Consider the following 288,358-nt stretch of genomic DNA (forward strand, 5'->3'; position numbering starts at 1 on the left):
CTCCTCCCCTCTACATTGGTAGGCCTTTTTTGATGACGTCTGTTTTACGGCTTGGGCTTCGACGCCGACATGCCATCATTAAACACGCCCATCCAACTGACAGTCTGCTGCCCGCGAGCTAATAAACAGAGATGGCGAGGAGGTGCGTTTTCTGAATGAAACGCCTACGTTTCTATATCCAATCAGGTCACAGGGAGGAAAAAACAAACCACGCCCTCTGTTCTGCTCATTTAGTATTCCGTTTCTCTCGGAAATACGTCAAATCACTGAAATTAAGTCGGTTGCAACTTCCGGTTCACTGGGACTTTAATGTGCCCTCTGCTCTGATGACCCGTTTACTGCCGTGAGGGCGGGACAACCTGTCACTCATATGAGATCACAGCGTGCAGGTATGACGTAAATTTGTAGGCCAAAATGCGGAAACGGTTATGGTTAAATCAAGCGGCAACCTTATGAAGGTAAATTGATGCCTTAAAGAATCGCAAGCGCAGGGTGAGATTTGCGAAAGTGTACATAAGATTGCAAGCGTAAATTAAATTTGCATGCGCTAGATAAGTTTTGTAAAGGTGTAAATTGCCTTTCAAGTGTAAGAAAAAAATCTTTGCAGCATTTTACTGTTATTCGTAAGTGTAATTCATGTATTGTGAAACTGCAGCTTCATGTTAACGCAAAATAAATATGATCTGTATTCTTCTGACATCCATTTTTCCGTGCTAAGACTATTGACATGTTTCTTTCGCCAAGATATGGCCAAAATCATTGCACGACTGTGAACATCGATTTGCAAGTGAAAACAGGTCACTGCACAGAGTCAGGAACTGCAAAACAGATTGACCGTGTAAAACCAACCTTTGTGTAAAAAAAATAAACTCTTGCAAATGTCTAAATTACTTGTTGTGTACGTAGGGCAAAAAAGTTCCTGAAAGAAACCGATTTGTACAGTTCCGTCTTTCTTTAAGCTGCGCTTAAAGTTTTGGCACGATTCTCTCACTCGCTGAGTTTTGCTAGCGCGAGGAGGAAGGCGGGTCCACCTTCTTCTGTAGCCAATAAAATGAGCTGCTCTCGATTTACCCTTATCTGATTGGTTCAATAAACACCCAGACGCAAGAACACATTATCTTCATTTGGCTCAGCATTCCGAGCTAGTGTGTTAAGAAAGAAATATATTGTAAGGATACCGTGTATCCTTATCATCATCATCATCATGCCATGATATTAGTTTGTTATCTTGATACTGCTAAAAGTATAGTATCTGCACTACTGCATGCATAATTTCACTTGTCTACTGATCAGGGGCGATTCCAAAATTATTATTATTATTAATAGTAGTAGTAGTAGTAGTAGTAGTAGTAGTAGTGTTAGTATTCAATTATTATTTTTCCTTTAACATGTATTTTAAGAGCATCTCTAAATGATGCACCATTTATCATCTGTAATACAATCGTTTAACCTCTAGATGGCTGTATATCCCTATAAACATAAACATGGCTGTGTATTCCCTGTTTGCTGGGTTTTGATTCAGACATAATTAGTAATAGTCGGGGAGCCAAAGTCTCAAAAGCTCAATAAAATGGGTTGAACCTGACATGGTCTGCCATACTTTTTATTTGTGTTTTTTCTGTTAACTTTGACCCTAAGAACCAATAATTGGAGGGTCTGCTCTGCCGGAAATATCGCGAAAAAAAATTGTGGCCATTTTCATGTATGCACCCTTTATTTTTATCAGAAAAATGTGAAAAATGACTTTTTTCCTCAAATCCTCAGTGGGTTGGGTAGGCTGTCAATAAATGCATTCCAGATACACAGAACACATGTGCTGACAACATCCACTGAAAAAATTACTCTTAAAACACATTTCTACATGATTTTGCATCAATTTAATGCAAGAAATAGGCGTTTTCTCACTTTTTTTCGAATATTTCAATCTTTACTTTATTGGCAATCAACTATTCCCCCAAGTTATGACATCAGTCAATATGCCATTCTTTTCACCAAATAGTATACTCATTCCACAGAAAAATTTATAAAAATCCAATCAAAATCAATGGATCTGTGATGATTTCACTACTAGTTGGCGATCAACAAGCTCAGAACCTCAATAGAATTTTAAGCTACTCTCAAAATTATGAAAAACATGCTGGATATTTAGCATCATGGCACACTTATGATCTTAGTAATTTGAATGAGTTTGGAACAGCCAACAAACGGTAACCAACGGTTACCAACGGACTTTGAAGCTGCTCATCATTGTCTGTGGTATGTGACAGGTCTGCCCCAGCATTTTGGGAAAAGAACGGTAGGCCTAATATGGATATTGTAATGGTAATTAACTGAAAGGACCACGCCAGTCTTCAAACAAGTATATTTCTGTTGATTCCTCATCCCAAACGTATCCCTGTAGCAGCAGCAGAATTCATTCTCTACAAGTTTACTTAGCTAGGTTTAGCCGTTTTAGCTAATTTTGGTGGTTTCTTTAAACGGCCATAAGGAATGGGGTATTTTTTTTAAAAGTACGTCTACGACTGCTCCCTGCCGGTCAGCCGCTTCAGGGGGTCGGGAACGAGGCTCGGTTGACACCCGAGGCCAACCTCGAGAGGCTGGTTCCCTTAGCAGATTATCTCGGTGCATGGTTATGCCTTCCGAATATATCTTATATTACCCTCTCCTCAAGTTCAACTGGTTGGTCTGGACTGCAGTGGTCCCAGAGCAGGTTCGGGTAAGGGAACAGGAAGTTCACTCTCAGTTGGTAAAGGAGGCCATAGAACGTGTTCCTCCGCCAGACAAGGAGTACGGGTTCTACAGCCGGTACTTCATAGTTCCCTAGAAGGATGGGAGGGGGGGGTTGCATCCAATTTTAGATCCAAGGTACTTGAATCGTTCTCTGAGGAGATTCAGATTTGAGATGCTCACAATTCCAACCATCGTAAGTCAGATCCAGTTTGAGGACTGGTTTGTCACGATACTTCCATGTATCCATCCTTCAGGAAGTTCCTGAGGTTTGTTTTCGGGGGGTGAAGCATACCATTATCAGGTTCTTTAGTTTGGCCTGGCTTTTCCCCCTCGCATGTTCACCAAGTGCATGGATGCAGCTCTGGCTCCAACTGAGTCTCAGAGGCATCCGTGTACTGAACTACATCGACGACTGGCTCATATTGGCCCAGTCGCGAGTAGTGGCAGTTCGGCATTGAGATGTCGTCCTTGGCCTTCTTGGCACATAAATTGCCTTAAAATGCTGGCGGTCTACAAAGCTCTGAGGAGCTTTTTCCCGGACCTCCGCGGCCACCATGTCTCATAGCTAATTCATCAAGGGGGTCTGAGGCGCAGTGGTCAGCCCTCTATGCAGACTGGCACACCAGATCCTCCTGTGGTCCCAAGGGAGACTGTTGAGCGATATATGTCCCCGGGGACCAAAATCAGGGAACAGACGTCCTGTCAAGGCAGGGGCTGAGGCCTGGGGAGTAGCGACTTTACCCAGAGGTGGTGAAAGCCATGTGCGAGAGGTTCGGCCCAGTGGAAGTGGATCTGTTCGCGTCTCGAGAGACATCCCACTGCCCTCTGTGGTTTTCTCTCAAGTGCAGACGTGGCTGCTGCGTCTATGCATTTCCCCCGTTCACTCTGCTCCCGGGAGTCTTGGAGCGGGTCTGCCAAGAAGTGATCAGCCTACTTTTAATAGCAACCTGCTGGCCGACCCAGGTATGGTTCTCGAACATCGTAGCACTGCTAGCAGGCCTCCCGTCTCAGGCAGGGGGCACAATATTTCACCCCCGGCCAGAGCTGTGGAACCTTTGGGTCTGGCCCCTGAGGGGGCCTGGTACCTAGAGGCGGGCCTATCGGCAGGTGTAGTTGAGACCTTACTCAGCTCCAGGGCTCCTTCCACGAGGAGATAGTACAGCATGAAGTGGAATGTGTTTTCCACTTGGTGTAGAGAGCGTTAGGTGGACCCAGTCAACTGTCCAGTGGCTTCAGTGCTGGAGTTCGTCCAAGATGGTTTCTCCGCCGGTCTTACCCCATCCACACTTAAGGTGTACGTGGCTTCCATTGCAGCTTTCCACTCGTCTGTAGGTGATGGGCCTCGGGGTAAGCACTATTTGGTTGTATGTTTCCTCCATGGAGCTCGGAGGATGAGGACTGCGACTTAGTCCAGAGTCCCAACTTGGGATCTGGCAGTGGTTCTGGAAGGGTTGTCTGCGGCTCCCTTCGAACCGAGTCGGATGAGGCAAAGAACCTGACCTTTAACCCTCTCGAGTCGGCAATCACGCCGGGGTGATTGGCTTGCTTTTTTTCTTATCAGTGCCAAAGAGACTCAAATAACTGTCGTTTTTTATCATTCAGGCAAGTGTCATACATCATTATAATCTGTTAAATTCTATTTTTTTTACTACAGTCACAATAAAAACAAATGGTTGTGCTTTTTGCAAAATAAAGAAATCAAACATGATGCGCAATCTGCAGCCTCTCTGTCAAAGACGTTCATTCAGATAGTCTTCAGAAAATGACCTCTATCTTATTGAATACTTGTCTGACAAACATGAGCCATAAGTCTAAAGAAACGCTGAAATGTCAGGTTTTAAACACTGTAAACCAAATCAAAAACAAATATTCTGTGTTTATGTAATCCGTTTGAGAGCAGATCGATGTTAGTTGTTCCTGAGCGGCTCATTATAGACTAATGCGACCACGGCCACGAAGCATGCGCTCTATTGAGATTCAAATACTGAGGCGACGCCCACACACACATCAGCTCAAATTGTGCACAAGGGCGCACTGAAGAAGATATCTTCTTCATGCATGATATATATCTGCATGATATATATCATGCATGATATATATATATACCTGACATATATATGATATATATATATGTCAGGTATCACCATGTGACATTGACATAAACAGCTTCCAGAAATCGCTCTAATAATGTTAGACTAACATGCAGATAGACAAGTTTGAAGATAATAAACACACAATTGCAACAATATATGGCTTATCTGTGTTATTTATACCATGTTGGGTGTTTTCATAATAGATTATATATATAATGCAATGCTACTCGAGCTTTAATAATTATGCAGAATATTGTAAAATATATTTTCTGTCTGATTTTTTGATCCAAAGCCAAATGAGATCACATAAGGTTATTTAAAACAATTGGTGTAATAAATCATAAATTATAGTTTAATAAATCATAAATTCTTGTGGCAGAGAATATAGATCCTTTGTTCTGTTGCTCTCTGTCACAAAGGCCTACCTGCAGCTCATTCATTATGCAGCTCATTAATGCGAGTCCTTTGTTATCTCAGGTGCTATCTCATCATTATTCATTAGATACCACGCCTCCTCGCATATTGGCTTTGTGAAGAGAAACTGTCTTACAAATTTTAAATCAGTGTATTGTTTTATGTGAATGAGTAGGCTCAATGATTCTCACATCAGTATAAAGAAAAAACTCTATGCAAATACAGACAGGAGTCAAAAGTCTTGGGAACAGATATCTATTGTGTGTTTTGAGGCCTTAATTTAAATTTTTTTTGTTTTGTTTTTTCAAAATCTGTGCATAAACATTTTTCTCTCAAAAATACAGGCATGTACATACATGTTGCTCACATATTATACTAGCCCAGTTTGTGCTGAATACAGTGTAATTACACTTTTGCCATTAATGTCATTAATGCAACTGAAAAAACACAAATGTCAGAGCATGTCAAAACTTCTAAAGGGCCCCAAAACAGCTCAGACTCCTAGGGGTTAAGGTGGCCTTTCTTCTTGCTATCACTTACTGAGGAGGGTGGGGGACCGGGGTCGGTTACGCCAACTTGCCTGGAGTTTGCCCCTGGCGGAGTTAAGGCCATCTTACTTCCAAGGCCGGGCTATGTGCCCAAGGTGCCATCGAGTGTGGCACGGTCAGTGGTTCTTTAGGCCTTCCTTCCTCCACCTCACGTGACGGCGGAAGAAAGGAGACTTCACCTGCTCTGCCCGGTCAGAGCAGAGTTCTGGAAAAAAGAGTTTATCTGGAGAAGTCTTCACAGTGGAGGAAGTCAGACCAGTTGTTGGTGTGCTTTGGCTCATCCAAGAAAGGGCTGCCTGCGCCAAAACAGACAATCAGTAAGTGGATTGTCCAGGCTATAGCCACGACTTATCAGGTGCGTAATTTGCCTTCACTGATAGCCGTGAGGGCTCATTCCAGAGACATGGCATCCTCTGTGGCCCTCCTTTCTGGAATCTCGCTTCGGGAGGATCTGCGAGGCAGCCGGGTGGGCCACCCCGCACACCTTCATTAGATTCTACAATCTGCAACTCCCTGCGACGCCTGGCGCTAGGGTGCTCGCGTCCTAAGTGTGCCTGGGTTCCAGCTTCACACTAGGGTGGGCGTGATTCTCGTGTGGCCTAGTGGGTATTCGTTCCCCAAAGTGTCGTTAGATGCAGTGCGAGTTCCCTCGAAAGGGAACGTCTCGGGTTACAACTGTAACCCTTGTTCCCTGAGAAGGGAATGAGACGCATGGAGCGTCTGCTTGATCGCTATGCTTAGGAGCATCCCCAAAGTGTCGTTAGATGCAGTGTCTCGTTCCCTTTTCAGGGAACAAGGGTTACAGTCGTAACCCGAGATGATTTCTTTCACCTGAATGCACAATATTTCCCATTTGCAGATTTGGTTCTGATCTTATTTTAGGATTAAACAAGAGAGGAGAAGCGTGGAGGAGAGGAGAAAAGAGAGAGGAGTGAACAGGAGAGAACAGGAGAGGAGTGATGTGAATTGGAGAAGAATGAAGGATGAAGCCTGAGTTCTCAACCAAACAGCTGAAGAGAAACCTGCTCAGTCCCAACTATACTGCTTGCATAATATGTCAGAAAACAGACAGTGACGCTGGTCCTCTTCAGAAACTGACAAATCAAGGCTACCCTTCCCTCCTATATCCTGTAACCAACAGAAAGGATGATGTCTCATACAGACTTGACAATGGGCTGAAACCTCAATGTGACTTTCTGAGGAGGAATACTTTGTGCACACACAATGTTGTGCGAGGTACACAGATCGTAAAACTGTTGACCAGACGAGGAAAAAAGTTGAAAAGCCAGAAGTCAAGCTCTTTCATCCAGCTCATTTCAATTATTCCATGGTGACAATGCGGGCAGAGCAGTAAAGCATGCACGACCAGGGGGAATAGATCCCTCATTTTGATCGCCACTTATGACAGACAGAATGTTTGGGAAAAAGCAAACAAACTTGAAGAGGAAGAGATACTACACAAGATTTGTGGTCCTGATGGAAACAAGTGTACTGATATAATTGCTGAGGTCTTCCGGTAACACAAGGAATGCATGACCAACTACCTGACAAAGCGTCTTCGTTCACAGGAAAGGACTAGTACTGCCACCAGTCCATATGATGCTGCACTGAACCAACTCATATCTAGGATAGATGAGCCCTTTTTCAAAGAGCCATATTCTTAGTTACAGCTTTGAGGGATGAATTCTGTAAATACTTGGTAAGCCATGGAGTTCAGAATGTTACCTCATACAGATGTCAGTCCTTGATTGCCCGCCTTAGAAGGCACAATGAAGTAGGTGGCAATTGTAAAATAATGGTTGTTCCACAGAAAGTATGTTCTAGCCTGAATGTTCCAGCAGAAATTAATGTTGGCTGCATGCTCTCAAATTTGAAGGAACTTTAAGGGTTACTTCAGTGATTTAGCATTAAGCTTTGTATCAGTAGAAACCCGGTAGTATATTCAAATTATGGTACTTTCCCCCTCATATCCCCCTGAGACGAGAGAATTATGGATTTTATTTCTGGAAAAAATCCTCAGATGATGCAAATATCTGAGTTGACACCAGATGACACCATAGTCTCTTCCTACAACACTGCAAAGAGAATATGGAAGGACCTCCAAAACCAATGTAAGCAGATCCTGAAGGAAGCAAGAGAAGCCAGAACAGCTCAAGCCAGTGGAAGTCAGCAGATGCCTGGAAGTATGACTGAAGACCTGTCACTGCAGCTAGAGATATCATACCTAGAGACGCATCCCGAAGAGTGAGCTCTAACCTGTATAACCACCTGGCATGGATGATAACAGATGCAACTCCACAGTTAGGTGAGGACGACCAGGTGAAAGTCAGTCCTAAGCAGCAAGAACAAGTTCTCAACCTTGCCCAGGATGTCTGCCAAGCAGTTGCCAAGATCACAACACTCTTCCATTGGGAGAACAGGGTTATGTTGAAATTAAAAAAGATGCCTAGACCATGATGTTTAATAATGTGGACATTAACAACCATGTTAAATATCCAGTATGTCTATCGGAATTTTGAGAGTAGCCTAAAATGCTATTGAGGTTCTGAGCTTGTTGATCGCCAACCAGTAGTGAAATCATCACAGATCCATTGATTTTGGTTGGATTTTTATAATTTTTTCTGTGGAATGAGTATACTATTTGGTGAAAAGAATGGCATATTGACAGATGTCATAACTTGGGGGAATAGTTGATTGCCAATGAAGTAAAGATGAAAATACTGGGAAAAAAAGTGAGAAAACGCCTATTTTTTGCATTAAATTGATGCAAAATCATGTAGAAATGTGTTTTAAAAGTTATTTTTTCAGTGGATGTTGTCAGCACATGTGTTCAGTGTATCTGGAATACATTTATTAACAGCCTACCCAACCCACTGAGGATTTGAGGAAAAAAATCATTTTTCACATTTTTCTGATAAAAAATAAAGGGTGCATACTCTAAAATGGCCACAATTTTTTTTCGCGATATTTCCGACAGAGCAGACCCTCCAATTATTGGTTCTTAGGGTCAATGTTAACAGAAAAAACACAAATAAAAAGTATGGCAGACCATGTCAGGTTCAACCCATTTTTGAGACTTTGGCTCCCCGACTATAATTAGTTTTCATTTGATTTTGATATATATATATATATATATATATATATATATATATATATATATATATATATATATATATATATATATATATATATATATATATATATATATATATATACATACATACACATATTTAGATATTATGAAAGACTACTTGAGTTGAGTTTTTATATTGATTTGAAGTATCAGTTTTGTTTTAGCCTACAGTCAAATCTGGACACAGAGAAAGCATTTTGTTATTCATACCAGCTACATATAATAGCTTGACCAGTCACACTATAGTAATCAGAATCAATACAGTGTGACCAGGACGATATTTCAAAATATATAATTGAGTGTTAAACACCATGAAATGTGGTCTGAAAAAGTCTTAATCAGAATGGTATTATTGGGTATTAAAGAATGGGTATTAAATGTTTTGATTGTAAAGTTTAACATCAGCTCAGTGTTGTAAGCAGATTATATAATATATAAAATTTCAATCCAATAACGACACACCAGCTCAAAGTTCAGGATGAACACATATAGTCAGCCTTGAATGGTGCACAGCTTATTAAGCAACCAGGCTTTATTTATTTATTCATTTATTAACATATGTGTGAATTAAAAGTACAATTTCGGCAGCTAGAACGATTCTTAGCCAAATGAAGATAAAGATGTGTTCTGGTGTCTGGGTGTTTATTGAACCAATCAGATAAGGGTAAATCGAGAGCAGCTCATTTTATTGGCTACAGAAGAAGGTGGAGCCGCCTTCCTCCTCGCGCTTGCAAAACTCAGCGAGTGAGAGAATCGTGCCAAAACTTTAAGCGCATCTAAAAGAAAGACGGAACCGTACAAATCGGTTTCTTTCAGGAACTTTTTTGCCCTACGTACACAACAAGTCATTTAGACATTTGCAACAGTTATTTTTTTTTACACAAAGGTTGGTTTTACACGGTCAATCTGTTTTGCAGTTCCTGACTCTGATGTTTTCGCTTACAAATCGATGTTCACAGTCGTGCAATGATTTTGGCCGTATCTTGGCGAAAGAAACATGTCAAAAGTCTTAGCACGGAAAAATGGATGTCAGAAGAATACAGATCATATTTATTTTGCGTTAACATGAAGCTGCAGTTTCACAATACATGAATTACACTTACGAATAACAGTAAAATGCTGCAAATATTTTTTTTTTACACTTGAAAGGCAATTTACACCTTTACAAAACTTATCTTGCGAATGCAAATTTAATTTACGCTTGCAATCTTATGTACACTTTCACAAATCTTACCCTGCGCTTGCGATTCTTTAAGGCATCAATTTACCTTCATACTGACCTCCCGCAGTTTCTCTTGAAGCCAATACAGAAGTGACATATACTGCAATCCATCGACTGACCGCTAGAGACAGGCTCCAGAAGGGAACAGAATCTCATTGAGCCCCATGTTAAAATGGCCAACTTTACAGCAGATTAAAACATGTTTACAGCCTGGTACAAATTGTGGTTTTGGTCTATACGGCTAATTTTGCCCTTCATGACAACTGTGAGGGGGGTGAATTTTTTTATAACTCATTCGTTTACATTATATAAAGCCTTAAAGTTCTGCATAATTAAGGGCGTGACCACTTCGAGTGACAGGTGGATAGCCATTTATCTGCTGTCTGTTAGTCATCGCGTCACTTCAGCTCCGCTCACGTCCCGCCTTTTTGCCCATTTTCTGTTATCCGGGAGTGGCCATCTCATCCATACTTTGCGCTTCAGAACTGCTCTTCAGAATCCTATGGGTGACGTCACGGACACTACGTCCATATTTTTTTACAGTCTATGGGTTAAATGCAAGGGGGTAATCCAGCACCCGAAAAGCGTACCAAGCCATCACCTGCTGTTAGCATCCCATTGACTCCCATTCATTTTGGCGTCACTTTGACAGCGAATAACTTTACATCTGAGGCATTTAAAGACTCCATTTGACCATTGTTTATTTCTAAAGAAACACGACAATGTATAAAGGGCTCCATCACCTTGTATCTTACACTATCGCCCCATAGAAGCCGTTTTTGTAAAAAATCGGCTAACGATTGCGCCATAACCACGCGACTTTGTTGCATAGTAGAGAAATTACCGTATAGACAGGAGGAGAAGCTCGCTGGCAATCTTTTGCTGTCTATGAGGCAATCGGGGGGACGTGGAGGCATAAAGTCGCATGGGGAGAAGCCCATAGAGAGACAAAAGCAACGGGACAAAATATTTCAACAACGTGATTCAGATTTCACTTTGCACAACTACTAGAAGACTTACAACTGTCAGACAGGTTGCTCACGTCACATCTACGTCGTAAATTCAGCCATCAGGAAGTGAGTGCTTCTAATTGACTTCACTTTTCCCCGTCGAAGCCTATGGGGTCACTGTGTCCATTTTTTTCTGTCTATGGTTAAATGGCTAAATGGCTGAAATAAGGTCTGGTTAAAGTGTTAGTTCAACCAAAAAATTTAAATTCTGTCATTAATTACCCTCACCCTCATGTCGTTCCAAAACCGTAAGACCTTCGTTCATCTTCGGAACACAAATTAAGATATATTTAATGAAATCTGAGAGCTTTCGGACCCCTCCATAGACAGCAAATTCATGCCCCAGAAAAGTAGGAAAGATGTCCTTAAAATAGTCCATGTGACTACAGTGGTTCAATCTTAATTTTATGAAGCGTCGAGAATACTTTTTGTGTGCAAAAAAAGAAACAAAAATAACATTGTTTTCAACAATTTCTTCTGTGTAAGTCTACTAGTAGGTTAGTAAATATAGTAGTGCAGCACTTAAGAGTCACGTCAGAGCTACACCAGAACACAATGATGTTCATGTGAGCACCACGACGCATGCGTGTGATGCTGATGCAGGAGCTGGCCAACGTAAACTGCGTAGGAGACTGACACAGACGAGAAGAAATTGTTGAATAAAGTCATTTTTTTAAAATCAGTTAAGGTTGAACCACTGTAGTCACATGGACTATTTTAACGATGTTTTTACTTCCTTTCTGGGCCTTGAAAGTGGTTATTAAACTGTCTATGGAGGGGTCATAAAACTCTCGGATTTCATCAACAAATATCTTGATTTGTGTTCCGAAGATGAGCGAAGGTCTTACAGTTTTGGAATGACATGAGGGCAGAGATGTATAAAGTAGACACATACTTGAGTAAAAGTACAAGTTCCTTATCAAAAAAGTGACTTGAGTAGAAGTTGAAGTGCTCTTTAAGCACCACACTTAAGTAGAAGTACTAAAGTATTCAACATTTTTTGTACTTAAGTATTGCAAGTAGTTTATTTAAAAATCTACTACTCAAGTACTGAAAGTAAAAGTAGTATTGTGTTATGTAGTTTTTAAAGAAAGTAGTCAAAAGTTTGAACATATTGTTTTTATTATTTCAAATGATTAAGCTAAAGGACAATCACAATGTTGGTAGGTAATTTTTCTACATATTGATTAAATTAAGATTAAATCTTACTATAACCACTCTTACTAAAAAAAATGGGGTAAGCACACTTATATTCTCATTTCAAGAGGTGTTCTGAGTAAATGATTTGTTTGTAACACTTTACAATATGGTTTGATTTGTTAACATTACATTAGTTAATGTATTAGACTAATAACTAACATGAACTAACCATGATCAATACATTTGTTACTGTATTTATTAATCTTTGTTAATCTTAGTTAATAAAAATACAGCTGTTCATTGTTTGTATATGTTACTTCACAGTGCACATTAACTATGTAAACAAATAGAGAGCAATTTGAGCGCAAGACGCTTGTGTTGTTTTAAAGACAGTGAATGCGCGCTCGCGGGGCTCTCTCGCGCGCTCTCTCTCTCTCGCGCTCTGTCTCTCTCTCGCACTCTGTCTCTCTCTCGCACTCTCGCGCGCGCTCTCTCTCTCATGCGCGGTAATGTGGGTTTGGAATGGAATGATTCGTAACATTTTTATAATTGTAACGAGTAACGATGCAGCACATAAAAAAATATCGGAGTAAAAGTATTAAACTCATCGAAGATATGTACTGAAGTAAAAGTGGAAGTAGGAGAAAAAAATAATACTCTAGTAAAGTACAGATACTGCCTTTTAGTACTTAAGTACAGTAGTGAAGTAGTTCTACTTCGTTACTATACATCTCTGCATGAGGGTGAGTAATTAATGGGCGAATTTTCATTTTTGGGTGAACTAACCCTTTAACACAAGACACTGGTGTAAAATATATCAGTATTACACCACTGATTTTTTTTAAGCCGGTTGCTTGCAAGAGGCTAAATGGGACTACAGAGGCTGTTGTGGAGATTAAACGTCATCACGACGAACAGGTAAGTCCGCTTTTACAGCCTTGTTATGCTTATAGTTGTGCTCTTATAAACTATTCTAACTCAAACTTTCTGGGAGAATGTTTTTTAGGTAAAAACTCAGAGTTGTCAGAAGCTTTTGAGTGAATTCGTGTAGTTTGTTTATACAGTGTATCCGGAGAGTATTCACAGTGCTTCACTTTTTCCACATTTTATGTTATGTTACAGCCAGCCTTATTCCAAATTGGATTAAATGAATTATTTTCCTCAAAATACTACAAACAATGCTACATGATGAAAACTTGAAAGAAGTTTGTTTGAAATCTTTGCAAATTTATAAAAAATCAAAAACAAAAACAAAAAATTCACATGTACATAGAAGTATTCATAGCCTTGCCATGACACTCAACATTGAGCTCAGGTTCATCCTGTTTCCACTGATCATCATTGAGATGTTTCAGCAACTTGATTGGAGTCCACCTGTGGTAAATTCAGTTAATTGGACATGAAATGGAAAGGCACACACCTGTCTATATAAGATCCCGCAGGTAACAGTGCATGTCAGAGCACAAACCAAGCCATGAAGTCCAAGGAATTGTCTGTTGACCTCCGAGACAGGATTGTATCGAGGCACAGATCTGGGGAAGGGTACAGAAACATTTCTGCAGCATTGAAGGTCCCAATGAGCACAGAAGAAGTTTGGAACCACCAGGACTCTTGGCCGCCCGGCCAAACTGAGCGATCGGGGGAGAAGGGCCTTAAGTCAGGGAGGTGACCAAGAACCCGATGGTCACTCTGACAGAGCTCCAGCGTTTCTCTGTGGAGAGAGGAGAACCTTCCTGAAGAGCAACCATCTCTACAGCACTTCACCAATCAGGCCTGTATGGTAGAGTGGCCAGACGGAAGCCTTGAAGAGAAAACAAAATTCTCTGGTCTGATGAAACAAAGATTGAACTCTTTGACCTGAATGGCAAAGGTCATGTCTGGAGGAAACCAGGCACCGCTCATCAACTGGCCAATACTATCCCTACAGGTCAGGGAAGCATGGTGGTGGCAGCATCATGCTGTGGGGATGTTTTTAGTGGCGATGGAAAGATGAATGCAGCAATGTACAGAGACATCCTTGATGATAACCTCCTCCAGAGCGCTCTGGACCTCAGACTGGGGCAAAGGTTAAGATGAACCTTTGCCCCAGTCTGAGGTCCAACAGGACAATGAACCTAAACACACAGCCAAGATAACAAAGGAGTGGCTACGGGACAACTCTGTAAATGTCCTTGAGTGGCCTAGCGAAGTTAGATTGAACATCTCTGGAGAGATCTGAAAATGACTGTGCACCAACGCTCCCCATCCAACCTGATGGAGCTTGAGAGGTCCTTCAGAGAAGAATAGGAGAAACTGTCAAGCTTGTAGCATCATATTCAAAAAGACTTGATGCTGTAATTGGTGCCAAAGGTGCTTCAACAAAGTATTGAGCAAAGGCTGTGAATACTTATGTACATGTGATTTTTATTTATTTATTTAATTTATTTTTTTTAAATAAATTTGAAAATATTTCAAACAAACTTCTTTCACGTTGTCATCAAGGGGTATTGTTTGTAGAATTTTGAGGAAAATAATGAGTTTAATCCATTTTGGAATGAGGCTGTAACATAACTAAATGTGGAAAAAGTGAAGCGCTGTGAATACTCTCCGGATACACTGCAGCCACCTTTAACTTTTTTTTTTTTTTTTTTACTTTGGGCGACTGAATTTAGGCTTCAAAATTCATAAAAGTTGTGTTCATCTGTGAAAATTCTCTTTACGGACAAAAACTTCATAAACTTTTCAAGACAAGTCAAAAATCACGAGGGCATTACTGATGTATTTTATATTGTAGAATAATACTTGAGAATATCTTGAGCTTGTGTTAACCACAGACCTTATTTCAGACATTTAACCAAAAATCAATAATAAAAAAAAACATTCACATCAGGACGATGGAAACGGAAGTGCTAAAATGTTAGTTTCCGTGTTTTTTGTTTGACAAAAATATATCATCCCTGCCTCACTCAATTTCCGATTGACAAAATCAAATCCCGTCCTAAATATTTGTCTTGTTCGAGAAGCCATTTCACACAGATACACGCCACGATCTGGAAGAAAAGACTATCTGTTTCATGCCAATTTTAATGTAAAGGCCTTACAAATATAGTGACTTATTAGCACCTTACATGTAAAAAAAAATCTTGTTTGTATGGAAGCCTTTTTTCTGCCACAGTTGAGTAAAAAAATATGATTCTGTAAATGTCTTGTAATCATCTCTTAATGAGAAACTTTCAAATAATAATGACGTAGAATGACGTTCTTATAATGACTTAAAATCTCATAATCAATGTATTTCATGTTGTAGGAAATTAAGGGTGTCCTAAAAATGAGTAACTTTAAATAGCAAAACAGTTTTTAACAGTAAACTAGCCAGTTTCAGAAACACTCTCTCCCTGTCAGTCATTGTTCACCATCATGCGCATTCGCTGAGATGTCTTTAGAAGGCGGGGTTTAGAGTGAGGGCATGAGTTTGAGCCTTTAAAGCAGTGGCATGTATTTCACTAAAGATGATTACAGTGATCAAAATGATATGTTGTGTCTCAGGAGGGCATGTGTATTAAATGCTATCTGCCTAGATAATTACAAATTAAAACAATATAACAAAACTTTACGCATTTAATATATTTGCTTTAAATGAAATGAAACATTGTATGTGCTTGAGCTTATGATAAAGAATAAGCTCCATGGTAGATCTTCTAAAGAAAACTATTTGCATGAAATTCACCTCACTATGCTAAATGCAGTGTTGATGTCTCCAAGCAGTCTTTTTAAGGCTTGTCCTGACATCCTGCTGGGTATTAATTGTGTATTCACAAAGGAACAAGAACATTTGCATATATATTCTGGACACGTTCCTCTTTAATTATTGTATATACCAACATTTATCCTCATATCATATGCTTTGGAAAAGAGGTTTTGGGTTTCAAGGACATATATCTCATGTGGATTTCTCTCTTACAAATACTTAGGACTTTCATCCCATTAAAATTCCATAGATTTAAAGGCACAATATGTAAGATTTTTGGATTAAAATATCCCAAAACCACTAGAACAATGTTATATATTTTGTTGTCTTGTTTACTTACATTATACCAAATGTTTCCACGAATGTTTAAATGCAGAGAAATAAGCAATTTTAACCAGGACATGGACCGTGTCCGTGCGTCGCCTATCAATGACATCATACCCGAGTTACCCTCGATTTCTGGTTTTATAAGACACTTTAATACATTGTGTTTTATTAGACAAGTGAGCAACTGTTTGGATACATTCATCCACAGAATCATTGTTATAGCTCAACACAGTTAGTCATATTGTTTAAATCTTGTTTTCTTGATTTACCGTGTTTTACCATGCCTAATATCGATCTAGCTTACTGCATTGTGGACAAGTGTCTCATAGTAGGCACCGAGCGAACGCACAGAGTAGCATTATAACATAACTTTCAACACACTCAAATGTATACTGTCTAATATGATAAAACAGAGCTGCGTTACCCCACATACACATGAGCAGAAAAAGTGGTCGTCTGTGGCATAATAAAAGCCCTTCGAAATCCAGGTATCCTCAAGCCTTTGTTTTGAATAAGCAACCTCTAGTGGTGTAAAATTACATATTGTGGCTTTTAAAGAGATAGTTCACCCAAAAAAGATTTTTTTATGTTTATCTGCTTACCCCCAGGGCATCCAAGATGTAGGTGTCTATTGTTTCTTCAGTAGAACACAAATTAAGATTTTTAACTCCAACCGTTGCAGTGTGATAGTCGTATAATGCATGTCAATGGGGATATTTTAGAGTATGAGAGCAATGAGAGTAAAAACACATAGACATACGAATCCTTATTAAAACATGCGGATCGTGGCGACACATTGATGTCTTAAGACATGAAACGATCAGTTTCTGCGAGAAACCGAAAAGTATTTTTTTTTTTCATTTTTTACCACTTATCAGACGAATGCCAGCTAGTATTCCCAGCGCCATAACTTACGGCGAATAAGGTCAAAATACTAGCGCGATCAAAGATATATATATATATACATAAATGCCTCATTCGACCAATCCTCACAGGCACTAATGAGGTGTCTATGTATATATCTATGATTGCGCCGGTATTTTGCATGTATTTTGACCTTATTCATCGGAAGTGATGGCACGGGGACGGCTGATAGAAAAAAGCCATAGAAAAAAATTAAATACAATTTTAAATATGGATATTTTTCTTACACAAACGCATCGATTCGCTTCAGAAGGCCTTTATTAACACCCCGGAGCCGCGTAGATTTGACAGACAGATGTATTTTTAACGGACTTCAAAAACCGAGCAACTATTACTGCCATTATAATGCTTGGATTAGCCAGAAGATTTTTTATTTAACTCAGATTTTATTTGTCTGAAAGAAGAACGTCATATACACCTCGGATGACTTGAGGGTGAGTAAATCATGGGCTAATTTTAATTTTTGGGTGAACTATCCCTTTAAGAGGGGACCAAGTCATATCTAGCAACCAGAATATCATTGACATTTATCGCCTCATTTGACTTTTGACAGTAAAGAACCCTAGGACAGGAGTTTTGCACTTTCAAGCACTTCCCACATTTAAAAATAAATAAACTAATTTAAACTAATTAATTGTTGTTGTCAATTGGCATTTATTTTTGTCACTGTGCTGTCAACAGCAAATATGACTCTAGACAGCATCCAAGTTGCATGCATGTGGGAAAAGACGTAAAAACCTTTTTTTCCCGCTGTTATCTGGGCGAAATTCTGACTTGAAGAATCGATTCTCTTTCAATTTAGTTTGAATTTAAACTGGCCACACACACCACAGAAAGATGAACCAGAACAAATCATATATTTTAAAGAATGTTGGTAACCAAACAGTTTTTTGGTATTTTTTTTTCATACTATGGAAGTCATTGGGGACCAGAAACTGTTAGGTTACCAATATTCTTTAAAATGTATTCTTTGTGTTCAACAGAACAAAGAAACTCATATTTGAGAGGGTGAGTAAATTACAGAATTTTTTATTTTTGGGTGAACTATCCCTTTAAAGTCATCTTGAAGCCTTCTTGGAAGTTTGCTGATGCCACCTAGTGGGCCTCCTGTTTAAGAACACCTGTTCAAGGTGGTTACCTATTTGCCCAAATTTAGAGCCCACCCTATATATTCTGGTCCCTAGATATGATTTGAGTAACTGTTGTAAAAATTGTAAAAAAAAATGAACAAGATAAAAAAGAACAATTCCTTCAATGCGTTAAGCACCAAAGTTTAGTTTGTTCAAATCCCTAACCCTATCAACATCATACAACTTTTGTTTCTGGTTACAGTTAGATAAAAAAAAAAAAAAAAGAGTAGTTCTTGTGACAGCGAGTGTATGAAAGTGCCTCTGCAAATGGAGCTAAAGTAATTTGCATTGCTCTAAAGGGCGTGATAAAAGGCCGTCAAGAATCAGTGCTTTGCAGGTGATCGTCTGTTTGAAGCCTCACAATGAATGAAAGATAGCTCAAATATTTAGCATTGCTTCTGGTACGCCATGAACACCCGATATTACGTAACACAATGAAGTCTCGGGACACCTGAACAGCTTGAACACCTGGAAGGCCCTTCATAGTCGGCTGTAATGCTAGCTGTCCCTGGGCTCTGGGCCTCAGAGTTGATTTGCATCTGCCATAGTTTTCTCTCAGGCATTGCACTCTAATGTATCCCAATGGTCGCTTTCATTCTCATGGTAATGAGCGCAAGTGAAAGTAGCCTTTGCTGTGCTATAATTTTATCACGTGGGATATCTGTTCATTTGCTATCTGCACCTGATCGTTTTACATCAGCACTTGTAATTAGCGAATTTTGGCTTGTTTTGTTGCTCTCAGAGCAATTCTTAATATTTTTTTCACAGATTTGCTTAACAGATACATATAAATAGTTGTATGAATTATATGTAACAATAATTGCGCTCTAGCGTTTATAGTGGGATTTTTAATGCCCTCGTGATTTAAAAAAAATGTAACTTGTCTTGAAAAGTTTATGAAGTTTTTGTCCGTAAAGAGAATTTTCACAGATGAACACAACTTTTATGAATTTTGAAGCCTAAATTCAGTTGCCCAAAGTAAACAAAAAAAACAAACTAAAGGTGGCTGCAGTGTATCCGGAAAGTATTCACAGCGCTTCACTTTTTCCACATTTTGTTATGTTACAGCCTTATTCCAAAATGGATTAAACTCATTATTTTCCTCAAATAATTAATAAACAGAACTGCATGCGTCTTGCGGAAGAACATTGCTACTTCTCTCTGTTTATGTCTATGGCAAGTCACGCAGGGACTGTGCTCCTCCGCAGCGGTTCCTACCAGTCCGGTCTGAAATAGTCCCACTATAAACACTTATTATAAGTGTACCATAATGATTCAGGGTAAGACAAAAACACGGTTTGGAAAATGGATTCATGTTGTACATTCTCATTATATCATTTTTGTAAATCTTGAACACAAAAAGTTACGGACAGCAGCTTTGATATTAAAATATTACTTGCATTAAAATATGACTTAATTTACCTAATCTACATCAGAGGATAATGAACCATATTTTTTTTCTCTTTATAATTGAACCCCAAATGGGGTTTGAAACACATCTGTCTGCCGCACAGAGATTACGTTTTAATTGTGTTAAACCTATTGACATCAATGCGACCAAACTGAACTGGCTGACCCTGTATTCATGATTCATACACATGAAGAAAGGCTAAACAGGGATACTCTCCTGTCCTAAAATTGAAGGAGACACACTGTCTGAGGATAAATGCTGCTTCTCTAAGTGCCCTGCTTTCCTTAGAGGCTGAAACACAATCTCTGTGAATGGCACATCCTTTGACTATCAGATTTTGTGTGCTTGTCTTCAGGCTTCTTACCTTATCTGGAGGCCATCTTGATCTATATGGGCCCCGTCCATACATTCTTTTTCGTATGTTTGATCACGGAAATCTTAAAGGCACTTTGTGCGCTTGTTCCCCAGTGTGATGTTTTCGGGGAGTGTGGCAGTACCAGTTCATATAGGTGATGACTTGGGTGGTATATCGCTAATCTAAGTGCTCCTGCCGCCGTCTGACTCATGTGGTTCCGGAAAAAGCTTGTTTCCTGACTTACGTTTCATTGTAACTTCCTGAAAAGAGTTGCGGGTTGTCTATACCACAGTGCTTCATCATTATGACATTTTACTTCTATTTTGCACTCTACGAAAGTGGAAATGTTCCGTTCTTGACTTGATTTGGAACTTTCTTAGAATCTTAATGATTCCTTTAATGAGATTCAAGATAAAGAGCATGAAGATGCACAACTGTATTACTTTTGGATCTCTTTTGGCTTAGCTCAATGAGACTGACCTTAATGACACTTTTCTTCTTTAAGAGGCAGTCTGGCACGACTGGGGCGAATTAGGTAACTACTGCAATCCACTAATCAGCATGGCTGCCTGGCAGAGACTGAGAAGTATTACATAACCTGGAGTGAGTCTAAATTGGAAGCCCATTTTCAAACTCCCTAAGAAGATGGCCATTTCTATTTGATTTTTGAGTAGAACCTAAAAAATTGCAGGTGAGAATGAGACCATGACAACAAGTTCCTATCAGAAACACATGTGAAGGGCTGAAACATTACTGGGAGATACATTTTTATGTGAAAAAAAAGAAGATACAAGCGAAACGACCATGTTTTTAATTAAAAGCTGAGAAAATGGTCTTCCCCTTGAGACGTTGGTCATTTAAAAGTCAATGTCTGGCCAGCACAGAGAGCTTTTTGTGCTCTCCTTCACAATGCTATCACCAAAAGGCCTTACCAGACTGGCTGACCAAAGAAGCAAGGGGGGTTACTGCCTACCTGTGGACCTATAAAGCAGCTCTTGTGCTGTCTTCAATGAACTCTGCTTTTAGGATTTATAATTTGCATGCAGAAGAACCACACAGGAACCATGCAAACCTTCTGCTAGAGACCTGAGCCAACACTTCTTCTGGATTCTGCATTGGTATGGTATGAACTTACATTATAATTCAAATATTATGGGGCTTTTTCATTGAAAATAATCAGAAAATGTTGTATATACAGACAATACAGTGATATTGTAGGTAAATGTAACAGTGCAGTTCTCTATGTTCAGCGTCAGGAAATGGCAGCTGTTGGTGTTCTCTTGATTCTCCTCCCCATGACGTGGGCCTGTGCACCTCAGAAAGCCGGTAAATGTGAAATAAGCATCATATTTTAAACATTTTCTCTCAGTGTGGATCAAAGGGCCGTGTGTTTGTTGTTGGCATGATTTAATCGGCTAGAAAATCCTGACAGACCAATTTGTCGTCTGTTTCAGATTATGTGATGGTGTCATGTTTTCCCAATGCCATCATTGCAAATGTGCCAGAATGTCCATATGGATGGGAGATTGGCCAGCTGTCCCTGGGCGGCGTGTGCTACAATGGAATTAACACTCCGGGCTTCTATCGTTTTACCATCCCCGACCTTACTCCCAAGAATCACTCATACTGCGGCACCCTGTCTGAGGTGAGACATTTGATTGGTTTGATATATCCTAAATGTTATTTCATTAAAAATAGCGCTAAAACGTATCTGCCTTCCTTTCAGTATGTAGGAGGCAAAGACCCACGGTACATATTCTACAACTCAATTGTATCCAACGACTCCTCACTCACTGTCCGGAACCAGCCTGTCAACTACACGTTCAGTTGCACTTATAAAGCGGCATATCTGGTCAACAATGCTGTGTTTAGCCAAAGGTAGACCCCATTACACTGACGTCAAGTCCAGCAGGTGTAGATTTCATGGAACCTGTGCATTCTGACCCTTGACTTGCAGCGTCTTTACTAAACCCTCTGCTTCTTCCAGAGTGGCAACAGTTTATGTCAACAACGGGAGTTTAGGTTCTTTTAAGTCTCAGTTGTCTATGAACGTCTTCACAGTGAGTAGCTTTTCTCAAAAGTCATGAAGAAAGTACAAAAGGAAAATGTCCTCTCCATTTTATTTGTGACGTTTTGTATAAAGGTCAAATTTGATGGTTTGTGTAGTAGTGCACTACAATCTATACATAAAAAACTATGGATTGTAATACTTAATATAACTGTATATCTTTGATTGTGTTATATATTTGATTGTGAATTTTGTGGTTTGTAGAACTCAAAGTTCCTCTACGCAAAAGATTCTCCGTATGTGATTGACACATCCGAGATCGGATCAGAAGTGTTCATTGGCATTGAAGCAAAAGGACTGAGTAACAGGTGAGTTGCTCAAAAGAAAGGAGTCTAGATTTGATCAAATACACAGATTCACATAGTAGTCAGTTAAAAGGACTCGCTCTTTAATGTTTATAGATTCAAAGTAGTAATAACAAATTGCTGGGCAACACCTACTCCATATTCAACAGACAGGAAAAGGTGGACTTTAATTCAGAACAGGTAAGGTTTTATTGTCAATTCAAACATATAGGGTAGAATGGGTGTCAGTGTAAATCAAAACTGCTCACTGGGTAAATATGCTCCTGGTTCACAGTTGCTCCCTAGACAACACAGTCAGCATATTTGAAAATGCCAAAGACAGTCGGTCCATGTTCAAGTTCAATTCGTTCCGCTTCCAGCGACTAGAGAAAGTGTCCACCGTGTGGCTACACTGTGAGGTCCAAGTATGTGACGGGGAGAAGCTGTTCTGTCAGCCGGTGAGTATCAGTGGCAAATGAATGCTATTGTAGTTCAATAGATTACCGGCTCCACTAAGATTCTTCTTAACTATCCAAGACTCCGTGTACATCAAGAAGCACTGAATTTGAACATGATCCAAATGGAGGCATCCTGACCATGGAGTTTCAAGTCAGAGGTATTTCATTTTTTTTTTTTTTTTTTTTTTTTCAAGTTTGATATTCAAGAACATTTGTTTTAAAACCACATAACTCTCTGCTTACAGCACAACACTCCTCCAGTTATGTCCATCTTGCAGGTAATTTTGTACTATGAATGCAGTGCAGACGCATGAATGATTTTCATATATTGATATTTCGTTTTAAAGTACACCACAGTTTTACACCTGCATTTAAACTCACTTCTTTGAAATGACGCTTAAGATTTCCCTTTTCTTACCTTGCTGTTTTACAGGCCCATCTCTGTGTCTGCTGTCCATATTTCTAATGACTGAGTTTTTAGGATACTTCAGTTTGTAATGAGGCCAGATGTGGGTCACTCAAATGCAATGAAACATGCCTTTGCACTTATACAATTACTTAAATATAGACACGCATGCATGCATGCATACACCCACACACCATTCGTGTCTCAGGGAGTGTATCGACACATTCCTTTAAATGTTCACTCACTTTTTTTTTTACAGTTTTTACTTGTTTTTTCCTTACATGAGTATTGGTAGAACAAGAAAATAATATCTGAAGGAGGTACTATCAATTGGTAATCTTTAGTGTAACAGATCAGAAAAACATCGTTTTTATCTTGCATTAAATGTGAAAAAATATTTTTGAAATATTTTTAGTAATTAAAATCTTTTACAAGATGTTGTCTTGACATGTTCTTTATTGACAACGTTTTTTTTTCTTTCAAAAATACATTTTTAAATAAAAATGTATAAAGTTTAAACACTATTTGTTGTTATGTCCTAATATCCAAGAGTATATAAAATCACAGTCAAATTAGATATCGGGTACAGTAAGTGTGTGCATTTCTGCCATTTTAGCCAAGGCTGGGGTCCGCTGGATTGCTCTTCTGTCTTTAAAATCTCCATCGTTTGCTGAGGTTGTTTTAGTTTTCTCCTGTTTAGACATGACAGTGCAAGACTGTCCATATACAGTGTGTCAGGTCTTCATATAGCACTTCCTTTCAATTAGCACTTTGTTTCATGAACAAACACCTTAAATTGTAAATAAAAATAACCATAAGTGGATTGATACTTACATCTGTTCCTGATTTAGGACTTGAATCATAGTCCTGGCCAGTGGGTGGAAACCTGAATCCAGTTTTGCCTGTCAACCAGAAGGTTTTCTGTGTCCCCTTTCCCTAGAAAACACATCAGAGATATGATTAGATTCACAAAGGCACGACAGTAGACACTGTTTAGAAGTCTGAGACCACCAGTGAAAATATATTTTAATTAGATATATTTGTTTTAACATTTATCTTTTTTTGTATTGTTCACAACCCTATATCATGTAGGTATAAATGGAAAAAATATAGCAGATTTGAGTGTGATCTGAGACTTTTGGACTGTATGGTTTCATTATACAAACCTTTATTTCAATATCGCCCCTCTCCTCCAGTTCAAAACTTCCATTCTTGAGTAGAATATCAGCAGTGCTCTGAGAGATGTGGATTCTTAGTGCTGAAAAGGAAATGAGCAAGATTTAACCTCTATAAATAAAATACATTTGGAAATATTTGTTTTACAGAGAAATATAAATGTAGACTAATACACTCAAAAAAAAAAGTTCTATATGGCACCAAAAATGGTTCTTCATCGTAATCATAGAGGAGCCACTTTTGGTGCTATATAGCATCATATCTTAAGTTCTGTATATGGTAGCCAAAGAAATAGTCAAAGAACCGGTGAAGAACCACTGAAGCACCAAAATTGGCACTATATAGCACTTAAAAAGGTTCCCCTATGATTACGAGCCAATAACAATTTTTGGTGCCATAAAGAACCTTTTTTTTTTTTTAGAGTGTATAACATAGGTTAAATATAGTCTATACCCAGATAACAGGGAACATTCTTAGAACTTTGGCTAATGTTCTGGCTTGGTTCTCTCAAAGTTATGATCAAATGTTCTTTGAGTGACGTTAATAGAACTTTTCATTCAAAGTTATCTGGTTTTTAATAACGTTCTCAAAACTTAAACATAAAAGTATTATTAAGATATCATTCATGGGCGGTTTTTAAGCAAAATGTAAACGAGAGATAAAAAACTGTATAAGAATGAGAGTTTTGAGTGAGATGTTTAGATGTTCTGCAGGCATTTCAGCTTTGTCGTCTCCATCAATAAAGTCTAAGCTTTGGCATCTGGAACTCCATGACTCGAGTGATTTCTTGCAAAGAGGAAAATACTTTTTCCACAACAATAGTTGCTAAAAAATAATACGAAAAATCCTTACGAAGGCTGTTGCTCTCCATCCTAGAAGCCGTGTTTACTGTATCTCCAAATAAACAGTACCGAGGCATTGTATTACCCACAACTCCAGCAACCACTGGGCCTGTATATGCAAGTGACAGACAATTTTTAAAGTATAATTTCTTGTACATCTCTTACAACATGTATAGCCCACAATACACTTATAGTACAGTATACTTGCATACCAGAATTGATCCCAATACGTAGGGCCAGTTTCTCATTAGGCAGATGGCTAATTTTAAATCTTTTGAGGTCAAAGAGGAAGTGGAGTGCCATAGTAGAGATTTCCTCAGCATGAAGATTACCGTTACTGATAGGCAGCCCACTGGCCACCATATATGCATCCCCTATGGTCTCCACCTACAAGAACAATTTAATCAAGAAAATAGTGAAAGTAAATGTAAATAAAATAGTTTATTCTTTTAGCATGAATCAATAGCATTCATTCAGTCCTTCATCCGTTTACGTCACATTATGCTACAAATCTGGCAACATTATGCTACACAGCATTTTTGAAACTCGTGCAAATGATAAATAATGAGCAGCAAATATTGACAGAATTCTGCATCCATAAACAGGTTGCTGGATACCTAGGCGAGTTTGCTTCATTTACCTTGTAGACATCATATAGCTTGATGATCTCATCAAAAAGACTGTAGAGGTCATTGAGGAGGGTGACCACCTCCAGAGCTGAGCTAATGGAGCACATGGTGGTGAAACCCACAATGTCAGAGAAAAAGATGGTGACCATGTCATAACCTCTAGGCTCCACTGATTTCCCAGCCATTAGCTGATCAGCAATATACCTGTAAAAAACACACTGCCATCACTGAAAATGCAAGTATTACACATAACATGTCCATGAGTTTTTATCAATGCTTAGATTTTAGGTTAAATGTATATGAATGTATATGTGAAAGTATGGAGCCCCTAAGGGGACATGGTGATGTAAAAAAAAAAATATTCTGTGGTGTGATAAAGCAGATCTCAAGAGTAATAATATAACACAACCACGTAAAAGTGCAGTTAGATACAAGAGAAGTAGTACTGTGAATTTACTGTAATTATTAACCTGGACTATACTGTAATTTCACACAATTTTATAATAATAATAATAATTTGTTACATTTATATAGCGCTTTTCTAGGCACTCAAAGCGCTTTACATAGAAGGGGGGAATCTCCTCAACCACCACCAATGTGCAGCATCCACCTGCTGCTGATCTCCTCTCCACACACCAGCTGATTGGTGGAGAGGAGACAGAGTGATGATACCAATCGTATATATATGGGGATGATTAGGAGGCCATGATGGACAGGGGCCAATGGGCAAATTTGGCCAGGATGCCGGGGTTACACCCCTACTCTTTATCGATGGGCATCCTGGGATTTTTAATGACCACAAAGAGTCAGGACCTCGGTTTAACGTCTCATCCGAGGGACGGGTGTTTAACAGTGTAAGATTACATACATAACTCTATTATAATTAGTGCTGTCAAATCGATTAATCAGGATTGCTTAGATGCAATTAATCTCAATTAATAATTGATGTGACAGCATTAATTACAACCCCAAATCAGAAAAAGTTGGGACAGTATGGAAAACGCAAAAAAAAAAAAAAAGAAGTGATTTCTAAATTTACTTTGACTTGTATTTCATTGCAGACAATATGAACAAAAATATTTCATGTTTTGTCTGGTCAACTTCATGTCATTTGTAAATATGCATCCTTTCCTGTCATTCAGACCTGCAACACATTTCAAAAAAAGTTGGGACAGTAAAGCATTTACCACTTTGTAATGTTGCTATTCCTTTTCACAACACTTAAAAGACGTTTAGGGACTGAAGACACCAAGTGATGAAGTGTTTCAGGTGTAATTTTGTCCCATTCTTCCTGCAAACAAGTCATAAGGTGGGCAACAGTACGGGGTCTTCGTTGTCGCATTTTGCGCTTTAAAATGCGCCACACATTCTCTATTGGAGACAGGTCGGGACTGCAGGCTTCTTGAAGGCAGCATATTATGCTCCAAAATCTCTATGTACTTTTCAGCATTAATGGTGGCTTCACAGAAGTGCAAGTTACCTTTGCCAAGGGCACTGACACAACCCCATACCATGACAGACCTTGGCTTTTGGACTTGTTGCTGGTAACAGTCTGGATGATCCTTTTCTTCTTTGGTCCGGAGCACACAGCGTCCATTCCTCCCAAAAAATACCTGAAATACTGATTCATCTGACCACAGTACACGTTTCCACTGTGTGATGGTCCATCCCAGATGCCTCCGAGCCCAGAGAAGTCGACGGCGCTTCTGGACACTGTTAACATAGGGCTTCCTTTTGGCACAGTACAGTTTTAACTGGCATTTGTGGATGTAACTACGTATTGTGGTACTTGACAAAGGTTTGCCAAAGTAGTCCTGAGCCCATGTGGTGATATCGCTTATAGATGAATGACGATTCTTGATGCAGTGCCGCCTGAGGGATCGGAGATCACGGTTGTTCAGCTTAGGCTTGCGCCCTTGTCCTTTACGCACTGAAATTACTCCAGATTCCTTGAATCTTTTAATTATGTTATGCACTGTTGAATGTGAAATATCCAAATCTCTTCCTATCTTTCTTTGAGGAACATTGTTTTTAAACATTTCAATAATTTTCTCACGTATTTGTTGGCAAACCGGCGATCCTCGGCCCATCTTTGCTCCTAAAGGATTAGACCTTTCTTGGATGCTGCTTTTGTACCAAATCATAATTACAATCACCTGTTGACATCACCTGTTTCAAATCACATCATTATTTAACTATTTTACCTCATTACTAGCCCTAAATTGCTCCTGTCCCGACTTTTTTTTTAAATGTGTTGCAGGTCTGAATGACAGGAAAGGATGCATATTTACAAATGACATGAAGTTGACCAGACAAAACATGAAATATTTTGTGTTCATATTGTCTGCAATAAAATACAAGTAAAAGTAAATTTAGAAATCACTTCATTTTTTTTTTTTTGCGTTTTCCATACTGTCCCAACTTTTTCTGATTTGGGGTTGTATAATTCAATCTTAAAATGTTTTTATGTCTACCCATATAAAATATATATAACCATCTAGTATGTAACTCTGCGTTGGTGGCAATTGTTGCTAGCTGATATAATGAGTAATGAAAAACACATTAACAAAATGTCACTGTCCCAATGATGCTATAACAGTTTGTTTACCTTGGCAGCATGCTAGATAGAAGCTTATCTGCTCTGCTTTTCTCTGCTGTGAGCTGATTGGTTCTCTCCTCCACTACTTCTTCCAGATGATTGGCGTATTTCTCGAGTTTGCTCACCATGTTGTCCAGGATATTGGTATGGCTGGAAATTGATAAAACAGCTTAGAATAACTAAAACTAAATACGCTTAGGAGAGTCAGGATCATTGGGCAGACAGCTACATTAGACATTCACCTTTCAGGACATGCCTCACGCAGTTGTCTCCTGATACTGGTGAATGGGGGTCTGTGGTCTGGGTTCTCACTCCAGCAGGCTTTTAACAAGGGGATGAGACGTTCATCACACATGTCAGCAGACAAGGTTGGTCTAAGGGGCTCCTCGCTCATAGGCATCCTTAACATCTTGATAATCTCTAATGAATGTAATAACACACAAACTGAGAAGCCAAACTTAATCCAGTTGGCTAAGCAAAACTATGTTAGTCCTGTAATTATATTAAATAAAGATCAAATATTTATTGAAATTCAGTTTACTGAACCTTCAGAATGCCAAATTTTTGTTTATCGTTCATATGGTATGATATTGTATGAGAGTATCGAGATCATACTTGAGAAGGAAAAAACACCTTATTCAGAGGCCCAAACTGAGCAAAAAAATTTGCAATTGCTGATATTTAAATGGCAAAAATAAGATGAAATTCGTACAGCTTGTAATATAAATCAATGAGATCTTTATAACAGTATAGCAGACTACTTGGATAAAATGTATATAAATATCAGTTGTCGCTCTACCTCCTAATATTATTTCTTAGTAAGATGATATTTAAATACTTTGTTTTATGATCAAAGCTCTGTTGTTTTTATCGTGGGGGGCGAAACATAATACAATGCAATACAATACAATGATGATTGAGGTATGTACAAATACATGTGATTTAAAAAGCCAGATATATCATATTTGATCCATTTTAACATGGTAATAATAATACTACTAATAATAATAAGTTTAATTTATATAGCGCCTTTCCCAAGCTCAAGGACGCTTCACAATAACAGTAAATAACAAGCAGTTTACACATAGATGGACAGTGGTAATCAAATAAACCTAATCTGCTTCAGTCCAGTAAGTGTTCGTCTTAAAATATATTACCAATATACACTCACCTAAAGGATTATTAGGAACACCTGTTCAATTTCTCATTAATGCAATTATCTAATCAACCAATCACATGGCAGTTGCTTCAATGCATTTAGGGGTGTGGTCCTGGTCAAGACAATCTCCTGAACTCCAAACTGAATGTCAGAATGGGAAAGAAAGGTGATTTAAGCAATTTTGAGCGTGGCATGGTTGTTGGTGCCAGACGGGCCAGTCTGAGTATTTCACAATCTGCTCAGTTACTGGGATTTTCACGCACAACCATTTCTAGGGTTTGCAAAGAATGGTATGAAAAGGGAAAAACATCCAGTATGCGGAAGTCCTGTGGGCGAAAATGCCTTGTTGATGCTAGAGGTCAGAGGAGAATGGGCCGACTGATTCAAGCTGATAGAAGAGCAACTTTGACTGAAATAACCACTCATTACAACCGAGGTATGCAGCAAAGCATTTGTGAAGCCACAACACGCACAACCTTGAGGCGGATGGGCTACAACAGCAGAAGACCCCACCGGGTACCACTCATCTCCACTACAAATAGGAAAAAGAGGCTACAATTTGCACGAGCTCACCAAAATTGGACAGTTGAAGACTGGAAAAATGTTGCCTGGTCTGATGAGTCTCGAGTTCTGTTGAGACATTCAGATGGTAGAGTCAGAATTTGGCGTAAACAGAATGAGAACATGGATCCATCATGCCTTGTTACCACTGTGCAGGCTGGTGGTGGTGGTGTAATGGTGTGGGGGATGTTTTCTTGGCACACTTTAGGCCCCTTACTGCCAATTGGGCATCATTTAAATGCCCCGGCCTACCTGAGCATTGTTTCTGACCATGTCCATCCCTTTATGACCACCATGTACCCATCCTCTGATGGCTACTTCCAGCAGGATAATGCACCATGTCACAAAGCTCGAGTCATTTCAAATTGGTTTCTTGAACATGACAACGAGTTCACTGTACTAAAATGACCCCCACAGTCACCAGATCTCAACCCAATAGAGCATCTTTGGGATGTAGTGGAACGGGAGCTTCGTGCCCTGGATGTGCATCCCACAAATCTCCATCAACTGCAAGATGCTATCCTATCAATATGGGCCAACATTTCTAAAGAATGCTTTCAGCACCTTGTTCAATCAATGCCACGTAGAATTAAGGCAGTTCTGAAGGCGAAAGCGGGTCAAACACAGTATTAGTATGGTGTTCCTAATAATCCTTTAGGTGAGTGTAAGTTATTCTTATATTTAATTTCTTAAAAATCCATAAAGATTTCACATGCAGGAAAAAAGACATGTGACCTTTATAGGGTTAAGAAATACAACACAAGCATTACCTTTTGGTTCCAGGTGAACGTCATGGTATGGGCCCACCTCTGTACTGTACATCAGCTCTCGCATGATTATGGCAAAGCTAAAGACATCTCCTTTCTGGCTGCCGCTGAAAGGGTAGTAGACTTCTCTCAAAAACTCAGGAGCAGTCCAGAACATCTCTTCATACTTTGGATTTTCCAGTGGGACCAGTCTATGTTTGGTGCCATGCTTGAACTCCCACAGGCCAAAGCCAGAGAGTTTGATCTGCAACCTGCTGTCCACCAAGCACGTACTGGGCCTCAGATTTCCATGAGACTTCAGGCTGCTCTTATGTATGTACTCCATGCCCTGTAAAGAACATACCACAAACTCACAGTGGTAGAAAAGCAGACCAGTCTTGTTCCAAATTACATTGTTGTTATAAATAAACTAGAAATCTAAATGATATAATGCAATTAAAGACATTACATTTAAACAACATACTCACATTAACAATGTCATAGGCAAATGACAATTTGAACATCCAGTCCAACTCAATTTCACTATTCCAAAGAACATCCTGATGTTTCAAAAGCAGAATAACAGATATACTATGAGTCTGATGATGTGGACATGTTATATACGTTTCAAACTTAATTCTAATTAGTCCTGTAACTGGTAAAGTATGATATTTCAATACTAAATATGTATGTTTTTACAGATTTTCAAATGCCTTTATTTTGAAGGCAGCATAAATGCAATACAATATATAGTCCCGCTCATTTACAGGGTCCGCTTTATTGGAATAATCCGCACACACAATGGCACAGGTTTTACGCCCTTTCTGATGCAACACAACACTGAGAGTGCTCACTCAGGACACACTCACACACACCTACGGCCAATTTGACATATCCAATCCATCTAACCTGCATGTCTTTGAACTGTGTGGGGGAAACCCACGCTGACTACATGCAAACTCCACACAGAAAAGACTCAGCCAGGGCTTGAACCGTGGACCTTCTTGCTTTGAGGCAACAGTGAGTCACCGTGCCGCCCTTATAAATGCATTACAATAATTGGCCCATGTTCCTTGTTTCCATAAATTATCATTCTCAATGTATTAAAGGTGTCATCGGATGCCCATTTTCCACAAGTTGGTTTGATTCTTTAGGGTCTTCATGTAAAGTCTGTAACATACTTTCGTTAAAATTCCTCAATGTTTGTGTAAAACAACACCCTTTTTACCTCTTCAAAAACAGTAGCCTACTGTTCACAGCGACCCGTTTCGGTGCATGTCTCTTTAAATGATAATGAGCTACTGCTCACCCCACCCCTCTCTTCCGTGGGGTGTGTAGACACATGGGCTGAATCCGAAATCGCCCCCCCTAAACCATCATTCACTATTCCCCACGTTAGTCCACTAATATAGTTCACTTGAAGGAGTGAATGAAAACGAGTGCGTGAAGTCGGACAGCCGTTGAGTGTACATCGGCTGTACACTCGTTATTGTGGTGCAATGTGGGATCGAATAAGTGCACTCAATAATGTCCACTATGGTTTCGGACACCACTACAAATGCCTGTCCCCTCAAATAATGCCCTATTTAAGGGTATAGGGGGCGATTTCGGATTCAGCCATAAAGTGCTGCCTTGGCGGAAAGTGTACAACTGGCTGAGGGCGGAAATATGCTAATATGGGAAAGTCCGTCAGTGGTCGTGGGCGGAGCATGAAAATTAAAATTGATTATTGAGAGTGTTTAGGCTTTGTAAGGGTTAAAAAAAGGAATGAATGGATTTGTATCATTATTCTAGGGTGGTTGTGTTCACACACTGCAACATTTACATGAATCATTTGAAATGATTTGAATCACTAAAAAGAACTGGCTCATTGCACTCTACTGTATGTGCAGTATGTTTTACATATGATAAGAGTGATCTTTTTGGGAGTTGTATTAAACTGGTAGTTGTGTTTTTTCAATTCGCAACCAAGTATCTGATCTGAGTATTTTAGTATGTTCCGTTGTCATGAACAATCGGATTCCTGGTCAATTGGGGCAATCTCCCACACTGGCAGAGTAATAGACTTGCTAGAATCGGTTCCTATATTATATACATATATATATATATATATATATATATATATATATATATATATATATATATATATATATATATATATATATATATATATATATATATATACACACACACAGTTCAGTTCCCAACCCTACTGTATACACACCTTCAAGCTTCCTTTCTTGCAGTACTGCATGACGATACAGACATTTGGCGGATCAATACACACCCCAAAGAACTGTACCAGGTTCTCGTGTTTCATTTCTTTCAGCTATAGCAGGAATAAACACAAGTATTAGAGTCCTAGCAATTGGCCTGTGACCTGTTGGGATAAAACTCAATCTCTGAAAATATCTGAAATTTTACCATATTGAACTCTGCGATGACAGATGGTTTCTTGACATCAGTAAGGATTTGGTTTTCCAAATACTTTATGCCCACCTCGTTTCCCTGCACCATAGGCAAAAAAAATGGGTGCCAGCTTAAATATTTGGGTTTGTGCAATTATGTTTTAACATGTAATTCAGAATTTGTACCTGAAAGAGTCCAATAGTAGTGTAGATGGCTTCTTTAGCACTACAGCTGTTTGTGGAGAGCACAGATTGAGAGCCACCACTTCCACATTTGCTTGGTGTTGTATTTACAGACAGTGATTGTGTTCCCTGTAAAACCCATAATCAGTCATTAATAATATGATGGTATTTTATAGTGTATATTTATATGTGGATGGGCATTTTTGGCCATTTTTTACTTACCTTACTATAAAAAACACCAGCTTATTAGCTGGTTAGACCAGTATGCTGGTCAAGGCTGGTTTATGCCACATTCAGACATTACATCTACATTGCTGGTTAGAATTGCTATTGGTTTGATGCTAGTCTAAATGGAGGCAATATTAGCCTATTATTATTAATCAGGCATTGTTAGGCGGAGCTAGTGCGAATTTGCATTTGCAAACAAGGCAACACTATTTGCACTTGGTGTAAATAGACACTCCGAATAATTAAAGGTGCAGTAAGTTATTTCTGAGATACACTGTTGATATTTGAAATCGACACCCAAACAAACATACCCCTCCCTTCATTGCCCCGCCCACAAAATAACAAACACACTATGCAACACAGGCAACGAATAAAAGCTGGTGAATCAGATTTTCCCATTACTAAAGCTAATTTTACAACACCTGCATATATTGGTTCTGTGAAACACAGCAAAACCAATGTTACTCGCATATCGAGCAGAAACAAAGCAACCTCAGGGCCCTATTTTAACGATCTGAACGAATGGTCTGATGCGCATGGCACAGGTGTCTGAATACACTTTTGCTAGTTTAATGATGGAAAAAACAGTCCAAAAATGGTCCAAAAGGGTTGTACCTAGTCTCTTATTGAGTAATGGGTGTGTTTTGGGCGTAAATTGCAATTAACCAATCAGAGTCTCATCTCCCATTCCCTTTTAAAAGCCAGTTTAAACAATGTGGCGCTGTACGTGAAAATGATAACTGCGTCAGGCTGAAACTAGCAAAGAACACTTGCGCCGTGCCTGGTGTCGCATTGCGCCGGGTGTATAATAGGGCCCCCAGTGTCCATTTTTAGGCCTTACGCTGCATTCACACCAGGCGTCAGCGTTAACGCTTCTCATTTACTTTGAATGGGTGATGTCATGCGTTGCCAAACTGAATTGTGGGTTCCGTCGCGTCGCGTTGCAAGCGGCAGAAGTTGAATTTTTCAAGCGCCAACGCAGGCGTCATCCAATCAGATCGCTCTATGCAAATACCCTAGAGCAGACGCTAGCCAATTTTGTCGTGCATCCCTAGAGCAGACGCGGCAAGTAATGTGATTGGCTGTTGTCGCATCAGCGCCAAGCTTCAGCCACGCCCTCTGTCAAGCGTTAACGCTGACACCCCGTGTGAATGCGCTGTTACCGCTCTCCTCCTCCTACGCAGGAAAGCTTTTTTAACATGAAGTTGTCCTAGCTCTTGTCTGATCTTTTTCTAATTATATTCATTTGACCATTTCCTCTTTGGTAATATCTCAGCCATCTCTCTTTCTACAGTCTTTCTACAAATGTCCTGCTTGCTCACTCTCTCTCCTCCCCCATTTTGAGCGTACTATTGCTGATTGGCTACGAGAGTGCTGTGATGTTATTGTGATCAGTCTGATTTACATTTCTCAGAAATCGCTTAATGCACCTTAATAAATAAAGTAAAGAGTAAAAAATGAGTAACAAAAACAAACTAGATTGAAAGGACAAGTGAATCTTACTTTGGGTTCTCTAAGGATAGTTATGTCGCTGTAGTCAATTAGCCACCAGTTGGACTCTTCCAGGCGGGATTGTAGACGGATCTTCTGTAGAGTCAGCAAAGTGATCAAAGCCACTGCTGCCACTCCTAGCACAGGCAAAGCCACCAGCAGAATCACAAGAGATACCTCTGGAATCGAGTGACAAGACATGGTCCTTTGAAATACATAAAAAGACTACTTATGACCATAGAAATCTAGCGAATCTAGTAATGTCCATTTACCATTTTCTAACCATTCACAGAGCTCATTATTGAAACCACAGGCTGGATTATCTTGTGGAGGTTTTCCATTTTGCCAAACTATGTTAGAAAACATTGATGTGGGTCTGCAAAACATTTTCCATACAGTCAGAGATTCAGTGTTGAGCATCAGTAATACGATCATATGGAATATTTTTGGTCTTACTTGATCGTTTTGGTCTGGCTGTCAAAGTCCAAAACAGAGACAAACTTTATGATATTTTCTGTTTGTTGCAGGTCATATACTGAATAGTCAAGGTTCCTCTCTCCATATTCATCAAAATGAACCAGACCTGAAGCCCCTGTTGAAATTTTTATTTTGGTTATTTACAATTAATATAGGAACAACTAAGAGGCTGTACAAACTTGCATGCGTGACAGAATTACCATAAAACCTAATGGTGGTCCTCTCCCTGAGGTTCTGGAAAATCTCTCGTCCATGACGGAAGTCTTTACTATTTTTAAAGGCTTCTTTAAGGCCCATGGCATAAAGTAGAACCGCGTCATGTAAATAGGCGGCGTATGAGCTTACCTAAAACATCAAATGCAGAATATAAAATGAATTAAAATGTGACTAAATTATGCGTGACAAAATAAAAATGATTAAATATTCATAAAATATTCTCACCTCTTTTTCCGAGGACAGGTTGCTATAAAAAGGAGCCCCTTTCAATCTCTCATAAACCTGCTCGAAAAAGTCATAGTAGTCATACCCGTCATAGGACTTCTGAGCGAGTACAAACACCATGTCAAAAGCCTTCAGCATTGTTTTATTTCTGTTACCCAGAGCAGACTTCCACAGGTTGTCCTAATGGGAGAAAAAGTGAGAGTAGGTATCTATGTAGGTAAAAGAGACTTGTCACAATCTGATTCAGATGACTTTGTCTATAACTTTTATATGACTTTGTCATATGAATTAATACAAGACAAAAAAGTGTCAAATAGACAATTGAACACCGTTTAGGCATATAAATATTTCCACCAACTCAATATATGTCTGAATTACATACTCTGTTTTATTAATTATAGTGACAATAAAGTCAACACGTTTTGGAGAAAAATACTCTCTTAGGCACAGAAAGGCATGGGGGTGACAGGAGCTAATAGTTACTCTATTTTACTCCAGAAAATATTTATTAATTTTTTCAATTCAATTTCAGTATCAATACATACATTGTATACAAAAAAGAAAAGAAAAACATAATAAAAACATTGAGCATTTTCATTGTTATTACCCAGAAATAAATATTCAATTCACTGACAATTTGTGACCTTTTTTTAGTTTGCCCATGCAAAAAAATATGTTTTAAGAACATTTTGCTAACATTGCCACTAAGTTACTAAAAACTTTATTTCTGAATGTTCTCTGAATGTTCAAAACATAATTTTTTTAACCCCCGGGGGGGTATTCCAGAAAGCAAGGTTAACTTACCGTCACATATACCTTGAACTCTCGGTTGATTAACCCAAACCTTTCTTACTTGAGGTGTGCTGGTTCCAAAAACGAGTCCCGGAGTAAGTTCAGACAACTCAGAGTATGTTCCCGGTTAACACACAAGACATTCTCAACAGAGCAAAAAAAAAAAAAAAACGATGATTCACCATGGAAACAGATGCTAAGAAAAAGCGCACCATTCTACTTCCTTCTTATTTTGTTTAATGGCGATTTACATAACCTACTTAAAGCACATCGCCAACTATTTGGTGGTTGTGCAATAATTTTTTTTAACCTTTACATTTAATAAGTATTCTTTATTCACTGAGAATAAGGATTATATTGTTTGTTTGTTGCTAATTAGTTGAATGCAGATCCATGTGTGAGATGACAATAAAATAAATAATACATTTATTTGAATTGAGTTAACATTCAAGCATTACCTTGTTGTAATAGTGCTTTAGAATGAATATATAATATTGTATATTACATAAACATATATATTATATAAGTATATTAATATAACTTTATTGATTATATAACATGCATCTGAATACCTCTTAAGCAAACTAACCCGGCAACATAATAAGGTTATGTTCAGAGAGTGAGTTGCTATGGCTACTTACATACCCTAAAAATTACCTCCGTTTTTGGAACCGAAAGTTGAGATTATCCGCTTACTTACTCTTAAACATACCCGGGTATGTCACATAACCTGCTTTCTGGAATACCCCCCAGGTTTCACAGACAAGGCTTAAGCTAGTCCCAGACAAAAATGCATGTTTGAGATTTGATTTCTAAATATGTCAGTTCCATTGTTTTGTCTCAATATGCACACCAGTAATGTGTTTTTTATAAGGCACGTTTATAAAAGCTACTTAAATGCCCTAATTGAACTAAGGCCTAATCCTGGCTTAATCTAAACCCTGTTTGTGAAACCGGGCCTAAATGTTTAAAAGCCATTTTTTCTTGGTTATGTGAACGTTAAAGGTGCACTGTGTAAATTTTAGCAGCATCTAGTGGTGAGGTTGTGAATTGCAACCGCCCACCGCTCACCCCACCCTTTCGAAGCACATAGAGAAGCTACGGTGGCCGACACAGGACAAAGATATCATTGTCTGAGACAGCAGAGAGTAGCTAGTGCTCTGTAGAGCAATTTGTCCGTTTAGGGCTACTGTAGAAACATGGCGGTGCAAAATGGTGACTTCACTGTAAGGGGACCCGCGTGTGTATGTAGATAGAAATGACTCATTCTGGGTTTATAAAAACATAACGGTTCAGTATGTAAGGTCTTTATACACCACTGAAAACATAGTTATGTATATTATATTGCATTTCTGTCAAAAGATCCTCATAAATACCACACACTGCACCTTTAAGGAAACATTCCATTTTGAAAACATTATAGGGACGTTACTTTTGAATGTTTTCTGAATATTCTAAAACAAGGGGTAACATTAAAAAAATGTTAGATGAACAACAACAACAAAAAAACTTTCCATGAATGATGTACAATATATATGTTTTTGTGCAAACATTTTGAGTACAACTTTGAACAAAAGTTTTTATTAATATTACAGGAAGAATGTTTGTTCATAACATTAAGAGAACCCTGCCAGAACATTAAGAAGTTCTGAGAATGTTCCCTGTACACTCAAGTTATAAGTAATATTCACACAGAGAAATAGGGTGTCAAAATTGTACCTTTAGGGGTACAACAGCTTGTCGCTGGGGCAGTACCCTTAAAAGGACACATTTGCACCTTTTTTACCACAAAAAGGTTCATACTAGGACCTTAAGGTACATATTTGTACTCTAAGGTACTAATATGCACCTTTTAGGAGTAAAACAGGTACAAATATGTCCTTTTAAGGGTACTGCCCCAGCGACAAGCTGTTGTACCCCTAAAGGTACAATTTTGACACCCTATTTATCTGTGTGTTGGAATTTTAGTTCAAAGGAAACAATCCACCAAAAATTTACAAAAGTTTTGAACTAGGTATTTGAAATAAAATAGTGCATTGTAATTATGTTTACATTCCAATATGTTAAATCTGTTTCATGACAATATAGAAAAATAAATGGAAGTATTCCGTTATGTTTTAAACCTTTAAAATATTTTTTCCCCCATGATTTAAGCATTATTGTACATTATTCGGTGAATAACTCACTTACTCACCACTTTGCCACTGACCTCAAACTGCTGAACGAGAAGGAAAACATACTCTCCGTTCATCATGCCTTGTTTCTGAGCTTCTAACATCAGAGACGTGGAGTCTTCAGCATTGGCAAGCACAACCACGACTAGAATGAACAGAATGGCAGTAACATTATAACCTTATAGAAAACCTTATATAACATTATAGTGCAGCAATGTATGCATATGCAGAAGCTGTACATTGTAATCACACAACAGATCATCTTTAAAATCAAATGGATGACCAGTCCTTAACAATAGAGAATGGGGCTTGAGAACAATGCACATTTATCAAGGACTTTGATATTATAACAGTTAAACTGCAGGTCAAGTTCACTCATCGTATGCCAACTAATAGCTTAAAGAGCAGCAAGCCACAAGGGCATAAGGGCAAGATACATTTGTGACACGTTTTGACTGTGTAAACTCCACCCAGATATTGTAAGAGCTGAAAGATAAGGACTACTATTGACTTACCTCTAGCAACCTTAGAAATGATTTGCAGGTTTCTCTGTGCAAGTTCTAGGTTACTGGTATCAAACTTGATGCCAGCTGTCACTGTTACTTTGCCCCCGAGTTGCTTTTCCACAGACTTCCAAAGAGCGTCAACACTGTCCCATGTGTTTGTATCAGAACAACCTCCGATCATCCCAACATGCTTCCATCCAAAAAATTCCATTGTTTTAAGCAGGATTTCTCCAAACCTTTTAAGGGGAGGTACAATTTTTATATAGGTATCATACACCTGAAGGTTATCCATTTTTGGGGTCTGGCCAACAAAGCCGAACATGGGAATGTTCCATGTGGATGCAATAAGCCCAGTGACCTAGAGGACAAAAACGTAAAGCAAAAACGTTATATTAAAGGTAACTCTCTTCACATCCTTATAGCAATCAACAATAGAAATGGTCTTAATATAAAAACAACAACAACAACAACATATGTCTTCAGTGGAAGTCTCAGGACCAAAAAATGTTCGTCCAATCATTGCATTCGGTCCGGATGCATTGATAGGATGTCCAACTTGCCTGTCAACCAATGTATGTATTTCCATACCTCTTCGCGCCCTGCTTGCGCAGACATCGCACGTCATCAGCGCGTTTCATGACTCGTGCTTCATCAGCTATGCAGAGTTGTAGACAGTCACTGAGCGCAGCAAACAAACAGCAGCCACCTTTTACCTTTTCCTCCTGAACCAAAACAACGAGCTTATGCTGCGTTCACGCCATGTCGTAACCGTAATTAAGATGGCAACCTGTGACGTTCTACCCGGAGCTGTTCAAATCATATATATATTCGTATACATATGGCAACTTCACACCCTCAGACTCGGATTTATGCGTTTCTATGGCAACACTATAAATGGTGAAATGAACCTGCAGCAGTCAAGTCAGAGCTCTGTAAGTTGTTTACGTTCATTAATATTTTTATGTTATGTGCTTTGAGACACGAGGTAATACACGCGGTCTCTCGTGACGTTTTGCAGACTCTGATCTGTTTTGGAGAGCGTTCTGAAGGGAGGGTGGGATCTTATGATCTCAAAGCTAGCTTGCTATTTCTAGCATTAAAGGGTTAATGTTAGTTCGCCCAAAAAAATGAAAATTCTGTAATTAATTACTCACCCTCATGTCGTTCCAAACCCGTAAGACCTTCGTTCATCTTCGGAACACAAATTAAGATATTTGTTGATGAAATCCGAGAGCTTTCTGACCCCTCCATAGACAGCAATGAAATGACCACTTTCAAGGCCCAGAAAGGTAAGAAAGTTGTTCAAATAGTCCATGTGACGAGTGACGACAGTGGTTCAACCTTAATGTTATGAAGCGACGAGAATACTATTTGTGCGCAAAAAAAACAACAAACAAAAAAAACAACGACTTTATTCAACAATTTCTTCCCGTCTGTGTCAGTCTCCTACGCAGTTTACTTTACTTATAAATACAGCACTTTTTTCAATGGCAGAATGGTGGCTCCTACGTCAGCATTACACGCATGAGTTGTTTTGCTCTAGTGAACCAATGGTGAGCCGGCATTCTACCGTAGAGCTTGAAATGTTTATATAATTTGTATTTGTACAGGGCAGGCCTACAATTATTTATATGTTTACATGCATATTATATAATTTAAAGGGATTGGGACAAATTTTGGGGGAATTTCGGATGTTTTAAGGAATTTTAAAAGTCTTAAAATATTCAGTTCAATTCTGTGTATGTTTCGAAGCATCTTTAAAGACATTCATTGTAATTTAATGTGGTGAAATATGTTTTTTGTCTTGAGAAACCTTGGCGAACAATGTGTATGCTTTTTAAATGAATGAGAATGTTAGAACACAACAGTTTTTCAAGCGAAAGCAAAGTGTTTCGGAGGAGCGCAAAAATAGCGAACGCAAAAGCATATCTTTTTTTCTCTCATGTCATTCAATTACCATGTCCCCTAATGGGCCCCGTAGTTTTGTGATATATTTGTAATATGCAACTCAATAATTAAGTGGACTTCATAATGATATTACTTGTACTTTATCGACGTATCCTAGCCGTCATCCTAAGGGAAAGTGCGCAAGCAGTGATTTTGCCAAGCAAGACATGTTCCTGGAACAACATTCCTGTCTAAAAATTTTGTCCTAATCCTATCCGGTCCCTAAACCTAACCCTACCTATAATTTATCCCTAAAATCAGAGGGAATGATAGGTGAATTACCTAATCCTGGTTGTAAACCTAAACTTGACATCAACTGTAAACTTGTCCCTCAAATCTGATTGGTTGATTGGAATGTTGTTGCTGGATCAAAAAGGATGTTAATCCAGGAACATGTTGTACTTGGTGAAATCACCTCCTTGGGGGAATGTGACTGTTCATAAAATTATTTGGCGATACTGTAGGTGAAAACTAATCTAATCTAACATTTAGCACTTAACTTTTGAAACCACAAACATTCTCAAACCTGATAAAAAACTTTATAATAATAACTAATAATAATGAACAATAATTACAATTACACTTTCTGTAATTTACCTGTATCAAATGCCAAAATAATTAAGACACTTACTTCAGCCTCCTCAGGACAGGGTGGGCCAAATAGCGCTGATAAATTTTGTTCCATTACTTGCTCGATGAAAGCCTGAAGTGAAATTTTTGCGTTACAGTCTGTGTCCATGTATACGAAGTCAAAGGTGAAATTTCCACTGAGAGAGGGATTTGCGTTTATCTTGTCTATGGCTATCTGCATTGCAGACCCCAACCTAAGCGCGCTGAAAGGGTAGGAAATGTTCCGAGGAGCTTGGAGCCCAACCGTAAGCTTATACTGGGTTGCTTTGTTGCAAATAACAGAGTTAGTAAGAGCTGAAAAAGAAACAAAAATCAGCACCCACCATTGTGTGGTTCCACTCACGTCTGACATCCTACCTGCATAAAACTCAGTCAAATTGATCGGCTTTCAGACATACAGGGAGATTTAAACGGATTCTGTCTTCCCAGGGGAAATTAATTCTAATCAAGGGTTTCTCTGGAGAAAGAGCACTTATCACCTATAGTGCAAGTTCTCAGGCAATTTTCACTAGTATACCTGCCATTAAAGCAAAAGGTAATGAAATATATATATATATATATATATATATTAGGGCTGTCAAACGATTAATCGCATCCAAAATAAAAGTTTGTGTTTACATAATATATGTGTGTGTACTCTGTTAATTATTATTTATATATAAATACACACACATTCATGTATATATTTAAGAAATATTTGCATGTATATTTACATTTACATTTATGCATTTAGCAGACGCTTTTATCCAAAGCGACTTACAACTTGGGAGTACACGAAGCGATTGGTCATGAAGAGTCGAGTAAGCGCAACAAGTGCCTGAAATACTGAGACCGTGTACATTGCTCAGTGTAGCACAGGCTAGAGTAGGGAGGGAAAAAGGGGAAGAAAGGAACGTTTTTTTTATGAGGTTAAGTGGTATATACTGTATATACATTTATATAATCTATAATATATATAAATATAAATGTTTTATATATAAAAATAATATTTTTTTCTGAAATATATACATGCTTGTGTGTGTATTTATATATAAATAATTAACAGAGTAGGCCTACACACACATATATTATGTAAACACAAACTTTTATTTTGGATGCGATTAATCGCGATTAATCTTTTGACAGCCCTAATATATATATATATACAGCTCTGGAAAAAAATTAAGAAGCTAAAAAGTGGTCTCTTAATTTTTTCCAGAGCTGTAGCCTATATATAAAAAAATTTAACAGCATTTTTAAAGGCAGTTCCTTAATGTTTCAGTATGAGTAAGAGGTCACATACCAAATATGGAAAGTGGAGAGAGGCATTGCATTGTACATTTTCCTTTTTGAGTGTGTGTATATCACTTCAACTTTTACCTAAATTAGACTTCAATCGACAAGACTCAAATTCGCAGAGGCCTTGGCGACTTTCATTTATTCCATTTCGTTGTCTATTATCAGAACAGATTACAAAATCCAAAGGTGCTCGCATCTTATCTGTCATTACAGTCGAATGTCAAAGTTCAGCTGGGACGTTCTTCCTACACTGCGGTGATAATGATGCTGAGGCAAATGAGGTAAGAAAACAGTGTGTGTGTGCATAAGGTCATGTTGTGTCATGCTTCACCGGCTGAAAGGTGTTAAAAGGAGGTGTGGCATGGGTAGACTCTTGCTAATAAGGGTTTAAGGGTCCCAGTGGCCTCCCTCATGGTCACTTTAACCTGCAAAGTTGTACATGATGGGTTGAATCAGCAAAATGTTAATGCAAATTACCAGAGAGAGCTATTTACTACACTGAAAATCTGGTAAACGGAACATGGATCTTAGCAACAATATGTACTGTATTCCTGAAGTTTGCACCATTTACACTGCATGCGATTCAATGTCACACTGACCAGCGAAGACAAATGTCAAAGTCCACTTTTCATACTAGCACTGTGTAGTTTCACATTTGTATGTCTTTCTCATCATGCAGACATTAAAGAACAGACGTGTGAATCTTGTGCAACACACATTTCCTTCACAGGATTTCATTAGCCATGATTGTGTTTTTGTTCAGTCATTTGTATTATCAGGGAACAGATAGCAGCAATTGGTTCAAAGGTCACTCATGTGCTTGTTTTATTGGACCTGAGACCATGCCTTTCTCCTCAGTCTTCTTGTGGCTATAGCAAACCTGTGCAAGGGACTCTCTCTCAGGACTTTTTCTTCCAGTTCCATCACCTGACGGACACACCGGACTCCTGCTGGTTACCCAGGTACTTGCTTCTAAAAAGCCTGAGCTTTCATCTTTATTTGTGAATTTCATATCCATATACCAATACATGTAAACGTAATATTTTTGTTGACACAGAAAATGATTTTGAACTAGTAGGGATGTAAACATAGAGGAAGATGCATTTAACCTGGTTGCTCTGAGTCAGTGTTCTGATGAATACAATTACTTTTAACATAGGTGTGAGTTTGCAGGCCATGCTAAAGAACCAAAAGCATACTTTTATTGTTGCAATCTCAGAGTATACGCTTAATAAGAAGGGGTTATATATCTATAAAAGAACATTTTCTTTGTACCTTTTACAAAGGGTAGTTGATGCTCTTGAGACTGGGAAAGGTTGTATAACCATTGATAGACTTTGGCCACCATAAATGCATGGCTAGGCAGATAATGTACAATAGCATTATAATATCCATGTGTGTGATACTGGAGTCCATACTAGAGGAACAGTAACTGGAGGATGTTAAGAAGGAATTTCACTGCTTTAAAAAACATTTATCGTAGTTTTCTTTAACTTCAACATTAGTATTTTTCTCAATTGGACTGTACTGTGCTCTTCAACCTTTGAACAAACTGATTTGTCTTCATCAATATCTTCTCAGCACAGCATCAAAGCAATGCTAATGCTATGCTAACATAGACCTTGAATTTCCTCTAAATTCAGCTGCTGTAAATATGACCACATAGAAGTAAATTATGTATGTTATATATGAAACAGCCACTCCATATTATTCCAGATATTTTATTTTCAATACTGTTTTATTTTTTTCAGCTGCTCCAACAGACCCTGTACATCATGCAGTTCTTGTTAGAGTTCCTTTTTACCCCGCTGTCCACTTCAGGCCTGGTGTTTCTGTTCAGCCTCGCAGCTGTAGCCCTGGTCCATCTCAACACCAGGCCGAAACCACTGCTGCCACCCATAGACATCAACCGGCAAACTGTGGGCGTAGCGGTGAGTGCATTAATTTGTCAGTTGAACGTTAATATGCACTTTTAAAGCATTATATATCGATAATTTGTCTTTTTGCGTAAATACTTTAGTCCGACTGTAACTATACCAGTTTAGTTTTGCAAAAAAGCTGCACATGTAAAAGTAGTTAAAGCATTAGTTTTGATGTGTGACGAGGGATTGAGAACTAGGACGACGGCGAGGCTCGGAGAACTAAGGTAGAGCCGGGGGGATTGAGAAACAGGACGACGGCGTAGGCTCTGAGAACTAAGGTGGAGCCGAGGGGATTGAGAACCAGGACGATGGCGTAGGCTCATAGGACTAAGGTAGAATAGGAGGATTAAAGGACCAAGGTTGAACCAGGGGCTCAGAAGACTGAGGTGGAGGTGGTGGGAGTGAGAGATAAGGTGAAGCTAGGGAGGATGGAAGACCACAGAGGAGTCGAAGCGGTGGAGGGCCCAGTCACAGCCAAAGGCCTGGAAGTCCTTGGTGGTAGAGGTCTGCGCAGGACTGTTTTTTCGGTACCACTCTGGCTAGGTTCTATTCCGCACCCACCCGCTCTCGCTTAAAATTCACTCTGTGTTCACCCGATTACTGCTTAGAATGATTTACTTCCCGACCCGACCGATGCCGCTAAATTTAGACCTTGTTTCCAGATTTAAATTTCCCCTAAAGAAAGAGAGTGACTGGGATAACAAATATAAAATGTTGGCTATACAATCATTTTATTTGTTATTTTTGTCTTATCATGATACTGCCAACACCGTAAAAAATTTCACAGAGAAAAAGAGGCTGAATGTTCTCTCTGAAGGTGCTCATGTGGACGGAATGCAAAGAACATATATTGCCAGATCGCAACGCCACCACTGCAGAAAGTTTTGTTCACTTCAAGTTCAAGCGCGGATACGCTGTTGTCAAAGGATGTCAGGGGCAGCCGGGCTATTGTCAGACCATCCGCTCCCATCCAAAGCACACCAAAGTTACCGACCACTACCGTCTTTGATTTGTAAATTTACTCCCGCGCCACAAGAAAACTGATCGAGGGAGCCACGGGAATGCAGACCTCTACTTGGTGAAGCCAGGGGGTCAACAGACCAAGGTGGAGCTAGAGAGACGTGGGTCCCTGGTAGGCCATGGTGGAGCTGAAGGGTGCGATGAGCCACAGTGGAGCAGACGGGTCAAAGGGCCAAGGCAGCATTATTGGCTTGGAAGACCGTAGTGGAGCTGGAGGCCTAATCTGCAGCCAAAAGTCCTTCAACCACAGTGGGATGGGCTGGCCAGGAGACCATGGTCACACAGTGAAGCTGGAGGCTCAGATGAAGTCGGTGGGTCAGGCAACGACAGAAAACTGCACAGTGGAGGGGCACGACACCATTTTCAACTGAAAACAGGAAACTTTTATGCGTTTTGGCGTTTTGGGTGCCTGAAAACGCAAGGTTTTGAAAATGATGCCCTTACCGTCTTCATGTAAACAACAAAAACGTGAATTAGTAAAAATGGTAACGTCATGCGCATGCATGTTTCTTGACAGTAACATCGCCATCTACTGGCCTGGCATGCATACTAAAACCTTTTTAGTCATTTTTGCAGATTCGTTTTGACACCGTTGTTGTATGTTTTTAGCGATTGTTGCCGTGTAAACATACCCTAAATGTCTTCTATAATAGCACTTCAATGGTTTAATATCTGGCAATTTTTATTTACAGAATGGTGCTAGAAAAGCAGCACTTTTGAAAGATGACAACTTGATCTCCTATTTGTATGAGGATGCCACAACTCTATATGAGGTTTTTCAAAGAGGACTACGTGTCTCAGGTGAGAGGTCATGAGGTCAAAATTTACAGCCTCACAGAATATTGATATTCTTTAGAAATTAAATCAAGTCCTACTTTCATGATAGCTATACATGTGTTATTTCACATACCTGGTGCATCTTATCTGATATCCACTAACTTTAACATGATCTGTTAACATCGTCTGATGACATCGTCATCTTTACCATGCAGGGAATGGACCGTGCTTGGGGTACAGAAAGAAGGGGCAACCTTATCAGTGGCTTAAATACAAACAGGTATTTGTACCAGCCACAAACAGAATCTATTTGCCTTCAATTAATGAGGGAGGACAACTGACAACTTTGTTCCAATCCTTGCCTCTGATTGTCTCAGGTTTCAGACAGAGCTGAATTCTTGGGGTCTGGACTTCTCCACCGCGGCCAAAAGCCATCACAAGAATCCTTTATTGGCATCTTTGCTCAGAACCGGCCAGAGGTGACATAAGTCAAAATCAATTTTGCATATCATACTGCAAAACATCAGTATTATTGTCTTTATTATTCTTATTCACTTTAAAAATAACCTCTCTTCCCTATTTTCAGTGGATTATCTCAGAGCTGGCCTGCTATACCTATTCCATGGTGGCAGTGCCTCTTTACGACACCCTGGGACCTGAGGCTCTTGTGTTCATCATTAATAGAGGTACTTAAGCCTGCTTGCTTGCATGCTTCATTAGAGGTGTTGGTCAAATCAGCTTTAGGGATCACACCTGCTGAACCGCTGACTTATAATCCTTCAGAAGGAGATGACTTTTTTTAGTGAACTTAATGACCTTGCTTTTTCTACCAGGTTCTTCCAGAGCTCAAGCTGCTTTGCTTACCTTCATGATATGTTGATATATTGTTTTCTATTTCTCTAATTCATAAGTTTAATACGCAGAGACAAATGTAAGCCATTTGTAGGTTGATTTCTTAAAAATTCAGTGGCTCTGTGGAGGAGAGTGATCACCAAGGTTGCATTCATTTAATGAAAAATACAGTAAAATCAGTAACTGCCAGAGTTATGTTTAGTTATGTTCAGTTTCTCGTGTTGTATAGGGCATTTACACCATTTTCAATTAAAAATGGAAAACCTTTTATGCATTTTTGCTATTCATTTACACAACAATTGCGGATTGGGGGCCTGAAAACGCAAACTTTTGAAAACAGGGGTTTCAAAGTGCACGTTTTTGAAAATGATACCTACAAAAACGTAAATTTGTGTAAAACGTTGACGTCATGTGTATGCGTTTTACGTGTTCAGTCTATAGCCACGGTGTGATTTTTATTTTTTCAAACCAGTTCAGTTGAGACTCCGCCCTGCAGCCGATTCTTAAGATTTTATAGGTCATGTCAATCACAGGACTGATTGCCTACACCACACACTGATCCCTAAACCTACCTGTCACTGTAAACTTAACCAGTGAAATTAGCTGCCGGGTGGGATTTCAGGTGAAGTGGTTTCGGGGTAAAGCATGTGCATAGCCGCATAGAGTTTTTTTACAAATTGACATTGCCAACTACTGGCCTGGCATGCATAATACAGCGCTTTTGCTGGTCCATGTGACAATGTTGTCATAAGTACGTTAAAAACATAGGAAAAACTGTTTTTTGGTACATCATTGTCTTGTAAATGTACCCTTAGTTTGGGTTTGTTCTGTTACTGTTTGCCTGTGTTCCCGGTCTAAGGCCACATCCACACGAAGCCAGAGCTTTCCCTATCAAATCTTTTTTTCCCCTCATCTCAAGAAATACACAAAAAAAACACAAGAAACCACTCAAACCGACTCAAAACAATGTAGTATACATGCCAGAACAGTATGCGGTGCTGTAATTCTGCCACAGAAATACACTAAAAAAAGAGAAGACGAGTTGTGGCTATAAAAGGGGTACAGCAACGGTCGGAAGTGAGGCAAAATCTCACAATAAAATAACAATAAATAAAATTGCCACTTACCAGATTGTGTTTTATTAACACCTACAACCAACTCTAAATCTACCTACCCTTACAATAATGCAAATAGAGTAATTAAATGACGCAATATTGATGTGCGCACGCCCAGTGGCCGTAGCTGTATCCCTTCTTGTCTTTACCGTGCGGGACGTGGTGTGATGACATCACCGTTTCACAAAATTTACGGATTTGCTGTACACACGAAAACGCAAGGGTGTCTGTTTCAGATGTATCCACTCTGGGACCTGGTTTAAAAAAATACCGGTTTTAGGCGCCTAAAACGCCGGATCCGTCTGGACGAAACGCTGATACGATACACATTTTTTACATATACAGCTAAACGCGTCTCCGTGTGGACGGGGCCTTAAATTAGTTTCTATGGTTACTGAGTTGAGTTCCGCACCTGTTTCATGTTCTATTGATTATCTTAAATTATCTGAATTTAAGACCCCTTAGTTCTCCTATCTCTTTGTTCGGTGTCGACGTGGTTGTATTTTCTATGATTTTGATTGCTTATATTGTTCTAAAATTATAAAGGATGATCACTTTTGATCAAATAAATGCATTTTTGCTGAACAAAAGTAATAATTTCTTAAAAAAACAACAAAAAAATCTTACTGAACCCAAACTTTTGAGTGTAATATATTTTCCTTTATACCTATAACTTCCTCATTTAACATAATTAATTTAAGTTTTTTTTTTAATTTAATCCCACAGTAATTGTGTGTTACATCTGATTGGACCTCTTTAAGTCCTCATCTTCTCTCTGCAGCAAATATATCCACAGTGATATGTGATAAGCAGGATAAAGCAGAAACGCTACTAGAAAACTGTGAAAAAAACCTCACAGCCGTGCTGAAAACCATCATCCTCATGGACCCCTTTGATGCCGCATTGATTGATAGAGGCTCTAAGAGTGGTGTGGACATCCTGTCTCTGAAAGATGTAGAGGTACACTGACAGCACTCTCTGATGAGTATAAATAATAAAACAATAAAACAAAATATTAAAGGCTCTGATGTCGTTCAATGTCCCAGAACACAATATATATATTTTTAAAAACATTTGTGCTTTTTTAGGCCTTGGGAAAGAACAACCATCACAGACCTGTAGTGAGTAATGGGTTAATTATGAACTTAGCTGATATTATTTATTAATATATTTGATAAACTTAATGTGCTTTGATTTTTTTTTTTCCAGTCACCAAGGCCAGAAGACCTAAGTATTATTTGCTTTACCAGTGGAACCACAGGTAAGTGATGCAGTCTCTTCTATTCTGCTTCAATGACCACAAAAAACACAACAGGCCACATTTAAATCCGTGAAGGCAGTGTTGTTCCATCACTAGTAAATATCGTGGTGAGTTATAAGGGTATGAGCTTTAATTCTCTTTTCTCTGCTTCAGGGGATCCAAAGGGAGCCATGCTGACTCATGAAAATGTGGTAGCAGATGCAGCCGGCGTGGTTAGGACCTTTGAGGTGCTGTATACAGTGATGGCTACATGGTTTTTAGTCTCTATGGGAGTGTAGATTTTTAATGTTGGATGCCAAACCCATGTTTCTTCAGAGCGTTTTTGTTCCCGTTCCATCCGACGTGTCCATCTCGTTTTTGCCGCTGGCGCACATGTTTGAAAGAGTTGTACAGGTAAGCCGCTCTTTCATATCTGGCTCTCACCATCATCTTTGATGAAACATTGTTGAAGAACTTTAAAATTTTCAGTGTCATGTACTAGAATATTTTATAAATCACATCGATGGATTTCTTTTGCAGAAGAAGAACACTGAAGTCATGCTTGCTTGTTCTTATTTATGTGTATCAGACAGTGCTGTACAGCGTAGGGGGAAGAGTTGGTTTTTTCCAAGGTGATATCAGACTTCTAACAGACGACATGAAAGCCCTGCAGCCCACTGTATTCCCAGTGGTTCCACGTCTTCTGAATCGTGTTTATGACAAGGTTTGAAACTACACATACAATAGCTCTTTCTGCAGGTTACATTACACCAGTAGATGGTGACAAGTGATGTTATCATTGAAAACACTGATTAATTCTGAAATTAAACTAGTTATTTTCTTTACGAGTGAGTCATTGAATTGCTCATTTAACCAATTCATTCAGAAATAATGATTTATTCAGGGATGAAACACCACTACGCTGCGTTGCTCAGAGATGCTTGTCGGTTGATTCTGCTGTGACTTTTTACAACTTTTTTGGTTGACAGAGCAGAAATAGACAAAGTAATTGGAAATATTTTGTCTATTAAGTTATTTAAAGGGATAGTTCACCCTGAAATGAAAATAAAGCCATCTTTTACTCACCCTGCTGTTGTTCCAATGCCCTGTGTCCTTCTATCTTTCTCGGACCTCAAAAGCCGAAATTTAAAAAATAGTCCTGTACGCGCTCCTTCCTATAATGGCAGTGGTTCACGCAATGATGCAGTGAGACGCGCACCATATATGGAAAGTGAGGCATACTATCAGGTTTTGCGAGAAAGAAACCGTATTATTCAGTCAAAATACTGAGCTCGGCCGTTACTCTGAGCGCGCTCCTGTGTGTGCGCACTCCGAGCCGTCAGCAGCCTCACGCAATGTTGTCATGACAACGGTACACAATATTTACTTCAGGAGGTTTTATTATTGTATTATTTCTTGTCATATATCTTATAGAAAAGACGAGAGTAGCGTTTGATTCTATTGAGCCTGATTTCTCAAAATGGTGCGTGTGTGCTTATCCTGGGTACCATGACAATAGTGCGAGTTATAGTAAGCAGAGTCAGAGTAATGGCCGAGCTCAATATTTTGGCTGAATAATACGGTTTCTTTTTTCATAGAATGCCTCCTGAACACTTTCCATATATGGTGCGCGTCTCACTGTATCATTACGTGATACTCTCATATCATTTTTGTAATGTTTTAGCCTGGTTGCTATCCACTGCCATTATAGGAAGGAGCGCGTGCAGGACAGTTTTTAAAATTACTGCATTTGAGGTCCGAAAAAGATACAAGGACATAGGGCATTAGAACAACAGCAGGGTAAAAGATGACTTTATTTTCATTTCAGGGTGAACTATCCCTTTAAATAACTTAATAGACAAAATATTTCCAATTACTTTGTCTATTTCTGCTCTGTCAACCAAAATAGTCACAGCAGAATCAACCACACACCCACACCCCCACACAAACACACACAACACCTCACAAACACGCACACATATGATTACCTTGCAGTACTCGGATTAGGTTCTAATAAAAGAAGTGTGTGGACACAGCAGTAATATAAACCAGCCAATCAACAAAATGTTCTGCAGCTTATCATGTACTGCATCGTCTAAACTCACACTTATATTAAAGAGATAACTTTTACTGTCACACAATTTGAGGTTTCATTCACACCCGTAGCCCAAACATGGTTTAACACTTAAGAGTTTGGGGTATGTGCTTTTTAATAAATTGCTCTAAAAGCCTTTCACTGTCCACTTTCTGCTGCCTTCTCAGATTCAGAGTGGGGCGAAGACTCCATTTAAGAAATGGCTTCTGAACTTCGCCATTGAGAGGAAATGTGCAGAGGTCAAGCAGGGCATTATCAGGAATGATAGCATTTGGGACAAACTCATCTTTCACAAAGTGCAGGTATTCCCAACAGACTAGTTGGGAGGGTATTTGAATGTATTGGGGGGAAATGGTGCTTCTGTGAGGAATGGTTCTGAAAACTTTTGACTTGTTTTCTGCAGGAGTCTCTGGGGGGCCGTATGAGGGTGATGGTGACGGGGGCTGCTCCCATTTCTTCATCTGTTCTCACTTTTCTTCGGGCAAGCCTCGGGTGCCAGGTAAGAAAGGAAGAAATGGGAGTATGACACCAAAAATCAATGAATTATATGGTGTCTGTTATAGCTTATTAACTCTCTATGTTAATAAAAGACTGTATGATGCAGTGGTGCTTTACCTTGTACTTAATAAACAAGGGTACTGTCAAAGAAGGGTGTGTATGTGTGTGTATTGATCTGGTGTCACAGTGACCCAGTTCTGACCCCTTTATCACTGGCCTGCTTCCAGATATTTGAGGCATACGGCCAGACAGAATGCACTGCGGCCTGCTCTTTCACCGTACCAGGAGATTGGAATACTGGTGGGTTCCTGTCACTGAAAACAAATATATTTTTTGTGTTAAACAACACTTAGCACTGATTTCGATTTCATACGATTGATTTTAGGACACGTTGGAGTTCCTATACCATGTAATATTGTCAAACTTGTTGACGTTGAGGAAATGAATTACTTCACATCCAACGGTGAAGGAGAGGTAATGGAACACCATTTTATAAACCATAAACCAATATGTAATTAAAACCTCTCATAGCTTTGGTATTTCGTTTCAGGTTTGCGTCAAAGGCAAGAATGTGTTCCGTGGATATCTCAATGACCCAGAAAAGACAGAAGAGGCTTTGGACAAAGATGGATGGCTGCACACTGGTGATGTCGGCAAATGGCTGCCTGTAAGATTCCTCTTTTAGAATGAGATATTACAATATTTATCTTTTTATTGTTACCTTTTAGGATTCTCTTTCATAAAGGGGTCATGGATTTAAAAAACATTTTTTTTTATATGTTCCTTGAGGAGCTCAATTAAATAAATGCTTTGTTTATAACGAGGAGGACATTTTAAGCTATGAAACTTGCAAGATGTTTTAATGGTACAAAGACATCTTATGTGCTAAAACATCAAGGCAAAATGTATTTCTCATGTCATGACCCCTTTAAATAATGCAACTTGGAAGGACGGGAAAGTATAGACCTATTATGTTGTGATCAGCTGGTAGCCAAAAATGCAAAGCTGAATACATATGTACATCATCTTTAGCTTCATGCTATCAAATAGCCCTTTCCCAGCATCCAATCTTTCATTTAAAAGATGTCTAATAGCCGTTCAAACACAGCCCTGACGTCTAGGCAAAAAAAATACAACATTTGGGCTGTCAGTGAAAATGTAATAGATGTCTAACCATAGCCCAAGAATAGACTAGTCATCTAGAACATGAACATGTCAAAGAAATGAAACCAAACACCTTCTAATCACTGTTGACTTTGCTTATATTATGGAATATCAGACATCTCGCAAGTTATTTTGGCAAAAACGACATGTAACCAAATTCAAGGTTATTTTGGCTAGAAGTGGGTTACTTATAGCCAGACTATATCGGGTCTATAGTTAACTGAGACGGTAAAATAGCAGCAATTGCTTGCTGGGCACTAGTCCCTCTACTTCATTAGTCAGGTTTAACATATCCAATGTACCTAAAGGCAATGATGCATTATGAAGTGAAAGAAGAGTCTTAATCTTATTGCGTTTACTAATAATATCATGCCAGTAAACTCAAAGAAATAATACATGACCCTGATTTTTGAAAAAAATGAAACACTCATTTTCAGTCAATCTCATGTCAATCTTGAGTACCTATAGAGTAGTATTGCATCTTTCATATCTCCGAAAAGTCTTTAGTTTTATTATATTTATAAAAGAAAGATACGCTGTACCGAGTCTTTCCGAAAAAAGCTGAGCGGCTGGGGGCGTACCGTTCGAGCGGAGCTAAAGAATGACGAGCGCACGCAGCTATTGCGTTGAGCTATGCATGTTTACACAGAAAACAATGGAATCGATAGCTAACAACACAAAGACATTTGAAGCGCCGAAATTCAGGGAACAAACAAACACTTGGAAAAACATGATTGTCTTGCCATGACAACCAAAAACACACTTCTTTGGTGACATTGTTGATTTCGTGAAATCCTGTGACTGCAGCGCAGCCGGCTTCCCTAAAGCGTTTGCTCTCTCGCTCTAGTCGCGCGCGCGCTCATACGGCCCGTACAAGGACATTCCGCCCCATCTGACGTCACATATACCCGTTCTCGAAAAAAACTTTCCGAAACTTATGAGAAACCGGAAGGAGTATTTTTTGGCACAGAAATACTCCATCAAACGTCCAACTTTTTTTAAAAAACTTTGTCCATGTTTAGGATGGGAATCCAAGCCTTTAACAGTGTAAAAAGCTCAGTATTCATGAAACAGCATTTCACCTCCCCTTTAATAAACACAACCGTTCAAAAGTTTAGTTGACACAAAATTTTTTATTCTGTCATTAATTACTCACATCTCTTTAGAACACAAATTAAGATAATCTTAATGAAATTGGAGAGGTTTCTGAACCATCCATAGGCAGCAACGTCATTGCAACTTTCAAGGCCCAGAAAGGTAGTAAAGACATCGTTAAAATAGTCCATGTGACTACAGTGGTTCAACCTTAATTTTATGAAGCGACAAGAATACTTTTTGTGTGCAAAAAAATACAAAAATAATTACTTTATTCAACAATTTCTTCTTTTCTGTGTTATTCTTCTACGCTGTTGACATAGTACATTTTAGTTAGTTTTTTGTACAAAAAAAGTATTCTCGTCGCTTCATAAAATAAACCTTTCAAATCAACCTTTCTGGACCTTGAAAGTTGCAATGACCTTGCTGCCTATGTATGGTTCAGAAACCTCCCCGATTTCATCAAAAATATCTTAATTTGTGTTCCGAATATGAACGGGTCTAGTAATTAATTGCAGAATTTTCATTTTTGGGTGAACTAACCAGTAAAGCAACACAACTGTTTTCAACATTGATAGTATTTTTTTTTGTGTGCAACAAATCAGCATATTAAAATGATTTGTTAGAAATTGAGTAAAAAGATTTAATTTTATTGTGGAAGTTATTTTTTGTGTTCAATTTACCAGAATGGAGTGTTGAAGATAATTGACAGGAAGAAGAATATCTTCAAACTGGCCCAAGGCGAATACATTGCACCGGAAAAAATTGAAAACGTTTACATTCGAAGTGCTCCGGTCGCCCAAGTTTTTGTGCACGGTGACAGTTTACAGGTAACAATATCAATTCATTGCTTTTTCTGATTATAAAAATAGCTGGTCTTACATTTTTTGAATATTATGTAGCCTAATATCATTAATTTAATGTGTCCAGTCCTCTTTGGTGGCCATAGTGGTGCCAGACCCTGAAATATTGCCAGATTTTGCAGGAAAACTGGGTGTGAAAGGTTCACTAGAAGAGCTATGTAAAACTCAGGTATGCTTTGTGAAGTTACACACTTTACCTTACAAAATATATGCACTAGACTTACAAAATATTCAATCTAAACGATTTCTGCAAGTTTATTGTGCAACGCTTCCAAAATAGTTAGTGCTCAATGCTCATCATCTTTTTGTAGGAACTCAAGAAAGCAATCATCTCTGACCTCAACAAGCTGGGACGTGAAGCTGGGCTGAAATCCTTTGAACAAGTAAGCACTTTTATGATTCATTAGGCTATTATTAGCAACTATAAATGTTAAGACAATGCTATATATATAGGCCATATGCATGTATTCAGTTACATGGATATAGCATAAAGTCATCCTAGAAAAGACAGGTCTTTTTATGCATTTTTTCATTCAACTAAAATAAAACTCATGGCTAATATAGGGTTGTTCTCTTCTCTTCAAGGTAAAAGACCTGTACCTGCATCCCGACATGTTCACTATAGAGAACGGTCTTCTCACTCCAACACTGAAAGCCAAACGGGCAGATCTCATAAAATTCTTCAAAGTTCAGATTGACAGTCTTTATGCTAACATGCACTAAAAAAGCTTGAGATATTCTGCCGTGTAACCAGGGTTCACATATTTATGAGTGCTGTTTGTGTAATGTTTTTATATTTGCTCGAAGATTCAAATGTTTTGTTAGCATTGCACTGTCATCAACCTTCTCTACAATTATTAATTTGTGCCCAAGATACTTTCATTGTCAGTCAAAAAGAAATACATGCTTTGTCTGGATATATTATTATAAAACAAATGTACAAACAAGATTTAATGAATACCAAAGATTGTTCATTTATTTTTTCCCCAATGAAGAAAATGTGAAAACATTAATATACGTCAATGAAACAAATTGTATATTTACATATAGGTAATTTGTGGAGTAGAAACTAATGTTGTTGTTGCTTTCTGTTAAAAATATGAAGGAAATAAATGTAAGAAATTATTTTACAGATCATGGTTGTTTATTGTCTCTTAAAACTTCAGTGAGGTTGACATACAAAAAAGCCATCAAAAATAAAATAATATTAGTTCAACTATATAAACATCTTGCATGACAAACACCTTGTTACAACTGGAAAAAAGGCTTTGCATATTCAGTGTGGGCATCAATGTACGAGAGAAAGCAAGCGAAAGAGAAAGGCAAGAAGAAATAGGTTTCAAGTAAACATCTTAATAACCCCCTTTAAAGAATATGCTGCTATATGCTCCAATCCCATTAAAAAAACAAACAAATTTGTCTGTTCTTTTGAAATGAAATGTTAAGTTACACACGTTAATAACTTTGGGGTGTCAGTATCCATTTGCTTCAACACTTAGCGCTGGTGCCATTGAACAGCTTTACAAAAGAATCAGAAAGATATTTGCATCTCAGCAGGGTTTCAGGCCCTAATATTAGCGAGCTGTGAATTGTACAATTCTGTATCATTGCTCTTTCTTTTCTTCGCTCGTCGAATTATTCGCAGAGTCATAGTGACACTTCTCGACACATCGGCGTGGAAACCATCCTCTAATACGAACTCCAGCTATAGGGAGAGAAATCATTTCACTCATTAAACTTATGAATCACTTTTAATTACTGATCATGTAACTACATTTTGTGAACCATTTTAAAACTGTACCGTTAGCCTGTTCCTCATTCAAAAGTTTGTCTCCATACATCCACCACCTGTTGATTAACAACAGCATATTTATCAATATATATATATACCGTTCAAAAAATGTTTTTTAGTAAAAGTCTCAGTTAAACTTTACAATAAGGTTTCATGTATTAACATTAAACATTAACATTAACATGAACTAACAATGACAAATAATTCTAAAGCATGTATTAATCTTAGTTCATGCTAATGCCAACATTTACTAATAAATTATTAAAATCCAAAGTCATTTCTGTTAATAGTATTTAATAGACCTGAGTTTACACTAACTAATAATAAACAGCATTTTTATTAACTAATGCTAACAAAGATTAATAACAACTGTGACATATGTAAGTAAAGTGTTACCAAAGTCTCTTAGGCTCACCAAGGTTGCATTTATTTGATTTACAAAAATGATATTTTTTCAATTTACAATACAGTATATTTTAAAATGTAATTTATTCCTGTGATGGCAAAGCTGAATTTTCAGCATCATTACACCAGTCTTCAGTGTCACATGATCCTTCAGAAATCATTCTAATAGGCTGATTTGGTGCTCAAGAAACATTTCTAAAATTATCAAAGGAGAAAACAGTCGAGGTTGCTCATTATTTTTATCGAACCATGAATTTTCAGGATTCTTCGATGAATAAATTACAATTCAAAATAACAGCATTTATTTGAATTAGAAATCTTTCTTAATATACATTTTTTTTTACTGTGATTTTTGATTAATTTAATGCAGCCATGCTGAATAAAATCATATTATATTGCATTAACATGTCATTAAAAACTACCTAAAATATATTATAACAAGCTGGTCTAATAGCATGTGTGATAAACAGCTCATATATATATATATATATATATATATATATATTTTAACTGTCCCCACTAGAAGCTATGGACCATTAAAATAACTAAAAATGATGGCTCACTTTGTTCCTCTTGTAGCAAAGATGGTCTCCCCCTTTGTAAGTTTGATTCTAGGTTCCTCTGTACATGGTGTCCTAAAGAAAGTGTTAAGTCCTTTTCCCAAAGGGCAACAAGCCCCATTGTAGTCCTCCACCACTCTGTACTCCACCTGCGAATCAGACGCTTATTATTGTGTCAGTCCTTTAGTAAACGCTGCCCTCTTGTGTTTGAAAGTGATTATGGCAATACTCACACTCCTCTGACGTTTATCATGTTTTTGCTTCAGCTGCTCAATCTGAATAAAGTAGAAACAGAAATATCATTACAAACTGAGCTATATAGCTGCATTTGACTGTTTTGTAATACCTAAAGAATGATCAATTATGTTGAGCACATACGGTTAGCGTATACTGGTTACACTTCTCATGCACAGGCCATTCGATTCCATCTCCCATGGGGGTACCAGACCATGTGAACACCTGCTTGAAGTTCTCCCATCGGCTGCCCAGGTCATAGGGGAAGATAAAGTCTTCACCTGTTTGGTAGTATTGGATTCTGTCTTTGGCCTGGGAACACAGAGATTCTTGCTTTAATGTAATAAACCCACAGGACCTACTGAATTCAGAGATGGGGACTCTATGGACTATACCCTCCATAAGGTATCATATAGTCACAAAGAACCAATTAATACAAAGTTGGAATGTTCCTACATGTGCATTTGAGAAGTCAACATGAAATACTTTTGACCTACATGCTAAACTCAAAAACATATTTTTAGCATTAGGCTATTTTTTTTTTAAAAACATTTTGTAATTAATATTACCTTATGCATTTAATACCGAAAACATCATTCCACGTGAAAGACTACATGGAATATTAATTAATTTGTAACTGCAAGAAAACAAAAAACAAAAAGAAAACAATAAAAGGAGTTTAAAATGGCAGAAAAAATAATAAAAGTTACAGGATCAAATATATATATCCCCCAAACCTAAAGAAGTACAGCATATATTTTTCATTTCAAGTACATTTCAGAATTATTTAAACAAAAAAAAGGTTGGATGAACACCGAGACATCTTGTCAATTATTTTTTATGTAGTCCCGTGATTTTTTTTTAACGAGTTTTTTTTAAGAGTAAAGATTTTGTTTAAACATTTTATCACCTGGATGTTTTAGGAAGTCATGAATTTACCATTATTTCAACAACTTCGGAATGATTTAAAAGCTACACTACCATTCAAAAGTGTGGTGTGTAAGAAGGATCATGTGACTAGAGCAGGGGTTTTCAAACTAGGGTCCTCCGGAAGGTTCTAAGGGGTCCTCAGAAAATTTCAGAGAATAAAAAGACAAAGCAAAAATGGATAAAGTCTACTGAATATTCAAACGGTTTAATTTCTAAATGTTTCTCTCCTTTCTTGCCGTATACATTCCAGAATTGTATATGTTTGCTTTGTATCTTTAGTGAGTTTTTCTCACTATAGTCCTCTTTATCTCACTCACTGGGGTTGTAAGGCAGTTTTCTTAACACAGCATAATCTGCTTGCATACATTTATTGTGAAAGTTGCTTATACAAATACTTTTTAATTTAAAATATTATTCTTCGGGTTTATACATCCAACATTAAGCAAAGCCAATTTAAGTTGGGAAACAATATGTTGTATTTATAATGTCACACTTACTATTTATCTAACAGGTTAAATGTTTTTTCGTACATAAAAATATATGGATTTTAGGAAGGGGGTCCCTCATAAAAGTTCATCATATTTGGGAGTCCTTGGCATATAAAGTTTGAAAACTCCTGGACTAGAGTAATGGCTCCCAAAAATTCCGACCAGTAGTACATGCCAAACACCAGTGTATTTTGAATTCCAGCTTTCTAGATTCTGATCAATAAAAGATTTTCAGTACCTCCTTATGTCACTAAGTAGATGTTGATGCCACTAAGTGAGTGTTGCTGTGTATTGGATTAGAGGAGGGATATTGGATTAGTTCACCTAATTTAGCAGATAAGCATACGGTAGACAAGCTTACTTTCTCCTCAATCCATGCTTCTATTGAGGTTTTGTTTCGAAGAATCACCTTCATCTAAAAGAAAAGAGACATTTGCTGATCAAAATGAACTTATAGGGGAAACATCGGTAACACTTTAGAATAATGGTAATTAGTTAACATTAATTAACTACATTAGTTAACATGAACTAATAATGAACTGCACTTATAAAGCATTTATTTATCTTTGTTAATTTCAACATTTACTAATGCATTATTAAAATCTTGTTAACATTAGTTAATGCACTGTGAACTAACATGAACAAACCATGAAAAGCTGGATTTTTATTAACTAACATTAACAAAGATGAACAAATACAGTAACAAATGAACTGCTCATGGTTAGTTCAGGTTAGTTAATACATTAACTAATGTTAACTAATGACCATTATTCTAAAGTGTTACCGAAACATCCTCACAAGGAAACCATGGATTAGATGGATCTTCTTTACTTTGTGGGAAAGAAAATAACAATGTGAGGGAAGGAAGTGCGGCCGATTCAATATCCATACAAATCATGTCCTACCTGAATAAAAAACAACATCCCAACAGCAATAGTGGTACCCAGCGCCAGTCCCAGTGCAAAAAGCGTGGCTGCAAATGCTGCAATGCTGAAAGGCATGATGGGATGGTGGACGTGCCGAGCAGCGCTCATGTCAATCTTCACTGAGCTCCAACCAAATGAGATCTAAATCCAGGAAAATGGGCCAGAACATCATCACAACAATCACTCGTAAACACAAACTTTTTATTTTTGGATGCGATTAGACAGCACAAAAAAAAAAAAAAAAAAAAAAAAAGTCTAGATATAAAAGAACAGCAGAGTCCATACCACAACTATAACAATAATGGCACAGAGGAACAATATTGTTCGAATCGCTTTCGAAAATTTTTTTTCTAAATGAAGAAGCGTAAACACATTGACAGCCAATCAGAATCCATCCTGCTTTATTGAGCTTGAGCATTTAAAGCGACAGATGACATAACTGCAGCGTGTGCTTAGAATAAACAGGAAGTTATTGTCTTATCGCTGGAGTGTATAGTTATTGTTATAGTTACCGCTCTTGGTGTGGATGGGCCATTATTAGTCATAAAATGTGTGAACATTTCAGCAGGAGCTAATCTTAAGTTAGCCTAGGTAATATTTACATTTTTTTGTGTCCATGCTACAGCTATATATTGTTACACAACACTTACCCGATCATAAAGTTGAGTGTATGTAGTCATGATAAATATTAGTGCGGCATGCATGCAGCCCAGTGGAGCGAGCAGGAGGAAGCTGGTGAAGTACGCATGATTCAAGTGACCACAGCAGTTGTTGATCCAGGGACAGTGATGATCCATCTTCATCACGCACCTGAGGGAAGGAGCCATTTCTATGAATATTAATATATTCTATATTAAATATGATTTTTTTGACATATAAAGCAGAAATTTAATTTGGTCGTCAAATCACAACATAAACGAGTCCTTCAAGGGATAGTTCACCCAAAAATTAAATTTAATTCACATAAACAGTCACTTACTCACCCATATGATGTTCCAAACCTGTATGACTATTTTTGAGAATGTTAGGAGTTGAAACAACATTGGACCTAATTGAATTTCATTGTATGGCCCAAACAACAACAAGAACGCAAAAAGACATTTTTCATGCAAGAAATTCATGCAAGTGTGGAACAACATGAGGGTGAGTAAATGATGACAGAACTTTCAATTTTAGGTGAACTAACTAAGCTGAAGTGTGTAATTTATATAAGGAAAAAGAAAATGAAAAACAATAATTGTTTTTAAACAGGTTTGTCAAATATCTACCATTGCTCGACAAACTATTAGTCTCGCCCCAAACTCACACCATTGATTGAGCCGTTGGTTTAAAATATACAGTATATATATTAAAAATGACACACTTCAACTTTAAAATGCACCCATATTAAAAGAAACCAGTCCGTTTTTTAGACAAATCTACCTGTTACACTTGCGACAGTGATGTGACCTTGGGGATTTATAGCCTTGGCACAATTTACAGAACTGCAAGTACATTATGTCTTGTTGATTCTCCTGTTAGAAAACACAGACAACAACATAAGTCAATATTAGACATGCTGATTTCAGAAACCTTCAGAAAACAGACCATATCATACAAGCACATGCTTTAAAATCATACACTATTGTTAAAAAGTTTGGGGTCAATAATATTCAAAATGCAGTAGTAGCACAACCGTTTTTAACATTGATATTTCCTATTCATATAGGAAACAATTATTTTAAATTGTAATAACAATTCACAATATTACTGTATTTTTGATCAAATAAATGCAGCCTCTTTGGTGAGCATAAGAGACTTCTTCCAAAAACTAAAAATTGTAACCTTCTGAAAACAGCCCAAAATAGACTTACCGGTTTCCACCCCAGAGGAATGTAACCAGGGCCGACAAACATGGCATTAAAGTAGTTATAAAGAATGAGGACAGTCCAGTTAATGAGCATGATGAAGTTGATGCTGCCACCAGTGGTGTCCAATGGCCAGTACCAGATTATGGAGTCTAGTATGGCCATGGAGGAGCACATGCCAATGACCGTCAGAGCGATGATCGGACCCCAGTGAAAAAGCCTCTTGACCTCATGGAGGTTCTCAAACACAATTATAGCAGACAGAATATTCATTTTTTGGGGGATTTGGTGTCTTTAAGGTCCTCTGTGTAACAGCTGTGAAGTAGTCAGGCGTGTTGTTTTGGTTTACTGCAGTGATTTAAAAAGGTCAAAGGGCATCTTTTCTGTCTCCTCCGCAACAACCAGTGATCGGCTACGTCACCATTCACAGGGGCCAGCCGGTTCCTAGAGTTCCAGACTCTGTCAGCGTGTGGCATCCTTCCGTACTATCCCCTGAACGCCCTATCCTTGACCTAAAGGCAAGCCATCCATCTGAAGAGAAGGCAGGTGAAGAAATTAATTATGGAGGAAGACTCACCTCACACAAAATTTTACCATAATAACCATAGTTTAAACCAACATACAGTTAACTTTCTGTAATATAATACATTAATATAGGATCTAATTCAATTTCTATCTATCTATCATCCATCTTGTATTTTTTTACAGAAATAAAACTGGCAGCTGTAGTTGATAGAATAATTCTGTAAAAAATTCAATAAAAAAGGCAAACATGTTTACAGAACCTGTGGAAAAAAAATTAAACCAGTAAAACCAACAGCACTATTTTTTTTTTGCTGAATTAGCAAGGCCACGCTGCTACAAAAATCTGTTTTATACTTCTTTACACATACATTCACCATAATAACACATCACAATTAGCTTTTCAAAAGCCGAGGTAAATACTAATATAAGGTGCACAGTGTTATACACACAAATACAACAAAACACCATCATTGTAAACACACATAACACTAATATATGTATGGGAACTTACTGTTGTTAATCAACAAGTTTTTACTGTTACATTTGAACAGTCTTTAACAATTAAAATTACAATACTTTTCTACAGTACATCAATCAATCAATCAATCAAATAAATATATCTATCTATGCTTAATGATATTCTATAACTTAAAAAAAAACATTATTATGACAGCACTGTGCCTATTTTGTCACTGAATATTCATTATTTTGAAACTTTCATACTGGTCACTGAATCCGTTGTTTTATTCAAATAGAATGTGAAAATCAAATGTGACTGTCCATTTTAAAAATACTTTTTATGGTAAAGGCTATTCCAGTTGTCTACAAACAAGAAACAAACAAACAATTATATAACGCTTACCCATTTGTGTTCTACCTCACTTTCTCTATGTCAAAATACTAAGCCCAGTTTGTTTAATAGTGTCGTCATATTTTGCAGGGCAAGACAGAAATCAGGAATGCAACGGTTAATGTTACATGTCAGTTATTATTGTGCTTCAGTGGCTACACACCTTCACGTGTTCACATGTCACACCCAAAGCTTTGTTTCTGTACTCCTGTATTTCATCATTAAGGTTAAACTTACTTCCTCTGATTATTCTAAATTGTGGCTAAACAAGCAAACAAATAAAAGAAAAAGACCAGAAGAAACTCAGAAACTCCATCAAGTTGCTGTCAGACTGCGTGAACTGAATCGGTGCAGCTCGATTACTCAACATCCCGTTCAAAGTCTGATTCCAGAGTCCACTTCATTTAATTCAATAGTAAAATATAGACGAAAACAGAGTGTAAGTGTAGAAATTAGCTTTAGTGACAATGACAGATACAGATATTAGACCTTTATCAATGACACATACTTTGAAAAAAGCCACGGTTACTAATAGAGACATAGATGATGTGCGATATCTCTCATTATGACGGAAGCGATATGTATTTTATATCTCTGATTCATGATTGTTTTGAAAATAAAAAATGAATCGTGACACATACCTCGACATTTCCTCGTGCGATCAGTGTCCAAGAAAAACCGACAGTCACGCTGAATACGAATAAGTGAGCTTGCTATTTAACGCCTGTAACAGTGTTAGAGACTAATTCATTTTTAAAATAATTCAAACATAATTCGTCGAGGAAGATAATAGAGTTACACGAGCGATTCACAACACAACGGAACCATTTAGTTACAGGAAGAGGTCGTGAACAGATTCCCGTGACACCACCCGGAAGTGACGCAGACGTCAATAAGAAGCAGACACAAGCAACAGTGTGTAACGCAGCCCAGTTCATCCATCTTTTAACCTTTTAAAACTAAAATACAACATGTCGTCGGATTTTGAAGCGTACGAGCTGGACTTTAGCACCCTCACCGCGGAAATAACCAACAAAATTGGAAGAATACCCAAACTTGGCGGTGGTAAGTAGCTGTTAAATTAGCTAATATAGCAAGACATTCATGTCAGTCAGGAAGACATAAACAACTCCTTTAATGATTCATTCTTACTGCTGTTCTGTCAAGCTGGTATATTATTTAGAAACGTCCCATATCAATTGTCAATGAGCCATGGTTTCATGAGAGTCTTGGTGTCAGATATCTAGTGTGTCAGATGAATCTTCATGGATGCCTAAAGATACAGGATTTGGGTGACAAGGATCTCAGATGTCATGTCGAGAGTAGAGAAGAATCCTAGTTTCGGTTCTCCAAGCATTATAAAGTACACAGTATACAGTGAGACTCAGATGCAAGGTCCTACTTTCACACCCTGGTTGTGTTGATGCATCAATATGATTGACTAAACACAAATTGCCATTATCACACATCAACAACAAGTTTTGTCAGACCTTAAAACTTGGAAACACTTTTTCAGGCTAAAGATTGAGAGAAGGAGGCCCGGTTTCACAGACAGGGTTTAGATTAAGCAAAGATCAGGCTTAGTTCAATTAGGACATTAAAGGGTAACACTTTACAATAAGGTTCATTAGTTAACATTAGTTAACATGAACTAATAATGAACTGCACTTATAAAGCAGTTATTAATCTTTGTTAATGTTAATTTCAACATTTACTAATGTATTATTACAATCTTGTTAACATTAGTTAATGCACTGTGAACTAACATGAACAAACCATGAACAGCTGCATTTATGTTAACGTTAGTTAGATGAACTAATGCTGAACAGAGGTGTTGTTCATGGTTACTTCATGTTATCTAATGCATTAACTAATGTTAACTAATTAGCCTGGCTTATAAAAACATATTACTGGTGTGTATCTTGAGACAAAACAATGAGATTGGGATAACAATGAGATAAATGACATTTTAAAATATATTAAAATAGAAAACAGTTCTTTACAAATAATTGTAATTATTTGTGATGTATTTGAAAAAGAAAAAAAAGCATTAGAGACATAAAAAAACAATCAAAATTATTCCAAACTTGTTTCATTTGTTTTTGTGTTTCTGAAAACCCAGTTCTATGGTCAAACAATACTTGGTGGTCCCCCTGCACTGCCTGCAGTACCGCCATGGAGCCCCTAGAGGTCGTGGACCCCTGTTGTATACCCATTTACTAGGTCAGCATATACAGCAGATGCTGTATAACAGGGGTGTCCAATCCTGCTCTTAGAAGGGCACTGTCCTGCAGTTTTTAGCTTCAACCCCAATAAAACACATCTGAACCAGCTAATCAAGCTCTTATTAGGCATGCTAGAAACTTCCAGGCTGGTGCAAGTTGGAGCTAAACTCTGCAGGACAGTGGCCCTCCAGGAGCGGGTTTGGACACCCCTGCTGTATAAGATCACATAGATGTTTAACAGTTACACAGACTAGGTCAAATTTATGTCAAGATTTCTATACTAGTATATGGACCGTTTCATCACATATATTAAAAAGATCGAATCACGGTGCGTAGATCTGTGGAAATATCAATGCTTTCAAATCTGATGTTTTACTGATGGAGGCTGACTGCCGAAAAGTCTGAATGTGCTTCGTTGCAAATTCACCACAGAATTAATAACATTGCTACTGCGAGACCTAGTAGAAGCGTTCGGCACGAATTATGTTATAAACGTAAGATATCAGATCAAACAGCTGATGTGGAAAACAGGAGAAACATTGAGACAACATGAGCGAAGATCAGGGGTTTCAGTCACAAATCATTCACCATGATTTACTGTAGTAACACCACATAGATTTAATGTTGTTGTCATTATTCATCTCAGGGGTTCGTACAACCATTTGAGATTTAAATTGAAGGACTTTTCAAGGGTTTTCAAGTGCTTCACACTTTTTCCAGCACTTCAAAGCTCTAAATATTATCCAATTTTAATTCTATTTTTAATGTGATGATTTGTTAAACTAAAAGTGTAAAATGGTATTGTGGAAGAAATAGTGTGTTTTTTTTGTTTTGTTTTTTTGTGTAGACCACTTTGTGGCAAACAACCACTTTTATTTTAAAAATACATGAAATTACCACTATAACCAGTAGATGGCAGCAGAGGAGCACGTATTGACTTATTAGCCATTTCTACTCCTGGCCTAATATATCCGCCTGTTTCTCCAGCAACCAATGGGTGCTGACCTACTTCCGCTTTCTGGTATTGTGTTTCCTGTTCAGCGGCTAACCTCTACTAGCGTACCATGATATCGACAGAGAAGGCAACATTACTTTGATTAGAATAAGTTCAATAGTTCTGTGTTGGTACTTTTTATATTTATTTATTTTTCTGTGGGCGGACATGCAGTAAGTTACTATTTTATATAACTTACGAGAAACAGAGAGAAATGTCGACACACGTCCTCTCCAGCAGCTTGAATGTTCCCCTTTGCCATGGCAACTCTCAACGGCCACCAGGACTTGTACAGTTTTATAAAAGCTGTTTGTTATTTGTTGTAAAGTGTAAGAATCACCTCAGAAAAATGTATTCTTCTGTCAGGCGCAGTTAAAGGTCCTGTTCTTCGTGATCCCATTTTTCAAACTTTAGTTAGTGTGTAATGTTGCTGTTAGAGCATAAATAATACCTGTAAAATTATAAAGCTCAAAGTTCAATGCCAAGCGAGATATTTTATTTAACAGAAGTTCCCTTTCAAAGCCTACAGCGAACGGCTTGTTGGGACTACATCCTGCTTTAATTACGTCAGTAGAACAGTTTGTTGACTAACCTCCGCCCACAAGAATACGCGGAAAAGGGGGCGTGGTCTTGTTGCTCCCGCGTGGAGAAGAGGAAGTGTTGCGTTTGTATAGTGTTTGTCGCCATGCCGTCGAGACGCTGTTATTTTCATCCCGGAGTCAAATCACCTTTGTTTGGCTTTCCCAGGGACGCTGTATTTAGAGATCATTGAGCGCATGCATCCCCGTTATGGTAAGAGGCGTGACTTTTCCGGGCAACGTGCGTAGCTGCTGTCGAATCACAACACGGGAACCGCTGGCACAATCAGAACTCGCTACGTATTTCTGAAGGAGGGACTTCATAGAACAGGGAAATCTTTCAAGCAGTTTTGAGGACAGTGAAAACAGCGGTATACAGATAAGTAAATTGTGTGAAAAATACTGTGTTTTTTTACATGTGAAACATGAACACATGTTATATTGCACACTGTAAACACAATCAAAGCTTCAAAAAAACACGAAAAACGGGACCTTTAAGCCTATAGGACAAATACTGTCAAGATGAGATGGTGTAGCCAGGCTATGTCTGTGTCATTATTCCAACATTATGTTCATAATAACTTGTTACGAAATAAAAAGTTTAATACCTCAGAAAAATTAACTTTCCTCTCTTGTCAACATTAGCCTGGTGTGAGCGCGGCGCGCGCTCTTCAGTTGTGGAGGCGCGCGCGCGCTGTATATCACGTAGGGCTGCTCGATTATGGAAAAAATCATAATCACGATTATTTTGGTCAATATTGAAATCACGATTATGTAACACGATTATTTCACATGACTTTGGGAATGTGTTGCATTTATTAAAAATACACCTTTCAACAATTCAATTGAAATTGTAACATTTGTTGTACTTTTTGAACTATTAAAATAAATAATATAACATCTATTCAAATCAAAGTATAAAAGTATTCACGTAAAAATGATTTTTTATTTTTTTTATTTAACCTTTATTTAACCAGGAAAAGTCCCATTGAGTTACAGTAACTCTTCTCCCAGGGAGTCCCGGCCAAGACTGGCGGCCAAAAGTTTCAATACATAAAAGACAGAACATAAATTACATAATACACCACAAATCTCTATACATACACTATACATACTAGAAAACAAACAAATCATTATACTTGACGTTAGCAGATACAAACATACAATTGTAAAAGGCACCTAGTTAAAAACAACTGCACAGTTCAGTCAGAGTTGACTTTAAAAGGTTTTTAAAAGTATTGATAGATGGAAGTGACACTAGATTTAAGGTGTTTTGGAGTTCATTCCAGACATTTGGTGCATATGATGAGAACGCTTTTTTACCAAGGGCTGTTCTTGTTGATGGAATAATTAGTATTTTCTTTGACGAACTTGTCCTATAAACACTATTTTGGTAAATAAGCAACGTTGAAATATAGATGTGTAATTTACCCATTAGTGCTTTCGCAATAAAAATCAATAAATGGAATTTCCTTCTGAGGGAGAGGGAGGACCATTGTACAGTTTCATACAGAGAAACTGTACAATGGTCCTCCCTCTCCCTCAGAACATCTTGGATAATGGTGACCACAAATAAATAAGATCAACAATATGGTTCGGCTAGATATGCTTTTCAGGTACGTCTAACATTAGTTTTCAGGTACAGAAATGTGTCAAATGTAAAATAACATTGCATATTTAAGTGCATAAATTAAAGATTAATCCTATTAAACTTACAAAAGCTATTCAATCAAGAGCGGTGAGTGATGTCCTTGTCTTTTGTTGTTTGACATTAAACAGACGGCAGTAAAGGCTACTGCCCCTTTAAGACCTAATGATACTGCCCCTTTAAGACCTAAAGCTCGGATATGCGTAGTCTTTCTCGACTGTATAAAGTTTACTTAAGGCATATACAGACTATGTCTGCTAGGATACTCATCAAGATGGACATGTTGACATACGTTTTGTGTGAGTTTGTCCGTTCAAGAGCAAGACTTGAAAGAGAACTCAATATTTGCGCGCTGTGAGACGTGTGAGACGCACATTTTCTCACAGCGCGCGCTACTTCTCATTCGCGTCTTCTGGCACTAAACCCGGGTGATGACGTCGAAAATGACTGGTCATATTCAAACATACGGCAGCACTCGCATGCATTGAACAAAGTTTAAAATTTAAAATTAAGTTTAAAAATAAAAATTATTTGAAAAATATGAAGGAAAAAAAGGACGTTTACACGGCACCCCTGCTCTCGTCAGTTTTTGTTTCTATATTAGATTGTCATAGGTCACTCTGTGTTTAATTTTCAAGTGGTTTAACAAATTCGTGGTGTTCCCTTGCGTTGCAGCCACTACCATGTAGCAAATCTTGCACGTCGCATGTTTCTGCTCGTTGTCTGATTCCTCGAAGCCAAACTGTTCCCAGACAACGGAGTTGGTTTTGCCTTTTTTGCTCACCAAACGCTGTTGTAACTGCCCTCCTTCTGCCATCTTTACTCGCGCCGAGTTTTAAATTCCAGCGGATGATATGCACAAGTCACGAGACTCACGACCTGAGAGACTTTGTGGCTTCGGGAGGGGCGGATGTGCGCGTGCGCGTTTCATTCAGAACGCAAGACAAAATAAGAGTGTTCTTGCACTGAACATTCTTGAGTGTTCAAAACTGAACATGGCAAAATAATCGTTTTTTCTCGATTGTACTATTTTGGTGATCGTTGGGAGGCAAAATCAAAATCGAAATCGAAATTCGATTAATTGCACAGCCCTAATATCACGTCAAAGAAAGACGTACACTCAAAGTAATCGGATCAGGTTGTTTACATGGTGGAATTTTTCATTTGATCGGTTCATGAAAAGGTTTATCCCACCCCTCTTAAACCGATTACAATTTCATTCGGTTTGGGCATTTTTATTCCGATTTAGGTGTTTATAAATGGCCATTGCTTCATGTCATCTAGCCACTCCGTCAGACGGGGTGGATGAGGGAGGGACTGTTACGGTACTGTCGTCACGACCTGTTAAAACATCCATGGTGTGTATCCACCTCCGTTTTTTGTCTATTTGTGCTTCATCCATGGAGAAACACCGGCTTTTACAGCAAACAAGATGGCAAGCTAACCATCAAACGTACACAAGCTTCGAACCGGAAAAGGACAACCAACTTCCGGTTCAAACCCGCTATGAATCATGGGTAAATTCGCTCACCAGGAAAAAGGTGGATAAGTAGGAAGACACAAAGTCTCATGAAAAACAAAACTTTTCTTCAAATTGTGACCAAATCACCCAGAAAAAAAGCAAGAGCGCTCCTTTAATAATCACTGCAGCTGTTGGTCAGTTCAGTGTGAGACTATAAAAGAACAATGGTAACCTATATTTAATAAGAGCAGAATATTTAAATTTTCCCTATATTTTTTTGCACATTACTGTTGTTAATTAAAGTAAATTGTATCTGCATATAAATTCATAAACCTTTGATATGTATATTGTATATTGCAAATGATATGGTGCCCATTTATACTGTGGAATAGCCGGGGTTTATTCACATGCTCAAAGTTTTGGACCCCAGGTATGTGCTACCTAGCCGCAAATATTTTACATAAACAAAATAAAGTTAAAACTTGTTTGAACAATTTCTTTGTCATCGGCAGATTGAGTTTAAGTAGGAGTGGGAATTTTTTTTTTTTTTTTAAATCGCAGATTTTTTTTGTGTGGCCATATCGCCCAGCCCTATGTGAAATAAACAGTTATGGAAATGTAGAAACTAAAGCTTAAGCTGCAATCTCCTCCCCGAAATCCTGAAAAAGTGTTAGTGCCTCAGCGACAACTTCACTCAGAGAAGCCGTCAAACTCACTCACGTTTTTATAGCATCAAAAACTAACTAAAAGAAACTTATTATAAAAAAATGAAATCTTGAAATGAAATCATCGTGATTAAAAATGGCCTAAAATGATAGAAGCCATCTATGGGAAAAAATACTTCGAAGTGTAATTTGATTATTTAGCAGGGGTTGTGAGCTATACTGGGACCAACCACCTGGGGGCGATCGAGACGTTTTAACTTCAGTTTTCAACACGAGTGCGGCAGGCTTGGTACTTTAAAACTGAACGCGCTTCTCGTGTGTGAAAAGAATCGCCACATGACGGGCGAAAAGCTTGATGTGTACTGACAACTATACATTATTTAACTGCATTTTCTTATCGTTTGGATGTTGATATAGCACCTGTTCAAGTGTAAAGTAAGTTTCATTCATAATGTTTCTCCTTTAATCCAATATAAAATTTCATACCGTTGTATGTCCGTCATAACCGATAGTATAAATAAGCAAGCTGTCAAACTAAGCTGTTAGTTTGACACGACAGAAAAAAACGGAAAAGTTTTGTACCTGTAGGCTTTCAAAATCCTCCCTCATCTTCCGACTGGCGATTTCTTTGAACCTGCCGCGAGCGCCACAGAGTAAACCAACGCATGCAAAACCTGAGGTAAAATTAAACGGTTTTGTTTTGCTGCAGATATACACCTTTCAAAATAATTTATTCATTTCAAAATGTAACATTTAATGACAGTATATTTTTATAAAGGCTACTTTTAAATTAAAGCAAAACATTAAAAGTGCAAAAAAAAAAAGCAAATGTTAACGACTAGTATTTTCCAAGTCTTTTCCAGCAGTATCGTTTAGTCAGCTAGTCTCGCACATCCCTAATATTAGCTGGGACCCTTAGGATTATGAGTTGTCATAAATCTATTGCTGCTTACCTGTTTTTTTGTGCATTTAATTTCTCTAATCAGACAAATGGGTTTCCATGGGAACAATGCAATGAGATGAGTGTGATGTTGGATAGGTGAGAGAAAGCTCAGATAATCTAAAAATAACCTTAAAATAGCATCAAACCTGTCTGTATAAAGGAAGGAAAATGTTTCATGCTTTTTTTTGTTGTTGTTTTTTTTCTTCTTTTTTTCCAGAAAATAAAGAACTCTAATTCTCATATAGCCAACACAAATATTCCCATGAAAATTACTTTGCTATATTCTTTCTTTGATATTCTGGTTTCCTTGTTCTTGAACCACATTCTTACTTGTTTAAAACATTCTGCCTGTCTGTTTTTTCATTACCGTAGTGCTATCATTTAGCGTGTGATTTATTTATTTGTTTTTGTTTATTTATTTATTTGTGTCTGATATTTGGCTGAATGGAAGGATGCAAGATTTTTATGAATGGATAACAAGAGAAAGCAGAAAATATTTGATATCAAGAATAAGATGAAACATCTTAGCGTTACATTTATTTATTTTAATATGTATGTATTTCGCACAGTTGTTAATATCAACACTATCCTTCAAATGTTTGCACTCATTTTTAATGTCTTATGCTCAAAAATCAAAAATACAGAAAAAACTGTAATAGTTCAGTTTCAGTTGAGAATTTTATAAGATCTTGTTCTGTCTTTGCTGTATTGAAACTAAAAAGTCAGTGCAATGAAAGGTTACTTTTAATACCCTCCGGTGACTTTTAATGTAAATGATTGCTTTCAGTCACTGTTAAACCTCAGAGGTCTGTCTTATAATAACCTGATGCAGTCTCTCAGTGCTTCTATTGTACATGAACAAAAGGTGTGAAGGATTAATCACTTATTCAGAATCATACAGCAGAGCTCAGTTCGGTGAGCGCTGTCAAACAATTGCGGACGCGATTGGTTTTTCTTTTGCATTATTTAAGCATATTGAAAAGGATGAGAATGTGTAATGTGGTGAATTGTTGAAGCTTAAATTGCTTCTTCAGAGCTTGGCAGAAACAAACACTGTGTCATCAGACCGGCCCACCACCAGCTGCTAAATGTATTTAAATAAGTCCACTGAATATGAACAAAGCCATAAACAATGCATGCTCATTAGTGATCGGCAAACCTTCCTCACTGTTGCCAAAGGAGTTCGGCTCTTGAATTCAAATCTCAATTATGCCCATAAAAATGCCTTTTCTCTTTCCTAGGTACACAAATTTGTTTTGCCACCAACAATGGCAGCCACCAACAAAGTGGCTTACGCTGTCGTTCTCATGGCATTGTACAGTGTCACATGTGTAGAAACATTGATAAAGACCAGTGGACAGATTTAATGCCTGCCCATGGCCATTTTTCCCCCTGCTCAAGCCGACCACATTTATTCACTTGAGAATTTCCAAGATTTTTTGTTTTGTTGAACAGCGCAAAACTTGTAGTTATGAAACATGAATTGAAAAATAATACAAGGCCTTGCTCCATTAAACATAAATGCATGTTTTTTGTTTGTTTGTTTGTTTGTTTTTTTAGGTAGATTTGCACAAAGAGAATGAGCTGTCATGAATCACGCTATGAATAATTGAGCAAAGATGCATCTACAGGTCGAACTTTTCTCAGTGCATCACTTTGCCCAAAGAGCCCCTGACCTTGTGGTTTTGTCCCATGCACCTGCAATAGTGAGATATATTTCAACCGGCCCTATGCCAGGGGTGAATAGAGGCCCCAGTGTTTGCTCACCTTGTAGAGAATCGCCCCTGGCTGTTTACACTGTGTGGGCTGTGAGGTTGCACACGGATTTTAAAAATGGATTGATGACCACCAAACGACATTGGAAAGCCAAAGGGCAAAACAGAAGTTCACTTTAGTTTCCAGCTTATTGACAGATTTCCTTTTTTTTTTATATCGCTTGATGTTTTTTCTTCATGATTAGTGCTATCGCTTGACATGGTTTGATGTGTTTCGCTGGTCTTGTTTGATCAGAAGATGTCGTGATTTTCTTTCACAGGGTTATTTATTTATAGCTTTCTTGTAACAGTTAGGTGAACCGGGAACAGACTGAAGACTCAAAAGATCAAAATTTAATCTTGAACTTTAATAATGACGCTCAGGAACAAACAGAAAGGCAGGGAAACACTCCAACATAACAGTGACTAGATAAAGACAGTGAACAAGAGGGACTTAAATAGAAGACAGAAACGAGATAATTAACTAACCACAGCTGAACAGAACTTAACTAACTAGGAGGGTAACCTAGGAAACAGACAAGTGGCGGGAAACTAAGGCAAAACTGGTCAAGACAGCTGTACTAAAATGCATGATGTACTAACAGGGACTATATTTTCATGCAAACGTGATTTTCTTAAAAAAAATTGTTCATTCTTTAATTTTGGTGTCTTTTATTGTATTATTTGATTAATAGAAAGTTTAATTGAAATTATAACATAAAAAATTATCAAAAAATAATATTTATAATTATATTTTATCATTGTTTTCAATCAAAGTGGTGCCTAAAATTGCTTGTACCATAAAAGCGGTTTATATTATTTTTTTAGTGTGTTTAATTTATGTATTTTTAAAAAGTGATATACACTCTAAATCTGAATAAGTTGGCTAAACTCCAAAAAATTGAGGCAGTCAGTTGCCAATTTTTTTTTTATTTAAGTTAAAAGTTTTTTTTAAATTTAATTAAAATTTAAATAAGCAGAACTTGCTGATTTTTATTTTGTAATCATACATTAATTGCCCTGAACTTGAAATATTTTAGTAAGCTAATTAATACATTTAACTTAAAAATATCATGTAATCTCAAATTTTTAGTAGTGGAAACTTGATTAGCTTTAACTAGCTAATTCAATAAATGCCACCTTGCTAATTGCTTACACAATGCTTTGGTAACATCACATTGAGCATGGCACTTGCTGAATGAGGACGGCAATATAATACATTTAACATATATCTGTTCTCAAACTAAGCTCATGATGGTAACCATAAAAATAAAATAAATAACAGAAACTCTTCTAAACTAGCATAACAACACATTTAAACACTACTAAATCGCCCACTTAATGTTAATCTTGCTAAAAAAAACATAATATAACACTTTTTGGCATTTACTGTCCCTTTTAAGTGTCATGGCAAAGCATGCTGGGAAAGGGAAATCCCAGCCCAGTTTCGGTTAAATTTAAGTTAGTCTAAATTAAATTTAAAATAAAGTTAATAAAACTCAAAACCAAAAAAACAACAATCCAGATTACTTTGAGTTTGGACAACTCAAAAGGAAAATTTATTATAAGTACTCATAAAAGTTAATTTGTTTGAACTAATTTGTTTAATTTGAGTTGGATCTACTCAAATCAATTAATTTGTTTGAGCTTTAGGGTTTACAGCAGGGGTGTCCAATCCTGCTCCTGGAGGGCCACTGTCCTGCAGAGTTTAGCTCCGACCCCAATTAAACACACCTGAACCAGTTAATCAAGGTCTTGGGCATACTAGAAACTTCCAGGCTGGTGTGTTGAGGCAAGTTGGAGTTGAACTCTGCAGGACTGTGGCCCTCCAGGACCGACTTTGGCTTAAAGTGTAGATTTATAATATTGTCATCATTGATAACATTTCCTGCGGTTCCATCCTAACAACCCCGGAACACCAACACAGCCTCTGTTAATTTTAGAAAATGCTTCATGAACTTGCTTGGAGAGTTAGATACAATGTATGTATTTCATCTTCCAAAGAAACATTAGTGAGGTGATCTAGGTGCAAATTACGAAAGAGAAATTCAGTCTTGCTCTATACTTTGGCCTGGCACGTACCAGTGGATAAAAACCAATACAACCTCATTGTAGTCATTCTGAGTGGGTGGCAGAACGGCAGAGTTTGGCGGAGCTGACATCTCTCTCCTCTTTTGAGTTGCCAAGAGGCGTCTCTGCGCTCCTTCACGAACTAACAAAGGCATTTACACATGGAAAAATAAGACACATCAAATATGGATCTTTGTGCGTTGAGAATGTGTAAATATATCTTCAAATGCAGGCTTGTTTTTATTTGCTCCCTTGTTGTTGCGGGGGAGTCGGGCTGTTGTCATGAAGCACAGCTCCTCCATCCACTGATCAATATGTTTTCCTCTTTTTCTCTTTCAGAGGAGAAGACACAGCTGGTTCTAAATGTCGACAAACAGCTTGAAGAAGTCAGAGAGTTGGTGGGTCTTTGATCAGTAATTTTCACTCACTCGTTTTCTAAATAATGAATTTGGAAAAATTTCCCCCCCTGCATAAACAACACCTGCAATGTCGCCGGTGACATGAGACACTCTTCATCTGGCTGAAGGCTGCTCGGTGCTAACGGTGTGATCACATCCACATAATGCTCTTTTAAGTGACACCGCGCGACACATTTCACGCCATTATTGGGAGAAGGCGCCGTGGCAGGTGCCGAAAGGAGGGATGCGTGTCGCATGTAAATTGTCCCATCATGTCATGTTGATTGGACAGTGTAAATCAGCAGGGCCTTTTTGTGCACGCCGGTTTGCTCACATGTGACACGGACACATGTCGTAGTTGTCAGAGCTCAACCGCGCCAGAGGTTTTAATGAAGCGGCACCTCCTAACATGACTTGATTTGCTGGGTGCCTGAATCGATGCCTCTGCGCTACCTCCGGTTGACAATAAACTAGCGAGACAGTTTAATTGTTTTTGTATCAAAATGATATGTGAAATAGTTTGCTTGTTTACACTAGCTCGAGCAGATGGACCTGGAGGTTCGAGAGATCCCGATTCAGAGCCGAGGCATGTACAACAGCCGTCTGAAGAGCTACAAGCAAGAGATCGAGAAACTTGAGAAAGATTTTGTGAGTATTAAAAAACATCTTTAAACAAAAAAACCATCCTGCTTTTTGCATGAATACTTCAAATGGCCATGTTCTTCTTCACATAAGCACACAAACATACACACGTGGTATTAAGCTTAGTCCTTCAACTTTAAAACCATCGAAGGTTATTGACATTTCCACTGTGGTTAATTCAGAGTGTAGTTTTTGCAACTAACTCTTGAGCCAAGGAGAGCGGAGCTGTATTTTTCTCCAGATGTCCTTGTTTAGTTATTCATAACTCTACCTGCCCATGAAGAATCTGCCCCACACACATCAAACCTTAATGAGGTGCTTTTACTCTGAAGACAAATTTTTCCTTTGTTTTACATCATCATGTTTGTCTTTCTTACACCCATACTATGAAGATAACTTTGCTGCTGACATGGCGTTAAAAATAAATACATTAATTAATAAATAAATACACCCATACTATAATATTCTATAAAAACACGTCTTTTTGTTTTCTCTGAGGCGGTCACATTTACTTTATACTGTTAGGAGAGGATAAACTGAATACACTGAACAAACTTTGATTCTTTAATGTTTGGAATATGAGGTGCCGGCCTTGCCTTTGTCTCTTGCAAGAGTTTCTAGACTAGGTTAATATGGTACATTCCCTGTCAGTGATAATATAAATACAGAGAGGAAAATAAGTATTTGAACACCCTGCTATTTTGCAAGTTCTCCCACTTAGAAATCATGGAGGGGTCTGAAATTGTCATCGTAGGTGCATGTCCACTGTGAGAGACATAATCTAAAAAAATAAAACCAGAAATCACAATGTATGATTTTTTTTTAACTATTTATTTGTATGATACAGCTGCAAATAAGTATTTGAACTAGGGATTTTCGGCCGAAAATGGCCCAAAAGTGCATTTTCGGTTTTCTGCCGAAAGACTTTTATCACGAAACAATATGGCCGAAATGTTGTAATGACGCAAACAGAAACCGCGACCTGCTCGTGCTTGTCTGAAGCAACATGTCTGCGGTGTGGACGTGTTTCAGTATATCTGAGAAACACCCACGTCTGCTCCATGTACAAACACTGACAGCCAGAGCTCATGTTTTTGATGAGAAGAGGAACAGACTTCACTGTGAAACCGAACGGTTTCCCAATGCAATCTTTAACAGTGGGCATGTTTTAAGCGCGGAACACACTTCAATCCGAGTTCCCACACCAACATCGATCAACATGTATCACGAAATTCAAACGATAAATGCCGTTTTGACGCTCTTTAATGTGGCATCGCTGATCACATCACAGGTCAAGTGGCGGCGCGCGCGCGTGAATGCGATCATCTGTGAGCGCGATCGATCATCTCTTCCTTAAGAATAAACATGAATGAACATTGAGGATACAACTTACTGTCACGTAGCATATGTGGTGTAATCGCTAAGTCAGTGTTTCAACGGCGGAAAGACCTCAATATAACTGAGGCTAAACTAAACAGTCATGTAAGTTAGCATCACATTTACCTCAGGCAGTCATTCAGTGTCCACAGCTGTTAGTTCACTTGAGAAATAAACTCTTTCACTAAATATATGACATATATTAGCCGTTATATTCATTATATTCTACTTAACCTGTTAATGATATCTTGATTATTTCATGTATGTTTAAATAAACCTGTCATGAAAATGACAGATGATTATATTTCAACAACGAATTGGATAAAAAAAATATTTTATAATCAGATTTAGAAGTTATTGCAAATACTGCCTTATGTGAAGTTTACATGTTTGATTACTGTTATTTGAGTGTTGATTATTAGACCTAAAAATAAATAGCAACTGAATTTAGGCTAATAGTTTGGTCTCTGTTGTTAACCTTTAATATTAATGTGCAAGTAAGGGCTCCCTATATAGTTTAATATCTTCATTAAACATTTAGTTATAATATAATTTATTTAAGGACAGATACTTTTTTTTTCAGTAAACCAATATAAAAAAACAAAAAATAAATAAAAAGCCATTTTGTAAAACTGCGGTACCGAACCCGTACCGAACCGTCAGTTTTGTGTACCGTTACACCCCTATTCTAGAGTTAACATATGGGCTATGGCAGTCTTTGTTTTGATACACTATTATGTTGAAGGCCTACAGAGAAAGTAGTTGTATCTTTAAGCAGTTGCACTTGTTCTGAATGCACTTTCTTGTAGTAGTCCTACAGGAAAATTTTTTAAATGCACTAGACCTAAATGCACTTTGTTTTTATGAGAGAACATTTAATTTTAAAACCTTTCTGTAGGTCTGTACATTATTATTTAATGTACACATGAGTGGGGTTAAGTGAAGTTAAACATTTTAGTTTGAATTTTATTTTATACTGTGCATTGTTACAATGTGCTAAATAAATATTGGCATAATTTGTAATTGATTTATTCCTTGAAACTTTAATATTAATTTATGCAATTGCAATGCCTTGATTTTAGTAAAGTTAGTACACAGTCATAGTCATAGATGCAATGGTACTCTCGGTTTTCGGTTTCGGCCAAGAATTTTCATTTCGGTGCATCCCTAATTTGAACACCTGAGAAAATCAATGTTAATATTTGGTACAGTAGCCTTTGTTTGCAATTACAGAGGTCAAACGTTTCCTGTAGTTTTTCACCAGGTTTGCACACACTGCAGGAGGGATTTTGACCCACTCCTCCACACAGATCTTCTCTAGATCAGTCAGGTTTCTGGCCTGTCGCTGAGAAACACAGAGTTTGAGCTCCCTCCAAAGATTCTCTATTGGGTTTAGGTCTGGAGACTGGCTAGGCCACGCCAGAACCTTGATATGCTTCTTACAGAGCCACTACTTGGTTATCCTGGCTGTGTGCTTCGGGTCATTGTCATGTTGGAAGACCCAGCCTCGACCCATCTTCAATGCTCTAACTGAGGGAAGGAGGTTGTTCCCCAAAATCTCGCAATACATGGCCCCGGTCATACTCTCCTTAATACAGTGCAGTCGCCCTGTCCCATGTGCAGAAAAACACCCCCAAAGCATGATGCTACCACCCCCATGCTTCACAGTAGGGATGGTGTTCTTGGGATGGGACTCATCATTCAAACACGTTTAGTGGAATTATGACCAAAAAGTTATATTTTGGTCTCATCTGACCACATGACTTTCTCCCATGACTCCTCTGGATCAACCAAATGGTCATTGGCAAACTTAAGAAGGGCCTGGACATGTGCTGGTTTAAGCAGGGGAACCTTCCGTGCCATGCATGATTTCAAACCATGACGTCTTAGTGTATTACCAACAGTAACCTTGGAAACGGTGGTCCCAGCTCTTTTCAGGTCATTGACCAGCTCCTCCCGTGTAGTTCTGGGCTGATTCCTCACCTTTCTTAGGATCATTGAGACCCCACGAGGTGAGATCTTGCATGGAGCCCAAGTCCGAGGGAGATTGACAGTCATGTTTAGCTTCTTCCATTCTCTAATGATTGCTCCAACAGTGGACCTTTTTTCACCAAGCTGCTTGGCAATTTCCCCGTAGCCCTTTCCAGCCTTGTGGAGGTGTACAATTTTGTCTCTAGTGTCTTTGGACAGCTCTTTGGTCTTGGCCATGTTAGTAGTTGGATTCTCACTGATTGTATGGGGTGGACAGGTGTCTTTATGCAGCTAACAACCTCAAACAGGTGCATCTAATTTAGGATAATAAATGGAGTGGAGGTGGACATTTTAAAGGCAGACTAGCAGGTCTTTGAGGGTCAGAATTCTAGCTGATAGGCAGGTGTTCAAATACTTATTTGCAGCTGTATACAAATAAATAGTTAAAAAATCATAAATTGTGATTTCTGGATTTTTTTTGTTAGATTATGTCTCTCACAGTGGACATGCACCTACGACGACAATTTCAGACCCCTCCATGATTTCCAAGTGGGAGAACTTGCAAAATAGCAGGATGCTCAAATACTTATTTTCCTCACTGTATATATTTAGGTTATAGGTGATGTTGTTACAGTGTAATTACACAAATAAGTACTAAGCAATATTAATTAACTACATGTACTTACTATAGGGTTAATGTTAATGTTAGAGTTTGAATTTGGTTTAGTCTTATTACTATAGTAAGTACATGAAACACGTAAATGTCACCTATATTTACATGGTATATACACTCACCTAAAAGATTATTAGGAACACCTGTTCAATTTCTCATTAATGCAAGTATCTAATCAACCAATCACATGGCAGTTGCTTCAATGCATCTAGGGGTGTGGTCCTGGTCAAGACAATCTCCTGAACTCCAAACTGAATGTCAGAATGGGAAAGAAAGGTCATTTAAGCAATTTTGAGCGTGGCATGGTTGTTGGTGCCAGACAGGTTTTTCACAATCTGCTCAGTTACTGGGATTTTCACACACAACCATTTCTAGGGTTTACAAAGAAATGTGTGAAGAGGGAAAAACATCCAGTATGGGGCAGTCCTGTGGGCGAAAATGCCTTGTTGATGCTAGAGGTCAGAGGAGAATGGGCCGACTGATTCAAGCTGATAGAAGAGCAACTTTGACTGAAATAACCACTCGTTACAACCGAGGTATGCAGCAAAGCATTTGTGAAGCCACAACACGCACAACCTTGAGGCGGATGGGCTACAACAGCAGAAGACCCCACCGGGTACCACTCATCTCCACTACAAATAGGAAAAAGAGGCTACAATTTGCACGAGCTGACCAAAATTGGACAGTTGAAGACTGGAAAAATGTTGCCTGGTCTGATGAGTCTCGATTTCTGTTGAGACATTCAGATGGTAGAGTCAGAATTTGGCATAAACAGAATGAGAACATGGATCCATCATGCCTTGTTACCACTGTGCAGGCTGGTGGTGGTGGTGTAATGGTGTGGGGGATGTTTTCTTGGCACACTTTAGGCCCCTTAGTGCCAATTGGGCATCGTTTAAATGCCACGGCCTACCTGAGCATTGTTTCTGACTATGTCCATCCCTTTATGATCACCATGTACCCATCCTCTAATGGCTACTTCCAGCAGCATAATGCACCATGTCACAAAGCTCGAATCATTTCAAATTGGTTTCTTGAACATGACAATGAGTTCACTGTACTAAAATGGCCCCACAGTCACCAGATCTCAACCCAATAGAGTATCTTTGGGATGTGGTGGAACGGGAGCTTCGTGCCCTGGATATGCATCCCACAAATCCCCATCAACTGCAAGATGCTATCCTATCAATATGGGCCAACATTTCTAAAGAATGCTTTCAGCACCTTGTTGAATCAATGCCACGTAGAATTAAGGCAGTTCTGAAGGCGAAAGGGGGTCAAACACAGTATTAGTATGGTGTTCCTAATAATCCTTTAGGTGAGTGTGTGTGTGTGTGTGTGTGTGTGTGTATATATATATATATATATATATATATATATATATATATATATATATATATATATATATATATATATATATATATATATATATATATATATAAGATCTTAAGACTTTAGACAAGTATAAAGTATATATATATATTAAAAATATAATGTAATCTCAAATATATTATAAATATTATACTATATAAATGTGTGTGTATATATGAATATATAAAGTATATTTATTTCTAAATTATTTTCTTCATGTGGAAAGATAGCAATGATTGTGCAATCTTTTTAATAAAGACTATATATAGTCTAGGGATGGGACGGTATGAAAATTTCACATCACGATTATAGTGACCCAAATTATCACGATTATCAATGATCACGGTTTTATTAAAATGAGATGAAAGTGTTCAAAAAGAACTCATGCACTCTGAAAACATTTCAACTAGTTTTATATTTGAAAATGAACAAACAACAAATAAAGCAGCTCTATGCACTTTTTTAAACCAAGATTATATTCGGTGTAGGGGTGTAACGGTACACAAAACTGACGGTTCGGTACGTACCTCGGTTTTGAAGTCACGGTTCGGTACGGGTTCAGTACAGCAGTTTTGCAAATTTGCTTTTTATTTATTTTTATTAAATAGTGGTTTACTGAAAAAAGTGTCTGTCCTTAAATAAACTAAATTATAACCAAGTTTATTTGAAGATATTGCTGTAAACTATATAGGGAGCCCTTACTTGCACACTATAATATTAAAGGTTAACAACAGAGCCCAAACTATTAGCAAATTCAGTATCTATTTATTTTTAGGTATAATTATCAACACTTAAATAACATAGTACATAAACATGTAAACTTCACATAAGGCAGTTTTTGCACTAATGACAGGTTTATTTAAACATACATGAAATAATCAAGGCATCAGTAACAGGTTAGGCAGAATATAATGAATATATAGGCTAATATAGTGCATATATTTAGTGAAAGAGTTGATTTCTCTAGTGAATAAAATTCTGTGGACACTGAATGACTGCCTGAAGTAATTGTAATGCTACAAGACATTGTTTAGTTTACAAGCAGTTCTATTGAGGCCTTTCCACCGTTGAAACACTGATTGAGTGATCACACCACATATGATGCATACATACCTTCAGATGTTCATTCATGTTTATTCTTTAGGGCGAGATGATCAATTGCGTTCACAGATGATCGCGTTCACGCGCAGCCGCTTGTCTATACAGTGATCAGTCACGCCACACTGTAAAAAAAAAAAAAAAATCAGGTCCTCAATTGAAAATTTTCAAGTGACCGATCACATCTAAATTTTTCAGTTGGCCAAATTGAATTTCTGTGAATTGATGCAATTTTTTTACTAAATACTAAATACTAAAAATAATACAAAAAAAACCTAAAAAAATAAAAATTTTTTTTGATGTGATCGGTCACTTGAAAATTTTCAATTGGAGACCTGATTTTTTTTTTACAGTGCACATTAAAGAGCGTCAAAGCGGCATTTATCGCTTGAATTTCGTGATAAAATGGACTGAATACTTGATATGTTCGTGTGGGAACTTGGATTGAAGTGGGTTCCGCTCTTAAAACAAGCCGACTGTTAACTGTTAAGAATTGCATTCGCAAACCGTTTAGTACACGCATGCACTGAACCGAAAGCCCTGAACCGAAACGGTTCGGTACGAATACGTGTACCGTTACACCCCTAATTCTGTGCTATTTCCTTCTTTATATGACCTTTATCAATAGCAACACATTATAACACAGGACACATCCGGTGTATCACATGCATCACAATGGACGCGCTCTCTCGTTTCATTCAAATGCAACTTGCGTTTCTGTTTTTGATTGTATTGAAAATGAAATCAGAGGACTTTACTATTAAAACTACTATATTTACTATAATTTGTTGTGATCTTATCTGGACGATTGTTTTGTACGCAGTACAAAATGGATTTATAAACAGGTAAGATTTAAAGGGCACCTATTATGCCCCTTTTTACAAGATGTAATATAAGTCTTAGGTTTCCCCATAGTGTGTCTGTGAAGTTTCAGATCAAAATTCCTAACAGATCATTTAATATACCATTTTGAAAATGGCAATTTTTGGGTTTGAGAAAAAGCTAGCTGTTTTCTGTGTGTCTCCTTTAAATGCAAATGAGCTGCCGTTCCCCTTCCCAGGGCGGAGCCTTCACAGCTCGTGAACACCCGAATGAAAACTGAAATATGATACATCTGTTTGTTTTGATGATCATCTCTATCGCAGACACTCATGTGATATTGCAGTTCTTCATCATCATGAAATATTATCATCTGCATGCGATTCAAAGCCTTATCACTCTCAACTTGAGCACACACACCCGACGCATGCGCACAGAGAGCTGTATGTCGGCACGTCCGTGAGTAGGCTATTAAACTGTACTAACGTTAGTTCTCTTTCATGTGTTATTGCGAACTGTCAAATGCACAAAAGGTTATGTCAGAAACACACAAAGTTCACATGAATACAGTTGGTTATGTCTGTGCACAGAAATCCTGTGTATATTAGATCTGTGTAACGTTACTAAAGTGAAAGCAGTGTAATATACCAAGGACCTACTGCCATATCTGCTGTTAATATGAATCAAACAACAAAAGAAGTCTGAAAATCACTCGCTGCTCTTGACTGAATGAACTTTAGAAGCTTTATTAAGAACACATTTCTTACTTGAATGCTGCTGTTAAATGCTCTGGCGAGGAGATACACATGGCCGACTGTGTACTGCTCTCTGAGGGCGGGGTCTATGCTAATACGGCAGTGTCCATCAACACTCGTGAGCAGGGCCTGTGAAATGTGATGTCACTTTACCAGGATTCTGCAAACGGCTTGTTCTGAGACACCGCTTATGAATTATGGGGATTACAAAAAAAGAAGTGGCTGGATTTTTACCATTATAGGGTGGTTGCGTACACACACTGCCAACACACATTTATGTTCAAACACCATGTAAAAGTGAATTTTGCATAATAGGTGCCCTTTAAAACATTATCAATTCAATATGTCCCCGTAATTATTTATGTGGTAAAGAAAATCTGTGTAATAAGTGTACAATGAATATACATTATTATCCCTTAATAGTCTTGTTTGAACTTGTTAGTTCATCTTTGGCTCAAAGCCATTTGCTGCAAACTTTTCTTCGCGGAAGCTTCACGGTAATTACAAGAGAGTGAGAGAAAATATTTAAACTCAAAATTTTGTGTCCAATTATTTCCCAGACGTAGTTTTTGTAAGGAGGTCAAAGTCCCCTTGCCTTGCGTTCGCTATACAACAGTGGGTGATGGTCACGAAGACGAGCAGATTTAAAGTGTTTCCTCCTATTGCAGCGACTTTCTTTTTGCATGTTCTGCAGACGGTGAGCATCCTCCATTAAGTTTCCCTCAGGAGTTTTGTAAAAGCCAAAATATGACTACACCTCAGATTTGGTCCTTTTAGAAGGCTGAAAAATCTCCCAAGCGCTGTCACTGCCTTCTGCCATTTCTTCTCGTTCCAAAAACAATGTTGCGCGCTGCGCCTGCGCCAGATGATGGCTGGACAGGATTTACCGCTAGTTTTCAAAATCAATTAAATTTTTAAACGATATTACTAACCGTCAGTACATTTTATCATGGTTTATCGTAAAACCGGTAATTGTCCATCCCTAATACAGTCAAACCAAAAATGATTCAGACACCATATATCATTTTTTACTAGTGGGTGCAGGACACTATAATTCATTTATGTAAGTGAGGAGAGCAAAATAGAGTAAACTGTGACATATTATACCCGAAAATTCGGGACCAAAATTATTATTCAGACACTTTGACCTTACCATGTTTTGCTTAAGTGATTTTTCTTTAATTTCTAATGTGACCTTTTACACCACAGATTGAACAAAATTAAGCATTGCTTCGTAATTGGTTGACCTAAATTGGTATTATCTAATTCTGTACTTAAATTTAACAGCTGATTGTTTGATTGTAATCCATTACATACCTTTCTATCAAAGTTACCTGACTGACATTATCAAGATGAATTTGTTCTGACACGGTTTAACTCTTTCTTGTCATATTTTATTACCATTTTCTAAACTGTAGCGAATAAACTGTGATAATGTGAGAAAATGTTGGTGTCTGAATACATTTTTGGTTTGACTGTATATATTTTATACATCACATTGGTATTAAATTGTTTTAAGGCATTTCAGTACCTCTATAGCCTTGTTCTCTTTGCAATCCACTCCATTCGCTAATGCCACCATATGAAATCTCAGCAAGCTGCAAATTCACTTCATTATTTCTTTCAAACTCAGCACCTGCACCTAACTCAAGGTGCTCTTGATATCAATTACCAGATGGCTACGGTATCCACAACGATTCCAGAAAGGCTGACATAAATGAGGAGAGTTTTGAAAAGGATCTTTTGCCAGTGATCTGATGTTGTGCCGCTGTGCTGATAGCTCAGATCACAGTGGAGATCTCTCGTCTCCAAGGGGCCTCACGTTCCTCACCGTGGGCATTTAATTGGCCGATGATTAATCTTTAGCTTTTCCCTCTTGACTGTTGCCGTGTTTAATTATCATGCAATTAACACCCGCTGTGAAAGGGTTTACTGTACCGTTCATGGTTGCATTCCTTTCCCTTTCACCTCTTTTATTTTTTTTTCTAGATATATTTCTATGCAAACTAGTCATGGATACGCAAGATGTTGCTTTCCAATCTCAGTAGTTTGGAAACTAATAGATCAAATGTTTTAACTTTTTGTAGACACTTTAAGGAATGAAAATTCATTGGGCTCGATAGTAATAATAATGAAATGGAGAAGGTTACATTTAATATAAACTTCTGGTTTAGTCTCTGATAGATATGAATGAGATAGTAATTGTCCTGATTGAAAGACATTTTTCTCCTTGGTTCTTTGAGTTTATGTGCATTTGAAGAACAGATCCCCCTGAAGCCGCCGGTGATAGCAAACCCCAGAAACTTGTCCTAAAGCCGGGAGATTCAGCTGGCTCCTCAGAAGTGCCAAATGCTTTAGCGTGGATGGCTTATCCTCTCTGCCACGCAACGTGAGCACACACGCACACTTCTAAGAGGTGTCAGGGAGAGGGCCATCGTTTCTTTCTCTAAAAAAGCAGAGGCTTTGTTGTGCTTCCACGGGAAATCAAGGCCTTGTCTTGCCCTTCCCCTCCTCTGGCCTCCCTGGAGCTTCTCTCTCTTTACCCCCGCTCGCACTCACCCGTTCACCCCGCGGTTTGAAGTCTTCGCTCCATCCCACTCGCCAGACTAAGCCTCCTGTTCGGCGGCAGACGGGGACTGGCCGACCTCTTAACCCTGCCATTTTTCAAGAGAAAGTAGGCAGATATCAGAAGGACATCCCGAAGGTATGCTCGCTTCATGATGGCTTCATTTTGATAATGGGGTGCAGGGTCTTAAAGCCAAGAACCCCCGCGGAGGCCTAATATTAGGAAAAAGGCGAGAGTGCTAAAGATACGCTCACAAAACAATAAGTTAAAGCTTATTTGTGTTAGGCCAAAAGTCAGTCAGGGGTAGTAAAAGCCAAGCGTAAAAGTCAGTGCCTCTTAGCGATGCTTTTGATTGATCAAAAAAGTAATGGAGACGTAATTTAATAAAACCAAATGGGAAAAAAATGACATCTCTTCAAAAAAAAAATGTCTATGCCTTAATATTTATCCGCTCTGTTACTTAAATAAGGCCTTACAAGATCCACTTTGTTTATTTTATTTGTATCAAGCTATTTAATTTTGTTAATTTTTTTTTATTTCTTATCCACATTGATTCCCCCAGTTGTTTTCAATAAACTATTTATAGAAAATATTGAATAAAGGAATTGACATAACATTCTTGTTTATACAAAGCTAGATATATTTTAATATAGCAAATTGCTTATTGGTCTCATTGATCAATACAGAGATGATAAACTAACTAAACTGCAATTATCAGGCTCAATTCCAAAATCAGGCACATTTCCTTCTATGAACAACAGATGGCGACATTGTTCAAGGTATCAGGAAGAAATCATTGCTCATCACTGCTTTTAGGCAATTGCTAATCAAAGCCGTTTTTCTAGATATAGGTAGACCATCGGTTTCTTTTTGACTTGTTTCCTTTGAGGAATTCTGAGATTAAACACAGTGAATGTCCTGGGTGATGGTGGGTTCTTGTTTGCTCATTTAGAGGGCAAGTAGAGCTTTTAGGTAGACCGGCTGGGGTCTGGGTGAATGCTTTAGTACAGGTCTCTCCCACCTTTTCTACACTCAAAGACTCCAGCTCAAGTGTTCTGCTTTGCTCTCAGCACTATAGTGTTTTAATCTTTAGGAACCGTGTTCTTGTAATGATCTGACTTCTGAGACTAATAGTTTTTTTAGCAGCTGGGATCACATTTGCATTAAAAAAAATATGAATGTGCAGTTGTTTGAGATATTTTATTTAAAAAAATTGCTGATAAATAAACAAAATGCAAATGATGATTATTATTATTCCTATTTTTATTTTGCAAGGTTTTCATGTTTCAATATATAGTGAGTTTTCGTAACCTATTTTGAGTACATTTAATGGAGTTTTACAGTAATACATTTGTGCCTACATTTGTATATCATTATAACATTTTGTAAGGCTTTATTTTATACAATGCTATTTACAGGTGCATTTTCTAGATATAAAGAAAATTCTAAAATGATTTAGATTTTTGTTTGATTTGAACTTTCAAGCCATTTGTTGTTTAGCTTGTTAATTAACCCATGATTCAATATAAACGGTATAGGGCTACAGTCAAACCAAAATTTATTCAGACAACTTCAACATTTTCTCACATTATCACAGTTCGCTGTAGTTTAGAATATTGTAATAACATATGACAAGAACTCAGAGTTAAACTGTATCAGAACAAATTAATCTTGATAATGTCAGATAACTTTGATAGAAAGGTGTTATGGATTACAATCAACCAATCAACTGTTAAATTTAAGTACACAATTAGACAAATTTAGGTCAACCAATTACGAAGCAATGCTTGATTTTATTCAGTCTGTGTTGTAAAAGGTCACATTAGCAATTAAAGAAAAAAACACTTAAGCAAAACATGGTCAGGTCAAAGTGTCTGAATAATTTGGCCCCATATTTTGATCAAGTTTACTGGTAGTCCACTGGATGAAGAGTTTTTGAGTATAATATGTCAGTTTACTTTATTTTGCTATCCTCACTTACATAAATGAATTATAGTGTCCTGCACCAACTAGTAAAAAATGTGTCTGGTGTCTGAATACTTTTCACAAATTAAAAAACATTTTTTTTTTAAATAATGGACCCACTTTATATTAGGTGGCCTTAACTAACATTTAAGTAAAATTGTAATACAATGCACTTATTGTGTAAATTTGTTTTTACTTTGTACTTGCATTAAAAAAATATAATTACATATGTAATTAAGTTCTGTAGTTACATTTATAATTACACTGTTGACCCTTCCCTTACACCTAACCCTACCCTTAAACTTACCCATACCACCACACCTGTCCCTAACTTTACCCGTATCCACCTCAATATCAGCAAGTGTTTTGCAAAACAATATGAACACAATACGTACATTGTACTTATTTTTTTATTGGAAGTACAAAGTAGTTAAGGCCACCTAATATAAAGTGGGACCTAAATAATTTTTGGTCAATGTCCCAGTTAATATAGAACATCTTTCAGTGAAATTGAAGCTCTGCCCTCTTGTTTTTGTAATGTAATCTATTTAATAATATTACAAGTATTTTGCTGAGTTTTCTCAAGAGGTGGCTGACCATAATAGTATTCTGTAAGATTTAGGGATTAAATACTATGACCAATAACATAAAAACATGAAGATATGAGTTTAATCATGTTTATTGAAGGCATTGTTAAGTGTACAGTCTGATAACTTGTGAAATTGTACAGTGTGACCTAGTTTTCCAATGGTAAATTTGCCCTAGTCATTAAAAATGTCAGAACGTGGGCAGCTTTGTTATTATTATTATTTTTTTAATTGTCTCACAAGGGTAAATGGACGTCTTCGAATTATTTGTGACATTTAGCAAAAAGTCTTTTAGCGATTTGTCAGCTGACAATTTTAAATGACAAAATTACTGGTCAAGGTTCAGGTCACAGATTCTGCAAAACTTTGTTGGAGTTTGTTAAATCCCTTCAGGGGTTTGTCGGATAAGTAAACTGAAAACAGGTTTGTCAATCATCTTGATGAAATCCACTGACTTCAATCAAATGTTGCTGCACTTCCCCAAGTTAACTTTTAATCGTCAAGCTCCTCTCATCTGTAGACTTGTTGCAGCCTTTAGTGTGCTATATCAAGTTTTACACACACATGCTTTCCAAATAAGCCTTTTGCATCTCTCAGACTGAAGATCAAAACTGAAAACTTGTTTCTTAGAGTTCTTGTTATACCAACCAAGTCATCTATTACAGCAGCTTCCACAAAAGAGAAGCATGACAGACATACTTGACCCGGATGTTCGACACTTTTAATCGCCTTAAATTAGAGCCGAATATGTTGTCAGATTGTTTCATGGTACTAAGAAGGTAATGGAGATTAGAATAGTTATGTCATTTGAGTTTAGCAAGCCTCCTATGATGGCCAAGTCCAAACACAATCCCTGATTACAAACCTTTTGTGTTTATTATGGAAATCTCACGGATTGATGGGATTCTTTTTCTGAGATGGTACCGATTTAAGAAGGGACTAAATCAATCTTTTGATAGTGTCTTTTATTATGGAGTTGTTGTACGCGGGGCGTCTTGCGGATTGGTTGGTTCTCTGAGATGGGATTGTGTGGCTTTGCAGAGATCAGCGCTGTGGCGCGTGCTCTAATCGCAGTGATGGGACGGTGATGAGGTGAAGGACTGTGTCACTCGAAGGAGAAAATCAAGCCTCCATGGCTGGGAATGAAGAGCCCATGTACTTAAAAAGAAGTGGAGGTTTTCTCTCAAGCTAGAAAAGTAGATCCGGCCTGAGTGTATTTGAAAGCCTAATTTTACAGCATAATATTTGGACATAGATGATTTATAAATTAATATTCTTTTAATTATAGGAAAAAAAAGAATATTTTGGTCCATGACTGCATTCAGGATAACATAAAACTAGTATTGTATATAAAAGCAATATTTCTTTCTAAATAACAATTTTTAAAAAATACTTCAGTAAAATCAGCAATATTTTGTGGATAGAATTTAGCATTAAAAAGTATGAATATGTATGTAATGTGTTGATAATTTTGCTATGTTTTTAGTTGTGTATTGTTTATTTGAACTGAGTTAATGATTAATCTCCTATTTGTCTCCATAGTTAACGTGACACAGATCAGGTAGTTTTTCAATTCAAGACAAACAATTCTGTGTGTCTGTGTCTGTGTGTCTGTTTGAGAGTGGCTGGAAATTCAGACACAGCAGAGCTGTCTCCTCTCTCGGCCCGTTCCCATCGCTCCTGTAAAGTGAAAGTGACATGTGACACCCCCGGAAAATGATGAACTGACATGAGGGACGAAAAGGGGTGACACAAATTTTTTGATTTGCCAGGCCAGCTTAAGTATGAAAAATCATGAAGTATTTATGAAATGTATTATGAATCATTGGCTTGCCACCCCCCCCCCCCCCTTGTCTTTTAAAATGCACGCCCCAAAGAGAGAGAGAGAGAGAGAGAGAAAACTTTGACATCTCAGACTCCATAGACTTCAACTTGTCCTTCCCTTTAGTGGAGCGATATATTTACAGTGCATATGAAATCTGTAAAATATTGCTAGGTTTTTCTCTGTAAAGAGGATGAGAGAGTTCATTTGGTTTTTCAGGGAGCATTTTGGCTGGAATTATGGTGGTTGAAAATGATGGTGAAAGCCTAGGGTGGAAATTAGCTTTTTGTCATTGATTAAAATGAGGCAAATCTGAAATTTAATGTCTCATCATACATTTTTTAAAACATAGAGCTTAAAGAGAGAGTATAGCAAACCATTTTTTAAGTCTGTGTTTTTTCCTTGCATTAACATTAGATTACATTAGATTAAATCATTTTAATCCAAGCATATATTTTTAATATTCATATTTTAAATTAATTTCTTCCTATGGTGTATCCAAAATGGTCAATGTTTATGATAATGTCTTTATTCCAAGATATACTCGCCTTTATCCTACATAATGCAGGGGAAATTAGTTCTGCTGTAAGATTCTCATTTGTAGATTTAATTTAAAATTATTTTTTAAAATCCTATTTTATTATAATATTATTCAGTGTTATTTGAAGTTGATTCTATTTTAAAGCGTATTTATTTGAAATGCATTGAGCAATTATATCAGCTAGATATATTTGTACTCTATTATATAATTATAATATTATCACTTTGTTAAATTAGTTAATTATATTTAAATATATTTAGCAATTACCACACACACAATAAACATAATGTGTAAATGAGTTTAGAGATCATCTCCTTTCCGACAGAGATATATACAGAAAGGATTAGCAGAGGCCACGGGATAAATATCTTGTCTTGAACTTCCGTCTTGAGCTCTATTGTAATGAATGGTTGCAGTTGATTTCACAGGACTGCACTTCATTATGACTGTGGATGAGGCCTTTGTTTAAATCTCCATTTGAATTTGGTGCACATAGGGCAGTGACAAATATACATACATGTATGGAATTAATGATGTGGTTAAGCTGCTGTGTGTGTTTGGGTATTTTTATGCTAATGACTTGAGCATTCATCCCAGACAATAGTCGCGTCGCGAGGAGAAGAGGGAGAGACCGAGCGAGGCGTTATTCAACGTGTAGCCATTCAATCCCGTGTGTATTTGCACACAATAATAGCATATAAGCTCGGCTTTCTTTATGACTGGTTGCATCGGAGTGTTCTTAGAAGAAACACTCACAACAGACATCAGATGCTAAATATGGCATGAACTTAGGTCAGAATAAAAAAAAACAAAACACATCACTTTTTTTTTTCCAGAAGGAGAGAGTTAGACGGAGAGAGAAAGATGGACCGGGGGAGGTGAAGAAAGACAAGAAAAAAACAGAAGTTATTTTCTGTGCAGGGTTCAGTGAACCATATGTAGGTAGCCACAGGCTAATGGGCGATTGGTCCCTGGCTCGCCAGGTATCTTGTGCCTCAGAAATCCCTCCTCCATTTCCTCTAATCTCACCTTTTCTCTGGTGCTGACCCAGGGAGGCCTGTTTCATTCCCCACTGCACGCCAGAGGAGAGTGCTGTGATGGGAGCCGGCCCGGCCCTGCCAGCTCTGGCAGTCTCCCTCCCCACCGGCTCTTCTCTATTGATTTCTCCACTCTTGCCTAGCCGGGGTCTGCTCTACTAGTGCCCGCATCGGCCCTGCTCCCAACCCAGCATTAATGTGAGAAAATGCTCGGCTGCCAGAGAAACGGGCTTTGATTTTTCATTAGAACTGCTTCCATATTTTAATATTGGGTTTAATCGGCGCTTATGCCTTAAAGAAATAACCATTCACAGCGACTCCCCGGCCTTCAAGAAGTATATGCTGTTTCTTCAATCAAAGCAGCTTGAATTTGCTCTTTTGTTGAGAGTTCACTTGCAATCGTTTTTTCCCTCGCTCTCTGTATGTGGGCAGAGTCGTTAGGTTTATTGACTGCACTTGGTGTTTCGAACATGACATTGACAGAAATATCCACGGCTGTATTTAACTTATTTGATTATTATTTATATTATTTAGAAACTTTTTTCTGACCCATTTTTTGGCATCGTTTTTTTATTTATTTAAAATTATAAATGATTTTCCTCTGCTTCTCTTTTATTTTTATTTTAAACAACACAAATGAACAACACAAATGATTTTATAAAATGTTTTATAATTTTTTTGAGTGAGTCATTTTATGTCTTTTTTATTACAAATATTTAACATATTTAAATGTATAATAACAAATGATTGTAATAATTATAATTTATAATAATAATCATAATATATAAAATAAACATTACATAGATTAATTATCTAAATATTATCTAAATATTATTATGCATATTATATTATAATTTATTTTATTTTAAATTATATTATAATTTAATTTATTATAATGATATGTTATCAATTATAGTTATTATTTTCTTTTTTTCATTAAGGGCAACATTTCACTCTGTGTTAGTAAATCACAATAGCATATTCATGTGATTTTATAATTGTAAATATTTAGTTAAAAATGTTACATTTTATGATGATTAATTTTATATTTATAATTAAGTTATATTATAAATAATAAATTATTATTATAAATATTATTTAAAAGTAAGATTTCACTCTGCATTAGTAGATCACAATACCATGTGATTGTAATCTCCGTGGCCTCCATTTGTTCCTGAATTTTTTTTCATGGTTCGTTTTTTTTTTTTTTCATACACAATGCTCAGTGAATTAAAGGCACACACCAGTAACCAGTGTGCTAATGAGAGACACCATGCTGATATCAGTCCATGTGTTGTGCACAGCTCCTGCGTGTTTTTGTTTTTTTACCACAAGCGGCTAACGTAAATGTCACACCGACGCACGCAAAACCAAACGCATCTGTCCATCTATCACTCGTATGACAGATTTGATGTTACCAAAGACAAAAAAAAAAATCACAGAGGCATAAAGACCCTCCTGCGACCGTCATTACTTTGTGCCTTTATCTGATATCGTATCAAGTGCACACAAAAGAGTGCTCTCTTAATTGCACAACCTCCTGCAATTTATTTTCTAGATGTTAAAAGAGAAAAGCAACATTGTGTGTGTGTGTGTGTGTGTGGATGGATGTGTAGCTTCCTGTACATGTGTGAATAGTATTCTTTCTGCTTGCGGATGGTGTTAGACCCCTGCTAGGATGAGATGCATTATTTAAGACTGTTGTGATACTGGAGCCTGCTTGAAAAGGTCTTTGCTTTCTTCAACCACTAGCACTTTACTCTAGACCAGATGCACTCATAAAAACACATGACGCTTTGACCGCTCTTGCGGAACACAGCTTAACCACACAAAACACACATAATGCATGCACACAATGCCTTAATAACGGTCATATTAAATATTTCTATATATTTAATGCCATTCATTGTTAGTCATAGTCTTTTTCTTATCTGCTTTATAGATTAGATTTTTTTTTTCAGCAGTATGAGGCGAATATTTTTCTTCTTTCTTACCCCCCCCACACCCCCACCACACACACACACACTTGAATCGTCAATTCCCCTTAAACATTTTCAGCAGATTATTAGCTGCAGAAAGAAAAGGTTAAATGGCAATTTGAGGCAGCCACATTGTGTTTGACTAAAGTCCCATTAACTCGAAATCAGAACTGGCCAGACATTTTCCCACTGGTGAGAAATACTTAATGAAACACACTTTATAAATTAAATATCATTAATTACTCTTCACGGTTTGCCACCAGCCGTGTGGTTTCCGAGTGGAAAAGTGGAGGAAAAAGCTTTGGCAGTGTCACTTCAGGGCCTCTCATTAAACTCTGCCCCTGGGTATTTTTATGCCTTTTAATGCCTATCTAATGAACTGTTTACTTTTGCTGCAGTTCAGGTTCCATTATTATTTGCGTGCTTATGTTGCCGTTTGCTGTCAGTGTGCAGTGTGGTGAAAAAATAATGCAATAATAACGATGAACAAAAAGAGATAGCAGTTGATTTATAATAAGATATTTTGGGGTAATTATTTCTAAAAGATTTTTCATTATCTTACTTTTTCTTGCCCTTAGAACAAAAGGTTAGGAATTTTTATTATTTTTAATTAATCATAAGGTTACTGCAGAATCCATTTTTTTTGGATGGTGTAAAAAAGATGTTTTCTATTTATGTAATAATAAATGTAAGTTACATCTGCTGCAGTTTTGTTCATATTATTCTCATTTCACTGACAATATATGATAATTTTGTATAGCTGATATAAATATTTAGCATGCAGGATGCATATGCAATTGTTTTTTTTGCATTGTGCATCATGTCAACAGACTTTTAACACGCATTTTTGACAGGACACAAAACCCCTCGTCTCTGGTTTGATGAGACATGTCTGTTCTAAAAGGCAGTCAGACCACTTTGCATAAAGTTAAGACGGATCTTTGTACTTTTTCCCTATGCTTCCGGGAATAGAAGCAAATTCTTCACCCAAGATTAAAACAAGTGACAAGAGAAAGACCTTTCAAACAGATTTAAAAAAGATTTTGCCTTTTTTTCCTGTAGCAATAAGGTATCTTCATTCTTCCGATTACAAAGCCTTCTCTCTGGGTTTTTTATGTTTTAGTGCAGGTTTTATATTTGAGTGCTCCAGCTGAACCATGCAATATGTATGAACTTTAAAATCCATTGATTATTTCTTCTTTTTTATTTAAAAAAAAGCAAGAACTTAATTTTTTAAAACTTTCATATCATTCCAATCCATTTGAGGTCATTGTGGGTCACGATTAAATATGCAATACCCCAGTGATCTAAATAAATAGCTCCACTTTATTAATGCATGGCATATAGGAGATAAGTGAGTAGGAAAATAAATAATTCTAATAACCTATAACTCGGCTCAGATCCAATGCAAAGTACCAATCAAAGTATTTCCTAGGGTTAAGCAGTCAATATTGCCCAGCTGCTGTGCTATAGCAGCAGATGAAGGGAGAATAATCAGTGTGAGGCTTGTTTTACTGCAGGGGGAGTTGCAAAATGGTGTAAACGGGCTGGGAGAGGCGTCTCGCTTTGTTTCTATGACTAGTTTTCCCCTTCGAAGACTTAAGGCTGCATTTGCCATTCTTTTTGTGCGAGAAGCACTCAAAGGTTACATCGTGAAAGTGGTTGATGCTCTCAGCTACAACAAACAGCGATTTAGAAGAAGAAGAATGAAACAAAAATAGGGTTTGAAGACGATAGTGTGTGCATTCAAATGAAGGCATCTCCAAGGCTTCCGTTTTCAATTATGAACATGCCGACATTCCCCAAAGTTCCTCTGCTGTTCTTTAAGATGAAACTCGACTAAGATGGAACATGTGGGTGTGTTGTTTTTTGTTCCTCGTCAGAAGATGCGCTTTGTTTGTGGTGCTCGTTTGTGAAATAATGTGCAAACGATTGCTGATCGGTTTAAATCAGAAGTGACACATGAGATATGACGCGTATATATTTTGGAACTAAAACATCTGTCAGTTTCCCTTCCTTTGCTTCCTTTTTAGAAACCTAAATTTCTACATTTTAGCTTTATATTAACTGCTATTGTTTGTGATCAAAATATTACAAATGCTGCATTCAGTTTCAAAAAGTGGTGCAAATTCATTACACATTTTCAGAAATGGTAGACTCTAATAAAACTCACTAAACAAACTCCGCTTAGAAGCGAAAGATCGGTCAGCTTCACTTCCCTCGCTTGCTTTCTAGAAATCTACATTTTCTACACTTATGCTTTATATGATCTACTTTTGTATGTTATTACCAGTTTAGAAAATTTAGCATGGTGCAAATTCATTACTACACATTTTCAAAAGTTCAAATGTCCAGAAATCGTTGAGTCTGATAAAACTTGCTAAACTTTTTATTTTTCATATGTGTTCATGTCATATCCTCCAGGATTTGACCGCATCCTCTGCAAGAAATTGTGACACAGCATTGCATCACAAAATGCAGTTCTTGGATAGCAGTTATTTTGCTGTTTAGTTTCCCCGTGGCTCGCCTGCACCTTTCCCTTCTCTCATCCTCCCGAAGAGTGCCAGCCTGCAGGAAGAGCGAACAGAAGGAAGCAAAGGGCTCTTGGTAAACGCCATCTCAGTGTGTTTTTTTTCCCCCCTTCGCACCACCAGTGTGTGTTTAGTTTGGAGGGTATTTGAAGAGGTCGGGTGTGTTTGTAAACATGCCATACTCTGCTTCTGCGCTTGCTGAATCGGAGGTGGCATGCTCTGAAGTGTTGAGTGTGTGTGTGTGTGTTTTCTTTTTTGGACACGGCATTCTTTCTCCCAACTGCGTAGCGGAGGAGAGACGGGGGAACGAGCCCAAATCTGATGGCACGCCAATCGCGTCGACCTGGGTGATGAATTATTCTCTGTCTAGCTCCCTGGCTTGGTATTATCACAGGGTCTGCCAGAGAACAGGACTGACAGCAGTGACAGCCCCCAGAACACATTTCCCTCTGACAACTGATACTTTCCTAATACGCTCCCTGCCTCTGACTTGTACTACGGTCCGCTATTCTACACTTTTTATTTATTTAAGTGAAAGGGGGGCTTTTGCTATTGTATCCGAGGGCTCTGGTTCACTCAAGCCACAGTGTCTACACGAACTAGATTACACACACACGCTTCCTCTCTCTCCTCAACATGCACACACACTAGCTCCAGTATATCACCTGGTGTAAGTATTTTTGTTTCATTTGTTGATCCAACAGGGGGCTCTCGTGCTTTAGAAATGTCTGATTTTTTTTTTCATGTCAAATGAACTAAAGCTTGTTTTTTCTGTCTTTCTCCCCTTGCCCCTCTTCCTTTTCCTTCTCTGTCTCTTCACTTTCTCTCTTTTTCCTCTCTCTCAACCTGTTTCCATTGCAGAAAAGGTCACGTATTGCCTACAGTGATGAGGTGCGGAACGAGCTCCTGGGGGATGATGCGAGCTCCTCGGAGAGTCAGGTAGGGTGTTAATCAGGGGCTGTGCTTTCCCAGTGTGGGTGGCTGCTCGGGGTGAGGACGGGTCAGGGCCATGAGGGGCAGAGAGAGGCAGGCATTGGCACCCAGTCATGCAGAAGCAACACTGTTTAATGCAAAGCTGCCCAATGCTGAATGGGCTTTAGGCACTAACCAGCGTCTGGGCAGCACCAGATTGGGGTAAATTCCTACTTTCTCCCAGCTGTTCACCATCCGCCCAAGTCCTTATTCTTCTAAAAATGACCCCCCCCCCCCAAAAAAAATGCTGCTTCCTTAAAAGATCCTTAAACAGAGGGTGTGAAAAAATATGTAAATAAAAAAGGAATGATGGTTGGTATTATTTAACACAAGTATAAGAATATTAACAGGAATTTAGTTGTTAGAATGGATATATTTTTCTTCATATATTCATATATCTGCTATTTTATTTATGTATATACACACACACACACACACACACACACACACACACACACACACACACACACACACACACACACACACACACACACACACACACACACACACACACACACACACACACACACACACACACACATATATATATTAGTATAACAAAAAAAACACTCAGAAAACTATATAGAGGTACATATATAGACATGCATACAATACGTATTTTAGAGTGTGGATACATATACCTTAAAGTGTGTTTTTAACATTTACAATACAATTGTATCACCTACGCAGTTTTTTTAAAGCGGACCCCATGATAAGATACTTTGAATAATTACTGCATTTAATTATCTTGCTATATTTATCGAATGTGCCACGTCAACACAGACCCCAATCCACAAACGTACAGAGATTCATCATCCGTAACTGCTAAAGTTGTTGTTTTTGTCTGTCCCCACTTATTAGCATTTCACAGATGACCTTTGCACCACACATCTTTTCAAACATATGTAGCGTTAGCCGTGATGGGTAATTGATATGCATATTCTCACCAAATTAGTGGGACACAAAAAATGAGTGTGACACTTCATACGAAGATAATAGTAGAAGTGTCCCTCAAGCTGTCAAACCCACAGCTAGACATTGATGGTTTTATCAAATTCTTGCCAAAGGAAAGAAAATTATAAATCGCCTTTTATTTTTATTGACTCCCTTCTTGCTTTCATAAAATCAGTTTATGACAAATCATATTACTTGAGATGTTATTCAAACTGCATTCAATGACAGCTTTTATCAAAAATAATTATGAATTGTCATGGAAGGCACAATAGCTCATTTGATATGTATTTTTTTAGATGCAGGCTTTCATACTTTATTCACTTTAGTGGCGTTTGAACAATAGGACAACAGTTTAAAAGGATTATATTTCAGTTCCTGAAGTTGCTTATTCCTTTTTATATTAGCGATTCTCTAAACACTTAAAGATAATTTGCCTAATAACAAGACATTAAAGACAATAACAAGAGATATGGTTTATGTTAGATTGCAGCCATTGATCTAGTAAATGGATGAAGTGCTTTGGGATGTTATTATATTTATTACCTTAGACACAGTCAAGCTCCCTGCTCTTTTCACACAAAGACAAACAATAAGCACGAGGGCATGAGGATGAGCAATGTACTAACTATGCATATGTAAATATTTCAATTTATTTGTAATTGTTGTACACACACACATGTGTATATATTATTGTACTATATTATATTATAATATAATATATTAATTATATTTTATATTATATTATAAATTACACATTTATTTGTATTATTTTGTATCATTGCAAAAAACTTCCAATGGAGTAATATGTATAAATGTTTTATCCCATTTTCCATGAAATAGGAAAATATGATCTCATATTAATTTATGTTCTGTATCAGTTTTACACATGCATTTTAAATATGCATAAACATTTCCTTAACGGTAGAAGAAGAACCATTTTTTTTCCCCGATCAGACCTCAGGTGTTGAATTAACTTCATTTCCATTTTTAAAAAAAATACTGAATTAAACTCGGGATGCTAACACAAGACTTGCTGTGAGTGGAGTGGTCGGAACTTCAGGGTTTTTTATCGAGCGAGGCAGGACCGATAGAGCGGAGGGGAAGAGATGTAGGGACGGGGTGGGGGGGTGACTGGGGTGAGTCGGTCAATTTAATTCCTGACGATCTAAAAGAGGTCAGGCTCATTTCATATAGCCCTGGCTGAGCAGATCATTACCAGTCACAAATCTGTTCGTTACATGGCGAGGATTTATAGCTAAGTAAATAGGGAGCCGTCATAAGTTCTGAAAATAGCGTGTTGGCCCGGCGATAATAGCTAAAGGACGGTTTAATAGAGTTCGGCATTTATTCGTTATCTGTATGCGGACAGAGACCGAATTGGCGCTATCGCTCTTTTTTTTAATAATGTGGTGGTCTACCGTTGCACTTTTTTCTTCAACATCCCTCCCCCTACTCTTTCCACCCGAAACGCACACATTTTTACCACACACGTACTTGTGAGAGCGCACACACATTTTTTCGCACGCGAATACTCTGCGGAATAGTTTCGATTTCAGACACAGCAGAAGGCATGGCCACGAGAGATTGGGCAGGTTTGAGCCGGCGTGGACCAGATTTTACAGGCTACAAAGGAAGCAGATTACCACTTGTATCGAGTTCCGTATTGGAAAAAAAAAATCTTTGTTTGAAAATCCGCTGATTATCATAACAGAAAAATTGCAGCAGTGCAGTTTCGAATAACAACCACATGAGAAAAAAAACCGAAGGAATGAACTCATCACAACATAATTAAACAATTTCGGAAAATTTCTTTCTGCTTTTCTTCGACGAAAATATGCTTGCGAGATCAGGTAAAGCAACAAAAGACTGGTTGTCTGGTTTGGTTTAAAGAGGAAAAAACGTGGCAGAAAAGAACAACAGCAAGCTTAAAATCTTCCTGATTCTCTTGGTAAATCCTGGGCGAGGGCTCGCAATCGTCCAAGCAGCACAAATATGATAGAACAAGGTTTGTTTGGTGTTCATTGAGACGGTCTGCAGGGTTGAGTTTAGCTCGGGTGAGCTCACAGCGAACCTAAATAGCTACTTCTATAGTGTATTCACAAACTTTGGCCTTTTGAATAATGCAGGCGACGTAAGGAAGCTACCTAAAAAATCAGCAGCTCGGGAGCTGCAATTTGGCACTACTTATTTCTTGTTTCTGGTTGTATGTTCTTTGTGATTCTGAACTTCATTTTTTCCCCTACTAAATACAGAAGATTCATCATTTTCACTATTTTAAGTTAATCGCTTTCTTGGAATTTTCTCTTTCTTCTTTTGATTTTTACCATAGCATGCTCTTGGTGTTGTTAGGTTGTCTGTAATATAACTTTTATTATTTTGGCACACACCCCCACATTTTTTTATTGTATCTCCTTTTTATTTTCATATATATTTTTAAATATTTTCATATATAGTTTTATTTTCTTATACTTATTTTTAAACTAAGGTAATTTTAATTTAGTTTTCATTTATTTATAAAGCACTTTACACCTGCACATGCAGACCAAAGTGCTGTACAATCAACATACAAACAAAAAAAACAATACAAGTGAACAGTTTTTAGTTTCTAGTGTACAATTGATAGTTCGATTCTTATTCACACCATGTTTTTAAGTCGTCATCCTCCTGTTTTTTATTTATTTATTTAATTAATTAATTATTTTCTTTACTTATTTTGTTGCAAAAGGTGCTTTGTCACATCAGAAACATCTCATCCTAGATTTACTGACATGCTTCAAATTGAGCTGCAACCATAGCTTTGCTGCAACCTACACGCAGCGGCCACCTCCACAGTTTAACATCACGCTTATAGATTCAGCCTTTTGAGTCGGGTATTAAGTTTATAATTTATGATCCAAGTTCTGTCTCTTTTCTGATATGATAGCGAATGATTTAAAAATAGCGAAATTCAAAATGACCAGCGCGCACAAAAAGAGATGAGAGGCCTTTAATAATGGCCCAGAGCTTCCCCTTAGATCTGCTAACCTTTAATCTCTGGCAAGAAATGGAGATTAAAAAATCACCTGCAACGGCTGACAAATTAAGAAACTTGTCCTTCCCCTCCTCTTCTGAATATGTTGTGCGCTGCTGATAAGCAACTCACCTTTTGCAGAGAATGCTTGTGTTAAATAAAGAGGCTGTAATGAAGAGCTGCTTTAAATGCTTAATGTACTTAAGTTTCATTTATGTTAGCCTCTTTCAGAGACCGTTCAAGGACCGCTAAGTGCACGGCAAGACATGCATTCTCTCTTTTACTAGTTGTAATATGCGATTCCCTTTAATCAAAAATGAATAACCCATGAATGCGATTTCTTCTTTTGTTCAATGATAGGTTGTTGCCATAAATGAGATGCAACCGCTTGGCTTTATGTTTATGTATACATTCATCCCTCCTGGGCCTAATGCATAATACACTTGACATTGATAGCAAGTCAGAAGTGATGGGCACATCCTGTAATAATAAAAAGGGAGCATTGCTTGGTGTCACTTTCTGTTTCTCAGCCCACAAGTAGGAATCCTGCAGAGTTGTTGTTAAGGAACCCAAATCCTCAAAGCTTCCATCCTTACTGTACGCAATCTGTATTATCCTACTGTACCGACTGAAACACTAGTATTTTTTTCCCCCTCATGCCATATCAAGTGCTGTGATGTGACTGTTTCTTTCCCCCTCTTCCTTGATGATGATAGTTTAGACGTCGTGAGTTGAGAAATCCATTCCCAGTCTCTTTGTTTAATGTGACAGCACGAGAACTTGATCTTTGTTTGTTCAAAAAAGTCGGCATGAGTCTCGTGTTTAGCTTCTTTTAATGTGTTTGTCTGTGATTTCTAAATGCTAAACATGCAAACAGATAAATCGTCAAGGTTAATTCTGTACCCAGCCGCATGACTGATCTGCTTCCTGCCATGTCTCGGCTTTTTATCTATCTCTCTCACTCTCTTTCTCCCTCCCTCTCTTTTTCTCCCTCCCTCTCTTTTGTGCCTTCATGTGGCAGCTGATAAAGTTACGTGAAGAGGTAAGTGCTGCTCTTCCTTCCCGTTTTGGTCCTCTCTTTTTCCCGTGGATCCTCCAATCATTTTCCCCTCTTCATCAGAATAAAAAAAGGCCTAATCTGATTTTAAAGTCTCTTTTGATTGAGCTGAAAATGAGGCTCATTTTTTTTACATGCTGCTCTATGAGGAACTGAATCAAAGCTGTTTCACACCAAACCTTAAAAGATTTAATCAGCTTGTCAAAACATTCACCCAATATGAAAACGCAATGAGAATGCTGTTGCAATAAAAAGGGAGGGAAGACCTGGATAAGCTTTTATTCTCTTATTGATGGATCACAACTATTCGTTCAACACTACAGTCGATTAGTGAGGTTGACTAGTTTCAGATTTTTTTGTGAACTTTGATATTTTTAGTAGCAGTGTTTTCATAAGAATTCTGTGCTTTAGCTGTTAAGTAGTTTATACGTAGTTTATTTTATTTGACTGCTACTGATGCTGTTTTTGAGCACCTCATGTCATAAACACTGATTTATTTTAAATAGCAAGTTAAAAAATATTTTTTCTTTACACTGTTTTTTAACACAAAGGTGCATCTTATGTTGCCTATATTAAATTCTAAGTTTTTTTTCTTACGTTTTTAAAATAAAACACTAAAAATAAGTTATTTAAAAGAAATTAATACTTTTATTCAGCAAGGACGCATTAAATTGAACACAAGTGATTTATAATGCTACAAAAGATTTAATCAAAAATGAACAAAATCAAAGATGAACACAAAATAATCAGCACAAGAGACTTCAATGTTGATAATAATAAAAAATTATACTTGAGCACCAAATTAAGATGAATCATTTCTATCATGTGACACTAAAGAATATTCAGCAAATTGAAAATTCAGCATTTCCATCTTAGGAATAAATTACATTTTAAAATAGACAACAGCTATTTTAAATTGTGATTACAATATTACTGGTTCTACTGTATTTTTGATCAAATAAACAGTCTTGGTAAACATACTATAATTCGGTAACACTTTATATTACAGTGTCCTTATTACACGTTACATGTACTTACCATAGTAATAACAGTAAATTATGCATAATTACATGCAGTCCTACCCTAACCCTATAGTAAGTACATGTACTTAATTAATATTACTCAGTACTTAAATATATAATTACACTGTAACAATGACGCCTAAATAAAGACTTTAAAAACATTAAAATCTTACTGACCCCAAACTTTAGAAGGATATGCTATAAGCTAATTTCTCCTGTTTGTGCTTAGATCATCTTTGTAATATGTTTTATAGAGCATCATAAAACAGATTAGTCAACTAATCATTCATCAATGTATCAGTATTGAAACTTAGTCATTTGTTCACTTAATACAGCAGGTATACCAAACCTTATTTATCTGTTTAACTCCTCTTTTAAGTTCTAAACTTTGTGTCATTTACAACATGAACTATATTTCAGTCTTTTTTGCCTTCTGTTGGTATTTTATTAGCATACATGGCTCTAAATATAACCGAATTGTGAATTTGCAGCCAACTGCGGAGTTCTCTTTGTGCAATGTTAGGAAGCAGCCCAAAGACGTTTCCCCCACTCAGCGGATGAGAATACAATAGCCTGCCTTTTAGTTTGAGATAAGGGGACAATTTGTAATATATTTTTGTATTTGTAGCATTCATCCGACTTGGAAGTTAGCATGTATGTGGATTACGGCAAAAAGGATGTCGTCTCGATTGTACTTGTGTGTGTGCATTTGCTTGCTGGTATCTTCATCTCCTGTCTAGGGTTATGTGTGTGTGTGTGTGTGTGTGTGTGTGTGTGTGTGTGTTTTGTTGTTTGGACTTGGGATTCCCCTATTCATAGACACATGCAGACACACACAGACTGCAATATCTGAAGATCTCCATTCATAAAGGAAGCCTCCTCTCAGTGGAGGACTGGATAGCTCTGCATCATGATTCTGCCTGCCTTTGTGAAGATGTTGTTTAGTAAATGATTGCTTATCTTTTGAAGATAACACTATTTACAATGCAAATTTCTGATCCTTTCTATCTTGAAGAAATTGTAAAGATGCATTAAATATTTATGGATGGGAAAAACCTTATCTTCTCTTCTGTCATCTTACAAAAATAAAATGACACTTGCATCATTTTACTAATTCATTACTACTGTAAGCATGCGTCATCCTGTTATGTACTGTAAAAAATAACAACACAAATTCAAGTATAATGATCTAAAGTAGCTGATAATTTTCTTTACGCTTCCCCCATCTCGAAGCGACACCAGAAACATTCAAGTAAACAATACAGAGCAGGCAGTGTCATGCTAGAAAATCCTCTTAGCTCACATAAGAGAAGAAATTCAGCAGTGTCTTTGGTTTGGAGGATCTTTGTAGACTCCTGCGTCTGTGTTTGTATGAACATCAGTATATTGTTTAGATTTCTTCTTTGCTGAATAATCCCATTTGTAGAGCCACACCACCATCCTGCATTTATAATTTACAGCCCTTCACAGTTCTCCATTCTTTGCTACCTTGACTTGTGTGTTTCTCTCTTTTTTTATTGTTTTTCCCACATGGCCAAACAAAATGGGAGTATAGCATTTTTTCAGCCTTGGGTCAGAAGATAACTTTAGTGGGTTCAACCGCCCTTGTTTTTCCCCTCAAAAATGTGTAGCTTTTAAATCACATTTTTTCGTTCACTCATTTTGCTGAATTTGAATCAAAGCCTGTGCAGCTTATACACACTTAGCCTGCTTTTTAAAACTGTATTTTTCCTCAGCTGGAAAACATGTTTAAATATTTAGCACCCTTATTCACAGCTGTTTGACACTTGTAATTCCTTTTCTTACAAGTCCCAAACAAACGGCGGAGAAGATCACATAGTCAGTCTGAATCATAGCTGTCATCATTATTCACTTTGACTCAACCCCCCCCCCATTCCCCATTTGAAATAATAAGGAATCATCAAAACTTTTGAAAATTGCGATTGTAAGCGCTCGTGTTTGATATTGAAAAAAGGGGAGAGAAGGGAAGACAATTCTTTTGAGTCGCATTCACATTGTTCCTGGGTTCCACGTTAATAACTTACAACTGAAGTATGGTTCTTCACAAAAGGTAAAAAAATGGCGAACAAAGAAAAAAGCAAAAAAAAATGCAAAAAATCCCTCGTTTATAATATCTAAGAACGTCTTTGTTGAAAAAGTAGGTGTCAGATAAAAAGGCATACATGCTTTGGCACAAATGAGAAGGGGCGCACGCAGAGGCGGTCGCAGGCGCACCAATATTTATCATGCCCTCTTTAAAAGAAGCTTCTGTTGAACTCCATAAGACCAAAAAAGAGAGACAATTTTGACAGTCATGCCACTCTAATAGTGAATAAATGAAGAAGAAAAAAGGGGTTTTCTTTTATTCAGGTCAGTTTGGTCTATGAGAGTATATGCATCCAGGGCTTTATTTATTTTTTAAATATCTGAACTGATATGCTGATATCTAACATGCTTTGTTACTCATAAAGATCTTCTTGCGGATGCATTTGGATCCACACGTCGGACCTTTATAGAAAACAAATTGGCAGTGGCGAGGTAATTCGTTTTGATAGGTGATTCTTTCACATTTTCAGGAAGTCGTTGTTGTCACTGCACCTATGTGGCCACCTTCGTTGTTACTTCGGTGTGCGTCACCCTTATTCCCCCGCACCCCACACACTCGCACAATAGACATCAACAGCCCCCCCACCCCTCGGAAAAATAGACCGACTGAGGGAGAGAGAATGAGCGAGGGAGAGAAATTCAAGAAAAAGCTTTGAAGTGGCTTTCCTGCGCGCGAGTCTGCTGGCCGTCTCCCCGAGACGTGTCACCTTTGCCGAGAGGGAATAGGAAATCACGTTTCGAATGGTAATGATAACATACTAATCACTTGAGCTCTTTGAAGACGGGGGAGCAAGCTACTCTGTCAGTATCCCTGGCTGCCTTGTGCTTCCAGGCACATAGGCACATCCATGGTCTAGGTGTATTAGTTTAAGCGGTGCATGTCAATACGTCCCCTCCATCTCAGCTGATCCAGAGGGGCTCATTAGGCAGAGATGGCTCCCTTTTCCCCATACGCACTCCCACCCCCGTTCTCTACACTCTCTCTCTCTCTCTCTCTCTCTCTCCCTCTCTCCCTCTCCCTCTCCCTCTCCCTCTCCCTCTCTCTATCTCCCTTAAACTATTAAAAAGTATTTCAGCTATTTTAAATGACATCTGTCAACTGAGAGGAGGAGAAAAAAAAAGTTCAGACAGTTTTTTTTTTCTCCCTCTCCCTTCTCTGTGATTGTCGAACTTTGAAAAGTGGAATGTCGTCTATTTTTCATTTTTATTTCCTTGGAGTGATTAGCCACTACATATTTTGACAGCTTAACTAGAACTGGAAACTCGTTTCTCTCTTTTTTTTCCCTTTGCCTTTATTCTTTCTGTGCATGTATATAGGAATAAAGGTTAACATCCTTTTTGAAATATAGTTACTTCTCTCTGTTATGTATTTAAAAATGGAAATGCAGTGGTCTAATGCAGTGTTCACAGTCATAAATTATAAGGCTTATCAGAAAATGGGGGGTGGATGATTCTTAGCCATGTTTTCAGTGTCTACAGTGGGGTTCAAAAGTTTGAGACTTCAAAGTTTTAACAAAGTTGATTGTGCCAAATTTTAAACACAGTATTGGTATGATGTGAAATGAATTTAGAAATATTGCAGATTCTTAACGTTCCTAAGTCAGTAATGAAATGAGTGTATATTTGTGACATTGAACTTCTTTGTACTGATGGTTGATGTTCTTCTATTGAAGCACAAGATGCTCTTTGGATCCTTCTCAAATTATGCTGGATCACATGATCATCAGGTTGTAAGAAAAAGGAACAGCATGAAAATGAATTGGTAATGAAAACCAAAGTGAACTTTTGGACCCCACTGTAGGTTATTTTTAGCACTTGTATATTTATATATGAATGAGATTTCTTTCTACATAAAATATCATTTCTAGTGCTGTATTGTGTGTGTGTGTGTGTGTGTGTGTGTGTGTGTGTGTGTGTGTGTGTGTGTGTGTGTGTGTGTGTGTGTGTGTGTGTGTGTGTGTGTGTGTGTGTGTGTGTGTGTGTGTGTGTGTGTGTGTGTGTGTGTGTGTGTGTGTGTGTGTGTGTGTGTGTGTGTGTGTGTGTGTGTGTGTGCGTGCGCATATACAGTTCAAAAGTTTGGGGTCAGTAAGATTTTTATGTTTTTTGACATGATTTTATTTTTTTATGACTTTTATTCAGCAGGGATGCATTAAATTGATCAAAAATGACAGTAAAGGCATTTATAATGTTAAAAAAGATTTCTATTTCAAATAAATGCTGTTCTTTTTAAATGTATGTTCATCAAAGAATACTGTAAAAAATGTATCGCACTTTCCACAAAAAATATTAAGCAGCACAACTGTTTTCAACTGTCAGCATATTCTAATGATTTCTGAAGGATCATGTGACACTGAAGACTGGAGTAATAACGTTGCTATTTTAAAGTACACTTAAAACATAATTTTGTATTTAATATTTTGTATATTATAATAGAAAACTGTTATTTTAAATTGGAATATTATTTCACACTATTGCTATTTTACTGTATTTTAATATGTTATTTTATGTTATCAAAAGAAGAGTCTTCATTTGAAGGACATATATTAATGCTGTTGACGATGTGCAATATTAATTGCGTCTGTCTCTTGGCCATGTTGTCTATTCTCATCTTACATTTATTGACTTCTGACTTAACATCTGCAACTCAACACAGGGCGTACCAACCTTTCCTTGAAAAAGTTTACATGCCTCATTGGTTTGCATTATTTACAGTGACCTCTACAACATCCAAAGTGCACTGTAGAGAAACCATCATGACATCATGAACTTATCAGACTAACAGATACTGTGTAATCTGAAGCAGCATTTGAAAATATATTGCAGCTCAATTAGCCATCCCTCCCATGCTAAACTTTGCCCTGGTTCTAAATGTGAGCTAATGAGATCTGGCAACACCTTCAGAACAAAGCCACTGCAAAAAGGAAGTCTCAATTAAAAAGAAAGGAAAGGTGTTAGATTGGAGCTCCGTCCTTTTTTGCTTTAGAATTTGCACGAAGATCAGTCCAATTTGTTATGAAAACTCAACTCGTAATTAGACGTTCTTGAATCAATGTATAAGTTAAATTAAAACTAAGTGGTCTATACCCTTTTGTCTTAGTGTGCCGATTATTATTATGAAAAATGTCCCAGTCTTCTCAATCACTCTCATTGTTTTCTTTCTGTCTGGTTTGTTTTCAGAGAGCACATCTGTTGGACAACACAGAGAGGCTGGAAAGGTCATCTCGGAGGCTGGAAGCTGGCTACCAGATAGCAGTAGAAACCGGTAGGCATTCTGGGTAGGGGGGTGAGCGACAGCAAATTGTCTCGCTCGTATGCACGCTAAAAAGAGAGAGAGTTTAAAAAAAACCGCCTTGACGACTGGTGACATTTTCAGGAGCACATCAAAGAGAAGCAAGGGAGAGAAAGGTGTAGAGCAGCAGCCGCAGTGCTGTTAGGCTCACACAAAACACACGCCTTATTTCCATTCACCTACCTGTGTGTGTGTGTGTGTGTGTGTGAAAGAGAGAGAGATAGAGAGTTTTTAATATGGGTACCAAATGATGGCGTGTCGACTAGAATAAACAACAGCCTGCCTCCACCGTCCTGCAATTCTTCGAGCTAAATAAAGACAGAGATCTTTTAATAAACTGATTTCTAAATAAAGCACCCTCAACGTTACCCGATTCACACCTGTCTGAAGATTAGTTTTCATCTTTAAATACAAGAAAATGAACTAATTTAGATCTGAAATAGATTAAATCAGCAGGCATCTTTTTTTTTTTTTTTTAAGCCTGACTGTCAACGTGTTGTTGAAGCAGAGTGTATTCCTCAGAGACGTATCAAAGCTCGTTCTTCAAGAAGCTGCTGGCTTTCTTTGGCTTCTGCCTTAGTTTTGAAAAGTTTGTTAATTTACACTATAATGGTAGGGTGGCTTGTGCGCCACATCGACACAGTTAATAATTCAAATCAAGAAAGGGTTGCACAGACCATTGCCGTTTGATGTCTCGCAAGAACAACTCACAAATTCATAAATGCAATCTGCATCCTCTGCTGAAAAATTTAGTTTCATTTATTTTGGATCCTCTCAAGCCCGTGCTTGGTATTTTCTTTCCTTCCCTGCATAATTTTATATATATATGTTTTTTTTTCTTCCAATTCATCGAATGAAGGCCTTTTATTTTTCTGCTATTCAGACATATTTTTTTACTTATGTCTGCCCAATTGAATTGCCTGCTTTTCTAGTAGGTACCAAAGCAATAGCCCATACAGTTCAACGGTGGGATCCGACCCCCTGTGAGAGGAGTTTTTCTCCCATAAAGGACGGCTTCTGCCTCTGAGACCCGTCACAATGCCACATTGCTCAGTGTGGGAGCCGCAAGCGCAGAACAATGTCTGTTTACTCAGCCCTTCTCTAACCGCGTTAAAGCGCAACTCGGCCTGTGCGTCTCACTCCTGTGATCCTAATCCCTGACCCCCGTACCCAACCGACCACCCCAACACTTGCGTACACACACACACCTGCATCTCAAAAGCGTAGCGGCAGGTAGTCCTAAACTGAAGTGGCCCAAGATGGACAAACCTTATACTTTTGGGATTTGGGCACAGCAACTGTGCGGGAAATGCACAGAGTCGAGGTAAACACGGACCCGCTTTGGTGGCTGTTGAGGAGCTACAGGGAATGATGCGCTTTGTTTGGGTTGCGGCGGTGACCCTCGCTCCCCGTGTCACACTGAGGCAGATCAGCCAGTTTATAAACTGTGTGTTAAAATTCACTCGAGCGGCAAACCACACCTGCTACAGCGCTGGCTATCGAGCGCCTTCGGGGTTCTGCTATCCTGTAACAAAACAAAGCAAAATGTCTAAATATTATATAAAATAAATTTAATTATTATCTAATTACTAATAATAAGAGGTATTTTGTATAGGTTCTATTTTATTAAATAATAATACAATTATAAATGTTTTTGCTTTTACTATAAAACTATAAATGTACTTATATTTTCATATTATGTTATTTTGCTATATTATTATTATTAATAAGTAAAAAATAATATAAATATAATATTTTGAAGTATTTCGCACACACACACACCACAATATATTTGAACATATATGTGTGTATGTATATATATATGTGTGTATATGTGTACATGCATGTTTAAAGTCATAAAATATCATAATTAAAAAAATAATATCAGTATGTTTGCAAATGGTATATAAATTGCAAATTACTATATTATTTACTCCGCAGTTAAGATCAAATTTACTTTAATAATTGTTTCACTACTACTGTAATCTAGATCACTGCTTTGTACCAATAATGCGCAATATTGCTTGAGATTTAATTGTTTAATTCATTTAATTTGTAATTTCTGTTCTTTTGTACTAGAAGAATATATTTAGGATTGAAACATTTCAAACTTGCTATTCGTATTTATTTTTCATCAATGATGATTTGTCAAATTTTTCTTAGACTGAATTCTCAGATTTTTTTTTTCTTGCAAAAAATCGTCTGGGATTTTAGTAAAATACTGCATGTCCTCCAAATCGTGTATTTTTTAAATGTAATTTGAATCAGATTTTTTGACCGTGTCAGTGAGGAGACTGTGTGTTTGTGTGAATTTTAAGGGTGATTTAGTGTGTGATGTGTTCAGTCCAGCAACAGCAGCATGTCAGGAGCACTCCAGGCCCTCTGAGAGATATTGAGAGTGCTCTCTGGACATGCAGAGCTTTTTACCAAACTGTTTGTCTCATAAATAAAGTATGGGTCTTCATTAGGAGAGGGCACCCACTTTAAAGCTGCCTGAACCAGAGGCACGCCGGCCTGAAGAGAGCCCTGAGTACAGTAGGAGGGTGCAAAGCAGCCAATTTAAAGGCATTTAAATCAGAGATGTTCCAGAGCCCACAAGCATTAAATAAACCCTAATCAAAGAAGTGCCCGGCTGTTTATAAAAGCCAAGGAAGTGGGTAAAAGAGTTTTTGTATGGTGGAAAATAAAATACCCAGGGGTGTAATTCTGTCGTTTGCAGTTACATTTAGGATTGTTGAAGGATTTTGGAATATTTAGTCACATTTTTTCCCCTAAGAAAACAAATTAATCGCAGAAAGTTTATGGAATGACCTCAAAATCTATTAATTAATCAAAATTAATTTTAACAGTGTCCGATATAAACAAACAAGCCGAGAGAAACAGTGTCCATAAGGAGCAGAGCGATGGCCCTTGAATACGCAGCAGCCGCTACGGCGGTGGCGGATCGATGGGGCAAAATGAAACCAGCTCATTAGGGATTGATTTCAGCAGTGTTTAGATAAGCAGAGTGGGTCGGGGCCTGGCCCCTGGGGCCCTCACCAGGGCCCAAAGTTCACGCAGAGCCAGGTAGAGAGCGTCTCTGCAGGCCATCATCTTTATTAGCACCCAGATAAGCTGATTAGGCCTTGTCAATCAAAGGTGCCAATGACTCAATCGAGAGGCCCTTCTTTTCTTTCTCTCTCTCTCCTTCCTTTTTTCTCTCGTTTTCTTTTTTTTTTGTGATAAATCATTGAAGCGACCAACAAAGCAGTAGCCATGGCGGCTAAGCTAAGCAGCCCTGCAGTTGTCACCAAGACAGACGACGCAAAGGCCCTGTGATGATGTGACGACTGTATTAAAGAGTACATCAATTTGTTTGAGAGCGGTTTGATTTTTTTCTACTGTGGTATTAAAAGAGCATGCGAGGGGGGAGAGTCGTCATTGTCACCGAAGGCTGTACGGAGAGGCCGAGCGCACCCCCCGATAGAAATAAATAACGAAATAAATGATAGAATGAAGAAATAAATAAATATGTTTTGTAAACATGAAGAAACGCTGCTCCTTTTGAATGTGAGCACGGCTTTAAGACCTGCTGTGTCAGTCCATGGGTGTCAGAGTGTCCCAGTAACAGACACGCGATTGTCTCCGTTTCTCCGTTTCACTCTCTCTAGCTCCTTTTCTTTCTCCTCCATGTTATCATCGTTCTTTCATTTTCTTTCCTTCATCCCTCTCCTCCGCACTTTCTGGTTGTTTTCTGCCATTTTATGAAACTGATAACTTTGAATGGATTTTTTTCTTTGTGTTGCCATGGCCTTTTCTTCTCAAGCACTTCATTTAGATTTTTTTTTGTTAGTTGTTATTATTAAGTATCAATAATAATAACTATAACCATAATAATTCTAACAACAACACATTTAAAATGCCTAAAATAATTAAAATGTCAGCGTGGAATTGAATGCATTATTTACTAAAAAGTTGCTTTTATTTTAAATAATCTTTTCAATAATCTCTAAAAAAAAAAGTAAAATGATGTAATAACAATGGCTGTAAATGAATGACAAAAATGGAATGTTTAATATTGTACTGAAAATGTTCTGTTATTGTTAAATAATGTTGAATAATCTTTTCAACTAAAATAATAGATTTAGTTATTTCATATAAATGTGTATAATAATAATAATAACAACAACAACAATAATACAATAATTTAGAGCTGTTTTATGCTGGGTAAATTTAGGTAAATAAATGGAAAATGTCAAAATGAAATTGAATGCGTTCAAAAAATTTACTGAAAAGTTATTGTTAAATTATATTTTGAATAACCTTTAAATAAAACCTTTAATAATATATTTAGTTGAATTATATAAAGTTATAAAATAATAATAGTAATGATGCTAATCAATTAATTTAGAGCTTTTTTTTGCTGAATACATTTTTAAATATCAGTGTTTATATCAAACTATATTTAATTTGCTGTACAAGTAATATCTCCCCTGTAAGTAATTGTTTCATTGCCTTTCATTATTTATTTCAGCGTGGCTGTTCCAGTTGATTTCCGTCATTGTATATTCGTGTTTAAAGTTTCAGCACATCGCTACTGTTCTCTCTTTAATGAGGACAATTTGGTGAAGTGGATTTCCTCGAGGTATAGCATACCAAATAACTTGGGTTTTTGTAGTTTGCTGAAATCTGAATGCCGTATTGTGTTTCAAAAAGAATATGCCGTTATTTGATAATTGTTTGATTCATGGAGCAGAGCCACAAGAGTTAAATATTTCAATAGCAGAGTTTGCAGATATGCAGAAAGGAGAACTTAGCTAGAGTGGGTTTTCTAAAGACAATGGTGGGTTTTTGTGTTGTAATGAGGGCATTTCCTCATAGAAAATGTATGATTTTTTTTGGGCTACAACTTAGGCCTGTACTTTAGAAGTTTGAACTTATGTTAGAGCTTATTAGATATGAATGCCCAATGTAAACCTCTCGTTAAACATTGATTCAAAGAAATATGTATATGAGTGATGGGGTGTGTGAGTGCAATATAAGGTTTTCGACTCCGTAAATCTACCTACGGGTGAGCTGTTTATCGTGAAACCCCCCGGCGGATGAAAGGCGATGTAATAATGATTTTTTTTCCTCTCCTAATCGGGCCTTGTCAGCGAGGCGTCTTATCGTGGAGAGGAAAATGACACCGATACTATCGAAGAGCCCAGAGTCCAAGTTTGTGTCGCTCCCCCCCAATCACGCCGGACCCGGCCTCGCCGTATCTAGTGCCGCCACAAACAGCAAGCGGCGCTTTTTTCATCTGGACTTCAAAAACGGTCCCCGTCATTAAAATTGCACCCGCGTTCGGCTGCAGGGATCAGCCGCTCCGGAGCGAAAATGGGATGTGGGAGAGGAGGCTCGCTAAATGTGCTAATTCTGTCCTCACATGTTTACGGCTTAATTTTAATCGGTTTGAGCGAGGGAGGAGGGAGGGGTTGTTGGGGAGGGGGCTGAAAAAAAAGCCTCACATTGCAATAAATCGCCATTATCTTTGACACCGAAGGACTCAGCTGTTCCAAGGATTTTGGGGTCTGTTAGCAACAGTATTATATGGAGACACACAAAAGTGTTAACGCTTCAATTGCGGTGGCCGAGGTGCACTCACTGATTTCAGCACGTCTAGACAAAGGGCCGAACTTTCACAATGACAAAGCCAGGCTCTTAATGCAAGAGCTGAACCAACAAACTTGACTAGCCTGTGTGTTTGTGTTCGCGTCTCCGCGATTGCCGATAGAGAGTGCAGGTGTCGACTTGTTGATATATTCTATTACGATATTTGCTCATGTTAAGTGCGATCATTGACTGTTGAGTCGCCTAAAGCATTTTCAGAGGTTTTTTTCCATTGGGGTGATGGGGAGCAGATCCATTTTTCTAGATAAACTATTGAGTGACAGAACGAGAGGCAAGATTCCCACTTGCATCTTATGAATAAGCCTCTCCAGCACAACTTGCCACCAGCTAGATGCATCAAAATCTACAGTATCCTCAGGATTGAGTTCAAACTAAAGTACGAGTTCAAGTTTAATTTGTATAACTTATAACGCGTATAAATGTGTAAAAAGGCAATTATAGGTCATAACACAAATACAACTTTTGCTAACACTTTACAGTATTTGTTATGCATATTACTTAAGTCTATATTTAAACATATTTATTTTTAAATAAAATTATTGTTGTTGTTGTTGTTATTATATGAAGTACTTGTACTTCATTATTATTGCTGTATTTACTATTCACTGCTGAAATGGACTGAGCACTGTCATGTAAAATGTGACCAGTCTTATTTTATTAATGTCTTATCATTTTTTTCTTTGTAATATTAATGCTACAAAATGTATTTGGAGTAACTTGTTGTCAGAAAGGTAGGGAACGAGAGAGAGCGAGAGACAAAAAATACATTTTAATTTCAGATCATATGTGTCTATTTATATCAGACGCACTCAAACAGTCTTTCATTGACCTTTGGTTGATGGAGAGAGAGTGAAAGAGGGCACTCGAGCTGGATGGCGTTAAATAAAACTGTTTTGGAAGGAAATGGAAGACAAAAGCGAATACCCAGGACCCCCATGGGCGCTTCCTCATCGGCCGCTTTAAAGAGCTGGCACATCTGAGGCGCCGCAATATCAAAAAGCAGAGAGAAAAAGTGAAATGAAGTAAAAGGAAAAGTGGAGAGGGGGGAAGAGAGAGTGGCAGTACCTTGTCACTGCGGAATGAGGATCATAAACGGTAATTGTGTGATGGGAGTGACACGCTGATGACAGCAGATTGATGGCAGTTGAAAAGCGAGCGTAATTCACTAAGGAGTCGCAGAGAGTTGGGTGGCTGAGATTAAGAGAGGAAACTAGTCAGACTGAGCTCTGAAAACACAGGCGGAGTGGGTACAGAAGGGCAGTGTTTTACTGTTTTATTGTGCTTCCAGTTTAGTTTGTTCTCGCTTTATTCAGTGCATCGGACCAGAAACAGTCCAACTCAAAGTACCGCGTTATTATGCAAATGTTTGTTGTTTTCGTGGATATTTCTTCTAACCCTGATAAATTATTTTGACTATGCTAAACATTTGGATTTTAGCCATTATAGTAAAAATGCAGGAATAAATTGTGGAGCATCTATGAAAGCCAAGAAGTCACAGTAGAGTCTTTAAAAAAATATTAAAACAAAAACTGGTGTGCTTTTACTGAGCAAGTGCGTTAAGATTTGAAAGTAAAAAAGTTATTATATTTCAAAATTATTTAGTTTTCATTATAATATTATTTCATTTATTATTATATAAAATTAGATTTGTATTATAATTATAATTTAACTTATATAAATATGTATGTAATGTATAATTATTGTAATCATTTAATTTATTAAATATAATTTATTACAGTTATTTTTTTGATCAGTGGAAGCAATAGAAAAAGTCTTGCATACTGTTGTGGCAATTAAATCTTTATAGTAACAGTCTGACTTATCTTTTTTTTTATTATAAAGTATTATTTTATTACAATTATTGTCATAATTATTTTATTTTTCATCAGTGGGGAAAAAACAAATATAATTTAGGTCAAACACCTTTTTTATATTGAGCAACAGTGTATTTTTCTGTCACTTTAGATGCCATTCAATCTTAAACCAGTCAGTCTTACTTTTTTATAAACAACTTAATAGCTGTTAATAACACAACTGGCTTCATCATCATAAGTTTGAACAGCTGCTGGACCTGCTTTGTTATGTATAGTTAACCCAGCACAGATAATCTTATTTGTTTTCAGATTAAATATGGCTCAATGTGTGACGCTTAGCACATCTCAACGCTGACCACCTCACAGTTTGCAGTATGTATAAAAAAAAAAGCCCATCATTAGCGCTGTCCGTCTGTCCCTCTGCGGCTGCTTGTGTCACACCGTCCCTCAAAGTGGCTTCCTCCTCGGCGGGCCGCGCCCTGGGCCGGTGCGGCCGCGGGCTCAGGACGCCCACTGAACATGAAACGCATCTCCCGATCTGTCAGCTGGGGGCTCCATCTGTCAGTCAGTGGGACAGCTTCACTTTTGTCTGGGGAGGGAGCCGGGCAGATACAACGGGGGGGCTGCCACGTACCCCATTTTGCGTTGTGGAGGACATCCTGCTGCCATCGTCCTGACGTATTTAATAATAGTATGCAAGACTGTTATTGAAGCAGACTCTTTTTAAGGGGCAATATCGCTGCCACCTAGGGTGCTCAATGTATTTAATTGCTGTACTCACCGTCTGATTATTTCACTTTGTACGTTTTACAACAATTATTTTTCTTTGTAAAATATATAGTTCAATATTGCACCTCAAAGCTTATTTTTTGCTGTGACTGTTGTCTTGTGCAGTTTGACTGTCACGTAAATGAATCTGCCTTTTGATAAATATGATAATATGCAGGAGTGTAGGCTGCAGTCTACAGTTTGGCAGATAGGCTGCGCCCTTGAGCCACCGTAAAAAGGATGAGCTCAAAGAATCGTCTCCACACAGGGGGACAAGAGGCCTCCACCACTCAGCTCTCTCTGCTCCAGTCTTTGGATGTTTCTGCTGGTGCTGAAAGTTCCTGAAAAGATAAGCTTTGCTCACAACTCTAGGAGCTCATTTGAGTTTTATTTATTTAGCACAGTGTTTTTATGTGTGTGTGTGTGTGTGTGTGTGTGTGTGTGTGTGTGTGTGTGTGTGTGTGTGTGTGTTTGAGAAAGAGAGCAAGCGAGAACGAGTGTGTTTGTGTGCAGTGCTGAATCCCTGCTGAGAGCATCAGTATTTTCAGATCTGTGTGTAGGGGCGATACTGAACATCAGCAGCATGATATTTCAGCTATTATTATTCACCCCTTAAAAAGACCCGACTGGATTTGTCACATCACCTATGATGTCAATTTGAATTTAACAAGAGGTTGATACTCTTTGGAAAGTTTCTCATTCATTTGTAAATATCTCAACCTTCTTTGTTTGTCACTGTGTCCATATTTGATACTGACTTCTTTAGAATAGGATACACCATAGTCAAGGTTAATTTTCTTTGGGTGTTTGCCTGTGAGCAAATGATTTGTAGTCTTGGAGTCAAGGCATCAATCCACTTAAGCCCAGTACTAAGTCTTAATCATATTAAAAATAGGATTAAGGGAAAACCATTTTTGTTGTGTATGAATCTTTTAGTAAGAGGCGCCATTTAATATAGATCAATAAAGTATTGCGTTAACCTCTAAATTCTAATAAAAATTCTTATGAATACATGTTGAATTCAAGTTGATCTAAATGTAGGTATGGTTTATTATTGAAGGAATGTATTTCACAGAAGCTGAAAAATTACATCTTAACATTTTGCATCTTCTTAATCACTTAATGAAACTCTTTTCATCTCTAAATGTATTTTTATACATTGTTATAATTCATCCTTCACCCTTTTGGTAGTTGTCAGGAGTCTTCAGTTATTTTATTTACCTAATGTGCTCTTTTTTTAGTGATTTTATAGTGTGTTATGGTTTCTTTAGCAGTTAGATCCATTTCAGTCTTTAAAATAAATTAATAATGCACAAGTGCAATTTCCACTACTAGAGATTCTTGCACTGAATTTGTACAGAATGCTATATATAAGGCAAGACACCCCAGGTGAATAGGGAAAAAAACGAATAGATATCACCATACTTACCCAGTTTATTGATTACATAAAGAATTGCACACAAAAAAAATTGTATTACACATTTTCTGAAATGTTACGTTTAAATCTAATTAAATATGCACTCATTATCTGAACATAGGACAAGGCCAGGTTCACAGAGCAAAGTCACAATAAAATAAGTCAAATAATATATGCACAAACAAACCTCTCTGTAAAAACCTTCAGAATATCAATAGGAATACAACTGTAAAGTTCGGTGTATGTAAGCGTTACCAAAGTGGAGATTTCTGGCTCAGCGCATGAGAAAAAAACTAATTTTGAGAAAATGGCCTTTTATTATTTGTATTGTAATTGATATCTGTAAGAGACAAAAAGTGCAATAAAATAAATGTGTATTTTGGATGTTTTCTTTCCACTAGTATGAAACGAGATGTTATGAAAAGCCAAATAGCCCCAAATCTCAAAATTGTCAAGTGCATGGAAAAAAAAACAATGATTTGCTTGAAAGGTCTTGCCTTAATGAAAGACTGAAAAAAGATATGATATTATTTTGTCTTTTATTATAATTTTGTTTTATTATATATTTTTTACTGTATATGTAATCAAATATAATATATATCATGTATATCTTTTAATTTCAAATTAGTTAATATTAGTTCAAAATAAACAAGTTTATTTTCATGCATATATAAATGTTTCTTTATTTTTGTTATTCTTTATTTATATATATATATATATATATATATATATATATATATATATATATATATATATATATATATATATATATATATATATATATATATATATATATATATATCTTCATATATTTATTTAGGTTGGGCGATTTTGTGAGGCATTTTAAGGTTGATTTCATGGTATAGATTTTTGTCCAGTGTTCAGCTTCAACTTGTTTTCATCAACAAACCCATAAGGCTTAGTTGCCATGCATAACCGCATTGACCATGGTGAGGTGATTTCTGAAAAATCTCACACGAAACACCCAATGCCATCTGCTGCTGCATACTCATTTCGATTACACATGAAAAAACGCAATCCCAAGTCCTCAGCCTGCCAGAGATTGCCAGCTTCTTTTCATGATCGACTCAGATAAAAATAGTCAGGAAAGAAGTCTCGAGACTGCCAAATGACAGACAAATTAAGTATTGCATGTACGTGTTGTATCATAAAATCATTTAAGAAAATTCCCAAGATTCTAGACTAAATGCAATCAGTGTGAGGTGTTTGGCTAAATCCTGTCGTAAAATGAGAAGATGGAAAGAGAGACGTAAAGATAATGTGATTGATTTGGAGTGGGTTTAACATCCTGGGCCACCTGGATTTATTTGGGCCAAACACAGCTCTGTCCGTCTGGGCCCTGCCTGTCCTGGAGGACTACAGTGAACAGAAGCTACCTCTTCAGAACTCACACCTGATCACCACGTTTATGTCCGTCTCTCTTCCTCTCTCCCAGTCTGTCTCAATCTCTCTCATCCTCCTTTAACTTCCTCCCTCCCAGCGGTCCTGCCCTGTCCTACTTAACTCCAGCCCATCCTGCCCTTTGATTTGTGCTACTTAGCCAGCCACAGATCATCTGCACACTTCACACACTTTTTCTCTCACATCCTCTTATGTTTACGAGGATATGTTTCACAAACAGATATTTAGTGAACAGTCACACATGCAATTCTCTTTCGCTTACATTAGATACAATACAGTGCACTCAGGTTAGTCACTTTACATTTTTTGCTCTTTTGATCATTATTCTTATGATTGAGACTGTGTCTAGAATGTCGCTGTCTTATAACATTGTTTGATTAGGAAGATGTATTTAAAGGATGCCACATGAAAAGATGGTGCATTGGTACATGAGCATACCATCCGTTTTCCTTTTGTAAACTGCAACGACATAGTAAAGCATATTTTTCTTTTACAAGTTTGATAGGAAGAATGCAATAATCTGCTGCTTCTCCAGTATGTGAAAGGTATCAAACACCTTGTCTTTTATCTGGAAATTACCCAAGGCCCTTAACTGTTAGTGATCCAAATTAAGAGTATCATACAGGGACCCATTGCTCTGCTGATTACTTGGGTAGCCTAACAGCTCTGTAATGGTTCAGTTCATGCTGATCTTGTTACTGGGAGCGAGTTTCGTTGCTCAATTTACTAAGCACCCGTAGCCTGTCTTCATTTCATGTTAAGTCACAGAACGTTCTTATGGAGTCATTTGAAGCCCTTGAAGTGAACCTGTATGAAGCTTGTGGAATCTTATAGGGAGCCATCTAAAGGGCTCGTCTTAGAAAGCCATCTTATGGGGCCATTAGAATCTTGTGGAGTAATTTAGGTGAGTCATTAAGGTAAATAATCTTATATGGATTTAATATATGGAGACTTACACCTTTTGAAACGTGTTTTGTGAAGCTTTTGGAATCATATTTATCGGGAGTCATCTTATATGGAGTTATGTGAAGCTTTTGGAGTCATCTTAGGGAGTCCTTTTGATGAGTCAACATATATGGAGTTGTGAAGCTTGAGGAGTCCTCTTAGGGAGTCATTTTGATGAGTCAACTTGGTGAGTTGTCTTCTGGAGTCATTGTGTGGAGTCATTTGAAGCTTGTGGAGGCATCTTAGGGAGTCATTTTAATGAGTCAACTTGGTGAGACACCTTGTATTGAAGTCATTTGCAAAACGACTCAAGTCATCTTGGTGAGTCATCTTTTATGTTGAAGCTCGTAGAGTCATCTTAGGAAGCGACTTAGGAAAGAGCGGATGCTTGTGTTATCTTATAAAGTCATTTGAATCTGATGTAATCTTTTGAAGCTTATAATGCAGTCATTATAAATGTATGTAATGTGTAAAAACATTTCTGCATTACTACTGATTAGATTCTAGATTATTAAAATTGGAAAATAGTTAAGTAATTATTTTCATCTCTTTGTGCAACGGTCCGAGAACAATGTCATTGGTTTGTTCCTGTGTGTGAAAATAACCGTGGCTTTTCACGAGAGGGGCTAACTAATTTCTCCATCAAGCTAATACAGCATTAGTGTGGTTTTAAGATGGCTGCTGTGGTAATTAGTGAATTGCTTTGAGTGGGCCAGGCTGGGCTGAGAGTAGGTAAGAGATGAAAAAAGAGGGCAGAAAGGCTGTCTGTTTCATACTCTGATGGAGGTTATATTTTCTGTGACAACTGGACCACAGTAATCAAAATGTGTTAATAATCCCTTCAAAGGGATGGCGCGGCATCAGTGGGGCCTGAATCCCCTTGTTAGCAGCAGAGCTGGAAGCTCCACCCTCCCCAACCTGAATCAGCCTCAATTACAAACACTGCCGCACATGAGAGAACACTGCTATTGTCAACACATGCACAGACATACATGATAACACATTCATTTGCATACACATACATGAGCATACATGCAAACACACAATGATTCTTGTCAACTGTATTGTCAACATGAAATCCAAATTGATGTATTGTTGTGTATGCTTCTGTTCAGATCAAATTCTTATTTTTAAAAGAAGAATCTGGAAGAACCCATGAATCCTATAGAGAAAGACTAACTAGTCAGAAAATTACATTAGGATGAAAGAACTCACCAGAGACAACCCAATCCCAGGAAGCATCATGAATGACGTAATTCTCTCAAAACATTTTCAGGATTCATTAGATCAACAGCATTTATTAGAATTTTTGGCCCCACTTTATTTTAGGTGTCCTTAACTACCATGTACCTACATCAAAATAATACATTTTGTATTGCAAAACACTTTTGCTGATATTGAGGTGGATACGGGTAAAGTTGGGGACACGTGTGGGAGTATGGGTAAGTTTAAGGGTAGGGTTAGGTGTAAGGGAAGTGTCAACAGTGTAATTATAAATGTAACTACAGAAATGTAATTAATTACAGATGTAATTACATGCAGCTAATTAAAAAAATGTAAGTACAATGTAAAAACATGTATGTACACAATAAGTGCATTGTATCAAATGATTAATTAAAATGTTAATTCAAGATGCATACGCGACGTCTGACGAGCGTACCTGGTAACGGAAGCCTTTGATCGGCAGAGGCACTTTCAACACTTTTTCCATAAATTGAATACGGAAGACGATCGGCCAAAACTTTACTTTATAAAGTTTTAAATATGGATATTTTTCTTACACAAACGCATCGATTCGCTTAAGAAGGCCTTTATTAACCCTCCAGAGTATCTTGTGCGTAAGACGCGTTTCTTCGCTTCATTTCACCGCGGAATCGATTGTAATATGTCTATATTGGATCCGGCAGTAATGGTGCAACACACTTATGTGAGTAAAACCATGTTTTTTTTATATGTGTTAGTATTGCATTGTTACAGATCGTTTGATATCTATTGATTACATACCTTAGCACGCTGTCACAGGCTGGAGGTGTTATTGGTTAATTCGTGCTTAGACTCGGACTTGTAACGCCAGTGCTCACAAAGCCCAACGTCCAGGGTCTGTGTTTTTCAGACAGGCTATCAAAACGTATCACTGGCCTGCCGACGGACTGTCTTAAATAGTGAAATAACATTCCTTCCTGCGCGTGTGTGTGTACGGTTCACGGTTATATTCACTGATCGGGCCGGCCAAGTAATACAAAAATAACATTCCAATCAACCGCGGGTGGATGAGAGATGAATCATTGTGTTTGTTTGATAAAGATATTTTTCGAGCCCTTTGAGTGTTTCTCCAGACGCTTTCAATAATGTCCATATGTACTGAGGGTAGCTGAAGCTCATTAAATATGCAAATCTTATCCAATCTTAGCCGTGGGCGTTTACTTCCAAGTTTTCAGTGCAGCACGCCCATAGAAACAGAGCGTTTTTCAGAGAGCCTGAAAACCAAGGCAGAAAATAGCTTATTACTTATTCATTATGATGTTTTTGAATGTAAAAACCATGCAAACGTCATAAGTTGACCTCAGACAACAGTATAACATTTTTAAAAAAGCCAGTTCATGAGCTTTAAATAAATAATGACACAGTGTAATATGTTGTGTTGTTCGTCTGAGGTTGTATTTACTTCAATTTAAGACCTGCTAAACAGCGTTGCGTTCGGTTCGGTTGCGTTTGTCGCCATGTCGTTCAGACGCTGTTATTTTCATCCCGGAGTCAAATCACCTTTGTTTGGCCTTCAGGGGCTGTAGTTTGAGCGCGTTCATCTCCCCGTTATGGTAAGAGGCGTGACCTTTCCGGGCAACGTGAGCTAAGCTGCTGTCGAATCACAACACGGGAACCGCTGGCACAATCAGAACTCGTTACGTATTTCTGAAGGAGGGACTTCATAGAATGAGGAAATTCTCAGGCCGTTTTGAGGACAGTGAAAACAGCAGTATACAGATAAGTAAATTGTGTGAAAAATACTGTGTTTTTTTACAAATGAAACATGAACACATGTTATATTGCACACTGTAAACACAATCAAAGCTTCAAAAAAAACACGAAAAACGGGACCTTTAAAACCATAGAATTCAAAAGGGTGTCCTTTCTTTTTCACATGACTGTTAAATGTATTACTGTTCATGCCTATAACTAGTAGTTATCTATGGTTTTAATATGTATTGTTATTTTTATTTTATAATGTCATTCACAGTGCAGTAGTTCTTTACAACCACCTGCAAACTCTCATTCAGTTTATAGATTTCTCACTTTTCACATCAATTCCCAATGGATAAAATCAAGTCTTGTTTTACGTACTTGTTGAATGTTGTTTCACTTGGAAATATGTCACATTATGGAGGTAAAATGACAAGACTGTACAAGGAACTGACCAGGTAAAAACTAGCATCCTGCCTGCCCTGTTGATACCATATTATGTTGATCCAACCGCCCACAGATGATCCCAATGGCCAAAGGTTCGCCTTTCAGCTCCAGTGATCATTGCATATTGTTACTCCCACGAGCAGAAGCCTCGTATTTGCCCTTTGGGTCTTCTTGATCAGGCGTGATAGTCTTGGCATATTTACTTTATCACTCCAGAGTGAGCTCTGTTTAAACGAACCACGTAGACCAAGCCAGGCTCACAGATGAGAAACGCGTTCAGTAAACATCACGACAGATTTGAGAGTGTGTAAGACTGACCTGTGGACATAATACTTTAATCTCATCAAATAGAGCCTCTTCCTAACGTGGTGCCCATTCCCCTCAAAGTCCTAAATCGGGAGTCTGTGTAGAAGAGTTCGCGAGAGAAGGCCCAAATGGGGAATGTTTTAGTCATAGAGCTCTACAGTAGTTGGGTAATAAGCATCACTCACTATAAGCCCTGTGAACGCAGCTTTCTCTCTCTCTCTCTCTTTCTTCCTCCCTCTCCCTCTCTCTCTCTCTCTCTCTCTCTCTCTCTCTCTCTCTCTCTCTCTCTCTCTCTCTCTCTCTCTCTCTCTCTCTCTCTCTCTCTCCCTCTCCCTCTCCCTCTCCCTCTCCCTCTCCCTCTCCCTCTCCCTCTCCCTCTCCCTCTCCCTCTCCCTCTCCCTCTCTCCCTCTCTGTCAAACTTGCCATTATGCAGCCCATTAGCTGAAAGGCTAGGTAGAGACCTAAGGTGGCCCTGAGGGTTGAAAACCGAGTAGAATCTTCCAGTCACATCACATCCAGCACGATGCAAACACCTGTCTATCTACTCACACGCTTTGCAAATCAACCCTAAAGCAGCAGCCCCCTCTGATTGATGAGTGTCTTTGTTGTGCTTGAAGTTGTGAGGTGCTTTTTTAAAGCTAATTAAAACAGAGCGTTGTTTTCTGCAGATGAGCGCCTGCCGTTATAAGTTTAGTTAAGGAGAGTTAGAGGCTGGAGGTGAGCCTGTTAAATATACATGGGTGCAGGTGAAAGGCCACTTCTGATCTGACCTTAGAGCAGCTCTGCAATTCTCTCCAGGGACCTCTGTGTCTGCTGCACAGGGCAGGACTGGAGATACTCAATAATGTAAAAGACGTGTTCAATTAAGACCTGTCCTCTACGCCACCATGTTCTTCGATGAAACAACCCATTTTTCTTCCATAACATGACATTTCTGGTGAAACAGAATAATGTTAGGCAGGCCTTGAGTTCATCACCATATTGGTTATATATAGACAATATTAGATTTTTAAAGGTTATGGTTGATATTGAATATTTCAATCAAATCATTTATTAAATAATCTTTATCATATTTAAAAAATAATTAGCATTTTTTTCAGACTGTATATTATAAGTATAAAGTGATGGCTACATTTTTTTAAATTGATTTAGACATGTATTTTTTATTTATTGTTTATTTTTACAGATCATTAGCCATTATTAAGCAATTATATATACTGGAGCCTAAACTCACCTGTAGCATTTAAAGGGGTGATGAATTGACAAATCAACTTTCCTTTGAGCCTTTGATATATAAAAGTTCATCGTGATATAAGAATTTCCTGTAAGTTTCGAAGCTGAAAACTTCCTTGTTAGTCAAAGTAAAGCTTTTATTGACACCAGGCCCAGAAAATGAGAGATCTCAGGATATGTCGACCAATGACATAATAGAATGCAGAAGCAGCGCCTCAAGCCCGCCCACCGACTCGTGGAGCTAAACAGATCGTGCTACCGAGCAATAAACATGCCGGTTCCAGCTCACGTGCGTAAGACATTGCGTGTTTGTTCGCTTCATTTCACCGCAGAATCGTTTCTAAACAAGATACAGGTTGAGACTGGATTTGCAGACATATTGAGATTAAAACACAATGCTGTGCCTTCTATATTGGATCCGACAGTAATGGTGCAACACACTTGTGAGAAAAACATGTTTTTTATATGTGTAAGTATTGCATTGTTACAGATCATTTGATATCTATTGATTACATACCTTAGCACGCGGTCACATGCTGGAGAATCCATTATTTTTAGGTGTTATTGGTTCATTCGTGATCAGACTCGGACTTAACGTTATGGGCCAGGGCCTCGCAAAGCCCAGTGTCCCGGGGCTATGTGTTTTTCAGACGGGCTACCAAAATCACCGGAAAAGTATCACCGGCCTGCCGACGGGCTATCTTAAATAATGAAATAACATTCGGCCGGCCAAGTAATAAAAATTGTGCGAGTCCTGTGAGCATTTCCCCAGACGCTTTCAAAACAATCCCCACATGTACTGATATTAAATATGCAAATCTTATCCAATCCTAGCCGTGGGCACTTTCTTCCAAGTCTTCAGTGCGGCACGCCCATCAAAACGGAGCGTTTCTTCAGAGAGCCTCAAAACCAAGGCAGAAAATAGCCTATTACTTACTCATTATGTTTTTGAATGTAAAAACCACACGAACGACATAAGTTGACCTCAGACAACAGTATAACAATTTTTTAAAAGCCAGTTCATGACCCCTTTAAAACAATTGATTTAATGTTTTTTTTTAATGTTATTTATTTTGAAATTTTTAGTTTTATAAAGCATGTTTTTAAAATGTTTTGTTTAATTTCACATTTATTTGGACAAAATAGTATAGAATTTGAATATTGGCCATTTATCGGTTATCGGCCTAGCATGAAAATAATTTTACCTAAAAAAATTTATATCAGTGCATTACTAATTTCACCTATTGATTTGTGGACATTATAAGACAGCAGTTTAACTGCTCCTCTACTCAAAACTTGGACCCTGTTTGGTTAAAACTTGAGTACTTGGTGACAGATGAAAGGAAAGTTTTTGATCAAACATTACAAACTAACATTTAACATAATTTAACTAACACTAACATCTTCTTTTGAATAACATGCACCACTGAGTCCAGCAAAAAAATGTATTCAGGTTGATTTTGATTTTACAGTGGCCATGTAAGTTTAAGGAGTTATTTTATGTTTTTGAGCACGTCCAGGCTCATACGCAGCAGGTTGTACGTGTTTGTATGTTTATCGTGCATCCATGCAGCGTGCCGTGCAAGGCTAATGCCTCACTCTGTCCCTCTGAAAGTTGGCTTCAAGCACTGGAGGACTCATTGACTTTCTAATGATCACTGGTCAGTGTGCGAGTGCCAGGGGTTTAGCCCATCCGCACTACTCAGATATTGACTGAACACTCGGCTCCCTCTCTTACTTCGGCCTGCCGGCTCTATGTCAAAATCCATTACCGCAGCCTCTATGCTGCACGCAGACAAGAAAAGAGAGAGATGGATAGTTTTTAGTTTTTCTCCTCCTCTTATCCTCCTTGTTGGCCTTTCCTCTGGATCCACCTCCTCTGCTTTGTCAGAGAGTGAGGGTAACCCCTGGCAGAAGATCATCCAGTAACGCAGTAGCGGATGACATATCGATCGCGTTCCCGTTTGGGCAGAGCAGAGCGCTAGGCCTTCCTCTGTTCCCGGTCCCACACATTTCCACTAGGATGGCTCTCGCTGGCTCCCTGACCCCGCCGTGCTCTATTGTCGATGTAGATTTCCTTTTCATGCAATTCTGCATGTTTCCCACATAGTAGCGTGAGAGTCTACAGTTGATGTCTCCGAAGACGTTCGTAGTAGACTTTTATGAAAATTATTTACTTCCTGCCAGACCGTCGGATCATGTTCCGGGTGCAAATTCAAGGGTGTTTGAGCTTAACCTCATGATATGGTGTAGAGGAAACACGCCTCTGGGAGGTGCTAGGCCTCGCTGTTATACTCCAGGGAGGCTAAAGCTAAGCTAGCGGTCTCCAGAGAGGGCTGTCGAGGAGGCGCAGATGCGAGGTGTGTTTGTGACAAGTGTCAATGTGATTTCCTCCATCTTTCTCGGCTCTGAATGACATGACTAATTTTTTTTGTTATTTATTTCAATAATGGGCCAAGAGACGGAAAGGAATAACAAAATGACAACCAACTTAAAAGCACCCGAGGGCACATGCCAACACGTCACTACAGTGACACTTTCCTCCGCCTCTCATGACGGCTTCTGTCTCGACAGGTACCACACACACACACACACACACACACACACACATACGCGGTGTTGCCCAAACCCTCAGGCCCTTGAGATGGCAGGGGTGGCATGATTGTGTTTCTATGTTATCTGTGATCTCTGCTTACTAGACAAGCAGGACCCAAAGCTAAACCCAATCAGTGCCTGTTGAGATGTATGTGTACGTGCGTGTGTGTGTGTGTGTTTCACAACTAGAGAGTTTGCCAAGGACACTGTGCACAGCCAGGAGCTGCAACGGTGTGATGGTAACTTTTGGACAGGATTTTGGACAGTGCTTGGTAGCGTAAATGTCAAAATCTGAGGCAACAGATCCTCATCTGTTAATTAAAAGCCATGATCACGATTAACAGAGGGAGTATCATTTCCTGTTCTTGATTTTATTCTCCTTATATATGTATATTATATGTATATACATTTTACATTGGAATGAACAAATTATGTATAATGATGCCCACATTTACTTGTAGCATTTAAAATGATTGATTTTCGTTTTTAATTATTCATTTTTAATGTAATTTATTTATTTATTTATTTTTTAACTTTTTTTTTATATATTTAGTTTTAGTTTTAATTTATTTGGACAAAATTGACAGAATTAATTATATAATTAATAGTATTCAAATACAATTTTTATAATATTTATAATTTATTCTAATAATTATAATTTTTATAATTTAGTTTCAATATATTTGGATAAAATAGTATGGTATTTTACCTTAAATTTTTTATTTATTTGGACAAAATTGTATACAATTTTAATGTCGGCCATTCACGGTTATCGACCATTAAACGGGCGTTGCGATTCGTCTTTTCTTTTTAATTAAAGATTACAAGGGCACATAAAATAATAATAATAATAATAATAATAATGACGTTCACGGATAAATCATTTATAATAAATATTGTAATACTCCATAAAAAATAAGAAGGGTCTGTTCTTGACTTTAAGCGAGCTTCGTGACTTAAGTCGTTAAAAGGTTTTAGAGGTGGAGCAAATTATTACATTTCAATGAAACATTACAGACAGGTTTTTTTTTTTTTCTTTGAATTGACTTCCACCGGTGATGTTACTGATATCGTCAGAAGTAGTATCGTTATTCTACTTGCTTGTATATATTTTGGAAGGGGGAGATGAATATAAATTTCCAAAATGTCAGTCCCCCAAAGCTAGACATTAATGCCAAAACTCAAAAAAGTCTTTGTTTAGTATTCTCAAAGGTGGATCAGGGGCCAGATGGGTAACGCATTGTGACAGAGGTGATGTCTAAATTAATCATTCATGCTCTCTCACATGGCTGTGTGCTAAAATATTAATGGTGGAATAAATTTGATTCGGGGCCTGTGATTAGAGGGGTGCCCAGCACCGGCATGTTTATTTATGCCCTGGAGAGCAGCTGCAAGGGTCACACTCATCTTTCTACCGTACCTATACCTCAGTCCAACGCATATATATACATCTGGCTATGTACATACGTTTGTGTGTGTGTGTGTGAAGTAGGAGGCTATGATATGTATTATACATTATCGAGCTGATCATCATGGAGATGCTTGTTATGAATAATGTCAAAGGTGTTTTCATTGTTGTAGGGGTCTTTGTGTGAATGTCTGTTTGCCATTTTTTGGTTTAGCTTTAGTCCTCCCGCCACTAGGTGGGGACATTTTAAGGCTGAAGATGGAGGTGGCTAAATATACAGATGCCTGTGTCTGTGCGGGCCTTCTATCATTTTTAAAATGCATTTTGAGTGTATTCCACACCAAAAAAAAAAAAAAAAACAGGCATGAATGGGCTGATTTTAGTGTAAGATGTGTTTATGTGTACACTGGAAATATTATTTTCTCTAATGTACATTGACTACTTTATACATGTTCCTGCTCTTATAGAGAATGGTCAATCAATGTTGATTTCTTGTTGACTTTAAATAGTTCTGAGCCAAGTATAGTTAAATTGAGCAACACCGATTTCATTGTATGCAATCAATTTAAAATGTAGGTATATTTACTCCAGTTGTGTTGGGACTACATAGATAAACAACGTTTGAAATGCATAAATCTTAAATTTTCCTTGTAGTTTGTTTAATCAAGTACTGTACTAAATTAAAATGTTTTTTTTTTTTTATCTAACATTATCTGACTAGATACTGTACTAAATTAAAGTATGGAATGTAAAAATACGATTTAATTGAATAAAATATGCAATAACTTTCAAAGGTTTGTGGTCGGTAAGCTTTTTTTAATGTTTTTTTAAATAAGTATCTTCTGCTCGCTAAGACTGCATTTATTTGATCAAAAACCAAACAATTAAACCGTAATATTGTGAAATATTATTACAATTTAAATAACTATTTTTATTTTAATACTAATTTAATTTACTTTTATAATGTCATTTTCGGCAGCCATTACGCCAGATTTGGTGCTCAAGAAACATTTATTATTGTTATCAATGGTGAAAACAGTGGAGCTGCTTAATATTTATGTGGAAACCGTGATACAATTTTTTTCATAAATGGGATGTTCAAAAGAACAACATTTATTTAAAATAGAAACTATTAAAGGAGTCATATGATGCTTCTTAATGTTTTCCTTTTAGTGTGTAATGTGTCTGTCTGTGCATGTATACAATCTGCAAAGTAACAGAGATCATAGTCTCCCACAAAGGGATTTATTCCGTTTATCAATGAACACTGCTCCAGTCCAGATATTACTTCCCCAAACGTAATTAAACTATTCATTTCTTTCTTAAAAAGAGCCAATACTTGGTGGAATTTTTTTTTTTAAATCTTGTTATTGAGAAGACTTAAATTGTTGTGTAAATGTTTTCCTCAATATGAGGCCAACAGTTATTAATTTTCTTTATAATTATTATGCAGTTTTTGTTAGTTTCAAACAATAGTATGACGTCACACTACTGCTTAACATGTTATGTCAGCTGTGAAGTTTTTTTATTTATTTATGTGTATGTAGTGTGTATAAGTGTTTTGAGTTGATCTGTCAGAGTGCACAGTATTTCAGAGTGTGTTTATTAAGTGTCTGGTGTGGTTTTGTTAGAGACAGGGCGTGGGAGGGAGTGAATGAGTGAATGAATGAATGATGTGTGTAGTGTTTGTGACCTAGAGGCTTTTTCTGTAATGGAGTGATGGAACATGACAGTCTCACTGATAACAATCAGGTGTTTATGTACAGAACCAGCAGGTCAGGGCAGGCTTCTCTCTCTCTCTTTCTCTTTCTCTCTCTTTCTCTCTCTCTCTCTTTCTCTCTCTCTCTCTCTCTCTCTCTCTCTCTCTCTCTCTCTCTCTCTCTCTCTCTCTCTCTCTCTCTCTCTCTCTCTCTCTCTCTCTCTCTCTCTCTCTCTCTCTCTCGCTCGCTGTGTATAAGCACTGTCTGGCCTTCAGGAAGAAATATGAGTTGTCCTGTCAGTAAGTTTGAAAACTCACCACAGCTTTGTGTCTGTCACAGGCGCCTCATCTAACACCATATGCTCTTACTGTTTTTCCAGCAAGTGAGTTTATGAATTTATATAATTGAATTAATTAATTGAATGTAAAAATAACTACCAGCCTGACTGGCCTTTTTTATTTATTTTAATTTAATTTAATTGAATGATTTATTTTTTATTTTTGTATTTATTACTTTAATTTTATATTTTATATTATTGAATCATTTTATTTTATCATTTCCTTATTTCATTTTATTTATTTATTCATTTAATTTAATTTTTATTTAAATTTTTCACACCACCATATGCTCTTCCTGCTTTAGAACCTGAATACTGTGACTGGAGTAGCTTGCAGTAGTTTTGTCTTACTAGTTCGATCACCCATGTTGTTTGAGTGTGACATTTTCTTTTTCTTCCCAGACTAATACAACTTTTCAGTCACTAAAATATATATCGCTCATGGGAGACACTTTTGGACTCTAATGTCACCCAGTGTTCCTGAGAGTAAACGCTTCGCTGCGAATACATGTCCATAGTTACGTTTTCATGCACCATCAACAGTATCTGCCAACAGGACGCCCATCCTATGTCTAGAGTCTAGACACGTATACGTATACGTAGTTAAAGGATAGATGGGCTGGTGATTGTGATGAAGGGGCTATGCAGAATGTCATAGGCTGTGTTTTCTTGAGTGGCAAGTTGCTAGGCAGACACAAGCCTTGGCTGGACAGACAGGTCATTTTTCAGTGTCGGGAACTACTATTACTTCTGTCACATACACACACACACACCCACACCTTATTCATTAAGCCAGTTTTAGCATATGCTTCCCGTGTGTGTCGGTGTAGTGTGGCAATTTAGATCTTTTCTTTTTTCTTCCTCTCGTTTTCTCCACCCCTTCGCTGTCTTCCTCTCTCAGGCTTGTCGTAATGATAGCTGGAGGCCTGATAGTGGGGTCTGTCATTCTGTTTGACAGAGGGATGGTGAGGAAGTGTAATCTGTGTCATCTCTGCTAACTTGATTTTTTAGCTCTGGTGCCGCACTACGTCGGATAATCTTATGTCTGAACGGCACTGTTTTTATCCTGGTTTTCTACCGAACCCTTTCCTGGATGATTATAAAGGTGCCAACAGTAAGGATGCACTCAGCCAATGTACGCGAGTTTTGGGCCAGTTGACAGAAATGTCACTTCACTATTTGAGTCCTTTTCTCTATTATGTACATAATATCCCATAATGCCTGGCAAACTATTCGGTCTTCTTTTTCCAGCTAATGTGTTTATGAATATAATTATAATTAAATTAATCAATTAAATGTAATATGATATAATATAATATAGTACAATACAATATCATATAAAATGATATATATATATATTAGGGCTGGGTATTGACACAAATTTCACAATTCGATTCAATTTCGATTCACAAGCTTTCGATTCGATTTTCGATTCTTTTCAATTCAATATCGATTATTTTGGATATGTATCAGGTATAATACATGGAAAATTTTCTCAAGGAAAATACATTTCTTAACTAATGTTGTAAACTATGGGAGTTAGTTGATACTACATTAGCCTACTAATATTGAAGGTAAAAATTAACTGATTTGTATACAAACACTTAAATGACACTAAATTATGTTTTTTTTATATAATAATAAAGTTATAATATTAACTTTACAATTACATAATCATAATTCTACTCCAATTATTTTTTTTGAAATATAAACATTTAAAGGGTGGCTGTCATAAAAACTTGCCAGATGTATTAAATATTGAAGAACATTGACAATGAATATCCTATGTAATGTGGTGCATATCGATTAAATCGATTAAAATCGAGAAATCGATATTTTTTACCCAGCCCTAATATACATGGGGGGCTCACTTTGGATGGAACAGTGTCCTGGCCTGGCAGGCCCCCTAACCCCAAGAGAAGTGCCCACCCCTGTCAAGAGACGCCAGTGGGGCTAACGAGGGTGAGGACGTGCTGCTTAAAAATTCCTCCACATCAGGGATTCCATACAGAGATTGTTTACAGCCCCTACGTATGCCTGCTAGTCTCAGGGGTGGTCTGTGTGGCCAAAAAATAAATCAAAATCAGCCCTTTTGTCCTTCGTTTGGTGCATTTTCTATATCATATCTCTCTATATTTTGTATTATTTAATTTTTCTCTATATATTTTATTGTATATTATTTAATTTTTCATGGGGGTATATTTAAATTTGTAGCTAAAGATAAAGGTTTGGTTGGTGCTTTCTATATCTCATTCCTTACCTGTTTTTGACCCATTTTCCCACTTCCCCCAACTCCTGTCCCACATTTCCTTGTCATGCCACAGAGGCCAGCATGTTTGGTGCTCGCTATTAGGGCGAGGTATTTTAATCCGGGCTATTTGTAAATGACAGCACAGGGGGCTCTGACAGGTGCTAATCGTTGTCAGGAAAAGTATCTGAGGAATCTGCCAGACCTCTTCTTGGCTTCGGTCCAGGGCTACCTGCGAGGGCCCCGTCCCGCCTCGCCGTGTCCCCCCCCCCCTTTTTTTTTTCATGGGCCCAGTCTTTCACAGTTTTTCGTCATCCCCTTCTCCCCTGGTTAAAGTGTAAATACAGTATAGCAGTGCACTGCCTAGTTCATTATAATGGGAGTGTTCCTGTGATATGCCACATTTCTAACTTTAAGTGTAAAAGTTATATTACTCAGATTAATTGACAATTTTTTTTTACAATATTTATTAATTTTTATATAATCATTATTACACAAAGCATCAGGATATGCAAATGCTATCATCAGTGATTGGTGCTTGGTGACAGGCCAAAATGCCTGCTTTTCATTAATCAGCCAATATTAGTGGATCAAGTTTAAAGCTTGATTTTACAGATTAATTACAAGTGATTGTTGTACTGGAAATTGACATATTGTAAGCAGTGACACAATGGGCACATACTGCGGGGGTGGCCGGCATATTTGGGGGGAATGCTAGGGGATGGGCACCTCTTTAATATATTGAGCAGCACAACTGTTTTCAACATTGATAAGAATTTGAATAGAATGATTTCTGAAGGATTATGTGACATTGAAGACTGGTGTAATGGCTGCTGAAAATTTAGCTTTGCCATAGCAGTAAATAAATTATATTTTAAATATATTAAAATACAAAATCAAGTTGTAAAATTATTTCACTGTGTTACTGTTTTTACTGTATTTTGAATTAAATAAATTCCTCCTTGGTGAACATAAGCGACTTCTCTCAAAAACATTTTAAAAATCTTACCGACCCCAAACTTCTTATGGTAGTGTAGACGCAGTGGTTATTAGTTACTTCACATTTTACTATTAAGCATGTGATTTTGTACACTGACTGCGGGTCACACTGAAATTTGCGTATCCTTGATAAACAGCATTGATCATGCCCTATGAAAGAGCAATCTGTATTTGCTGTATCTTGTTTTGCATTGCCTTTTGAACTGCAAAAATCAGTATTTGTAGTCATTACAGATTATGACAGGATTGGAAGTAGTGTGGCAGCAGTTGGTTGTTCCAGTTCTTCAGGTGTCTGTATTACAGTAAATCCATCACTCCATTGAGAGCAAAGACTAGACTGTTTAATAGGCTTTTGGTGTGGATCTGCAAGTAGTCTGAAAGCTGTAATAACTCTATATGCATCAACCAGGCCGAATGACACCAGAGAGAGAGTGTGTATGTTTCCAGGTAGAATGTGTTCCCTGGACTTTGGCCTGTGGCATTGCTGTGCTTGCTGACGCCAAGAGCGGATGCAGCTCTGGGAGGTGTTCCGGCACTTCCTCCTCCTCAAAGCTCTCAGCATGTCCCGACAGGGCTCATTAAAGCCGACTTCAGCTTCATTTAATCCATTTTTTATATCTCCCCAAAAAAATCCACCATGATCTTAAATCTTTGCTAATTTAAGCTTTGGAGGAAGACGGACGATGATGCTGTGAACCTTGATGTTTTGAACGACATCTGAGATTTACATTGGAATTAGTTGTAGTGTATCAATGTCCGCGCGAGCCGGATCTTCCCAGATGGGCTTTCTTGTCTTCTGGACCCGGAATTGGTCTTCCTCTTCATTCCTGGTGGGAGAATTATTAGTTTTTGCTTAATTTAGCATGGAGAAAAACATGACTCTCACCATTCCCTTTTAATTATACATCTCAGTAGTTCCACTTTGGGAAAGTTTCATTTGTACCACTGGTCTTGGTGTGCAGTTTCTCGGACCACTTTCGAATCCCTGTGGTTCTCTTAAGATCAGATATATCCATGCTAACCAACACAGTAGAATCGCACAGAGCTTTCAGAATGTAATAGCATCTATTTCAGATCGGTAACGGCTGCATGAATGTTTCACAAACAGCCAGGAAGTACACCATCCCTTCGGTCCTGAGAGATGTTTTTGTTCCCTTCTCTTATCAAACCTACTCTCTTTTGCTTTTTGTATTGACTATATAATGTGCAATGGTTGAAATATGACACTTCACATCATGGCCGCATTACCACCTCGGGTGTGCAGTGCATTATTTTCAGCAACCCGTCATCAACTATTATATTATATTATGTTATATTATATATATATATATATATATATATATATATATATATATATATATATATATATATATATATATATATATATATATATATATATATATATATATATATATATATATATATATGTGGTGGGCCGTTATCGGCGTTAACGTGCTGCGTTAACGTGAGACTGCGGGCGATAAAAAAATATCGCCGTTAATCTATTCTCAAAGTTGGGTTGGGAGCTGGGTCAATACTACACAAGCTATGATGACTTTCACCTTGATATTTTAGCACGGATGTATACCTAGTCGAATTGCACTGTAGGGGGCGAGAGAACGAGTCTTCGAACCTGTGTGTATGCCTACTAGTGTTGTCAAAAATATAGATATTTCGTATTTATCTATACTGAAATATCTTAAACGATACAATACTCATTTTCTACAGTATCGATATCAGCTGCGCTCTCTCTCCTCTCCTCTCCGACCGACAGCGAGTTGACACGCACCCGCCACCTCTCATTCAGTCCGTTTAATCCTCTGAACATTTCCTCATGACAGCGTGTTAGTATTGGTGTGACTGGTATGAATTTCGCGCGGGGTTGCACATAACGTTAATTCTACTAATTCCCGCAGATTTCGCGCTCTCATCTAAAGCGCACACACATACTGTAATAATGCCGCCTCTGACATACAAGTGCAAAAATTAGCCCCTTTTTCCAGTTTATTGATGGTCAAATACACTCAAAAATGTCTCAATGCCCATCTTGGTGAGTTTTAACATAAACACAGTCGTAAACAGCTCACAGGAACAGTGGGATCCATGCGTGCGTCAGGTCTTAAAGGGAAGAAAGTTATTTATTATTCAAACTACAAAAAGACAAACGATCACTTACGAGTACACATATTCTGAATGCCTTCGGCAGAATTCAAATGAGCCATTTTAATCTAGATTAATCTAGATTAATTTCAAGATTACAGTGAGATTAATCTAGATTAAAAAAAATTATCTATGCCCACCACTATATATATATTTGGCCACACAGACCACCCCTGAGACTAGCAAGCATACGTAGGGGCTGTAGACCATCTCTGTATGGAATCCCTGATGTGGAGGAATTTTTAAACAGCACGTCCTCACCCTCGTTAGCCCCACTGGCGTCTCTTGACAGGGGTGGGCACTTCTCCTGGGGTTGGGGTACTATGCCAGCCCAGGCCAGGACACCGTTCCACCCTAACTGAGCCCTCTGTCAGTGGCCCCTGCCACGGTCACCGCATAGCAGGGAGCAGGGGCCTGTCACGCGTCAGCACCAATTACAATCAGCTGTTACACACCATAGCTAATGCAGCCACCCCAGGTAATACACACATGTCCTTTACTGTCACACTATTGTGCTCTAGCGGCTAGCGCACACAAATGCAAACAGAACAATCAAATTGTGTGCAAGTGTTGTAATGTATTAATGGACCAGAAATGAACACAAACGCATACGTTTTTTAAGGCTGATGCCAAGCTGTCTGGACCCAGAGAGGTCCACTCTCTGAGAAAACAAAGGAAGTTTCTGGATGTTCTCTTCAACATTAGCATCCTCATCCTCCAGACACTCGCCATTATGTATTTTTCTGCGGTCAGGTGTGTCTTTTGCTCTTTATATCTGAGCATTTGATATTTTGTATTGATTATCTTTGATTTGATTATGAAATTGGCATGATATATTTACCTGACTATTAATAAATTGTTACATTTGAATTTATTCTGACTTACTCTGAATTTATTAACTAGATTATGCTGTACCCATTGTTACCGGACGCAAATCTGCGTCATTTTAGTAACGGACTAAAGTCAAGTTTTGAGTGGAGCATAGGGTACACCAACTGAGATTTTAGAGCTCCGGCTAACACTTGGCACTGGTTCAAGTGTACTTAGACTGTAAAAGGAAGTTACGTTTAGGACACCAAAATGTTGATCGACCAACCTAAATAGGGTGAGCCTTATCTCCTGATTAATGTGATGTAGCTAAGTGTACATGGGAAACCATGACATGACCAAATCAAAGCTCCTGTCAGAGAAAGTCGGTCGGTTTATATCTGTAGTAGTGGTATATAGATCTTAGGGGACTAAATAAAGTACTCGTAGATACGATAAGTTTAATTGGAATTAAACTTCTTTGCCACTCTGAAAAGACAGAACGTGCAGGTATCCTTCTCACGGTCTATAGGAAACCATCATTGTGCCATTTGGGCTGGCCTTACAGTTTTGCTCCCTGAATGAAAAGTGCATTAGACGGCTACGCCTTTACAGTAAGCAACTCCGCTTTTTCAGTCCACTTAAAAACACGTGCTTACAGACTTTACCAGAAAGGAAGGCCGTTCTTTATGCGTGAAGTCAAACACTTTCTTTTCGACTTTAACACACTCAGCAGATAGTGATATGTGGTGAAAAAAGTCTCTTTTGAGTTTTCTTAACTCCCTTTAGCTCTCTCCATTTCCCTGAGCTGGGACTAATACAAAGAGACCTGTTTACATTAACCTTGAGAAGCGTTCTCTCTGTGAGTGAAAGTAGATGGAACGTGCTCTCTTGTTGCTTTATATACGTTTTTGTGCTGGGCCAAAGCAATTACATGAGACAACTGGTTTCCAGGACAAAAGAACCCTTACCTTGGTACAGTACAATCGCTTCAATTCCCAATAAAATAAAAAAAAAACAGTTAATAAATAAAGGCTGAAAAGGTGGAAAGTGAGAAGGATGTATGAAAAGAGCCGTAATATGAATTAATAAATAAAGGCTGAAAAGCCGGAAAGTGAGAGGGGTGTATAAAAAGAGCCGTGATATGAATATGATGCGTGAAAGAATGTGTACGGTTTCATTTAAAGCGAAAGCCAAAACCCTGAAGTCAGGTTTTTTCATTATAATGTGGTCAACCAATTCACTTTTTGTCTGACTCCCCAGTCATATCTCCATCCAGCGGAGGAACAATGTGTGGTTTTGGTAGGCAGAAGCTGGAGACAGTCACGTCTTTGTTAGGCGATGTTCGGGGCAGCTTGTGGTCCTGGTACTGGATTCTGTTTGTGAGGCTGTTGTCAGTCCATAAACAGCAGCGTATCACTGACAGCAGGGCCCCTGTCTTACATAACCACACAGCTGTTGTCTCGCAGATCTGTGTGTCACTGTGTGTGTGTCCGGCATTGACTGTTTGCATGTTCTTTTGTGAGTTTCCTCTCATTTTTCTAAATTAAAGGGATAGTTTACCCACATATTAAAATTCTGTCATCATTTACTCAACCCCATGTCGTTCCAGAGCCACATCACAAAAACTACCATTAAAGTAGTTCATACAACTTGTACACTCTATTCTTCTGAATCCATACAAGATATTTTTTGAAGTGATGATATTTTACTCTATTTTCAGTTGTAGTTTTATGTTGTTTCAGGTTTATACATCTAACAGTACTTTCAACGATGGGTAGATAAAAAGACACTGTCAACAAATAAAGTAAATATTTATTAGATCATATTTAATATTAAAGTTTTTACATAGCTATTTTTGTTTTAAAGGGATCATCATATAGTATTTGGGGTATGTTGGATTCTCATGCTAAACATGGCTAAAAAATACATAAAAAACAAGTTGGATGTATGACAGAGTATTTGTGTGCCAAATACACTCCTTCAGGATTCGAATACGTTTGTGAAAATGTTCCCCCCCACTATGGCCCTGTATGACTTCATAAAGGGCAGAATTGCTTGCATGTCACGAGTCGAAACCGCAAGCGGTCAGTGAAACTGCATCAGAACAGTCTGTTTTGTTGGCAATCCGCGCACAAGTGCATTTAATGTAAACAACACGAACATATAGTGAATGGAAAGTTATCCAGGAATAATGCCATGGCATAATGTATTTTGTGTGTGTGTGTGTGTGTGTGTGTGTGTGTGTGTGTGTGTGTGTGTGTGTGTGTGTGTGTGGATGTGCTTGTGACTCTTTAGCTCCACCCACTGCACACCTGCACGAGCTCGGCTGTTTTCGGAAAGAATCGGTACAGCATATCTGTCTTTTATAAATATGATAAAACTAAAAAATCTTCTGAGATATGAAGGATGCAATACTACTCTATAGGTACTCAAGATTAACACGAGACTGGCAGAAACTGTGTGTGTTGTGCCCCCTTTAAAAGTCCCTGGTTTGGACTATGTTTATGTCGCTCTTTTGTTCTTTTTGGAGCTTGACAGTGTTCATCACCATTTACTTTCATTGTATGGTAAATAGAAGCTAGGGCATTCTTCAAAACGTCTCGATTTGCATTCCTTAGATAAAGGAAAGTCATGCAGGTTTTGTATGACATGAGAATGAGTAAATGATGACCGTTTACATTTGTGTGAGAACTGTACCATTAAAGGGGCTATATGCGTTTTTCTGAAATTTAAACTCGCGACTGACACCTGTGGCCAAAAAACAGAACTGCTCTTATTTTCTGCTCGCTCTCGCAGCGGTGGTGACGTCACATCCGCAGACAGCGCGGGAAAAAAACGACCTGCCAGAAAATAGGAAAAATAGGATACAGGCTTATAGGTGCACCCACTGTGAGCGGACAAGGTGTCGGTATGCTCATCAGGAGATGTTTGAGTCATAATAGGTAAAATAAAAAGGCTATTGTTACGTTTATTTTGGGGAAAAAGTTGCATATAGCCCCTTTAAAGCTTCAGTTGTAATAACTTTTGTAGAAGTATATAGAATATGCATGGTAAAAGACCTACATACTGACTTCTGTGTGAATCTGAATCTTTAATATAGCTTGAGCACATTAAGTCTCTTTGTGTGTATGTGTGTGTCCCGATTGGCCCTGCAAGTGTCACACCTGTACTGTAGCTTTGAGATGTGATGTCTGCGGGAAGTCCTGATGAAACCACGTCTTCTCTTCCCATCACTCGCGCTGGGGTCACATTCCATCATGCTGACTAGAGTGTGTGTGTGTGTGGCAACAGGCTGCTGTGAGTGGAACCAAACTCATCACTTCTTCCTGCCCACTGATCCACGCAACATAAAGGAAAGGTGGGCTCTGTTAGATGGCATGTATTATTCATGTAAGTGGTAAAAGTATATGCGTTTTGTTATTACCTGCATTGCGCCTCCGTGCTTTGGTGGATTTGGCCCCGCAGTCGCATCCCAGACACCCATGGGGAAGCACTCCTGAATAAAACCACCGACCACCACCGACCAACTTCAAAAAACACAAGCAAATTATTTTGTTCAACTGCGACCATGACAGTGTGTAACTCTCTGTAATAGATTAAAAGTACAAGTGTGAGAAAAAGATGAAGACGGGAAGACAAAAGCGAGGAGGCAGACAGAGGGATTTGAAAAGGACAGCGACAGAGTTGACAATTGAGTTATAATATCCTGTCCTTTATGAATAATTAATTTGATGGCACAGCACTCTCAGAAGTTAGATTAAATTAGTTCTGCCATGTCTAAAAAGTTAGATATGCTTCATTAGTGGATGAGATGGCAGGGAGGTTGCATGGCTGTTGCAGTTCATTTAGGAATGCTGAGGTGAATTGTGCAAAAAAAAAAATTTTAACCTCCCTGCCACTGATTACACGGCAACTTATTCAGCATGGGTGATATTCGCTCCAATACATGCTCTTGCATTTAACAATGTTTAAAACCATGCAGATCCCTCAGCTGTGCTGCATTGCATTGCATTGCATTGCAACACACTATGAATTGTTTCAGCATAATGCTGCTCTTATGAAGACTATGTTCTTGGCATCCATAGAAATCGAACATTGCCTGTGGTTTGTCTTAAACTTAGGGCACTTTTATGATTGTTTCATTTATCTATTTATTTATTTTTACTTTATATGAAGATCATATTAAAACAGACTTGGAAACTTTTTAGCATGCTTTCAACATTTATTATTCCATTTTTTAATGTTTCACCTTTGTCCCAGACCCAGACATTAAATCTTCAACTATGAAAATCTATCATAAATATGAATTCCATTCTAAAGACTTTTAAAAATGAAAATAAATTAATAAACATACACCGTTTCCAAATGTTTTTTGTGGAGTAGACCTTTGTGACATTTGTGGCTTCTTTTCAACAACATGAAAAAAAAAATAGCCTTAATACATTTTTATTTAATCAAATTAGTCTACCAGGTGTACTACTTGTGAACAGTATTTTATTGTGCTTTGTTTCAAATCAAAAGTGTGAAAATATGATGTAATTGTATGCATTTAATATTTAAAAAGTAGTTGTGAAATTACTGGCATTTAATGTAAAAAAAAAAACAATGACAATGTTGTTTTGTTATTTTTATTAAAGTAAAGAAATGTCCTACTTTCTTTACATTCATAAAAATTACAGAATTATCTTATGATGTATACATACACTGTCGGATATTGAAAGTGGTAAAATTCAGTAAATTAGTAAGTGTGAATGTATGTTTTAAAAGCCAAAAGGGCCCACAGTCAAAGAAACACCCAGGTAGAAACATTCAGCGGATTTTTTTAAGTATGACACACATTGAACACACACTCTGTAGTTTTGTTGGCTTCATAAGTAAAAAGTAGTCCTGAAAGCTCCTAAACATTGGTTTCTATTGCACACTTTTTATTGTTTTTCCCAGCCCCTTTTATCAATGTGTCTTAACTTGCATTTTAGTATCCTCTTTTCAATTTTACATTGACTGTTTGCAGCAGTGCATACCATTTGTGATTGGATGATTACGTTTCATTCAGAAAACATTGTCTAGACACGAGTCAAGGAAAGAGATTTATACCACACACTGGATATCAGTTGCGGATATTTTATTTTGACGAGCTCTTCTGGCTCTTATGAATGTTTTTTATTCTTCCTGTGCAGTGGTGCTCATTGTATGTTGTAAGTATTTTAAGAATAACAGGAAGTGCAAAATGAAAAAAAAACATGTAATGTTATAAAGGACAAAGTGTTTTAAGATTATAACTTGGTGCTTTCACTTTGGATTCAAACCTGTTGTCAATCCACTATGGTTAAAACATACCCACAAATATAGATTGTGTAGTCCTGCCTCTGTGCTGATGTTTTGTTGTGTATTTTCACTCTGGCATCTGACAATAATCTCTCTTCATCAGGCTAGCCGTGGCCATTGTTAAATGAGCCGCATGATGCGTCTCTTTTGTGCGTTCCCGCCATGCCTCATCTCCTCCTTATAATAGCGTTTTTATTTGCCTTTCTCTAGAGATGGGAAGTGTGTTGGTATTAACCTAAAGAAACAGACAAACTGGTGTTGTTTGGCCTGATAAAGCGGTAGTGTTCTGGGAAGCTGACACCCCGCCTGTTGTGATTGGAAAAAATGCAGAGAAACCTTGTACTTAAAAAAAACAAAAATAAAACCAAACAAATAGAAGGATTTTTGGATGCCCATCGCCACCAGAACCAGGTGAAGACCATGATATTTTAAGCTAGAAAAGAGGGGTCTGCATCTGTTAGTATCTACCAGACACCAGAATGATTATTGGTGTCAAATTGCTTTTTTACAAACGTTAAATAAACAATAAGATAATAAGCTTATACTTCAGGGAAAACCGTTTCCATGAAACGGTGTACATGCAACAATGCTTAGGTAAGTGGTAAGTGTTAAGTGTCAAATCACCCGGCCATCCACATGATGTAAAAGAAAATGTGATTTATTAGACCAGGCCACCTTCTTCCATTGCTCCGTGGTCCAGTTCTGATGCGCACGTGCCCACTGTTTGCGCTTTCTGTGGTGGACAGGGGTCAGCATGGGCACCCTGACTGGTCTGCAGCTATGCAGCCCCATACGCAACAAACTGTGAAGCACTGTGTATTCTGACACCTTTCTATCAGAACCAGCATTCAATTCTTGAGCAAACTGAGCTACAGTAGCTCGTCTATTTGATCGGACCACACAGGCCAGCCATTGCTCCCCACTTGCATCAATGAGCCTTGACTGCCCGTGACCCTGTCACCGGTTCACCACTGTTCCTTCCTTGGACCACTTTTGATAGATACTGACCGCTGCAGAACGGGAACACCCCACAAGAGCTGCATTTTTGGAGATGCTCTGACCCAGTCGTCTAGCCATCACAATTTGGCCCTTTTCAAACCCGCTCAAATCCTTACGCTTGCTCATTTTTCCTGCTTCTAACACATTAACATTGAGGACAAAATGTTCACTTGCTCCCTTATATATCCCACCCACTAACAGGTGCCGTGATGAAGAGATAGTCAGTGTTATTCACTTCACCTGTCATAATGTTATGCCTGATCGGTGTATATTGCCAATTATTTTGTCAATTTTTCTCCGCCAGCAAAAATAGTTTAAAACAAACCACAGTAGAATTGTTTGTGCATCTCCTAGCAAGACACACTAGTGCTGTTTTTTAACTATTCTATTAAGTGGGTAATTCAGTGACTAACTAAAAAAAAAAAAAACCAGAAAAAAACAAAGTTATCAGGCAAATTTTTTTTTTTCACATTCTCGACCCAGTCTCACATCTTTCCGATTCCGAGTCAGTCCGTTTTGTTGCCAGCGGCACAGGTAATAACGTCAGCTGCACGAAGTGACACAACTGCCTCTTCCCACTCGCCTCATTCGCTCTGGTTAAATAGTGCTTGTATTGCGCATCATTTTACTAATTCTTGCAGGTTTCGCACTCACCAAAAGCGATCAATATAAGTCTGATCTATATACGTGACGCGCACATAAAGCTGCCTCTCAAACATCTTGTGAGTTGCAAGTACCAAAATGAGTGGCTTATTGTGCTTAAAAGGTCAAATACACACAACATTGTCAAAATGTCATCTTTGCGAGTATTCAGTTAAACCCATTCAGTTTTGGAATGTAATTAGTTGAGAAAGATAACTCATGTTGTGTAACAGTATATTGGACCCGTGCATAAACGTTAAAGTGCCAGCAGCCTAATATTCCTGCTGCTGTCTGTCATATTAATCAAAGAACAAAAGACAAAGAAAATCACTCTCTGCTCTTGCCTGAATTTTTATTTTTTTTTAATTGTAAGAATTAATCTGTATTTATTTTTTACAATGAAGACAATCCAGTGTTATTTTGCATTTGATTTAATTTCTGTAGTATTTCTTACCTGAATACTAACCTACTGTTAGACCCATCTGAAAAACTTTAAAAGTGTTTATTTCATTCTCTCTTTATTCTATTGCATTTACTTTTGCTTTTTTTATTCTTATTTTATTGCTGACTTTTTACTTTTTTTTAATGAAAATAAAATGTTGCATTATAGAAAATTTGATTTTTGTTTGTTTATGCTGTCATTTATAGTTCTTAGAAAGAAAACCGGAATCAGCAAAAATCGATAGCGGCAGGTCACACTTGCAAAAAAAAAGGAAATCGGAATTGGCCAAGAAAATTGCAATCGGTGCATCTCTAAGGGCACATCCACACGAAGCCAGAGCTTTCCTTATCCAATCCTTTTTTCCCCCTCGTCTCAAGAAATATCCACGTACACACGGAACCACTGAAACCGGCTCAAAACTATGTAGTATACATGCCAGGCCAGTATGTGGCGCTGAAGGAGTACATCAATGGTAGGAAGTGAGGCAAAATCTCACGATAAAATAACAATAAATAAATTTGCTACTTACCAGATGTGGTTTATTAACGCCTACACCTACCCCAAACCTAAACCTACCCTTACAAAAATGCAAATGCAGTAATTAAATGACGCAATATTGATGTGTGCGTGCCCAGTGGCCGTAGCTGTATCCCTTCTAGTCTTTACCCGTGCAGGACGTGGTGTGATGACATCAACATTTCACAAAATATACGGATTGACTGTACATACTGAAACGCAAGGGTGTCGTTTTAAGATTTATCCACTCTGGGACCTGGTTTCAAAAAATATTGGATTCATGTCTCCAAAACGCCTGATCCATGTAGATGAAACGCTGATACGATACAAAAAATTTTACGCATACAGCTAAACGCGTCTCCGTGTGGACGAGGCCTAAGTCACTTGTTTCGTTCCTGAATCAGTGATTCTGTGCTTTTGATTCTGATTGTTTTGAACGAATGAAATGTGGTCTTGAACAAACCGGTTGAATGAAAAGCTGGTTTTCCACTGTTGGAGCAAACGGTTCTAAGAAGGGTAAGGACAATTTCCACTTGAGCATGGTACAAATCATTCTCACAATGCATGTAGTGATGTCGCCACTCAGGATTGGTCACTTGTCTGTTGCTTGGTTTCTCTGTAGCTGGTTAAGCGTGCCATTAGAGCGTCATATACACACATTAATAATAAAATGAATAAATATTAATATCGGATCCACAAGGCGGTCGCTATTTACTGCGGTCTGTAAACTGTTGTGTGACCAAGGCAATGACTGACGCATTTGTATCCCATTCTAAAGAGCTCCGTTATCCGACCCACAGTGGAAAATAAAACAAATTCTGTACCTGCTGGTCCAGATCGGCACAAAATGAAATAGAACGGTTAAGCAAAGAGGACGGTTTTGCCCGACAGTAGAAAAGTGGTGATAGATTTTGTGACTAACTTGCTAAACACTGTAGCCTGCAAAAAGAGAGTCACTGAAATGCATCCATGACATGAATGAAAGTTATTGAATGTATGGTAATTATGCTTAGAGTTAGAAATAAATCATAAATCGTCAATTCTACTCTTAAAGTGCTTAAACTTGTGTTAATGTCATTACAGAAGTTTCCAAAGGGTTTAACAAAAGTGACACTGCTTAAAAACATCAATTTACATCAAGTGAATTACGTCTTGATCTCCCCAGGTTCCCATAAATCTTTGCTCATCTAATTTTTAAAAGGTTCTCAGTTTGAAGTGGCTTTTTTCCCCCAAAAGTGGGTCCATTTCAACTGCAGCTTTATATAAGCTGAACGGTAAACATGTTTAACCAGTGCATTTTTTGTGTGTTATGAGACAACTCAACTGTTTGGCTCATGAGTATTAATGAACTCAAAGCTGGAGTGGGAGAATCCCTAAGTGTTGGTAACTGTCAGATTCTGTCAGCGCTACGAATCCTAACAGCACAAAGTAGCGTGCCGGCGCGTGCTTCCGATTCAAACTCATGTTTGATGTCTTGCTTTCACGCCCTCCATTTCTGCTTAAGCCAAATTACTGCAGACAGTCCTAATTCTCCTGAGAATTTTTGTTTGTTTTGTGAGAATACATATTTTACATATCATTGGCACGTCGCTGATGTATTTAGCAGCATATAAGTGGAGAGAGAGCACTTTTTTTTTTTTGCTCGGGTTTTGGCTGAATCAGGGCTGTCTTTGTAAGACACCTGACATGGCTTTGTGAAGTTGTTTTAAATAATGGAGCACGAACTGAGGACTCCGAATCCTTGGAGAACTCTGCTGTCCCGCAGAGATCAGTCTGTCACAGGCATAATCGCCATCGTCTCTCCTCTGCTTTTTGTTTTATAGGTCAGAAAAGGAACCAATTTTGTATTTGAACACTAGTTGAAAGATCAACCTTGTAATACAAATCTCTATAACATAACAAGGTTAAGTCATTGAAAGGAAAGTTCACCCAAAATTAAAATTCTGTCATAATTTACAAACATGCATGACTTTTTTTTTGATGAAACACAAAAGATACCCTTTTTTGTCCATACAATGAAAGTCACTGGGGTCCAATGTTGATTTGACTCACAAAAAACATCATCTTTGGTGATCCACATAAAAAAGAAATACATAGGTTTGGAACGACTTGAGTAAATGTAGATTTTTTTAATTTTTGGGTGAACTGCCCTTTTTTGCTGCTTACCATTACCAAAGCACGCGAGTGGCAACTTACGTTTCTTACAGAGCAGGTAATAAGAATACCGGACCAAAATCGATTGCGACAAGTCAGTGAAACATTCAATTCCAGCTGAACCAATCGAAGCACACCTGAACCGCTGTAGGTTGAAAGAGCATTGTTGTTTTACTCTAGGCACTGTTCTGTTTATACCATTCAGAGATTAGTGCTTTAATATGAATCTGTACTATCAGATAACAAGGCCTGGCATTATTCAGTCTCACAGTTCCCATTGTTTTGAGTGGATTACTGTGGGAAGGAGGGAAACGTTTAAACAAAACTCAATGGATCGGTGGATTAATTTAAAAAGAGTAAGCAAGTGAAAACTAAAATCAGTAGGTGTTTAAATGTGCTAAAGTCTTGAGCGCTACTCTGGGGCGGCTGTCAAAACATGCAAATGAGGGTGACGGCACATTGTTTTGACAAATATAATTAAGGTGTTTCAATTTGGAGTCCTGCGATACACAGGACTGCAGGGCTCCCCAAGCGCTCTGCTAATTGTGAAGATTGCTTTTAAGATCTGAATGCTCGTTGGGTTTTTGTTTGCTTTTTTCTTATTGGATAATGAACTGTTAGGAAGTGTTAGATCTTGGCATCGTTTCGACTGAGGTTTTTGTCAGAGATAGGCAGGGATGAACACCCTGAGGTGTTGTGTTTTACAGATAATTAAAAGGCAAAATTTGTGTTTGGCTGTTTGATCTGCCTGTCAACTTTCTGATTAGAGGCGTTACAGGCTTTAATCAACAGTAATGGGATCATTAACGTTCCTAAACTGCTTAAAAGAACTTCAGCATTTTCCTCCATTCCGACACATTGGAGCTCGTGAGTCTGGCAGGGTGTGAAGTTTGCTGGTGTTCAGTAAATGATGTGCAGCATGTGATTAGGAGGAAGTGAGGTGATTATAAGAGCAGGCCTCCCACTGCAGCAGCCACGCCAGCTTGCGTTTATCTGTTTCTCACTTCTTCCACTGTCTCTCACTTTTAGCTTTTTTACTCTCTTACAGCACATATTTCCTATTCCCATCCCATATTTTGTATTTGATAACGACCTTTTCATCTGAATCCGTGACATTGTCAGCCAAAAAATGCGTATTGTCACACTGGAGTATTCTGATGTGATCCGTGTTTATTATGACATATGAAGACGAATGCATGTTTTCTTGCTTGCTTTGAACAGCAGTGACTGTACACAAAGAGTAATCTTTTGGCCTGGCCCTCTTTGCTCTGAAAGAAATGGAAAAAATGCAAAAAATAAAGTGGCAGCACATACATCAATATTAATATAGTCAACTGACAGTGTACCACTGTTTATTAATTTCGCTCGGTCACGTTCGGTGCACATTTCAGCTCAGCTGGGGCCTAATCTGCACGAAGAAATCATTTCCTGCTCTGAAAGAATGAAGTAAACGAGTGAATGAGGTCCATTTGATGGGTGCGGATTGACCGGTTCGGGCACGGTAGATGTATGGCTCTCCAGTGGCCCATGGAAACTCTGCCTGTTTAATTGAGGAACCTGAAAGCAGTGGGCAGCCGGCACTTTTTGTAAGTGAGGCAATCAAGACCTGCCCCAGACTCTATTAGTTTTCATTTGGATGCTTCAGTAATGCCAGTTGATTAAATTAAAGCAATTTGCTGCAAGAAAAACTAACCACCTTTCCCGCCCACCGTGTCAACAGCGTTTAGGTTGTACTGTAAGTGCTGTTGTTTAGGCTGTGTTAAGTAAGACTCGACTTGTTCGAAAACATGGCGTTTAATAGAAATGGGTCTCCGTTTTCTCTTAGTTTGATGGCAATTTATAGGTGATTCTTCAATTATGGGTACTTTTGACAACTTAAAATCTTGAAAATGCTACTAATGCATGTTAAAATGATCACATTTGCTGGAATAAAGTTATGATTACTCACAAATGATGAAATATTTTATTTATCCTGTAAAAAAACAATTGTAGAAATAGTTTGAATACTATACGAAAATGTTACATCTTGCCTTGAGAAAGGGTTGACCAACAATTGGCATGATTCCACAATTAGAGAGAAAGGTGAGTGAAGTAAAACTTAATTGGGTAACACTTTACAATATGGTTGTATTAGTTAACATTGAACATTGAACTAACCATGAACAACACCTCTGTTCAGCATTAGTTAATCTTTGTTAACATTAGTTAATAAAAATACAGCTGTTCATGGTTTGTTCATGTTAGTTCACAGTGCATTTACTAATGTTAACAAGATTTGAATAATGCATTAGTAAATGTTGAAATTAACACGAACAAAGATAAATTAATGCTTTATAAGTGTTCATTATTAGTTTATGTTAACTAATGTAGTTAACTAATGTTAACTAATGAACCTTATTGTAAAGTGTTACCCTTAATTGTGAGAAACAGGGTGAATCTTACAATAAAATTAGATTGCATAGCCATTGCGAAATAACAGATAAGAAAACTGTATAAGAATGGCACCCTGGCCGGAGACAAATTCAGATGCAGCAGCTGCCATCTCGGTCTTATTTTGACTTCTGGAACTCTGCCTCTTAAACTTCATTTGCAAGAACAAAATAAATCCTAATGCAAAAATCTTAATTTCACTTTAAAAAAGAAAGCTTCATTTTACATATAAATAAATACCAAATAAGTTTGAGTTAGAAAATTCTGGCAAATTCAGCTAATAACTATTCCGATACAGGGGTGGGTCGCTATAGATTTTTCTAGCATGTGTTGGACACCTTTGTTTGTTTTTGAGTTCATAGGGGTATTCTGCTATTGAACCCATTCTCCAGCATTCCTTGTCCTCCGGTCCTTCCAGAGGCACTGATAGAGTCTTCCCTTTCAAAGCTCAATCTAGGCAGAATGGAAGTAGGAGGGGAAATCAGTGTTCATTTTCCCTGTCCTCCCCCCAGCTTAAACAAATGGTTCTATTAGCACACGCTTTCCCTCTGGCATGGTCATTCATACCCATTAAACATGTGTCTTATCAACCAGAAGAAGCCCTAACATCTCCACACAACAATCGGCAGCGATCAGACCTTTAGAAGAGTGTGTGAGATGTGCTGTGTTTGAGAAAGAGACAGAGAGAGAGAGAGAGAGAGAAGAGAATGATTAATAGGGAAAGTTGAGTGGCCGACTAATAAAGATTTGTCTTAATCAGAAGTGATTTGTCAGAGCAGAAGCGCGGCAGGGTCAGGGCTGAGCCAATGAATAAAACAGAGCCCAGCGGAGTGAAAAAAGGCCAGGGAAATGGGGCCTGATTACCCAGTGCTTGCTCTTTCACAGACAGGCCTTGGCCCTTACCTTATTTCTCTCTATCTCTCTCATTCATTCCTCTGAAACCAATATATTCTCTTGATATCCATGTCATTCTGTCCGTCCTCTGTCTATCTATCATGGTTTAGAACAAGACTAGGCCCAAGTTTAACTGTACCAAAAAAAAAATGCTCAGTTTAAATTGAGTATGTATGTAAAACACCAAAAAAGCATAATAGAGGCGTTCATATGACTTGTGCACTATATTTCATGTATCTGAAGCCATACGGTAGATTTTATAGTTGATCTGATTCACAAAGTGGACTGAAACTTTTGTTAACATTGATTCAACTGACTCTGTGATTTGGTATTTTAAGCTATTTAATTTGAATTGTTCACAATAATATAATTAATATATATATTATAAAATGTAATAATATGATTCACAATTTGAACTGAATAATTTTTTTCAAATCAGACTTCCACTCATCTCAGTTGGGAACAGGATTAGTGAACGTATCGTTCTTTTGTGTTGTTTTTGTTGTTGTTGTCAGTGAACTAGTTATTTTGTTTTAGCAGTTTTCGAAAATTCTTCAAAGTATTTATATTTTTTTATTGATCCACATAAGAAAGAAAATCATTTGGGTTTGGGTTGGTAAATAATGACAGAGTTTTCATTTTGGAAATTACGTTTCTTCATTCTACAACAGAGAAGACACTCAAGTTTGGTGGGGTCAGCAGTTGAATACTGTAAACAAATAACAAGAATAATAAAAGTGCCATCAGCACTTTGCTCCCAGACAGGGGGATAACTTGTCTAAAATAAAGAGAAAGGATCTGTGTTTCTACGTTGCTCTTTGTGTGTGTGGGACAGTCGGTGTTGGACCTGCCTTTACTCTTCCCTTGGGCGCTTTTGCTCTCATTTGGCTGTCTGTGGATTGTGTACAGATAGAAGTGTGTGTGGTAACCTTCAAAAAGTGGCTGCAACTCTGTAATAAAAAGCAGTCCGGAGCCTGGGAGTGAGCCTGTGTCAGGGCATGTACCCTTTCAGCTCTGGGGACAGACAGAGGGCTTCAGACAACTCAGAGAGGACTCACACTCAAACAGCTGCTGTAAAATTGATGATGTGCCCAATTATACGTGTCTGCTGAGGGGAGGTGGATGGACGGATATAAGGACGAGGGAACGAAGAGGTGGAAAACGCTTCTTCCCCGGTGTGTTCTGCCTCCATCTTACTGCCAACGGCTGGCAGGAAGAGGGGATGAAAACGAGTGACATTCGGACCTCCGAGATGTCCTGAGTGATTTGATGTTCCTGCAGGCCAAGCTCAAAGGCAGACAGCCACGGTCAGTCACAGAAGGGAAAGACAGACAGACCGGAAGATGAAAGAAACTTTGACTGCACTAACACAATGTTCCAGCGGTGTGGGGTAAAGAGAAAGTATTAAAGTAGAAGCAATACACTCAGAATTAAAAGAAATAAGACAAGACGATAAAAAGAAATGAACAACAGCTAATGGAATTACTGGTTATTAAACACTCAATGTCAAGGTGTTTTAGAGACATCTCATGCTGAATCACAATAGGCTGGGAATCAATACAGATTCGCGTCGGATTCGTTTCTGACTTATTTAATTTATAATGTCCATTTTGCTTACATAAATACATTATTCTAGTGATGTAAACCAGATCATAAGAGTCATTGTTTGGGATTCACCGGTCACGCTGTATGTTTTAGAGTCACTAAAAAGATCTGTTTAATAAGTGACATTCATTTAGGAAATCCAACTTCTCTGTTAACAGTGTATGTTTTTGATGCACTAAAAATAACAGCGAGACAGATTCACATTGTATGTTTGTTTCTGCATGCAGCCCACAACGCAATAGACTTTTCTTGCAGTTATTTTGATGTGATATTGTTATTTTACTTTTTATTGGCACATTAGCCTGGATGCCAGCCAAACTTAGCCCCGCCCACAACATTTGAGGTCGGGAAGTTCGGTCTGCACTTGATCCGTTGTGGAGCAACTATGCTTGAACCAGAGCTGTTCGGACCAATCAAATTGTCAGGACGGGCTTTATACGATAATGGACAGATGCTCAACAGTAACGTAATCATCCACGTCACCAAAGAGGGCTTGGGTTGAATTTGTTTACTAAACTGAGAACTTGTTCGTATATGCATTCACTTTTACTATTTCTCTCAAAAATGATGATCGTGTTGGTAAGTACTCCGTGTATCATTTAAATTCTTTTTACCACACCGGCAAAGATTGTTTACACTCATCTTCTACTTCTTCCAGCATGCAGTTGAGTTCTGTTGACAACTATGCGTTGCTCAACATATGTCACTTACTCCATTGCTCTGATTGGTTGTAGGTCTATCCAATTGAGTGCAGAGGCATTTTCTTTCCTGGTTCGGTTGAAACATGCCCCATAATCACAGCCCATTGGAGCAGTATCAGACTCATATTCTGACTAGACTCAAAAGAAGTATAAATGATTATTGCGATTAATCGAAAATGGTAGATTTTTATCCAGCCCCCCAATACTTCAAAATACAATGAAACGTGTCACAAATAATACACTCACCTAAAGGATTATTAGGAACACCTGTTCAGTTTCTCATTAATGCAATTATCTAATCAACTAATCACATGGCAGTTGCTTCAATGCATTTAGGGGTGTGGTCCTGGTCAAGACAATCTCCTGAACTCCAAACTGAATGTCAGAATGGGAAAGAAAGGTGATTTAAGCAATTTTGAGCGTGGCATGGTTGTTGGTGCCAGACGGGCCGGTCTGAGTATTTCACAATCTGCTCAGTTACTGGGATTTTCACGCACAACCATTTCTAGGGTTTACAAAGAATGCTGTGAAAAGGGAAAAACATCCAGTATGGGGCAGTCCTGTGGGCTAAAATGCCTTGTTGATGCTAGAGGTCAGAGGAGAATGGGCAGACTGATTCAAGCTGATAGAAGAGCAATTCTGACTGAAATAACCACTCGTTACAACCGAGGTATGCAGCAAAGCATTCGTGAAGCCACAACACACACAACCTTGAGGCGGATGGGCTACAACAGCAGAAGACCCCACTGGGTACCATTCATCTCCACTACAAATAGGAAAAAGAGGCTACAATTTGCACAAGCTCACCAAAATTGGACAGTTGAAGACTGGAAAAATGTTGCCTGGTCTGATGAGTCTCGATTTCTGTTGAGAAATTCAGATGGTAGAGTCAGAATTTGGCGTAAACAGAATGAGAACATGAATCCATCATGCCTTGTTACCACTGTGCAGGCTGGTGGTGGTGGTGTAATGGTGTGGGGGATGTTTTCTTGGCACACTTTAGGCCCCTTAGTGCCAATTGGGCATCGTTTAAATGCCACGGCCTACCTGAGCATTGTTTCTGACCATGTCCATCCCTTTATGACCACCATCCTCTGATGGCTACTTCCAGCAGGATAATGCACCATGTCACAAAGCTCGAATCATTTCAAATTGGTTTCTTGAACATGACAATGAGTTCACTGAACTAAAATGGCCCCCACAGTCACCAGATCTCAACCCAATAGAGCATCTTTGGGATGTGGTGGAACGGGAGCTTCGTGCCCTGGATGTGCATCCCACAAATCTCCATCAACTGCAAGATGCTATCCTATCAATATGGGCCAACATTTCTAAAGAATGCTTTCAGCACCTTGTTGAATCAAAGCCACGTAGAATTAAGGCAGTTCTGAAGGCGAAAGGGGGTCAAACACAGTATTAGTATGGTGTTCCTAACAGTCCTTTAGGTGAGTGTAAATTGCAATGCATCAAAATATTATTTGGATTGAATCGCAATCAAAACTGTGCATGCATCAGTGCTATGTATGCTATGCTCTCTATTTAAGTTCAGGTTTGTTAAACTTTTGCCAATTTGACATATATAGGATGTCATAGATTGATCTCGGGTCAATACAGTACATACAATAGATATTTTGACACATTGAATTCATTATTTGTATTTGTGTTTATTAAAAGCAGATGCTAGCTTGACTTCAATATCCAAAATAGTGTTGAATTCATAAATCTGTAATGATCATCCTTTGCATCTGTATTCTTGCATGTTTCGCTTGGCATTTGTCCAGTTCTGTGTCTCATAGATAGAATTGCATAGAGAAAAGCCATTTTTCACTTCATCATTGATCTGTGGGAAATTCAATTATGACCACATAAAACTTTTACAATATGAGAAAGAATAATAATAATTTGAAATACGATAGTATTGGCCCAGCCCTACTTTAATGCAAAACAGTCAGAGCAGAGTTCTTGTCCACAAGTGGTGGTCAGCAATCAGTTAAAGAGTCTGCATTAAAACCAGCCCATCGGTAATGATTGCGCTGTTATAGATTTTAGTAATATCCTTGTTAAATGGGCCTTGGGGATCTGGATCTTTAACTAAAGCAGGCCTGTGGAAAAGCTTGGCGTCAGGGTCATTTAAATTGTTAATAGGGCCTTAAACGGGGGAAGAATATTTTATATCATTATGAGGACGAAGCCGCGATCGTAAGCATGAAGTCTACTTATTTATTTATTTATTTAGTTTTTTTCTCAATCTCGAACGCCTGTTTTTCCACAGCTACACTCTCAATTTACAGAATGTCAGCGTCCTCATTAAAGCGTGTGATAATTAATTAGCACCTCATTAAGTAGACATGTATCCAAACTGATGCTTGCAAAAGAATAAATGACCATAATTCATGCTATGCTTCATGTGTATAGTTTTATTGCACATAATGATGACCTGCAATGTAAATGTAATGTATCTTGGCATCAATATTTTGTGTGTTGTATATAACGATTAAAACACCTTTTAAAACCACTGTTAAAGGTATAGTTCAACCAAAAATGATGGTCATGTTGGTCTAAACCTGTATGGCTTTCTTTAAAAATTATATTTTGAAGAAGAAAAAAAGTGTTGGTGGTGTTGTTTTCCATACAATGAAAGCCATTGTTTTTTGACCCCACTGACTTTAATTTTTTTTGGACGTTTCTTCAAAATATTTTCTTTTCTGTTCTGGAGAAGAAAGTTATCCATACAGGTTTTGAACAACATAAGATATTTTTTCATTTTTGTGCGTACTATCCCTATACAGTGTCTAGTGAGAAGTCAGCGAGGATGTCTACAAGTGCACGTACAAGAAGTTTTTCACTCATTTTTTTTTATCGTAGAAAAGGAAGGAAGGGAAATCATGTTGTTTTCCCTTTCTCACAGAGGGTTTGTTTTTCTCCAGCCAAACTCTCCGCTCAAACCTCTGCCACATTCTTTTCCAAGTCTCAAATATACGAATAGAGAAGAGAGACAGATAGATCAGATTATTAGTGAAACATATAAACGGAGACAAACCGATATATCAAAAGGGGAAGAGAGCCGTGGAATTGTGGGTTTGTAAAGTTCCTCTCACCCGTGGGATGTGGTGTACACACAGCTAATCGTCCAACAGTGTGTGTTTTTGTGTATGCGTGTGTGCTTTTAGAGCTCGTTCTTAATGGCAACATCAATTTGCGGTCCCACAACTAAGAGAAATATTTATCTTTGCGCTCATGCACAGGGGAAACAGAAACCGGAGTCCATAATGTGTTTTACAGTGTGTTGGCCGCAGGAATATTACATTATACTGAGTTTGGTTTAACAGCTTTTATTCCGTGTTTTCAGTGGCACAGGAAGACACCATGGAACGGTTTATATAGTTAGTCCGCCAACCCTTCTGTTTCTTGATTTTGCGGACATTCTTTTATGTACCTGCTCTTTTCCCCCGCTCATTTTGAATTCATTTGCATTCACTTCACTTTCATTAGGCTGCATCTTAACCTACGTGGATGGCAGCAATTGGAATCAGTGGAGATAGTGGACCTCACAACCCTTGAATATGATTCTGAATATCTCGGTATCAAGAAAGCAGTTACAACACTAAGGCGTCTGAGAAATATGACAATCAAAGTTTTCTATTGTACCTATTGTCCATTGCAACTGCATTTTCCCCCCTCCTGTTTATTTATATCTCGTTGAGCTTAGATTATAGCGTGCTGACAGGATTGTTTCATTTGCGCTCAGACCCCTTCATGTCAGCGGTCTCATCTATCATCTGAAGTGATATATGAGCGAGCGTGTCTGAGCGCATATGTATTGCATTGTTGCCATTGTGGCCGTGTCACATTCATTTGTTTAAAGGCCCCTTTCGCAGTGGACAGAGACAGATAGCGGTGCTTAATTTTCTTTACACAAGATTTCCACTCACGGGTGGGCGGCAGCGTGTCTCATGCTCGACGACCATCCATGGTTATGATGGTTATTAATATCTCTATTCGCTCTTTTAATCTGGCCTATCTGTCACATGCGCTTGTGACTGCTCCATCTAATCTGAGTATCCTTCAATCTGTCCTCAGTCTGATTGGAAATTAATGAAGGCAAGAGACGTCTGCGTAAAGTGTCTTGTGTCGGTCTTTCTCGTTCTCTGATATTTTGTGCTAGTGCAGATGTAGCCCGTTCCTCTGTTCCACGAGCGTCACGCTGACTCTTTGAGAGCTGCACCTGTGTAGCGTAATCCAGTCATGAGTGCGTTGTTTACTCACAATTGTTTGGTGCATTTGAAAGCGTAGCTTTGATCCATGCAAAGATTTTTCACTTCACTTTTTTTTTTACTCTCTTCCTCTCCAGACTGCTAATGTGGTTTCTACTTATAGTGGAAAGGGTTTTGCAAAAGGAAGGGAGGGTGGAATTTTTGTTTTGTTCATTGTTTTTTTGACCCTTGGGATGTGAATATGACAGTGACCATGGACAGGCTTGTCAGACACCATGTACGAGATGTTTATCTAAGTGCGAGTGTATAAATGACTGTACGTCCGTGACAGATGAAATGTGTTTGTAAGCAAGCAGCTGAATATTGCATGTGCTGTTTGTGCTCGGTGTGATGCGGCATGCTGGGATATGCAAAATATTTAAGACAGCATATTGGTGAGAAGGAGATGTAGTTTGAGATCCCTAGATATCAGAGATCAGGGTTGTAACTAGACTTTTACATGAGCCAGGGTGTTGCTTGGTGGTTGCTATGGTTTTTGACTGTTTTTTCGGGGGGCTTTTGCCCCCAAAAAGCCCACTTGAAGTTTCTGAAATCCTAATATGTCCTTCCTTCATTGTAAGTCTTTAATTTGAGACAAAGTCACCTTTTTTCAAAGGCAAGACACTACTGACAAAACCATTGTTTTTTGCAGTCTTTTTTAAAGTGTTTCCCTGACTACTAGAAAGAAAACATCCAAAATGTTATGTTTATTACACTTGTTTTTATTATTTGCTGTATCTGTATATTTCAATTACAATACATATATTTAAAAAAAAAGAAATCTGTACTTCAATATCAAAGTACTTAGTATGGAAAGTATGGTGATATCTATTAGTCAAACATTTTACATTATTCACCTGCAGTGCTTAATACAAAACAAATAAATGTATGAATTTATTCGCCAAATGTGTTTCCATCATAGTCTATGTGTGTCTTTTATCCCACTTTTATCCACTTTAAGCAAGTGTATAGACTTGCTTAAATTTTATGTTTTTATTTTCTTTACACACATCTAAATTGTCAGTATTCTTACTATGTATAAATTACAGCTCACCCAGAAGTCACTTAGTTTCAAACTAAGTAGCTGTTTGTTCTGTTAGCAGCTAACTTGAACCTGTTACGAAATCTGTTGTCCTCACTCAAAGTTCCTGATTGTGTGGATTCCTATTGAAATCACTGGAAAAAACTTCAAAGATCAGGAGTAAATGCAACTGCATCTTAAGATGGCCTAAACAACATTTTGTGGGTTTTATTTCACCCTGTTCCTCCTCTTGTCTTCTACAGAGCAAGTGGGACAGGAGATCCTTTCCAACCTGAACAGCGACCGTGAGAAGATCCAGAGATCCCGCGATCGAGTGAGTTAACGCACTCAAACAACTCCTGAAACCGTCCTCAGGAGGGTACACCAAACAGAACAAACACACACTTTTCTCACTAAGCAATTACACAGGCTTATAAATACTTGACTTGATCAGATCTTGGCTCTTTAGGATGACACAAAGTGCCCTAGATCAGACACTTGACAAGAGGACGGTAGCACACTCAAGTGCAAGCAGTTAACACCAGCTCGAACCACTCACGCATTAGCATAGCGGGCCTGCTGGAATGATTGATTGAATGTACAGAGAACAGAATGTTTGACACAGAGCACAGCACCAATAAGAAGCCTTTGTAGTTGTCCTGTCTCATGCAGTGAGGTCACGCATGATGCAAGACTGTTTAAACGGGCATAGATGGACCACAAACACCTCTGGACAGAACAAGGGTTTGTTCTACGTTCTTCCGGCTGCTAGAATTCTGAAAGTCTTTCTGCAGCTACATGTGTGACTGTGATAGATTTCAGACTGGTGGAGATACTTTTCCTGAAATAGATTTTTATAGTGGTTAAAAAAATATTTGTACACTTAAGCCACATTTAAAAATGCATGAATTTCACTGGATTAATATACATGAATTTTAGGCTAATTTGCTAATAAATTGCGGTCCATTTTCACTTTTCTGTACCCTTTTTTTGTAGATATTTAAGTCAATTGGTGTCAAGCTGATTTTTATTGGATGTAGATACAGATGCCCTAAAAGAACTGTATTTCTATAGTTTTATCATTTATGACCTAATGTCCCGGTTTCACAGACAGGGTTTAGATTAAGCCAGGATAAGACCTTAGTTCAATTAGGACATTTAAGTAGCTTTAATAAACATGCCTTAGAAAAAAACATGTGTACATCTTGAGACAAAACAATGGCACTGACATATTTTAAGATGCGTAACTGCAAGTTGCTTTCAGTTAAAACAGCTCAAACATGCATTTTAGTCTGGAATGTAAGGGTGGATCACCTACAGAGAGAGAGAGAGAGAGAGAAAGAGACAAAGAGAAGAAGAGAGCAAAGAAGAAAAGAGCCAAAGAGAAGGCCCCCAAGAAGAGAGAGAGACAGAGAATCAAGAGAGACAGAGAAAAAAGACCCAGAGCAACAGTTACAAACTTCTTATCTCTTCCTTGACCATGTGACTGAAACCCTTATGTGAGACATTCAAACTGACCAATCAGACCAAACTTCCCCCACTGTACTGAAGGTGTGACACACATTTGGCCTACAGGCCTTCAGCATCTTTTGTCTATAGGAATTCCAAATGGCCCTTCTGATAAGAAATATGGCGGTTGAAAACTATAAAACAAATGTTTTTTGTTCAATTTCAAATATCTTTGATTATTTTCAATCCTAAAGGAACTAGCTTAAAGGGTTAGTTCACCCAAAAATGAACATTAGCTCATGATTCACTCACCCTCAAGTCATCCTAGGTGTATATGACATTCTTCTTTCATACGAATTCTTACTCAAATGCGCCACTTCACTTCAGAAGGCCTTTATTAACCCCCCGGAGCCGTGTGGACCACTTTTATGATGATAGATGCACTTTTATGGACTTAAAAACCACCCATCAAGTCAATGCCATTATCATGCTCTGATTAGCCAGGACTTTTTTAATATAACTTTTATTCGTCTGAAAGAAGAATGTCATATACACCTAGGATGACTTGAGGGTGAGTAAATCATGGGCTAATTTTCATTTTTGGGTGAACTAACCCTTTAAGCCTTGTCTGTGAAAACGAGGGAAAAGCTTTTTTTTTTGTAAAATGGCTGCTTGTGCCATCTTTAAAAAATAAATGATTTCCACTTTGATATTTTGTATCTTATTCAATGACATTCATATATTCTTTTTGTGTGATTTAAATGTCCAAATAATTTTTGTGGCCACTCTATCTAATATATGCAGAAAATCTGTAAATGCAATATAATTTCTCGATTTCATTTGTTTTTCAGTCTCAATTTAAAGCTACACTGTGTGATATTTTCCCCCATCTAGCTGTGAAAAGGTATATGACCATCCAGTGAATTTTAGTTTCTGTTCCTCTCAATTCCGATTTCGTTTCAACTCCTACGGTGGCCGATTTAGTCCAAGATTAACATGGCTTCCAGTTCAACCTCGTCCACATTCGACACGGTGCCTGTGGGATATTCTGTGTGCAGTGGGATGGTTGGAACTCAACTGGCCTAATTATTCGGCTAGAAAGAACTGCAGCTAATCCAGAGTGAACTTTGATGATAGTAATGTTTATTCAGTCATCCAATTGCAAGGCATAAACAGGTTTGCGTGGATATGTACATAAATGTGGTTTCTGTGAGAGAACAAATAAGGATGGTAAATATACATACACAGTTAAGAACTGTATAACTACTTATAAGTTACATTTGTATAATGTGGTAACCGTAAACCAGAGCTTATTGTACCATATATAGGCGCTAAATGCAGCGGCATTAAAAGGAGCGGAGCTGCCGCTGCTAACAAGCGGGGTCCGGTTACAAAAGTGTGTGCGCCGCTTTAACGGTAGCACTGCAGTGCGCTCTGTATTACAATTGGTAATATGACGATCAGACCTGATACATATTTCCATCAACATACATTACAAGCAAATATTTTCTATAAACGAATAAACATTGTTGATAACAAAATAACTGAATGATTATTCAAATAGGTGAGCATTACGCTATTGTATGTTGACACAAAAATACTTCTGAGGTGACATCAACTGAATTACGCGATGACACACTCTGAAACACATCTACAATGACAATAACTATTATTACTTACGGAGTTATTAACGCACAGAAATACCACACAAGGAAAAACAGACTTTTGAGGAATAAACAAGCCAGGAAAACTCCGTATAACTCTGGTATAATACTGGACGCTGCTGAGATGAAAACTCTCTGCACATGCACCAGACAAGTCTGAACAAGTTGACGCGCACATGCGCGAGGCAGAGAATTTTGTACAGTGCCATCCAGTATTAAAACAACGCGAAAGGCGAAGCTTGAATTTACGGGTATGTCCCTCTTTGGCTAATGTACTTTCAAGATGGAGGGGCAACATGGCGACCACCGTTAGATCCCATTACCTTATGTATTTTCAATGGCATATTATAAACTTACGAGAATACTTTATTACTTGAAAGAAGTAAATATACATTAATGAGCACATATATTTTTGAAAGAACTAAGTGTTTTTAGCTAAGAACAGACAAAAAAAGTTACACAGTGTAGCTTTAATTAGATCTGATTGAGTTAGATTTTATATATATATATATATATAATTTACGCGCACACACACACACACACACACACACACACACACACACACACACACACACACACACACACACACACACACACACACACACACACACTATATATATATATATATATATATAGCGGAAAAATCTTTATTTTTACCCAGCTATATCGATAACCATCAGGGCAATATAGACATAAGTATGCAACACCTAGATTGAAAGGTGATGATATAGAGGACTGTTGTGAGCTTTTTTTTTTAGTGTCACTCCTCCTACCAGGTATCAAATATCTCTCCCTACATACTCATCCCTTTTTTACTTTCCCCTCCTCACTTCAACCTTTATTTGTTACTTTATGCTCTGCATGTATTATCGTTTTTACCTTTCCATATCTCAGTCCATCCCTCCTATTTTGTTTGTCCCTGCCGTGTCCACAATCATAGTCTTACCTCTCTCTCTTTTTCTCTCTCACACTCTCTTTCTTTCCTGAAGACTGGTATAGAGAGCTCAGTCAGGGGCCTCTCTGATGGCTTCTTATGAAGGATGCTTAAAGATCACAACATGGCAGTTGGGCAGGCAGCTCATTTCAAAGGAAATAAAACATTTCCTTTCAAAGGTCTGCTGTCTATGGAGAATAGCTCTCCATCCCTGGAGCCCCGACTGGCCCTCACACTTTAAAGACATTTTGCCGGGCAGGAAAAATGGAGAGGAGAAAAGAAAAGAAAGCATGATAAGAAGACATTAGATGGAAAGAGCAATAAACTGCTTTTTGAGAGAAGGAAACGGCAGATGAAAGAGTTTTTGGAGTGTCTCTTAACAATCAGTTCACTCAGTCTCTTTCAAACAGACGCACACAAACACTAAGAGAGACCTAGTGCCTTGCAAGCAGCTCTATTACTATTGCTCATCCTCAGTGAACAAGCCTCTAACCCTAACTTTAGGTTTGACACATAACTCATCCCACACCTACTTGTTGAGTAGTGCTATTACGGTTCCAAGCAAACAGACTTACCGTTAAAATGAGTCAAAAAATCCCATAGATGAAGGGATATTTTTAACTTGTATTTCTTTGTTCTGAAACAGAGACTATGGAATTGTTACAGCATTGCATTATGTCTTGCAATTTGATTTGTGTACACAATCCAAAATTGTTTAAAAAAAAGTCACATGGGAGAAAAATTCCTCCTCATTGGTCAGAATGTTTATATATTCTAGGGTTTAGCCCAGTGACATTTCCGAATCTCTAGATGGTTGGACGTCCAAGTTGGATGGCTGATGCATAGTAAGCATTTAAATGAGAAAAAAATCCAGACTTCAGGTCCTTTTCAATTCTTAGTTTGGCTTCTTTGTTCCGAAAAAGGCACTTTGAGTTGTTACAGTGTAGCATTTTGTCCTGCAATTTGTTTTACTTATACTAGCATTTCAAAATGGACCCAAAATTGTCACTTGGGAACAAACTGCCACCTCATTGGTCAGAATGTTTATATGCCATTTGTATTCCAGAGTTCAGCCCAAGATGGCATTTCCGAATGTCAAAGTTGATATTTTTTGTATGGTAAACTTTAAAATAAGTAGGAAATAAACATTGACTTCTGGTTGTTTTCAGTTTTCTTCAAGATTAGATTGTTAAATTTTCTCCCTGGTTTGGTTGGCTTTTCACAAGACATTTTAAAACAGACCAAAATGTTTTTATACATTTGAGCGGGATTCATAAAAGTATTATCAGAGGTCACAAAGATTCCACAATTACAAGTGTTAATAATGAATTACAGTGACCAAATTTAATGTAATGTAAATGTTGTGTTTTAAAAGGTTGTATGGGTAATATTCCTACTTCTGTTTATGCTACGATAGTTGCTTGTGGCATTTTTCTTTATATAGGTTTAGGCATGCGTGACTGTGACTCTTTTAACTCTATTCAGTGAAATTCGGGCATTGAATCAAGCAACTGGGAATCACCTTACCAAGACAATTTACTAGTCTGTAATCAGACTCTGCTCTAGATCTGCTGTACTGGTAATCTCTTTTGTTGTGGGTCTTGTTTTGGGTTCCTAATTCATGGAGAGCTCCACCATGTGTTTTCGTACTGGCACAACTTTGACCTGAGAGAGAAACAGAGAGGGATTTTGGGAAAAGCCGAGGGAGCTCTCATGGGACAGATCCATCCTTGAGAGAGACATCAGGCAGCTCTTGGGCTTGTTGGTGCCAGAACCCAAACCCACCTAAAACCACATCTGTCCCTGAGCCTGCCCGCTGACATACACACACACACACACATACACACACACACACATAACATGTCCCCGCTGACTGTGAGGACAGAGAAGGAGGCTTTCTCAAGGAGGCCAGCCAGAGTCATGTATCTGACGGCTGCCAGAGCTCTGGCTTTACTTCCATAGCAATGTCAGCATTCCTAAATACACACACACACACATCTCCAGATGGATGGCTTTTACATATGCATCCAGCTACATGAGCCATATATTGAATATAAAACATATATGTCAGGATTATTTTCAATTACTTTCACTTTAATGGACTTTTATTTTGTTTATCTTCTGTTTCCTTTGTTCTAGTTTTCCTGCCAGTCTCTCGTTACCATGGATATTTATTTAATAATAACAGCTGATCATTGAGTATTTATTTTCCTCGTCTTGGTCTGGTATTGTTGGTGTTGAGTTTTTCGCTTTTCTTAATAAACCTTGTTACTATTTTGAAACTCTTAACCTGCCTTCATCTTCATCATCTTTGGACTTGAACGGGTCAATCATTGATCATGACACATTTAAAAGAGAAAGAAAGTGTAGCAACAAACAGGAAACAATGTACTGAATGAATGAAAGTTAATTTAGTAGCTTTTCTCTCTAAAGTCTATAGACAATCTAAAGCACTATTTGGACTCTAATTGTTTCTCATGGGGGGTCATGAGATATTTTGAACATTTACAGGGGCTAGTCTTTAATTATATTGCCATCCAAATCCAGAATGTCAGTGTTTTTCTCCCACCACTCGCTTAAAAATCCCTGGCCAAATTACCTACTGGTTTTTGACGAAAAGCAAGGTCTTGTGGTAATTTAATTGTCATACGAATCCACATTGAGTTATTAATTAAAAAATCATTGTTTAAATCCTTTTTGACTACTGCCTAGCACCGTACAGTTGCTCTTATATAATAATTATAATATAATTATTATATATATATAATAATTTCCACATTTTTTAAATGACATCCAAAATGTTTAGATAAAATACAAGACATAAAACCCACTACTATCTTCCTATTTTTAAACAGGAAATTTAAATAATCAAATAATGATTAGGATATTGTTTTCCCATTTATTAAATTAAACAGACAATCATGCGAATGCATGAGTTTTATCACTGAGGTGCCATGCAATATTATTTATTTTTTATTAATGTCCACATAAGAAACAACTACCATCCGAATAGGGCTCAAGCCTATTTTTATATTGCAGATATAATATGACCTCTCTAATATGGACATTCTCTCTTTTTCTTTCTCTTCTTCTTCCAGCTGAGAGAGACGGACGCTAACTTGGGCAAGAGCTCTCGGATCCTGACCGGCATGCTGAGAAGGTAAGAGTAAGGTAGGGACCGTTTCTGATACCTCTCTATGGATGTGTTTGACAGTGGCTCTATACCATCCACTGCATGAACACACTTATTGTTATGCACTGTAGTTGCATAGCATCAATCTAAATGGGCTTGTGAGTAATTAGTAATCCAATAAAATCCAATTACCCCTAACTACATTTTTAGGGGTGAACATAAAACATGAACCTCCATGGAATCAGAATCTCTTGGGGGTTTTTTTACATTTTAAATCATTATAATGAGAGAAATTGTGTGGGATTCTGTATTTCAAAATGCAGGGTTCCCATAGAAAACTGCTATATATATATATTGCATTTAATATTGCATTAAAAAAGGTGATTTTTATGTTTGTGAATAACTGGACACATCCTGAGAATCCAAATATTAATTTGATCAAAAATCTAAAAATGAATTGTTGATTCATTTGATCAAAAATACTGTAAACAAAGTAATATTGTGAAATAAATATACACATTTTAAATAACTTTTTATATTAGCTTTTTTTTTTTTTGTTACAATGGACCAGTTTTTACTGTTACTTGTGATTAATGCATCCTTGCCGAGTAAAAGTATGATTTACCCACCAAACTTTTGAATGGTAGTGTGTCTGGCTTGTACAGGCACAGATTCCATGTGAGCATAGTCATCATGCAGTTGGGTTTTTTCAGCACTCATCTGCCCTAAAGCAGATCTAGCGGTCCTCCCTCTGTTTTGTCTCTATGTAGTATTGGCTTTAAACAGCAGAACTCATCATTCATATCAGCAGGCTGATGAGATATTGGCTGTGTGGTAGATGTGAGAAAACTGAAGCAATCCACAGCTCTCTCTCTCTCTCTTCCTCTCTTCCACTTACTGTTGTTTTCCCCATCAGCCTCATATCTCTCTCCTTCACATACACGCTCAATTCAGTTGAACGTCTGTCACATCTCCGTTTTATAAAGTGCCTTTGCGCCCTTTCCTGAACCGTGACGGTAAGGTTTTGTTTCTTTTTTCTTGTTTTGATTAAGAGTAATATGTAAATGACACCAGCTAAATTTAAAACCCTGGGCCCAGGAAGGAAGTGCCAATTGAAATAGATGCTTCAGTGGTCGTAGACAATCAGGACGTGTGCGGCGAGCGAGAGGGAGAGGAGGAGGGACAGAGAGAGAGCAAGATGCCGGGGATGCAGACTGTAACCAATATTTCTGCATATGTCTCCATTTTGTCAAGTCTCATTAGAGGGGCCGCGGCCGCCCGGTGTCACAGAAGCTGTCCAGAAATCATTCATCATCCTCCTTTCCTTCCCACCTCCCTCCGTTTCTCTCTTATTCCATCCCGCCCCGCCACTAAGTAAATAACACGCACTTATTTCAATATTATCATATTAATGTTAAAGTTCAGCTGTCACCTAATGGGAAGACTAAATCAGACGTAGCATTTAAGCAATGTAGTGCTGCTGTGAGGCCGCCTCAAATCAGGATTTATGAGCTTTTTGCATGCGTGCCGTCTCCCTTCAGCCCTATGCCTTTCTGCATGAAGGCCCACCGCACCCCCAGTTCTTCCTGTCTGCCTAGAAAAGGCCTTCTCTCTCTCTCTCTTTTACCCTCTCTTTTTCTCTGTATCTCTCTTCCTAACTTGTTTTTAGCTTTCTGCTTGGAAAAAAGAGCAAATAAAGTCTTCCCACATATTACATTGCCTTGCATCTCAAAGCCATTTGCAACAGAATAGCAGCAAAGACAACTTTTGGTTTACTGTTTTTTTTTTTTTCTGACCTGTTTTTCATCTTTATGAATTTCCCTGGCTTTCATTTAATTCCATGCTTGCTTAGCCTTTGGACATTTGATTAATAGCACAATATATAAAATATTACTACTACAACTACTACATATTACTTTTTAATATTAAAAAAAGTAAACCAGTATTTTAAAAAACAGTTGTTTTGGTATTATTTTGAAACTGTGTGTGTATGTGTTCGTGTTCAATTTTTATTTTATTTTTAAGTTTACATTTTAGTAATTTTATTAATGTACTTTTGTCATTTTAAATGTTCAAATTTAGCTACAATGCATAATGTTTCTGCGAGTACTTTTGGTATTTTTCTTTTTCTTCTAATATTTATATTTTATTTTATTTAGCTTTCAATGAAAATTATGTTTAATAGTTTTAAATTTAGTTAACAAAAATGGAAATTATAGAAAATCTATATACAAATATACAAATTATAAATTTATTTATCTATATCTTATACAAATTATAAACATAATCTAAAAAAATTAATAAAAATGTAACATTTCCTGTTCTTTTTTTTGTTTGGTTAGCCATCACTTAGAAAGTTAACAACTATAAGTTAACTGGTTAAGAGAAAAGCTTTTGATAAACAAGAACAAGTTATCACAATAATGCGCTACATTTTTGATTAGTCATTGAGGAAGGGGGATAGGATCATTTTCTTCAGAAAATCTGCTTTTGCAATGGCGTTTGAATTTGTATTTTTCTTAAACGACTGTACAGTGTGATTTAATTCTATTCTTGCGCCGGGCACAGATGTGAGGGTAATTTAAATGAAAGCGAGGTGAACTTGACTCCCCGTGGCGCTACGTTACTTGACTATCTACGTTGGCCTTTGTACACACACTCACTTACTCCAGGTTGTGTTTGTCATGGTGAGGTTCACAGGCTCTCAGCAGTAAGTTGAGGACAGAGCATTAGCCCGCTGTGATAAATATTGTTGTAAGATGGAGACAGAGAGACCCGCGCCGCACCAGATGTTTACCCTGAGTGGAGAGCACTGTGTGGGTGAGGATGACTCCAAATATGTGTACTCTGTGATACTTCCGCTCCGAGGACGCTGCGTGCATTTCGAGCACAGCTCCCGTTTTCATCCCAACTTTCCAGAGTTCAAACAAACCTGTTTATAATACACTGGTATCAAATAATAGTTGCGCATCCCTAAAGGTTTCTAACAGAGGGATTTAACAGTGACAACACTCTGATAGTCTTGTAATTCAGCTCTTAATCAAAGTAAACTCGCATCTTGATGGGGAAAGCAGTTATACTCTCCCGGTCCTCTTGCCCTCTCTCTCCCTGAGCAGACTACTGAGCTGGGCCGTCTCGTGCTCCAGCTCGCTCTAAATTATTAATGGACAGCTTCAGAAACTCCTGAGGGTTTTAATTATATTGTCATGGTCATTCTCATCTCATTAACTTTTAATGGCGATGCCTGCTTAAAGAAATCATAATATTATTAAAGAATAATCATACCAATTAAAACATTTGCCTTGATGACGGATTGTTTAATACACAAGTTACTGGATTCAATCGAGCCTTCAAAGCTGCTTGGGAGGAGGGCTGAAGCACGCGTGAGCAATGTGACCTTGCACAAGAAGTTATTGTTTTTGCAAAACTTGCAGTTGGAAGTGTATGTATTAACAAGACTTGAAACTGAGAGCAGCTCCCTTCTAGTCCTGATGGTTTCTGTATTGATTTTTTTTAAAGGGATAGTTCACACAAAAAAAGAACATTCTGTCGTCATTTACTCATAAGCCTTTTTTTTCTTTTCTTTTTTTGAGTTCCAGTTTTGTTTGGACACCAGCGTCCTTTAATACATGTCCTTTTGTGCTCAACAGAAGAAAGAATACTATGCAGGTTTAGAATGACATGAGGGTGAGTAAATGATGATGAAATGTGAACTTTCCTTTATAGGCATGTTAACACGATTTGACTAAACAACAGTGGCCCTTTATACCTGGCATTAACATGAATTTCTTATGCAATTTTTTTTTCTTTAACCAAAGCCTACACCTCAATTCCAATGCGTCTCCAGTGTGATCAGATTTGATTACACCTACTCATGCAAAATGCAGTTAACATATTACATTAGAAGTTGTGATGATTTCTTGCATTCCATTTTCCTTCAGTAAAGCAGAGAAAAAGTTTGAATGCACTCTTTTTAGGGAGAGAAATTAGAGAAACAAGATTTCAAAGTGTAATCTAGTGAAATTATTTGTTGATTAAATTGGATGAACAAATTACAAGAGCTTAGCATCTGTTTTCTTTTATGTTGTGATCTGATCACAGTACATCTTCAACCTTTCTTCTATTTGTAGAATGTTTGTAACAACAGATTTTACTTCCATTGTATGGATATAAGTCTAATTAGTTTGAAACAACATGCGGATGAGTACATGACGACATAATTTTCATTTTTGGGTGAACTATCCCTGTAAAACGCATGTTAAGGGCAGCCGTAAAGAGAGCCGTTGTTTTGTTTTATAATCATAATTTTTGTGAAGACAGGGCATTTCATCTCAAAATGGCTGTGATGGCATCCTTATGGCTTCAGAGCTGGAGTATGGGTAAAGGCCTCCTGCTGATGTGGACAGAGAGCGAGAAAGCAAGAGAAAGGGGGTAGTGTTGGGATCAGTGCCCAGCGCAGAGCTCGTGCTCAGCCTTCCCGGCCTTCCACGGAGACCAGGGGCCTGATACCGCATGCAGGTGGTCGAGTCAGTCGCCAGGCAGATCAAAAAGTCAAACCCCTGGGTGGACCTCCCTTTGAAATGGGAATGGGGCAGACATATCAGACAGAAAACATAACCAAGCCCCGCACCGCAGAACAGCTCCATATTCATGGCCGAGCTTAGAGGAGCCAGGCCTCGATCTTCTGAAGGAGCCCACAGTACAGCTGGACACTGATTAAGACATCAGGTTCTCCACGTCTCTGGGCACGAACAAGCCCACTTACTTTGGGTGTTGTGCGTTAATGCGCAAACAACGGGAGTCCCCCCCCCCCCACACACACCCCTTTATAAAATATTCATATTTATAACGCATTACTTGTGAAGCAGAGTAGCTCCGACTTTGTACATCCCGAACAGCTGTAACACTTCTCTGTCACAAAGCGCTCTGATCCCAGCAGCGATTAGATCAGTAGACGTGGTATTGTGAGAGGTGAGCCACACTGTCACCTCTCTCTCTTCCTTGATTTTCCTCTCCGTCTCCCTTTGTTTCGACGTTCCGAGAGTCGTCGTCGGCACGGCGTGATAGCAGACGAGAAGGGGAGGGAGGGTGGCGGGAGAGTGAAAAAAGAAGAAGAAAAAACCCCCCGAATGTGGCTGTATTCTGGTGTTTGCCAGTCCCATTAAACAGACATTTGCAAACAATGTCAAGAGGGAGGAGATCAAAGCGCAAACCCCAGAAAAGCGGGAGCTCTGATGTCCTGAAGATCTCCAAATTTAGACTTCCACCGTATTGGCTCCCAGTTCCTCTCCCAGCTTGGAATATTAACGACGTGCTATGTAGGTCATATAATTAATGTGATTCAGGAGCACCAGTGGGCTGTTGAGGGATGCAAATAGAAAGAGTCATGGGGGCCCTCTTGAAGTCTTGTTATGAAGTTGAACAAAAAGATTTGATATTATTTTTAATTGGAGCTGAAAGATATAACAAATTATAGTTCAGTGTGTGTTTTCCCTCTTCTCGCTCGCCTTTTATTCTTTTATTTATTTGGCTTCTCCCTCGTTCTGCAAAGCGAGGGGAAAAGCCTCGTTAAGATGCTGAAGCCGAGAGAGCAGGGTGGAGAAGTGACGGGGGCACGGCTCTCAGTTTTTTGGCAACAGTTTGGGGAGATCCCGTTTCTGCTCCACATGACCATGCCCCTGTGCGCAAATTGATGTCCGTAAAGAAATTATTTACTGAGTCTGGTGTGGAAGAACTTGACTAGCCTACACAAAGCCCAGATTTTAACCCCACTGAACATTTTTGGGATGAATTGAAACTCCTGACCTCGATGCTCTTTTTTTTCTTCTTCATTTGGTTATAGAAAAAGGTTAGCAAAACCACAATCGCTTACAATTATGTCTGTATCCTTTATAATTAGTTGCCCCAGCTGAATTAAAGTGAAGTGGCATTGATGAGTGTGCGTATGCGTATCATGGAGCGTGGTGACGCGCATCTGCAAGATTTACTACTATAACTGAGTATCTTGTTTCTCTCCTGGTCACAGCTCTCGCTCAGGCCTTTTAGACGCTGGGGTGTTTTGTACCCTTCAGGAATGCTGTGTGTCAGGTTTATTTTGGACAGCAGATACTCAGAGCATCTTGTGTGTCACAACATTTCAGTTCAGATGTCTGGAGCTAACAGTCTTAGTCAGTTTTAGTCAAATGGCACTGTACTTGTGTGTTTTGTGTGTGTGTGTGTGTGTGTATGTATGTATGTATGTATGTATGTGTATGTATATATACATATATATATATATATATATATATATATATATATATATATATATATATATATATATATATATATATATATATATATATATATATATATATATATATATATATATATATATATATATATATATATATATATATATATATATATATATATATATATATATATATATATATATACACATACATACATACAGGGATCGATATATATATATATACAGGGCTCGACATAAACGCTTGTCCAGTGAAAAATAATTTTACTTGCCCGACGGACAAGTATCCTGGTTAAAACATCAAAACAAAAACTAACTAGGGAATCACCAAAGCGCAATAATGATTCTGCATTCAGTTAGTGTAAGTGTAGATCGATAGTAGATAATAATATAAAACAAACTGACGTTAAAGGCCAATTTATACTTCTGCGTCGAGTGTACGCCGTAGTACATTCACGAAATGTACCCTAATGTTAGGGCTGTACGATTAATCGAAAAATAACCGAAACCGACATTCAGAACCTCTAACTGACGTATTTTTCCCATGCCGGTTATTTCGGTTTTCACGTGACTCCGCCCCGTCAGTCACATCAAGTGCAGTTTGCAGGCACACAGAGAGATGCAAGAGCAGTTATCTGTGTTTATAGATGCCCAGAATCACTATAGTAACTGCATGTTTTACACAGTTTATACATGTCAGTTAATTGCTGTTCTTATAGCCTATATGCGCTGCCACTGACACACACACGCTCACACACACACACACACACACACAGAGACGGCGCGCACAAGCCCCGAAGCCAGATCGCTTTCACTTTCGTGCTCATAAAGTTTGTCAAGTATGCATTTAAAGGCTTGCCAGTCTCAACATTTAACGCGATTGTGCACTATTCAAAAACAACAATACGGAAAACTTCTCCGTTCAGTGCTCAGCTTTTTTCTGTGACACAGAGAGCTGAGCCGTGTCGCGTCTCTGACAACACGCGCGCCCTGAAGGCAGACCTTTATCAAGTGCGTCCTCACAAAGTTTGTCATTTGTAGGTGGTTTAAGCCCTGCCAGTTTGAACATTAAAGCGAGTTTCGACCATCCGATGTGTATTATGTTGAACTAATGCCTGATATATTGTGACACACGAACACTCAGACGAAGCTCGCACATCACATGAAGATCGCGCGCAGAGAGCAGTGCAGAAACGCAGTGTCAACGCTGCCCTGTGACTAAAGTAAAGTCACTAAAGTAGCTTAGAAACTCAACCGTTATAGCATATATTTAAAAACCTTTGAAGTAAGTACAAACCACAGCTTCATAATGAATAGAGACGGTATGAGTAATTCACACACACACCATCACTCTCTCATTAATGCATTAAAATAAATGTAATGTAGGCCTATGTGCTAATGTATCTGTATCTGATGTACAACAAGCAGAAATCTGCTCCATAGACAATAACTGCTGAAAGTGAACTGTTTCCTTCAAGTACTTTAAAATCACAAAGAAATGCACTTTTTCAGTAGAAAAAAAAAATCCACCTTTAATAGTAGAACATTTTTACAGTACAAACCTTATCAGTGAACTTACTCAAAAACCTTATGAGGGAAAAAAACAAAACAAAACAAAATTCAAAATAATCGTTCATTAATCGTAATCGAGGTCAAATGTTAAATTAATCGAGGTTTTTATTTTTGGTCTAATCGTTACAGCCCTACCTAATGTGTCCCTTTTCTTGATATGCAATCACTGATTAACATCTTTGGTTTTAATGAGAAAATAAATAAACTATACTCAGCGGATCTATGTATTTATTTACTACCATAAAGAATCGCTGGACTACAAAATATTGTGTTATAGCAGACGTAAGGAACTATCATCCCATTTCTGGACACACACACTCCTATCGCAGATTTTTTATTTATTTATTGACCTGAGGAAGGGGTTCTGGCAGACCAATCACAGCGCTTGCAGTCTGCATAGAATTGACGCGTTGTTACATTTTTGGAGAGGTGCGGGTCAGGGTACGGCGTATCCTACGCGTCTATGCGTACCTACGCGTCTATGCGTATGGTACGCCGTACCTTCTGCGTGCACTCGACGCAGAAGTATAAATTGGCCTTAACACGGTTGTCCTGTTGAGGCTCGTGCAGCCTCTCCAGGAGAATATCGAAAACAAATGAGCGCCGCTCATACAAAGAAAAATTGTGTAGTTTTTATATTTATAACATATGATACAGTTAAGCAACATCAAACAAACAAGAGTGCTGATTTCCTGAATACCATCACGACTGAAAATGACACTGATTTCAAATGACAGTTCCATAAACAATTAATTAACATTTAAGTCACTTACATTTTAGATGCAATATGGACTGCTTTTGTTCTGTTTCAGCAGCGAAAATAGTTCCAAACAAATATCACAGCAGAACCGTGTTACTGAATGATTCAGCGTTTGAACGAATCGGTTGAATCAAAGATTCAATGACCTCTTCGTAAACAACCGCCTAATTCTTGAATGAATCAGCCGTTTGAACAAATCGACTCAATGACTCACTTATTAAGACGGTCCCCTGCTGCCACCTACTGGTGGTTTAGTTTCATCTTTCCAACATTTCTTATTTGTATATTCAAACATATTTTAAATAATCTCATAACATTATTTAATGCAGTTGTAATTTTTCATTGTAAATTTGAATTTGATTGGTAACAGCCTATAGTGTCTTATTCTAATTTAATTTATAGATAACATTTTAGAATATAAACTGAAAGCTGAAGCATAGCCTATATTTAATAAGATTATGGAAAAAATGCCCTTTATAAAAGGTAAAAATATCACAAATATGCATATTTATATATGTCAAAGCAGATTGAACACTGGTGAAAATATTGGTTCAGAATAAATTATATAAAAAATAAAAAATAAAAAAAAAATTCCAGTGAATGACAGATTTACTTTAAGCACGTGAACCGGCTTAATGTCGAGCCCTGATATATATATATATATATATATATACATATACATACATACATACATACATACATACATACATACATACATACACACAGACATGCACGCACGCACACACACACACACACACACACACACACACACACACACACACACACACAGAGAGAGAGAAAGAGAGAGACTAAAACTGTGATAGCTCTAGACACCTGACCCTCATCTCAAAATTACAGTAAATATGGTAGTATTGTGAAATAATATTACAAATGTTTCGATATTTAAAATGTAATTTATTCCTGTGATGGAATATTCAGCAGCGGTTACTCCAGTCTTTTGGCAAAATTTATCATTTTATGGTAATATTCTGAATCAGTGCTTAAGAAACATTTATCATTATCTAATGTTGTCAATGTTGAAAACAGTTTTACTGTTTTGTAGAAAACCGTGGTACATTTATTTGGAGTAGAAATCTTTTGTAACATTATACATTTTAAAGTAGTTTTTTCGCTGATAAAAAGCTAGTTTAAAATATTTTATTTAAAATAACATTGTATTGGAGTATTTATCAAACTTGTCATTACGTCAGTTGACCACTAATTGTCCTTACTGGTCACAATGTCAGTATCATGTGTCAGATTTATGTTTCCGTTTAAGACAAGTTTCATGGGAAGAGACTCTCTCTGCATGTTGTTTGTGCGACTTTTATACTCGATAATGATTACTGATGGCTCCATAGTGTGTGTGTGTATTTGTGCATATACCGTCAATGTGTAAAGCTGTAAAGTTTCATGAGCATCTAAATGAAGAGTGTGCGAATGTGTGAGTGTGTATGTGTAGCAGGCTGCTGGGTAGTTGACAGGCCTCTGGATAAACCCCTGTGGCACACACACACCTCAGCCTCATTACCCACTGCTGAGAGCATCATGGGTAACAGTGACACTTAAACTGTGTCTCTCCCACTCCTATTAGTGTGTGCTGATTGCCTGCTTTGGAAAGCACACACATGTTTGGGCTGCAAACAAACTCAGGACTGACATGTTAAGTGATTCGATTTTACATTAGGGCTGCATCGTACTGAAAGAGAGAAACAATGCATGTGTATCCCTTCCATTATACTACAGGTAGCAGCATCTATTTAGCCTCCATTTTAGGGTAGGACATAATAATATAGGACAGGAATCAATCTTTTCTGGCTTAAGGGCCCCTCACCCAGACTTTTGTGCCATCTAATTATACTTAAAATAATTGTTTAATGAATTTAATACATTAAATGTGTTTTTTAATGTAATTACTTATATATATATACCTTGATTGACAGTTTTCCATATATTAGAACATCTGACAAATCTGAAAATATTGACAATTTTTTGCCTCCGAAACACGATTTAATTTCATAATGTTCGTGAAACTTGCAGATGGTTGCATTGAGCTCAACAAATATCAGATGAAGTGAGTCATACTGTTTTTATCCACTTTTAACTTTTACAGCAGCACATCTCTCTGGCATGTCAATATGTTTCCTCTGAGAACTTCAACACTAATGTTATCCCATGCCTTCTGCAACTGAAGCCAATGGCTTTCCTTTGAATGTACAATAGATCTGTCCAGTTTGTGTAACATTGATAGTGAAATAGGCCAAGCTTGTTTTTTGTAAGGAAAATGACCTAAATCTGCTTATGATGGCTCTAGTGTTGTAGTCAAGACCACCTAAACCGAGACCAAGACCAGCGTGTGCCGAGACCAAGAAAAAGGCCAAGACAGGGCAAGACCGAGTCGAGACCAAGACCAGACCAGCACTCCTTAAATTCATCTAAAAGATCCATATCTACTGTCTGAGAAATGTCTTATATTTAATGAATAAATACAATTACAATAGTAAGACACTATAGCGCTGTTACCTATCAAATCACTGACAATAAAATTCATGGCACAGAAGTTGCATCTGAATTGGTACAATTACACCAGCATAAATAATGTTCAGATTAATTTAACATCAAAACATTAACATTATTTAACAGTCACGAAATCCTTTATTCAACCGATTTGTTTAAAGCAGCTGATTCATTAAATAACGAAATGTTGCTGAATTCGTAAAGACACAGTTTAAAATTAAATTTTTTAATATTAACTTCTTGTTTATTGAATGTTAGTATAAATCAATATCATTTGCAATCACGCTTATAGTCATGAAAACAGCTCTCTTATATTTATAATTATGTTATAAACAAAACTAAATCTCAGAATTTTGTGGGAATTTATATTATTTTTGGGCATTTTTGAGACAATGCTGCATTGATTTTGAACCTGGAAAAGAAAATCACATTACAAAGAAGTTATTGATTGCATTTTAAGCAGTTTGATGATAAATCAGACAATGCACCACCAATTTAGTGATATCCGTGCAGTTGTGGTCTTGACTGGTCTTGAGATAAAATCCAGAGTTCTCTAAGTCCGAGACCAAGACAAGACCGAGGAGAAATGCAGTCAAGACTGAGAGAAGACCAAGACCTTCAAAAAATGGTCTTAAAGGAACACTCCACTTTTTTTGAAAATAGGCTCATTTTACAAGTCCCCTAGAGTTAAATAGTTGAGTTTTACCGTTTTTGAATCCATTCAGCCGATCTTTGTATCTGGCGGTAGCACTTTTAGCATAGCTTACCATACATCATTGATTCTGATCAGTCCATTAGCATCTCATTCAAAAAATGACCAAAGACACTTCAATATTTTTCCTATTTAAAACTTGACTCTTCTACAGTTACATTGTGTGCTAAGACCAACTGAAAATTAAAGTTGCGATTTTCTACACCTATATGGCTAGGAACTACTTTCTCATTCCTGCGTAATAGTCGCGGATCTTCGCGGCAGTACCATGGCTGCAGCAGCACAATGATATTACAGCGCCTGAAAGTAGCCCCCAGCTAGGTAACTTTCAATGTGACCGGCACTAAGTTCGTGTAGTTGCAGAGAAAGTTTCAGGCTTGCAGCCGACAAATTGTGTTGTGGATTTATCTGTGTGATTAGCCATGGTTCTGTGTGTTGTAAAGGGCTGTGATAGTAAGTCGAAGGTGAATACTACAAACTATGTTTCACAGAATACCAACGAATCATTGCGCCGCTGCAGCCATGGTACGGCCGCGAAGATCCGCGACTCCTAGCCATATAGGTGTAGAAAATCGCAACTTTTCATTTTTAGTTGGTCTTAGCACACGATGTAACTGTAGAAGAGTCAAGTTTTAAATAGGAAAAATATTGAAAGTGTCTTTGGTCATTTTTTGAATGAGATGCTAATGGACTCTTTAGAATCAATGATGTATGCTAAGCTATGCTAAAAGTGCTACCGCCAGATACAAAGATCGGCTATTATTTGAAATATGTTATATTATCTGGTTTTAAAACTTTTAAAGACATACATAAGTGATTAAACCATGTTTCTTTTAACCATACATTGTAATATAATTTTATTAAAAGTCATATTATATATACTACAATATAAAAATGTATATAATATAATTAATTAATATAATATAAAAATATAATATAATTAATATAATTGTATAACTGTATGTACATAACTGATATATTAGTCCATAGACCCCCAGACCTGAAAACCATGGGTGTATTAAGTAATAGTTCCATTATGGTTATGATATTTTTTTTTTATGATGCTGTGGTGACGGAATGCTTCAGAACAATTGGTATTTTACCCTTGAAAAGATCCTGCCTTTTACGTCAGTCGATCTTTTCCACTTTTCCAATTATTAAACACTGTGAGGTCACTGTGTATGACATTGGAGTGACGGGCTTCTCCTCCTCTGTCGTTTCCGAACTCGTAAAGGTATCGCTCGTCAGGGTGTTAGCTGCGCTGTTCTGAGATCAGTGACTACGTCCCCCCTTGAAGTGGCTGCAGTGTCATTCCAAGGGCAGTGTGGCGTTTGATCTGGTGTCAGGCGGCTGTCGCGGCACAGGGCCCTGTGATTGTCCTGCGGGGAAGGAGACAGACATCACCTACCTACCTTCAATGAAAACTTCCTCTGGAACTTTTTGATTGACAGTGGCATTCGTCATGACGACTAACTTTTTTGCCCTCTGTTGTGTTTTCTGTTCTAATACGTGGTAAGAGTGTGCATATTTTCTGTCTGGTCTAGTGAAACTGAAACACTGTGTGTGTGTTTATCTCTATTGAGATCCTTTCATTTTTTTGGAGGGAATTTAAGCATCCATCAAATAATTTCAAACAGGTAAAAAGCTGTTTGCATTAATATACACATGGTGTGTCATGCCATTTGCCTGGTTCTCAGGATTTTTATGCCTATTTATGACATTTAATATATATCTCTATGCATTCCTTTAAAATGGCCTATTTTCCTCAGTCAAAACACCCATTATTGCAGGTATTGTAGTCAATTAGATTTTAAATGTGTAACAAGGTTATTTTCGTAAACGAAAACTGAAACTAAGACTAAAACTATTGGTCAAAAACATTTTCGTAAACTGAAAAAAAAAAAAAAATCATAATAAATGAAAAACTAAACGAAACGAACAACTCTTACTGAAAAACTAACTGAAATAAAAGAATAATTATCAAAAATAAATATTCATTTTCGTAATTATTAAGCTCTCTTTACTGTGGCAGAAAATATGACCTGTAGCTGTTGAGGGAGTGTCTGGCGCTACAGCGCGTGAAGTGAGCTGAGGAGATTAACCGCGGCACTGTCCTGAGACGCGACGCATGCAGTGAACACATCGCTAGTCCTGTTCAACGACTGTTCACAGAGAATGCGTTCGTGGCAGTGAAATGGGAAATGACACAAGGTAATGAGACGCACGTTGAACTTAAAGGGTTAGTTCACCCAAAAATGAAAATTCTGTCATTAATTACTTACCCTCATGTCGTTCGACACCCGTAAGACCTCCGTTCATCTTCGGAACACAAATGAAGATATTTTAGTTGAAATCTGATGGCTCTGAAAGGCCTCCATTGGCACAATGCACGGTTCACTCTCAAGACCCTTAAAAGGTACTAAAGACGTCGTTACAAAGTCCATCTCACTACAGTGGTTCTACAATAACTTTATAAAGCGACGAGAATAGTTTTTGTGCGCAAAAAACCCCTAAATAACGACTTGCATAGTGATGACGATTTCAAAACAAGGCATCATGAAGCTTCGAAGCGTTATGAATCAGTGAGCCGAATCATGATTCGGATCGCGTGTCAAACCGCCAAACTGCTGAAATTTGGCGATTCAAACCGCTGATTCGACTCAGTGATTCATAACGCATCGAAGCTTCATGATGCCTTGTTCGTCATCACTATGTAAGTCGTTATTTAGGGTTTTTTTGCGCACAAAAACTATTCTCGTCGCTTTATAAAGTTATTGTAGAACCACTGTAGTGAGATGGACTTTGTAACGACGTCTTTAGTACCTTTTAAGGGTCTTGAGAGTGTAAAGTGCCATTGTGCCAATGGAGGCCTTTCAGAGCCATCAGATTTCAACTAAAATATCTTCATTTCTGTTCCGAAGATGAACGGAGGTCTGACGGGTGTCAAACGACGTGAGGGTAAGTAATTAATGACAGAATTTTCATTTTTGGGTGAACTAACCCTTTAAGCTCAATGCTTTTAGAATGCCATTTCATACGCGACGCGAGACGCAGGTGCAACAGAAACTATAGCAAGTAATACTGTGTGTTTGAGATTTCATGTTTACATAATATTGACAGGCTCAAAGGTGTCATCATTGTTTTTACAAATCATTTACTACTTCTGATATTATTATCCGTGTGGAGACATTTCCCCTCAAAGTAGGGAATACCAGGACACACACACACACACACACACACACACACAGACAGCATATACACTTCATTATTTAATCACACTGTCTTCACAACAGTTTGTGTTGGCTGTAGTCAGATGGCAATGCCTACATTGTACTAGCCTTCTGAAGAAATAATCTTTAAATAAATAAGCTTTTAATTGTTTTACAATATTTCATCTTTAAAATGAGTTTGTCTGGAATTTATATTTTTACTTTGCTTTTATTTGGTTCTTTGTTCAATCTGAGACCATTGTTTGTCGTATAGGTCCTTAAAGGTGAAGACCAACTTTATGCATGTTTTGTAAGATTCCCCTCTCCGTTAAACATATTTTGTTGGACTGTCCTGGGTTAAAACACGAATGCTCTTTTATCAAGTTATTTCACTTAAAGATTTATTTAGAAAGATTATGCATGAAAAGATTTTGGATTTTTTTTTTATCATAAATTGATTTAAAACATATTGTAAAATATGACTTGTCGTGTTTGTTTGCTTGGTTTTATTGTATTTATATGATATTTGCATTTTTGTAATATAATTTTTGCCATGAATATAGCTTTAGATGCTGACATGGCATTAAATAAACCAATCTGTATTCCCTTATTTTATTTTTATTATTACGATATCTGCACAAGAGTTAACTCTAATCTGTGCAAACATTACACTTTGCTGAAATTAAAAATCTTGATTTGGTCTCTACACTTCGTTCTGGTAACTCTGCTAAACTATAATTACTAAAACTAAAACTGAAACGAAATATATAAATACTAAATAGAAATGTGATCACAAAATAAAAACTAAACTAAAACTAGCAAAACAATTTATAAAACTAACTAAAACTAAACTGAAATTTGTTTCAAAATTGAAAACGATAATAAAATAAAAACTATAATAACCTTGATGTGTAATACAACAACTAAAACAATGTCAATAAAGGTCTTATATATATTTTTCTTTCTTGTGTTCAATTTGTTTAATATTTTTTAAAGCTGCTGTCCGCAATTTGATTTGGTAAATTTTCTACTAAACAGAGACACTATTTTTGCTAATAAACTTTAGGTGGAAACGAACACCAAATATAAATCATCATAAAATCATCAAAAAAAATCAACTTTTGTCATCTCCTAAGGATGAATTCCACAAAAAAGGGTGTGATTTCCTGAATTGATCCTATTTATCTGGTCCCATATTTGTTGGTTATTTTGTCATCAAATTTTTGGAGCAGGCACTGTCTCCCGTTTCGCATCCTGTTTCACTCCCTTGGCACGGAAGCGTCCTGTGTATGTGATGTTTTTTAAATGAACAGTCAAGGCAAAGGTGAACAAGCAGGGCTAGTGACTCTTCAGTCTCCATGAGAAAGCCGCATAGCAGCTACATATGCATATACTTCATTTCATCTCTGCATAAGCTTTCAGACTTCTCTTTGTTTTTTCGTCTTTCATTTTTTCTCTTCACCCCCTCCCCCGACTTCCTTCACTGCTCCAATTAATGTGTTTGTGTTTAAATTAATAAGTGAATTGATAAAAATCTCAGTGTCAGTGGGTGACAGGTTTTGCGTGTGAATGTTTGTATGCGTGTGTTTTGTTTTGGAGAGAGCGAGAGAGCTCACGCTGAAGGCCCTGAGGCATGTAAGGACTTTATGGCTCACCTCATACGCTCATTAAGGCTGTTGTTCGGCTTTTGTTGCATAATTACCTAATGGCAGCTTTAAAAAAAAGGCTTCACTGTCTTTGACTGACAGCGTATTGCTCTTACGAGTTATCTTTGTCTCCAAAACCTGTCTTTTTGTCTTTGGCAGAACTAAAGCAAGGATGCTTTCAACATCTCTAAGAGGCGGTGTGTTGACGGTGACTTGGAGTGTGTTGTTACAGCTTGTACCAACTGTACTACTGATGTTCAGTTTGAATGACTTCTGAAGTTTGACGTCCCCATAGTTATTTTGTACTGGCAGAGATGTGCACTTGGGTCAGATGGTCTGTGGTAACAGTTTTCTTTCATTCTGCCCTGTGCTGATTTGTTGAAATACCTGAACTTAGGCATGTTTGATAATTTGATTTGGATGCTGATACAATCGGTTGTTTCCAGGACATTTCGAAAGCATTCTGACTTTTTCCCTGCACTTGAAAAGGAAGATCACTAATGCTAAAGGAAGGCCGGGTGCATACTAGGTAATGTGATGGTGATCTAGGTCATAGTTCCTCCTGGACTGATGAATGATACAACCTCTCTAAATGTCTCATTCATTGGACGTTTTTTACCCTGCAAATTGTTCATGCATGACCACTGAAAAATGTCCTCCTAATACTATTGGATTATGGGAAAGTGGTCCACACAGACAAAAAAGCTTTAGAGCACAGGCTGTTTCACAGGAACTAGCTAAAAAGTTTTATTTGGTTAGTTTGCAGCCCACTTGGAAACATAAAACTAGTCTTTTTTTTAATATCCTCTTACAAAATAAAATGCTGACATGAGACCGCAATGGTCAAACATATTTTCAAATCTATGCAATGTAACATTACTGACTTATCCTTAATGGGCGTCAATTCTCATTTCATCAAATTTGCATTTAAAAAAAATATATATTTATAATATATAAACTATATGTGTGTGTAAATGTACAGTATGTATATGTATTATACAAATTCTGTTGAGATATAATGAAATATCAATCAACCATAAATATTTTACATATACATTTTACATCTTACAACAAGAATTATACAATTAAATAATGAGAATTATTATATTTTATTTTATTATATATTATAATTTTATTTCATTTTGGTGTCTCATGTTATATTATATTGGTGTCTCAAAAAGTGTCATGCTCACCATGGCTGCATTTATTTAATAAAAAATACATTAAAATGTATAATAATATTGTGAAATATTATTACCATTTTAAGTAACGTTTCTATTAATAATGTTTTCTATTGTAATATATTTTATATTGTAATGTTGTATGACAAAGATGATAGCTTAATTTTATTAATGAAAAGTTTGGGAAAATTTACCTTTGTGAAGTTTGATACACAGAAAGAATAAAGCCTGAGTTGCTCAATTCAACTTTTACCCTTGTATGAAAGTCCCATCTTTTTGCTTTCTGCTTGTCTCAATGTGCTCTGAATGTGTACCGATCCTAAGTCAGTTGTAATTACAGGCGCCGTATGCTGGCACAGGCTAATGACAGGTCTGTGGTCTGTTTGCTTTTGTTTGTTTGGAGTACAGCGCTCCACAGTAGGGTATCTTCCCAGCTGGCAGTGCGTGCTGGCCCTTGGCTGTGTGTCTGGGTTGGAGAGGCGGCCGGTCCTGGTGCTACACCAGGCCTTATGCCAGCTGGAGCTCCTCAATCCTCTGCTCTCTCCTCCTTTCTCCACTTTGTCAGCGGAGCTTGCTCGCTCGTTCTCAAGCTGGCAGCCTCCCCCGGCAACACCCACGTTTGTTTGCACCTCCAGGGTCAACAGCACCCTGTCGCTACCTGTCTTTCTGGATCACACCTCTCTCCCAAAGCTACGCCAACTCCCAAATTGAAAAGTCTCTTTTGCAAGATCCTCCACAGGGATTTACTAAGTGCTTCTGTCTTTAATCCAGGTTATTTTGTGACTGGGTATTATTGACTTGATTTACTCAAGCTTGACTCCTAATATGATTTTGGATTGAGCAAAATGATGTAAGCTCAAAGTCAACATGAAATCCAAATGAACCCTGTTTACTTTCTTAAAACGTGTTCCTTGCACGATACATTAGTGCACATGTGCAACATTTTAACATTAGTTAATGCATTAGCTATCATGAACTAACAATGAGTTACACTTTTACGTCATTTATTAATCTAAGTTCATGTTAATTTGTACATATTTTACAATATTATGAACAAACATTCAATTAAACTTACATTCATTTAATATTGGGAATTAACAATGAACCAAAGTAAATAGTAAATGTAAATATAATTCAATAATTTATTATTTTAATTTATTTACAAATAATTTATTCATAAACATATAACTATATAAATAAATGTTGTTAAAATGTTGTTAATTGAGAGAACATGAACCCTGCTATATTAACTAATGTTAAAAACATTTAACCTTATTGTAGTGTCTTCACAAGTGTTCATAATCTTAGAATTATAATTACTTGCTCCACCTCTGAAACAATATTGTTATTTAACAACTAATAACTACATTTTTGTTTTCCTTCATTGAACTAAAGCTGAAATAAAATATAAATATTACGTGAATAACGCAAACTTAAATCTTGTATGAAAATTAGCAATGTTGCCTCGACAATGAACTGAAATAAATTTAATTTGAAATACTAAAATTACTAAAACCGAAATGGAAAAACTAAGCATATAAAATTACTACAACTAATAACGGGAACATAATAATAATAAAATGATATATATTATATAAATCAAAATATGAATACATTTTTCTAATAGTGTATAAATAATACTAAAAATGTAAAAACATAACCACAACTTTCTTTTTTCTGTCATCAAGACCACTTAACTTTCAACCAGTGGGTGCCAGCAGTGTTTGAGGAGATGAATAGCAAACTCTGGTATGGAACATCCTCATTTCAAGATCCAGTCGGTTCTCAATGGTTAAAATCCTGCCCTTTTTTCCTGTTTCACTCAGAAATATGTTCAATTATGGAAACAAACTGGGTTTGAAAAGTGACATTGACGTATTGTGGAGCAAAAATGTAAGTTTGTGTTGACTTCGACAATGACAGAAAGAGATTTTTGACATTTTCTGGGCATATGTTAGCATTGTTAACATGTACATATAGTGTGAAAGTGAGTGTGAAAGCTGCAAGATTCATATCAGCTGATGTGTTTGTGGTTGAGCTTTAACTTACTTAACGGTTGTAATGACTAGAGTTAGAGATGGATTGGACACTGACATTTTGTTGACAGTGAGTGAGGTCATACAAACATTCTGTTCCATCCTCTCTTAGATCCAGAGGCTAAGTGTAATTATGTTGACATGGCCAGTGACACGCACGCTCGCACATTCTCGAAGGAATGGGCTTCATTCACAAGAGCTCTGTAATTAAATATCCTACCCAATTCAAGTGCCAGCATCACTCTCCCTCTCTCTTTCAAATAATCATCCATGGCCTTAGAGCTGTGTGTGTGTGTGTGTGTGTGTGTGTGTGTGTGTGTGTGTGTGTGTGTGTGTGTGTGTGTGTGTGTGTGTGTGTGTGTGTGTGTGTGTGTGTGTGTGTGTGTGTGTGTGTGTGTGTGTGTGTGTGTGTGTGTGTGTGTGTGTGTGTGTGTGTGTGTGTGTGTGTGTGTGTGTGTGTGTGTGTGTGTGTGTGTGTGTGTGTGTGTGTGTGTGTGTGTGTGTGTGTGCCTGGCTATACTTTTGAGTGCCATAATGTCCTTACTTATAGTGAAACATTATGACAACCGACTAGTGAGGACATTTTACTGGTCCTTACTAGTTAAAAAGGCATATAAATTGGCCAATTTTTTTAAAAAATTTTTTAGTTCAGTCTAATGTTTTGCATGTTTCTGTGATGGGTAGTTTTAGGGGTACGGGTTGGGTTAGGAGAAAATGTTATCCTTATAATCTGAAAAACCTAACATCATGGGGTACATTATGGGGTGAGTAGAAATTTTTGTTTGTTCACATGCATATTATCCATCCAGAAGTTCTCTGGTGACCCGGTCAGTCCGTTTGTGTATTTCACTGTTTGTTTGGTTACGATGATGCTTCCTGTCTGCTCGCCAGTGCTCAGGAAGAGTCAGCAGTGATGGCGCCAAGGCTAACGTTGTCAAGACTTTATGAGGAGGTTGTCAGGACTTTAGCCCCATTGGCCTGGCAGGCTTGTGTCACTTTCCCAGCCTATTTGCTGATGGGGTTCAAATCCCAAACCTCAGCTGACCTGAGTACATACCTGCTCATCACACACATGCGAGCGTGCACTTTCCGGAGACATTTTTGTGATGTTGCCAGACTGTTTGCTTGCTTGAATGGCAGACACACAGAGGTTCTGTGCCTGCATTTTAAGCCAACCTCGCTGGCAGACTTAAGCTTTATTTAATAAGATGGGGATGCGTAAAGTCCTGTCTAAAAACTGCCCTGTGGTCAAGCATTTTAGGCTTCACATAAACCATCTTAAACACTGCTTTCCTTTCACAAATCTTTCATTATAGCTTTTGGTAGGGCATGAAGCAGAGCAAATGCAAAGCATCCAGAGAACAAACAGTGTAATGCGAGTATCTAAAGTCTGAGGCATTTTGTCCTGCCTTAATGTTCTGTCACATCAGTCAACTCAGAATAGATCCTGTTTACTTTCTAAATACATGTTCCTTCAGGAAAAAAATCCATCCATCCATTATTCTATCTATCTGTCTGTCTATCTACTGTATCGTTCTGTTATCTACTGTTTTATCTAATCTGTCTGGCGTTCTATCTTGTATTCTGACTTAAATTTTTCATGTTGTCTTTCTATTGTTTTGTCTATCCTTAGGCCTGTACTAGTTTCAAAGATCAATGTACACAATACATGTAGTTATTGTCTCCCAAAAGAAAGAACCGATTCTGATCTGCCTGAAACAAGTCGTCAGTAATTCTTACTTCCTGCACGGACCTACATAGGTTTGTAACAAATTTGCATAATTCCAGCCTATGGTCTTCACTGGCTGACTGTGACCTGCCCTCAAACACTGTAGTTGTAGCTGAGGCTTGGTTAGTGTTGTCGACATGGCTGTTTTCTGCGCTGCAAAAGCAAATATACTTTGCATGCACTCCCAAAGGATGAGGATTTGGGCTTGAATTGATATGTAAAACCAATGCCAACGTTACTGTTCATATCACTGTGTGTACAAGCACTGAGGAAGCCTCCAGAGGAAGCCTCCTGATATTCCGATATACTTATGGCCGTTTTGTTTCTGACATGCGTTGTAAGATTATTTATTCCAGTACATCATTACATTCAAATTCCAATTTTGCAATTCCTGTTTGGTACCTCAATTCAAATTTTAGAATTTAATTGGAATTTGAATTTTTCATGTTTACTTTAATCTTTTCAGAGCTCATTTGTTTGATTAAAAAGTCTTAACATGAGTATTTGTGTATAATATGTTTGCAATATTGTAGTCTTCAGGCATCATACACTCCTTGGGCATACTGTATTCCTTCGGCTTATTTTGCTCTCACTGTGTGCTTTTCTTGTAGTCAATTCTTGAGTTTGTGTATTGTTTTTTTTTCCACACTAGATGCCCTAGCCTTGGACTCCTATCCAGAGGGTGAGAGCGGCACACATTGTCTCCTGCCAGTAAATCAATCGATGGATGGAGTGTTAGCATGCTCCTTTCACCTCCCTTCACTCTGGCCACCTCGCTGTAGTTCTAACACTATCAGCACCAATCAGCGGCTCTATTTATTCATTTATTCACTCTATGGAATTTTGCCCTCCTGTTTTTCCAGAATGGTATATTGTAACAGGAACCCTCAAGGTTCCTATTCACATCGTTCCTTCGCTCTCGAGTCGTTTTCTTTCTTGTCGTTGTGTCTTCAGTTGTTTTGTTTAGTTGTGGCTTCTTTGTGAGGTTTATCTTTCTGGGGCCAGGGTCTCTCCTCAATTGAATAGGCTCGCTCTAGCTGTGCCTGGATGATGAGCAGGCCAGGGCTACGGCGCTGAGTTGGGCTGTATTGTGGTCCTCTGAACGGGGTCTTTGTGATGACCCTTCCTCACAGACCAGTACAAAGACAGCAGTGAGGAAGGGTCCACTGCAAGCCTGCAGCAGTGAGAGACTCCCAGACCAGCACATAATGACCAAAGACGCGTGTGCCATTGTTTTGCATCTTCGGTCCATCCTGAGAGTAATGCTCTGATATACAAATATACATCACTCTATGTTTGAAATTGGACTTTTGTAGCTTATAGTCCATGTCTGTTAGCTTTGAGGTCATCTGTACTGCTGTGATAAAGAGGAAATTACACAGAAGTGAAAACTGTGGTAGTCAAGTGAATCCTAAGGGTCTTTTTTATGGCCTTCCTTTCAAAGAAATGGATGACACAACCCATATGTAGATGAACCTTTATACTCATAAAGTCACTCAGCATTTAATCTGTGGTCATTATCTTTTAACAGTTTTTAACTCTTTTCAGTTTTCTTCTGACTATTCTGCTCTGGTCTGCACACAACATTTACACTGGGGATTTCCAATGCCACCTACCTCTTGACTGTTGATGTGATCTCAGGGAGAGAAATTTTGTTGGCCCCCAGCAATATTAGTGTTTACATAAGGCTGCAGGCCGTGGTAATGAATGTGTGTTCTGCTAAAGGGCCAGAAGACCAGACTGAAAATTTGATGTCCATGTTAAAACCCTCAGCCTCGCATTTTCACGCTATTCTGTTACAACTCTTATCTTGTGTGTTTTTTGTATTATTATTTTTTTATTAAGGAGATGCTTTTATTAAAAGCTAAATTTCAAATAAGGAACATCAATATATATATATATATATATATATATAAGATATGAAAAAGGTCTGCACTCTAATAATATTGTATTAACATGAGATAAAAAAAAGTACAAACTTTTCGGCTCTTTGCCTTCGTCAGTGTGACAATTTTACTTGTTCTCAATAAATATAGAAAGTACGCTGCAGGTCTTCAGGTGATCATGATCATAACTGAACAGTCAAATAATCAGTCCACAGACTCCAGTTTAGATCCATCTAGAACATTAAATAAAAGACAAAATATTTTTTTTTATATAATTATAAGATATATATATATATATGATAAAATGCAAATACAATTTTTTTATTATATATGTAATATATAATTAATTATATATTATAATTAAAATGCAATATTAATTTAATATATTAAATAATATATTTATATTTAATATATTAAACATTTGAATTTGTTTATTTTTATATAATATAATATAGTATAATTAATATAAAATAATATAATATAATTTAATATATAATAATATAAAAGACACAACTCATTTTCTTTCATTGATCCAGGCCAAAAGCTGTTTGCAGTCATGCAGCGTGCACTTCATTGCATTAGAGGCTGTATTATTAATACACTGGATATTTATTGCACCATATTTTATTGAAATTCCTGAATTTAGCCTTTAGAAGGCCCTCTAGCCGTTATTATGTAAAGTGCTTAGATTGTTCAGCCTCATCTTTCTAGCGCTGTTTGATGTGTTGGTGGTCAGGACTGGGTGCTTTTTAAGCCAGCAGGAAGGAGTGACCGTATTGAGCCGAACTTGCATCTGGGTCTGAGTACTTCCTCTCCAACCTGCTGAATAAAATGTTTTCTCCTGTTTCCCCTTCTGCTAACGGTAAACACTAAGATCCAGAAACAAATCAATGGCGCTTTCCTTTGAAGTGCCTAAACGCATTACGACGGCTGTGTTTTAATTGGCCAAGAGAGCCACAGATCAATACGTGGTGTAATTGGCTGACACAGGAAGGGTGTGAGACTTTATTATCATTAATATTTAGACATGATCTGGGAGGACCTGGGTAAGGTTAAATGTACATCAGCGGCAAGCGTCTTTGATCTGGCTGATAAGTAGATCGATTTGGAAGCTAAGAGGTCAGGTTGGATGATGGGCACCCATTTTTATCAGTGCAGAGAGGTTTTGACTCGGCAAAATCCGGCTAAACCGGTACAGGGAAGAGAAACAGCATGAGTCTCACGACCAATGTCATCAGTGTCACTCAAAACCTTAACTATTGTAAGTCTTGTTAGGTATCCATGGCTATAGCTGCGTGCTGCTCATCTATTTCTACTTAGACACTGCGTCTATCATCGAGTCTCCAGAGTAAGTGCTTGTAAACGCACACCAGCCTGGAGAGGGTGTATTGAATACAAGTAACTCAATGACCCGGCCGAGTTTTCTCTCACCTGAGCTTGGCTGGGTTTTTGTGTGGCTCTTTTGTATGGGCCGTGTAAGTGGATCTATGGGAGGAGATACCAGGGTGCTCTGGGCTGGAGTTGAGGTGGCAGGGCCATCGGTTGCTGTAATCCGATCCCCCGTTTGTTGAGACGAAAATGGCCACCGGCCGGGCTCTCCCCGTCTCGCACCCCGCACCCTGCCCCGAGGGCTGATGTGGGCCTAGACGCATGTTCCTGTCTCTCTGCGCATCCTTGTGTATTATTCCCACAGGTTTGATTCCTTAATCATTGTACTTAGTAGGACAAAGATCAGTGGCAGGTGAAACAATGGCCAACGTCTCAGTTTTCACGGGCTGTGACCTATTGCCTTACACAACTAGAAGGCCGAGGTCACATGGGGCTGACACACATTTAGCATTTTATTAGTGTGTAACTGTTTGGATGGTGTTAGTTTTCCAAATGACACTTGAGTTAGGGTTTACAGAGTATGGCTGTGATTTATAAGTACTGATTCAGATGGGGTTGGGATCTAGTTTGGACTAAAGTGGGAGTGTCTTTTAGGGCTGAGCGATAAAACCATAACGATATGTATCGCGATAGACATGTTATCGAAATCAATAAAAAATTTGTTCTATCATTTTTTTTCTTCGTCGGAAGAAACCAGAGGTTGCGAAGCAAGTTTGGTTGCATGAACAAAGGCACTCACTCTCTGGTAACCAAGCAACGTAGGGAGTGACAGGCTAACAGCCAGTCATGTAACTGTATCATGTCTGGTTATGCCATATCGTTGTCTCGTGTTGGATTAATTCTTCAGTAAACAGAACCGGCGTGGAGTGACAAGTGTAAAATGAGTGCCGCAGCGAGCGAGGAAATTGTTTAAAAAAAAGGGAAACAAGTCAGCTCAGAAAAAAATGCGATTTAATTCAGTTTTTTTTTATCAATTCACAGCGCTAATATTTTGTAGTGACTTGAAGTACTTGGAGTGCAGTGAGTAAATGTGATGTGTGTTACCTCAATAAATTTAAGGGCATTCCTATTTAATGTTTTATTTTCTATTATATTAACATTAAAAGCACACAATTTTTTTATGACTAAAATAACAGTTAAGGGTAAAAAAAACTGAATACCCAAAAAATTTAATAGAAAAAAAGGAATTAGCAAAAATTAAAACGGAATTTGGGGAAAAATAAAACGGAATATGGGAAAATTTTTAACGGATTTTATAGGGCCCTACAATTGTTTTTGTAAGGGGAAAAAACGGATTGGATTCAGGCAGGATCAAAATCGCAAAGTATATCTGTAATTAAAAAAACTACCTGACATCCTCAAGGAAAACTAGACATAAGAATAGGGCTTATGTCAAACAAGGTCATGCTCTTATACACATACAGTGCCATAAATAAAAGAGAGCCATTTTTCAATAGATCTAGGGCCTTCAGCTGTGTCATTGGTGAGCACTTACGCAGTGAGCACTTGTGCAGTGTATCTTCGTTATTTGCTTCATTCATCTTAAATCTAAACTGCTCTTTTCAAGCAGCTCATTCTAGCACCTTGACCGAAACGAATGATCAACATTATCACAGAAAAATTCAAGAAAACCAGAATGGAAAGAGTGAGCAGAAAGAAACATACTACAGATCGTAGTCAGAATTCATGAATATTAGAAAACTGTGTTTGGAGTGTTCTCACAATGTCCTGCTCAGTCATATCCAGGTGATCTATAACCCTTTAATTCACTGAAAGGAAGTAAGAAAAATGGCATCTTCAGCTTCACTTCCATATCCATTCCCACTGGAGGTTTTGTACATAAAAGCTTAATGAATGGACCTAAACGAAGCGCATGTCGGCTCGTGTTTTATCTCTCTTTGTGGCGGCCTGACATGAGGCGGCCCTGTCTTTGAAACTACCTCTGACACTGTCAGAGCTGACTCTCTCAGACTGACAGAGAAAGAGAGAGAGGCTGATCAGGCCTGTCTCTTTCGCTCTTTCCTGAAAAGCCTGTCAGCGCACCGTTTGATCGTAGCCCGGAAACAAGCCATCTATAGGAGCCAAGATTAACTTAGGGTATTAATCATACGTACAAATGAAGCACAGGTGAGAAGTCTACGTCACCCTCTGGACGGCGTACATTAATATAAAACAACTTCTCAACCAGAACGCTTCGTTTTCCGGGAATTATGCATTTAAAGGTTTAACCCCTGCCCTTGATACCTGTGCTGGCGAAATAAAATCAGTTTCCGCAGAAGACAATCGAGGGAGGTTAATTCAAATTGGACACAACCTCTCCTCCCATCGGCCGTTTGTTTCATACTTTCAGTTTGAATTCTCAGAAAAGGATCCGATGTCTTGATTAGGTGGCCGGCACCATTGTTAGTAGATGGCCGACTCACAATAAATCCACTGTTATTTAATTCCCTGCTCCTTGCAGAAGCTTAGGCAGTCTTAACAAATTCATTGTTAACCGTCTGTGTGTGGGCGATGTCTGTGTGTGTGTGAACAAGAGCAAGAGGTCATACAAAGACCTTTCTGTCATTATGGCAATGTTTTGTCGTGAGGAATAAAATGGGTTTTCGAACAAGACATGGCTGTCTAGTGTACCTCAATGCATTATTCGTTTAAATTGGGTAGTTACCTGACTGTTGTAGCTGTATCTGTTCTGTTAATTTATCTCTAGCATTGGGATCGGCTCTGTCTGCGTGTGCTTATATACTTGAGTGTATAACGTGAGTCTTTAGCAGAGGTAATGGAAAATAAGGAGAAGATGAAGGGCATCTTAAAGTGTTCGCACGGCCACGGCTCCATCTGTTCGCTCACTTTTAATTGTTGTAGAAGTGAAGACGGGAAAAGGGGGCGGGATTGTTCTCATCCTCTCCGCAGAGGTAGTTCCGTAACATTAAAGAAACAGCTGAGGAACCGTCCAGATTATCGGCATGTAAATAATCTTATTTGGTTCCGGTCCCTGCTAATGAATGTCATTTACTTTTAAAAACCAGGACTAATTAACGCCCAGCGACCTCCTCTTCCTCCCCAAAGGGAATAAGTCTCAATTAGGCAGAGGATGATGGCTAATATTTTCGTGGAAAATCTGAATATGACCGTATGCGTACATATGCTTTGCTGACATGGAAAATAACCTTGCATTTAATTATGTCCCTAATTTATTGTAGGACTCAGAAAAGTGTGTTTTATTGAACGCTTAAAGATTCTCAGGGCTTTACTTCATAAAGACTTGCTGTTAGAAACCCATGACGGTCGGTCTCGTCTCGAGAGCGGGAGGCGTAAAAAAAAAAGGTCTGCTTTTTCAAAATAAAGCCAGGAAAACAAACAAGAGCCTCAAATTAGATTTCCCAAAACATAACATTCTCTCTTATTAAATGCCCACTGTGGCCAAGAGCCTAAATAGAGAGACTCTGCCTGTGCTCTGCCTTTTCTCACTGAGCCATGCTCTCCTCCATGGCCGTTTTAACTATAGTATTTAACTAAACCAGCAGCCTGCCACACAGGCAAAAATATGCAGCTCCAACTCCATGTGTAATTCCAGTTTTTTTCTTTCTTTTTTGCCGATTTTTTCTTTTTTTCTTCAAATGCCGTTCCATATGAATTTCTCCCTTCTTTTGATGAAAAGTCAGTCTGCCCTCCCATCAAACTTCTAACTCTGCTGCTTGCGTGGGATGGTATTAAGGTACTTAACCCAAATGCAAGATCAGATAAGGACAAGGGTGATTTTGGCAGACGAGAGTGCGTTGAGGTGTATTACCCCCTCCTGAGCTCCCAAGGTTAACCACTATTCTACCTCTGATTGGTCAGTTATAGAATTTGCAGCAATCTGCTTCAGTGATCTGGGATGTCAGGTTGTTATTCTGTGCTCTGCGAACAAATGCTGCCTTAATGATAAATCAGTGACTGACAACTTTTTTAGCAGCCTTGGTTCCTGAAGTATTGTTAGGATATTTTATTATTTTATCAAAATGAATGTATTTATTTATTAGAGCTCTGAGATGCATCAAACTTTTCAAACTTTGATTTGAAGGAAAAAACACAAAGGTATATTTTTTTACTTTTTATGTTTTTTTTGCAAAATATTTGCATATAAATATTCATTAATATTAATTTCAAATATGTGAATAGTTTAAGAGTGTACAAGGATAATTTGCATTTTATGGGAGTGGTCAGTCACTGCTGAGCTCACAATTTCTGTTGCACTGGATACAACAGCTACTCTGATTGGTGGATCTCTATTCAAGATTATAGACTGTGTAGTTCTTTACTTAAAAATATGGCAATTAAACACTTGACAATAAAATGAAACACTGACTTCTACAGAAGTACAATACCATTCAAAAAGTTTGGGGTTAATAAGATGTTTAAAAAAAAAGAAGAAATTAATACTTTTACAGTACTGTCTGCCGTTTTTATTGCATTTTTGAGAAGAAAAAAAAACTTCCGGAACCTTCTTGTTGTGTTCTATAATCATCATAATGATTATAATATTTAGCATGTAACTCAAGATTTGGGATCATCCGTGTGTTTGTCTGTGCGTGAGTGTGTGCTTGCAAGAGTTTAAATGGCATTGCTTAGGGGCAGCACTACACACATAAATGTCAAGCCAGAAAGCTGACAACTGATAACTGTGAGAAACCGTCTGGCCACAGACAGAAATAGAGCAAGTGATAAATATAAAGAGAAAGAAAAATTGTGAGAGATGTAGATAAGAGAAAAAGGGCCTGTTTCCCGCTCTACATGTTTTATGACAGAACTTGATGTCTCCTGTCTTACTCTAAGTATATAAGGCCTATGTGTGTTTGTGTTCATGCTTTTCTATCCCGGTGGGGACTTCAACCTGAATGCACACTGACTAATGGGGACTCGTGTCTCCATGGGGACCTAAATCGAGGTCCCCATGAGGAAACAAGCTTATAAATCATAGTGTAAGGGGATAGAATATACAGTTTGTACAGTATAAAGAAAACATTACGGCTATGGAGAGTGCCCACAAAGATAGTAAACCAGACATGTGTTTGTGTGTGTGTGTTTCCTCTGTCCGCTGCACATGTAATGCCAGGTAAATTAAGAACAGACAGTGTGCGGGAGATTGACACCATCAGTCTGTAAACAGACCTCACGCCTTCATCTGATCCCTGTCTAGTTCTGTTCCTCTCTCATCTGGTTCATCAGGTTTTCAGACTAATTTCTATCATTTTCTGTTCCATGTTCTTTGGCCTGTTTACACCTGGTCACTTCATGTGTTTTTACTGATTGGATAGCTATCTGATTTGTTAAAACGGTTCCATTTACACATGGCCACATAAATATGTCTCCGCAAAATGTATATAAATCTGATCTTTAATTCCAGCGCTATATGCATATTTAACGGAGCTTGTGTCAGTGATATGAGCTGCATTTTATTTCAGGTAATTTATCATTATATACATTAACATTTCAAGCTCTAAGACAGCAATAGGAGAGAGGTTGGCATCAGCACTGGTAAGATAAGGGGTCTCACTACTTTTAATGAAGATGATTGTGAGTTGAGTGTCTGCGACTTACTTTCAGTTTCATTTGCGGCAGTTTGTGCATTGGCTTGTTGAAGAGATAATCAGCTGCTCATCTGCGGCAATGCATGTTGCAGTAGCGATGTCATATCTGGCTATAACATTTCATATAGCCTAAAACACATTTATTTATTGTAACATTTTGGGAGGAGTATTTTAGATAACAGATACGTTTTTGGAATTATTATTAAATATTTTTTACATTTTAGAATTAATCCATTCATTTTTAGATGCGTATGTATTCTATACCACTCTAGCTTACTCTAGTAACTTGCCATACTGCCAATATCGTTGGGTCTTGTATAATAAATAGCTTGCAGTGTTTCTCACTTTTAATAAAAGTGGCTGCTAAATGATTATATGTAAATCAAAAGATGTATGCTTGGTACTTCATGTTTGTTTGTGGGCAGGTAATGTAGTCAGCTAAAGCACTGACTCCGGCACAAGCACCAGCACCATTTGGGTGGAAAGAGGGTAACAGTGGGTGACCTCTGACCTCTGGGTTCAGGCTGCAAGGTGGGTTTCACACCTTGCTTTAGGAAGCTCTTTGGACTTTAAAAGCTTTTTTCAGGGATCCAGAGAGTGTGTGTTCATTCCGTGGTGTGTGTGTGTGTGTGTGTGTGTGTGTGTGTGTGTGTGTGTGTGTGTGTGTGTGTGTGTGTGTGTGTGTGTGTGTGTGTGTGTGTGTGTGTGTGTGTTGTAGCTGGCAGACAGTAGGTGTCAGGGCATGGAGAGGCAAGGGCAGAGGTACACTATTAAATAAATAAGTGGTACTGGGGCAGGCAGGTCCTCTGGCTGGGGGCCAGTCAGGTAATTTTCCCCTCAGTGAAGTGAGGATGGGCATTTTCGAGAGAGAGGGAGAAAGAAAGAGCGAGGGCCTGCCGGCAGCCGGCCTGTCTGTCTGTGCATTCTGCTTCTCGCCGCATACCAGGGGCACCATTTCCCGCCTGGAGACAGACAAGCTCGAGGATCTGATTGGCCGACCGCCAGAGTGCGCTCACAAAGGCTCCTTTGACTGCAGGTCAGTTGGTTAACCAAGCAGTGGAGAGGGAAAGAAACCCCTCTTAGCCAGTCTGCATCCCCCTTTTTCATTTCTTTTTCTTCTCTTTCAGACCCTCTCACTAAATGGGGCATCTGTGCATTTGGCAGAGAGCAGCGAGGTAGTATTTGTACCTGTTGGTTACTCAGGCGTTTTTACTTGTGTGTTAGCGGGTGAGAGCACGGTCTAAGCCCTGTAGGTTTGGAATTCTTTGACTGCTTGAGAGCAAACAGCAGAGTTGAGCCTTGGTTCGTATAGGGGTGAAGGGTCACGGATGAACTTGACCGTGTGTGGACAAAAAGAGAGATTTAAAAGGATGGCCTGTATTCAGTATTTTAGGCAGTGTTTTATTCACTACAAATAAAATAAATTATAGGCACTCCTCTGTATGATGGATATCCATCCATCCATCCATCCAACGATTTGGTTAATCCACATGTTAAAGTGATGCCGTCTTCAGGAGAAGAGGGAGCATGGCAGGAAACAGCTGATCCACTGTATCAGTCACATCACATCTGACAAACATGCCTGCTGAAGTGGGAAGCTACCGTACTCAGTCTCTCTCTCTCTCTCTCTCTCTGTCTCTCTCTCTCTCTCTCTCTCTCTCTCTCTCTCTCTCTCTCTCTCTCTCTCTCTCACCGTTACTCTCATGCAAGCTCTGCCTCTCTCTCCCATGTGTAAAAGGCACTTTGCATATGTGTGATGCTTTAAATGCTGCATTGTTAGCAGCCATTGCTTAGCCCCTGTGTGACCTGAGAGCCGTGGGTGTGTTTGATCACGGGGCACAAGTTGTAATGCAACTAAACAGTATTCTTTAAGCCAGCAGAACAGAGGGGATCCACAGAGCCCACAGCTGCCAAGGAATAATTGCAATATAGGACGGTCAGTGAACCCCTGGAGAAAAAAGATGATGACCTCGCAGTTGTGTGTGGATCGGTTTGCCTTTAGCATCACAATTATTTGCATGCTGTATGTTCCAGAGGAATACGTCCAAGCATTTCTCTGATCCTGTGCCATTTCTAGCATTGAGTTGCAGGTGTCCATTGAGTAGCCCATATGCCCTGCCCACAATGGTCCAACATGACCTCCTGAAATTCCCTGATCCGTATTTGGCTGATTTGTGTCGATTGGATTAATTGAAATTGATTTGGGGAGGGAAAGAGCTCATAAGGTGCCATGTTATTCAGGTGCTCCATATATGATGGATGATGATCCATAGAAATCATGAATTCATATCATTTGAAAATCATATTTCATAGTCGTCCAGACTATGTAAATAATTCTGTAAATAATTGATTGATCTTTAATGTTTTATTTTTTAATAATTGTTTTACTTTTCTTTTATTCTTTTTTTACTTTACTTTACTTTTCTTTTTTTTCTTTTCCAATATTTTGTTGGTTTTAATTGTTTTTATTTATTTATTTTATTTAATTTTACCACATATAAAGTGATCTACGACTACTACATGCAGAATTAAAAGTGGTTGAACTAGTTTACCTGATTTAGCCTTTACTTAAGAACAGTGCAGCCACAGTGCAAGTCACAATGTAGGGTAATGCTATGTGTTTTTGTATTGGGTTTAGGTGTGTGCATGTGTGTTCTTCTCCTCCTCAGTCTGCCTAAGATGCTACAGGGAGTAGATGTGTGCAGAGAGGAAAGTGCCCATGTAAGCTAAAAGATCTTGGACAGCAGGGCACTGAGAAAACGACTGAAAAAAAGAGAGAGAAGAGGAAAAACAACTACTGCACAAACAAGGCTGAAGTTGGTGTTTGTTTCCGAGAGAAGGTGCTGAAAAGGGGGACTGTCTGTCACAGCCCTCCATTCCCTTTCTCTCTCTCAAACTCCAAAGCATTGAGATTCAGACCTCTGCTCCTCTTCTTTTCTTCCCCTCACTATGTGGATACACTCACACACACTCAGAACCAGCAGTGGAGGAGGGAAAAAAACCCTAGTGCTTGACTTTGGTATAAATTATTGATTTTCATTCCCTTATAAATTTTCCATAGTGTCCCACAGTCTGTGTATGATATGCTGGCTGTATGTTTATGGAAAGAGAGCCATTCTATCACAGAGTGGACTTGCTTAAGCTGAGAAAAGAAAAAAAAGAGACAGGCAGACAGAGAGAGGGGACCACAAACATTGACAAGCGGGTTCATCTTTGCTTGTTTGCGTGAACGTGATTGAATATGCTTCTCGTTTACATAAGAAGTACAAACAGTTTCAAGCGCATCCATATTTTTCCACAGATATGGATTTCTTCCTTGACACTAGTTTGCGGTGCAGTCCCTCGGCAGCACGGGCGCCCCCTGACCTGTAACCTGTCGGGTCACAGGAACTGGAAGACTAGGCGCACTTTGACAGCACAGCGCGCACGCCGCCCACCTCTCCATCTCCCGCTCAGGAGTTTTATAGCAGAACAGCAATCCTCGTCAATTAATTCACACAGCTGTCAGTGAGCTTAGAGGACTCTCTCAACCCCTCCTGTGTTTTCTTCTGTCTCTCTCTCTTTCTACCTCTTTTCCTCTTTCGTGGCATAGATTTTCTGGAGTTTTCCTCAGCCTGACCCTTGGAGGCTGCAGGGCCTGATTAGTCAGATTTAGTGCTGAAGTCTATTGATCGGAGCCTCCAGGGCAATAACCAAATGGAGCCGGTGCAACAAGTCAATAGCGCTGTTATTGCACCAAACCGATGGCCTGCGCTTCAATCAGTACTGCGGGGGGAAAGCGGCAAGTCATCATGAGTGAATTAGTGTCACTCAGAAACCCCCTCTCATCGAGCCCTCCGTCCATCCCCAGGCATTCTTTCCTCCGTTTCCTCTCGCTCTCTCACTCTCTCTGCCTCTCACTTTCTCCGGTAGCCTGCTCCAGTCCAGGGACGAGATTCTTCTACACGTTTTGTAAGAGGAAGAGAAGGGTCTGCAATTTTAATGGAACTGCATGGATTATTTAAAGTGACTAAACCCCCTGTTGTAGTGTCAAGTGGAAAGATGTCGGATGACACTGTGGTTTCTGCTGCAGGAGCGTGTGAGGATGATTCTCCGCTGCATGAGCTGGTGTTGAACCGGTGTAGAAATGGACCGTTTATTTTAAAGCAGACTGGATTTAAAGAACAGTCATTCTCACCACTGGACATTTGAATTCCAGTATCACTATTTCAGTTCATATTAATGCGCTCAAATCATTTTAGTCGGAGCAAGATGGCGATTTAACTTTTCTACAAAAAAATATTTTTTACGTATTTAGGTTTTTATTCAATTCATGAAGGTGCTGTAAACTGAATAGTTAAATATCGTAATTGCACATGTAACTTTTATCTAGTTTTATTGTAAATAATTTCATACATTTCAACCAATTTACTGTCAACAACAGAAGCTGCATGCATTGGGAAGCTGCAAGTATCACTACAAGTGATTTTGCATTTGAACAAACCCCTAAACCTAAGTATTACATTTTAGAACATTACACACCCTGCACTGGTTTGTGTTACAAAAATGAATGATACCAATAGGGCTCATTCAGTATTACTAATGGTGCACTCGAGTCAAGTTTGAAAGATGTGGGAAACTTTTCTTTGGTGTTTTATTACTATTTTATTTTATTTACCATGCAATAGCATTGCAGTACAAAATGAAATATAATTCTACAATTATGATAGAACATGACAATTCAGTTTACAGCACCGTCATAAATTGATTGAACTTACATTCTTTATTCGTCAATTTGTTGAAGTAGAGTAAAAAAAAACTTTTTCTCCAACCAAAGTGATTTGAAAGCTCCTAACATTGTAATTATGAACTTTCCGGGAAGACTTCGAAACATAAAATTCCAGACCATAACTAGCACAACTAAAATATCGTACAGACCTGCTGTGGCCAGTTGCATAAACTTAGCCACTATGTTGAGACTGTGTCTTAAGAACAAATTTGTCAAGAGATAATCAGCCTTACTTTTCTGATTCAAATTAGACTGATCTACTATTATTTTTACTGACTTTAAGAAGCTTTTCTTGAAGGAAATAAATAGATGACTAGCTTTTAAGACTAGTCTAAGCAGTTTATGCAACGGCCCCTGACTTTGGCAAGTAAGTAACCACCTAGTAGCAACTCATAGCAGGGCCATAACTACCATAGACACTGAGGGGGAAGTCCCCCAAAATAATTAGAAATGGCCAAATTGCATTTCATTATGCAGTGCTCTGTATGTTGTTGTTAGGCTGACAAAAAATTTTGAAAGTAAAATTTTAGTCTGGTTTGCCTCAGCGGTCTAACAGCGCTCATCAATGTCAAAATGATTTAGATGGCCAGTCAAATCAAAGTAGGCGGGGTTTACGTTCTCTTTTGGCTCGTGCACAGTCTTCACACAGACAGATGAACGCATCAATCTATCGATTAATGCTTTTGCGACGAGAGACTATTCTTTTCGGTGAAATCACAACAAAATGCCCACAAACGTGTCCCTTCTCTTAATATACAATCATTGATGAATCATTGATTTTAATGAAGAAAAAAAAAAACTATATGAGAGCGGATTAGAACTCGGAACCACGCGGTTTACAAAAAATCTACCACCAGACCACTAGGGAATTCAAAAGTCAACAGCAGATCTATGTATTTATTCACTAATGCAAAGAATCTCGGGACTAATATTATAGATGACGCAAATTAATGCAAATATTGTTTGCAAATAGTCCCAAAATTGTTATTTCCCGACTAGAATTAGACCTATAGTTTCGTTCACTGTTCTATTTCTTTATACTTTATAAAAATAAAAATAAATTGCCCCCCCCCCCCCCCCCCCCCAATGTTCAAGACATAGTTATGGCCTTGACTCATAGTAACATTCTAATACCAACCCACTACTTCATAGCAACACTATGGCAACCTATATATCATCATGGCACCATTCTTATTTTCTTCAGAAAATGTACAAATGTTCTGAATCTTTAATGTTTCGATCCTTCGTTATCTCCAAATGTCAAACCTCCCTCCTTCTGTCTTTTGGGTGTCTTTGGTTTTATTTATTTATTTATTTTTTACTCGACCTTGCAGCGGCACAAGTCATAGGCTTTACTTTTCCTATTAATGTTATTTTTCCCATCTCTCCATTAGTGCAACCTCATCCTCATGCAGCGAGATTCACCCGAGGATAGAATTGGAACACAACAACAGCTTCAAGGCTGAAGTTTGTGTTTATTTGAGAGAGAAGGTGTTGGAAAGGTCTGCGCTTCACTCTCCCTCGCTCTCCCTCCTTTTAACAGCTAGTTCATTAACCACGCTTGTGTCGTCACTCTAGGTGCCTTTGCTTGGAAATCTGGTGTCACATGATTAGTTTTTCTGAGATGCATCTTGGACACTTGATGCTCCTCTCTGTGACTCCCCTGACACAGCATGGCAAGGACAGCTGAAGCATTGAGCTGATTAAGTGCTGTTTTCTGAGAGCTTTTATCCTCTGGATGGGAATTTGAAAGGCTCCCTCTCAAAAGCATAACCTTCTCTATATCCCCCCAACCTATCCTGATTGTATCCTTGTCTTTTCAAGTCCCTCTCCATCTTTGGCCACACGTGTGGTCTCTCCGCTCTGCTCTGAAGACCGTGGTTATGTCTTTTACATGGTACAGATTTCCTGTTAGTGTGAATTCACACCACAGGCCTTTGTCAGGTTTCCTATTGAAACTGATGCACAGAATCAAATCAGTAGCAATTTGAGATCAAGGCTGCAGCAGCGAGCAAGAGGGAGGTTTTTTGTGCTCGAGTTTGTAACATAATATATTTTCAGAAATTTCTTGTTGTAAATTAGATTTTTCAGTTTCCAGACAGCTCCAAACAGTGTTTTTTTTTTAATAGTTAACACATAGATTTTGTTATGGATAACTAATGAATTGGCGTACATGTAATTATATTTGTGTGGATGACACTAAACAGTTACATCAACAGCACTCTATACTCATCTCATTCACATAAAAACAGATTTTCTGTTGGTCAGCATCTGCAAATCTGCGTGACCAACTTGAACATGTTGCAAAATCTTTCGAAATTCCATATTGCTTGGATTACTATTAATTTAACTTGATTTCACCCATAAATCTTTGCTGAAAAACTGTAAATTTGACTGCACCTTTATTACTTTTTGCAAAGCAGAAAATGCATGTACATGATCAGAAAATATAAAATATACACTATATTGCCAAAAGAACTTTAATGACATCCTATGACTGTTCCCACAAAGTTGGGAGCATGAAATTGTCTAAAATGTCTTGGTATGCTGTTATTAAGTATTAAGAGTTCCTTTCACTGGAACTAAGGGGCCAAGCCCAACCAATGAAGAACAACCCCACACCATAATCCCCCTCCACCAAACTTTACACTTGGCACAATGCAGTCAGGCAAGTACCGTTCTTCTGGCAACCGCCAAACCCAGACTCGTCCATGGGATTGCCAGACAGAGAAGCGTGATTCTTCACTCCAGGGAACACGTCTCCACTGCTCTAGAGTCCAATGGCGGCGTGATTTACACCACTGCATCTAATGTTTTACATTGCACTTAGTGATGTAAGGCTTGGATGCAGCTGCTTGGCCATAGAAACCCATTCCATGAAGCTCTCTACGCTCTGTTCTTGAGCTAATCTGAAGGCCACATGAAGTTTGGAGGCCTGTAGTTATTGACTCTGCAGAAAGTTGACGACTTCTGTGCATTGTGTGCCTGAGCATGCGCTGACACTGCTCTGTGATTTGATGTGGCCTACCACTTTGTGGCTGAGTTGCTGTTGTTCCCAATTGCTTCCACTTTGTTATAATACCACTAACAGTTGACAGTGGAATATTTAGTAGTGAGGACATTTCAGGAAGGGATTTATTGCACAGGTGGCAACCTATCACGGTACGCTTGAATTCACTGAGCTCCTGAGAGTGACCCATTCTTTCACAAATGTTTGTGGAAGCGTCTGCATGCCTAGGTGCTTGATTTCATACACCTGTGGCCATGGAAGTGATTGGAACACCTGAATTCAATGATTTGGAGGGGTGTCCCAATACTTTTGGCAATATAGTGTATATAGGTAATACTTTATTTTGATGGTCCATTTTGAACATTCTGTTGACTATAAGTAACTTTGCATCTACATTTCAACTAACTCTCATCAGAGTATTAGTAGACTGTCTAATATCTGCTAACTCTTTATTGCGATGGTCCTCCAACAGACAGTAACTACATGTCAACTTATTCTAACCCTAACCCTACCAGTCTATTCATACACTACTAACACTCTATTGAGAGTTAGTAGACATGTAGCTGCAATGTTACTTATAGTCAACAGAATGTGAGACCATCAAAATAAAGTGAAACCGATATATACAGCTGACCCAAAAGGACAGTGACAGTTCTGTCAACTGGCCCAAAACTCTTCTCAGTGGCCCTGGGCCGGAGGGCCATCTTAATTTTTGAGCTTGAATGTGTTTTCATCAGTTCTCCATTATTTGCTGATAAACAAGTGCTTTACTAGGGACTTCAGCTTCCAATAATCAAACAGAACAGTTGAGATGTCTTTTTTCTTCTTCTTTAAATAGTGTTAACATATATTGTATATTATATAACATATAAACGTACATCATTTCTCACATTTACACGTTAACTTTGAGAGCCAAAAAATAAATGTTTATTACATCCGTGCTCTAAATGGTCGCTTCGCTGCGGTATGTGTATCACTGGTCTTGTAGAGCATAACATGGGGTGAATGGATGTACTAGAGGGAGTGGAGATTATTTCTTTGGCTTCTGGCTAAACTAAACATGTCGGCATGATGTTATGTAAAGTTGCTTGTTATTAAAAGGAAAGAGCATGTCTCTGGACTTTTCTACAGTAACAACTTGGAGTGTTGTATGGAATTTGCTTTGAGTAATGCCAGAAAATCTCTGTTTTAGTCCGTAAAATGTTATTAAATTGTTTAGCCATATATTTGCTCTATTGGTCTGTCTCTTCATAACTAGATTTTGTTTGTTAGTGTAACACAACACTGAGATGTTACAAACTATGGCCTGAGGTCAGACCCGCCCAGCACAGAGGGTCCAGATCGTCAGCCTTTCTTTCGTTTCCTTTTTCCTCTGCTCTCCGTGAAAGTCAGCAGCCAACACAGACCACTGATTTATGAGTTCTAATGAGATTTCAATACTGAACAAACAATAAAAATTTATGAGCATCATAGTTTTGGAGGCCCATGGTTCCATGGCTAGTGTTACACCCTTTCAACAAGCCTGGTAATACAATCCCCAGCTGCTTCCCTCGAGGAATGCAGCCACCTTTTGTGTCGGAAATCTTAGCAGCGCGCCCAAATTGTGTGAAAGTAATTTATCTCGCTTTTATAAATGCCGTTGTATTCACAGTCAACCTGGAGCACTGCTGAGGGATCATTTTACTCTGTGAGTAAGTCTCAATATCCTGCTCGGCCTGGTAGGTCAGAGCTTAGGGAGTTAAAGGAGAACGTCAGGAGTTAAAGACAGTGCTGCTTTACCTGGGCGTCTTTACCTTATGTTTTTGTAAGCGCCTCTAAAAAGACTGTAATTTGTTCTTACTAGTCACTAAAATGTAAGAGTAATGCGCAGTTAGGACGTCAAAGATTGAAAGACTTCAACAGCAGGAAGTAGTGATATTTCTCCAAGTATAGATAAAATCTATAGCCTGTTGAAACCTTGTTTGCTTGTGGTTTGGTCCATTGAACTTCACCCGTGGCGTGTCCTGTGCCGAGTTCACGGAAAGGTTAGAACCCGACAGCCTAAAGAAAAACCCTACCAGTTTTATGCAATGCTTATACAGTATATCTGTCACAGCCTCAAATTCCTTGTTATTTCAAATAGGCACACCAACCTGTGCACCGGTTCTGGGAGAACGTTGAGCAGAAGGGATGTGGCAGCCAAGCAAGGGTTTCTGTTTTCTCTGAAGTTTCCTGCATCGGGTGCTGGGAAATCAGGATTAGCAGTGGTACGCTGACTGCTGCCTCGGCACATTTACCCATGACATAGACTCAGACATAATATTTACTGCCTTATTATTGGCTGTGGTGAAGCACAGGCATGCCCTCTATGAGAAAGTTCTTGAGATATACACTAATCCGCTTCCTCGTTATGACATCAACACCCTCCTTCTAACCAGAGATAGAGAAAAGAAAAAAGGGGAAAGGCAAAGATAAGTGAGGAATGATGAAATTGAGAGATTCCAGAGTTTTATTGAATAAGAGAAAGTGGTGAGATAAAGTTAAAAAAAGCCAGAATGAAAGAGCTGAAGAAGTTGGAAGGAGAAAGTAATTCTGGTCCAAAACCTAGTGAGCTGCCTACCTAGACTTCTTAGGCAGACACTATATAGGCAGCCACATAACATAAAGTCTTGACTTTCAATCTCAGTGGAGTTTGACGTTAGCATGTTGGTGAGTATTCAATACAGTATTGTTATAAACATAAAAATGACAAAGTAAAAAGCAAAAATATACTGTGTACTAGTAATATTATTACAATTTAAATAACTTATAATTAAATATAATTTAACATTTAACAAATAACATTTATTTCATAAAGAGATGAAACAAATGTTTCACTCCGTGTGTGTGTGTGTGTGTGTGTGTGTGTGTGTGTGTGTGTGTGTGTGTGTGTGTGTGTGTGTGTGTGTGTGTGTGTGTGTGTGTGTGTGTGTGTGTGTGTGTGTGTGTGTGTGTGTGTGTGTGTGTGTGTGTGTGTGTGTGTGTGTGTGTGTGTGTGTGTGTGTGTGTGTATGTATATATATATATATATATATATATATATATATATATATATATTATATATATATATATATATATATATATATATATATATATATACAGAGAGGAAAATAAGTATTTGGACACCCTGCTATTTTGCAAGTTCTCCCACTTAGAAATCATGGAGGGGTCTGAAATTGTCATTGTAGGTGCATGTCCACTGTGAGAGACAGAAATCACAATGTATGAATTTATTTATTTGTATGATACAGCTGCAAATAAGTATTTGAACACCTGTCTATCAGCTAGAATTCTGACCCTCAAAGACCTGTTAGTCTGCCTTTAAAAAATGTCCACCTCCACTCCATTTATTATCCTCAATTAGATGCACCTGTTTGAGGTCGTTAGCTGCATAAAGACACCTGTCCACCCCATACAATCAGTAAGAATCCAACTACTAACATGGCCAAGACCAAAGAGCTGTCCAAAGACACTAGAGACAAAATTGTACACCTCCACAAGGCTGGAAAGGGCTACGGGGAAATTGCCAAGCAGCTTGGTGAATAAAGGTCCACTGTTGGAGCAATCATTAGAAAATGGAAGAAGCTAAACATGACTGTCAATTTCGCTCGGACTTGGGCTCCATGCAAGATCTCACCTCGTGGGGTCTCAATGATCCTAAGAAAGGTGAGAAATCAGCCCAGAACTACACGGGAGGAGCTGGTCAATGACCTGAAAAGAGCTGGGACCACCGTTTCCAAGGTTACTGTTGGTAATACACTAAGACGTCATGGTTTGAAATCATGCAGGGGAAGGTTCCCCTGCTTAAACCAGCACATGTCCAGGCCCGTCTTAAGTTTGCCAATGACCATTTGGATGATCCAGAGGAGTCATGGGAGAAAGTCATGTGGTCAGATGAGACCAAAATAGAACTTTTTGGTCATAATTCCACTAAACGTGTTTGGAGGAGGAAGAATGATGAGTACCATCCCAAGAACACCATCCCTACTGTGAAGCATGGGGGTGGTAGCATCATGCTTTGGGGGTGTTTTTCTGCACATGGGACAGGGCTACTACACTGTATTAAGGAGAGGATGACCGGGGCCATGTATTGCGAGATTTTGGGGAACAACCTCCTTCCCTCAGTTAGAGCATTGGGTTGAGGCTGGGTCTTCCAACATGACAATGACCCGAAGCACACAGCCAGGATAACCAAGGAGTGGCTCTGTAAGAAGCATATCAAGGTTTTGGTGTGGCCTAGCCAGTCTCCAGACCTAAACCCAATAGAGAATCTTTGGAGGGAGCTCAAACTCTGTGTTTCTCAGCGACAGGCCAGAAACCTGACTGATCTAGAGAAGATCTGTGTGGAGGAGTGGGCCAAAATCCCTCCTGCAGTGTGTGCAAACCTGGTGAAAAACTACAGGAAACATTTGACCTCTGTAATTGCAAACAAAGGCTACTGTACCAAATATTAACATTGATTTTCTCAGGTGTTCAAATACTTATTTGCAGCTGTATCATACAAATAAATAGTTAAAAAACATTTTTTTTTTAGATTATGTCTCTCACAGTGGACATGCACCTACGATGACAATTTCCTACCCCTCCATGATTTCTAAGTGGGAGAACTTGCAAAATAGCAGGATGTTCAAATACTTACTTTCCTCACTGTATATGTATTCACTGTTTATGTAGGCAGCACACTAGATTTTGGAACTGAAATAGAGAGAGCGCTACTAAGTTGGCAGAGTGCCAGTTAGAAGAATGATCCTGGACTACCGGAAAATTAGAGGGAGCAGGGAATCTCGCTTGGACACTCCACGACAGCAGGCCACAGCTGCTGGAATCTGTTACGGGAAAAAGAAGTTCCAGGAAGTGGCGCCAACAAAGTATTTCTCCGTTTCTTTGTCTCAACCTTTTTTAAATAGCACCTGATTCTGAACTCATCTTCTGTTTTACTCCATCTCCTAGTCTCACTCTCCATCCCTCCCTCTTTCCTCCTGTAGGGGTCTAAAATCCCAGTCTAGGTTTCTAGTCAGATTGTTAGCTGGGCAATAAAAAATACATGAGTGTGTGGCGTAGAAGCGTTCGTTATGTTATGTGTGTGTGTGTGTGTGTGTAGCTCATAAAGACAGCTTCCCGACACATGGGCTGCTCCAAATGTGCAGGAGCTCGTTTGTCTTTCAGAGTTGGAGCGCTACGAGTTGAACGGGGCTGTGTGATTTGACAGTCTCAGCCTGTGTGTATGTGTACAATATTCATGCCCGTGTGTTGGTGCTCTCTCTTCAGCAATTCCCTTTATAACCTTTTACACTCGTCTTAGTTTGTTGATCCATGTTAAGAAGCAGATTTATCCATGAGTGGGTTGCACAGGCGGCATGTCGTTCCGATGATAGACACAACGACAACGAGAAAGAGAGACATGGAGTGAAATCCATTAGGAGGCATTCACAGTTGCAGCACTGGCAACATCTCAAGATTCATCTGTGCTAACCAAAGTTCAGTGATTGTCTACCTGAATCTACACAACGGTGTGTGATAGGACAGTCAGACCTCACTGATTGGAGTGGCCCAGTTTCTGAGTCCAGCTCCAGATGATAAGAGTAATGTAGCAAGCTCCACCACCCCATAATCACGCTAATAAAACCCTATTTAACGGCTCTATTATACACTTCAGTCCTGTTAAAGTAGCCATGGTGTGTGTGGGTGTATATGTGTTTCAGAATGATCTGGAGGGCAAACTACTGTTTTTCTTTTGGGAATTACACAGTGCTGGGGACTTTTTAAGTCAATTACATGCAATTAAATGCAGTTTTTTCCCCCTCTGGCGTTCTTGTATGCGTGTGTGTGTGAGTGTGTGTTTAATTAAGCCTTAAAAGTCTTGTAAAGTCCCTCCTGTTTGTGCTCTTCCCATGTACTGAACATGAAGTTTTTAAATAGGTTTTTAGTAGCCAATGCCGATTTTTAGAGAACTGTGGTGACCAGTATGTTTTTTTTAAACAATGTAAAACTCCATTAGATTTTAACTTCTTTAATGAAAAAATGCTGTGCCTAGATACCACCTTTGCCCTCTCTCACTCATCTTTCTCTCAACCAAATTCAACCTGGGATGCTTTTAAATGCTATTGAAGGAGTATATATATTTAAAAATGACTAATCAAACACAAATATACTGTGTGTCTGTGTGTCTGTGTGTGTGTGTGTGTGTGTGTGTGTGTGTGTGTGTGTGTGTGTGTGTGTGTGTGTGTGTGTGTGTGTGTGTGTGTGTGTGTGTGTGTGTGTGTGTGTGTGTGTGTGTGTGTGTGTGTGTGTGTGTATACCGATAACATTATGACCACCTTCCTAATATTGTTTTGGTCCCCCTTTTGCTGCCAAAACAGCCCTGACCCCGATGAGGCATGGACTCCACTAGACCCCTGAAGGTGTGTTGTGGTATCTGGCACCAAGATGTTAGCAGCAGATCCTTTAAGTCCTGTAAGTTGAGAGGTGGGGCCTCCATGGATCGGACTTGTTTGGTCAGCACATCCCACAGATGCTCGATTGGATTGAGATCTGGGGATTTGGAGGCCAAATCAACACCTCAAACTCGTTGTGCTCCTCAAACCATTCCTGAACCATTCTTGCTTTGCGTCGGGCGCATTCTCCTGCTGAAGAGGCCACAGCCACCGGGGAATACTGTTTGTTTCCATGAAAGGGTGTACATGGTCTGCTCCAATGCTTAGGTAAGTGGTACGTGTCAAAGTAACATCCACATGGATGGCAGGACCCAAGGTTTCCCAGCAGAACATTGCCCAAAGCATCACACTGCCTCCACCGGCTTGCCTTCTTCTAATAGTGCATCCTGGTGCCATGTGTTCCCCAGGTAAGCGACGCACATGCACCCGGCCATTCACGTGATGTAAAAGAAAACGTGATTCATCAGACCAAGTCACCTTCTTTCATTGCTCATTCGTCCAGTTCTGATGTTCACATGCACACTGTTGGTGCTTTCAGCGGTGGACAGGGGTCAGAATGGGCACCCTGACTGGTCTGCGGCTATGCAGCTCCATACACAACAAACTGTGTTGCACTGTGAACCAGCATTAACTTCTTGAGCAATTTGAGCTACAGCAGCTCGTCCGTTTGATCGGACCACACGGTCCAGCCTTCGCTCCCAACGTGCATCAATGAGCCTTGACCGCCCATGACCCTGTCACCGGTTCACCACTCTTCCTTCCTTGGACCACTTTTGATAGATACTGACCACTGCAGACCGGGAGCACCCCACAAGAGCTGCAGTTTTGGAGATGCTCTGACCCAGTCGTCTAGCCATCACAATTTGGCCCTTGTCAAACTTGCTCAAATCCTTACGCTTGCCCATTTTTCCTGCTTCTAACACATCAACTTTGAGGACAAAATGTTCACTTGCTGCCTAATATATCCCACCCACTAACAGGTGCCGTGATGAAGAGATAATCAGTGTTATTCACTTCCTCATAATGTCATAATGTTATGCCTGATCAGTTTATATATATATATATATATATATATATATATATATATATATATATATATATATATATATAAAATCAAAAAATAGTAATATCATGAAATTGTATTACAATTTAAAATAACTATTTTGTATTTTTATATATTTTAAATTATATAATATAACATTTAATAACTATACACTATTTACTAAAATAATAAAAACATTTTGGAAAACAGGGCAGGCTAAATTTGACCAGGTGGTGAGTACAGTTATTGGCCAATGTCTCAAATGTTAAAATGGCAACATTTTGGACAATTAATTGGTTTGACCAATATATCGGTCATCAGAACATAACTGTATCATTGGCATAAATCTCAAAATCACCCTTTAGTCCAGTTCTTACTGACAGCTGCTAGTTCCATCACAGTTGCTAATGCTGACTGTCTGCGTCACTCTGAAAGAGACTACAAAGAACGCTATTGCCTGTCTTTATTATATCTAAAGCTCTGAGCTATTGACAGGTAAGGTGGTTTAAAGGCCGCTTTGACATGTACAGTACAGTAAGGCAGCTGAGAAGCCCTGCTAAAACATTTATCTTTGTTAGAGTGTGATCACACACTCCAACACAGGATCAGTTCCACAGGCCTTCCTCACCGCACCGACACACGTAGAGCATCATGTCCATCAGTCAGACCATTAGTGAACACATTGATCCTGCAGACTCTCCTCCCACTTTCACTCCTTTTATTTCCATCTTGCTCCAGTGCAGTACAATACATGGTGTGGTTAAAAAAAGAAAGAAAAAAGAAAATGCAGACCACTCACACAGTCAGTGATTTTTTTTTATTTGCTTCAAAAGAAAATGCACGTACAAATGTGTGCTCATTTGATTAGTGACTAGAATATGAAGTATTTCTATTTAATGTTACTTTGCACTATTTTAATTGTTTCAGAATCCTAAAACTTACTGTTTATTAAGTGGTTTAAATGATAAAATGCAGGCTTTAGACTATGTGTTTGTTTTTGGTGTGTGTTGTTATGAGAGTTTGCGGGGGGATGTTTGTGTATTGCGAAAGGGTTTGTGTGTTTATGAGTGTATATGTGTGTGGTGGTGTTTGAATGGGGTAAACTTCTGTCACCTACCTCCCCCCGCACACCCAGGCGTAGAGGTGTACCACTGCCCTCATTAGGGCTACTAATAAGGGGAACTGAGTGTGTACGAGAGAGGGAAAAAAAATAGTGGGAAAGAAGGGGAAAAAGGTTTTAAATTTTAATAACGCGGGTACGATTTTGTAAATCTTTCCTGACAGAAAACTCCTCATTATTTTCATCTGTCTCTGTCTCCTCTACCTCCTCCACTGATAAATGGGCTTTTCGTAGCTTGAACTCTCCCTTTCTCTCTCTCTCTCTCTCTCTCTCTCCCTCTCTCTCTCTCCCTCTCTCTCTCTCACTCACTCTCTCTCTCTCTCTCTCTCTCTCTCTCCCTCTCTCCCTCTCTCTCTCTCCCTCTCTCTCTCTCACTCACTCTCTCTCTCTCTCTCTCTCTCTCCCCTCTCTCCCACTCTCTCTCTCTCTCACACACACACACACACAAACACGCGTTCGTTCTTTGGCGTTGTGCTTCTGAGGTTAGACTTGTGTTTTTAACCCAATTGACTCAGTTTAATTTTGTCTGCTGGTTTTGGAAGGAGTCATTTTGGCAATGCCTGCTTAGATATAGTGCTCAACTTGTGTGCTTCACACTGAGAAAGTCACAGTGTGCTTAAGACAGAGGTTCTCAACTGAAGGGTCTTAAATTGAAGGGGGTCTTAAGGGTTCCAGGCACCCCCGTACAAACAAAACCATAATTAGGTTTGATCAGCTTTCATAAAATTAAAGCAAGGAAAAAAATTTTGTTGAGATAACATGATTTTTTTCCTTTATCCAACTTTTTAGTGATTTTAAAACAAGGGGATAGTTAATGGGACAGACAATGTGGATCGTTGTCTTCAAATTATGTAAAGCTTCTGTTCAAATGTGTGGAGTCAGTATAATTTGTTAAAAGAAAATATTTTTATTCATATTCATTTATAAGGATGCTTTAAATATTTCTTAAGCACCAAATTGGCATATTAGACTTCTTTCTAAAGGACCATGTGACACTGAAGACTGGGGTAATGGCTGCTGAGCTTTAGCGTGACATAAAAATACATTTTAAAATATAATAAAAAGAAAATTACTGTTCTTACTGTATTTTTTTTTATCAAAATGCAGACTTGGTGAGCATAAAAGACTTCTTTCATAAACATAAAAAAAAATTGGAACGACCCCAAAACATTTATATTCTAGTGTACTCTAATTCATGATTGTTAATAATTAATAAAATAATAATAATAATAGGTAAAATTATGTGGCAGTAGTAGTTAGTGTGTGAATAGGTTTGGCTGAAGCTTTCAGAAATGCCAAGTTCATCACTGCTTTGAGGTGAGTTTAATCAAGTCAATAAAATGAAACCAAATGTGATCTACCAGAGTTACAGTTTGACTTGGTTCATTAAAAAACATAAATTCATTTATTCCAGCATGGGAATTGAGCTGCGTAGACTGGAGTCTTATCTCTGGCCCAACTAGACATGATAAATTTCTATTGGTACATGAGATCATGCTAACAATTTAACAAGTGCGAGTTCTTGAAGTGTTAAATATTTAATATTAGTTGAGCAAGGTTGTGTGTCAGTGAAGATTTCATGTTAAGATTTTTACTTTATATGCTACATTGAAGCAAACTTTATTTATTTGATTTTACATCTGCATTTTTGAGCCCCTGGTTTCTTTTTCCGACCTAAGCTAGACAGAGACAGAAAAGGTGAACGTGTAAAAGAAGGTTTACCCTGAGCTATGAGCTGTGACAACATGAACAGGTCTCCTCCAGCCCTCTGTCATGTGTTTGACAGAGAGGATGGATGCGGTTTGATGGGTCCTGCTCTGTTCTGTCCAGACATGGTTCAGCATGGGATGGAACCTCCATCAGACAGGCAACAGATATAACCTTTCGTCTGCCCTCCCTTTAATGTGATTCAACCCAGGTGAGACTGGAGGTAGAGGAACCATAGATTAGCCACAGAAGTATCCAAAACCCCTTTTCCAGATTTGAGGCAAAATAGTGAGAATTGAACCCTAATCTAAGCTTGCAGAAAAATACAGTTTTGTGAGAATCACCCTTCAATCCGGTTTACTTTGCTGGATATAGCATATGATGACAAAATGATCATGTTAAACAATATAAATGGTGTATGCTTATCTATCATCTTTTAATTCATTATTCTGTATATTTTAATAAGTTGTCACTGTTATATCAAGGCCAGCTCATGATTACAATTAAATTACTTTGAATGTCTAAAATGTGTTCTCAAAACCAAGATGAAGGCTTGTGAACAAATGCAGCAATGTGGCATGTTTGTTTGTGGACAGATTATTTATTAACAGTCATTTACATCGTCATCTGGCTCTCAGGTATGCAGACTGGTTCTGAGAGAGGTGGAAACGGGGTACAAATAGTGTTTTGGTTCTTCTGTTCTTTGAGATCCATTTGTGGTTATTTTTAGTTGAAGTTGAAAGGGACTGCCACAGGGGAAGATTTTAAAGTTTACAGACAAAAGTTCCCCTCCATCAGTGAGTATTTGAGCTCTCGTACATGACAGGATGAATTACTTCCCCAAACATGTTCCTCAAATTACAACGGATCTCAGTGAATAGATTCATGCACTTTCCAGTGTCTTTTTCAGAGTGTTTTTAGGCCTGGTGTTATTGAAGTGAAGGAAGCGTGGCTGCTCTCTGTGATGACTGGGCCACTCACTCACTCGCTCTGTCTCTGTATCTGGATGCGGGGCTGCCCGGGGCCTCTCCGCCCACCCTCAAGGGCCTGTCAGAGCAGCCTTACCAAAGGCAGATTAATCTACATTACCGCTAACAGCTCAGCCTGGCCCCTGAACCACTCACACCAACTCTCTCTCTCTCTCTCTCTCTCTCTCTCTCACACACACCGTATTTAATCTTTTGCACTTCAGTCAAATATCTACAGCTGAGGTTTTAGTCAGAAATTAAGGTTAGTAGAAATTGATTTATGAGTTCAGTCCATGAATTTTCCAGAGGTTGTGCTTTAAAGTACCAAGAGTAAATGACAACTCCTGCCTTTTTTTACCAGGGTAGAACAGCTTTAATTGGATTATTGCTTTTATAAATGTTTGCTAGCAATGTCAAAACACATTAATGTTCATCAGTTTATTAATGGTAATAATTAGTATTAACAGTTCTTCTGTAGACTATTCTACGGTTTCCAAGGACAATCTGTTTTTTAATACTGAGCTACACTACCAGTCAAAAGTTTGGAGTCTGTAAGATGTTTTTGGAAGAAGTATTTAATGACGCATAATCGCTTTTTGCCGTGTTTATCAACAGCGTTTCATTCTATCCCCCTACACTGCCCCTACCCCAAAACCTACCCATCACACACACACACACACTGCCCCTACCCCTAAACCTACCCATCACACACACACACACACACACTGCCCCTACCCCTAAACCTACCCCTCACAAGAAACATTCTGCATTTTTACATTTTCAAAAAAACATCATTTAGTATGTTTATAAATCCATTTACATTCACGCGGAATCACACGGCGTAGACATACACGCGGAATCACACAGCGTAGACATACACGTGGAGATGATGGTTCGTTTCGGCGTACACATGCAGAATCACACGGCGTAGACATACACGCGGAATCACACAGCGTAGACATACACGTGGAGATGATGGTTCGTTTCGGCGTACACATGCAGAATCACACGGCGTAGACATACACGCGGATAGCTCAAAATGCGTACAGAAAGCTTTAGAAAGTGGCGTGTATGTTTACGCAAAGTCATGATGTCATGTTGGCTTAAGAAACATTTCTTATGATTGTCAATGTTAAAACAGTTGTGCTGTTTAATATTTTTGTAGAAACCATGACACATTTATTTCTGTATTCTTTGAGGAATAGAACAGGATTTATTTGAAATAGAAATATTTTCAAACATTACAAATGTCTTTGCGGACACTTTTGATCAATGTAATGTGTCCTTGCTTTATGAAATCCTACTTTACTGACCAGAAACTTTTGAGCAGTAGTGTACTTTATCTTAATATTGATTAACAGGAAGTGGAAAATACATAAGGGTCACATGATCTTGACATAAACTACCTCCAGTAGACTGAGCACAGAATCAGCCCTGCCATCCTGTAACACGCATTCTTTATACAGACCCAAGAATTCTCATTCATCCCTCTCCCACGGCTGTTTCCTGTCCCTTTAGGCACCAGCACATCTCTAAACATCATGAACAGTCTGTCCTTTTGCTTGGAGTTTGTGTGTGTGTGTGTTTAAGGATAGGGTTAGAGTTAGGTGATAGAATATACAGTTTGTACAGTATAAAAAACATGGAAAGTCCCCACGAAGATACCACTGTGTGTGTGTGTGTGTGTGTGTGTGTAGCCAGTGTAAATAATGAATGTTACTTAAAGAGACATGTGGGAGATCTGGCCTTGCTAAATATGCTCTGATTAATGTCCTCCGTCAAGCATGCACTCCCAATTATGAATTATGCCAGCCCAGCATCCAATCAGAACTCACCTTTCGTCAGTGCGGTGGGAAAAAAAAGCCTCTGATGGTTTATCTTAACAAAATAAACATTTCGGAGCATAGACATACTAGTCAGTTTTGTGCAGCTGCATTGAGGTGTGTATTGTAGTGCTATTTTGCTTTCTATACTGTGTGTGTGTGTGTGTGTGTGTGTGTGTGTGTGTGTGTGTGTGTGTGTGTGTGTGTGTGTGTGTGTGTGTGTGTGTGTGTGTGTGTGTGTGTGTGTGTGTGTGTGTGTGTGTGTGTGTGTGTGTGTGTGTGTGTGTGTGTGTGTTTGGATGGGGAAGAGTGCTTCTCGGCTGCAGTGGTGATGAATGGGTGTGTGTGAGTTATTCATCTCCTGCTTATAGGAGTGGACAGTGGTCCTGCTCTCTCCACATGTCAGCACATGGGATAATTCTGTCATTTATCAGGAATGACACAGGAGACAGAAACTCGCCCCGAGAGATCATCCCAGGGTCTCACCCCTACAACTCCTGCTCTCACCCTCACTGTACTCGTCCACACACCCACTTTGTGCCACTTTGTCACTTTTCAAACACTATGTCTGGTTCTTTTTCTTAGTTCTGACCAGACATAATCACTTTTTCTGCTTTTTCTGTTTTGGGGAATAATTCTGCTATATGATATGGATGGTAAAGTGTGTAAAAGGATTTTAAGAATATTACTCTATTATTGGTAGCTGATACACTGTATATACAAACACACACGCATACAATTCCTTTTTTTTGTTGCCTTTTTTCTTTGAAAAAATAATACTTTAATTCAGAAAGGATGCATTAAATTGATCAAAAGAAACCCTAAAAACTATTATAATGTTACAAATCATTTCTATTAAAAATCCTGGGGGGGGAAACGCATCACATTTTCCACAAAACTATTATGCAGCACGACTGTTTCCAACATTGAAAATAATAAGAAATGTTTCTTGAGCAGTAAATCAGCTTATTAGAAGGATTTGTGGTCATGTGACACTGAAAACTGGAAAAAATTATGCTGAAAATTCCGCTAATATCAATATAAAATATCACTAATATCAACTAAAAACTGATATATGTTCTTGACATATTGTGTCATAATAAATAAATAAGTCTTGCAAGCACAGATTTACTTTTTGGTCATGTGATAATAGGAAAGTGAGTTTTATGGATAATTCCATCAGTAAATATGTGAAATTTATTAGCTGGAGGAATGCCACAAGCCACACTTTTTACTTTTTAGAGAAAAATAAATGCTCTAAGCGTGTCTGCAGACAGATGGAAAGGAAAAAGGCAAAGTTGTCATGCCGTGTGACATGTTTTGCACAACAATATGTGTTTTTTTTTTTTAAAGACAGATCTGACTGAAGTGAAATCTGTTTACCGAGCTCAGTCAGAAAAATACATTTGTAGTCGGGGCATGTACTCGATCACATGTTATTTTGTGTGAAGATGTTCAATCGTAGTTTTTACTATCGTCTCAATTAATCTCCCTTTCTCTTCTCTTTCTCTCCATCTCTCCCTCTCCTCACCAACAGGATCATTCAGAATCGTGTCCTGGTCTTCATCCTGGGCGCCATCATCCTCCTCACCATCGTCTTGGCCATCTATTTCAATTTTCGAGGGCACTGATCTCCACTGACTGGCCCTATGCGTGCATGTGTGAGTGTGTACGAGCGTGTGTGTAAGATTAATAGTGACAAAAGCGTTGGGCTGGAGTAATTAGGACAAATTGTTCACATGAATCATTCCTGGTGGGCAGTGACAGGGGGCCTCTCCTCGCTGCTCTCGAGCGGAGCGGGACCGCGCCTACCCTCTCTCCCCTTATATTTGTGCTGCGTCCATTACTTTTAAAACTTACCGACCCATAGAGAAACCCGGCATGAACGTATGGACACGAGGACCATGATGAGAACATCAGATGAATGAAGAACAGGAAGGCGAACATCAACCTATGTCATAACCTGCTGTTTAATGTTTAGTGTTGGGGGGTTTTGTTGGCGGGAAAAGGGCATAAGAGCCAAAAGGTACTGGAAAATCCTATCCATCAGGTATATGTGTGTGTGTGTGTGTGTCTGAGCCATACACAAGGCAAGGCCCCCGGTGCAGTACCATTTAGCACACGGTGCAGAATCACACACTACACACAGCCCAAAGGTCACATGCCCGTCTCTCAGTCCCCCTTCATCCAGGATTAGTAGCTTCTCACGCTGTTCCTCTAAGGTCAGCAAAGACCTCGCATGTGTTTAGTTAAACCAGCAGGACTGCTTTGAACAAGAAAATATCCATGTCCACTCTTACCTTTACTAATCAAATCTGACAGCATGATAGTAGCTGTAGTCAGTCGTACTAATAAGAAATGTATTTCCTGTATTTATTTGTCATTTCAGATGAATTGTACTGTATTTTTCGCTGTATCTTTCTTTCCGTTTATCTGGAATCTGTTTTAGCTATTGGTGTTTGACATTAAAATCACATCATTTGTCTCTACTGTGTAATATTTTTGTAAATGTGCTTCATTATTTCTATAGGGGGACCGACTAGCAAGCATCAGTATGGAAATATGCGAAATTTGGGAGTCAGCTCCAGGCTTACACCTGCTGTTTGGGTATTAGTGTAGAAGAAAGAAGGTAAAGATGACTGTGCTTAATAGTTCATTTCAGTTAGTTTGTCATTTATGTGACGATTCCTTTGTGTATTCTTATACATTTATGCGTGTATTATCATACACTCCGGCTCAGTTCCAAAACGATATCTAATGCCTACATAGGCAGCTGATGTCCTAAGAAGCATCACTAGCTGAAATAAAATAATTGCCGTTAAGCTAATGACATATAGTCGAATACATGTTGCAAATGAGTCAAATAATCGATTTTGGTACATCGATTATATTTATAATCAACATTTAGTTTTCCATCTTGGATCAGTTTATTTAAAAGAGTTAGCTGTTAGGATATTGCTATGCTAATAACAATTAAGCATAAAAACAAATAATCGGTGTTAGTGAGTCGATCAATCGTTTACATATAAAAACAAGATTTAGCTGTTAGCTTGTTTCTAAGCTGTTGACAATATGTTAAACAGACAAATAATGGTTGTGAATCAATTATGTTTGAACATCTCACTTTGTTTGCCGTCTTGGATTGATCATTATTGCGCTCATAATCTTTAATCGAAATAACCTCCCCTCCCGACATCTCTTCTCTGATGGCTGAGGGCGGGACAACCTGTCACTCACATCACATCACAGCAATAGCAAAACAAACGATCCAGTCAATTCCTGATTAACAAGATCAAGTCCCGCCCTACATTTTTTTTCTTGTTCAAGAAGCGTTTCACTCGCATAAACATCACAATAGGGAACAAAAGACTATCGCAACTTCCAATTCATGCCCACTTTAAAGAGTTAGCTGTTAGCATGTTGTTAAGCTAATGGCATAATGTGTTAACCATAGTCAAATAATCGATTTTAGTGATGTTTATCTTCAACATTTCATTTTGTTTGTCTTTTTTTTATCCGTTTTTTTTTAAAGTTCGCTATTAGCATGTTGCTAAGCTAATGACAATGCGAATCATTCAATGTTTGTGAAGCGATTATATTCATAATCAGCATTTGACTTCGTTTGCCATCTTGGTTCACGTACAAATATTAATCAAAATTAACATTGAATTAGAGCTGTTTTTGATATTGAATCATTTATATAATTAACGTTTTTCTTAGTTCATCTTAGTTTTATTGTTTTCAACGTTGTCACAGTGCATTCTGCAATTAATTTTTTCCACAAAGTATATATGCGATGCTGCCTTAACATTTTGCAAAATGTCTTTTAAGGCATATTATTAGGCCTTTACATGGGGAGCATGCCTGTGATGCTGCCTACGTAGGCGACTCGCTAGGTTTTAACACGCGCCACATCTCTTCTCATCACCTCACGCTCAAGAGCCCTGCCACACGTGACGCATGCGCGCACACCTCGGCCAATCGAGGTGCCCGACGGACAGACAGATGGACCGTCAGACAGACAGACAGGCAGACGGCATTTGATATTCTGTTTCAGGCCGGGTGGATTGTCTTATTTTGGAAGCAGCCTGGTGGGGGGTTTTCTCTGCCTCTACTTCACAGCTATGGCTTCAAAGCGGCAAATTAATGGCCAACAAAATAGTGCGGCTCCGCGTGTCCCATGTGGGGCCAACCTATTGAGAGTTATCATTAAGTTGAGGAAGGAAGAGAAAGAACGAGGGGGAGCTGAATCCCGCCAGTTTAACAAACCTCATCAGATAATGACCTCTGTGATTGGGTTTTGCATCAAACGGCGAAGAGAAAGAGAGTGTGCGTTTAAGTACGATAGCAATGAGATTTGTCTGTCCTTGTTTTCCTCACACGCGTGTGCAGAGCCACACGTTTGTTTCCCACACCTGCGAGTGTGTATGCGAGACATCAGTCGGCTGTGCATGTAATGAATTGGATGTGTGTTGGTGTCTTTTGCTGGCTCAGTATCTGTGTGTGTGTGTGCGCCTTATCTGTCTCTCGCTCTCTCTCTTCTCTCTACTTGGGCCTGTCAGATCCTCTCAGCAGCGTGTGGCTGGTGGAAAAGCAGCGTGGCTGCGGCTCTATTTGAAGTTGTAATGGTGTCAAAAAGTCAGAGCTGACTGACAGCCGTCAGTCCCACTGGGGCTCATTAAATCATAACAACTTGACAAGGAAATAATTGAGCGCCGACGATAAGTTGGGGCCCATTTAGATGTTTTTATTTTCTTTCATTATTAGTTGTGGCTATTATGTTCATTAAGAAATTGCATTAAACAACCATCGGGGGGGCTAATGATTTGTTTATATCCCCTTTTTTATTATTTAAACATTAGGTGTGTCACGTGACGCCTTCAGCTGGCTGAAGGTATCATCTGCCACATCTATTTTTTCCCGTTGTTTTTTTTCCTCTTCCTTTCTTTTCATCCTTCTTTTTCACCCTCTATGCCTCCCTTTCTCCTTTCCTCCTTTCTCTCTCTCTCTCTCTCTCTTTCTCTAAGCAGCGGGTGCCTTTGGAATATGAAATAGATTATTCATTACCCTCTTCTCTGTAGCTGATTTGGTTTGCGTGTAGTGTCTTCTATATGAGGAGGATGAAAACTTGTCAAAAATGGGTTATATCTTATTCCGAGGGGCAACAATAGTGGCAGTTACAGACAGACTTTAATATTTCATTATGCCTGACGTTAACCCTGCTAAGTGACTTCGGCTAGCAGGCCTTTAGTGAGAAAGAGACTCTGATTAGCTCCTATCACAGAACAGGCTACGAAGAGGCAGGCAAGACCCATGCGGTCATGGCAGAGATGGCCGCTTGCTCTTGATTTACTGACATCTGCTAGATAGATGCAGGTGCATTATACATATATATATATATATATATATATATATATATATATATATATATATATATATATATATATATTAGTACTGTCAAATCGATTAATCTCATCCAAAATAAAAGTTTGTGTTTACATAATATATGTGTGTGTACTGTGTATAATTATTATGTATATATAAATACACACTCATTCATGTATATATTTAAGAAATATGTGCATGCATATACTGTATATTTATATAATATATATATATATATTATTTATAAATATATATATATTATTTATAAATATACACATTTAATATATAAATATAAAAAAATCTTAAATGCATGTTTAAGATGCATAATTATACACAGTACACATTTTGTAAACACAAAAAGGTGTTTGTTTGTGTATATAGAGTGGGGAGAACAAGTATTTGATACACTGCCGATTTTGCAGGTTTGCCCACTTACAAAGCATGTAGAGGTCTGTAATTTTTATCATATGTACACTTCAACTTTGAGAGACGGAATCTAAAACAAAAATTCAGAAAATCACATTGTATGATTTTTAAATAATTAATTTGCATTTTATTGCATGACATAAGTATTTGATCACCTACCAACCAGTAAGAATTCCGGCTCTCAGAGACCTGTTAGTTTTTCTTTAAGAAGCCCCCTTGTTCTCCACTCATTACCTGTTTGAACTCGTTACCTGTATAAAAGGCACCTGTCCACACACTCAATCAAACAGACTCCAACCTCTCCACAATGGCCAAGACCATGAGCTGTGTAAGGACATCAGGGATAAAATTGTAGACCTGCACAAGGCTGGGATGGGCTACGGGACAATAGGCAAGCAGCTTGGTGAGAAGGCAACAACTGTTGGCGCAATTATTAGAAAATGGAAGAAGTTCAGGGTGACGGTCAATCTCCCTTGGCCTGGGGCACCATGCAAGATCTCACCTCATGGGGCATCAAAAGCTATGTTTACATCCACCTATTTTTATGCGCATTTTGGGATATCACATCAAAAAATGCTGAATGGAAACGCCAAGATGCGCTTAAATTAAAAAAATGCGCATGAAAAACGTTTGCCCTTGTTTGTGTCGGATACATTTTCTATCCGATACGAAAACATGCGCATTAACTACGATGGAAATGCATTTACCAAATAAATTCCTTGATGCGCATAAAGAAAATCATGTGACTTTCGCGATGTAACAGCATTACTGTACTAACCAGCGGAAAAATCTTGTTTGCAAAACATCTGAAATGCTGTTTTGGTCATTCAGAAGTGTGTTGTCAAAGATGCTTGGTATATTTCCCTCCTAGAACCGTCTTACATGACTGCGTTCCCAAACAGAACATCTGCCTCTGAAAGCATGACAACACGTTTATTGAGACTCACGAGTTTCTCTGAGACGCAAATCATTTATTATATACACTCACCTAAAGGATTATTAGGAACACCATACTAATACGGTGTTTGACCCCCTTTCGCCTTCAGAACTGCCTTAATTCGTGGCCTGCCTACGTGGCATTGATTCAACAAGGTGCTGAAAGCATTCTTTAGAAATGTTGGCCCATATTGATAGGATAGCATCTTGCAGTTGATGGATATTTGTGGGATGCATATCCAGGGCACGAAGCTCCCGTTCCACTACATCCCAAATATGCTCTATTGGGTTGAGATCTGGTGACTGTGGGGGCCATTTTAGTACAGTGAACTCGTTGTCATGTTCAAGAAACCAATTTGAAATGACTCGAGCTTTGTGACATGGTGCATTATCCTGCTGGAAGTAGCCATCAGAGGATGGGTACATGGTGGTCATAAAGGGATGGACATGGTCAGAAACAATGCTCAGGTAGGCCGTGGCATTTAAACGATGCCCAATTGGCACTAAGGGGCCTAAAGTGTGCCAAGAAAACATCCCCAACACCATTACACCACCACCACCAGCCTGCACAGTGGTAACAAGGCATGATGGATCCATGTTCTCATTCTGTTTACGCCAAATTCTGACTCTACCATCTGAATGTCTCAACAGAAATCGAGACTCATCAGACCAGGCAACATTTTTCCAGTCTTCAGCTGTCCAATTTTGGTGAGCTCATGCAAATTGTAGCCTTTTTTTCCTATTTGTAGTGGAGATGAGTGGTACCCGGTTGGGTCTTCTGCTGTTGTAGCCCATCCGCCTCAAGGTTGTGCGTGTTTTGGCTTCACAAATGCTTTGCTGCATACCTCGGTTGTAACGAGTGGTTATTTCAGTCAGAGTTGCTCTTCTATCAGCTTGAATCAGTTGGCCCATTCTCCTCTGACCTCTAGCATCAACAAGGCATTTTCGCCCACAGGACTGCCGCATACTGGATGTTTTTCCCTTTTCACACCATTCTTTGTAAACCCTAGAAATGGTTGTGCGTGAAAATCCCAGTAACTGAGCAGATTGTGAAATACTCAGACCGGCCCGTCTGGCACCAACAACCATGCCACGCTAAAAATAGCTTAAATCACCTTTCTTTCCCATTCTGACATTCAGTTTGGAGTTCAGGAGATTGTCTTGACCAGGACCACACCCCTAAATGCATTGAAGCAACTGCCATGTGATTGGTTGATTAGATAATTGCATTAATGAGAAATTGAAAAGGTGTTCCTAATAATCCTTTATGTTAGTGTATGAAAATGATTATATGGTGGCTTCTCCTATGTTTCTTAGTGATTTTTTTTGTGGTAGTTTATCAGGAAGTGACGATTATGTTCTGTTCGACTCACTGAATGGAAACGGTGCTTTATTCACAAATGTTTTATGCAATATTGCATTTTTGCGCATAAATGATATTCGCAACTTTGGATGGAAACAAAGCTAATGATCATGAGGAAGGTGAGGGATCAGCCCAGAACTACACGGCAGGACCTGGTCAATGACCTGAAGAGAGCTGGAACCACAGTCTCTAGTGGTAACACACTACGCCATCATGGATTAAAATTTTGCAGCGCATGTAAGGTCCCCCTACTCAAGCCAGCGCATGTCCAGGCTCGTCAGAAGTTTGCCAATGACCATCTGGATGATCCAGAGGAGGAATGGGAGAAGGTCATGTGGTCTGATGAGACAAAAATAGAGCTTTTTGGTCTAAACTCCACTCACCGTGTTTTGGAGGAAGAAGAATGATGAGTACAACCCCAAGAACACCATCCCAACCGTGAAGCATGGAGGTGGAAACATCATTCTTTGGAGATGCTTTTCAGCAAAGGGGACAGGACGACTGCACCGTATTGAGGGAGGATGGATGGGGCCATGTATCGCGAGATCTTGGCCAACAACCTCCTTCCCTCAGTAAGAGCATTGAAGATGGGTCATGGCTGGGTCTTCCAGCATGACAACGACCCCAGACACACAGCCAGGGCAACTAAGGAGTGGCTCCGTAAGAAGCATCTCAAGGTCCTGGAGTGGCCTAGCCAGTCTCCAGACCTGAACCCATAGAAAATCTTTGGAGGCAGCTGAAAGTCCGTATTGCCTAGCGACAGCCCCAAAACCAGAAGGATCTGGAGAAGGTCTGTATGGAGGAGTGGGCCAAAATCCCTGCTGCAGTGTGTGCAAACCTGGTCAAGAACTACAGGAAACGTATGATCTCTGTAATTGCAAAAAAAGGTTTCTGTACCAAATAATAAGTTCTGCTAGACTGGGTAAACCTAGCCTGATCTGCCAGCAAATTGTTTTCGCCCGGCAACTCAGTCTGGAAACCCTTACATTCACTTCTACAGCTTCTGTTACACTTTTGCGGGAAACAATCACAGACTGGCTTGTCCACCTGGCCCGCTATGGAAGGGATTATCACGATGACGGATAGAGAAGCGATGGGTCGTTGCCTGTTGATCACGCCTCTTGTGGTCTGATTGGTTGAAGGACTTATCCATTTGCGTACAGAGTCATTTGAATTATGCTTGTTTATCACGCCTCTTGTGGTCTGATTGGTTGAAGGACTATCCAATTGCGTACAGAGTCATTTAATTTATGCGCGTTTATGCTCGCGTTTGCAGTAGAAAATACAGAGCAGACTCCCCAGACCAATGTTCAATCTTAAATTGTTCAATCTTAAATTCTGCTTTTCTGATGTATCAAATACTTATGTCACGTGAATGTGATTTTCTGGATTTTTGTTTTAGATTCCGTCACTCACAGTTGAAGAGTACCTATGATAAAAATTACAGACTTCTACATGCTTTGTAAGTGGGCAAACCTGCAAAATCGGCAGTGTATTTTTCTCCCCACTGTGTGTGTGTGTGTGTGTCTGTGTGTGTGTGTGTGTGTGTGTGTGTGTGTGTGTGTGTGTGTGTGTGTGTGTGTGTGTGTGTGTGTGTGTGTGTGTGTGTGTGTGTGTGTGTGTGTGTGTGTGTGTGTGTGTGTGTGTGTGTGTGTGTGTGTGTGTGTGTGTGTGTGTGTGTATGTGTGTATGTGTGTATGTGTGTATGTGTGTATGTATGTATGTATGTATGTATGTATGTATGTATATATATATATATATATATATATATATATATATATATATATATATATATATATATATATAGACAGATTTTTGTTGGCTATTTTTGTTGGCCTTTTTCATCAAAATAATTCCTTAAATTAACACTGTATTGTAAATTATTTGCAAATTGTTTTACCATATTTGAGTCATTTCTTTATTTTCTTAAATTAATTTAACTATTGAAGCACCCAGAACTTCCATGGACTTGCATGAAGAAGCTTGTCTATATGGTAAACGGCAACAATTGCTTGGTAAGATTTTTCAGAAACCGTTTTTAGGTGGACTTAGTGAAAAGTTAGTTAAAACTTGAATTTTAGTGTCTTTCAGTTGACACTATAATTGATGTCGCATTAGCAGATGCAGCCTGCAGAAACCAGTGTTTGCTGACTGCACTTTTTCAGAGGTTGCTGGAGAGCTTGATAGGAGGTCCGTGTTTAAACTGTGCATCTCTCTCTATTTTTACTCGTCGCACATCCAGGGATAATATTTCACCCTATAGATAATACAGATGGCTGTGTGTTAGTATATGGAGATCTGTGGCCTCTCTTGTTAGGCATAGTGGGATAATAGGTTTCCTTTTTATTATTATTTTAATTTATTATCTGGGTAACTGTGTGCAATTGTACAAACGTGTTGCACAAATGCACACGACAATATCCTCATTCTCCTGTGAATAATGAATGCAGTTGATGTGACATGACATCCATCAATTATGTTTTCTTCTGGTGTGTCCCATTATGTGAGTGAATACCCATCAGTTGGAACCAAGGATCTGATACTGTGTTTGCACTGTGGACTATTGTGTGTCAGTGGGAGTGACTTTACATGTGGCGGTTTGCTCCAGGCCAGAGGTCTAGCAATGTTCAGGACCCTCTGACTACTTGTGTGAATAATTTTATATTTGTTCAAATGGTGATCACTTTTATGAAAAGTGTTTTAGGTAGAAATACTAAACGCTTGTCTAGTTTTAACACTGTCATAAAAGCAGTATTGCATTTCACCCGTGCAGCGTGTTCTTGTTCTCATTATGTCTTGTTGAACACTTTTCTTCACATTTTGTCTTTTGAGCCCAGTTCACAGGCTGATGTCTTAAAGATTCCTTGTGAAACAGAAGAATGGAGTATAAGCACAGTACATTTAACTTTTTAAATGCAGTGTGCTTCCCCCTTTTGTCTCCTCTGTGCTGGTGTAGTGTAAACGTGTGTGAAGGCAGAAGTTACACCCTGAACATAGAAGCAGGCCTGACCTATATCACATAATCTAAACTGCTCTCCTCCACCCTGCACTTCTGCTACACTGACCTACTCTCTCTTATAAGGATCTTTTTAGAGAATTTTCTACACACATATACTGGATAATAAACAGATATATAGTATATGTGTATATTTGTATATGTTTTCCCCATGCTGTTGTCTAGCAAACCAGCAACCATGCATCCCATTGTGATCTGAGCATGCAAAGCATGTCTTATGCTGGTGATCATCAATGCTGGATTTTTCCGCAGGGAAGTCACTCAGATATATATATATGGTGTATATCTACACAATATATGCATATATTGTGGTGGATGGATGGACAGACAGACGTATAGATTCAGACAGACTATTTATGTATATTATGTTAAAATTGTTATATAATAGCTTATGTCAATCAGATAGACTGACAAAGAGAGAGAGAGAGATTCATATTCGTATGTCAAAATTGCTATGCTGACAGTGTAGTCACAAATATATACACTGTATATGTATTTATTTTGATAGACCCTATAAATATTGGTATGGTATATGCATATATTACAATAGATATAAAAATCACATATAGCATATTGAAATGGGGGTATAGAAAGAGAGATAGATAAGCAAATGTATATATAGTGTGTCGAAATTGCTATATAGGCCTACCTAATAATATAAATATATAGTACATATTGTGTATGTATGTAAACGCATACCATACCTAACCGTATAAATATATAGTAAAGACACACAGACATAGATAGATAGATAGATAGATAGATAGATAGATAGATAGATAGATAGATAGATAGATAGATAGATAGATAGATAGATAGATAGATAGATAGATAGATAGATAGATAGATAGATAGATAGATAGATAGATAGATAGATAGATAGATAGATGATGGATGGAGGGATGGAGGGATGGATGGATGGATGGATAGATGGATAGATAGATAGATAGATAGATAGATAGATAGATAGATAGATAGATAGATAGATAGATAGATAGATAGATAGATAGATGACTGACTGGTAGATAGATTGATTGACAGACTGGTAGATAGATTGATTGATTGACAGACAGACAGACTGGTAGATTGATTGATTGATTGACAGACAGACAGACAGACAGACTGGTAGATTGATTGATTGATTGACAGACAGACAGACAGACTGGTAGATAGATTGATTGACTGACTGGTAGATAGATTGATTGATTGACAGACAGACAGACTGGTAGATAGATTGATTGATTGACAGACAGACAGACTGGTAGATTGATTGATTGATTGATTGAGAGACAGACAGACAGACTGGTAGATAGATTGATTGACTGACTGGTAGATAGATTGATTGATTGACAGACAGACAGACTGGTAGATTGATTGATTGATTGATTGATTGATTGAGAGACAGACAGACAGACTGGTAGATAGATTGATTGATTGATTGATTGACAGACAGACAGACTGGTAGATAGATTGATTGATTGATTGACACAGACAGACTGGTAGATAGATTGATTGATTGACAGACAGAGACTGTTAGATAGATAGATAGATAGATAGATAGATAGATAGATAGATAGATAGATAGATAGATAGATAGATAGATAGATAGATAGATAGATAGATAGATAGATAGATAGATAGATAGATAGATAGATAGATAGATAGATAGATAGATAGATAGATAGATAGATAGATAGATAGATAGATAGATAGATAGACACAGACAGACAGACAGACAGATTGTTAGATAGATAGACAGACAGACTGGTAGATAGATTGATTGATTGACAGACAGACAGACTGGTAGATAGATAGATAGATAGATAGATAGATAGATAGATAGATAGATAGATAGATAGATAGATAGATAGATAGATAGATAGATAGATAGATAGATAGATAGATAGATAGATAGATAGATAGACAGACAGACAGACAGACAGACAGACAGACAGACAGACAGACAGACAGACAGACAGACAGACAGACAGACAGACAGACAGACAGACAGACAGACAGACAGACAGACAGACAGACAGACAGACAGATTGTTAGATAGATAGACAGACAGACTGGTGGATAGATTGACTGGTAGATTGGATAGAGTTATGTAGTATTTTGTAATTTTTATTTTATGTAGATGTTTCAGCTGGACTATGAAAGTCCTATGCAGGAAGTGGAGAAAGAGATCAGTTATTATGTGATGGATGCTTGGCCTGACTGTTGGGTTTCATGGCATGACTTACTTTGCATATGGTGTCTTACCAGACAAGATTCTAAATTTCCAACTGGGAGGCATCAGTGGAAAATCACTGTCTTCAAAAGGCAGCCTGCCATTCATGTTCCCCATAGCAGGAGATCTGAGCGAGCGGTGATACCCTGCGACATCTCTCTGGAAAACGAGAGTCAATCAGCTTTGATGGAGCACATCCTCTATGACAGGCTACTGAAGAGCACACTAATGAACTGGGGGGGGCATCGCTTAGCACATCCGTATGTAGATGGCCGGGACTGAAGGGGGGAGCACTGGATTTTTGGGATGAAGCTTGTGTGTGATGGTACTCCATAAACACCAGGGTGGGAAGAGGCGTGTGTGTGTGTGTGTGTTTCATTGTTTTGACGCAACGCCTGGAAAAGGGCACGGCGGTGGGCCCCCCCATGTCTGTCTCTCAGTCCCCCTCGGCGATACCTCCTCCTTAGCTGGGGGAATAGATTAAATATTCATGAGCGTGCATCCAATGGCAGGGCTGGTCTGGCGTTTTTCTCCCAGGGCAGGAAATGGAGGCAGATTCATGCATGGGGGTCCCTGCAGGTTGGCATACAGGGTCAATTGAATGGATGGTTCAAAGGTTACAAAATCTGTATGATGTCCCTCTTCTCTTCCATGCTCACCTGCCCCTGCTTCTGAAGAGGAAAGATGACCAGAGAGAATGGCTGTTTCAGAAACGAGAAGGTTAAAAAAAAAGGCTCCTACCGGCTTGACTCTGCACCCAATTAGAAACTGCTGTTGTGCGGCACGTAAGCACATCATATCCTGACGTGTAAACACACACTCGCCCGCCTGTCTCACCAGCTAGTTTATTTTTAAAGATGTTCTGAGAAAGATGTATGGTATTGGCAACAAATTTCACAACTTTTGTTCGTTTCAAGGATTCTGGATGGCCCAGGTGAATTGAGAGAAATATTGATTTTCTTTTTTCCATGCAGTGACTCTGGGATTACCGATTTTCTCATTTATTTTTAAAGACAGCTCATGTGTGTTTTTTTTTCCTCTTTTCTTTTTGCTTTCTGCTCTTCTTTTTTTCCCTAACAGCAATTGTACCCATTCCTCGCTGTATCAGAATCCTTCTTGACCCTGAAAATTGTAATTCTGTTATAGATCACAGCTGCTGAATATTAGCTTTTACAAAAAAAAATTATAAATAAAATATGGTCAAATCGCTGGATCCCCAAAGGCCAGGGCAGACATTCAAATCAGCGTAGGGGGCAGGAGGAATGGACGAGAGAAAAGGAAATGATCTGAAACACCTGCCCAGAACACACAATGTGGAACTGAACAGACACACTCGCTTTTTTAGCAAAGAAATAGCAGAAGGTGGATAAATGATCATTTGGAAAGTGGATTTTGCTCTTAACGGGGGAAAACCAGTAATTAGTCTAAAAATAATTCTGTGGTTAAATGTTGGACTTTGTCAGATCTTCCAGAATCCCAAAAGTTGGCTTCAGCTAAATGCACAAAATCCTTTTAAAGTAGATGAATGACTTGACTCTAATTAAGTCTTTTGAAAAATCTAACAATTCGCGGAGGAGAAAAAAGTGCATCCTACTATGAACAGACAGGCTTTTGGCAAGACTATCCTTCAGCATTTGTTGTCAAAGGAAGCTTGACAAAAGTCCTCCCGCATGGCGACCTTTCTGATTTATGCTGTTCATAATTCATAAGGTTTTACTGTAGCCCAATAGCAGAATTAGGTGTACAAATAATAAATATTTAAAAAATAAAATAAAGAGTTGAAACATCACGAGAAGAAATTTCATAACAGGCCTTTTATAAGAATAAAGTCTTAACAGTATGATATTAAAGTAGTTGTAATTTTGTAATAAAATCAAAATGGCAGGATTGAAGTTAAATCTTAATCCCTTTAAGCCTAGTCCGAGACTAAAATCATTGTCTGATTTTTTCAAAACTGACGGTTCGGTTCTTCCCTCAGCTTGGAAGTCAAGGTATGGTTCAGTACAGCAGGGGGAGAAAACTAGACATTAAATTGCTTTTTTTAATAATAATAATCAACACTCAAATAACAAATTGTATGCAAATATGTAAACACAGGCAGTTTTTGCATTCTAATTCTGTTTTGACTTCTAAATCTAAGTTTTTCATATTTGCATATAATTCGTTGTTGAAATATAATCATTTATAGGCCTACAGTGGCTGTCATTTTAATTTCTTTAAACATGCATTAAATAATTAAGACATCACTAGGTTAAGTAAAGTATTTTATGAATATATAGGCTAATATAGTGCATATATCTGTGGACGCTGAATGACTGAGGTAAATGGCATTGCTACGTGACGCATTGTTTACAAGCTGTTTCCGCCGTTGAAACACTGAGCAATTACACGAGATATGAAACATTTCAGGAAGTTGTACTGGATCTTTTAACATACCTTCAGATGTTCATTCATGTTTATTCTGTAACTAGTATTGAAGACAAAGGGGTTATCGCTTTCACTCACGCTCCACGCTGCCGCTTGAACAGAGGTGCCTATATGATGTCACAACACAGTTTTTTTTTTATTTCATGATAAAATGGACATACACCGATCAGGCATAACATTATGACTTAATATTGTGTTGGTCCACCTTTTGCTGCCAAAACAGCCCTGAACCGGCAAGGCATGGACTCCACTAGACCCCTGAAGGTGTGCTGTGGTATCTGGCACCAAGATGTTAGCAGCAGATCCTTTAAGTTCTGTAAATTGAGAGGTGGGGCCTACATGGATCGGACTTGTTTGTTCAGCACATCCAACAGATTTTTAAGCCTTTTTGTGCAAACTGGTCCTCAAACCATTCCTGAACCATTTTTGCTTTGTGGCAGGGTGCATTATCCTGCTGAAAGAGGCCACAGCCACCAGGGAATACCGTTTCCATGAAAGGGTGTACATGGTCTGCAACAATGCTTAGGTAGGTGGTACTTATCAAAGTAACATCCACATGGATGGCAGGACCCAAGGTTTCCCGGCAGAACATTGCCCAAAGCATCACACTGCCCCTCCAGGTTGCATTTTACCCATAGTGCATCCTGGTGCATGTGTTCCCCAGGTAAGCCACGCACACGCACCCGGCCATTCACGTGATGTAAAAGAAAACGTTATTCATCAGACCAGGCCACCTTCTTCCATTTCTCCGTCGTCCAGTTCTGATGTTCACGTGCCCACTGTTGGTGCTTTCTGCGGTGAACAGGGGTCAGAATGGGCACCCTGGCTGGAATGCGGCTATGCAGGTCCATATACGCAACAAACTGTGATGCACTGTGTATTTTGACACCTTTCTATCAGAACCAGCATTAACTTCTTGATCAATTTGAGCTACAGCAGCTCGTCTGTTTGATCGGACCACACGGTCCAGCCTTTGCTCCCCACGTGCATCAATGAGCCTTGGCCGCCCATGACCCTGTCACCGGTTCACCACTATTCCTTCCTTGGAATTTTTTGATAGATACTGACCACTGCAGACCAGGAACACCCGACAAGAGCTGCAGTTTTGGAGATGCTCTGACCCAGTCGTCTAGCTATTACAATTTGGCCCTTGTCAAACTCGCTCAAATCCTTACACTTGCCCATTTTTCCTGCTTCTAACACATCAACTTTGAGAATAAAATGTTTGGACTATTAGGACTTGCTGCCTAATATATCCCACCCACTAACAGGTGCCGTGATGAAGAGATAATCAGCGTTATTCACTTCACCTGTCAGTGGTCATAATATTATGTCTAATCGGTGTCATTTGAAAGGTGACACTTTGTTTCTTATCGAAAGTGGAAAAACGTGGAGCTTATTGCGATTATTGGTGGTTAGGCTACAACTATATTTGTTGATAGACATGTACCGAAAATTCACCAGAGGAATACGTGTACCGTTACACCCATAATTACTATTTAATAAAATATCAAGGAAGAATTTATACTTTTGTGACATAAAAACTGAGGTCAACCTCAACAATTGGTTCGGTACGCCATGAGATAGGCTTCTGCTGTACGTACCGTGGATGGTGTATCATAGTTTTTCGTGTCTGGTTGTATATCGTTACACCCCTAATGTGCTATAAGCTCTTTTAGCAACTTGCACTGACATCTTAAATTAAGTCTGTGCCATTGTGTTGTTTCAAGATGCACATCAGTAGCCTGACAAGCCAGACTCACATCAAGATGTTGGGTCTGGGAACTCGTCATTGGCAGGGCTCAATGATAAACTGGGATAAGCGGTTGTCTTTCAAATTCCCTCTGCACGCAAAAGGATAGCGCTACAACCAACCAGAGCAACGAAGAAGGTGAAGCGGAGCTAGTTAGATTAAACTTTCGCCGTATCCGGTCAGCAAAACTCCGAACACATCTTCCTTTCTTAAGAATGACTTCAGTGCCGTTTTCTTTTTCTTTTCTCAAAGAAAAGCTTAACTCAAGTCTTCCAGAGTCGCGGCCAAAGCTGATTCGAAAGGCCGCTGTTTGCAAGCTTCTTTGTTTAAAAGTAGCACGCAGAACCGCTGCAACTCTGTCGTCATTATGTTAAGCCCGCCCACCGACTCTATACACGATGTGATTCCCCTGACCAGAGTTTGTTTTTTCCAGCTCGCAAGCCAACGGAGAGTTGCAAGACTACCCTGGCTGCAAATTAGATTTGTTGCCGCTAGCGTGCGTCTAGATTTCTAGGCTAGCACATCAGTGATGTTTTTTTTTCTAAGGCACGTTTATTAGAGCTACTTAAATGCCCTTATTGAACTAAGGCTTAATCTAAACCCGGTCTGTGAAACCAAACCAGGCCATTAAATAGGCCTATTTAAAAATACAAATGATGATAATATAATACTAAAGTTAACAGCAGTATTACATTGTAGAGAAGTTTATTCTCTTTTTTGTTTTTTATCATTCGCAGTATAAACTGGTTTCTGGTGCTTGTTCTCTTTTCTAGCCCCCATCCAAAAGCTTACAGAAGCCACCCACTTAAGAAACTACATTCAAGGCTGTCTCAGTGACCTGAGTGATTGTTGTTTTATTCCTGTGTGCTTTTAGGTGAGTGTTTTATGCTCAATCGCCCTCTCTAACACAAACCCAGAATTTACTGGCACCTCTGCAGGCATGACTGACAGAACACAGCCAATATTCACAGTTGGCAGCAACTCTCCAAAAGAACCATGCTGCTCTGGCTTACGTTTTATTTATAGCACATACCTGGTAATGAATATCTAGCCACCGTGAATTACCTGTAATTGTTTGCTAAACATGTGAAGTGATGTTGCTGTAATGTCAAGATAAAGTTTTTAGTTTGCATTACTATTATTATTAATAATATTTTCTAAGTGGTTGGTTCAGTCTCCATGTGGCCAATAAAGAGCAAGGAATCCCAGGCAGGAAGCTAAACCTTCTTTCATACCATGCAAATAAGAGCAGGAAGGAGGTGAAACCGCTTGATTCCAAGCCCAATTATCACATATTTACACCTTTTAAAAAACAAATTGAAAAGAGAACAGGGCTTTACCTTCAGTGATTAGCTCTCTGTCTTGCCTCTAAAAGTTTAACATTCGATCTTATTGATATCTTCATCCTATACAATGGTAACCCAAAGCGACATTTACATTTATATCAAGATGAATGTAAGTCTTCCACTTGAGGAAGCATGTGACAAGGACGGTGAGTTATTTCTTATGAGCATCTTTTGAATCCATCTTCTTCCGCTTTACAATGTTGTGATAAATTTCACTTGCATGGTTGAAGGACATAGCTCTTGAGAAATGTCTTTTATTTACAGTCGGAATTATAAGGGTCATTTTCAGTGAAGTATGTGCTTTTATGTAAGTAAAACGTTCTTTGTCATCTGACAACAAGAGAAGAAAAGTAATCGAAATTGAAAAGAATTGTGTACTATTTAAGCAGCAAGAATTGCAGCTTTTTCCACGAAAAAAACATTAAACTTTCTTCTTTTCTGCTTGTTTTATTTTTTACAAACAACTCAGGAGAAGAAAAAAGGCATCTGTACTTCTCTGTTTGGCCTTGAGACTCCAATGCTATGATTGTAAGTGTTTTTTCCATTCCACTGTAGTTTATTATTATTATTTTAAATCTGGTCTATTTTCATGTTTAATCAATATTTATTTCAGTAGCACTTTATTTCAATAGTCCACTTTAGACATACTACACTGTAAAATCTAATTAGTTAGACTTAAAAAGCATGCAAACCGATTGCCTTTAAAAAAAAAGTGAAATAGGAATAGTTTGTTGTGCTAACAAATGCTTAGTTAGTATAGCTCACTTACACGAGTTCTAGTAAATAACTGTGATTTCTTGTTGCATCGCTGCATCAGAAAGAGAATTTTATTAATATAAATGTTCCAAGTGCCCAACCAAAGTGAACACTTGTCACCATAATGGTAAGGTTGTTGTTTTGTTTTGTTTTTTGCTTGACAAAATGGCACTCAAACCAATCAATTAATCTTAACTCGGTTTTTCTGAGTAAACAAGGAATAGTATGTGAATAGTACAGATTACTAGATTTTTACAATTAAAGTAAGACACTAAGTTAACTAAAAAGTGTTAGTTAGAATCACTTTTGGATTTTACAGTGTAACTATAAGCACCTTTGCAACCATATAGTCATTAAAGTATTAGACTGTCTGCTTAATATCTGATAACACTTGATTTTGATGGTCCTTCAACAGACATTCTACTGACTAAAAGTAACTTTGCAACTACAGGTCAACTTATTATACTAACCCCGACCTAACATTACTAATACTTTATTGAGAGTTAGTTGATATGCTGTTGCAAAGGTGCTTATAGTTAGTCTAAAGTGGACCATCGAAATAAAGTGTAACCTTTATTTCTAGATATAGAAAACCACAGACTTTGGGCTTTAAACTACTACTCAAGAGGCTGTCAATGTTTTTTTTATTATTATTATTAAGCAAGGATGAGTTCTTACTAGAACCAGGAAGTATGACCATATTAGCCCAGTTCTGTCAACACTGCACTGGCTGCCTATTAAACATCGCATAAATTTTAAAATCTTACTTATTACTTACAAAGCACTAAATGGTTTAGCTCCCCAATACTTGAGCGAGCTCTTAACATATTATACTCCATCACGTCTACTGCGGTCTCAAAATTCTGGCCAGTTGATCATACCGAGAATATCCAAATCAACTGCAGGCGGTCGATCGTTTTCCTATTTAGCACCTAAACTCTGGAACAGTCTTCCTAACATTGTTCGGGAAGCAGACACACTCTGTCAGTTTAAATCTAGACTAAAAACACATCTCTTTACTGTGGCATACACATAAAACACTTTTTCAATGAAATGATTGTTAGGCTGCATTAACTAGGTCAGCCGGAACCGGGAACACGTCCCATAACACCTGATGTACTCGTTACATCATCAGAAGAATGGCATCTACGCTAATGTTAGTCTCTCTGTTTTATCCCGAGGTTTACTGCAGTCAGCTGGATCCGGGCCGTATCCAGATCAGATGGTGGACCTGCGCCCAGAGAAGACCAACACAGGACCCCGAAGTGTCTGGGAGACCGTGATTAGACTCCCCCTGAAACTGCCTCATCGACACGGCATCTCAATAAACCCGTCTCCTGCGTGTTGCCTCCGATCATTCGAATATTGCACTTTAATAATTATTTAATCAACATCATCCTCAATAAACCCGTCTCCAGCATGTTGCCCCCGGTCCCTCGAATATTCTGATCTATTATGACCTCCGAGCTGTAAAACTGCCAGAATAATAATAATAATACGCTGTTTGTTAATTGGCCAGAGGAGAACTGGCACCCCGACTGAGCCTGGTTTCTCCCAAGGTTTATTTTTCTCCATTAGGTCACCTAATGGGGTTTTGGTTTCCTTGCCACTGTTGCCTCTGGCTTGGCGTGCTCAGTTGGGGACACTAAATTTTTCAACTAAACATCGAAATACATCTAAATAATAAACTAAATTAACCATTTAAACTAAATTACTGATCAAATTATTGATCTAAAGCCCACACTGTCACTGTATGATACTTGAAATTTTTCCAGAATGGCTATACAGCTGAATAAAATTATGCTGCATTATTATCCTGTTTAACACTGTAAAGCTGCTTTGAAACAATCTACATTGTTAAAAGCGCTATATAAATAAAGTTGACTTGACTTGACTTGATAAAATGGATCAAAGGTCAGTGTAAAGTAAACTTTCTATTTATCAAAAAATCCTGAAAATGTGTCTGTTTTCACAAAAACATTAATAACTATTAAAAAACAGCTCAACTATTTTGAACTTTGATAATAATAAGTTTCTTGAGCAGAAAATCTGCATATTTGAATGATTTTTGAAGGATCACATTATACTGGAGATTGGATTGCTGAAAATTCTAATTTGCATAAATTACATTTTAAAATATATAAAAATAGAAAACAGTTATTTTTAAATGATTTTTTTTACTGTATTTTTGGTCAAATAAATGTAGCCGCCTTTCAAATACTTAAAAAAATCTTATTGACCTTAATCTTTTGAATGGTGGTAAATATTAATAAAAACATTTGAAAAAAAAAAAAAGTTAACTCAAGTGTGCATAAAACCTTTCATGTGATATTCAGTTTGGCCTCCCAACAATGAACATATTTTAAAGGTTAAGCACCTCTTTATCCTTTATCCTTTTTTAAATTTTTTTATTTTATATTAAAACAAATTATTGTATATGTATTTTGTGCTTGTATACACTTCAAAAAAGTTTTTTTTATTATATTTACACATTTCAATTAATAGTAAAATCTATCAAATTGAATTTAATAATCCTTACATATTTGAATTGATTAAATATTATTCAATTATTGATTATTCAATTCAATTTGGTGTAATTTTACTATTAACTGAAATTAAGCTTTTTTTAGATTTAAGCATTTCAATTAATAGTAAAATTGTAATTCAATTTGGTGTAATTTTACAATTAATAAAAAATCTGTAAATCTAAAAAAAGGCTAAAAATTCTCCTTCTCCCTTAACATTTTCTAATATTTATTCTCTGATTCACATGCAAATCCATATAAAATTTAATACTAACAATTTAAAAATATTTTTTTGCATTTTCAGGGAACTGTGCCATTAATCATTTATACACAAATCTCTGTCCAGGTTCACGCAAAGCCTGATGAAATAGCAGCAAAAGGAGGATGCTGGGAATGGGAGGTCAGAGGTTCAGCCGTCAAAGAGGTTCACTAGTGATGGATGGCAGTCTGAGCTGCGCACAGCACATCTACTGTAGCTTTAACCGCCGAAAAGGCCTGCACACAACACAAATAAATAAATAAACACGCACATCAAAGGAATTTTCAAAAAGAAAAACAAAGCCAGAGCACGTTCGCAAACTCACACTTACACACACACACACGTACACACCCGTGCCAGGAAAAAAAAGCAAGCAGTCAAAGGCCTGAAAATGCACACATAGTTAACTGCCTGATAATGGCAGGCTTGAGGAAAGTGAGACAAAAACAAAACAGAATGGCGAGAAGTATACAGTATGTGATATTCTGGATTCAGTTTGAAATGCTGTGATGAGATTTTTGCTGAAACTGATTGATGCCATTCTCTCTTGAAGGATAGTTGACCTTTTTGCATCCTCATCCAAAAAGTGTCTGTCATTGCTGGGGTCGTGACTCGGGACACAAGGGAATGAAACAGTCGAACCTCAATTTGAACGCCATCATAGCGACTGGTAAATTTGGTTTATGGAGTAACATTCTTTTTATGCCTTCACTGTAAAAAATTCTGCTGTGATTTTACAGTAAATTACTGGCTACTAATTGCATTACATTTCACAGTAAGGTACTGTGAAATTTACTGTGAAATTCACAGTAATTTCTTGTATCATTTTTACAGTAAATAATTGTGAAATTAAATACAGTACCTTACTGTGAAAGTAATGCAATTAGTAGCCAGTAATTTACTGTAAAATCACAGCTGTATATTGTGAAATTAAATACAGTACCTTACTGTGAAAGTAATGCAATTAGTAGCCAGTAATTTACTGTAAAATCACAGCTGTATATTGTGAAATTAAATACAGTACCTTACTGTGAAAGTAATGCAATTAGTAGCCAGTAATTTACTGTAAAATCACAGCAGAATTTTTTACAGTATGCTTCTGTAAAATTACAGTGTAAAAGTAATGCAACTCAGTAACCAGCAATGTGCTCTTAATTTACACTTAACAACATACTGTAAATTTTACATTGTTATCTGTTAACCCATCAGTAACCTATAACATTGAAAAGACATGTTAAATTCAAATAAACACAAAAACATGATCAATTTAACACATTTATTTAACAGTTTAATAAAGTGTGTAAAATTTCCAGCAAAGAGGTTTAGACGGTCATGTTTCTCTCCATTGAACCAGGAGACGCCACAGATAAGAACATATTCAGTGACCATCTTACTGCATAAACACATCTAGCTTAAAGGAATAATTCTCCCAATAATGAAAATTAGCCCATGATTTACTCACCCTCAAGTCATCCTAAGTGTGTATGACATTCTTCTTTCAGACAAATAAAATCTGAGTTATATTAAAAAAAGTTCTGGCTAATCCAAGCTTTATAATAGCAGTGACTGTTGCTCTGTTTTTGAAGTCCATAAAAGAAAGTGCATCTATCCATCATAAAAGTGCATCATCTATCCATCATATAACTGCTCCACACGGCTCCGCGAGTTGAGTTGCGCTAAAAGAGTAACTCTTGACGCATGCGTATATTGATGAATGCAGAACCGCAGATAGAGCAAAACAAAACAGATACATTTTTAAGGTGGAAGATTTTGATATAAGAGAAGAGGGTCTTGAGTTTGTTGCCCAGCTGTATCCGCGAGAGGCGTCAAAGCTTGAGATGCTCCTATACATCGCGTCAGGGGTTACTCTTTTAGCGCAAGTCGACTTGCTACCGCTAACCACCGGAAGTTAGTTATTTTAGTCCGAGTACCGATTACAGAGTACTGATCCGATACCTGTGTATCTGTATATACAGCTGTATATACTACTAGCCCTGTATGACTTGCTAGAATTATTTTATGGTGTGCTTCAGACTTATCCCTTAATAAAATATGAACAAATACATACAGTGAACTACTGTATTTATTACAGTATTTTTATTATCTGACATGCATTTGACAGTAATATTATTTATTTTTCTTAAGTGAAAAAGAACTTCAAATGCAGCCACAAATCTAACACTGCAAACTGAAAAATGTATTTTAGTTTTACAATATAACTGTATAAAAAACTGTGCAACAAATAAATGTAGGAATATAAAAAATTATATATTAATCAGAAAATAATCTCTTTACAACAAAACAAGTGAAAAATAAGCAACCATAATTATTAGGCATAATTATTATTATTAGTAGAGACCTATTATTATTACAGAGACGTAGCTAAATCTACTGTACAACAGTAGCCTAATTCTGCATTCTGAGCAGCGAAGAAGAACCGTGCAGCTGTTAGGCAAAGCTAGCGGTCATAATAACTAGGTCTTGTTTAAGAAAATGGTATCAGATCGGTACGTGGGTTCAAGTACTCGCCAATACCGATGCCAGAATTTGTTGTGGTATCAGAGATATTTCCGATACTAGTATCGGAACTAGGGATGAAACGGTATGAAAATTTAACATCACGATTATAGTGACCCAAATTATCACGGTTATCAATATTATCACGGTTTTGTTCAAACGAGATGAAAGTGTTCAAAAAGAACAGATGCACACACTTAAAACATTTAAACAAGTTTTAGATTTGAAATCAACAAACAACAAATAAATCAAGCAGCTCTATGCACTTTTTTAAGATAGATTCTAATCTGTGAGATTTCCTTCCTTATAATGGCCGTCGTCAATAGCAACGCATAACGCATAAATAATAATAATTTGTCGTAAATATAATCTCTAATATTATCTCTGTAAATATATTCAAGCAATATTCGCATCAGTGTTCAGCAATGATGCATTTTAATATAGCATATTTTTGTGTAAGAGCCCAAACAGTATCCTAGTGAAATAATGCATATCCATATTTCCATATGATTTGACAGTTTATTTTATTAAATTTCAAAAGGTGTCTATCATACCTGACACCTAGATGAACACTTTACAGTCAGTTTTATGACTGTCATTCCCTTCAAATGCTATTGAAGTTTGAAACGCGTATAACGTTACCAATGTTGTATGTAACTTTAGAGACGGTCCCTAAATTCACCTGCGTTATGCCAATCAAATCAGATGCGCTGTGGTTCTGCTGTGTTTGTTTGAAACCATTTTCGCTGCTGAAATAGAACAAAAGCAGTCGACCACTGTATGATGAGTGAATCTCCTGCATACATCGCACGTTTATCTCTGCTTTGAGAGATTTCAGCGAGTGAGCGCGCTCTGAACATATATGTTATAACTCTGGCTAATCTGAACGCCTCAGATTATGAGACGACGTCGCTTTCATAAACTCAATAGAAACACGTGTAAATGGTTATAATGCGCAACGCGATTATAACAGATGGCTTTTGAGAAGACTATGTTCAACAGTCAGAGTGACTAGTGTGCAGCCGAAATAACGTTACACCCGCAAATGGCGGTTGTTAATGTCAAGCCCTGATTATCCCTTAATGTCGCCCTAGTCTTTACCGAACTTGTTTGTTCGCTTCACGTTATTATTTCCCAGACGTAGTTTTGGTATTGAGGTCAAAGTCCACTTGCCTTGCGTTCGTAGTTTTGAAGTGTTTTCCCCATTACAGTGACTTTCTCCTGGCATGTTCTGCAGACAGGGTGACCATCTTCGATTAAGTTTCCCTCAGGACTTTTGTAAAAGCCAAAATATGACAACGCCTCAGATTTGGTCCTTTTAGAAGTCTGAAAAATCTCCCGGCGCTGTCACTGCCTTCTGCCATTTCTTCTCATTCAGAAACAGCGGTGCGCTGCAGTCAGACTGACGCTGACTGGACAAGATTTACCGCAAGTTTTCACAATCGAGATAATCACACGCGGTTTTAATGATAATTAAATTTTATACGATATTACTAACCGTCACTAAATTTTATCGTGGTTTATCGTGAAACCGGTAATCGTTTCATCCCTAATCGGAACAACTGTAATTTTTTTTCTTACACTAACGTGCCACTTCACTTCAGAAGGCCTTTATTAACCCCCCGGAGCCGTGTGGAGCAGTTATATGATAGATAGAATATTAATTCACTGCCATTATAAAGCTTGGAAGAGCCAGGGCTTTTTAAATATGACTCTGATTGTGTTCGTCTGAAAGAAGAATGTCATACACACCTAGGATGACTTGAGGGTGAGTAAATCATGGGTGAACTAACCCTTTAACACAGAGCCAGTGTTTGGTTTGTCCGTTCTGGCGTTGGAACACTGGTTACAAACTAGACTGACATCCATTCAAAGCCAATGAGTTTCCTGATCAGTCCACAAACTTGCTGGTTGAAATGTCCTGTCTGCCTCTGGATTGATGCCCAAGATGCACCTATAAACAAAAAGGGAGAGAGGAAAGCTGTTAGTTTTATTCAAGTAGGATGAAAAAGGTGTCAATTCCCAGTCACCACCTTCAGTGTTAGCAAAACTAAAGTTATTTTGAACAAAGAGACATTACTTTGGATCAGCTAAACCACAAACAACTGAAAAACATTTCTATCACAAACAAACAATCAAGAACAGTCCTGCAACAAAGTATAGATGTGTGATTTACCCAGGCAGAGCATTTGCATATAACAATTTACATCATTTACATATACTGTTTGCAGAGGATGGAGTAAGAGCTCCATCCTTAAAAAAATCTTCCTCTCTGGTCTCCAGCAGACACACGAGTTGAGTCTGCAACACACCACTTGTTTGAGGAGTAGAATGGTGGTCGTCACCGTTTGATACTGTGGTCCTGCGTGGTTCGCAAAAACACAACTCATCCAAACATTCCTTATTTAACCCACCAAATAAAAAACAAGCCCTCAAGCGCAATATTAATTTAGACATTACCTTTGGATACATTGCAGAGTGCAAGAAGCATCTTCAGCATACTTCAAGTTGACGTTGTCGTAGCTAGCAAAAATGGCAGCCAGACCTGTTGTGAAGTAAAGGTGAGGTCCCATGACCACTTGAGCCTCCAACGACAACATCCATGCCCTCAGCTTCATTGTGTCACCTGAAACAAAACCAGATATATTCATCATGTCCTACTGTTCAGAAAATGAATCAAGAAATTAGAGTGAAAAGAGTAGTGTTTGATGCATATATCTGTTTTTTTAAATGAAAGGCTGCCCGACAGACACAGAGATCAAGCTATAAGTATATTTACTATGTTATATATCAGATAAAGACTTTTTAGTTAGGCTATTAAAAAATAAACTGCAAAAGACAAACCAATGTGTGGTGCGATAGACGACGTCTGATTTCTCATTGTATGAAACGTGATGAATATGTGCAATGTCCTGGCCGCACGACTGAGCGCTCATGTACGTAAGAGATTCAAATATTAGTCCATTTATTATAAGTGAGTGCAAGCAAGAGTTCTTAAAAAGTAGTAAAGTAAATACAGTCGTTTTTTCCTGATTGTTTTTTCCTGAAATACAATCACGTTTTTTGTGATTCGCATTTGTTATCATTGTATGCTCCTGAGCGTGTCCTAAAACATGGCGGCGACTACCCATAATGCAATGCGCAATGACGTAGTTTCCCAGACTCTATTCCCCAGTGGTCACCGCAGAAAAATTCTGTGGGGAAAGAAAGAACGCTGTTAAAGTAAGAAAAGCATAACGCAAAGCTAAAATTAAATTCTGGACGATGTAACTAATGTCTCAAAGTTACTAACTTAATACGGTACAATTAACCCTAACATAACGTTACACAACGTTTGTTCATTCAAATTAGCGCGCTCAAACCTACGCGAGCTAATGTTAGCTCCAGCTACAAAAACATACACATAACAGCAGAACCTACAATTAACGCTAATTTGGTTGATACTTTTAAACAACATGTACTATCAAATAAAAAAATGGAGAAAGTTTAAACAATTAAGACATTTAAACACTTACCGCTGCTGTATCCATATGAGTCCACCGAGGAGACGAGAGAGCTCCGATGACGCAGCGGGAAAAAGCCTATTTGAAATTCACAGTAGTTTCCTGTAATGGCCCCGCCTGCATTATTTTCACAGTAAAATTATGATTACGGCATTATATTGTGAATATCACAGTTAAAGCCTGTGAAATGATAATAACGTAATTTACTGTGAAATATTACAGTTAAATATAGTAAAATCCTGGAAATTTTTTACAGTGTTTCTATGGAAGATATAATTTCTGTTTAGAGTTAAAAAAAAAAGTTGAAAATATAGTCATCCTGTCGGATATGAAGCAATTATGGATTCCATAATTTGTCTGTTTCAGTGTTTGCATTGTAATATTCAGGTATGCGTCACATCCATTTCACAGATTATCCATCATGAAATTAGCCTGGAGACCAGCCGAAGCTCCGCCCACAACATTTGAGGTCGGGAAGTTCGGTCTGGACTTGATCCGTTGTGGAGCAACTATGCTCGAACCAGAGCTGTTCGGACCAATCAAATTGTCAGGGCGAGCTTTGTATGATGATGGACAGATGATCAACAGTGACGACACGTAATCATGCGCGTCACCAAAAAGCGATTGGGTTGAATTCGTTCAAATCCTAAACTGAGAACTTGTTCGTATATGCATTGACCTTTACTATTTCTTTCAAAAATGATAATCGTGTTGGTAAGTACTCCGTGTATCCTAAAATTCGGGTTTACAACACCGGCAAAGATCGTTTACACTTATCTTCTTCTTCTACTTCTTCCAGGGTGCGTGCGTTTAATGTTTTATAAAATGTATCAATCATGAACCTCAGACTTTTTTGTTGCTGCTTGGAGTGCTCATCGCTGCAGTCCCGGAACTTGAAAAAAATATATATCATTTTGTTTCCTGGCGGACCATTACTCTGCATTCACACGGGGAGTTGGCGTTAATGCTTGACGGAGGGCGTGGCTGATGCGACCGTCACAGTGACAACAGCCAATCACATTACTTGCCGCTTGGACCACAACACAAAAAAAGGAGCCTTTTGACAGCAAAAATTGATCGTTCTTCATTCACCGGTGTTTTAAATGAACGCAATTGGCTAGCGTCTGCTCTAGGGTATTTGCATAGGGCTATCTGATTGGATGACGCCTGCGTTGGCGCTTGAGAAGTTGAGAAATCTTAAACTTCCGCCACTTGCAACGCCAATGAAGCAACACAACAGAACCCACAATTCAGTTCTGCAACGCATGACGTCACCCATTCAAAGTAAATGAGAAGCGTTAACGCCGACGCCCCATGTGAATGCAGCATTAAAGATCGCCGCGCACACAAGGTCTCTGAAAAACCTCTAGAAGTCAGCCAGTCAGAATTATACTTTCACAGATTATCCCTCATGAAATCATGCTGGGGGAAGAAAACATCCACAGACTCTGTCTCGACCTGATCATATGTCACACACACACTTTTAGTGATAATGTTTCAGTGAGTAGTGCATTATAGGGGTTACTATAGTCTCTTAGGAATAAACTGTGGTTCTGCGAGCTTTCCAGTGATCTTTCTAAAGCAACTGCAAAGCATATGATTCCCTTATGGTTTGTAAATGGTGCTTCTGCATGTATTTATTTTCCTTGACCACAGAGATTCAAGGCCCGCCTCACAATCTTGTGTAGACCAGCAGCATAGCATGTTAAACTAGCAGAGACGGAAAGTTCACATATAAAACTAGTCGCCAAACGTGTCGATGTTAGCTGATAGAGTACAGTGCATCAGTTTGGATAAAAATTGTTTTGAGACCAGGTTGAGATGTGGTCTTCAGCAGCTCTGGCCTGCAGGACAGGATGAAATATTGAGTGTGATCAGCGCCGTGGAGCAAAGGTCCAACGTCCCTTCAACAACCACTTTATGCTGAATCTCCAATGGATCAGTCGGTCAGTGCTTTATTTTTCATTTTGCTTGCCTTTTCTTTTCTCAACTTCTCTCTCTCTCTCTCTCTTAATCAGGGCAGTCCAGGCCACACTTCTGTGACCTGGAGTCAGTTTAGTACAGTTGAAAGAACACATCAGCTTGTGCCGCTCTCTCTGCGGGGCTGATATTATGGTACCTTTTACCTGTTAGGAGCTAGTGAGGCATCTTGCCCCTCTATAAATGAACTTCAGAGGGACGTGACTGACAGAAACACACAGTGAGCTCACCTATTTGACTGGCGGCTCTCTCAGGCCCTTATCTCTCTTTTTTTCCACTCACTGACTCTGGAGCTCTTTTTGGTCTTAATGGTGCAGTAATGGTTTAAGCAGACCGGCCTACGCCACACTCACATATTCACCGGCTGAATACAAACACACCAACACCTGGCTTGTTAAACGGCCTCTGGACTTGAAAGGTGGAAATCTAACATGCTTTTGCTCCGTTTAATGAGTTATTAAATGAACACTTCACTGTAGACTAGTGTGGGTTTGAGGGTGTGTTTGTGGGAAAGGGAAAGACAAAGAAATGGGGCACATATGAATACTGAAGAAGGCTGAAGTGAAAAGTGAAAGTTTCTTATTTTCATTGATTTAGTCAGTAGTACTTGGACTAGAATTGTATTTTATTTAGGTCGATGGATTTAATAAAACAACTTTAGCTATTCATTATCTGTGTTTTAGTGCGCTGTTACAGAAAAGTAACCTGCTTTTCAGTTTGCGAAGCAGTCAATCATTGGATTATCATCATGAACAATTATACAGTCATATAACATGAACTTTAATGACATCCCATTCTTAATCCGTAGGGTTTAATATGGAGTTGGCCCACCCTTTGCAGCAATGACAGCTTCGACTCTTCTAAGAAGGCTTTCCACAAGGTTTAGGAGTGTGTTTATGGTAATTTTTGACCATTCTTCTAGAAGCGCATTTGTGAGGTCAGGCACTGATGTTGGACGAGAAGGCCTGGCTCGCAGACTCCACTGAATTCGATGGACACTTTCTATCCCATGCATTCAGCCACGTAGTGGTAGGCCACTTAAAATCACAGAGCGGGGTCAGTGTATGCTGAGGCGCCCAGTGCACAGAAGTCAGCAACTTAATGTAGCAGAGTCAATAGCTACAGACCTCCAAACTTTGTGTGGCCTTCAGATCAGCTCAAGAACAGTGCGTAGAGAGCTTCATGGAATGGGTTTGCATGGGCGGGCAGCTGCATCCAAGCCTTACATCACCAAATGCAATGCAAAACGTTGGATGTAAAGCACGCCGCCACTGGACTCTAGAGCAGTGGAGACGTGTTCTCTGGAGTGACCAATCACACTTCTCTGTCTGGCAATCCGATGGACGAGTCGGATTGCCAGACAATTCATCCAAATTCATCCAAAAGGTGTTCTGTCGGGTTGAGGTCAGGACTCTGCAAGCCAATCAAGTTCCGCCATATCAAACTCACTTATTCATGTCTTTATGAACCTTGCTTTGTGCACTGGTGTGCAGTCATGTTGGAACAGGAAGGGGCCATCCCTAAACTGTTCCCACATAGTTGGAAGCATGAAATTGTCCAAAATGCCTTGGTATGTTGAAGCATTAAGAGTTTCTTTCACTGGAACTAAGGGCCCAAGCCCAACCCCTGAAAAACAACCCCACACCATAATCCCCCTCCCCCTCCACCAAACTTTACACTTAGCACAATGCAATCAGGCAAGTACCGTTCTTCTGGCAACCACCAAACCCAGACTCGTCCATCGGATTGCCAGACAGAGAAGTGTGATTGGTCACTCCAGAGAACACGTCTCCACTGCTCTAGAGTCCAGTGGCGGCGTGCTTTACATCCAACGTTTTGCATTGCATTTGGTGATGTAAGGCTTGGATGCAGCTGCCCGCCCATGCAAACCCATTCCATGAAGCTCTCTACGCACTGTTCTTGAGCTGATCTGAAGGCCACACAAAGTTTGGAGGGCTGTAGCTATTGACTCTGCTACATTAAGTTGCTGACTTCTGTGCACTGTGCGCCTCAGCATACACTGACCCCGCTCTGTGATTTTAAGTGGCCTACCACTACGTGGCTGAATGCATGGGATAGAAAGTGTCCATCGAATTCGCACTTCTGAATCTTGTCAGAAGTAGTAGGTCATCCGGGGACTTTTCGCCTACTGTTTTTAAAATACTATATATTCGGACATACTATTCTGTTGGTGTACTGTTTTTCGCATACTATATAAGTATTAGATTTCAGACACAGCCTAGGTCCCTGAAAAACCTCTAGAAGTCAGCCAATTAGAATTAGACTTCTACCTTCGCAAAAATGTTTCCACTTTAACGAAATGTAGGCAGTCCGTAGGTTTGACATCTGAGGGTGAGACTAGGCGGTAGTAAACCTCAGTACTCAAGGGGAGTTTTATTCAGATATATTTGACATTAAACTGGCTATTTTATTATTCAGGTCAATTCATAGTATAAACACATAACATTCAACTTTTTAAACACCGCCATATCAGTAATTCGCCTGAATCACCTGACCGTAAAATTACACTTTTATGCCAATTGTGTCAACGTGTGCATCTGTGTTCATATACTTGTGTGGAGTATGTTTCAGCTTTAACATTGTAGAAAAGTGAAGTAAGAGAGCGTTCCGCTCGTTTCTTGTGTTTCTCTGGCTTTTAATGGTAATGAGAGTCAGAGGGAGTCTTTCTCAGCTCTAATAGCCTGTATGATGAGACTTTATCTGTAGTTTGTGCATATAATCACTAAACTAAAGGGGGCGACCCCTGGGGCAGAGGTTCACTGCCTGACATTTGACATCTTCATAATTAACTGGGAAGGTCTGATCTCTTCCTTCAAATGACGTGCATATCTACTCCATTTAATATGCTTATAAGCACTATGTATTATTCAAACATGCAAATGAAGGCTGGTCAGAAAACAGACTTTTTGACACAGGTTTCACAGTTGTCGGCAGTAGTTACCCCAGCCTGATAATGAACGCTAGTCCATCTGGAATTAGCCAACCACATAATGACTGAGGCTGTTTAACCCTTTTATAAAAGTCAAAACTGTCAATGAACTGGCTCTTCCATCTTCTTTTCCCCCCTATTATACAGTAATATAGGATTAATAAATTATGCAGACAGGTTCAGTGTTTGATTTTAAAGACACTTTTGTTTACTTATAAACAATATTTAGGTTGCTTGCTTTAGAGCCACTAAGGGCACGTGATGTTGTATTTGGATGCTTTTGTGTTTGCTTACACAACTTTAGCATTCTCTCACAAAAGTATTGCTTTGCTCCAAGAAATATTGCGTTCACTTGCAGAACATTTGTGCTCTTTTGCAAAACATTCGTGTTTTCTTGCAAAGGAGTTGTGTTCCCCTAAAAGATTTTGCGTTTGCATATCATTTTTTCACCCATCTCGTATTATTTCCATCAAAACGCTCTCAGGCTCATGATTTGAGTTTCTTGGGGGGGCCGTGATACATTTGTGAGAGTGCAAAAGCATTGAAATATAATTTTTCCTCCCGTCTCTTTTTTTTACCATCACTATGTCTCTTTAGGGGCTTGGTAGGTTGCCAAGTGACGTCCAATAAAAAGTCTGGGTACTGAAGCGAAACCAGTTGAGAACCACTGCGCTAGAGGTGTGTTTATTTTGGATATAAAATACCATACATCTCTGCATGTGTCCCCTTAAAATCTCAGTCACTGTCCTCAGAGTGACTCCTCATTTAGGAGTCCGAGCATGGAGATGGTCAACCACTTCTATGGTCTGAAGTGTTTGGAGGAGCCTGCTGTTGTTTTTTCTAAAGCCGAGCTTTTTTAAAGATGTGGTTTTGAGTCGAGGCAGAAAGAAAGACTCTTTAATGTGCTTTTTTTGGGTTGCGTTAGTTTAAAGCACAGGCTGCTGGCTCGGCTTTGGCTTCACTGAGCCGGTAACCAGTACATGAGCCTCTTGTCCTCACCTCAGCCTTCTGAAAGCTGTCTGTCTCCTGCTCACACTCTAGAGGTGAAAAAGACACGGAGGGTTAGAACACAAGCACACGCTCTATTGCCTCTGCCAAAAGGGTCTTTCTGGGACAAATTATTGATGAAATATAATGTCTTAAATTATGTATCTTTTCACTAACATTATTCAACTCATTCCATTCAAACTAAATTGTTTGTTGATAATTGGTCCTTTCTGGGAAAGAGATATTACGCTTCTACACATTGCTCATCCAGCGCAGGTTGTGATGCAGATATAAATGTGACTACATAATTTCAATCATTTGTTTACAGAAATTATATTATGCGTTATTCATGATAATGAGTAACTGCAAATTTCTGCATAATTGTTGCTTATATATATACAGTATATATACATAAAGCAAAAGTGAAAGATGTTTTAGAAAGATTTATATTTCAAATAGAGAAGAAAGAGAGAAAAAACAAATCACTATTTCATATACTATTTCATGTGTGATGGGTAGATTAGATTGAGTGTAGGGGGATAGAATTTACGGTTTGTACAGTAAAAGAACTTTATGCCTATAGAGAGTCCTCGTAAACCACATATTCAAGAATGTGTGTGTATTTTTAATAATACTACGAATGATGTCTAACAATACCTGAAGTAAATATTACATTTTAATAGGGGTGTAAGAATATATCGCAATACAAAAATGCAACAATAATAAAAAATTCACCCAAAATAAAGTTACTGTGTGAGAAAAAAAAGTTGACAGAGTTTTAGTGTTAGTAGTACATTCAACTACTATATATAATGTTGAATATAATGTATAATAATGCATTGGGGGTATATTTGTGGGTCCATATTCATCTAAAGTAATTCTGTATTTTCAGCTGGTGTCACCATTGTCCTGTGCATTGTGTTACCAGCACCAGGCCCACCCAATGTAATTGTACATTTTTTGTTAACCTTTTACCATATGTCTTGGAGTATCGCAATAATATCATATTGTGAGTTCAGTATCGTGATATGTATCGAATTGTGACATGAGGGTATCATTACAAACCCAACATTTTAATACTGAAAACTATTTTTTTATGGTGATACTTCCTTTGGGCCAAACCAGCAAGTGGTTTCTCCATTTTTCAGTGAGTTAGTCCATACAAATAACTAGCGCTTCATTGTCAGTGTCTTTAAGATATTGAGACAGGCCGATATTGAGTGAGTGCATCTCAGTATCGGCTCATGTGCCAAACTGAATAATTTCCTTCCAGGGTCTTTTAAATAGGAAAAGAAGGGTGTAGAGGGAGAATGATGGGGAAAAGAAAAGCCATCCACATTTTGTTGACTTTTGGAGCTCATTGCAAATATCGAGCAGGATCGACAGCTTCTCCTCTTTTCCTTAAAGGATGTAAACATTTGTAAATTCGGGCTCACATGTGTCGAGGTGGATCAGTTTCCCCCGTCCACGGGGGTTTATTGAGTGTGCTATTGTTGATCTTCGAGTAAATCCTTGCATGCCCCCTCAATGCCTGGAGCCAGCCCCCAGCCCCTGATGCTCCCCTCTGTGCCCCCTCTTTCTTCCCTCTCTCTCACTCTCTCTCCATCTACCTGGCCAGAGCTCCTTCTGTCTTGTTGTTTCCACCCTTTTCTTTTTCCACTACTTGTCCGGCCACTCATTTGGTCGTATTCCCTATATCTATGGCCCTGTCCCAAAACCTAGTGCATGAATCACGATAGAGGCAGTACAGCACATATCAGATGTGAAGGCTGTTCCAAAACCTAGGCAACTTAAAAGTGCAGTGTGTAGTATTTATGATGATTTATTGACAGAAGAAATGCAATATAAAATGTGCTGTACTCACTACTGTTCAAAAGTAATATTTTTTAATATATTATTGCAATGTGATTTTATATGTGTGTGTCTGTGTCCGTTTTAAAATGTAATTTATTCTTGTGATGGCAAAGCTGAATTTTCAGCATCATTACTTCAGTCTTCAGTGTCACATGATCCTTCAGAAATCAGTCTAATATGCTGATTTGCTACTCAAGAAACATTTATTATCATTATCAATGTTGAAAAAAGTTGTGCTGCTTAATATTTTTGTGGGAAAAGTGATAAATTTTTTTCAGGATTCTTCGAATAATAAAATGTTCAAATGTATTTATTTGAAATAGAAATCCTTTTCAGCATTATAAATGTCTTTACTTTCACTTATGATCAATTTAATGCATCCTTGCTGCATAAAAATATGTTTTATTATGACTTATATTCCTCTCGGGATACCTGCGTTGAAATCGTTGAGTCCCTCGTGCGATCCATATGAGGAGCGCTATTGTCTCAAAGTTTCTGAGCGTTCCGATTTAGATGCTTATGATGTTCCATTTCAGTTTGGGTGCTGCCTAGTGCCTATGGAGGCAGTAAGGTTTTGGAACAGAGCTTATTTGTCTCAGTAGTGTTCTGTCTTTGTCTCCCCATCTTGAAGTGATCATTTCATACCGTTTGTGTGAATCCCACACTGTTCTCATTGCTGCAGTATTTGGAGTTGTGATGACACAGTGCCCATGGGAACTGTGGGAAAGCTCATGCGGTGAGTATCATCACCATGATTGAAAGCTGTTACATTCGTAGCATGCCTAACACAACTATAGATCATTTCGGCTGGTTTGGGCGGACCGTATTTTACTATCTTTTGTTATTTCACCAGGTGAACTGATTTTATCTCATTTAATCGAATTTCCTTTTAAATCAGAGTTTTCCTTATGTGTGCTTCACGAGGAGAGGTTGTTCTGCGATAAGTATAATGTCATATCGCTATCTTTCCATTACATCTTACGTCTTCTGATCTTAATGCAAAAACCCACTTGTGTTGTCCTGAGCGAACGAGGCCATTTTGGTCTGGCAGTGTTCCATTAGACTTTTCCCCTCCTCTCTCCTTTGTCTTCTCCCATCTCTATTTGTGAGTCAAATCCCCCTCAGGTTTAGCTAGGCTTTGTTATCCTGGATACTGTGCCCTCTCCCCATATATTTCAACTACAGGTTGGCAGAGACTCCAGTCACCCGAGGGAGCCGCTGCGGCCAGTGCAGAGGTTCACTCTTAAAAATAAAGGTTTTTTTATTGCCGTTGATGGTTCAATGAAGAATCTTTAACATCCGTAGAACCTTTCCATTCTGAAAAAAGGTTCTTTATAGTGGATAATATTTCTTTATATTATTAGAGGTTCTTTGGGGAGCCAAAAATATCTAAAAAGGATTGTAAAAGTGGTCCAAACAACAAGTGTATATTCCAAGTCTTCTGAAGTCATACAACAGATTTGTGAAAAAACTCAAACTTAAAGTTGTTATGTTGATATCTAAGCAGTGATTTTAATTAATCAATTGATCTTGTTCACAAATTTGAACTAAATGATTTAATTTCAATTCAATTCAGACTAACTCAGTCCAAGTTCAGTTCAATTCAAAGCAGTGGTTAACAGCTCACTGGAGGGGAAGATTTTCAATGAATACTAACTGAAAAATCAGTGTGTTTCTCACACAACGCTATTATATAACTTCAGAAGACTTTGGGTATAGCATGTTTTTATTTATTTATTGCAAAGCATTCATTATACATTTTTTTATGTGGAAAAAAAAGGGAAATGTCTTCCTCACTGTAAAAAATTATGATCAATAAGTTATGAAAAGAGTATTTTTACATTTATTTAACTCATCAAAATAGGTTAAAGGGTTAGTTCATGCAAAAATGACATTTCTGTCATTAAGTACTCACCGTCATGTCGTTCCAAACCCGTTAGACCTTCGTTCATCACGGAACACAAATTAAGATATTTTTGATGAAATCCGAGAGCTTTATGACCATAGACAGCGATTTAATTAACACTTTCAAGGCCCAGAAAGGAAGTAAAAACATTAAAATAGTCCATATGACTCCAGTTGTTCACACCATGTGACACACCGGGGCGAATATCGCACACGCGCTTATCGGCAGCGTTTTTCGTGACGTTTTTGAGTGTTCACACCCAAGCGATTTTCACTGGTGATGCGCCGAGTGAACGTGCAAATTCAGTAGATAGCGCTCCCTGTACACAAGGTGGTGCTGCGGAACTTTACGCTTCTGACACTCGCTTGTCACACAGAAGAAGAAGAGAGACAGTATTTACGTGTTTGCCAAAACCATAGACATATTGGGTGCGTCTCAATCAGCGCCCATTGACTTGTGTACTGATCAGTGCCCTGACTACTGAACTATGGAGCTGATGGAGACGCACCCATTATGTCTATGGCAAAAACCATAGATATACATAATAAAGGCTAGATGTCTTACGGCGGAGTCTCTAACGTCATCACCGGCAGCCATCTTGTCACAGGCAAGCTTTCTGGTGGGCTCTGTGGTACCTGATGTAAGGTTAGTGATCAGCACGAACACAAATACTCTTATCTCGCTGAAATCTTGACGGATTTACAAATGGTTTGGTTTCTTACAAACGTTATTAACGTGGCTATAATTCTAGATGCTTGAACAAATTATGAATAATTATTCATTAGTATGCAGTGTCATTACCACATCTCTGATGTTTATAACAAACCAAACAGTTTGAAAATCAGTAGAAAATTGAGCAAGTTATGTTTTTTTAAAAAGTACATGCACCATTAAAACAATGTTACGGGTGAGCGAGCTGACTGTGACAAGATGGCCGCCAGGTGCGGACGTCGACCTCCATTGGCCAGCAGCGCGGACGAGACATCTAGCCTTTATTATGTATATCTATGGCTAAAACCATTCACACACTTATTGCTAACTGGCAAGCAGCATTAGCAGCTCATCTTTTTCTTTGTCTACTTACTATTTCTTCATCGTATCAATGTGCAAGACCGTTTTGTGCTTGAGCGCCACCAAGTCATGTTTTCATCAGCTCCAGGCACGTGAACAAAAGGCGCCGATCTCATTGGTCGGCCAGTTTTTAACGCACTGCGTCAAAATAAAGAAAACGAACCAGAGGTGTTTTTTTACAAAAATTACGCTTTTACGCCTGCCGTTTTGTGCGTCGGTGTGCACGTTGCAAATTTGTTTAGTCACGAGGTGTTAAACGTCGGCGATAAACGTGCGCGAAAATCGTCCCGGTGTAAACAGGTCTTTAGACTTAGACGAGAATACTTTTTATGCACAAAAAATATAGACTTTATTCACTAATTTCTTCTTGCCTGTGTCAGATTCTTACGCTGTTGACGTAGTGTAAACAGTGCAGTGTTTATAGTTCTACAGCAGAACGACTTGTGTATGCGTCTTGTCGAATGGCAATTGTTGAATAAAATCGTTATTTTTGTTGATTTTTACACACAAAAAGTATTCTCGACGCTTCATAAAATTAAGGTAGAACCACTCTAGTCACATGGTCTATTTTTACAATTTTTTAAACTACCTTTCTGGGCCTTGAAAGTGTTAATTAAATTGCTGTCTATGGAGGGGTTAGAAAGCTCTCTGATTTCATAAAAAAATATTTTAATTCCAGTTCCGAAGATGAAGGTCTTATGAGTTTGGAACGACATGAGGGTGAGTAATTAATGACAGAATTTTCTTTTTTGGGTGAACAACTCTTTAAGCAATTTAAGTTACGCAAGATTCAACTCTTTTTTTCTTCTTCTTTTTTTTAAGTCAGTTTAATATAGTTTAAGTTGAAATGATTTAACATCCAAGTTGATTGTACTTAAAATTTAAGGCAGATTGGAAATGACATAAGAGTGAGTAAACAATGACAAAATTTTCATTATTTGGTTGAAACAATCTTTTCAGCTAGGTCCCAGAATATGTGCTTGTTTTGAAGTTACTATAGCAAAGTATGTGTTTTGGCACAGTAATGTGAAATTTGAGTCACATTGAACAAGCAAACCCCAAACCAGATTTATTTTCCGTTAACACTCAGACCGGCCGGCCACTTTGGTCCAAGTTTGTTCTATTTTGAAACGCCGAACCTCTGCGGTATGGGAGCGCATAGGTTTTGCATCTGTTTGTTAGTACGTTCAGCTGGACACATTGTCTCGCCAACACCTTCCAACGTTACCAAAACACAAACAAGCGAACCAGTCTTTCTCCATTCCCCTTCCTCTATCCCTCTCTCCCTCACTATTTCTCCTCCCTTCCCTTTCTTTCCTGTCATTTCATCTTATTAAAGCACATGGATTGTCACCGTTATTTACCAAATATAGTCTGACAAAGAAGAAGTGGGAATTTTTACTGATTGAAGATCAAAGTGGCAAAGTCTCCTCCTCAAATCCCGCCCTTTCTATTAGAGCCCCTTAAGAACAGAGGAAAACATCAATTTCTCACACATCAATGGCGGCTTCATAATCAATTGAAAAAGACACTTGTATGGGGATGCAAATCTTATCTTTGTCTTATTAAAGCTTTTAGAAGATACATGCCAGGATTTAATGTTATTAAATAAAAGAGGTCGGTTTTTTAATCTAAAGATGCAGAGGCGTTAGTAATGGTCTAAATCAAAGCCTGGGGAGTCTCTTAATAACCAGTAGAGTTTTCCTATCCTTATTAATATTGATAAAATATACTGTGATGTGATCTCTGTGCTTATGATGCATTTTGGAGATGGTTAATGAACAAAAATAGGATGTGGGATTCATTTCCCAGCGAGAGGACGGCACGGGCGACCCGGGTGGAAAATGAGTTTTCGCTCTGAACATTAATATGAACAAAAGCTCTTGCTATTAATGTTGCTTTAAAGTGAGCACAGACCTCGCTGCTTTTCAACAGCCGAGCTTCATTCTGGAGTGGTTTGTATATAAATATTCCGCCTTCTGTTTGTTCAAATATATAAAAAGACGACTGCTTTGCCCTCTGACCCGACTTTGTTTCGGGTCATGAATTGCTTTCTGGAAGTGTAATGAGTCGATTTTTGTAAAACTTGCGCTTAAGGTTGTTGCATGCAAAAATTTATAGTCATTAAAGATCCTAGGTTGAACTAATTAGTGAATCACACTCATGAAGCTCCTGGCATTATGCGATTCTTTGAGACATTAAATTCATATGCGTGCACACATAAGATGATATAAGGAAATGCCATACAGAAAAACAAATGAATAAATAAAATGATCAGGGTCTTTACTGGTGTTCAAGTTCACAGTCACTGACATAAATACACTTAAGATATATTACAAAGATAAAACACAATCTACTACTTTGATTGATGAGGTCTAGTATTCACCTGCACAATGGCATTGAAATGCATTTGGGGGGGGAAAAAAACAACCTTCAGCTATAGTTTTCAAAGCAAAACAGTAGAGATACGTTTTGATTGGTCTTTGCTTGAAGTTGTCAGAGCTGAAGTCGAGGGCAAATTTTAGCCAGATAGATTTTTTGCATTCATTTCTTAATTAAGCCCTGTTATGAAAACCCTGCTAGGTGTATCTATACACACACACACACACACACTCACAAAAGTGGTTCTTGGCTCGTAATCATAGGGGAACCTTTTTAAGTGCTGTATAGTCAAGTCAAGTCAACTTTATTTATATAGAGCTTTTTACAATGCAGATTGTTTCAAAGCAGCTTCACAGTGTTAAACAGGAAAATAATGCAACAGAATTTGATTCGGCTGTACAGCCGCTCTGGAGAAAACGGTGATGTCATCAGCTCATTTCAATTATCATACATTTACAATGTGGACAGATCAGTAATTAAGTTTATATAGTTAATTTCGTTTATTTATTTGGATATTTAGTTGAAAACTTTGTGTCCCCAACTGAGCAAGCCAAAGGCGATCTTGGTGCTTCAGTGGTTCTTCAGCAGTTTTTCATCGGTTCTTCACCGGTTCTTTGGCGCAATATAGCACTGCTGACTAAGGTGCTATATAGCACTGCTGACTAAGGTGCTATATAGCACCGCTACCATATACAGAACATGTTAAGATATGGTGCTATATAGTACCAAAAGTGGTTCCCCTATGATTACGACCAATAACCACTTTTAGGTGGTCAAACGTTATGATGCCAAGGACCCACAAATATGATGAACCTTTTATGAGGGACCCCCTTCCTAAAATCAATCGATATATTTTAATGTAAGAAAAAACATTTAGGCCCGGTTTCACAGACTGGGCTTAGACTAAGCCAGGATTAGGCCTTAGTTCAATTAGGACATTTAAGTATAGCTTTTATAAACATTATATAAATATAAAAACATTACTGCTGTGCATCTTGAGACAAAACAATGGCACTGACATAATTTAAGATATATCAGTGCACGTTTTTTTTTTTCAGTTAAAACAACATGCATTTTAGTCTGGGACTAGCTTAAGCCTTGTCTGTGAATCCGGGGGTTAAACTGATAAGGTGCATTTACATGGAGCAATGTAATCGGTTTAAAAGTCCAATCCGAATGAAAATGCTCCATATAAACACCTCAATCGGAATAAAAATGCCCGAACCGAATGAAATTGTAATCGGTTTGAGAGGGGTGGGATAAACCTTTTCATGAACCGATCAAACTAAAAATTCCACCATGTAAACGACCTGATCCGATTACTTTGAGTGTACGTCTTTCTGTGACGTGATATACAGCGCGCGCGCCTCCACAACTGAAGAGCGCGCGCACCTCCACAACTGAAGAGCGCGCGCACACCAGGCTAATGTTGACAAGAGAGGAAAGTTCATTTTTCTGAGGTATTAAACTTTTTTTATTTCGTAACAAGTTATGAACCTAATGTTGCAATAATGACACAGACATAGCCTGGCTACACCATCTCATCTTGACAGCGTTTGTCCTAGGCTTCAACTGCGCCTGACAGAAGAATACATTTTTCTGAGGTTAGGCTATTCTTACACTTCACAACAAATAATAAATAGCTTTTATAAAACTGTATAAGTCCTGGTGGCCGTTGAGAGTTGCCATTGCAACGGTGAACATTCAAGCTGCTGGAGAGGACGTGTCGATATTTCTCTCGGTTTCTCGTAAGTTATATATATAAAAAAGTTTTTTTTATTACTTTTGTTAATATTTATACCTCTGTGATTATGGTATATTTCCTTAATCATCTGAAATATCTATGCGTTTAGTATGTATCTAGCCAGTAAGATGCTGAGCACGTCTTGAATGCTTTCATTCATGTTTCACCGTATATCCTGTTTTTATTAATAATTTGGGTGCATTTTATTGTTAATTTTGTGTTTTTCAAAATAAATGAATTGAATTAATTTTGAGTCCGCATTCATCATTCACAGCTGTTGAAATGGCCATTGTATAGGACATAAATTAGGTTAAACTTCTGCATGTCCGCCCACAGAAAAATAAATAAATATAAAACTTACCAACACAGAACTATTGATCCACGTCGCAGTTATTATAATTGGCAACGTTACGAATCTATGCGACAGACAAACTATGCGCATGATTTTGATTGAAACCATCAGCACATGTAAACACCAAATCGGTTTAAATAACGTCTCATGTAAACAGTCCACCGAATCTTTCAATCGGAAGGATTTTAATATAGATAAATAGTAAGTATGACATTATAAATACAACATATTGTTTCCAAACTTAAATCTACTATATAATGTTGGATGTATAAACCTCAAGAAGAACAACATTTTCAATTAAAAATGATTTGTATAAGCAACTTTCACAATAAATGTATGTAAGGAGCATACGTACTTCGTTAAGAATACTACGTTACAACCCCAGTGAGCAAGATAAATGGGACTATAGTGAGAAAAACTCACTAGAAAGATACAAAGAAAACATATACAATTCTGGAATGTGTGTATACGGCAAGAAAGGAAACAGAAAGGATTTTTTTGCTTCGTCCTTTTATTCTCTGAAATTTTCTGGGGACCCTTTAGAATCTTCTGGAGGACCCTTGGGGGTCCCCGGACCCCAATTTGAAAACCCCTGCCATATAGCACCATTTTATTTTTAGAGTGTAGGGCTCAGCAGAAAACCACATTTGAGATTCAATGGAATTCTTTTTCTACAGACTTTCCCATAGGAAAGAAAAATCACAAATGAGGTCTATTTAAGATATTTGTTGTTTGTTCAAGACAGTGAGCGATTTAAGATTTTGGCTTAAATTTCATGCTTTCAAATCTGAGAAAAAAATCCCTGTAGACTCAAATGAGTCTCTTTTAGAGTTTCAGAAGAGATCTAGCCTGTTTTATCTACATTAATCTCTATAATACTGTATGTCAACAATTGTCATATTTGTTTCTATTTTAAGGAATTTCAGAAGACGAAGCTGAATAAAACTGAACTGAGACCTCCATCAAGTCTCTTGAGGAATGCAAGAGCAACCTGTGTCTATTTCATTATGGATTGTTTTAATGAATTCAGAGCTGTATACATTTGATCTTGTTGTTTAGAATGGAGCAGATGCGTGTTCATGATGTAAAACACATCCTTCTAAGGCTAATATCCATAGTCTACAGTTCAGACCCACATGCACTATGATCTATGATAGCTGTCAGCCATTGCCCCTACTGCGTTGAAAACTTTTCCTGCTCTTTCTGCCTGGGAAACTGCCTGCTGTTTCCTGTATCTTGCTCAGGAAGAAGCTTTTCAGACACGTCCTTGAACCCAAAAATGAGAGGGCCTCTGCTAGAACAAATGTTTAGCAAATAATACACCCATATGAGGTCACCAGCAGAAAATAGGGTTAAAATTACAACATCTATACCAGTATGTATACCTTTTGCCATTTATTTTAGGGTTCCTATCATAAAACTCAAAAGTTTAAAAGGAAAATTTAATTCCCACAAGGGTAAGGCCCAGGCATATTTAATTTTCAGCACTCTGCTTTGCGCACAGTTGAGCATGCAAGCCTTTCAAAGTAGACTCCATTGACCGTGAGTGTGGATGACGCACCACCTGCGCGCTATATAGTGGACCTTTCTTTACAAGAGCTAAAATCACTTGCATGTGCATTGTTGTCAGCTCAGTTGCAAAAATCTGGAAATTAGGAAATTACATCATGAGGACTGGTCGCGAGGCCAAGCGGAACGCAAGGGAAAGGGAAGGGAAATACTTTCAGGTTTAGGAAATAGAAAATTTCTATAGGAGCTTTCGCACTGGGTAGTTATATGAACTCAGTTATAGGAACTAGCCACCATAGGGCGGTCCCCTGAGAACTAAATTTTCCCCCATAGGGCCATTTTCCTGTTGCATTCACACCGGCTGTAGGAACTCTTAAGTGACATAAGCCGGACGACAGCTACGTCATTTAAGCACGGCATTCAACAACATCAACAGTTGGAGGATGGAGGGGGCTATGGCTGTATCCGAAATCACATCGAGAAAATAAGCAGTATGTGACGAAAGTATGTCCAAATTTATAGTACTAGTGTAGGCAAAAAGCACCTGGATGACTTACTTCTTCCGGCGAGATTCTGAAGTGTGCATACGATGGACACTTTACTATCTCATGATTTATGAATGACAGTAGCGACACAACTGACGCCTGTAGGTCACATGATAATAACAACATAGTGAATGTAGTACAGTACGTCCAGATTACATGAATACTACACACATTCATACTATTCAAATGGACAGTATATTCATAAATCATGTATTTGAAATGGACATTAATTTGATCTCTGTTATCAAATGGAACGTACATTTTAGCTGTCGTGAAGTAATTACTTACTCAAAATAAGTAGCTACTCGAGAGTATGCAATTTCCTGTGGTCACTTGAGAAGTGCGTGGACTTCGCCGTCAGTCCATCTAATTTTTCCATGTCCGTGAAGATTATTTTTGGAGTAAGTATATGTGTTTAGTATTTAAAAAAAAGAATACGGGTACCGGTGTTTCGTATGGCATGCGTTTGGGCAATCATCGTAAACTTGCGTCACTGGTAGTTCCTATTTTGCTGGGTTAGACCCTGAAGAAATAGCTAATTTAGTCCCCCCAAAAGTGTCTATTCACACCAAGTGCAAAAAGCGTACCTTGTTGGCAAGTGCTATTTGCACTAGCTCCGCCTAACAATGCCTGGTTGTGCCAATCAAGACTTTAAAAAAAGTGCGTATTTCAATGTCTTTAGTGGTGCAATCAGTAAAGCATAAGGCTTAAAGGGGTGGTAAAACACAATTTCACTTTTCTAATTTTAGCTAGTGTGTAATGTTGCTGTTTGAGCATAAACAACATCTGCAAAGTTACAAGGTTCAAAGTTTAAAGCAAAGGGAGATATTTGCTTTTAAAGAAATCAATTTCTAAGGACTACAGCAAACGGCCGGTAGGGACTACAGACATTCCTCCAGGGTTGCTGACATCACCAGCCCCAATATTTAAATAAACCCCTCCTCCGAGAATATTAAATAAGGGGGGCGAAGCCATTTTTTATTGCTGTGGAGAAGAGTCGTTGCGGTATAGTTAATATGCTGGAATGTTGTTGCCGCAATGCAGACGAAACGCTGTTATTTTCATCAGGATTGCACGGAGGAAAGCTTCCACAATCTTTGCGAGTTCCATACAGGAATAGCACAACGGCTTGTCCTGGAAGATGGATTTAAAAACAGAAGCTGTTTACGGGCCACAACCTGTTAGTATGATTTATTTTTCGTCGATGTGTTTTCCTATAATAGTTCGTATTGTTAATTGTACGTTGTAGCAAGGAAGTAAACAAATGACAACGCTGTTTGGCTCTGCAAACCAGTTTGTTAAATGCTCAGTCATACTTAACGTTATCCGACAAACACCTAACGTTACAAGCTTTTTTTTTATTTCAACAGCGAACTTGGAATTAGTGTAAATTATTCTTTGATTAGAGCTTTTATGTATTGTTTATCTACATGCTTGTTTATCTACAGGCATGCTAAACATGGTTCTGTGTTTGATTTGGCTACTATAGTAAAGCCAATGTTTAGTGTTCTTTTTGGGTTAATAGTTCTTGCGACAGATATTTGCCTATAATCGTTCTAAAAATACAAAAGTAACAGTGCCATTCCGTAGCGATCACTATAGATCCGCAGTCTTTACTCAAAAAAATCCCTTTGAGGACTGAACAGGTTCTGCTCGATCATCTTTACTAAAATTGTCTGGGTCCGATTCAGGCTCAAATTGGTATGGTTTTATTGACGCCATTGTTTCTAATACTACCAAAGCACAGACTACCGGTAAAGGTAAGGGGGGTGACGTTTCCGAAAAACGTGCACTAGGCGGTTAGCGAATCACAACACACTGGGCCAGCTAACCAATCTGAGCCCATTGCATATTTTTGAGGGAGCGGCTTCATAGAACCCGGAAACCATCAGACCGTTTTTACAAGGAGGGGCAGAGCAGTGTAGAATAAAGGTAAAATATATGAAAAATAATGAAATTTTTTAAAAACGAAGCATGAACACGTTACAGTGCACCCCACAAACACAATCAAGCCTTCGAAAGAATGTGTTTTACCACCCCTTTAAGGATCTTGATTTTTACGCGATCAACCTGGGTTCGAATCCGCCTTTTGCAGAGCTTGCTCTTCTCCCTTTTCCAATCACATATCACATCGGAAAGGTATTTACTTTAAATAAAAATTAAGAAAATGTTCTAAAAGTGGAAATTAGGTGCCTAACGAAATGTTTAATAATAATAAAAGCAACAATACTGAGGTGCAAATAGTATGTATCTGTCAAAATAAAGTATAAATTGCATGTAATATTTACACATATTGCAAAGAACTGCTACTTTTACACGATGTAAATAGAATATATCACTATTTTCACTTAGTTTGCTATTTCACTTAGTAAATAGCATCTACAGCTATTTGCACTTAGTGTAAATATTATCTATCGCTAAGAAAATATGCTATTTTCACTTGGTGTAAATATAAGTTGCTATTAACACTTGGTGTAAATAGCATCTATTGCTATTGATGCCTAACTAAAATCATCCCCAGTTCCTGCAGTGCAAACATACCAAAGAGCGTGTGCTTCTGCTAATTGTTATAGGAACTATGAATACATTCCTCCTCATATAGTACTTTAAACAGTTCTTTTTCTGGCTTCATTTTTGCAACCCCTAAAAGGATGCATATGGATTATTTGTAAGCGTTTCATTAAATTATTTAAAAAAAAAGAATAATAATAAAAAAAACCAAAACATTTTAAGGGTTTTAAAAAGTTTTTTTTTGTTATCATGGCAGTAAGATTTCATGAAAATGTGAATTAAATACTTTATCACTTGAAATAAATGTTATGTAACAGGACGTAAAGTATTATTTCATATATTTAGTTTGTTAGTGTTAAAAACAGTCTGTATTCCAATAATACAAATGAAAGAATAAAAAAAAAACTTAAATCGTAATAAAGAAATAGATAATAATAAAGTTATTTAGAGTTGAGTAAAGAACCCTTGGGTTCGATATAGAACCCAAATGAACCTATTAAGAATGCCAGCTGGTGTTTGGCCCCTTTTTGATCCAGTTTCTGTGCTTCTCTAAAGCCAAAAAAGAACAAATTCAACTAATCTATTATAGAGAAGCACTCATAAATGGTAAATATTTGGATAACAGAGAGCACGGCAAGCTAAAACACAAGCATTGCAAAGATCCCGAGGACTTTATGTAATCATACAACATCAAGCTTTTTGTCTTTGCGGCAAGCTGTTGTTGACATTAGTATAATTTATACAGACTATATGAAAACTGTGGGCAGGAATCGACTGTCTGCTGAGAGAGAGAACATTTGATGCAGAGGCTGTGCTCGAGAGATAACTCTGGGGTCATGGGTTCATTCTCTGAGTAATGTAGGTTTGGTGTGATGTCAGAGAGTTTCCTCTGTGTGTGCCTTGGCTCCAGTATTCGATGTGACCGCAGAGTTTAAGAGATGTGAACACATACATACACACTGATGCACCGCTTCAGGTGGCTACATGTTTGTATTGCTCCAAACCCAAACCTTGATAAATGGCTGTCGCGTCCACATATAAAACCGTCTGCTGTTTGTTTTGGAAAACAGATTCAGCGCTCCTCCTTTCCCAAATACATTTCCCATTATGGAGTATATCTGACAGACTCCAGAGGTATGAGACACGTTCAGATGCAGTTAATGCCATGGATGGGACTTCAATGTTTTCATTCGCAAATGCATCAATAGCCATGTTTCCATTCACCGCTTTTTATGCAAATGATGTGATATCGCATAAAAAAGACCGGATGGAAATGGCAAGATGCGCTTAAATTCTAAAAATGCGCATGCACTCAATTAAATTTTTTTATCTGATAAAAAGACATGCGCATTAACTACAATGGAAACACATTTAACGAATAAATCTCTCGATGAACAAAAAACTTGTGATTGGATAACTGGACTAACCAGCTGACCAATTTCACTGCACAGCATCTCAAATGTTGTTTTAGTTATTCTGAAATGTCTGAGCCAAGGTCTGTCATCAAAATGATTTGGAATAATGACCTCCTGAACTGCACAAATTTATGATGTAAGATGGCTTCCGCGATTATACTTTTTTATGACATATATTTTGCGCCAATTTCCCAGGAAGTGACAACATTTTTTTTTGGGATGGGCTTTATTCGCAAATGTTTTATGCGATATTCCAATTTTGCGCACAAGTTAAATTGGCAACTTTGGATGGAAACACAGCTAGTGATGTTCTCTGGAAAACTGCTTTATATGATTGAATGTTGATGTGGCGATCCAACTTTCAAGATTCACAGAGCCAGTGAAATGACACATCTCATGTGATTCATAAAATAACAGAAAGAAAGATGCACTGTTTGACTTTGTTTGGAACTTTAATAATCTATTAACATTTCCATTCCATCAAAACTGATTTACTCGCACACAAATGATCAGCGTGACTTTGTTCTGACTGTAATCTTTTCAAAATGCTGAGGATAACTCAATTAGTTCGATTCTGTTTTTCAGTCTGCCCTTAAAATATACATTATAAAATGAAACTTTGCATAATGCTGTCAAGAAAATAATTCCCCTATTGTTGGCCTGTGCCTGGAAAACATGAAGATCCATTAGAATCGCATAATTGTGGTTAACCAAGTCATTATTCATAGGATAAAATTCAACTGAACTCTTACAGGAAAAAAAATGCTAAAATGTTGCGCAGAGGCACCCTCACAATGGGGAAATTTGCAATTGACTAAATGCGAAAAGGTTAAATGCCAAGTTCCACTTGTAAAAACTAAAAAACTTTTTTTTTTTTTTCCCTTCCTTTTTTGTTTTATTCAACTAGCTTAGAGGGGATCTGGCATAAATCAAGTTGTATTCACTATTAACCCAGCTTTTAAAATGCACATATTGTTATTCTGAAAACAACCGGGAAGACCATTAAGAGAGCCCATAATATGCTAATTAAGAACAGAGCCATTTCATCCAGCGCATGAACACACAGGCATTGTGGGTAATTAACTGTTTGCACAGACACAAAATCCTACCCGATTTTACACAGAACACATATAGAGATATAAGCGCAATGTAGAGAAATCAAATTTTGTTCATTTTCTATTTTTGTTAACTTGAGCAGGATAAACATTGCTACGGAGAGAATAGGTCAGTTTGAACTGTGTTTTAACCCCTGGATTGGTCATAGGTTTAGATCCAGCAGGGGACTAAATAGAGCAAGGCTTGGCTTAGCAAGGCTGATAAAACGCACCCAATCTAAGTGAACTCTCAGTAACCTGCTGAGGCAATCCAGGGAGATGCTAGCTAGGAGCTCAGCTGCTTTGGTCTGGTATCTGCAGGCTCCAGACTTCTGAAGTCAAAAAGCAATGGGGCATCTTTCAGCTGCTGATAGCACATTTTAAATACTGAGTCGTTATTGTTCAATCATATTGACACTCCATAAGGATGTCTATCCTATATAGATCCTATATTCATACATAATTTCAACAAGTTTGAAGATGTGTCATTATTGTCCCAAATCATATAACTATGTCATCTGTGCTATGATTTGTGTAATGTAATATTATTTATATATGCTGTTTCTGAAATATATGGTTGCTTATATTAAAATAAATGTTCTTGTTGAATCAGGTGCAAATTTTATTTGCATGCAATGTATATTAATATTAATTAACCTAAAACTGTTTTTTTCCCCCCAGTGTTTTATATAATAAGGGCTACACTGCAAGGTCAGTTCAAATGACACTTCTGCATAATTCCACCAGGTAGGAAAATGAATAAATCTTTCTGGTGTTCACATTATCCAGCCCCTGATACCTGCGTGACCTTGACTGTTAAAATGGATGTAAGGAAATGGCTAATTAAACAAATAAGTAACCAAATAATGTTAAAACGGGGGAAATACTATGAGTACTACTAATGAGCAGTACTTAAAAACACAGGGGTATGTCTTTTAAATATATCTCTTTAAAAAAAAGGTTCAGTGGGGTTCTATTTAGAACCCTAGGGTTCTTGACTCAATAAAAAAAAGCTTTATGCCAAAAAGGTTCTATATAAGGAAACATTTCTTAAATGTTTGCATAATACGCTCATTTTTAACGTGTCATATAATTTTTTTTAGTGATAAAGTATGTTTATGAAACTAATTGGTTTTTTTCTTATTATTAAAAATGAATTCAAACTAAATCCATAAAATGAACTGTATGGGAAATGTATGGGAACCCATACAATGTTCTATATATTGAAGCACCTGACAGAACAACCTTTTCTTCTAAGAGTGTAGTTTATACAATTTTGGGAAGCCACTTGCCCGTAGTTTTGGTTTAATTTAATAATCTTTTATTATTTGTATATATATATACAATGAATATTTATATACTATCTATATATATATATATATATATATATATATATATATATATATATATATATATATATATATATATATATATATATACATATATATATATATATATACATATATATATATATACATATATGTATGTATGTATGTATATGCTTTATTTTGATCCAACACTAACAAATAAGCATATACCCTCAAAGAAATGCAAAAAAGTTTGTGCTCGCATTTTTGCAGAGAAGAGACGTGAGAGCAAGGATATTCAACCCCCACCCCCCTTGTCTTTATTCATAATGAATACAGGTTATCCGGCCTCAATTAGCTCGTCTGCACACACTCCAGCCTGTCTGTCTCAAAACCAACCCATTTCTAATACTGGCCTGTATATACATTATTCAAATATATACACAATATGATACAATGCAGAAAGGACTTATATTATCTCATATATATATATATATATATATATATATATATATATATATATATATATATATATATATATATATATATATATATATATATATATATATATATATATATATATATATATATATATATATATATATATATTTCTGCATTGTGTCATGTGGTGTTATACATAGTGTATAATATGTGTATTACATTGTGTATTATATACACTACATATTTTTATATATGATGTATTTATACAATTCAGATACACAGTATGCATATATGTGTGTTTATATTTGCACACTCACTCACAGGCTATATATATATTTTTAAAGCACTTTATTTTAAATCAGTGTCAATCTGCAGTGATAGGTTACACTTGTCAACCACTTTCCGTTTAATCACTGATGAATTGCAAATGGCAGAATTTATTGTGACAAGTTAAAAATGTTGACATTATGAAAACATTTCAGTGTATCATGCCAGTCTGTTCTGCAGTTGATCCCATTTTAAAACCCCGATAATAAAACATGTCATTTAAATGATTGCTTCGTATTTCTCCTCGCATAGCAGGCTACACCTCTTTGAGTAAAATAGTTTTGAAGTTTGATAGTTTTGATAAATAGGTTTTGATTTAGAGCAATTCTCGTTTGACGTGAAGTTTGAGGGGAGTGGGGTTATTCCAGCCCACTAGCACCTCCTAAAACAACTGCAGAAAATAAGGAAGCCGATATGATTCTAGCTGTGCACCGTTTCTCTGCTCAGACACATACAGACGAGCTACCGCACAAGTGTCTTCCGCCTGTTTTTCCATTCATTCCTGTACAAAAGCAAACAGGGGCGACTCGCTTTAACTGTCCTGCTCTTCACCAAAAGCTCTTTTCCTCTCCCTCTCTCTGTTTCTCTCGCGCGCGCGCTCTCTCTTTCGCTCTCGTTCAAGCCCTTTTCCCCCTCCAGTACTTTTTCCTGCCCCTCTCTATTTATGAAAACGTCACTTCAAGTCCCTCCCTGTTTGAATCTCATTAGTTTTTTTCTTGTGTGTTTCTCCCTGTCAATAATCCCGAATCCAGACTCTCTCTATTTCCATCCCTCTCTATCTGTCAATCAGCGCCGCCTTTGAACTGAAAACCACTCCGACCAACTTCAACTCCCTCAATCCGAGCGCCTCAGCTCCGTCTCCGGCTTCTGTTTCTGCCAAGATTGCCCTCTTCTTTTTGAGTTTTGAACACTCACCCAGCCAAACGCCACTGCGAGTCCCTAAACTTAAAACTCGGGATTCGGGGATCACACCAAGATCAAGGGTTTAAAAACTTTTGGGTGTTTTGGCCCCCCGCAAAATTAGCGCTCCTCGGGAAAAATGCCGCAGCTGAACGGCGGTGGAGGGGACGATCTGGGTGCGAACGATGAAATGATTGCCTTCAAAGACGAAGGCGAGCAGGAGGAAAAGATTTCGGAGAACTCTTCAGCAGAAAGGGATTTAGCAGATGTCAAGTCTTCTCTTGTAAACGAGTCGGAAACGAATCAAAACAGCTCTTCGGATTCCGAGGTAAGTGACAAATAACCGCGAATCCGCGACTTGTCCAGAAGTTTACATGCACATTTCTTGTTTAAACACGCTGCTAACTAGCTAACGATCTCCTCGCTGTGATTATTCAATGCATTCCCTGTGTTTCGTTGCATTTCAAGGCGGAAAGACGGCCTCCGCCTAGATCTGAAAGTTTCAGAGACAAAACAAGAGAAAGTTTAGAGGAGGGTGAGTGCTTGTTTTCTTTAAATCATCTTTTTGCACAGGACAACACCTCTGTGCTTCGGTTCCGTTTGCCTCTTCACATACGTACAAAGTTTTTGGGAATGTAACTTAAACTAAAAGTTTTCCTCTTTTCCCCCCCGCCATGTTAGCTGCGAAAAGGCAAGATGGAGGGCTGTTCAAGAGCCCACCGTACCCGGGCTATCCATTTATAATGATTCCCGACCTCACGAGCCCGTACCTCCCGAACGGATCGCTCTCTCCGACCGCGCGCACAGTAAGTGTTTTTAACGTGTTTCTGCAGCCACATGCACGTAGCTAAAGCACCACGTCCATGTTTAGGAATTGCTTTGGTCGGTTAGTGAACTTCTGCCACAATTCACTCTGTACTGTACAGTGGCATGCCGCTCGCGCGGATACACTGTCCCCTGAACGAGCGCTGGCCGCGAGCGCGTGAACAGACCCGCGCGAGCGGCAAGTACAGTGGAACGCATAGTGTGCTTTCATGACGTGCACAAACACACAGCCACAGCTACCTTTAACTCCGTTGTTATTGTTTCTTCTAATTTTACTCGACTGTGTGTGTATACTTGCCAGGTGATCGTTGCTATATATTCTGCAGGATTATTTATTTGAATTGAATGTGTACTTGAATAACTAGTGGATCAGCTCGTTTGCTTTAAACTGGACATTTAATTTACAGTAGCGTATGTTCCGGAATTTCCAAAAAATTAAATGTACGAGAATGTTTGAACGGTTTTTATTGTTGTTATTATTATTATTTATAGCATCTTGTTTGTGTTTGTTATTATTATCAACGTTATTGTTAAAAAATAAGGCGTTTCTGGTATTTAACATTCAACCTTAAAAAATGTGAAGCTTAATTTCAATTGCAGCTTTAATATTTTGATGTAAAATCAAAGTGATGCCATAATTATTGATCTGTGTTTTTTTCTGCCACTTTTAATTGAAAATCGAGTAGAAATGATAAAGTATTGACTGTTTAAATGATAGAAACATAGATGGCATGATGATGAAAACATTTGTAACAATGTGCCACATAAAAAAAACAAAAAAAATTATTCATTTAGCCGAGCTAATTAATGAGTAATTTACCCGAGCTTAACATAATGTCGCTTGTGTTATTTAAAGAATTCAATGCACATAATTGTTAATGCCACTGAGCATCATGGGAAATGTTTATGGTAATTAGTGGAAGTCAGTCAATGAATTTGTGATCGACAGAATGAAAGCACAATATTGCTCATACCATCCTTGACATGATTGTAGTAAAATATTAGACAGTGCTGTCAGAAATATTTTAAGCATTTGCTTTAAATGAACGTTAAGTGTAATATATTTTATGTTTGCATTAACATTTTGTTATGGCATGATGGTCTTTTTGTTTAGAGCACGCAATAGGTTGAATAACATATAATAGCATGTGCATTGTGCAATATTTCAGTGTAAATAGAGATTGTTGTTTTCATCAGCTGTGCATAGTTGTCTGGCACCAGAAAGAATTTGTGTTGATTTAGTAGGCACATTTTCTTTATTCACAATGGATATTTTATAGATATAATTTTAATGTCATTGTTGTGCAAATAACATAATAAGAATAAGGAAAATTATGCAGTAGGACCTTGCTGTCATTCCTGATTTTCATAATCAGCTCTAGGTTTAATCTGGAACGTGAAGGTGCGCTTTATGGCAATGACATGTGGTGTAACCTGAAATTAAGTAAATGACTACATTTAAAATTTTGGATGTAGTTTTTTTAAAGGCATTCTCCTGTTTCTAGTGTCAGTGAGACATTTTTGTAGAAACATCTCTGGCTGTTTGTGTTTGTCGTGTGTATCGCGTGCTTCTCAAAACATGCCCTTTTGCTGAATCTGTTTTTCACCTGCTGATAATTTTTTCACTGATGTAAATGCACATGAGAAACATTCACATATAAACAAAAACACAGAAAATGATGATAGCATCGGTATGACCATTGCAAGTGTGCATAAATTAGAAGGAATATGAAGGAAGTATTTGACATATAGCGTGTCTTCTGTATGGTAGGAAAGAATCTCAGAGATGCTTTTACCAGAGCTCTGATAGTCTGATAGTTCCTCTTCCTGCTGAGATGGAGCCCTGTCTTATTCATTTTTGGCTACCGAGAATATATTTAGCAATCTCAGATGGAAGTAGGATCATTGTTTGATATCCTCCCCTATATGTAGCTGGGTGTACAGTCCAGGTCTGTTGTGGCCCTCTAGCCAAAATATTATACCCATAGATATAATACGTTTCTTTATAGTTGCATGTTGTAATGTTTGATCTCTTACTGTAACCAGGCCTACAGATCTGAGTCTTTTGACATCGTGCTGTAGTCCTTCGGCCCGCTTCTTTGTCATGAGGTCTGATGCTACCTATGAACTGCCTGGGCGTCCGACCCACGCCGCTTTGAAGTTGAAAGCCGTTGTATTCATAAACGCATTTCTTAAGTAGAGGATAAATAATTCACCTGAGCATCGATTATCTGTCGCTCCGTTTAACGAATGCACAGGGCTTGTTGGGTTTTGCTGCCGATGATGTGCTTTTTAGGATTTGCAAGCATTTTCCTTTTTCTTTTTTTTTTCTTTTTTAAATCTCAATTGTATTAAACAAGCAAATTTATTTTAAATTTTCAGATGTATTTACTGAACCAGTGTTTTATTTTTCAGGATAAATTTGCTAGTGCCACATTATTTAAGCCGGACGCTGGTCTAAATGGTTGATATCAGAGATGTGACTTTTTTTTTTTTTTTTTTTAAATAAATATAATTGTATTTACATAGGCCTTGTGTCAGCTGAATTTCCCTGATGGCCCGCTCTTGCAATAGTGATGAAATGCTTTTCCCTTAAAGTGTGTTAAAGAGCCAGTTTAATTCATGAGAGCTGGAGTCTGTATGTCCACGGTCAATCGGAGAAGCTTTATGATGATTCGGTAGCATTTAGCAATTTGACGTGACGTATTATGGTCTTTTTTTTTTCCACACCGAAAACCGCAGACAATAGCTACTCTTCCCCCTTTCATCGAGAGCAGTTTTGCGTGGCGGACACACGGCTGCGGACACACTCTACGTGTGTGTTGTGGTTGAAAAGGTGCTGGGTTAACTGGGTGGCTGTAGGCTAAAATCACACCTCAACAGGTCTGTGGAGAGGGGAAAGCAAGGTAGAGCAGAGGTCTGGCCGGCTGAGTTCTGGCAGGGGGCTTTATGCCCGTAAATCCGCTGGGTTTATTTACTGCCTCTCTGACTTATGAATGTTAAGATATTTGACGCCACCCCTGGCCCCATAATTCCTTAGGCCTGCAGACTTTTGGCTGAGGTTTCAGGTTTCAACGTATAATTATGTGTAGTTTAAAAAAGGAACAAAATATAAGAAAAGACAAACTTGCAACACCCAAAGAAATAGAGATGCATGGTGGAGGCCTGGAATATTGTTTTGATTTTTTGTATAGAATTTTTTAATATGAAATTTAATGCATAAATTAATTTAAAATGTAATAAATTGATTTTGTGTTTTAAATCACTTTACTAAAGATGCATTCATCCCTAGTGTAGCCTTGCATGTACATATTTGAATAAGCCATGGCTGAATCTTTTTAGGCTAAGACGTCAATAACAATGGTTTATCATATGGATTATGTGTGCTGAATGGCCTGTCGTGTGAGGTGCAGGAGATAGTTTAATACGGATTTACAGGGATAGACTCATACCTTATCAAATTGGCTTTACATGTTAATGGCCCCTAATTGCTATCCGCAGGGGGCTCACTGAGCTACGCGCTCACGTTTTGTGCCGCTCTCCACAAAATACACTCCCAGTTTATTTAGAAGGTTGCCATCCTTTTGTTTTGCAAATCACTTTTGTTTACAAAGAATGGCGGAAGCAAGACTCTCTCTTTCTCTCCCTCCACCACTCTTTCCTTCTCCTTTTCATTTCTCCCTCCTCCTCCCATCCTACACACACACACAGAAAAAAACCCCCAAACGGTTTCTGTTTGCTAGGGCTTGATAAACACCCATAAAAAAAGTGCAATCTGTTTTGGATTTGTGCGAGTTAAGTTGGGGAGCAAAGTTTGGCACCATTAAACTGAAAGCGGGGCCTGTGAGACATTAGCGGCGCGCAGCACATTCTCAGGGCTTAATTAGTCCAAACTGTAATTGTTCATGGTCTGCCAATAGGAGTAATGCTCAGGAAGAGTGGAGTTGCTCTAAATCGGCCCATGGTTTTTAAAACAATAAATCACTCGCATATTTGTGTCGTGATTCAGATAGAGTCCCGACCTCTCCCATCTCGACATGTGGTAAATTGTAAAGTCAATGAATCGCAGATGTGGGTGGGGGGGGGGGTGGGCCGTGAAAGAGTACAGTACAGTTTTGTTAGTGCTTGGTAAATGAATGGAAAAGGTTTGTGCTGTAAATATTTACTGAGATGTGTTTTTTTCTTTTCTACTCGCTGTGCTCAATTGTCTTCTGTTGATGATTTTGGCAGGCTGCTCTCTATGATGGTGTGTGAAAATAACCTGGCGTTTTTTTTGTTTCTCTCTTTCTCCGTGTGTCAAGCTGGTGTTTTTTAAGGCAGCTTTGTGTATACACAATGTTCTGCACTAGTTCAATAGTTAATGAAGGTTTCTTGTTCGGATGTGGCCTGTTAAGAATTTCATAATCGCATCGCTCATAAATATAAATTTCCCAATTTTATCGGATGCCACATTCTGGATTTATTTCCGTCGAATTTGTTTTTAAAGCTGCAAACGCAATCCCGTCCTGTAACTGATAAATGGGGAACTCGGATAAATGCTGTTGTAAATTTTGGGTCTCATGGAGCTGCATTGGCTTAGCAGCTGTGTGTTGTTGACCCCACCCCTCACCTCTCTCCTCTTCACCATTTATTTCCATGCACAAAGATCAACACAAAGATTGTACTGTACGTCTGGAATGCAACGTTTGTCATCTGTTAAATATAGTCCTGCTGCTGGCCTACACGCTGAGGGGCTCCTGAAACATGGAAATGAAATTACTCTTCTGCGCACATGCACCGTGTGCAGGCCTGTGCAGCTGTATGATAGCTGCGTGTGAATTCTTATATGACAGGCAGATTTTACTGATGGGGATGAGAACGCCAGTGTGGAGGCCTTCTGAGTCAAGGGCTGTATCTCCATTGAGTGCACCAATTTAAGTGCAAGTTTCTAAATAAAAATCTATGAAAGTACTTGTGCTGGCATTTGCATTAATATTTATGCAATTTGGCAGATGATGTAATTTTCAATCATAATATTAATAGTACACAAATATATCAGTAAATGTTTAGATGTTAAAAGAGGCCAAACATTTTTTCTGGTGTTTTCTTCAAAATACACATAATAGATATAGTTTTGTCTACAGTAAACATTACTAATTTCTGTTAAAGTATTCAGATCATTAAAACATTTTATAAATACAATCAGCTATTTCAGATATTTTAAAATGCATTAATGTATATAATTGCATATATATGTAAATATGTAAGGGAGATTAGGGTTAATTGCCACACTTTTTGCACGAATGATTATCTGTATTGGCACATACCTTCAAATCTGAACATTTACACTGTTATTGCCTAGGGGAAAAAAATGCTATCCATTAAACGCATTTTTGTGAAAATAGTGGGGCATGTTGTCACACACACACATTTTTTTACAATCTGCTACATTTTAAATATATATATGTGTTGTTGTTGACCCAATAAAAATGTGACAACTTGCCCCAACAATTAATCTATTTTCACTAAATAGTAATTTTTTTTGGAATTGATTACATTTTAATTTTAATTTGTTGGGTAGAATTCCCACCAATTTTATATTTAATATTCATAATGTTTTTGAATATAAACATCTTGCTCTGAAGGAATGTTTTACCTTGTGCAGTATGCTGGACTGGAGCGAGGGATTATGAAAAGCGGGAAAAAGCGGGGTCGATTTGCCCGCCATGGCATAGTGGGGGAGATGGAAGACGGAGAGGAGGGAGATGCACAAAGACAGTCTGAATAGGGCGCATAATTGCTGCTAATGTGGGGGCAATGAGAGTGGCGACAGTTCCTGGTTAGATTTCCAAACAATAGAGCCCCCAGGCATTTATCTACTAAGAAAAAAAATGAAGGAAAGAAAAAACACAGCAGGGACTGAAAACCGACAAGGAGGAGGTGACAAGTTTATAGTCACGTTTGATGGACAGGCCTTGTGTGTGGCCTTCTTTAACTCTTTTTTTAATGAATCAGGCTATTATTAATGTTATTAATGCTCCCTGATTCCCGCCTCGTCATCAAAATGTCGGCTGGAAGTTCTCCAGCGCAGAGGCTTGGGTGACGCTGGCGGAATTTGGTTGCACTGGGCTTTTGTTTGGATTGGAACATGCTCGGGTTGGGCCAAAGTGCACACACATGCTCTCTGGAGCTGCCATCTAACTTGTATGCTTAATGATAGGAGTGAGGAAGTTTCCATTGAAAGAGCATGTGTGCGTCTTGTGGTCATCAGCACAAAGTCTTTTTACTGTGCATCATTCATTATCAGACTTTAAAACATTATGATTGACATTGTCAGTAAGTCATGTGGATCACTAGTTCAGAAAACAAAATGACATCAGAGTATGTGGTAAATATTCTCCTCTGATAAAAAGCCTGATAGAGTGACCATCACTGTCTTTACACAGGAAGTCTGTCGCTGATGTACGTTTTCAGTGAAACTTCTACACAGAACTTCAACTGAAAAACAAATAAAAACCTATCGGCATCTATTTTTAAACAAGAAAGTAGGACAAAGTTATCTTCATTAAGCTTCTAAAAAAAGATGAAGCCTGACCAGTCACTTTGGCTTCTGTATTTATTATTCCGTCCTGTGAAATGTTTCTTTTTGATAAGGAATTTAGCTAATTTAATGTGACACCGGCAAGTTTGTCTTCTAGCTCTGATGGCAAATTGAGATTCTATAATGTTGCATTGCAGAAGGTGAAATCCTGTTTACTTCGACAATCTACATTAATTCCTGTAGATATGTTGGGATCGTTTTGTATGGGTAAAGCACATAATTGAGAAAGTAATAGGTGATAAAACTCAGCCCATGTATTTTTAATCTTCTAATTAAACTTTTAATTGCCAAGGGATAAGCTCTGAGCAGGGCCCAGAGTGTGTGTGCGTATGGATGCGTGTTCGCTAATGAGTTTATTGCATGCTTGTTTCTAGCAAAGGTTCTGCATTCTGAACTGAACAAAAGGTGAAGGAGATTTTCTACCAGGGTAGAAGGAAATTAATCCGCTAATCTGTGGTTTATATTAAGATTAGAGGTACAACAGGCCAATATTTGCATGTGTTAACAGAGATAGGTGCTTTATGAACTTTATAATCCACGTTTTTGAGGGTTTTTTTTTGGTACAGATCTTCCCGTATCTGAAGATAACATCCCCTGCGTTAAATAACGGGCATATGAGGATGTTCGCGGAACCTTGCGTTTTATGCGATTTCATTGGCCATATCCTGCTCAATGGCTTTTAAACAATATAGATAATATTTCAGCTGATTAGCATTGTGGTCGTATACCAGTTTTGTCTTCTTGGTGTGTCTGAGGGTAATGCTCACATAACGACTCACATCAAATTAGAGCGAATTTTCTACACCTCCAGCGTAAAACACATAATATGTTTTTAGCACAGACTGTAGGAAATGTTGGTTTGTTTGTTTGTACATTTCACCCTTAAGGATTAGCCTGGATCAACTGTCGCTAGCTACATCTCATTAGAGGATGGTGTGAACACTCAGTACAGTCGATTCCAAAACGCAGGAATTGACTTCCCTCGCTGAACGAATTGCCAATTGCATTGTGAGCGAGGAGTGTAATTGAATGGAGGTGTATCTTTGGCCAGCTGCCCCTAGGGCTCTGTGAGTCTGATCAGTGTTAGCCAGAGGTGGCAGATGTGGTGTCTGATTGCAACCAATGTCCTTTCACAGTGTTAAGATCTGAACGCTGACATAGAGGAGGTGTAATTCAGCAGCATAGAGATGATGACTGCTTGCCAGTCATAGTGAATAGTGATCCCTCTCTAGCAGTTATCTGGTGAACGGAACGATTTAGCAATGAGTAGGAGTGATTTATAAGGAAAGCGAGTTTAATCCTGACCTGGAGCTGTTTTCTTTAGCCAGCAATCAGTTTAGGCGATGCTGGTGTGGAATAGGCAAGCGACAGCGGCAGCGTGACGTTTGTCTAGATGCCCTTTAGAACCGGCAGTTTTTCTTTATCTTCAGCTTTACGGCTGCTGTATCTTTATGGGCCGTCGCGCTTTGCATTTTTCAAATATCAATAAAGATAAGTTGCCTGCTTTGTCATAGCATGGGGCGTCGAAGTGAAAGATTTCAGGTCACGGAGGGGAAAAATTATCCAGCGTTTGAGAACTGTGTTGAGAACCATGAAAGCCTAAAACTCAACAATGATCTGTTTTTTTTTATACAGAAGTCTTGACTTCTCCCGCATTCATTTGTTGTGTTAAATGATGTATGTGATGTTCCATAACTGTGTGTGCTGTCTTACAGTATGGGAGTTGAAGACGGGAGATGTTTGGCGAGCGCAGGAATTTATATAGTGGGTCGTCTTAGCCCAGATCTTGGTCTGTGCATGGGGAAGGAAGTCCCTCAGTGTTTAAATAGCCCAATTGTCCTGTGGGCCCTGGAGTGTCTAATGCACTACTGTTCAAACACTTGTGAGTGCACAGATGACCCTTGCAGCAGCCTTCGACACAAGTGCTGTGTTGGTCTAACAGAGTGAATGTGTGTGTGTACAGGTTTATATTACATTGTGAGGACCAGCCAGTGGTCCCCACGAGGGAAATGGAACATACTAAATGATGTGTTTTTTTAAATATAAAAATGCATAGTTTTCTGCGATGGGTAGGGTTAGGGGATAGAATATGCAGTTTGTATAGTATAAAAACCATTACACCTATGGAGAGTCCTTGCAGAGATAGCGAAACAGAGTGAGTGTGTGTTTCAGAGTCTGTAGTTGCTGGCCACATTTACTGTAGAAGATGTTTGCTAGCGCCTAGTGGTGTGAATGAGCGGTACTAAAAAGCAGTGGAGCTCAATTCATCTCAGTAAGCAGGATTACTGAGATATAGAGAGATAGAGAGACTAGGGGGTGGGAGGTGGGGTTATGAGCGACAGAAGATCCCCTTGCTACAAACCCTGCCTGTGGGGAAGCCAGACATTGACATACGGGGGAGTCATTGAACTAATTGTTGTTTGAATTACCTGTTATGATCCAATGACAAATCTCCTCCTCTCCTGCCATTGGAGCAGAAAATGTAGCCTGGATTGGCATGATGTTAGCAAGTGTGTAAACCGCGCTTCAACAAGATGGATAAATGCAATTATTGGCTAGGCCAGGAGAGGGAAAATCCATTTAAAGCCCGAAACGCTAACCAGGGGCCGTGGTTAATTCATTTGTCCAATTTGTGGGTGATGTACGAGTGTCGTGGCACATTAGTCAAGTAGAGTGTGTGCATGGGTTTGTGTGTATGTGTGTGTTTGTCTCAACCAGGGGATGTTCCTTGTGACTGACTCCCCAAAGCCCCTCCTTTTCCCCATCAACCCCCTCCTCTTCCTCCGCCTGTCATTTCAGTGGATAATACAAATGGGGCATGAGCTCTCAAATGACAAAAAGATGCACTGAGAGCAAAAGAGCAGGATTGCAGTTCAAATGAGCCGGGAAGAGGGCCATGCTCCGTAGGGCAACTCCCCAAACGTGGCTTAACACACCCCTAGAGTCTTCAATCACGACTTGTCTACCAACTAAATCTCTCAGGGTGTGAGTAAAACAGGTGAGGAAGCAGTACCAGGTCAGAAGCTTAGTCATGCTGAAGTAGGGACCTCATTGACCTAGTTTGACTCTGACATTCTCCCTGAACTCTCCTCGGTTTACAATTAAGTTAAAATTACTGTGTAGAGGCAGCTATTTACTCAAGGCACGCAAAGCTGAGGCCACTGTCACAGGCGGCTTGCCATCACCTCTGCATGCCCATTTCCGTCCATCTCATTACCCTTGTGAAGGACACGACAGTATTGACCAACCCTTTGAACAGATCTGTTGTCTTCCACTTTAGGATTGCAAAGTCCCTCCATCTGGGGACTTTCTCTTTTTGTAACGTTACTTGGGTAAACAAGAGTTCCACTCTCTCTCTCTGGCATGCCAATCTCCCTGGCTTTCACACTATTGATTTAGAGTGGATGAATATCCTCTACTCCATTAATGTGAAGTCTCGTTGGTGAGAAACCACTTGACGGTTACGCAAGATTTGTGGTATGCAAACACGGTGGTCAGAGCCAGGGGAAAAAGGCATTGGCTTACAGAGCTCGGCCACAAATTGAACCAAAGTCTTTTATCAACACGGTGAACACAGCAAAGGTTTTGAAACAGAAAGGCGTTCATGTGCCCTTTGCCAAAGGGTCTGCACTCAGATGGTTGAGGATATGAGGAAGGTTTTAAATCTGGTCACCTGACTGTGTGCTTCTCAGGCTGTGAGGTCAGGAAATCGGAGCCGGCGAGGAAGCAGCTGGCCCTGTGCCGTTCTCACAGCTGCTGTGCGGCCTTACACACTCGACACACTCACCTCTGGGATCGGACTCCAGGAGTGCAACCGCACACTTGAGGAGAACCACTCATGTTGCTTTTTTGTGGTCAGGTCTTACTGATGCTACTTAAGTCTGTGCAGATTTTATGTTGACAGTCATTTGGATGCAAATTTCTTCTGTCTTATTACAGAATGAGAACCAGAGATGCTTTGGTGGATATGACTACTGTTCCCTAAAGCTCTATGGCTATTTTCAAAAACCTCTCTTTTTAGTAGCATCTATGTTAGTAATTTACGGCTTTCTCCCGACTGCCATCTTCTAATGAGAAATTATTATTAATCCTGCTGTGTATGTCCCAGGAACACCCGACCTCCCCACCTTTATAACTGGTTGGTTCCCTTTGCAGCACTCTTGAGGTCCTTTTCCAGTTTGGTATCTCCCATAACTTTTCATACAAGAGCAACTGCGGACACGGCCTATTGACCGATAGTGAGGAAAGGATTAAAAAAAAACAGCTTGGAAGTTTTCTTGGTGCTTCTTGGATCAATTTACTGCAACGGACATGCCTCGAGACACAACTGCTCCAGTTTGTAGGGAAGCTGCCAGTCTTTTCTTTGGGCCAAGCAGGGGACACTTATTTTAAACATCTATTCTATATGAACTAATTTGAGCTGGTCTTAAAATAATTGGATTTAGAGGCCGAGTTGTTGTCTTAAGCCATGACCCTGTGCCCTCTGCCTTATGCTAGCTAAGGAACAATAATTAAAACCCTAAGTCTGGGTGCACAAAGAAAAAAATTCTGCCTTTGCCTCGTTGTGTTTTATGAAATGGAAAATGTTTGTGTTACGTTATGGTGTGGCCTGTCCCCCCAATGGTTAAATGTAGATTTATTGCTCTAGTGTTGGGCTGAGGAGCTGCTCCCATCTGCGGCATGAAGTCTAGCCACCCAGCATGGAATACTACACCCTGGGGCCCAGCCAGAACATGCACCAATCAGACTTACATTAACACCAAGCTACATGACAGGTGAGCAATCAGGTCCTGCTGCAAGCCAAGAATATAGTCTCCAAATATTTCTATTGACTTTATTATGGCTCATATGGTCATGACTCCAACTGAGTTTGGAGTTTTGTATTCTGTCAAAAACAATTTTATGGAAATTGTTTATTTATTGGCACCAAGGTGCGTCTCTTTCCCAAACGATGTCGCAAGCTGTAATTTATGTTGAGGGACTGATTGGGAGATTGCATAGTTTAACGCTCGGGGTGCTGTGGTCTGGGACTCTGGAAGAGGCGACCGCTAATTGTTGACAGAAGCCATGGGCAGAGGAAAAGAAGAGGGAGAGACAGACAGAAAGAGAGAGCAAGTGAGAGAACGAGAGAGAGAGAAAGAATGAATGGGCTCTGGCAGCAAGGTTGTGGACTGAAGCTCTGTTTGGTTTTCAGGAAAGAGTGGATTCTTGGGATGTTCCCCAAAGACAAACAGCGGTGCCGAGCAAAGCTCATAAACCAAACACGCTCCCTCTTTTAAGAGAAGAACTCTAGTCACTTCTCAATTGTGCTTGTTATGTGGTTTACCATACCAAGTTGGTTGGAAATGTCTTGTCCGGTAGAGGAATCATATATATATTTTTTTTTTTTCCACAACGGATAATAAGAGTCTGCATTTGCTCGCACTGATTAGAATATTATTCATTTAAAACAGACCCAGCTTCCACTTCCCATCTTCACGCCTTCTTGATCTCTGTCACAGATGCTCGACAGGAGGGCACATCTGCTTTCGCTAGCTTCTCGTGAAAATCCCGCTCGACGGTGTTGTTCAGTTTTGGTATAATTTAGCAAATAACATCAGTAATGATTCAATTGGGCATAAAGTCATTGGGTGACAGTCTGTTTGCCATCTGTCTGATGGGATTACTGTTTCTGTGTAATTAAAAGTGTGACCCTGTGGGGAGGGTTGTGGAAGGCACAAGGCTGAGTGGTACACCCGCTAAAAGGAGGAGGAGGGGCGGCAAGGACCTCAGTTCAGCACTAAAGATAGGATGCGCAACAGAGCGCTGCAGAAGTACCAAGCTCTTTACATGGATGTGCACATGTGTGTCAAACCCCTGGCTCGTTTAACTTCAATTTAGTTGGGAAGAGCAGACACCCAAAGTCTTTGTGATCCCTGTGTGCAGGCAGTGTGTCAGAGGGAGGTGGGGATGCGGGCTCCTGCTTTTACTCTGATTTCACCTGGGGTTTTGTTTGGACTCCTGAGCCTCAGTTTCCCTTGGACACTTTCCAGAGACTACAAGCCTGGCTTTTTTCAAGGCACCCTCAGAACCAAAGTGAAAGGCCCTGGTCAGGCCTGGAATTGGATTTCAGATTTGATCTTGTTGTGCGTAGTAAACAGAACATTAAAGGCAAGAACATGGTACCTAATGAGTGGATGTGTGTCTGGGTGTGTTTGAGTGATGCATCCCTGTCACTGCCCAAATCAACAACATCCTTGTTTCTCTTTTTATCTTATATCTTTATACATACACTTACATATACTTTATTGATTAAATTTTTTTTTAAATGTATTAACTCTTTCTATGCTAGTGTTTTTGAAAAAGTTGCCAGCCACCACCAGCACTTATGATAATGAATATTTTGAACATGCAATATCAAAAGAAAGAACGGAGCCTCTGCTTTTACCCCCCAAAATGGTTTTATTCTAGCTTCATGCATTGTTTTTTTTCATCAACACTTGAATGTGGGTAAGTTTAATAAAAAGAGCAACATCACGTTTTTGTCTAAGACTAGGTCTGTATCAGATTCAGAACGATGATCAGAATATAGATTGAGAAGATCAGGTCCATCAGCACCCCCAAATATTCACAGTCTTATAGCTCGTCCTGGGTCAACATTTCTTTCGGTAATGTTGGGCAGTTTTGATTTATATGATGTTTAATGTTGATGATCGTGTTATTTTACATATGCATATGCTTACATATGCTATCGCTTGTTTCTGCTTCTTTTTTGCCTGCGTTTTGATCAAGAGATTCAGTA

General features: G+C 38.3%; 6 protein-coding genes across 18 annotated transcripts in view; 4 read left to right on the plus strand and 2 right to left on the minus strand.

Annotated features, from left to right (window-relative positions):
- Window positions 1-21,423: 21,423 nt before the first annotated feature.
- tectb (tectorin beta) lies at window positions 21,424-23,472 on the plus strand (the record flags this gene model as incomplete). Its single annotated transcript, XM_079845563.1, has 10 exons — window positions 21,424-21,490; window positions 21,619-21,809; window positions 21,891-22,042; window positions 22,152-22,224; window positions 22,437-22,540; window positions 22,634-22,717; window positions 22,812-22,974; window positions 23,054-23,132; window positions 23,220-23,252; window positions 23,408-23,472. The coding sequence occupies 10 exons, from the start codon at window positions 21,424-21,426 to the stop codon at window positions 23,470-23,472; spliced, it is 1,011 nt and encodes a 336-aa protein (XP_079701689.1).
- Window positions 23,473-23,952: 480 nt separating this feature from the next.
- On the minus strand, window positions 23,953-44,665 carry gucy2g (guanylate cyclase 2g; the record flags this gene model as incomplete). The annotated part of the gene is made up of 22 exons (XM_079845564.1): window positions 23,953-24,096; window positions 24,215-24,316; window positions 24,547-24,638; window positions 25,409-25,507; window positions 25,611-25,785; window positions 26,039-26,231; window positions 28,636-28,776; window positions 28,869-29,046; window positions 31,117-31,441; window positions 31,581-31,652; window positions 33,317-33,421; window positions 33,517-33,600; window positions 33,687-33,812; window positions 35,415-35,581; window positions 35,675-35,778; window positions 35,859-35,994; window positions 36,080-36,224; window positions 36,321-36,500; window positions 39,307-39,431; window positions 39,802-40,150; window positions 42,371-42,663; window positions 44,482-44,665. The coding sequence occupies 22 exons, from the start codon at window positions 44,663-44,665 to the stop codon at window positions 23,953-23,955; spliced, it is 3,519 nt and encodes a 1,172-aa protein (XP_079701690.1).
- Window positions 44,666-45,422: 757 nt separating this feature from the next.
- On the plus strand, window positions 45,423-57,352 carry acsl5 (acyl-CoA synthetase long chain family member 5; the record flags this gene model as incomplete). Its single annotated transcript, XM_079846020.1, has 20 exons — window positions 45,423-45,578; window positions 47,282-47,390; window positions 47,582-47,646; window positions 47,744-47,845; window positions 47,953-48,052; window positions 50,115-50,293; window positions 50,422-50,454; window positions 50,543-50,594; window positions 50,748-50,821; window positions 50,910-50,987; window positions 51,163-51,297; window positions 52,836-52,970; window positions 53,072-53,167; window positions 53,394-53,466; window positions 53,552-53,640; window positions 53,717-53,833; window positions 56,112-56,255; window positions 56,356-56,457; window positions 56,600-56,671; window positions 56,874-57,352. 20 exons carry the CDS (start codon window positions 45,423-45,425, stop codon window positions 57,009-57,011), a joined length of 2,049 nt encoding a protein of 682 aa, XP_079702146.1. The 3' UTR covers window positions 57,012-57,352.
- On the minus strand, window positions 57,241-65,694 carry zdhhc6 (zDHHC palmitoyltransferase 6). 4 transcript variants are annotated; one of them, XM_079846022.1, is made up of 11 exons: window positions 65,487-65,694; window positions 63,477-64,001; window positions 63,046-63,137; window positions 62,274-62,433; window positions 61,603-61,764; window positions 61,059-61,112; window positions 59,424-59,591; window positions 59,279-59,320; window positions 59,049-59,194; window positions 58,090-58,136; window positions 57,241-57,993 (listed from the first exon to the last, which is right to left on the minus strand). In XM_079846022.1, the coding sequence occupies exons 2-11, from the start codon at window positions 63,741-63,743 to the stop codon at window positions 57,893-57,895; spliced, it is 1,239 nt and encodes a 412-aa protein (XP_079702148.1). In that variant the 5' UTR covers window positions 63,744-64,001; window positions 65,487-65,694; the 3' UTR covers window positions 57,241-57,892. The 4 variants fall into 4 exon arrangements, with proteins under 4 accessions (XP_079702148.1, XP_079702150.1, XP_079702151.1 ...); XM_079846024.1 differs by lacking the exon at window positions 65,487-65,694 and adding an exon at window positions 65,083-65,243; XM_079846025.1 differs by lacking the exon at window positions 65,487-65,694 and adding an exon at window positions 65,009-65,187.
- On the plus strand, window positions 65,666-222,947 carry vti1a (vesicle transport through interaction with t-SNAREs 1A). Of its 5 annotated transcripts, none has more exons than XM_079846027.1 (9): window positions 65,666-65,910; window positions 77,524-77,582; window positions 78,120-78,230; window positions 100,178-100,255; window positions 105,274-105,294; window positions 111,615-111,699; window positions 162,192-162,262; window positions 169,074-169,135; window positions 221,990-222,947. In XM_079846027.1, exons 1-9 carry the CDS (start codon window positions 65,817-65,819, stop codon window positions 222,081-222,083), a joined length of 675 nt encoding a protein of 224 aa, XP_079702153.1. In that variant the 5' UTR covers window positions 65,666-65,816; the 3' UTR covers window positions 222,084-222,947. The 5 variants fall into 5 exon arrangements, with proteins under 5 accessions (XP_079702153.1, XP_079702156.1, XP_079702155.1 ...); XM_079846030.1 differs by having other exon boundaries at window positions 169,074-169,146; window positions 221,990-222,946; XM_079846029.1 differs by lacking the exon at window positions 105,274-105,294 and adding an exon at window positions 172,759-172,795 and having other exon boundaries at window positions 221,990-222,946.
- A 51,021-nt stretch (window positions 222,948-273,968) lies between these two features.
- The window catches only part of tcf7l2 (transcription factor 7 like 2), a gene marked incomplete at its 3' end in the record, with an annotated part of 87,651 nt that continues 73,261 nt past the window's right edge, over window positions 273,969-288,358 (plus strand). For 2 of the 6 annotated variants that reach the window (XM_079846014.1, XM_079846015.1), the window contains exons 1-3: window positions 273,969-274,500; window positions 274,641-274,707; window positions 274,854-274,978. In XM_079846014.1, the coding sequence (XP_079702140.1) occupies window positions 274,312-274,500; window positions 274,641-274,707; window positions 274,854-274,978 (381 nt within the window). In that variant the 5' untranslated portion in view covers window positions 273,969-274,311. The remainder of the gene's footprint in view (window positions 274,501-274,640; window positions 274,708-274,853; window positions 274,979-288,358) is intronic. The other 4 variants (XM_079846017.1, XM_079846018.1, XM_079846016.1 and 1 more) reach the window with 2 other exon arrangements.

The sequence above is a fragment of the Gobio gobio genome, assembly GCF_949357685.1.
Source record: "Gobio gobio genome assembly, chromosome: 20".
NCBI classification, from domain to species: Eukaryota; Metazoa; Chordata; class Actinopteri; order Cypriniformes; family Gobionidae; genus Gobio; species Gobio gobio.

Bases quoted from the DNA above. Each gene is read 5' to 3' on its own strand.
- zdhhc6 (XM_079846022.1), bottom strand. From the start codon at position 63,743: ATGAATATTCTGTCTGCTATAATTGTGTTTGAGAACCTCCATGAGGTC. The intron at 63,138-63,476 runs GTAAGTCTATTT...GTTTTCTAACAG, and splicing joins TTCCTCTGGGGTGGAAACCG to GAGAATCAACAAGACATAAT. The intron at 61,113-61,602 runs GTAGGACATGAT...CTTTTCTTTTAG, and splicing joins GGATGTTGTTTTTTATTCAG to ATGAAGGTGATTCTTCGAAA.
- vti1a (XM_079846027.1), top strand. From the start codon at position 65,817: ATGTCGTCGGATTTTGAAGCGTACGAGCTGGACTTTAGCACCCTCACC. The intron at 77,583-78,119 runs GTGGGTCTTTGA...TGTTTACACTAG, and splicing joins TTGAAGAAGTCAGAGAGTTG to CTCGAGCAGATGGACCTGGA. The intron at 111,700-162,191 runs GTAGGCATTCTG...TGTCTTCTACAG, and splicing joins CCAGATAGCAGTAGAAACCG to AGCAAGTGGGACAGGAGATC.